This window comes from Rhinoderma darwinii, chromosome 9 (assembly GCF_050947455.1).
Source record: "Rhinoderma darwinii isolate aRhiDar2 chromosome 9, aRhiDar2.hap1, whole genome shotgun sequence".
NCBI classification, from domain to species: domain Eukaryota; kingdom Metazoa; phylum Chordata; class Amphibia; order Anura; family Rhinodermatidae; genus Rhinoderma; species Rhinoderma darwinii.
In genome coordinates this window covers 101998518-102242310 of record NC_134695.1, presented here as the reverse complement: position 1 = coordinate 102242310, position 243793 = coordinate 101998518, and the positions used below count along the sequence as shown (strand labels likewise).

General features: G+C 44.0%; 3 protein-coding genes across 8 annotated transcripts; 1 reads left to right on the top strand and 2 right to left on the bottom strand.

The window, feature by feature from the left end:
- Window positions 1-271: 271 nt before the first annotated feature.
- Window positions 272-35606, bottom strand: CENPN (centromere protein N). Of its 2 annotated transcripts, none has more exons than XM_075838657.1 (11): window positions 35497-35606; window positions 32997-33177; window positions 15514-15559; window positions 15100-15159; window positions 11057-11133; window positions 9898-10068; window positions 8417-8518; window positions 6592-6649; window positions 3728-3840; window positions 625-742; window positions 272-540 (listed from the first exon to the last, which is right to left on the bottom strand). In XM_075838657.1, the coding sequence occupies exons 1-11, from the start codon at window positions 35526-35528 to the stop codon at window positions 428-430; spliced, it is 1071 nt and encodes a 356-aa protein (XP_075694772.1). In that variant the 5' UTR covers window positions 35529-35606; the 3' UTR covers window positions 272-427. The 2 variants fall into 2 exon arrangements, with proteins under 2 accessions (XP_075694772.1, XP_075694771.1); XM_075838656.1 differs by having other exon boundaries at window positions 35414-35594.
- Window positions 34761-83408, top strand: CMC2 (C-X9-C motif containing 2). 5 transcript variants are annotated; one of them, XR_012850684.1, is made up of 8 exons: window positions 35563-35840; window positions 37950-37995; window positions 47829-47899; window positions 49806-49877; window positions 56813-56855; window positions 77703-77753; window positions 80422-80531; window positions 83253-83408. XR_012850684.1 is itself a non-coding variant. In XM_075838659.1 (6 exons), exons 2-6 carry the CDS (start codon window positions 37959-37961, stop codon window positions 77720-77722), a joined length of 243 nt encoding a protein of 80 aa, XP_075694774.1. In that variant the 5' UTR covers window positions 35564-35840; window positions 37950-37958; the 3' UTR covers window positions 77723-78132. The 5 variants fall into 5 exon arrangements, 4 of the variants coding, with proteins under 4 accessions (XP_075694777.1, XP_075694774.1, XP_075694773.1 ...); XM_075838659.1 differs by lacking the exons at window positions 80422-80531; window positions 83253-83408 and having other exon boundaries at window positions 35564-35840; window positions 77703-78132; XM_075838658.1 differs by lacking the exons at window positions 56813-56855; window positions 77703-77753; window positions 80422-80531; window positions 83253-83408 and adding an exon at window positions 50437-50629 and having other exon boundaries at window positions 35605-35840.
- A 4931-nt stretch (window positions 83409-88339) lies between these two features.
- CDYL2 (chromodomain Y like 2) lies at window positions 88340-161818 on the bottom strand. Its single transcript, XM_075838655.1, has 7 exons — window positions 161650-161818; window positions 99195-99756; window positions 95258-95475; window positions 92369-92541; window positions 91947-92157; window positions 90749-90892; window positions 88340-89193 (listed from the first exon to the last, which is right to left on the bottom strand). The coding sequence occupies exons 1-7, from the start codon at window positions 161671-161673 to the stop codon at window positions 89035-89037; spliced, it is 1491 nt and encodes a 496-aa protein (XP_075694770.1). The 5' UTR covers window positions 161674-161818; the 3' UTR covers window positions 88340-89034.
- Window positions 161819-243793: the final 81975 nt, after the last annotated feature.

Below are 243793 nucleotides of genomic sequence, written 5' to 3'. Positions count from 1 at the left end.
TCATTTAATGCCAAATATATACATTAAAACGGCAGTGAACAAAATTTGGAGGTGGTCAGCCGGAAAACGACAAATTGTTTTTTATATATACATAATTTCGTTTTCTAAGCTCTCTCCAATATATTCATGGCTACTATGCACGGACCCGTTAAGCACTTCTGGCTATCAGTTGCGCTACAGATCTCACAGGGGGATTTTCAACCTGTTGGAAAATCTCTCTGCGATTAGTCCATTTCCTCAAAGATAAGGGAGGAATCGGGGGGGGGGGGGGGGGGGGGGGGCCGGGTTGTGGGTCGGAGATCAGGAAAAGCCAATCACAAAATCCAAAAACACTTCCCTTAGAAAATGTCCAGTCTTTCTGGCTTCAGAGCTCGGTTATTATATAAGCATGAAGTCCACTATGGATATGTGGCGTTTTTCATAGTCTCTAGTTAATAGCTTGGCTGCTTGTTGATTGTTTCTTCTCCGAGACTTTAAAAACATTTCTGCCTCTATGGGGTATACAGGACAATAGGCTGGAGATGGGCGCTTCAGCTAAACCTGTGAAAAGAGACACAATGAATACAATACACAAATAATAATTCAGGCATACACAAAACAAACCGTCCATTTTATCCAGGTTACCTGATGGTGCGAGAGATCTGATGGATTCCAGAAGATGAGGACTGGAGAACTTGACAACACATCGAAAGGGTTCAATATTATTGGCAATACCAGTTTCCCCTTTAAATGAGCTTTCCAGCTGTATGGAAATAAACATGGTGCATATTAGGTTTATCGGATACAGTGATGATCGTGCTGGGGCAGTCAGATACGTATAAGATAACCAGTTTTAGTAGGAGGTTTTCTTGTAGCAACATCTCCGGTCAGTATTAGGGCATGCCCACACGTGGCGGATTTCCTCTTGAATTCCGCAGCGGACACTCCGCAGCGTTAATCCGCAGCGGAGCCGTTTCTCCATTGACTTCCACTTTTATTTAGCAGTGTTCGTTTAGACGATGCGTAAAATTCTGCTGCGGAGCATAGGCTACGGTGCGGAATTTGGTGTCCGCAGCATGCAATGGCTGTTGCGGAGTTGTGGCGGACTCACGGCGGAATTTCTCCATTGACTTCAATGGAGATTCTAAATTCCGCGATGAAGTCCGCAGCTGTCATGCACATGTTATGTGTGCTGCGGATGCATCTTGCTTTTTTGACATGACATTTCTTCATTCTGGCTGGAGCTATGTATTTCTAGGTCTACAGCCAGACTGAGGAAGTCAATGGGGCTCCCGGAATTACGGGAGCGTTGCTAGGAGACGTCAGTAAATAGTCACTGTCCAGGGTGCTGAAAGAGTTAAGCGATCGGCATTAACTGTTTCAGCACCCTGGACAGTGACTACCGATCCCAATATACAGCAACCTGTAAAAAAAATAGAAGTTCATACTTACCGAGAACTCCCTGCTTCTGTCTCCAGTCCGGCCTCCCAGGATGACGTTTCAGTCTAAGTGACGGCTGCAGCCAATCACAGGCTGCAGCGGTCACATGGACTGCCGCGTCATCCAGGGAGGTCGGGCTGGATGCCGAAAGAGGGACGCGTCACCAAGACAACGGCCGGTAAGTATGAAATTTGTTTACTTTCACTAGGGAAAGTGCTGTCCCTTCTCTCTATGCTGCACTGATAGAGAGAAGGGAAGCACTTTTACCGCAGTCCGCAGCAGCTAGTCCGCATCAATTTACTGCACATTTTGGGTAGATCTGCCGCAGAATCTGCAACGCAGAGTATGTGCGGCATTGATGCGGACAGTTGCAGAGGAAATCAGCCACGTGTGGGCATGCCCTTAGGGTATGTTCACACGCAAACTCAAAAACGTCTGAAAATACGGAGCAGTTTTCAGAGAAAACAGCCTCTGATTTTCAGGTGTTTTTGAAGCTGAAAATGAAGCTTCTTTTAATTTGGAGCTTCTTTTGAGGCGTTTTTCATAGTGTTCAATGGAAAATCAGCTAAAAAAAAAAACGCCTCAAGAAGTGACATGCTACTTCTTTTTAAGGAGCGTCTTTTTACGGTCCGTTTTTTTAAAACAGCGGCGTAGAAAGACGCCCCGTATGAACCAAATGCGGTTTTTCCCATTGATTTAAATGGGCAGATGATTGTAGGCGTTCAGCTTCCGTTTTTTTCAGGAATATTTCAAGGCGTAAACGCCCCGAAATACGCCTGAAAACACTGCATGTGAACATACCCGTAACCCGTTAGTGACCGGCCCATCGTGTTTTTACGTCGGTCACTAACGGGCCTTATTCCGATGTCATAGACTTTTTACGTCGCAGCATCGGAATAAGTTTACAGAGCAGGGAGCTGTCAAATCTCCCTGCTCTCAGCTGCCAGAGGTAGCGGAGGGCTGGGGGCGTCCCTGCACTGCCGTGTGAGATCGATATTAGTATCGCTCTCACCCGTTTAACCCCTCAGATACGGTGCACAATAGCGTGCACCGCATCTGGGGGTTTTGGAGAGAGGGAGGGAGCTCCCTCTCTCTCCCACCGACACCCGGCGATACGATCGCCGAGTGTCTGTGTCTCCAATGGCAGCCGGGGGTCTAATAAAGGCCCCCAGGTCTGCCTGGAGCGAATGCCTGCTAGATCATGCCGCAGTATTGCAGTGTATTATAAATGCGATCGCATATTATAGTCCCCTAGTGGGACTAGTAAAAAAGTGAAAAAAAAGTTTCATAAAAAAGTTAATTTAAAAAAAAAAGTGAAAATAAATGAAAAACCCAGCTTTTCCCCTTACAAAATGCTTTACTATTAAAAAAACAAAATGAAGTAAAAAAGTTACACATATTTGGTATCGCCGCGTCCGTAACGACCCCGACTATAAATCTATTACATTATTTAACCCGCACGGTGAACGCCGTAAAAAATGTAATAAAAAACTATGGAAAAATTGCTGTTTTCTGTGAATCCTGACTGAAAAAATGTCATAAAAAGTGATAAAAAAGTCGCATCTACTCCAAAATGGTACCAATAAAAACTACAAGTCTTCCTGCAAAAAAAAGCCCTCATACAACCGCATCGGCGAAAAAATAAAAACGTTACGGCTCTTCCAATATGGAGACACAAAAACAAATAATTTTGAAAAAAAAGCGTTTTTACGTGTAAAAGTAGTAAAACATACAAAAACTATATAAATTTGGTATCGTTACAATCGTAACAACCCGCTGAATAAAGTTATTGTGTTATTTATATCACACGGTAAACGGCGTAGATTTAAGAGTGGCGAAATTTCAGGTTTTTTTTCTATTTCTCCCCAAATAAAAGTTAATCAAATAAATAATATGTCCCCCAAAATGGTGCTATTAAAAAATACAACTTGTCCCGCAAAAAACAAGACCTTATACAGCTATGTCGACGCAAAAATAAAAAGGTTATAGCTCTTGGAATGCGACGATGGAAAAACGTAAAAAATGGCCTGGTCATTAAGGTTTAAAATAGGCTGGTCATTAAGGGGTTAATGTTGCAGGATGAATTACAATTTTGGCTATATTCAGCCACTAACTTTTAGGGTGAAGAACGGTCATTGAATAATAATAATTAAAAAAAACCCATGCAGGTAAAATGTGGTACTAGAAATACCCGCTCTATAGAAACAGTTAACCCCATAATGACAGAAAAACACGTTCGTTTTTGGAGGTTTGCGGTTTTCTTTATTCAGAGGTAACTCATATTTCAGACTCCATTGTTAATGCAAACCTTATATGATGCGTAATCCAGCTTCGGAAGAGGGCCGTCTCCAAATGTCTGAAGCATCGCATGATGTACCCGCTCCTTTTCCTTAATATTTTCATAAGTTATTTTTGGATGCACTGGTAAGAAAAAAAAAAAAGTACATTACAAAACACTCTTAATAATTTAGCTAAAAAAATAAAAAGCATCAAAGTTGTAAAGACAAAAGGTTAAAGGTCTTAACCCCTTAACGACGAGCGATGGATATATCGGTAACAAGCAGGTGCTAGTTCCTGCATAGCGAAGGATATATCAGTCGCTCTGATCGCGTGGGTACTGCCAGTGTACCCACGCGATCAGCAACAGGAGCACAGCTGTTATAAACAGCCTCCAATTCCAGCAGTTTATCCCATTAGATGCCACTGTCCATAGCGAGGCGCCGTTGGGTTTCCATGGCAGCCGGGGGCCTAAAAAAAAGGTCCCCAGGTCTGCCTTCAGCAACTGCCTATTAGGCCATGCCAGAGTCATGGCCTAATAGATTCTCTGTCAGTTTTAGGCCTCATTTACACGAGCGTGTGCGTTTTGCGTACGCAAAAGGCACTTGACAGCTCCGTGTGTCATCAGTGTATGATGCGCAGCTGCGTGATTTTCGCGCAGCCACCATCATAGAGATGAGGCTAGTCGACGTCAGTCACTGTCCAGGGTGCTGAAAGTGTTAAAGAGGCTCTGTCACCAGATTTTGCAGCCCCTATCTGCTATTGCAGCAGATCGGCGCTGCAATGTAGATTACAGTAACGTTTTTTGTTTTTTTAAACGAGCATTTTTGGCCAAGTTATGACCATTTTTGTATTTATGCAAATGAGGCTTGCAAAAGTCCAAGTGGGCGTGTTTAAAAGTAAAAGTACAACTGGGCGTGTATTATGTGCGTACATCGGGGCGTGTTTACTACTTTTACTAGCTGGGCGTTCTGATGAGAAGTATCATCCACTTCTCTTCAGAACGCCCAGCTTCTGGCAGTGCAGACACAGAGCGTGTTCTCGAGAGATCACGCTGTATCGTCACTCACAGGTCCTGCATCGTGTCGGACGAGCGAGGACACATCGGCACCAGAGGCTTCAGTTGATTCTGCAGCAGCATCGGCGTTTGCAGGCAAGTCCATGTAGCTACTTACCTGCAAACGCTGATGCTGCTGCAGAATCATCTGTAGCCTCTGGTGCCGATGTGTCCTCGCTCGTCTGACACGATGCAGGACCTGGGGCAGGAAGTGAGTGACGTCACAGCGTGATCTCTCGAGAACACGGCTGTGTCTGCACTGCCAGAAGCTGGGTGTTCTGAAGAGAAGTGGATGATACTTCTATACACAACGCCCAGCTAGTAAAAGTAGTAAACACGCCCCGATGTATGCACATAATACACGCCCACTTGGACTTTTACTTTAAACACGCCCAGTTGTACTTTTGCAAGCCTCATTTGCATAAATACAAAAATGGTCATAACTTGGCCAAAAATGCTTGTTTTTTTAAAAATAAAAACGTTACTGTAATCTACATTGCAGCGCCGATCTGCTGCAATAGCAGATAGGGGCTGCAAAATCTGGTGACAGAGCCTCTTTAATCAATAACTCCCATGTACCCTAAAATACTACCAATGAAAACTACACCTTGTCCCACAAAAAAACAAGCCCACATATGGCTACATCGACGGAAAAATAGTTATGGCTCTTGGAATGCGGCGATTCAAAAACAAGCAATTTATTAAATTTTTTTTAAAAAGTGTTTTTATTTTGCAAATATAGGAAAACATAAAGCCTTTACGTATTTGCTATCCCCATAATCGTGCCGACCGATAGAATAAAGGTAACATGTTATTTATGCCGCATAGCGAACGGCGTAAATTTAGAACGTAAAAAACAATGCTGGATTAGCAGTTTATTTTCAATGCTTTCCTAAAATAGTTAATAAAACGGTAATCAATATTATATGCACCCAAAAATGGTGCAATTAAAAAAATACAACTTGTCTAAAAAAAATAAAATGTGTAAAATGCAACAGTGAAAACACAAAAAATAATCTTTGGTCATTAAAGGGTAACTAAACATTTGACAAACTTCTGACATGTGACAGTGACATGTCAGAAGTTTTGATCGCTGGGGGTTTGAGCACTGAGACCCCCACCAATCGCTAAAACGAAGCGGCTTAAGCACTCGTGTGAGCACTCAGCCGCTTCGTTTCTGTTCGGCTTTTTCCACACAGGATAGAGCTGATATCGGACACAGGTGATTCAAAAAGGTGTACACAGCCTTTGGGCTGATTCAGACGAATGTGACGTTTTTGCGCACGCAAAAACAGCAGCGTTTTGCGTGCGCAAAAGGCACTTGACAGCTGCGTGTCATGTTCATATGGATGCGTGGAAGCGTGCTTTTCGCGCAGCCGCCATCTTTATGACGCTCCGTTTGGATGTTTGTAAACAGAAAAGCACGTGGTGCTTTTCTGTTTACATTCATTCTTTTACTGCGCGAATAACGCTTGTCCCACGGAAGTGCTTCCGTGGGGCATGCGTGATTTTCATGCACCCATTGACTTCAATGGGTGCGTGATGCGTGAAAAACGCCTAAATATAGAACATGTCGTGAGTTTTACGTAGCGGACTAACGCTGCGCAAAAAACACGGACTGTCTGCACTGCCCCATAGACTTGTATTGGTCCGCGCGAGCCGCGTGAAAACCACGCGGGCTGAACGGACGCAAATCGCGTTCGTCTGAATCCGGCCTTTAACTGTGAACGTGCACTTGGTCAGATGCAACAGTACCTACAGAGATATATATATATCTCAATCTCGGTTAAATAGATCAAAAAACCTAGAGCAGATTTAATTATTAGAGTTGATCTTACCACTTGTCGGAGTGTAGCTTTTTTCTGAAAGTGATCTCGACTGATAGGTTTGAAATGGCTGTATATAAAACAAAAAAAACAAAAACCGGGGAAAAAATGTAAGAGGATAATATATTTCATGAGAACTACTAGAAAGGCACCAGTCAACACGACAAATGGTGCAATTTGTATTACCTTAGGTCTCATCAGTAACAGATCTGAAGTCTGTAGCATCTTTAACTTCCTCATGCACCCACTCTTTTTACGGCGTTCTCTACTTTATAAGGACACTAAGTAGATCCAAATCACCACCCCCCATATCAAGGCTCCCATCTAGCTTGAATAATGGCCATAAATGTGTGGACATTTATGGGATTGGCGATTTGAATCCACTATATGCCCCTATGAGAACAACAAGAAGAAAGAAAGAACTGTCATGGGCCACCAGGGAAGAGATGCTGCAGACCTCATAATAATATCAGTAATTCATCCGCTAACGTGCAGGTCTGTGGGAAGAGATTCACTTTTATATACATTCAGAAGGGATGCTAAAGTTTTACAGTAGGTGGGAAAGAAATCCATATAGTGGTGTTTACCTTTTCAAACAGCTGTTCATGATACAGTGCTACAAGTTCAGGATTTCCTTAGGACTTTTCCCACCTGCTGAAGACTTTTAGAACCAGGCCTGAAAAAAGCAAACACCAAAACTGGTTTCAGAAACACATCTAATAATAGTGCAGGAGATATTACGCTAATGCCTAGCGGTTCTTTACAAGGGTCACACATTGATACGGGAGCGTACAGTCACGCGGCATGGAAATGCTAAGTGAATAGACCTCAATGTATGGAGTCCGGCTGTCTGGATGTGGGAGTGTAAACAGACACATCGTCGATATAACGGCGGTCCCTGGGATTTAGGCTGGGGGGGGGCGAATTTTAAACTGGTCCATGATGCAAAGAGTCTAAAACAGTGGAACCCGATTATCAGAATCTGCATCATTACTTTCATTGTCCCTGTGCATCACACCAATCCTCAACGTGTTTCATCACCAAGTCTGCTAAAAGAGCAGATAATGTAGTTTTAGTGGCTAACTATAAACCCTTCAAGTAGCCACTTTAAGGGTTATAATAGTTATAATAGGGAATTGCATTATCAGCAGTTTCCAAATACATTATTATAGGAACGGATCCCTTTACAGGTGTTAAAGACTCCAATAATAAACCTTCATCCCAACAATGCTCTTTATGTGCAGTTTGTAGCGATCTGTACTCTGCAAATGGACCATCTGCAAAGTAATTTCCCTGCAGGTTTATTATTAGAATCTTTCTTGCTCGTAAATAGAAGCAATTCTGATAACAAAATTAGTTCAGGAAATTGCTCACAATGTAGTTCCAAAATATGATATTTAAAAGAGGACCAGTCAGCTCTCCTCACATGTCGGATTTAATAAATACTTGTATTCCCAAAGTGTATCTTTTCTTAGAGCTCTGCGCTATCCTGTTCCTCTGTTATTCCCCCTGGGAATATGAAGAGATTGACAACTGGTTGATGGCACTTGCCTGGTCAATGGGGCATGTCTCCCTATACCCTGACCAATCAGTGCTGACAGTGCGAGACGGTGTAGGGACACATCCTATTCACAAGGAGAATGGTAACAGACAGTTGTCAATCTATTCATATATCTCGAAGAGTAATAAGAGATGAACGGCATCACGCAAAACTCTAAGAAAAAGATGCTTCAGCATTGTCATTTCATGGGTTATACAAGTGTATAGTGAAACAGACATGTCAGGAGAGCGGACAAGAGCTTCATATTTCTGCGTATAATGGCAGATTTCTGCTCACCTGATTAAATCGCTTGAATACAATGTCCTTCAGGGATTCCAAACACCGACTTTTCAGTTCCATCTCTTGGATCTGACTGTATCCTGAAGCCAATAAAAGGCCCTGTAACAACATTGTTTACAGCAAATATTAATATTATTCTGCTTTAAAATGCTCTGGCATATTACACACAATTTTAACATGGTCTTAAATGCTATGAACACCTTTGAGGGCATTTAAAAAAATAAATAAATAGATTAGTCAGTGTGTTTAGTGTAACTTTGTAATTAGTCTTTATTAAAAAAAAATCTTTTAATTTTGGAGATACAGCTGTTCTGTATTCTCTATACAAAGCAGCTGTATAGTTTGCTTTACACCGGCCAGTTCGCGGACCTGGCGGGTTCAGTGTCGGCGGGTCCTGCGTGTGTCTGACATGCAAGATTCACCAGTAATCGATCACATCTAAGTTATGAACAGCTGTATCTCCAAAAGTAAAACAATTTTTTTTTTTTTATAAAAAAGACCTCAAAAGGTGTTCATAGCCTTTAAGGCCCTTCTACACAGGACAAGGAGCGGGCAAATGATTGTTCCTGATCACGGACTTGTGTAAACAGGGCAATGATCAGCCGATGAACCAGAGTGTGCTCATTCATAAGCTGAGCGGATCTCTTACGTGGCCAAAAAAATAGTTGCTAGTCGTCAGCACATCTCCGTGTAAACATGATGCGAATGAACAGAGCAATACGATTAACGATCGTTCGCCCACATACATTAATGATCGTTGCTCCTTGTGAATGGAGCGAACAAGCGCCGATCGACTTGCTGTGTTGTCAAGCGGCGCTTGTTTTACAGAACAGTATCGGTAAAGCACCTTTAGGCCGGGTTCACACAGCGTAAACGCTGCGGATTTTCCGCAATGTGTAAAATCTGCAGCGTATTACAGTAGAAGCTGCATAAAAAAAAAACCTCACTGAAAAAAACGTTCATAAATTGACCTGCGGTGCGTTTTTTTAATCTGCAGAATGTAAATTTTCTGTTGCGGGTTTTCCCCATTGAATTAAACGGGGAGGTGAATGTTGCGATTTTTGCGGTGGAAAAGCTGCGATTCCACCGCATAATCACAAATTCAGAATAAAAAAAAAAAATAGTGTATTTACTCAGATCTCCCTGACCTGCATCCAGCCCGGCCTCCAGGGATAGCGTTTTATCCCATGTGACTGTTGCAGCGGTCACATGGGATAAAACGTCATACCAGGATGTCGGGCTGCAGGACATCAGAGGGACGCGTTGCCATGGTTATGGCCGGGGTAAGTATGAACTGTTTGTTAGTATTTTTTCTAGCGCTGCTTTCCACAACGGAAATCTTACCCGAAAAACTGGTGTGGTTTGGACAGAATGTGCTGCGGGTTCTAGGTCGGATAAGCTACGTAGTTTTACACAGCATAAAGTGTGAACTCCGCGAAAGTGTTAGAAATTCTTCATGGCTGTATCCAAAAAATTACCTGACAAAGAACAGGCCGCTGGGATTTTATAAGGTTTGTGATAAAGGCATAAGGAGTCTGTGTATGGTACACAACAAAGGTAGGCTTGTACTGATTAGGAATCTGGTAATCCCGACCCCAAGCAATGCGGATCCACAAGGCATCTCCAAATTCTCTGAAGTGAATGTTTACCTGAAACCAAGAAGATTTCATTTTTAATTGAGAGTGGGGAACATATAGAACAGTCTTTGTGGTGGTCTGTTTAACTAAATAAACCAGTAAAAGGCAAATTACAGAAAAATTGGCAAAGTATGGTGTCCACGAGTCTATACAATAGAATTTTCTAAACTTTTGGGCATCTGGCTACAGAATATCCAGTACCGTAAACAGTTAAAAGGGGTTTGTCTTATTATATACATTGGTGGCCTATCACCAATGTCCGATTGCTAGAACAAAGTGCCAGCGGCACTAGGAAAGTGTCATGCCACTGTCTCTGGTGGTCTCGACTTGGCTTTTTCCAGTGACTATCTATGGACTACCTAGTTTGGTGATGGTTACAGTGGTCGGAGCCCCGCCGTTAAGCCGTTGGTGGCATAGGCTAGTGATATGCCAGCAATATATGATGATACAACCCTTTTAAACCTTTACAGTGGATCAGGTACTATCATGATGCAGCGATGATGCAGGCACAGAGGCGATGATTGCGATATAACGTGCGGGTAACGACAGTATACAGCCGATACCTTAATCTAACGGCCGAAAGAGAACACTGATCCCAACCGTTAAACACCTTAGATGACCCAATCAATAGCAACCGCGGCATTTATAGAGTTTGACGGAGGAGACGGTCTCCCTCTGTTAGCGCCTCGGCATCTCAGACGTGAACGGTGCCGACGGGTTACCACGTCAGTGGGGACCTCACAAACGCCCCCTCATCTGCCATAGGTATGACTATTAGGCCATACCAGAGGCAAAATAAATAATTTGTGTAATCTAAAAAAGGGGATTATTTAGTAAAAAATTTTTAGGCTACTGAAAAATGTGAGGGGGAAAAAAACCAAAGATGTGGGTTCCTCGTTCTCTGAAACAGTGAGGATTAACCGGGGTCGGATCCCCACCTGCCATTTTTTAATACAATTTACTGTAATGATCCTTTTTACACACAAAACTACATTCTTACATTTCGGAAAACTGAACGGATTGTCTTTTGGAAGCGCGCTTTGAATTTCGAGACATCGGCAAGATTGATCTCAGGATCTGCAAAGAGGAGAAATATTGTAAGAGAAAACTAATGAACTAAAGCGTTTCAATGTGACGGCGGTGGATAGGTTCAGGCATCAGGGAATATTAACTGTACATGGTCATATTTCCAGCTGTGTTTCTTTATTTATCCAGCTGTTTTGTATTTCACCAGAAGTCATGGCTCCACTTTTGGGTATATATATATATATATATATATCTGGCACAAAAAAATTGGAGTAATTACCCACAGCAAGAAATTGGATTGGACTTGTGTGTGCTGAAAACTATCGGGCAAACACTGATTACAATCTAAAACGGCAGTGCCTACTATACTTTAATATGTTCCTTCTCTATGACGTACAACTCATAGACAGGGCAGCTTGGTCCACTCGGCAGGTCCGCTATTGCCGGTTGTAACCTGGTTTTCCAAAGTTATTCCGGAGGTGATCAAGGCTTTGATGCCAGAACGGATGTCAAGGTCTCCTAAGCGGGTTGTCTCACTAAGACAACCCCTGTCCATATACCCTATGAGAACATCATAGAGGGGACGTCTATAAGACAGAATGTAGTGTAATCCTATATTTAATGTACTATAAAAAGTGTGGCTGCAATTTAAAGGGTGTTGTCTCGCGAAAGATAAAAGGATTTTATTTGTGTATGTAGGATAAACATGGTCATTCTTAAGGTATTTAGGTCAGTCAGTAGTTTGTAGGGAGTTTCCTTTAATCTGTATTGGAGTAGAAGCGCTTGTGGTTTGTCCTCTTTGCTCAGTCCTGACAATGAACGTATCATTATCTCTCCCGTCTGATGCAGGTAAAGCCCCTGACCAAAGGATGAGCAAGCGTGGGTTAGGAGGACTTATTAGTTGAGTAACATGTTCTGCAGGCAGATCCAGTTCCAGCAAGGAGCCTCAGACAGGATTCAATACCGCTGTCATGGGAGAAGTTGGTGTTGAGGGATTCTAAATTCATGGCGGTCAAGTTGGTTCCCTTGAATAAGAATGGCAATGAGTGGAAGGTTTTAAGATGTTTTCTATCCAGCTTGGGATGGTTTCACATTGTGCACAGTTTCTCCATTTTGCCTCTTAGAAAGCATTTAGAAGCAGGTCACTTCTGGATTATCATGTATTGTCATCAGAAAGTGCTCCGATTGATAGCGTAAAGTAGGTTCTAAATCATGTTGTCGGTTTTATTTCCTCCTGCAGTATTGGGTTTACCCGTGCGCTTATTTTATGTAGCCTCTTTGCTGGTTTTATTAGGGCTTTTTTTTTTCCTTAATCCCTTAATGACCGGGCCATTTTGCGCGTTAATGACCTTTGGATTATTTTTTGTTTTTTCACGGTCGCATTCCAAGAGTCGTAACTCTTTTTTTATTCCGTCTATATAGCCGTATAAGGGCTTGTTTTTTGCGGGACGAGATGTATTTTGTAATTGCACCATTTTTAGATGCTTACAATATATTGATTAACTTTTATTAACTTTATTTTAGGAGAGAATTGAAAATAAGCAGCTATTCCAGCATTAATTTTCACGTTATAAATTTACGCCGTGTACTATGCAGCGGAAATAACATGTTAACTTTATTCTATGGGTCGGCACAATTACGGGGATACCAAATATGTAAAGGTTTTATATGTTTTTTCTACGTTTGCACAATAAAAACCCTTTTAGAAAAAAATTACTTGTTTTTGCATCGCCGCGTTCCAAGAGCCGTCATTTTTTTATTTTTCCGTCGATGTGGCCGTACGTGGGCTTGATTTTTGCGGGCCAATGTGTAGTTTTCATTAGTACTATTTTGGAGTACATAGGACTTATAGATTAACTTTTATTTTATTTTTTATGGGGGGAATGGGAGAAAAGAGAGAATTTTGCCTTTGTTTTTTGCAGTTTTTTTGGACGCCGTTCATCCAGCGGTTTAATTAATGTGTTAATTTTATTGGTCAAGTTGTTACGATCGCGGGGATACCATATATGTGTATGTGTGATTTGTTTTGACTCTTATACTGAATAAAACCACTTTTTGGGCAAAAAAAGTAGTTTTATTTGATTTTGACTGTAATTATTATTATTTTTTTCTACAAACTTTATTTAACTGATTGCCATTTTTTTTTTTTAGTCCCATCAGGGGACTTCACTATGCGATCTGCTGATCGCATATATAATGCTTTGGTATACTTAGTATACCAAAGCATTATTGCCTGTCAGTGTAAAACTGACAGGCAACCTGTTAGGTCATGCCTCCGGCATCGCCTAACAGGCAGATGCTGAAGGCAGACCTGGGGGTCTTTGTTAGACCCCCGGCTGTCATGGAAACCCGACGGCCACCCGCGATTTGTTTGCTGGGGCGCCGATCGGGTGACAGAGGGAGCTCCCTCCCTCTGTCAAACACATTAGATGCCGCTGTCACTATTGACAGCGGCATTTAATGGGTTAAACTGCCGGAATCGAAGCGCGCTTCGATTCCGGCAGTTGCAGCAGGAGCCAGGCTGTGTATAACAGCCGTGCTCCTGTCGCTGATCGCGTGGGTACAGTGACAGTACACGCGCCATCACAGGACGGATATATCCGTCCTCCTGCGCTAACTAGCAGCTGCTGAGGACGGATATATCCGTCCTTCGGCGTTAAGGAGCCCATTCTCCTGCCAATTTAAAGGAGTATTCCTACCTAGAGCATTTTTGATACATCCACAGGATATGGTAGAAATGGCTGATAGGTGGGGGTCCTACATCTGAGACCCTACCCCATCCAGGGAATGGGGGTCCTGTGAACGGCAGCTTCAATTTGGCAAAGAGGGATCACAGGTCCGTTGTTCTTTAGATACCTGAGGGATCCCCACCTATCAGTAATTAACAGCATATTTTGCAGACATGACAAACGTCTGAGATAGGAATACTCGGCTTATCCTATTGTCTTTTTGACACCCCATTTAGTAGAAAAAGTCCAGAAAAACAGACACACTATGCATCAGTTTGTCCTGGAGTAGTCCTTCAAGACTGTGGTATATTTTACTGACGTAGCAGCTTGAGGCCCAGAAGATATTCTTTTTGAGGATGTGGTAGAAAAGATGCCACTCTCCAGAGACAAAGTTGTTGTGTTTTTTTTTAAGTGATATCTTAAAAGGGTTATTCTCAGAATAGACCTTTATCAGCTATCCTCAGCATAGGTGATGTGTCTGATTGCTAAGGGTCCCAATGCTGGGACCCCCACTGCTCACTAGAAAAGGTGTCCCAAGCCCCCCATTCCTCTTCACTCCAAGACTGCAGTAAGGAAAACTTTGAATGGAACGGTGGGGTGATTTAGCAATGTGGTCCCCGGCGATCATACACTTACCATGATAAATATCTATCCTGGCAATAACCCTTTAACTAGTTTCTGACACAGGATGAGAGTTCTCGTCCTGAGCGGCAGGTACTTTGCACATTAGGACGAGTATTCTTGTCCGGTGTGACAGCCAGTGTCCACGCGTGATCAGGAGCGGGGCAACGGCTGTAATACACAGTTGCAGCCCCGTTCTAACGGCGGAGAGAAGAGAAACGTCTTCTCTACACCATTAACCCCTTGAATGCTGCGATCAAAGCTGATCGCGGCAAAGTAAATAAGAGAAGGGGGGACTGCTCTTTGATCGCGTCACAGAATATCTCTGTGACGCGATCAAGGCCCATAACTTGTATGTCCAGACAGCCCAAGGCCCATCGAAGGACCCCAGGGCTGTCTGACCACATTTCCTGTTGTTAGGGCAAACTGAGGTATGCCCTAACAACTGCCTGCCAATCAGTACACAGGCTAATACACTGGCATATAGATAGAAGAGGGAAATATAGAAAGAAAATTGTTCTGTCCTCAAGGCCAAAATTGTCCGTGTCCTTAAGGGGTTAATGGCCAATTGTATTGGTTGAATGTGTAAGCTTCTAAAGCAGAAATCAAGACTGAATATAAACAAAACGCATTTGTACCTTAATAAAAGCTGGTATAGATTAGTTACCTGATTGCACCGACATTTGATACACATCCCACATTTTCTTTTTTGAGTTGGCATGGTTATCTATTTATTAAAAGGACAAACAAATATGAAAATTAAGTTGGTCAAGAATAATATAACGGGACTGTGTAATTACACTGAAGATCCATCAGCAATCAGAGACCGCTGTTAATCCGGAGTCTGTAGAGTCTATTGTGCACAGCAGTCTGTATTTGGCTAAAAGGTCTTGAACTTTAAATTCCCAGAAGCCCTGCAGGTTATTAGAGGAAGTGTTATTGTAGACCTATATTAGGGAACTTCCACTGAAATATAATTTTGAAAGGCTTCAAATGGAAACTTTGCAAACCTGCTGAGGTCACGTAGCAGAACTACAAACAAAAAAATAAAATAAAGAAAGGAATAAACAGTTTTACTTACATACAATATCCAGATCAGCTGCATGATCTAGTGTAGCTTTATTATTCTGGGGAAAAAGAGGAACAACAACCATTATACACACACACACACACACACACACACTGCAGTAGTACATAAAATATTTTTTTCTCTCCCACATTCATGTAGCACTTGTGGCTTGAACCTCACTAACGAGAGAAAGAGAGAAGGAAAGAGAGAAGGAAAGAGAGAAGGAAAGAGAGAAGGAAAGAGAGAAGGAAAGAGAGAAGGAAAGAGAGAAGGAAAGAGAGAAGGAAAGAGAGAAGGAAAGAGAGAAGGAAAGAGAGAAGGAAAGAGAGAAGGAAAGAGAGAAGGAAAGAGAGAAGGAAAGAGAGAAGGAAAGAGAGAAGGAAAGAGAGAAGGAAAGAGAGAAGGAAAGAGAGAAGGAAAGAGAGAAGGAAAGAGAGAAGGAAAGAGAGAAGGAAAGAGAGAAGGAAAGAGAGAAGGAAAGAGAGAAGGAGAGAGAAGGAGAGAGAGAAGGAGAGAGAGAAGGAGAGAGAGAAGGAAAGAGAGAAGGAAAGAGAGAAGGAAAGAGAGAAGGAAAGAGAGAAGGAAAGAGAGAGAGCGCAGGTTAGCTACGGCAACCCTGTAATAAGAGGTTATAGGTCATCACGTGGCTGGCTACAACATGGTTCACTGCTTGAGGAGGGCCAATAAACTATGAATTAGCCAGAGCTGGAGGAATTTTTGGGCTGGATTCCCGCAGGTGTATTTTTTCCGCCGTGAATTTAGCCACAGCAAAATCAAAATAAGTTGTAAATACCATCAGAGTAATAAAAAAAAAAGGTAAATACAACATATTATTGAATAGGACAATTACCTATTCAATAATCATTGTCCTTCCTCCTTATCACCTCCCTATTCATTCAACAGACACCTCATTTACCTACCTAATGTCTGGTGGGCAGCTCTGTAAACCCGACCCAAGGACTAACAGCTCTTGCACACGACCGCGATCGGGCCATGGAAAACGGTCTTCTGTTCGGTATCATTTAGTTCAGTACGGAACAGTAGTTCCGTGGGGAGGCAGGGACTCCTAGCATCATAAATGTCTATGATGCCAGGAGTCCCGTTCACATGTACCGTGGTCGGGTCAGGAAATCCAGCCGACACACGGACCATTTATTACGGCCCGATCGCGGTTGTGTGTAAGAGATGTAGGAGTATAAAATATCACTTGGATAATAGAAAATGGTTCACATTGTGGGGGTCAGATCTAAGTCTGTGGTTTGTCTGTTTCTTTTTTTTTAATCAGTTCAAGTTTATTCAACAAAACTCCACATTATTACAGGTCATTGTACGTTCTCATACAGTGTACAAGCAATTTTCAACAGACCCAATTCTTTACATTTAACCAAACATTCCCTTCCCCCCAACTCCCCCCTGTATCCCCCCCAGCCGATCTCCTCAGTACCACTTTTCCAATCCTCTCCCCTCAGTGGCCCTATACCTGCACTTGTTGCCTTAGTGTCATTAGCTCCACAGAAGCATACCCAGATTGATCAATCCACCTAGCCCATTGTTTGTCGAACTTGACCCTGGACCCCCTCTTGGAGTATATCCTATACTCCATCAGAACCTGTGAGTTAAGTGCCCCTATGATTTCTTGTTTTGATGGTGGCTCCGCATCCAGCCAGTGCTTTGCAATTCCTTTCCGAACTTGATACAGTATTTTAGCAATTGCCAACCCTGACATCCTATCTCCCCCCAAATCTCCAACATACCCTAGCAGCATTACTACCGGATCCCATGGGATCTGTACCTCAAACACTCTCCCCACTAGTTCCAATATTTCCGTCCACAGACTCCCCAGCTTCCCACATGTCCAGAACATATGAAGGATATCTGCTTTTTCTTCCGGGCACCTAGGGCACTTTGCATCCGCTCTTAATCCCATTTGTTTCAGCACCCACGGGGTCCTGTACACCCTATGTATCAGAAACAACTGCGATCTTCGTTGTGCTACATTAATGGACAAAGTACATGTTGCTGCCAATACCGCCTCCCAGTGGTCTGTTGTAATAGGACCCACATCCCTCTCCCATATTGCTTTCACTGTTGCTATAGGATCTCCCAGATGTTCCACCAACAACCTGCGATAAACCAATGAGATTAATCCTTTTGATGATACTGCCTTTGCAATATGCTCCAACACCCCCGCGGCATGCATCGTCAGGTCCACACTGACCGCTTGTGTCTGCACTGCGTGCCGAATCTGCAGGTACTGATAAAACATGCGGGAGTCCAGTTGAAACTCCTCCCTTACTTGCTGAAAAGATTTGAGTATGTCTCCCTCATACAACTGATTCAACCGTATTATGCCTTGCTGCTCCCACCCCTGCATCCCTTCCAATTTACCCAATTCCCCCAAATAAGCATTCCTCCAGAGCGGTGTATATTTAGTGCACTCCCCTATCCCCAGCAATTGCTTGCACTGCCACCACACCTTGTGTATGAGCAGCAGAGTGGGTCTGGTACTCGCCATCTGTTTATATCTGTGCGCTTCCAGTCCTGCCAACGGGTTCTCCCCCCCCCCCAGATATGATAGGATGCGCGCACTGGACCCCCATGTCTCTTCCTGCTCCCACCCCCAGAAATGCTGACATTGGGCCGCTAAATAATACACCCAAGCATTAGGAACAGCCAGGCCCCCCTCCTCCTTTGGCAGCTGTAATTTCTCCAGTTTAATCCTAGGTACCCCCTTCTTCCATACTAGGTCTCTAAAAAGGTTATGCAATCTCCTGAACCAATATTTGGGGATCCATACCGGTGAGTTATGTAGGACATACAACACCTGGGGCATAAGGATCATTTTAATCAAATTTGTCCTACCCAGAGCCGATAGGGGCAACTTATTCCACGCCTCTACTTTGGCTTTTATCTTTGTTAACAGTGGCATTACATTAAGGGACATATAATCCTGTACTTTCGCCGTCACCCTCACCCCCAAATACTTAAACTCCTTCACCACAGGTATCTCCACCTCCTCTTCCCCATTCTGAATATCCCCCGGGTCCATGAGCATTAGGGCCGATTTTGACCAATTAATGAGTAGTCCTGAATATTTCCCAAACCGCTTAATTAGGGCCATCACTAACGGTAATGTGCGTTCGGTATCCGCCATGAATAGCAGCATATCATCTGCGTATAATGCAATTCTTTCCTCCACCCCCCCATATCTCAACCCCTGAATGTGTTTATGTTGTCTCACTGCACACGCCAAGGGTTCCACCGCCAACGCAAACAACAATGGGGACAATGGACATCCCTGACGCGTTCCCCGCTCCAGCGCAAACCGATCCGATAACACCCCATTCACCCTTATCTTTGCTGTCGGGGCTACATACAACAATTTTACCCATTTTATATAATTAGGGCCAAATCCCATTTTTTCCAGAACTGACCACAAATAATTCCACTCCACACAATCGAATGCTTTGGCCGCATCTAAGGACATTATGGCTCTCCCCCCACGATTATCCGGCATAACTTGTAGATTCAAAAACAGCCGCCTCAGATTTACCGCCGTCGATTTGGATGGCATAAAACCGGCCTGATCTCCGTGTACCACCCCAGCTACTACTTTAGCTAGTCGAAGCGCCAATACTTTCGCCATGATTTTAATATCCGCCGTCAGCAGTGAGACTGGTCTATAAGAGCCCGGGAGTTGAGGATCCTTCCCCTCTTTAGGCAGAACTACTATAGTCGCTTCATACATTGTTTCTGGAAGCCGCCCCCTATTGAAGCTATCTAAAAGAGTGGCCAGTAACTGCGGCGCAAGCTCCTCCCCATATTCCTTAAAAACTTCCACCGGAAGACCATCCGGCCCCGGCGCCTTTTCACTGGCTAGTATCCCTATAGCCGCCTGTATTTCCTCCAGAGATATTGGCTCCTCCAATGTCCCTCTCTCCTCCCCCCCCAACCTAGGAAATTCTATCTCCCCTATATACTCTTCCAGCTGCTGAGGCGTGTGCTCTGCCCTAGAGGCATACAAATCCGAGTAGAACTGCTGAAACACTTTCAAAATCTGTCCTGTATCAGTCTCCAACCTCCCCCCCTCCCCTTTAATGGTGTGTATGTAATTATTCTCCCTCTGAGCCTGCGCCATCCTTGCCAGTAACCGTCCAGTGGTTTCCCCCTCCTCATAATATTGGCGTTTTAAAAACATCCTTTTGTTATCTGCCCTCTCCAACTGATGTTGCTTTAACAACCGCTGCGCCTCCACCCAATGCTTCAATGTGTCTGTTGTGTTATCTATTATATGCAGCCTTTCTGTCTCCTCTACCCTTCCCAACAGTGCTTCTCCTAATTGTCTAGACCGTGTTTTTACTGCTGAAATGTGCTGGATGAACACCCCTCTCAGCCACGCCTTCATCGCGTCCCACAGTATCTCTTGCGGTACCGTTCCTGAATTGAACTGAAAGTACTCCTTTATGAGGTCTAAAATTTGTTTATTGTCTATCAGCTTTAGCCAAAAGGCATTAAGTTTCCAACACCCTTGCCCCCGCCCTGTCCTCTCCTCCGTCTCTACCTTCATTAACACAGGAGAATGATCCGATAACGCTCTTTGCAAGTATTCTATCTGAGCTACAAATGGTACCGCTGTCGGTGAGCACAAGATTAAGTCTATCCTGGATAAAGACTGATATGTGGAAGACGCACAAGAATACTGAAAGCTATTTGGATGTTTATCCCTCCATATGTCCCGCCAGCCCATTTCAGCAACCAGATGGCCAAAAGCTGTTACACCTCCCCCTGTCATGCCAAATTTATCCATATTGGTATTCAATACTGCGTTAAAATCCCCCATCACTATTAACGGCACCTCCGGGTACCTAGCCAGTTCCTCCACCACTTTCTTGATACATCCACTAGAAAACGGAGGGGGTACATACAACACCACCAACACACAATTCCAATGATACAATGTACAGTGTACCCCCACATACCGCCCCTCCCCATCCTGGAAGGAGTCGTGACATACAAATGGCACTGCCCTATGTATGAGAAGACTCACCCCCCTTGAATATGTAGTATGGTAAGAATGAAAACTATGGCCTACCCAGGCCCTATGCATCATGGAAACTGAATCCCTAGTCATATGTGTCTCCTGTAGTCCTATCACCCTCGACTCCTGTTTTCTAATAAAATCAAATACCGCCTGTCGTTTTCTGGCTTCCCGCAGGCCCCGTACATTCCAGGACAAACAATTAATTGATCCCATCATCCCTCAACATATCACAGCTCCTCCTATCCTGTTCTCTTAATTTTACATATCCGACCGGCTGGGTCTCCTTTCCCTCCCTCCCCTCCCCCCCCTGCAACCTCCCCTCCCCCCCCTGCAACCTCCCCCGTAAACCTACCCCTTTCCAAGGGTTGGGGCAACAGAACGTATCTGCCATTACCCATAACAAACATCGGCAGGTCAACTCCGCCCACCATACATTCAACAATGCCATAACTCGTTATGTGCTTTTCCCGCTTAACTGACCATCCCTCCCGCTGCCATTTTCTTACAAATAAACTACCATCCCTTCAGCATATCAATGCCCCTCAATGTCCATAAACACATTCCTCCTCTTCCGGTCTTCCGCGGTCCCCGCAACCATGCCCTCCAACTCCAAGTCCAATCAAATGCCAAATCTTGCAATTTTTCCTACGACACCTGGTTCAGTCCTGCATCCCCAGCCTCCTTTTGCCAGCCGGTCTGTTCCGGATCAACGCCGTCCCTCTGCCGGTCTCAGCTGACTTTCATGGCTATCCAACCATCTAACCGCTTCTCTCGGTGTCTCAAAAAAGGAAGTTGTTCCCAGCGCCACCACTCTCAAACGGGCAGGATACATCATGGAATATTGCACTTGTAATGCCCTTAGTCGTCTTTTTATATCCATAAACTGTGATCTTTTCCGTTGTACTTCCAAAGAGAAGTCCGGGAAGAAGGACACTTTCACCCCATTAAAGGAGATGTCTTGACGTTCTCTAGCTTTCCTCAGGATCTTGTCTCTATCTTTATAATGTAGAATCTTTATCAGCACCGGTCTCGGCGGCCTTCCGGGAGGGCCAGGTCTGGTCGGCACCCTGTGCGCTCTCTCCACCGCAAATAAAGGGGTCAATTCCTCTCTACCAAATGTGTCTATCAGCCACTTTTCAAAGAAGTCATCCGGATTCGTTCCCTCCACTCTTTCCGGAACCCCCACAAGGCGCACATTATTTCGTCTCAGCCGATTTTCCATATCGTCTGTCTTAGCCATCAATGTCGCCACTGCCTGCGAATGTGCCTGTACATCCTGCTTTATGTGAGGAATCGCATCCTCCATGTCTGAGACTCTCCCTTCCACTGCAGTGGTGCGTTCCGCAACTTTCTGCAAATCATTCCTGAGCAGCAAAATGTCCTCCTTCAATCCACCCATCTGACTTGCTAAGGTATTAAGGACCATAGAATTCTGCTTCACCGCTGCCAAAATGTCCTTTAGGGAGGGTTCCTCCTTCCTTACTCCACTTTTCCCTCCAGCACCTGGCTGATCCTGCATGGCGCCACTCATCTCCTCCTCCTCCTCCTCCTCCTCACTTCTCATGTCCCCCGCCAAAGGAGAATACCTGGATCCATATGATGAGCTTCCAGCTGCCTGATCTCCAGCCGACTTTCGCTGCTGTGCAGCCGCCCCCCCTGCTCTCGGCGTGCGGGCGAACCTCTCCAGCTTTTCCACAACTTCCTGCCGGAGGCCTCTATTGCGGCCTTCCTTCTCCTCGGCGCCATCTTGAGCGCGGGACCCGGGACTCGCTGGCGGCGACTTCTGCTTCTTAGAGCGCGTCATTATGACCGGGTATTCGTGCTCCTCCACCTCCAGACTCTGGTAAGCCCCTAGGGAAGCTATTTTCCCCGAGTTTTACGGGATATATGGACCTTAAAGGATGATTACAGCAGGAGCTCCGGTCACACACGTCCTCTCACATTCACCTCTAGGCCACGCCCCTGGTTTGTCTGTTTCTAATCTCATTTTATCTACATATTTTTTTGACTTTTTAAGAACTGTACTTTGAATATTGAAACTTTAATAAGTTTGGTCCTTGTATGCTCTAGAGAATAGTGTTTAACCCTTTAACTACGGGGAGGTGTGTGTGTGTGTGTGTGTGACTATCAGCCCAGAAATCGGTAGGTGATGGCAGCGAGTTGTGTAACAGGGGCGTTTGGACTGTTTTGGGGGTGTGATTTATGCTCAAATTGCAACCTGAGTGGAAGGAGAGTATAAGATTAAGTGAGTGGAAATAGATTAACTTCTCCCAGTTGCACTTAGGCCGGGTTCACACTGAGTTTTTTGAAGGCACAAAATCTGCCTCAAAATTCCGTTTGAAATTTTGAGGCAGATTTTGCTTTGCCTGCACGCCGATTTTCTCGCCCGCAGCCATGGAGCGCCGCAGGCAAAAACACTTTCCCTGCCTCCCATTGATTTCTCGCTCGCGGGAAAAAACGCCTCCGCCTTCCATTGAAATCAATGGGAGGCATTTTCGGACGTTTTTTGGTGTGTATTCCAACGCGGTTTCCACGTCAAAAAACTCTGTGTGAACTCCCCCTTATGTCATGTGATGTATGGAGTGTACCTGACAAACCCATGCACTGCTAACATGCCAATATGAATGAACGGTGTTGCCCAAAGAAGCCAATCTAATCCCAGCCTTCATTATCTAACCTAGACAAAAGAGGGCTGCAATTCAATTGGGACAAATGAAAGTAAAGGCTCGCAACAAGCTGCTTTCATACTTGTCCACCACTTTGTATTATTATCATACAAAATATGAGGCAAGAGGAACGGTCACCTCCCCTGACATGTCTCTTTTAGTAAATATTTGTATTCTCCATGAAACAACAATTCTGGAACATATTTTCTTAGAACTGTGCGTTGTGTAATTCCTCTGTTACTCCTTCTAGAAATGTATGAATAAATTAACAACTGGGTGTTACCAGTTGGGGGTGTGTCCTTACAGACTGATAATGTCCAATCAGTGATGACTGAGTGAGACGGTGTAGGGACACGCCCTATTGACAAGAGGAATGGAGATTGGAATGGAATTTCTTGGAGAAATAACAGAGGAACAGCACAATGCAGGGTTATAAGAAAAGATGTTCCAGAATTGTTATTTTATGGGGAATAAAAGTATTTACTAAAACAGACATGTCAGGAGAGGTGACGGGGCCTCTCTAAATGGCTCAGTGGTTGGCACAACAGCCTTTCCGCACCAGGGTGACGAATATGACCAGGGCAATATCTGCATCTTCTGCCTTTATTTACGTGGGTTTTCCCCCCCAAAATTCTCAAACTGGCCATAAAGTGATTTTGGAAAATTAGATTGATGGGAGTGAATCATTCACTTCTCATCGTTACCACCCAGCTTCTGGCAGTGCACAGACACACCGCGTGATCTCGCGAGCTCACGCTGTGACGTCACTTCCTGCCCCAGGAACTTCATCGCGTCGGACGAGCGAGGACACGCTGTGTGTCTGTGCACTGCCAGAAGCTGGGTGGTAACGATGAGAAGTGGCTGATGCTGATTCGTCGGCATCATACACTTCTATTCACAACTCCCTGATAGTAAAACAAGTAAACACGCCCAGATGTTACAAACACAATACACGCCCAGTTGTCCATTAGAAAGGCTCATTTGCATAAATATAAAATTGCTCATAACTTGGCCAAAAATGATTGTTTTTAAAAAAAAACAAAAAAAACGTTACTGTTATCTACATTGCAGCGCCGATCACATGCAATAGGAGATAGGGATTTGATCATCGGGTGACAGAGCCTCTTTAAGGTCAGAGTCATTTTCTGATTTTTCATTTTCGTTTTTCACTCCCTGCCTTCCAAGAGTCATAACTCCTTTAATTTTCAATCAATAGAGTAGTGTGAGGGCTATTTTTTGAGGGAGAAGTTGTAGTTTCTATTGGTAGTATTTAAAGTACCATAGAACGTACTGGGAAGCTGGAAAAAGTTTCTATGCGGGCTGAAATAGGAAAAAACTGCAATTCCTCCATTGTTTTTTGGGTTTAGTTTTTACGGTTTTCACCATGCGGTAAAAACAACAACTTAACTTTATTCTGTGGCTCAATGAGACTACGGTGATACCAAATTTATATAAGTTTTTTTTATATATTTTACTACTAACAATAAAAAAATAAATAGTTTTGTTTCACTATATTCTAAGAGCCGTAACCGTTTTATTTTTCTGTGGATTGAGTGGTTTGTGGGCTTATTTTTTTGCGGGACGAGCTGTAGGTTTTATCGGTAACATTTTTTGGTACATATAACTTTTTGACATGTTTTCTAAAAAACAGCGATTTTGGCATTTTAAGTTTTTTATGGTGTTCACCGTGCGCATTAAAGTTTTTCCCTCTTTTTTCCCCACATTCTATTAGTCCCCCTAGGGGACTTCAAACCAGCGATTGTTAGGTCGCTGGTACAATACTACTGTATTGCAGCGTATAGTAATTTTTACAGGCCCCTGTTAAGCCCTGCCACAGGCAGGGCTTAACAGTGGCAGAGTGAAGGCAATCCTAGGCCCCTGGGCTGCCATAACAACAATCGCCGCCCCTGATTGCATTTCTGGGGGGGGGCGATGAACTGTCAGAGGGGTTAAACAGCTAGGAACAGCGCGGTCGCTGTTCCTGGCCGTTAGTCCCGGGTGTCGGCTGTAAAACACAGCCGACACCCGCAGCGTATGGCGTGCGCTCAGCGCGTTCCGCGCATCTCCCCTCTGCACCAGGACATACCAGTGCGTCAAGAGGTTAAAGGCGGGTGACTAGATTATCAAAAGGGATGGGTGCTCTTGCTTATAACGAGAGGCTAGAAAAATTGGGCTTGTTCAGCTTTGAAAGAAAGACACCTTAACCCCTTCCTTCTTTGGCCACTTTTGACCTTCCTGACAGAGCCTCATTTTTAAAATCTGACATGTTTCACTTTATGTGGTAATAACCCCAGAATGCTTTTACCTATCCAAGCAATTCTGAGATTGTTTTCTCGTGACACATTGGACTTTAGGTTACTGGCAAAATTTGCCCGATACATTCAGTATTTAATTGGGAAAAACACCAAAATGTAGCGAAAAATTGCAAAAACGAGCATTTTTCTAAATTTAAATGTATCTGCTTGTAAGACAGGCAGTTATAACACACAAAAATGTTGCTAATTAACATCCCCCATATGTCTACTTTAGTTTAGCATAGTTTTTTGAACATCATTTGTCATCATATTTTTCTAGGACGTTACAAGGCTTAAAATTTTAGCAGCAATTTCTCACATTTTCAAGAAAATTTCAAAATGCTATTTTTACAGGGGCCAGTTCAGGTGTGAAGCGGCTTTGAGGTCCTGAGATATTAGAAACCCCCAATAAGTCACACCATTTTAAAAACTGCACCCCTCAAAGTATTCAGAACAGCATTTAGAAAGTTTCTTAACCCTTTAGACATTGGGCAGGAATTAAGGCAAAGTAGAGGTGAAATTTACAAAGTTCAAAGTTCATTTTGAATCCATTTTTTTTGTACCACAGAAGGTTTTACCAGAGAAAAGCAACTCAATATTTATTGCCCAGGTTCTGCAGTTTTAGGAAATATCCCAAATGTGGCCCTAGTGTGCTACTGGACTGAAGCACCGGCCTCCGAAGCAAAGTAGCACCTAATGGATTTTGGGCCTCCTTTGTATTAGAATATATTTTAGGCACCATGTCAGGTTTGAGGAGGTCTTGTGGAACTAAAACAGTGGAAACCCCCAAAAGTGACCGCATTTGAGAAACTACACCCCTCGAAGAATTTATTTAGGGGTGTAGCAAGCATTTTGACCCGCCAGTTTTTTTGCAAAAATTTTTGGAAGTAGGCCATGAAAATCTACATTTTTTCAAATAAAATGTAGGTTTAGCTAATTTTTTTTCATTTCCAAAAGAACTAAAGTAGAAAGATTTGTGGAGCAATTTCTCCCGAGTAAAACAAATACCCCACATGTGGTAATAAACGGTTGTTTGGAGACACGGCAGGGCTCAGAAGGGAAAGAGCGCCATTTGGCGCTCATATTTAGCAGGAATGGTTTGCGGAGGCCATGTCACATTTGCAAAGCCCCTGAGGGGACAAAACAGTGACCCCATTTTGGAAACTATACCCCTTGAGGAAATTATCTAGGGGTATAGTGAGCATTTTGACTCCGCAGGTTTTTTGCAGAAATTTTTGGAAGTAGGCTGTGAAAATGAAAATCGACATTTTTTTCAACTAAAATGTAGGTTTAGCTAATTTTTTTTTAATTTCCACAAGGACTAAAGGAGAAAAAGCACCGCAACATTTGTAAAGCAATTTCTCCCGAGTAAAACAATACCCCACATGTGGTCATAAACATCTGTTTGGACACACGGTATGGCTCAGAATGGAAGGAGCACCATTTGGATTTTGGAATGGTATTTATCTTTTGGAGCGTAGATTTTGCTGGAATGGTTTGCGGACGCCATGTTGCATTTGCAAAACCCCTGATGTCCTAACAAAAGTGACCCCGTTTTAGAAACTACACCCCTAAAGGCATTTATCAAGGGGTGTAGTGAGAATTTAGACTCCACAGGTGTTTTTCAGAAATTAATACGCAGTGGATGATGCAAAGTGAAAATTGCAATTTTTCCACTGATCTGCCCATTCACCGCACAAGATGTTGTGCCCCTAGAGAACCTTACCCCATAAATTGTTAAGCGGGTTCTCCCGGGTATGGTAATGCCTTACTTGTGGTCATAAATTGCTGTTTGGGCACACTGTAGGGCTAAGAAGGGAAAGACCGCCATTTTGAGCATGGATTTTGCTTGGTAACAGTTCTGTTTGGGGTTTTGCTGGTATTTCCGTTTATAATGTGGTGGCATATGTAATCTGTGCGGAGTACATCAGGGTATATGTAATCTGTGCGGAGTACATCAGGGTATATGTAATCTGTGCGGAGTACATCAGGGTATATGTAATCTGTGCGGAGAACATCAGGGTATATGTAATCTGTGCGGAGTATATCAGGGTATATGTAATATGTGAGGAGTACATCAGGGTATATGTAATATGTGAGGAGAACATCAGGGTATATGTAATCTGTGCGGGGTACATCAGGGTATATGTAATCTGTGCGGAGTACATCAGGGTATATGTAATCTGTGCGGAGTACATCAGGTTATATGTAATCTGTGCGGGGTACATCAGGGTATATGTAATATGTGAGGAGAACATCAGGGTATATGTAATCTGTGCGGAGTACATCAGGGTATATGTAATCTGTGCGGGGTACATCAGGGTATATGTAATCTGTGCGGGTACATCAGGCTATATGTAAGCTGTGTGGAGTACATCAGGGTATATGTAATCTGTGCGGAGTACATCAGGGTATATGTAATATGTGAGGAGTACATCAGGGTATATGTAATATGTGAGGAGTACATCAGGGTATATGTAAGCTGGGCGGAGTACATCAGGGTATATGTAAGCTGTGTGGAGTACATCAGGGTATATGTAAGCTGTGCGGAGTACATCAGGGTATATGTAATATGTGAGGAGAACATCAGGGTATATGTAATATGTGAGGAGAACATCAGGCTATATGTAAGCTGGGCGGAGTACATCAGGGTATATGTAATCTGTGCGGAGTACATCAGGGTATATGTAATCTGTGCGGAGTACATCAGGGTATATGTAATATGTGCGGAGTACATCAGGGTATATGTAATCTGTGCGGGTACATCAGGCTATATGTAAGCTGTGTGGAGTACATCAGGGTATATGTAATCTGTGCGGAGTACATCAGGGTATATGTAATATGTGAGGAGTACATCAGGGTATATGTAAGCTGGGCGGAGTACATCAGGGTATATGTAAGCTGTGTGGAGTACATCAGGGTATATGTAAGCTGTGCGGAGTACATCAGGGTATATGTAATATGTGAGGAGAACATCAGGGTATATGTAATATGTGAGGAGAACATCAGGCTATATGTAAGCTGGGCGGAGTACATCAGGGTATATGTAATCTGTGCGGAGTACATCAGGGTATATGTAATCTGTGCGGAGTACATCAGGGTATATGTAATATGTGCGGAGTACATCAGGGTATATGTAAGCTGTGCGGAGAACATCAGGGTATATGTAATCTGTGCGGAGTATATCAGGGTATATGTAATCTGTGCGGAGTACATCAGGGTATATGTAATCTGTGCGGAGTATATCAGGGGTATATGTAATCTGTGCGGAGTATATCAGGGGTATATGTAATCTGTGCGGAGTATATCAGGGGTATATGTAATCTGTGCGGAGAACATCAGGGCATAATAAGAGGGTATAATAATGTGGTAAATAATACAATTATCCATAGATGTGTGTTACGCTGTGAAGCGATCCGTTATGCGCAGGCCGGTGTCACACTGATAAACGGTTTTCTTTCTTATCCCCCTTTTGTAACGCTCTGCACCTTTTGGGGACTTTTTCTCCTTCGTAGTTTGGGAAATATTACTGGGAAAGTTTTGCGCTGGTATAATACGGGCGCCCTCGCTTCCAGCGGATGTGCTATGTCCATTCCCTTCCTAGTTCCTAAATACTAGGGCCCTGAACCTGAAGGAATGTTTCCCTCCGGCCTGCGCATTGAGATGTTTTTTCATCACCGCATTACTAGTGCCGTAACTTTTTTGTTTTTCAGTTGATTGAGCGGTGTGTAGGCTTGTTTTTTGCGAGACGGGCTGTAGATTTTATTGGTACCATTTTAGAACACATACGACTTTTTGATCACTTTTTATTTTTTGATAAAGGAAATTATTTTTTTTTCCGGCATCCACAGTGCGCCCTAAATCTCATGTTAACTTTATTCTGCGCGTTGATACGATTACGGCAATACCAAATTTATATAGTTTTTTTTATGTATTGCGGCTTTTGCACAATAAAATCCCTTTTTTATAAAATCATTTGTTTTCTGTGTCGCCATATTCTAAGACCCATAACTTTTTTATTTTTGCGTGCACAAAGCGGTGTCAGGGATTATTTTTTTGCGGGACGGATTGCCATTTTTATTAGTACTATTTTGGAGTAAATGTGACTTTTTGATCTCTTTTTATAGCATATTTTGGAAGGAGATGTGACCTAAAAACAAAGATTCTGGCATTGTTTTTCATGTTTTTGTTTTTACCGCGTTCACCGTACGGGATAAATTACATAATAGTTTTGTAGTTTGGGTCGTTACGGACGCAGCGATACAAATTATGTATAGTTTTTTTTAATTTTTACGGTTTTTCCCATAATAAAAGACTTACTATGGGAAAAAAGTCAGTTTAGCTTTATTTTTATTTGAAACATACGTAGTGCAGTGTATTAGCGCTGTCAGTTATTCACTGACAGCAAGCCTATGAGGACCATTCCAAGAACTGTACAAAGGACCAGGGGACATTCTTTACAAAGGTTATTCAGGCATCAATATGAAAGGGTTCTTTACAGTTAGAGTAGTCACATTATGGAATGCCCTACCCAAAGAGGTAGTATTGGCAGATACTGGCATTGAATGATGTATAATTGATTGAGAAAGGTTGAACTCGATGGACCGGTGTCTTTTTTTAACCTATGTAACTATATGACCAAGTAAGTTCAGCAGAGGAATGGAGCTCTATAACTGTGTGCGCGATCGAGAGCGGGGCAACGGCTGTAATACACAGCCACGGCCCCGCTCTGACAGCGGAGAGAAGAGAAACATCTTCTCTCCGCTGTTAACCCTTTGAACGCCGCGATGACAGCTGATCGTGGCGTTCAAGGAGAGGGGACTGCACATTCATCGCGTCACAGAAAATAACTGTGACGCGATCAAAGCCCACAACTCGTATGGCCAGACAGCCCAGGGTCCAGTGAAGGACCCCAGGGCTGTCTGAACATATTTCCTGTTAGGGCATACTGAGGTATGCGCTAACAACTGCCTGTGTACAATCAGTAACCGGCTAATGTACTGGCATATAGATCTATGCCAGTACATTACAGTTACAAAATAAAAATGATAAATCCCTTTATGGGATTAAAAAAATAAAAAAAAATAATGGTAAATAAATAAATAAAAAGTAAATAAAATACACAGAAACAAATTTTTTATAATAAATAAACTTTTTAAAATATAAGTCCCAAAACATGAAATAATATAGACATATTTGGTATCGCCACGACCGTAACAACCTGTACAACAAATGTATAACATTATTTATTATTATAAATTGCTCTGTCCTCAAGGCTAAAATTGGCCGTGTCCTTAAGGGGTTAAAGAGGCTCTGTCACCACATTATAAGTGCCCTACATAAGGAGATTGGCGCTGTAATGTAGGAGACAGCAGTGCTTTTTATTTAGAAAAACAATCTATTTTAAACCACTTTATGAGCGATTTTTAGCTTTATGCTAATGAGTTTCTTAATACCCAAGTAGGGATGCACGGTGCATCGAAACTTCGATACTGTGCATCCCTAAACGGTTCGATACCGCTATTTCCTGTATTTCGATACTTCGCTGCGCAGCCGCACAGCTCAGTATAGTAATACATGAATGTATGGGAGCGCGGCTGCGGCTGTGTAATTCAGCCACAGCTCCGCTCCTGTGTAATTCAGCCACAGCCCCGCTCCTGAGTCATGATAAGTTTGCGGGGTCAGGATGATGAGATGCGGCCGGCGCTGCACTAATGAGCGGCGGCACTGGAGACACAACATGGCGGGCGCACCACAAAACACCCCCATGTTCTGTCCTCGGTGCCTGAACCGCCGCTCATTAGTGCAGCGCCGGCCTCATCCTCTCATGCTGACCGCGCGCGCACTTCCTGTCAGGAGCGGGGCAATGGCTGTATTACACAGCTGCAGCCCCGCTCTATAACGGCGGAGATCAGAGAAACCTCTCATCTCCGCCGTTATTCCCCTGAATGCTGCGATCACAGTGGACAGCAGCATTCAGGGGAAAATGAGAAGGGGGGATGCCCCTGTATCGCGTCACAGGGAATTCCTGTGACGCGATCGAGGGCCATACCATATATGGGCAGACAGCCCAGGGTCTATTGACGGACCCCAGGGCTGTCTTACCATATTTCATGTTGTTAGGACATACCCAAGTATGTCCTAACAACTGCCTGTGTGCTATCTGTCCACAGGCTAATGTACTGCCATATATCTGATATATGTCAGTACATTAAAGTTTACAAATAAAGTAAAAACAAAGTATTGTTAAATTTACAAAAAAATACACATTCACCTTTTTTACAATAAACATTAAAATAAGTCTCAATACATAAAATACACACATTCAGTATTGGCGCGCACAACAATTTTTTGCATCATTTATGATGTGTACGCTGTAAAAAAATGAAATAAACACGGCTTTCATTCACTTATTAATGAGGCGCGAGGTGCGATTAATATAACCTCCATGTGCCTCACATTAATAGTAATTAACCCCATCATGTACCTCGCACATTAACCCATTATGACTGAGAAACATGATAGGATTAATTACTATTAATGTGAGGAGCGTTCAAAATTCATCACACGTCGCGCCTCACATTAGAAAACGGAAGAATTTTTTTTTATTACTGTTGGCAAAAGTATCGAAATTGGTATCGAAATCGCAATACTAAACAAAGTATCGGTATCGAAGTCCAAATTCTGGTATCGTGACATCCCTATACCCAAGTGGGCGTGTTTTACTTTAGACCAAGTGGGTGTTGTACAGGAGTGTACGACGCTGACCAATCAGCTTAAGAATTTGTACTCGGCACACCTTGCTTGTGTTACAAAAATATATTTTTATTTTTATGGATGCCAGAGGCTGTATGTGCGACGTCGACGTTTCGGTCAGACAGACCTTCGTCGGGCACTGAGCCGTGCTGGGGACTGGATCGGTACAAAATGATGCGTGTATAGCGCTGCTGTGGTCAGTAACCGGCGGCTTACCGCTCTGTGTTGGCGACCCAGTCCCCAGCACGGCTCAGTGCCCGACGAAGGTCTGTCTGACCGAAACGTCGACGTCGCACATACAGCCTCTGGCATCCATAAAAATAAAAATATATTTTTGTAACACAAGCAAGGTGTGCCGAGTACAAATTCTTAAGCTGATTGGTCAGCGTCGTACACTCCTGTACAACACCCACTTGGTCTAAAGTAAAACACGCCCACTTGGGCATTAAGAAACTCATTAGCATAAAGCTAAAAATCGCTCATAAAGTGGTTTAAAATAGATAGTTTTTCTAAATAAATAGCACTGCGGTCACCTACATTACAGCGCCGATCTCCTTATATAGGAGATAGGGCACTTATAATGTGGTGACAGAGCCTCTTTAAGGCAACAACACAAGCTTGATATGAGTACAACTTTTAGTATAAAGCGATTTTTATAAAGCGGTTCACACTTGGATCATATGCTTGTCTGCAGTCATTAGCCATGAATCTAATTTCCACTGTCTAAATGCAGGTTACCTCACAGAGACAAACTACTTCCATCGATAGACCGTCCTTCGACTGCCGCATATTCAGTGATTGGAGCTGCGTTTCTGCTAAAAAACCCCATGCCTTTAGTGTGGGCACGACTTCGACTAAAGGGATTCGTGTAATCATCCGTTTTATAAATTCGGCAAGACATTCGTCCATAGTAGAAACACTGGGGAGGGAAAAGAAAAAATATCAGCAGAGCACAAAGACAAACCTCATGTACGATTCTGCCTTCTATATAACAGATGCACATAACCATAGGTCTGTAATAAGAGGAGGACAAATCCAGGTCTCTAGAGCAACTAGGAAAGACTTCTTAGCAACTGGGGAGCTGTGACAAGCAGGATATACGTCCCAGTAGACATGGTCCCAGTCCATATACATGGCCAGCAATGTAAAAGTAGATTCCTCACTTACACTAAACAGTCTTTACAGTAATCATAATTTCCTATCAATCCCTGAGAGGCAGAATTCTCCAATAAAGGATTGTAGTTTTATTCACCCATCATGCCCTCACTATTTCTGGCTTCTTGTTACCACTTGTGATATACTAAAAGGGGGTTTCTTTGAAGCATAAAAGGGTTATACAGAAATTGGCACCATTCACACCAGTCCCTGTCCCAAATGGGGTATATAATTTACAGGGGTTCTCCGCTTTGAACAATCCCTACTTGTTATTTTATTATTTATTTCAGTTACTTATATAACACCAACAGTGATGTACAGAGGTCCTCTTTTTTTACTGTCCCCATTGGGGCTCACAATCTAAAGTCCCTATTGGTAGGTTTTTGGTGTGTGGGAGGAAACCGGAGTACCCAGAGGAAACCCACGTAAACACGGGGAGAACATACAAACTCCATGCAGATGTTGTCCCTAATTGGATTTGAACCCAGGACCCCAGCGCTATAGTATATATACAAGGCAATAGTGCTAATCACTGAGCCCCCGTCCCTTGATAATGAACTGATCACAAAGAGTCCCCCTGCTGGGATGGGACCCCCAGCGATCAGCTGTAATCTGTGGGGAAACCCGGCAGTAAGTGTTCAATTGCCCTGCAGCGCCACCAGAGGGGAAACTAAGCATTACATATTCAAATCAATAGGTTGACTGTGTAAGGCCTTGTTCATACAGTGCAGATGTGATACACATTTTTTAAGCCAAAACCAGGATAGGATCCAGAAGAGAAGACACTTAAAGGCCTTTCTTTATAGATTTCTTCTGTTTAGTTTTTGCTCCAGCTTGGAAAAAAAAAACCATTCATGCAAAATCTGCACTGTGTGAACAAGACCTAATGCAGAACAGGTCCCCTAGTGTAAGGCCGGGTTCCCACGTAGTGTAAACGCTGCGGAATTATGTGTGGAAATTCCGCAGCATTTACAGCAGCAGCAAAGTGGATGAGATTTAGAAAATCTCATGCCCACGCTGCGGAAAGAAACAGCGTAAATGTTAAGAAATTGACCTGCGGTGCGGAATTTAATTCTGCAGATTGTTAATTTATGCTTAGTTTTCGTTGATTTTCTGTTGCGGTTTTACCCATTGTGTTCAATGGGGATGCAAAACGCGCAACAGATAGCCAGAGTCGCCGTGAATCCGCCACAAAAATCGCAACTTAGGAAAAAAATACTTACCCAGAACTCTCTCCTTCCTACAGTCCAACCTCCTGGGATGACGTTTCATCCCATGTGACCGTCGCAGCCAATCACAAGCTGCAGCATCACATGGCCTGCAACGTTATCCCAGGAGACCGGACTGTAGGAAGAAGAGAAAGAGGAGGTAAGTATGATCTTTTTTTCCCCAGCGGAAATTCAGTTCGTAAGAATCGAACCGCAATGTGGTGCGATTTTTCGGACAGAATGTGCTGTGGTTTCCAGGTCGGATACGCTGCGTGATTTTTACGCAACGTATTGGAACACGCTTTGAAAGCGCTCTCCACTATGGCCAGGGCAGGTGGATCCTGAACAGGACACCCCCTCTATTAACTTCAAATTCCTATTGCATTGTACATCTGCATTTTTTCTTCCTCGACCTACTGGTTGCCTACCTTTATAGGCTATGGGTGACAAATGCCACCGTTAGGCTACATGCACATGTTGTGTATTACATGCAGATGTGCCACGCAGATTTTCCTGCAGCAAATCCAGTGTAATGCAGTACCTGAAAATCAAGCAATCTCCTCTACACGTTGCAAAATTGACCTGCAATGTGGATTTTAAAATCCGCAGCATGTCAATTAATCTTGCGTTACCGTATTTATAAAAATAAAAAAAAAAAGCGGGAAAAACTTCTATCGCCGCAAGCGCCTGGCTGTCTACCACAACAGAGGCCATAAACATCACACTATGAATAAGCATATATGACTCCAGCTCTTCTCTCTCTCCCCCCCCGGCTCCCTTTTATATCACCACCTTCGCCGCCTCGACTTCTTGGCACTACCGGGCGTCGGAGCCATGGCACTAACAACCCGTGTCTTCAAACCGACCAATCATACTCCGATTCGATGTCGCCTTCTGTTGACGTCATCTCTAAGCAACCCCATCACAACAAAACTGCATCTGGTTTCTTTGCCGCCTGGTGACTAAACATTTCTCCGCCCCTTAGAGTATTTAAATTTTTCATTCAGTGGATATCTATAGCTCCGCCCCTTAAGTGTCTAGCTTTCCGCCATTGGTTGTTTATTTTGCCCCGCCTTTTAAATTATATTATCTGTTTAATGGCCGAATGTATTATGATGGACAGGTGTTCCAGCCAGTTACAGTACAGCTTTTTATATGTTATGTAAAAAGAAGTCGCTGGGGTCGGATACATGCCCGCTGCGCACCGGCCGTTGTATAGGTGAGTTGTTGAATGTACGGATCTCGTCTGTTGTGTTATGTTACGAGGCTGGTGCAGTACTTTAAGTGCCAGCATACCATTCTAGCAACATGCCGGCATTCTGGTACCTGCAGTTCCACAGCAGCATCCGGTGCCCTATTTCCGCTCTATTCAATGATATTACATGTGAGGTCATGACCTACATTACTGCAAGGTTATATCATATATAATGGCTGGGGCTGATGGTGTCACTGATGATGTCACAGGTTACACAGCTAAGCACACTGCATGATCTGAGTCACATGATGCAACTTTTGTGCCAGTCAAGTTCTGCACATTTACTTTTTTTCCTATAAAAACAATATAAGTTTCCATTGGCCCTTTATGGGATGTTATGCCAGAGCCTGAAACGTGTCTACACATTAGGCCCATGCAGATAGATAGTGGAACAACCAATCAGATTCCAGCTTATCAACTTGTCAAAGCAGGTTTGAAAATGAAAGAAGTGTTCTGATTGGTTGTTATAGGCTTCCTTTTTGTCTTCATGAACTGTTATACATGCGGCAAATTGTTGTTTGCAACGGGGAATTCACCCCAATAACATCATTATATATGTGATAATGTCCTTCCTACTGTAAATTATAAGAATATTATAAGTCATGGGGGTGAGTACAAGAATACAGGTCATGGAACTCTGAGGTAACTTCTAATATTCATATAATTTATAGTGGGGGAGGGGCATTGTTCCTTATAATATGCAGCATCTGATGTGTATATTGAGACGTTCTGCAGCATCCGGGACACAGACTTCTATAAAACAATGCAGCTGCTGAAAAAGTTGTTTTTTTCCCCCGTTTTTTTTTTTTTTAAAGAGCGGGAGATTTACGTGTCAGTAAATCAGTAGTTGGAGTAGTACACGGCCACGGTCCATTATATTGAGGAGGAGCTTAATTGGAGGGGAGGTCGAGCATGCGCCCACCGCTCCATTCAATGTCTATGGGACTGACGTCGGCTGTCTCCGTCAGTTCAATAGACTTTAGTCGACTACAGTATTGATTCAGTCAAAACGACGGAACCCTTGCACAACGGGGACAAACGGAAAAAATTTGCACCGGATCCGTCACCATTGAAATCAGTGCTGATGCAAACGGAAACCTATGGTTTCCGTTTGCTTCAGTCAGGATTCCGTTCGTATTTTCCCCTGACGGAAAGCTCAGACGGAACCCATGAACGGAATCCCGACGCAGATGTGAATGAAGCAGATTTACTAATGTAATTCTTCTAGACCTTGTTGTAAAAAGCACCAAAAATAATAGAGGTTTGCACCTCACTAGATACTTTATACATTTTTTTTATAAAAGGAGGCGTAGCTTAGTAAAAACGGGACATGGCTTGAAGGCTATATGCACCTTTGACATAGAATTTTTTATTTTTTTTAAAAAACAACTATCGGCAACTTTTTATATACTTTTTATTAAAAATAATTGTAACTTTTTGCGATACAGCTGATTTGTATCCGGTATACAGAGGAGTTGTATCTTGCGCTGAAACCTGTATCCGTCAGGTCAGCGGCACTGACGGGTTCAGTGTCAGCGGGTCGGATTCACCTGTAATCGATCACATCTAAGTTATGAACTTAGATGCGATCGGTTTCCGCTCGATCCTGCGTGTCGGTGACAGATTCAGGTCTCAGCGCAAGATACAGCTGCTCTGTATACAGGATACAAAGCAGCTGTATGGTAAAAAAAAAATTTAATAAAAAAGTATTTAGAAAGTTGCACCAAGCTCACTGACACAAATTTTTATAAAAAGCAAACCAAACCGATTTCAAAGGTATACGTAGCCTTTAAAGTGCGCCAAACTTTGGCACAAAAAACTGTCGTAGACTAAACCAACCAAGAGGTGATATAAGAAAGAGAGAAAAATGTCTAACACAACAAATGTATCATGCAACACACGCCTTTGTGATAAATTTGGCGCACTTTTTGACTGCGTGGTCTAAGTTTACGCGGTCTAAGACCTCTCCTGTCCCAATTCATCAGTTTTCCCAGAGTGATCCTTTAAAGTAGCCAATAATTTACACGTTGCATCGTCACAATACATTAATTCATTTATTTTCTGTCCCTCTAGTTGGCACACATGACATCCAGCGATGGTTTGTCTTGGGGTGGAGCCGGTATCCTTTAAGTCCAGATATTTTTAGGTTTTACTAACACTTCTCCCTGGCAGGGGCCGCCATTACTGCATGATGAAATATCCAGAATAACGCGTATCTTATCCGTAAAACACGTTGTCCTGAAATGTTCCTTACAAACTTGTTTCCTAAGAACAAAACAAGCCATTAAAGATCTCCTGATAAGTTTCCATCTAAAGTTGAATGTTGTTTATGATGAGTAACTTTGCAAAAACTTTAGACACCATTAACATCCTGAGCTGCAGTTAAAGAGACTCTGTCACCACATTATAAGTGTCCTATGTCCTATATAAGGAGATCGGCTCTATAATGTAGGTGACAGCAGTGCTTTTTATTTAGAAAAACTATCTATTTTTACCACATTAGGAGCGATTTTTAGCTTTATGCTAATTACTTTCTTAATGCCCAAGTGGGCGTGTTTTACTTTAGACCAACTGGGTGTTGTACAGAGGAGTGTATGATGCTGACCAATCAGTGACCAATCAGCGTCATGCACTTCTCTCCATTCATTTAGTCAGCGCATCGTGATCCTGCTAGATCAGTATGTGCTGTCTTAGGGTATGTTCACACAACCTATTTTCAGACGTAATTCAGGTGTTTTACGCCTCGAATGACGCCTGAAAAGACGGCTCCATTACGTCTGCAAACATCTGTCGGGTTTTACGATGTTCTGTTCAGACTAAGTGTAATTTTACATGTCGCTGTCAAAAGACGGCGCATAAAAATACGCCCGCGTCAAAGAAATGCATGTCACTTCTTTGGACGTTTTTGGAGCCGTTTTTCATTGACTCCATTGAAAAACAGCTCCAATTACGTCCGTAATGGACAGCGCGAAAAACTTGAGTACTTGCAAAAACTTCTGAAATTCAGCGTGTGGACATACCCTTATACTGACACATTAACGATACTGAAGTGTTAAGACCGTGAATAGATATTCCTTCCAGCCAGGACGCAATGTCTATTCACAATCCCGAGACTTTGTTAACATTTCTGTGGTACTTACAGCAGAGCAAAGCATAATCTCGCTGTAAGCTTTCATTTACAGTGAGATCTCGTGAGATTACGCTTGCTCTGCTGTAAGTACCACAGAAACGTTAACGAAGTGTCGGGATTGTGAATAGACATCCCGTCCTGGCTGGAAGGAATGTCTGTTCACTGTCTAAACACTTCAGTAACGTTAATGTGTCAGTATAATGGTATGTTCACACACAAACTCAAAAACGTCTCAAAATACAGAGCTGTTTTCAAGGGAAAACAGCTCCTGATTTTCAGACGTTTTTGCAGCCGCTCGCGATTTTTTTCGCAGCGTTTTTGCAGCTTTTTTCGATAGTCAATGAAAAACGACTCCAAAAACGGCCCAAGAAGTGACCTGCACTTCTTTTTTCGCGGCCGTTTTTCTTATGCGGCCGTTATGAAAAACGGCCGTAAAAAACGCTGCTAAAGACGCTCCGTTCTGCCTCCGATTTTTTGGGGCGTTTACGTAATCAGTAACGTTAATGTATGTCCGCTGCGTAAAACTCACGACATGTCCTATATTTGCCCGTATTTCGCGCTGCACGCACCCATTGAAGTCAATGGGTGCGCGCAAATCGCGCTCGGCACACGGAAGCACTTCCGGGTGCCGCACGTGATTCGCCTAACAGTATTAAAATGAATGAATGAAAACAGAAAAGCACCACGTGCTTTTCTGTTTACAAACATAAAAACAGTGTCATAATGATGCCGGCTGCGCGAAAATCACGCCGCCGCGCACCATATGCTGATGACACACAGACCTTTTGCGCGCGCAAAACGTGGCGTCTTTTGCGCGCTTAAAACGTGGCGTATTTTGAGCGCTTAAAACGTGGCGTATTTTGCGCGCTTAAAACGTGGCGTATTTTGCGCGCGCAAAACGTGGCGTATTTTGCGCGCGCAAAACGCACACGCTCTTGTGAATCCGGCCTAAGACAGCACATACTGATCTAGCAGGATCACTATGTGCTGAGGAAATGAATGGAGAAAAGTGTATGACGCTGATTGGTCAGTGATTGATCAGCGTCATACACTTCTCACAACGCCCAGTTGGTCATTAAGAAAGTAATTAGCATAAAGCTAAAATCGCTCCTGACGTGGTAAAAATAGATCGTTTTTCTAAATAAAAAGCACTGCTGTCACCTACATTACAGTGCCGATCACATTATATAGGAGATAGGGCACTTATAATGTGGTGACAGAGCCTCTTTAAGCTTCTACTAGTTCTTGGTTTACTGTCATTCTGCAGTCCCTGCTGGTTCACGGTCTGTACAGAGCATGCTCGGCTGTGGTATATTGCGTAGAAGGAGCCGTTTTATTTCATATAAAATAATTTAACATTTAGTAGATTCCGCATTTTCTAGAGGATATGATGATTAACTAACAGTAGTGAATAGCGGACCTTATTTTGACGCCACCGCAATCTCCATTTTAGTGACACAGCTTTTGAAGAGCAAAAATGTGCACTTTTTACAAAAAGGGGGTAAAAAAAAAAAAGGAGCAGTGACACCGCGGCTCGACAGAATTATTAACCTTTACGCCAGTACCTGCTGTAAATTATAGTAGAAATTTACGGCTGCTCTAGTCTTCGAAGTCTGGAGCACGGACAGCACAAGATGTGACTAATTTATTAAGGGGCGTGTAACTCCTAAATTATTCGCATCTTGCTGCTACGGGCTTATGACTGATACTGGTGTGTGAAACGTCAGTCTTCGTACTTCTGGCTCATTGTGTATTCCTATATTCTGCACTAAGGCTACGGGACGCAGATCTGTCGGCAAGTTGCGGTAAAACCGTAAGGTGATCACTAATCCCACGATTTGACAGCAAACTGTAGATTCACTAAAGGGAATCCTCTAATATAGTTTCGCCAGAATTTCTAATCAGAATCTTCTTTTTACATCTAGGAGCATTTGAAAATAAAAACTGCTCCGAAAACACGGGTCACACAGGCAGTTGCCGTTTTTAAGTGCAGTTTTTGAGAGAGTCCTATGGGTGGAAATCGCTCTAAAAAATGCCACCACTAGAGCACACTGTAAACACCACCAGAACAAAAAAAACGCCAGAAACAAAATACATTGTGTGTACAGAGCTTTATATCCTATTTAACACCAGCAAACATCTGGCCGCTACATTATTATTTTTTTTGAACATTCTTTATTTTCGGGTATTTTTCAACACAAAGAAATCAAAACAAGCCAGAAATGTACAGCAATACAGAAAATATACGCATCCATATTACATAGTAGGCCAGAAAAAATACAAAGAGAGCAAAAAACAAGTCAAAAGAAAATAAACAGACTGCATTATGCATATGACACATCCATACAATGCAACACAGTTCTCTGTACCAGCAGAGGCGAAATTAATACGATGGACAAGATACATGGATATCAAGGATATATAACAATACATCACAAACGATACTGACAATGCATCCAGGACAGTGGGCACCACGGCAGGCGGCATCAGTACCATGACATGTGATAAGGCATCAATTTCATACTCCGCATTGGATAGAGGATAAAGAAAGCAGACCGAACGAGAGGACCCGGACTCCCACTATCAACGTCAAGGCGGATCAAGCCAACACCCCCCCCTGCTATGTACTATGAGGCCTACGCATAAAGTAAATATTCGTCCGACTCACAGAACTCTTGCCACACCTGCCAGACCTATCTCCCTGATCTTGGATATACTTGCTGGGCCTGTGTTGCCTCCTCCATTCTCTGCAGATGCAAAATCTCCTGGAACCATTCAGTGATGGTTGGCACGCTACTGGTCTTCCATAACCGTGGAATAACTCTGCGGGCTGCGATCAACAGAAAACGAATCAGGGTTTTCGAGTATTTTTGTGATCGCTCCAGGGAGCATGGAATGAAGCAACACCTCCGGGGTATTGGGAAGCGCTTGGCCCGTGATTTTCTGTATAAGATCCACAGCCGTTGCCCAGAATGAGTGGAGTAACGGGCACTCCCACCAAATGTGCAGCATCGTACCACCAGCTCTGCCACACCTCCAACATTTATCTGGTACCGCCGGGTAGAAGGAATGAAGCAATGCGGGAACCCTATACCATCGCGACAAGATCTTATAGGCTGCTTCCCAGGCGGAAAGTCCACATTATGAGATATCGCCACCAATGGACCATCGGGAGGGATCCCTATAGCCAGAGTTCGATAACGTTTATATGTGAGTACCACTTGTCCCGCAACCAAAGGGAGCAGAGCGTTCTCGCGCCCTGTAAAGTACCTCACCCGGATCCATGGAAGGACAGTGAGAGGAACCGGCGCCAAAAGATTTTTCAGTCTCACCCACAATTTAGAGTCCGTGTGATGGAACCAGTCCAAGATCCTAGCACTCACCGCCGCAAAGTAATAGGCCAGACAGTCAGGCAAACCTAGTCCCCCTCGCCGCTTACTCTTGAACAGGGTAGTTTTCGCTATTCGCGGCGGTGTGCCCCGCCAAACAAACCTAGCCAGAGCTTTGTTTAACTGAAGAAAAACCACCCTGGGCAAGACACACGGGACCGTCTGAAAAATATACGTTAAACGCGGCAGGACATTCATCTTTATCACATTTATCCTACCCAACCACGAAAAATCCTTGGTATCCCATTTGTCTAGGTCAGTTCTAAGAGTCTGAAGAATAGGCAGAAAATTAAGAGAGTAGGAGTCCGCAAGAGCCACAGGTATCCGCACCCCCAAATATTTCAACGAGCCCGTCCGCCATGAAAAAGGATAGTTACTACGCACCTGCTGGGCTTCCTCCCCTGACAAGGATATATTCATAGCCTCGCTCTTAGACATATTCATCTTGTAGTTACTATAATAGCTATACGTTCGGATGGCTTTCATCAGAGGCGGCAATGTGAGGTGCGGACTTGTAATATAAAACAATAAATCATCAGCAAACGCCGACACCTTAAAATGCATCTCCCCAACCTGCACCCCCCGAATGTCAGCATTATTCCGAACTGCTATCAAAAGATGTTCCATCACCACCGCAAACAGCAGGGGAGACAGTGGGCAGCCCTGTCTAGTCCCATGACTAATCCTAAATGGAGCAGATAGAGATCCATTAACCCTAATACTCGCCTGGGGATGATTGTAAAGGGACATTATACGCGTCAACGTTAGACGACCTACCTCAAAGTGCGTCTCGCTAGATCCGGAAACAGGAGCCGTTTTGCCCCATCTAAATCAATCTCTGCCTTTAATCTCGCCTTCTGCAGAATCTTCTCTTTTAGGCCATAACAGTGGATACGGCAAATTACATCGCGTGGTCTAGCAGTATCCGCACTCTTCGGACGCAATGCCCTGTGAGCTCTATTTCAATATAGGTATCCACGGGGCGATTAAGTAAGGTGTTGAAGATACCTGTCAACGTCAGCATTAAGTCAGCAGTTCTAGTTGCTTCCGGCAGACCTCTCAGACGTATATTATTCCTCCTGTTCCTGTTTTCCAGGTCGTCCAGCTGCCCTTGCAGTTGTCGCTGCTGTGAACCTGAAACTCTCTGCGCCTCCGTAAGCTATTGTATAGTTGCAGACACAGAGTCCTTCCATGATTACAATGCCCCCACCTTAGCTCGCAAGGCTGTTACTTCAGATTGGACCACGTGTAAATCCCGGCCCCACGCTATTTTCAGATCGGCAGCCATCACCTCCATGTCCCTCTTTAAGGGGAGAAGCGCCAGCAAGGCTTGTAATTCCGGGTGACCCCTGAGCGTCTGGTCCGGCGGCGGTAGATCTCCCATCAGACTCCCACCACCAGAGGAAAGTGGGGAGGACCTCTCTCCCACAATCCCCCTAAGTCTCTGCCGCCTGCAAGTTTCTGGGGTTATCCCCCCTTCTTCTGAGAAGTACTCCTCTCACTCCTCTTCCCCAAGCTTGGCCTGAGCCTGGTCAGATCTCTGGTCTGACATCGTCCCTGGGTCTGCCATCAGGGCCACTGCTCCCAGGTCCCACCGGTGACCTGTACAAAAGAACCTGCTAACGCACTGCCTCCGACCTCCCCAGCGCCATCTTGGTTCCGCCACGAGGTGTCGGCGGATGCAGGTAAGCGACATCCCCTGCTGTTGCTGCCCTCTCCCGGGCCCCTCTCTTCTTGCTCCTCCGTCTCCTGTGTTAGCGTCCTCCTCTGCCTCACCGCAGACTGGCCCTGCCCGCGTCTGAGGGATGGCTCGGCATCCGCCATCTCGTGTGGTGGCTCACCCCGGTCCTGGCCGCCACCATCTTGGATCCTCCTCGAGGCCCCTACCGACTCGGGTAACCGACCTCCACTCCTCTCCCGGCCGTCAACCCCAGTCAGGGAGCGGGGGGGCCTGTGACTCTGCTCGCTCTGCCTCCGGGGACAGCAGCTCCTCCAGGCTGAGAGCTAGCCGGGCGGGGTTGCACTCCATGCTTCCAGCCGGCGGCTCCATCAAAGGCGGTGTTGCGGCTCCTTCCGATCTCGAATCCCCGGCTGCCAGCAGCAAAAAAAAATTTGAGATGGGGGTATCTGCACCCCCTTGTGTCTGGGTACCCCGTGGGGCCTTTTTGGAACGGGTTTTCACCATTTAGGTGCCCGATATGTCCCTTTCTTTCACAGGCCTGCGGAGAGCTCTCTCAAGCACGTCTGCTCTCCACCTCGTCCAGCCACGCCCCCTGGCTGCTACATTTTTAATAAAAAAAAAAAAAAACTCCATGAAATCCAGATAATGTGAGGGGAATAAAATATATTTTATGCAAAATAATGACTTTTTTGGGACCTTTTTCTTTTTTTTTTTTTTTTTTAATCCCATTAAGGGATAACTTTACTTATAACAATTTTTTTTTTACTAATGTATTAGCATACTCCTGTATGCTAATACATTACACTGTGTCACTATGACACAGGCTGCTGATCGGGCAGCATATAGTGTGCCCTAACAGCAGGCAAACTGAACAGATAGCCCTGGGGTCCTTTGTAGGTCCCCAGGGCTGACTGCAGAGGGATTCCCTGGTGCTTGATCGCATCACCAGAGACACGGTGATGCGATCAAAGGGGGAAATTCCTTTTGAACATGCCGTGGTAACGGACCGTGGCAATCAAAGGGTTAAACAGCTGGGGTTGGCATGTTTTGCGATCCCAGCTGTGTTCAGCAGGCTCCTCTAATATCAGGAGATCACACGAGCGCTCATCAGCCTCTTCTACAGCGACGCCAAAAGACGTCATTGTAGACTGGGGACCTTCACCGCCTGCCGTCAAAAGGCGGTGGGGAAAGGGTTAAAGGAGTTGTCCGGGTTGGGGGATGTTTTCATTAATACTGTTGACTAGGGTTTTCACGATACCAGAATTTGGACTTCGATACGATACTTCATGTAGTATTGTTATTCTCTATACCAAAACAATAATTTACCAATAATAATAAAAAGAAAATTTCTTCCATTTTCTGATGTGAGGCACGTGGTGTGATGAATTTTGAACCTCCATGTGCCTCATATTAATAGTAATTAACCCCATCCTGTTCCTCACAGTCGTAATGGACAACATTGGGTTAATGTGTGAGGTACATGGTTACAGTTAATTACGGTTAATGTGAGGCGCATGGTGGTTCAAAATTCATAATACCTCGTGCCTCACATTAATAAGTCAAAGAAAGCTGATTTTATTTTATAGCCGCATAAACATAATAAATTCCGCTATAAATTTGTTATTACGGTCGTGACGATACCGAATCGTGTTTTATGTATTGAGACTTATTTTAATGTTTATTGTAAAAAATGTGTGTTTTATTTTTATTTTCCATTGTTTTTTTATTTTTAAACTGTAATGTACTGGCATATATCTATATAGTACACAGGCAGTAGTGAGGACATACCTAAATATGCCCTAACAGGAAATATGGCCAGACAGCCCTGGGGTCCTTCAATGGACCCTGGGCTGTCTGCCTATATATGGTATATCCCTCAATCGTTTCACAGGGATTTCCTGTGACGCAATCCAAAGGGCACCCCCCCCTTCTCATTTTCCCCTGAATGCTGCGGGGGCGGTCAGCTTTGACCGCAGCATTCAGGGGAATATCGGCAAAGATGAGAGGTTTGATCTCCGTTGTTAGAGAGGGGCTGCGGCAGTGTAATACAGCCATTGGCCCGCTCCTCGCAATGCGTGCGTGCGACCAGCATGACGTAACGTGGCCGACGCTGCACTAATGAGCGGCGACGCAGGCACTGAAGACAGAACACGGGGGTGTTTTGTAGTCTGCCCGCCATGTTCTGTCTTCAGTGCTGCTGCTCAGTAGTGCAGCGCCGGTCGCATCACCTCATTCTGACCGTGCGCGCGCTTGTGAGGACTCATGAGCGGGGCAATGACTGTATTACACAGCCGCAGACCCGCTCTCATACAGTCATGTGTTACTATACGAAGCTGAGAATGAAATACATGAATTAACGGTATTGAACAGTTTGAGGGTGCACGGTATCGAAACCGTATCGACATTTCGATGCATCGGGCAACCCTACTGTTGATCTATCCAAAGAATAGGTCATCACTATATGATCGCTAGGGGTCTGACGCCTGGACCCTGCAGCAATCCGCTTTTCTGGCTGCCTCCGGGCGCTGGAAGCTATGCAGGGGTCGGTGCTGGAAGAAGATGGCTCCGACCACTGTAAAGTGGCCGTGCTGGGTTACTGCAGCTCTGCTTCCATTCACATCAATATGAGCAGAGCTGCAGTACTGCTGCATGGCCACTATACAGTGATTGGAGCCTCCTGCTTCTGGCGCCGCAGGTTATCGGTTCGGGGTCCAGGTGTCAGACCCCCACTGATCATATACTGTTGACCTATCTTGTGGATAGGTAATCAGTATAAAACAGCCCCCAACCTGGATGGCCCCTTTAAACCCATTACCACTCACAGTTAGGCCTTATTCACACGAACGTGTGTGTTTTTCGCGCGTTGCAGTTTCGTGTGTCATCAGTGTTGGCTGCATGATTTTCACGCATACGCCTTCCTTATGACACGCGGTTTTGATGTTTAGAAAAAGAAGTGAAGGAAGTGCTTTTATTTTTCCCTTCATTTCTTTATCTACTGTTGCGCGAATTACGTGCGACACACGGAAGTGCTTCCGTGTGCTGCACGTCATTTTCACGCACCCATTGACTTCAATGGGTGCGTGATGCGCGAAAAACGCCCAAGTATAGGACATGTCGTGAGTTTTACGCAGCGGACACACCCGGAATGTCTGAACGGCCCCATTGACTAACAGGTCCGTATCACGAATCTAAAACACGTTCGTGTAAATAAGGCCTTAGGAGTACGATTGTATCCAGTCTAGACTATTTTCTGTACACTTATTTATTGCAGTAATCTCTATGGGAGGGACTTGCGCTGCTGATGTGTTTATCTAACACAAGCTATGAGAAGCATCTCTGTATATAAACAAGGATGTTCGCATTCACTGATAGTAAACAGAGATCTTGAAACTGGTGAGAAATTAAAACACAAGTAAAGTAAAATGAAATGATGTTAAAATGAATGGAACCTGTTTGGTGCCAGATTATCGGATGTTTTGGATTGGATGGTATTAGTATAGAAAATTACCTCAAAGGGAAGGATGGACCGCTCAGAATAGAATATTCACACTTAATAATATTTTGTTAATTAATCAGATGGATCTCATAATTGGTTTATTATATAGGCATATTGATTTTTACTAATGACCATCGGTTACGTCTGGATTGTTAATAATTCTCATGTCTACGGCCGCCTTTGTCAGTTTCATTACATTTAATTTTCTTCCTATGCTTCAACCTCACAGTTGCTCCTTAACGTAAGATGCATCCAGACCTGTCTCCACACCTACACACCGAAGAATGCAACGTGCTCATTAACTTGCTGAAACAATGTCACCTAGACGTAAGTGTGCCCAATGTCGAGAACGTCTAAGGCCCATGCACACGACTGTGATTACGGGCACGGACGGCTGCGGACAGTCATCCGCATTTGCGGACCGTGCTCCCATTATAAAGTATGGGAGCACGGTCTGTAAAATAAAAAAAATAGGACATGTCCTATTTTTTACAGAAGCTTTCTACGGCACGGACACCTTCCTGTAAATATACGTGAAGGTGTCCGTCAGCCATAGAAATAAATAGGTCCGTAATTACGGACGAAACTCACGGTAGTGTTCATGGGGCCTAAGAAGGATGAGTGGAGGGACAGAACAGGGCATTGCTCAGGACCTATATCCGTCATGGTTTTATTTATAATGCATTAGAATAGTCTGGTTCCTTGAAGCCTGTGGTCTTCAACTGTGGCAAAGGCTCAGAGCATGCTGGGAGTTCACAGGTTGAGGTCCCCCACCATAATGGTACAAACACACGGCGTATTCTGGGCGGATACGCTGTGTCAATCTTCGCAGTATATCCGCCCTGAACACCACAGGGAATGCCGTCAGAGAAAATCGCACCACATTGTGGTGCGTTTCTCTGGTGGAATTTCCGCTGCGTAAAGCAACACTGGAAAAAAAAAAATAACATGGCCTCCTGGGATGACGTTGCAGGCCATGTGACCACTGCAAACTGTGATTGGCTGCAGCGGCCACATGGGATGAAAAGTCATCCCAGGAGGCCGGACTGGAGAGGAAGCAGGGAACTCTGGGTAAGTATAACTTTTATTCTTTTCTTTCTTACTTGCGATTTTTGTGGCGGAATCGCTGTGATTCCGCCACAAATATCGCAATACACACTACTTTGTTGCGGGTTTAAGCACCCCATTGAATTCAATAGGGAAAACTCTCAACAGAAGAGCTGTGATTCCGCAGCATCAATTGACATGCTGCGGCTGAAGAAACCGCACCGCAGGTCAATTTAGTTTTTTCGCAGTGTGGGGTCGACATTTGTTTGACATTTCACCCACACTGCTGCTACTGTAATAAGCTGTGTATTTTCCGTAATGAATCCGTTGCGGAAATTCCCCAATGGTTATGCCGTGTGTTTGTACCCAAAGGACACTTTTTGATAAAAGTGACAACTCTTTAAAGGCTATGTAGACCTTTAAAAAGTTGTTTTTGTGTTTTCTTTGTTTTATAAAAATGTGATCGGTGCAACTTTGTAATTACATTTCATTAAAAATTATTTTGACTTTTTCAGATACAGCTGCTTTGTTTCATTATACAGAGCAGCTGTATCTTGCGCGAGACTGACGGGTTCTGTGACAGCGGGTCCTGCGTGTCAGAGACCAGCAGGATTGAGCAGTTATCAATCATATCTAAGTTCATAACTCAGATGTGATCGATAACCGGTGGATCCTGCTGGTCTCTGACACGCAGGACCCGCTGTCACAGAACCCGTCAGTCTCGCGCAAGATACAGCTGCTCTGTATAACGAAACAAAGCAGCTGTATCTCAAAGTAAAAATGTAATTACAAAGTTGCACCAATCACACCGATACACATTTTATTTTTTTTAAACTAAAACTTTTCAAAGCTGTACATAGCCTTTAAATGGTTTCCAGAGACAATACGGCAAATGTGGTACTTTTGCCAAGTTGCCTATGGACAGGATTAAGAAGAGTTGTTCTTCCTTGTCATTATTTAAAATAATATTGGGAACGTGTATGTAATTGCAGATGTAGCAGTGCTGAATTTATCATGTTACCTGTTATGGGAATGTAGAAGTTTTACCTGCAGTGCTGTGGAAAGCCACAGACAACACATAATGACGTCAAATGATAAAGTTCAGCTTTTTTACATCTGTATATTAATGACTTTCCCCCTGCAAAATGAAGGGATTCAAATTAAACTGTTTCTTATATTATTTCAGAACAAATTTAAGAAATATTTTGGACAATGCAATGACGTTGACCGTGAGATGAGAAAGTGCCTGAGGAAAGAGGTAAGACCAAAAACCGAATCCGTAGGAAATTCAAATGTTTCCATAAAAAAGAACTTCAGACAAAAATTCCCTTGGTTTTATGGTGACCTTCACATAGTTTAAAGGGGTTATGTATGCTTCAAACGATCCCTTTTTGTTGGAAGGGGTCTTCGCCAAATGCCTCTCCAGCGGTCAGCTGATCACAGGATGTTCTGCTGCTGGGACCCCCAGCGATCTGTGTGGAATCGGGCAGCTCCACCACAGGAGAAATAAAGCATTACACTATAAATCAATTGCCTGTCTAGGTAATATAGGAATATGGCAGGTCCTCCAGAGCTAGAAATTTTTTTTTGTAGCCCTCCTCCACTCAGACTAATACAGGAGGGTCTTGAATGGGGTTAAACTGCAATACCACACACAGTCAAAGCACAAGAGTGGCGCTGTTTTAAGGAAAAATATATATATATTTTTTTAAATCTTAGCCCTTAGTTTTTATTGTGTTTATGTTGTTACAAGTCGTATTGTTTCCTGTAATACCACCACTACTCCTGTTTCACTATGATTTTCTTTTTTGTTTCAGTATGAGGACAAGAGAGATCAAAGTCGAGCTCGGTCAGAAAGGTTTAAAGAGAAATTGTTAGAGGCCAATAAGATGGAAAATTGAGAGATGCCCCTCACTTGCCAAACAACCAGGGAACTGTTCTTCTAAAACCAATTATTTGTATTTATTGAACTGCCAAAATAAAACCGCTTTCTTGTTTGTTTTTTCTAAAGAGTTTTTACATATTTCTGGAATTGGTTTTAAAGAAAATAATTTGTATTTCTCACAAGTGAGTTGAGAATTTTTTTCAGATACCATGGTTACATTAACTTTTTTTGTCTGCTTAAAAGGCATGTAAACCTTTTGCATACTTTTTTTTTAAATAGAAAAATGTGTTAAGGTATTTTTAAACAACTTTTTAATTGTTTTTCTAACAAAATTATAATTTTTTGTAACTTTTTGAGATGCAGCTTTTATGTATCCTGGATGTGGTACAAGGGGTGGGCAAAGTAGGTGGTCGTTTAGGGCATCGTGTATGTTGGGAGACGAAATTTATAGATTTAAATAATAATTGTTCTTCTAGCAACTATCACCCTAAACGCCGTCACGCACCAGGACGTGCCCGTATGTCTTGGTGTTGGAGTTGAAGTATGGAGCAGGCTCACGCGCTGAGCCCACTCCATACGCTGCAGGTGTTAGCTGTGTATTACAGCTGCCACCTCACACTAAGGGTATGTTCACACGGCCTATTTTCGGCCGTTTTTTGAGCGTTTTTCACTGTGTTTTTTTACGCTCCAAAAACGGCCGTAAAAAACGCTTTTCTCTTGAAAACCGCTCCGTATTTTGAGACGGTTTTGATTCTGCGTGTGAACATACCCTAACAGCCATGAAGAGGGATCGCTCTGATCCTGGCCACTTAACCACTTAGATGCCACAGTCGTAGCTCCCTGCAACAGCCCATCGGCCCCCCCGAAACGCAATTGCGGGGTGCTGATGGTTGTCATGGCAAACCCCCCCTTTTCCCATTTTTTTTCTCTAAAGTAATGTAAAAAAATAAACAAAATTGTATTGCTGCGTCCGTTAAAGTCCGAATGATTACAATATAACATTGTTTAACTTGCACGGTAAACGCCATAAGAAAAAAACTCCAGAATCGCTGTTTTTTTTAGCTACGTTAGCGCTCAAACAAAATGTAATAAAAAGTGATTAAAATGATCGTATGTCCCAAAAATTGATACTAATAAAAACTACAGCTCGTCCCGCAAAAATAGGCGCTCACACTGCTCAATAGATAAAAAAATATGGCGCCTCAAAACTATTTTTATTCTAACCGTTTCTTCTTTGTAAAAGTAGTAAAACATAAAAAAAAACAATATAAATTTGCTATTGCAGTAATAGTATTGTCCAGCAGAATAAAGTTTGGCCTCATGCACACGGCCGTGCCTGCAATCACATGACGTGATTGCGGGCACAGACGGCCCCCTTTGTTTTCGGCCCGCGCTCCCATACGGACCATAAAAAGCAAAAGATTGGACATGTTCTATCTTTTGTAGTATACTTCTACGCCCCGGACACCTTCCCGTAAACAATCGGGAAGGTGTCCATGGACAATAGAAGTGAATGTGTCTGTTGGCGGTCCACAATTACGTACGATTTTTACGGTCGTGTGCATGGGGCCTTAATCTGTGGCTCTTGGAAGGCGGGGATGAAAAATGTCTGACTGCAAGGGGTTAAGGGTGCAGTTACACGCAGAAGATTATGTTGCAGAAATCTGTGTGACAAAGTCAGTTCCATTGATCTAAATGGGGTTGTTTCTGCAGCCGGTGCATCGATTTCACAGAAATTTCTGCAATAAAATCTGCCAAGTATGAACCCCCCCCCCCCTAAACAAGCAGGAAGGAGAGACATGTGTGTGTGTGTGTGTGTGTATATGTGTATATATATATATATATATAAAATTATGTCCGTCTGTAAATTAGTTTAGAAGAAAGGTAGTGAAAGTAATTCTACCGGTGACTTTATTGTAAAGATATCAGCTCCATTCCGCCGTTAGATCACTTGATCCGCATGCGAATGCCTCTTTGTTGACAGGCCCATTTCACGATAGTCAGAGATGAATGTGTCATACATTATGTCTAGGGCTCGAAGCAAAACAAAAGAAGAGTATAAATAATGAGAAATGGGAATACTAAAAGAACGTAGCAGAGTTCTGTCACATTTATTCCTATGGCACCCTAACCCGCTTATAATGCATGGACAGATTAAATGATTGATAAATACTCTCCTGAACATGGAAATTTCAACACCAAGAAGGAAAAGTTTTGGAATTGTGGAAATCACAGGATCGGTAGACATGTTAATAATATGCAAATGATTAAGAAATGGTAACAAAATATTCCAAACATCTTGATTTATTGAGTATCTAGTATGAGCGCCAGTGCAGGAATACACGCACGTACACGCCTTGGCATACTGTCAATGAGGAAATGAATTGTCTGAGGAATGTTATGCCACGCTCAATGCACTTGGGCACGCAAATCCTCAAGATTGGCTGCTGGCAGCTCCCTTTGCAATTGACGACCAATGATGTCCCAGATGTGCACGATGGGGCGACAAGACCGGAGACGCTGCAGGCCATAGTAGCATGTTTAGGCCATGCAGGCTGCTCCCAGTAGTATGAGCAACATGCGGCATGGCATTGTCCTGTTGAAAAACGGCTTCTGGAACACTTTGGAGAACTGGCCGTACCACTGGTTCCATGACCAAATCATTGTAACACCGAGTTGTTAGTGTACCTGAAATAAACACTAGAGGTGGCCGCTTACTGTACATTATGTCACCCCACACCATAATCCCGGGAGTAGGACTGGTGTGACGTTCCCTTGTGAAGGCCTTTTCATGGCATTGCCCACGTGGTCTCTAGACCAATCTCCAGCTATCATTGCGTCCAAGACAAAAGCGGGACTCATCACTGAAGAGAATAGACCTCCATTGCCGTCTTGCTGTGCACTATGATAGCCTTTGAGAGCAGGGGCGAGTGGTCAATGGAACACCTGTAGCTGGATGTCTGGCTCGTAGCCTAATGTCGTACAAACGCTATCTGATGGTTTGTGTCTACACTGGTTGCCGCCCTAGGCTTGGGATGTGATGTGCAATTTCACTTGCAGTACGGAATGGATCACTATGCACCATTCTTCCAATCAGATGATCCGTCCATGCAGCGGTTCGCCTCCACGCATCTCTTGCCGTAATTCCCATTTGTTGTTGTTCTTTGCTTTCAATCTGGCTTTTATGCCTCCCACGTGCCACAGATTGGAGCTCGGTGCTGGAAAATTTTATAATTTTCAGATCTTAGCGACACCTTTTACTTCCTCGATTTGCATAACCTTACGGCTTGCCCTTGGTGTTGCAATTTCAATGTTGAGGAGTGATTGCACGAAGAAACTGAAGAGGAATAAATGCTACTTGTTACAGGGGTTTTCTGGTTTAGAAAAACAATTTTAACCCTGAGTTAATAGAGAGGGCCCCTTGATCGGGACTCGTCTATTACCTGCAACACAGGGTGGTTGTATAATACAGTTCTCACTCTGGAGGACCCAGTAAATCTGTGCACAGACTGCCCATTGCTTTAAATGCAACTGTGTAATGCTTAGCTTCACCTTTTAGTGGCGCTGCAGGGAAATTTAACATTTGCTGCCTAATTCGCACACTGATTACAGATGGCCATCACTTAGAAAATTAACGCAAATTAACTTTCCCCAATGGCCGAAAATGTAATCAGCAAGGTTGGAAAATTTTTGCCAAAACTACATGCGTACGGCATGATCGGCCGAATTTGGATAAAATTTACTCCCTGATCGGCCAGTTTAGGCTCTACTGTAGCTGGTGAGATCTTTGTTCATACGAACGATCCCATGGACGATTGATCAGCGGCGTTTGAGCCAAAAATTGCTTTATGTGTATGGCCAGCTTAACAGCAAGGGAGAAAAGGCTAATCTGTTGGGACACATAGAAAAATCCTTCATACGTCTCTTACAGTTTTAATTGCAATTTTTATTGTGTATTTTCTAAATTTTATGTTTCTTTAAGTAATTGATAGGAATGAGCAGGGCTTGTGGGTACAGAACTTCCTTTGGTCATATCTTGGTAAATAGGAGCCAGCTTCTTTATGTGTCTAGGTTTTTTGTAGTTTGTTTTTTTACAGCGGATGCTCAACTTTCTGTGGATGACATACATGCAACTATAAACCTGGAGGTGCCTGGTCGATAGAAATGTATTAAGACTGTATTAGTGATCAACTTTTCACATTGTGGCCTCCGGCAGGGCTTCATAGCAGACTGTAAGAAACACCATATACTGCAATATATTAGTTTTGCAGTATATCATGTAAGCAATCCAACGATCGCTGGTTCAAGTCCCCTCGGGGGACTACTAAAAGCAAAAACTGTTAAAATTTTTTTTTAAATGTTCCAAAAAAATAAAATAAAATGTAAAAGTAATTTACAACAAAAATAGAAGTTAAAGAGGCTCTGTCACCAGATTTTGCAACCCCTATCTGCTATTGCAGCAGATCGGCGCTGCAATGTAGATTACAGTAACGTTTTTATTTTTAAAAAACGAGCATTTTTGGCCAAGTTATGACCATTTTTGTATTTATGCAAATGAGGCTTGCAAAAGTCCAAGTGGGTGTGTTTAAAAGTAAAAGTCCAACTGGGCGTGTATTATGTGTGTACATCTGGGCGTGTTTACTTCTTTTACTAGCTGGGCGTTGTGTATAGAAGTATCATCCACTTCTCTTCACAACGCCCAGCTTCTGGCAGTGCAGACACAGCCGTGTTCTCCAGAGATCACGCTGTGTCGTCACTCACAGGTCCTGCATCGTGTCAGACGAGCGAGGACACATCGGCACCAGAGGCTACAGATGATTCTGCAGCAGCATCGGCGTTAGCAGGTAAATCGATGTAGCTACTTACCTGCAAACGCTGATGCTGCTGCAGAATCAACTGTAGCCTCTGGTGCCGATGTGGCCGACACGATGCAGGACCTGTGAGTGACGTCACACATCTGCACTGCCAGAAGCTGGGCGTTCTGAAGAGAAGTGGATGATACTTCTCGTCAGAACGCCCAGCTAGTAAAAGTAGTAAACACGCCCCGATGTACGCACATAATACACGCCCAGTTGTAGTTTTACTTTTCAACACGCCCAGTTGTACTTTTGCAAGCCTCATTTGCATAAATACGAAAATGGTCATAACTTGGCCAAAAATGCTCGTTTTTAAAAAATAAAAACGTTACTGTAATCTACATTGCAGCGCCGGTCTGCTGCAATAGCAGATAGGGGTTGCAAAATCTGGTGACAGAGCCTCTTTAACACAACTGGTATTGACGCGTTCGTAAAATCAGAACTATTATAACATTATTGAACCTGCTTGGTGGAAAAAAATAAGTAAAGACACCCAGATTGCTGTTTTTTGGTCACTTTAGCCCACCAAAAAAATGGAATATAAGTTATCAAAAAGTCCCCAAAAGCCCAGTAAAAACTACAGCTCGCCTTCAAAAAATAAGCCCTCACACCGCTCAATGCGCGGTAAAAAAAAAATGATGGCTCTCAGAATATGGCGACACAAAACAATTTTTTTTTTACCAAGGTTTTTTTTTATAAAAGTGGTAAAACATAAAAAAACATATAAATTTGGTATCGCAGTAATCATTTCAAACCGTAGAATAAAGTGAACATGTAGTTTTTACTGTCTGATGGCTGCTGTGAAAACTAAACCCCCCCCCCAAAATGGCGTAATCACTGTTTTTTGCCCATTTTACCTCCCAGATTTTTTTTTTTAGTTTCCCAGTAAATTATGTGGTACATTAAATGGTGCCATGAAAAACTACAACTTGTCCCGCAAAAGACAAGCCCTGGCCGTGTCCTCAAGCGGTCAAGGCTGGATTAATTTTTTTCACAGCAGTTTTTCTTTCCATTGTTTGGGCCAAAAAAAACTGCAGCCAGATGTTACTTTAAAGTCTGTTTTTGTTTTTTTTTCTTATAGGGTCAATGTCGTTTTTTTTCAAAACACAGCCTGCTCTACGTATTGTGTTTCTTTCTGGTGGTTTTTTCTATAGGCTTCTCTATAGGAGTTCAAAAACGGCAGGAAAAATTTACAAAATTTCCCAAAATAAAAAACACGACCAAAAATGCTCCTAAAACCGACATGAAAAATTATTGAAACACGTAATTTTTACGTGCGTTTTAAAAACGCTGAAAATAAAGTGTGTGAAGGAGGCCTAATACTGTTCTATCCATTGGATACATTCACTAATAGATATAGCAGGAGAGCATTGGCGGGGTGTACATAAGAATAGATTTAGTTTCTTATTTTGTCAGTAGAGTTGTTCCTTAATGTCCCTTTTTACTTTCTAGGCATCAAAGGAGACGCTATTTGGTCCACGCTCAAAATCACGTGGTAAGTAACAAAACTGAAATATGACTTTCACATCTGGCACCAGAAAATCTTGTTAGTATCAGACATACGGATGGAGTCTAGTGCCGTCCTATGTCAGCCGCTATGATTCGCAGATATATATGAGTACTGTGATTATTACATATTATTATTAATCCTATGGATATTATACTGTAACATGTAACACTGCCCAGTAGGTTCTTATATCGTGTAAGCTAGTTGTTAAAAAGATGTGAATGTACAACGTATAATTTGGAATTTATCAATATTCTGAATGATAAGCACAACTTTGAATAAGGATGTTTTGTAATAAACAATAATTTTGAATTTTATCATAACAATTTTGCAGTCTAAGTGCACCTGTCACTTGGTCATATAAGCTGAACTGGTTTACTGACATGAATAGCGCGGTCTCGCAGAATCCAGCGCTGTTTTTTTTTTTTTCCTGGACCCCCGTTCCAGAGATATGGCCACTGTTTTGTTGGCTCTTTATATGCTAATTTGCTGTAGATGTGATCGATAGCAGCTGGATCCTGACCCGCTGTCAAGAAAGCCATCAGTCCTGCAGACTTGACGAATTCGGGTTTAAACACAAGATACAGCTTCTATGTATCCAGGATACATAGAAGCTGTATCACAAAAAAAAAAAAAAAAATAATAATAATAAAAAACAATTACAAAGTTTTTTTAAAATAACATGATACATTATTTTATTTAAAAAAAATAAATGTTTAAAGGCTTACATAACCTTAAACGCTAAACGTAATGAAAAAAATAACAACGCTATGTGACTTGGGCCTGACACCTAAGTCAAGGGCCAGGCAGCAGGGGTCTAAAAAATAAAGTTTGTCCACTGACTTCTCTCCACTACTAGGTAATTAAGGCAAAAACATTTACAAATTACTGTCCTCTCCATTCCTCACCACAAGGACCTATAACTCTAGCATGCCCTGACAGCTGTAGACTTTCAGAACCTGCTGGGAGTTGTAGTTTCCTCCACAGACTGCATTCAACAAGGTACTTGTTACTATCTTAAAGGGGTATCCCCATCTAGTAAAGTGATGGCATGTCTTCAGGACATTCCATCCCTTCATTATCGGTGGGGGTCTTACCGCTGGTACGCCAATCGATCCGAAGAATGGCCCTATTCACTTGAATGGAGCTGGGCTGCAGTTCTCTGCACAGCGGGTGGCCCAGGAACTTCTCTGCAGGAAAAAAACAGTGACGGGGACAAAGGGCTAAATCAACGCCGCATCCGCTTCATTGTTTACCATGCACAGGTCCGTACCTTTAGCAGCGGCTGGTTCTTTTATTACATCTCAGAGCAGTTCAGTCCCGTTCAATTTAGTGGGACTGAGCTATAATACCAGACACAGCCTACAGGCGCACAAACGTATTTCACATTCCCCACGCAGCAAGTGTTCTATCAAATGCCAGGTCTGAATTTCAGTCCCAGCCCGGCCCATCTGTCCTCCCAGTTATACAATCAATGGTTCTCCATCAGTCATGACACACTATTAGGCTGGATTCACACGAGCATGTTACGTCCGTAATGGACGGAACGTATTTCGGCCGCAAGTCCCGGACCGAACACACTGCAGGGAGCCGGGCTCCTAGCATCATACTTATGTACGATGCTAGGAGTCCCTGCCTCGCTGCAGGACAACTGTCCCGTACTGTAATCATGTTTTCAGTACGGGACAGTAGTTCCACGGAGAGGCAGGGACTCCTAGCGTCGTACATAACTATGATGCTAGGAGCCCGGCTCCCTGCACTGTGTTCGGTCCGGGACTTGCGGCCGAAATACGTTCCGTCCATTACGGACGTAACATGGTCGTGTGAACCCAGCCTTAGTATTTTTTCTCACGTGTATGATAAACCACAGCCCATGGATTTAAAAAAATATATCTCCTGATTGGTGGCCAAACTTCGGTGCCACAAGCTGGAATACCGCCCTATGCAGTAGTCTGCTGTGATTTTTCTTCCCTCACTGCCGCCTGCTCTTATATTTTTAAAAACACTTTGTAGAAGTTCCCATGGGGACTTTTTGTCTTTTATTTAGTTGGATACAAACAAAACAGCTGTGTGTATGAAAGAGGACCCCGGAGAGTCAACTCCACCTGCAATTAACCATCTTTATTTAGATAATTGTGTCTGAAATTGGACTCTCAGATGTTATTCTCCCGAGCAACTCAAAATTAGAAACCAGAGCTCGTGTAGTCATATTCCTAAAACAAGATCTACAACACAAATCCTCTGAATGCTTTTTATCTCCCGGATGTAAACAAATTAAATTACAGAAAAAAAAATGTCATTCTAGATAAAGAGAAAAAGCTATTTTGCGTCGGGGTTTGGACATTTATGTAATTACATGAGAAGTATTGATGAGTTTCTTGAGATGCCGGTGACAGTAGGACAGCACTCTTATGACAGGTGTAGACTTAACACCCACAAGGGTAATATTGAGGGCTAGTAATTAAACGTTCAACATGTACTCATCTAAAATAGAGACAATACAGATCCCTCTCCCATAGGAACGCGTGAAAGAAAATGAGAAATCAAAAAGAAATGATCTTGTACTGTGACATCCATCCGTACATTTTGCTTGTTCCGTAAACACTATATTAAAAAAAAAAAATCAATAAAAAAAATCTGACAATGCTTTTCTAATAATGCTGCAGACGCGTGAGCAGGTCAGTATCAGACGGACAGATTTTACATAGTATTAAATGTTTTTAACATACAAAAAAAATGTGATTAAGGCCTCATTTACACGAGCGTAATATACGCGCGTGCGACGCACGTGCTTTTCACGAGTGTCGTACGCACCTATATTACTCTATGGGGCAGTTTAGACGATGCGTGAATTTTGCGCACCGTGAGTGCGTTGCGTAAAACTCACGACATGTTCTATAATCGTGCGTTTTTCGCGCATCCACGCACCCATTGAAGTCAATGGGTGCGTGAAAACCACGCATGCCGCACGGAAGCACTTCCGTGCGAACTGCGTGATTCGCGCAAGAGCTGTCAAAAGGATGAATGTAAACAGAAAAGCACCACGTGCTTTTCTGTTTACAAACATCCAAACGGAGTGTCAAATTAGAGATGAGCGCACCGAACTTCACCGGGTTCGGCCGAACTCGTTTTGACCGAACCCGGCAAAAAATGTTCGGGTACGCGACGTCAGGAGACAGTCACTGCCCACGGTGCTGAAAGACTTAAACTGGTTCAGCACCATGGACAGTGACTTTCGATCACAATATACATGTACGTGTAAAAAAAAACAGAAGTTCGGACTTACCGATAAGTCCCGGCTCCTTCCTCCAGTCCGACCTCCCGGGATGACAATTAAGTCCAAGTGACAGCTGCAGCCAATCACAGGCCAAGCACAGGCTGCAGCCAATCACAGGCTGCAGCGGTCTCATGGACTGCCACATCATCCTGGGAGGTGGGGCCGGATGACAAGAGAGGGACGCGTCACCAAGGCAACGGCCGGGAGACCGGACTGGAGGAAGCAGGCAGTTCATGGTAAGTTTGAACGTCTTTTTTTATTCACAGGTTGGTGTATATTGTGATCGGCATTCACTGTCGAGGGTGCTGAAAGAGTTACTGCCGATCAGTTAGCTCTTTCAGCACCTTGGACAGTGACGGGCGTCGACTAGCCTCATCTCTATGATGGCGGCTGCGCGAAAATCACGCAGCCGCGCATCATACACGGAGCTGTCAAGTGCCTTTTGCGCGCGCAAAACGCACACGCTCGTGTAAATCAGGCCTAAAAAGGAACAAAATATAATGTAAATTCAAATTGCGATCCCAATAAAGGGGGACGGCAAAGAAAAAAATTCCCTGAAGACATTTTATCTCCCTCTCCTTCACCTTCCAATGATTAGAGCACGAGGACAACATGTTTGGGGAAAGCAGCAGGTCTTAAAGGGGTTTGCCCATCACACACATTTATGACATATCCACAGGATGTCATAAATGTCAGGTAGATGCGGGTCCCACCTCTGAGACCTGCACCTACCTCTAGAACGGGGCCCCCTAAATCCCATTCTACTGCTCTGTGTTGTGGCTGAAGCGTATGATTCCCAACCGTAAATGACGGAAAAAGCGTAGCTCACTGAGCTACGCTGTTTCCGTAAGTCCCATAGTAGTGAATGGCAGTTACAGATGCAGCGTAGCATGCGAGTTAGAGTATGTTCACACAGAGTGTTTTTGTGCGTATTTCAGGGGGGTTTACGCCTCGAGAAACGCCTGAAAAAATGGAAGCGGAACGCCTCCATACATCTGCCCATTGATTTCAATGGGAAATACGGCGTTCTGTTCCGACGGGGCATTTTTTTTACGCCTCGTTTTCCAAAAACGGCACGTAAAAAGACGCCTGTGAAAAAGAAGTGCATGTCACTTCTTGGGACGTTTTTGGAGCCTGTTTTGACTCTATAGGAAAACAGCTCCAAAAACGGCCGTAAAAAACAACGGGGAAAAACGCAAGTATGATTAAAAAACAGCTGAAAATCAAAAACTGTTTTCCCTTCAAAACAGCTCCGTATTTTCAGACGTTTTTGAGTTTGTGTGTGCACATACCCTGACGATGTTTCTGTAACAACCATTCAGTTCTATGGGATTTATGGAAACAGCGTAGCTCATCGAGCGTCGCTATTTTGTAGCTCATTGTTGAAAATCACACGATTCAGCCACAATACGGAGCAGTAGAACCCCCGTTCTACAGATAGATGCGGGTCCCAGAGATGGATATGTCATAAATGTCTCTGATGGGAAAACCCATTTATGGCCCTTTTACACTGGCCGATGGTTGGTGGAATGGAACGCTCCTTCACGAGCATCGGCCTGTGAAAGAAAGCCCAGTGATCAGCTGACTAACGAGCAAACGCTCATTTCTCAGCTGATTACAGCTTTAACGCGGCTGTAAGGGTATGTTCACACGACAGCGTCCGTAACAGCTGAAATTACGGGGATGTTTTCAGAAGGAAACATCCCCGTAATTTCAGCCGTAACGGCATGTGCAGGCGCTTGAACGCCGCGTCCATTATGGACTTAATTGGCGCTGCTTTTCATTGGAGTCAATGAATAACGGCTCCAATTACGCCCCAAGAAGTGACAGGTCACTTCTTTGACGCGGGCGTCCATTTACGCCTCGTGTGAACAGACAAACGTCAGCCCATTGCTTTCAATGGGCAGATGTTTGTCACCGCTATCGAGGCGCATTTTTCGGACATAATTCGGGGCAAAAACGCCTGAATTACGTCCGTAATTAGTGTGTGTGAACATACCCTTATACTCATAGTTGTCGGCAGCAAAGCTCCCCGTGGGTGGCAGTTTGCTATAGCAGAAATCTTCCCCATTTGAGAACAAAGTTCCATTTAATTTGTGGTGATTGGGCATGTCATTCATAAGAGCACCTTGGTCCACTTATTTATGGCGATTTGTGGGGGTGTAAACACAATAAACTGGAGCTTCATCTAAGGGTGTCTCAAAGCAAGTATTAGGCCTAGTTCACACAGAGTTTTTTTGCAGGCAGAAAAAATCTGCCTCAAAATTCCTTCAGGAAATTTGAGACAGATTTTGACCTGCCTGCCCTTTTCTGTTGCGGTTTTTGTGGCGTTTTTCACCCATGGCCATTGAGGACCATGGGAAAAAAATGCAGCGAAAAACGATCGGAGGTCGGAAACAAGCGCCATGTTTTTTTCTGCCTCCCATTGATTTCAATGGGAGGTCAGAAGCAGAACCTTGGCAAGAAAGGACATGCCGCTTTTTTCCCCACGAGGGCCTAAAAACCGCTCGGGAAAAAAAACCGCCTCTGTCTCCCATTGAAATCAACGGGGGGCAATTTCAGATTTTTTTTGGCGCTGATTCCGACGCCCTTTCCGCGTCAAAAATCACAGTGTGAACTGGGCTTTATACTGCTTCCTGTGAACTAATTTTCTCCTTTATGTCCAATTTTTTCATGAATACCAGATTATCGGAAAATCAAATGCTGGGTTCAAACTATTTTATTTGGTTGTCAATTATATCTTGGTCAAGGTCAGGTAGGAAAAATATGAAAGCCAGAGGCCATTGTTAACAAGTGCAGATTGCAAAGCAGTTAATTTTACATATATACCGTAGTTAACTGGTGTTATAATGCCACTAAAGATGCCATGCAGTGGCTGGTGAGAATCGGGGAATGGAGTAAACATGGAGAGGACTGCTCATTATTGAACATTATTTCCAACATGTTATACAATCTCCTTACAGCTCTTGGCCTTAATGTGAATGTGGCCAGATGTCTTGCTGTGATCAAAGTATTGGCCCTCATAGGGCCACCATTAGGCTCGCTATCTATAAAAGTATTTTATTGTTCAATACACAGAACATTGAGATGTTTGCAATTTCCAGATAATCTGAAATTTTGAAAATGCTCACAACTTGCCTTCTCTTGACTTGGCAGACACTTATCGTATTGTTCAGACAAACACCGCTTTCTTAAATTTTAGAAATTCTTCAACAAGAGTTTTTCAGAATAAAAGGCTAGGTAAACCTTAGCACAGGTATTTTATACAACTTTTTTGTTGTTTTTATTAAAAAATGGTTTCGTTTTTGATGTACAACTTCAATGTATCCTGTATACATAGAAGCTGTATCTTGTGCTCAAACAAGAATCCGTCAGAGTAGCGTGACTGGCGGCTTCGGTGACAGAGGGTCCTGTGTGTCTCTGACACGCAGGATCCACCGGTTATCGATCACATTGGTGAAACCGACTCCTGCCCGTCAGGATCCCCATGTTATCGATAACTTCTAAGTTTCATTATTTAGATGTGATCGATAACAGGTGGATCCTACGTGTCTCTGACACGAAGCAGTCAGTCCCGCAGACCTGATGTATTCGGCTTTGAGTGCATTATACAGCTTCTATGTATCTAGTATACATAGAAGTTGTATGTCAAAAAATATATATATTTTTTTTTTAAATAAACAATAAAATAATAAATAAAAAAAGCGTACAAAGGTTCACATAGCCTTTAAAGGGGTTGTCTCATGACGGCGCTTTATTTAAAAAATGGGCAAATTAACATATCAGACAAGTTTGCAGCCCTTGCATGTGTATTTATTGAATTATGACTCACTCTTTACCCGTTTGCTCTGCCATCCCTCTCTGACGTAACTTTTTTGTACTTCCTGATCGGTGGGTGGAACTTCGACCTGCCCCCATGTGACTGTCAACCGGAGGAGAGCGTTGGGACCATATGGGTCATCACAGCACTATCTCCCCACACAGCATAGCCAGACTGCTGCCTGCACTACTCTACATCCTACCAATATATCAGCTGCATGAACATTTTTTTTCCTTTCCTGGAGCACAACCCATACTTCATTATAGCATGCACAACTTTCTATCCTCATATCCCACCCTACGATAGAAAGTAGAGAATCCGTTAAGTATGGGGTGTGCTCAGGAAAGAAATGTTCATGCAGCTGTCAGGTGGGTGGTCCCCAGTGCCCCCTGTCAATCTCAATCATTGACACTGAGCGATGAGGACAGCCCACTAGACAGTCTACTCTTAAAAGGGCACCGAAATTAACAGGGCCGATTGCAGGAAAATGCAGGCAGCGAGCAGGAAAATAAAAACAGCACTGCCGCCACGGGTAAGATATCCAGATGGTTTTATAGGTTAGAGGATGTGACAGGTCCCCTTTAACACCAAACTATCTCCCATATCATAATTGCAAAGGTCCAGGATGTTGAGCTATAGTTGGGCAGGGTTGTTTGTCAGGGTCCACATGCTGGAGAGATATTATTTCATGGTGTCAGGGTCCGCGTGCTGGAGATATTATTTCATGGTGTCAGGGTCCGCATGCTGGAGAGATATTATTTCATGGTGTCAGGGTCAGCGTGCTGGAGATATTTTTTCATGGTGTCAGGGTCCGCATGCTGGAGAGATATTATTTCATGGTGTCAGGGTCTGCGTGCTGGAGATATTATTTCATGGTGTCAGGGTCCGCATGCTGGAGAGATATTATTTCATGGTGTCAGGGTCCGCGTGCTGGAGATATTATTTCGTGGTGTCAGGGTCCGCATGCTGGAGAGATATTATTTCATGGTGTCAGGGTCCGCATGCTGGAGAGATATTATTTCATGGCGTCAGGGTCCGCATGCTGGAGAGATATTATTTTATGGTATCAGGGTCCGCATGCTGGAGAGATATTATTTCATGGTGTCAGGGTCCACATGCTGGAGAGATATTATTTCATGGTGTCAGGTTCCGCATGCTAGAGAGATATATTATTTCATAGTGTCTGGGTCCGCATGCTGGAGAGATATTATTTCATGGTGTCAGGGTCCGCAAGCTGGAGAGATATTATTTCATGGTGTCAGGGTCCACATGCTGGAGAGATATTATTTCATGGTGTCAGGGTCCGCATGCTGGAGAGATATTATTTCATGGTGTCCGTGTAATGACAGGGATAGGGAAACAGACAAGTGAGCCCTAATCTACCCGCCACTCAGTCCCTGCCTACTTGCAACGACCCGCCCTAGGCGACGGGGTACAACTGGGTGATGGTCCCTACAGTCAATAAGTGCACGACAGACAACAGACAAGGAAACACAGAACAAAGGGAAACGGGGCAGTTGCCCACGGCAAAACCGTGAGCAACAAGAGTAGTAAACGAGCCGAGTCAAACCAGGAGAGTACGAGGTGCCAAACGTAGAGCAGGAGAGTAGTGAACAAGCCGAGTCAAACCAGGAGTGTACGAGGTACCAAACGCAGAGCAGAAGAGTAGTCAGTAAGCCAGGGTCAATACGAAGCAGGGACAAGTAGTTCAAGAAGCTGCAGAAGGGCCAGGAAACCAACAGACAAGAATCACAAGCAAGGAAGAACAGGAAAGGCAGGTATAAATAGACAGAGGGCGGGAGCTAGCTCCGTCTGGCCAGGCTGTGCTAGGCTCTCCCACTCCTAAGCCTGCCATCCTGAGTGGTGGAAGATGGAGTCAGTCTCACAGACATAGAAGCAGGTGCAGACTGATTACCTATGGGCATGGATACAGAAGCTGTGCCTGGCAGATCCTTGACAGTACCCCCCCTTTTATGAGGGGCCACCGGACCCTTTCTAGATGGACCTGGTTTATTGGGGAAACGAAGGTGGATCCTCCTGACCAATACCCCAGCGTGAACATCCCGGGCGGGTACCCAAGTCCTCTCCTCAGGCCCGTATCCTCTCCAATGGACCAGGTACTGGAGGGAGCCTTGGACCATCTTGCTGTCCACAATCTTGGCCACCTCGAATTCTACCCCCTCAGGGGTGAGAACGGGGACAGGAGGTTTCCTCGAGGGAGCCAAGGACGGGGAGCAGCGTTTAAGGAGGGAGGCATGAAACACGTTGTGTACTCGAAAAGATGGGGGCAACTCCAGTTGGAAGGAGACAGGATTGAGGACTTCAATGACCTTGTACGGCCCTATAAACCGGGGAGTAAACTTCTTGAACGGGACTTTAAGGCGCAAGTTCTTTGACGATAGCCACACCAGATCCCCGACCATAAACAAGGGGTTAGCAGAATGTCTTCTATCTGCCTGAGTTTTTTGTATGCTCTGGGACGCCTCTAGGTTCTTCTGATCCTGGGCCCAGACTGTGCACAGTTCCCGATGAACGACCTCTACCTCGGGATTGTTGGAACTACCAGGTAAAACGGAGGAGAACCGTGGATTAAACCCAAAATTACAGAAAAAGGGGGAGACCCCTGACGAGTTACTGACCCGGTTATTAAGGGAAAATTCGGCGAGGGGAATGAATGAGACCCAATCAAATTGACAGTCAGAGATAAAACACCTTAAATATTGTTCTAGAGACTGATTAGTCCTCTCGGTTTGGCCATTAGTTTCAGGATGGAAGGCAGAGGAGAAGGACAGATCAATCTCCAAATTTTTACAGAAGGGTCTCCAAAACAAAGAAACAAATTGTACCCCTCTGTCAGAAATAATATTGACAGGGAGCCCATGGAGACGCAGGATGTGTTTGACAAACAAGGTAGCTAACGTCTTAGCATTGGGTAGTTTTTTGAGGGGCACAAAGTGGCACATCTTACTGAAGCGGTCTACTACAACCCACACCACTGACTTGCCTTGAGATGGAGGCAAATCGGTGATAAAATCCATGGAGATATGGGTCCAAGGTCTCTGGGAATGGGCAAAGAACGTAGTAAGCCCGCTGGTCGGGACCTGGGAGTCTTGGACCTAGCACAAACCTCACAAGCGGCAACGTAGGCCTTAACGTCTTTAGGCAACCCAGGCCACCAATAGTTTCTGGCAATGAGGTGCTTGGTACCCAGGATGACTGGATGACCAGATAGGGAAAATCATGACTCCGCACTAAGTACCCTTAGCCGGAATTGCAGGGGAACAAACAGCTTGTTCTCAGGAAGGTTCCCGGGAGCTGAACCTTGATCAGCAGCAATTTCAGAGATTAAATCAGACTCAATAGAGGAAATGATTATACCTGGAGGCAAAATACAAGCAGGATCTTCCTCCGAAGGAGGGCTGGCCATGAAGCTACGCGACAGTGCATCAGCCTTAATATTTTTAGACCCAGCCCTATAGGTAACCAAAAAATGGAATCTGGTAAAAAATAACGCCCATCGAGCTTGTCTCGGGTTTAGCCTCCGGGCCGATTCTAGGAAAACCAGATTCTTGTGGTCGGTAAGGACCGTTACCTGGTGCCTAGCCCCCTCCAGGAAGTGGCGCCACTCTTCAAACGCCCATTTAATGGCTAAGAGTTCGCGGTTGCCAATATCATAGTTACTCTCAGTGGGCGAAAACTTCCTGGAGAAGTAGGCACAGGGACGGAGATGGGTGAGGGACCTGGTACCCTGGGACAAGACAGCCCCCACTCCCACCTCGGACGCGTCAACCTACACGATAAATGGCTCCATTTGGTTGGGCTGAACCAACACCGGGGCCGAGATAAAGCAATTCTTAATGACCTCAAAAGCCTGGACAGCCTCAGGAGGCCAGCGGAGGAGATCAGCACCCTTGCGAGTGAGGTCCGTAAGAGGCTTAGCGATGACCGAGAAGTTAGCAATAAATCTCCTGTAATAATTAGCGAACCCCAAGAAACACTGTAACGCCTTCAGGGAGGCAGGTTGGACCCATTCCGCCACAGCATGGACCTTGGCGGGGTCCATGCGGAATTCATGAGGAGTGAGGATTTGACCCAAAAATGGTATCTCCTGCACCCCAAACACACATTTTTCGGTCTTCGCAGTTTGTTTTCCCGAAGGACCTGGAGCACCTTCCTGACATGGTCAATGTGGGAGGACCAGTCCTTGGAAAACACAAGTATGTCATCAAGGTACACTACAAGAAATACCCCCAGGTAATCTCTTAAAATCTCATTTATGAAATTCTGGAAGACCGCGAGAGCATTACACAACCCAAAGGGCATGACGAGGTATTCGAAATGACCTTCGGGCGTGTTAAACGCAGTCTTCCACTCATCCCCCTCTTTGATGCGGATAAGGTTATACGCCCCTCGTAGATCAAACTTAGAGAACAATTGGGCCCCCTGAACCTGATTAAAGAGATCAGGAATCAAAGGAAGGGGATACTGGTTCCTTACAGTGACCTTATTCAAGTTACGGTAGTCAATGCATGGCCTAAGACCACCATCCTTCTTCCCTACGAAGAAAAAGCCAGCACCTACTGGAGAAGTAGAGGGGCGAATGTAACCCTTGGCCAGGCATTCCTGCATATACTCTCTCATGGCTTCACGTTCGGGACAAGAGAGATTAAATATCCTACCCTTAGGGAGCTTAGCTCCTGGTACCAAATCGATAGCGCAATCGTATTCTCTATGAGGAGGTAACACTTCGGAGGCCTCCTTAGAGAAAACATCAGCGAAATCCTGAACAAACTCAGGTAGCGTGTTCACCTCCTCAGGGGGAGAAATAGAATTAACAGAAAAACATGACGTCAAGCATTCATTACCCCATTTGGTAAGATCCCCAGTATTCCAGTAAAACGTGGGATTATGCAACTGCAACCAGGGAAGGCCTAAAACCAAATCGGACGATAATCCCTGCATCAACAGTACAGAGCACTGCTCCAAATGCATGGAGCCAACAAGGAGTTCAAAAACAGGGGTATGCTGTGTAAAATAACCATTAGCAAGAGGAGTGGAGTCGATACCCACTACCGGGACAGGTTTAGGCAAATCAATCAAAGGCATAGCTAGAGACATAGCAAATTCCACAGACATGATATTAGCAGACGACCCTGAATCCACGAAGGCACTGCCGGTAGCAGACCTACCACCAAAAGAGACCTGAAAGGGAAGCAAGATTTTATTACGTTTCATATTTACGGGAAATACCTGTGCGCCCAAGTGACCTCCCCGATGATCACTTAGGCGCGGAAGTTTTCCGGCTGCTTATTCTTATGCCTAGGACAGGTGTTCACTTGATGCTTGTCATCCCCACAATAGAAGCAGAGACCATTCTTCCTGCGGAACTCTCTACGTTGTTGGGGGGACACGGAGGCCCCGAGTTGCATAGGTACCTCTGAGTCTTCCGTGGAAGAACGAAGCAACGGAACCTCGGGAGGCATCATGGGGGAGTCAGAGGAGAAAACACATAAACGTTCACGTTGTCGTTCCCTGAGACGTCGGTCAAGTCGTACCGCTAAAGCCATAACCTGGTCTAGGGAGTCAGAAGAAGGATAGCTAACTAGCAGGTCTTTCAGGGCGTTCGACAGACCCAACCTAAACTAGCACCTTAAGGCAGGGTCATTCCACCGAGAAGCTACGCACCACTTCCTAAAGTCAGAGCAATACTCCTCAACAGGTCTCTTACCCTGACGTAAGGTCACCAGCTGACTCTCAGCAAAGGTAGTCCTGTCAGTCTCGTCATAAATGAGTCCGAGAGCAGAAAAGAAAAGATCAACGGAGGAAAGTTCAGGGGCGTCAGGAGCCAAGAAGAAGGCCCATTCTTGGGGCCCTTCCTGGGGCCGGGACATAATTATACCCACCCGCTGGCTCTCAGAACCTGAGGAGTGGGGCTTTAAACGAAAATAGAGCCTAAAACTCTCCCGAAAGGAGAGAAAAGTCTTCCGGTCCCCTGAGAACTGGTCAGGCAACTTGAGGTGGGGTTCAAGAGGTGAGGGGTACTACCATGGTAGCATCAGTCTGGTTGACCCTCTGAGCCAGGGCCTGTAGGGAGAGACCCTGCATTTGCTGAACCAGGGTCTCAAGGGGGTCCATAGTGGTGTGAGGGACCACATAGAGTAGGTATATGGGCTTGTGATTATGTAATGACAGGGATAGGGAAACAGACAAGTGAGCCCTAATCTACCCGCCACTCAGTCCCTGCCTACTTGCAACGACCGGCCCTAGGCGACGGGGTACAACTGGGCGACGGTCCCTACACTCAATAAGTGCACAACAGACAACAGACAAGGAAACACAGAACAAAGAGAAACGGGGCAGTTGCCCACGGCAACACCGTGAGCAACAAGAGTAGTAAACGAGCCGAGTCAAACCAGGAGAGTACGAGGTGCCAAACGTAGAGCAGGAGAGTAGTGAACAAGCCGAGTCAAACCAGGAGTGTACGAGGTACCAAACACAGAGCAGAAGAGTAGTCAGTAAGCCAGGGTCAATACGAAGCAGGGACAAGTAGTTCAAGAAGCTGCAGAAGGGCCAGGAAACCAACAGAGAAGAATCACAAGAAAGGAGGAACAGGAAAGGCAGGTATAAATAGACAGAGGACGGGAGCTAGCTCCGTCTGGCCAGGCTGTGCTAGGCTCTCCCACTCCTAAGCCTGCCATCCTGAGTGGTGGAAGATGGAGTCAGTCTCACAGACATAGAAGCAGGTGCAGACTGATTACCTATGGGCGTGGATACAGAAGCTGTGCCTGGCAGATCCTTAACAGTCAGGTTCCGCATGCTGGAGAGATATTATTTCATAGTGTCTGGGTCCGCATGCTGGAGAGATATTATTTCATGGTGTCAGGGTCCGTATGCTGGAGAGATATTATCCTGGTTCCGGATCGCAGCGGAGGTCCTGAGGTCAAGCGCTGTGCGCAGCGCATGACGCCACAGCGCTATGCGCCGCGCACAGCATCGAGACGACAGAACTACCGCCGCGGCTGAAGAGGAAGGTAAGGTTAGCCCTGACTGGCGAGTTCCGACTCCCGGGACCCGCCAATCAGCTGTTTTGAAGGGGCCGCAGCACTCGTACGAGAGCTGCTCCCCTTCATTCCTGTCACTTCATTCCGGTCACACTGTGAATCCGTGTCGGCGATTTACAGTGTGGGGGAGTAGTGAAATGAAGGGGAAGCAGCTCTCGTACGAGTGCTGCGGCCTCTTCAAAACAGCTGATTTGCGGGTCCCGAGAGACACATCAGCTATTGATGGCCAATCCTGAGGATAGGCCATCAATGTTTAGCGACTGTACAACCCCTAAGCCTACGACGTAGCAGGCTTAGGGGGCCCATGAGACAGGATCACAGATTGTGTGATCCTGTCTCCTGGGCCCTGTATCTAAGCCAATCACATGGTAGGCTTAGATACATGGCCCATGCGTGATCCTGTCTGCTGGGCCCTGTATCTAAGCCAATCACATGGTAGGCTTAGATACATGGCCCATGCGTGATCCTGTCTGCTGGGCCCTGTATCTAAGCCAATCACATGGTAGGCTTAGATACATGGCCCATGTGTGAACCTGTCTGCTGGGCCCTGTATCTAAGCCAATCACATGGCAGGCTTAGATACATGGCCCATCTGTGATCCTGTCTGATGGGCCCTGTATATAAGCCTACCACACTGTAGGTTTAGATACAGGGCCCCAGTACACAGTAATCTTATACTGTATAAGATTACTGTCTGCTGGACCCTGTATCTAAGCCTACGTTGTGGTAGGCTTAGATACAGGGTCCCACAGACAGTATCACACATGGGCCCTGTATCTAAGCCTAACACGTGTTACTAATAATTTTTTGTGTGTTTTCTTACAGGTTCGGTCGTTGGACTACGTCGGATTCCAGGACTACTTCGATGACAGCTTTATTATCAATAAAATGGTTAATGAGGGCTGTGTGGGTTTTTTTTTATTTCAATAAAATATATTTTCTATGTCTTTGTTTTTTTTAAACGATATAACTACCGCCTTAGTAATGGCCGCCGGCTGATTGACAGCATCCATTGCTAAGGCGGGGCTTAGTGTTAGCCGATGCAGAGGCTAACACTAACCCCCATTATTACCCCGGTACCCACCGCCACCAAGGGTGCTGGGAAGAGCCGGGTACGATCCAGTACCTGACCATCTGTAGTGATGGTCGGCCACTGGGGTGGTGGCAGGCTGGTATTATCAGGAGGGGAAAGGCCAAAAACAGTGGCCCTTCCTACCCTGGTGATGCTAGGCTGCTGCTTTATTGTATCTGGCTGGTTATGAAAAATGGGGGGGACCCCACGTCATTTTAAAAAAAATTTAATAAAAAATAATTGGAAAGAACGATGTGGGGTCCCCCCCTATTTTCATAACCAGCCAGATACAACACAGCAGCAGCAGGCAGCATTACAAGGGTGGGAAGGGCCACTGTTTTTGGCCTTCCCCAGCCTAATACTACCAGCCTGCGGCCACCCCGGTGCCTGCGCGTCCCTACAGATGGACGGGTACTGGTTTGTACCCGGCTCTTCCCAGTACTTCTGGTGGCGGTGGGTACCGGGGTAATAATGGGGCTTAGTGTAGCCTCTGCACCGGCTAACATTAAGCCCCGCCTTAGTAATGGAGGTTGTCAATCAGCCAGCGGCCATTACTAAGGCGGTGATAATAAAGTTTAAAAAGATACAAGCACATAGAAAAAATATTTTATTGAAATAAAAAACACAACCCTCATTAACCATTTTATTGAGAATAAAAAAAACGCCGTCATTGAAGTCCTCGAATCCGAAGTCCAACAACCGAACCTGTAAAATAACACAAACACACAAAAATAATCAGTAACACATAAAGAAGCAAAATTATTATTCTTACCTATCCTGGGTCCAGCGCTGGAGACGCAATGTCAGCGAGCTGGGCCCTGTATCTAATCCAATCATGTGTGATACTGTCTGCTGAGCTGTGTATCTAATCCAATCATGTGTGATACTGTCTGCTGGGCCCTGTATCTAATCCGATCATGTGTGATACTGTCTGCTGAGCCACTGTATCTAATCCTATCATGTGCTGATACTGCCTTCTGAGCCACTGTATCTAATCCTATCATGTGTGGTACTGTCTGCTGAGCCACTGTATCTAATCCTATCATGTGTGGTACTGTATGCTGAGCCACTGTATCTAATCCTATCATGTATGATACTGTCTGCTGGGCCACTGTATCTAATCCTATCATGTGTGATACTGTCTGCTGAGCCACTGTATCTAATCCAATCCATAGTTTAGAGGGTCGTAGTGCTATAGATATACTATGCTGTCTCATATACACACTTTTTTTTGGGCGGACACATATGTATTCTGGCTATTTCCCTGACATTTTAATCCCTGAGGGTATGTTCACACGGCAGCGTCCGTTACGGCTGAAATTACGGTGCTGTTTTCAGGAGAAAACAGCACCGTAATTTCAGCCGTAATGGCATGTGCAGGCATCTTTCGCTGTGTCCATTACGGACGTAATTGGAGCTGTTTTTCTACGGAGTCCATGGAAAATGGCTCCATTTACGTCTGAAGAAGTTTGCGGAGGGGGGGGGGCCAGTAAGAATTTTTGCATCGGGGCCCATGAGCCTTTAGCTACGCCCCTGGCAGCAGGATATGTGTGCTTTATGGCAGTGAATGAGAATTAATGGTCAGAAAAGCGTGAATAGACTAATATAGTCTCCAGGAAGAGATGGAGTCCTGCCCTCCCCCGGAGACCAGGGGATCTGAATACAGAGCCTTATCTGTGTGTTTAGTGTAAAGTACGGCTATCCATTTAAAGAGGCTCTGTCACCAGATTATAAGTGCCCTATCTCCTACATAATCTGATTGCCGCTGTAATGTAGATAACAGCAGTGGTTTTTATTTTGAAAAACGATCATTTTTGAGCAAGTTATGAGCTAGTTTAGATTTATGCTAATGAGTTTCTCAATGGACAACTGGGCGTGTTTTTACTTTCTACCAACTGGGCGTTGTGAAGAGAAGTGTATGAGGCTGACATATGATGCTGACATACACTTCTATTCACAATGCCCAGCTAGTAAAACAAGTAAACACGCCCAGATGTTACAAACACAATACACGCCCAGTTGGAAATAAGCGAAAACACGCCCGGTTGTCCATTAGAAAGGCTCATTTGCATAAATATAAAATTGCTCATAACTTGATCGTTTAAAAAAAATAAATAAACGTTACTGTTATCTACATTGCAGCGCCAATCACATGCAATAGGAGATAGGGATCTGATAATCTGGTGACAGAGCCTCTTTAAGGCTTTTAGGCCTTCAGCAGAACAATAGAGCTGCCATCTGTCATTAAATCCCCTATCCGCTAACGATAATGAGATAACCCTGCTGACCCTAGCCCAGACTACATGGCAAAGCTGAAAAGTGAGCTGCAGAAAACAGGAAATCGCGTGTTCCACTGGCTTGTGTGAAACGGCAATAAAACTGCATATACAGTTAGGTCCAGAATTATTTGGACAGTGACACAATCTTCATTATTTGGGCCCTGCTGCCACCACATTAGATTTGAAATGAAATAACTGAGATGCAATTGAAGTGTAGACTTTCAGGTTTAATTCAAGGGGTTGACCAAAAATATCCTGTGAAACGTTTAGGAATTGCAACCATTTTTCTACACAGCCGCCACATTTCAGGGGATCAAAAGTAATTGGACAAATTAACATTACCATAAATAAAATGGTTTTTTTGTAATACTTTGTAGAGAATCCTTTGCACGCAATGACTGCCTGAGGTCTGGAACCCATGGACATCACCACACGCTGGGTTTCCTCATTTGTGATGCTTTGCCCGGCCATTACTGCCGCTGTCTTCAGTTGTTGCTTGTTTGTCAAACGTTTAGCTACCCTTTAAGGCAGAAAGAGCCACAAACTTCTGACATGTCATAGTGACATGTCAGAAGTTTGGATTGGTGGGGGTCCGAGCACTGAGACCCCCACCCATCTCTAGAACAAAGCAGCTGAAGTGCTCGTGTGAGCTCTCAGCCGCTTCGTGTCTGTTGGACTTATTCCGGAAAGCCTATGTATCGGAGTACGGGCATATAGACTTTCTATTGAGTCCATACACGGATACATTTATTTCCGGAAACAGCCGAACAGACATGAAGTGGCTGAGCGCTCACACGAGCACTTCAGCTGCTTCGTTCTAGTGATTGGGGGGGGGGGGGGGTCTCAGTGCTCGGACACCCATCAATCCAAACTTCTGACATGCCACTATGACATGTCAGAAGTTTGTCAAACGTTTAGCTACACTTTAAGTTTTGTCTTAAGCAAGTAAAATGCAGCTCGATCGGGTTGAGATCTGGTGATTGACTTGGCCATTGCAGAATATTCCACTTCTTTGCCTTATAAACTCCTGGGTTGCTTTCGCAGTACGTTTTGGGTCATTGTCCATCTGTCCTGTGAAGCGACGCCCAATCAACCTCCTGCATTTGGTTGAATCGGAGCAGAAAGTAAATCCCTGAACACTTCAGAATTCATCCGGCTGCTTCTGTCTTCAGTCACATCATCAATAAACACTAGTGACCCAGTGCCGTTGGCAGCCATGCATGCCCACGCCATCACACTGTCTCCACCATGTATTACAGAGGATGTGGTATGCTTCGGATCATGAGCGGTTCCAAGCCTTCTCCATACTTTTTTCCTCCCATCATTCTGGTACAGGATGATCTTAGTTTCATGCTGTTCCAGAACTGGGCGGCTTCTTTATATGTTGTTTGGCAAAGTCTAATCCGGCCTTTCTATTTTTGAGGCTGATTCATGGTTTGCACCTTGTGGTGAACCCTCTGTATTTGCTCTCATGAAGTCGTCTCTTTATGGTAGACTTAGATACTGATGCACCTACTTCCAGGAGAGTGTTCTTCACTTGAGTAGATGCTGTGAAGGGTTTTTTCTTCACCATGGAAAGGATTCTGCGATCATCCACCATTGTTGTCTTCCGTGGACGTCCAGGTTTTTTGGAGTTCACAAGATCACCAGTGCGCTCTTCTTTTTCATGAATGTATCAAACTGTTGATTTGGCTACTCCTAACATTTGTGCTCTCTCTCTGATGGATTTCTTTATTTTTTTTCAGCCTAACAATGGTCTGTTTCACTTGCATTGAGAGCTCCTTTGACCTCATGTTGTGGGTTCACAGCAACAGCTTCCAAATGCAAATGCCACACTTGGAATCAACTCCAGACCTTTTACCTGCTTAATTGATGATGGATTAATTAGTGAATAGCCCATTAAATAGCTTTTGAGATAATTGTCCTAAACCCTTTCCCAAACTAGGATGTGAATACCCTCAAATTAAAGCGGATAGTCTGCACTTTAAGCCCATATTGATTATATAACTGTATATTCAATGTTTCAGTAAACAGCTAAAATGCCAAAACTCGTGTCACTGTCCAAATAATTCCAGACCTAACTGTGTGTATATATATATATATATATATATATATATATATTTATGCACACACACACCTATATATATTTGTTTATATGGATAGTCACATAAAAGAGGGGACGTGACTTAAAATGTATCAACATGCACTAAAACTCTTAGTGCAAAACATAGATCTAAGTAAGCCAACCAAAAGGTGGCGTGAGGAAGGGAAAGTGTCTAATATGTCTAGCAAGATGCGCCAAATTAATCATACAACATACACTATAATAAATTTGGCGCAGATTCTGCCTGCCTGGTCTAGTTTTAAGCAATGTTTAAGACAGTAATAATAAATCTGCCCCTAGATATGTTTAGAATAAAAATCTGATTTAAAGATTGTAATTTTCTGATACATTCAATTCAAATATAGCATTTCAGCTTATAACGGAGCACAGGATGTGGTTAGGTCATTTTGGAGAATTTCATGATAAAGCTTGGTTACAGTCTATCTATATTAATTAATTTGCTTTTCGTAGCTTTCCCCACACTAGATTGTAAAGATACAAATGTTACCATATTTACATACCAACCAGTACCACAGATTCATAGAAAGTCTTCGGAACCAAATTTTAGTTTAGAGATATGAAATTAAAGTGACGCTACATCTAGCACATGTTATATATACATGGCCATTCTTGCAGCTTTCACTGAGTTTTTATATTAAAAAATCTGCTGCTAACTGGAAACCACAAACAAGCAGGTTTGCTGCCATTGATGGATCTTATCTTGGGTTAAGTGCTCCTGTATTCAGGTAACGTAGGGAAAACCGGTTCACTGATTGGTCAATGGGTCTGTCTCATTAGCATTAAATACCTCCAGCAACTAGGGCCATTAACCCATGCATATCTGGACATGCATGAGATATTTAAGTGTTAAAACTTTTTTTATTTTTAAAAAACTTGTAATCAGTAGCTGGCCTTCTTGTTGATGGTTTCCAAGTATCAACAGACTTTTTTTTATACACTAAAATTAACAAAAAAATAAGGACAAAAAGGTAATGACCCATAAATATTTGATTTAGTTGAAGTTTTCCTTTCATTTTGCTTAAAAAAAAATACTCAAATATTGCTAAAAAGGTTATTTTGTATGTATTTAATGAATGTGTTTAGATTTGATGCTCTTTAGAAATAAAAATATTTACGTTTTTTTCCCCACGATTTGAGAAGCTTGATAATAAAATGTTCCATTAATTATTTTTCCATAATCTTTCTTTTTATATCTCCGTAGTGTTTTTGTGTTATAATTAAGAAGTTACCGGAATGGACGCGACTGGATGAGGTGCGAGGAATTAGAAGACATCTAGGGAAATAAAGGATTAATATTGTGTTGCATAAACAGCAGTAGCGTACATTCCAAGGAGGCAGACTACGCCACTGCTAAGGGGCCCATGGTGGAAGGGGGCCGGACCCTGAACGGTTTCTTCTGCTTCCAGATGCATTTGCTGCAGACACCACTGGGGGAGCTCAATGCATAAAGACTTTTATAGCTCCCATTGTGTTCAATCCATATTCACTGAGCTCCCCCTAGTGGTGAGTGTAGGTAGCCAGAGTTTTATTAAAGAGGGTCTGTCACCAGATTATAAGTGTCCTATTTCCTACATAATCTGATTTGGTGCTGTAATGTAGATTACAGCAGTGGTATTTATTTTGAAAAACGATCATTTTTGAGCAAGTTATGAACAATTTTAGATTTATGCTAATTCATTTCTTATTGTCTAACTGGGCATTTTTTACCTTTTGACCAAGTGGGCGTTCTAAAGAGAAGTGTATGACGCTGACCAATCCGCATCATACACTTCTCTCCATTCATGTAATCAGCACATAGTGATCCTGCGTTGTTCACTATGTGCAGTTACATACACACACATTAACGTTACTGAAGTGTCTTGACAGTGAATAGACATCGCGTCCAACCAGGACAGGATGTCTGTTCACAATCCCGACACTTCAGTAACGTTAATGTGTCAGTATAAGACAGCACATAGTGATCTAGCAGGATCCCTATGCGCTGAGTAAATTAATGGAGAGAAGTGTATGACGCGGATTGGTCACTGATTGGTCAGCGTCATACACTCCTCTGTACAACGCCCACTTGGTCAAAAGCAAAACCACGCCCAGTTGTCTATTAAGAAATTCATTAGCATAAAGCTAAAAATCGCTCATAACTTGCTAAAAATAGATGTTTTTCTAAATAAAAAGCACTGCCGTCACCTACATTACAGCGCCGATCACATTATGTAGGAGATAAATAAGGAGCCAAACACCGAAAAACATTCCCAAACCATTATCTCTTCTCCACCAAGTCTTACAGTAGGCACTATGTAATCTGGTAGGCAGCGTTCTCCTGCCATCCGCCAAACCCAGACTCGCCCATCAGACTGCCAGATAGAGCAGCGTGATTCGTCACTTCACAGAACACGTTTCCACTGCTCCAGAGTCCAGTGACGGCGGCTTTATACCACTCCCTGACGCTTGGCCTTGTGCTCTTACGCTTGTGCGCAGCTGCTCGGCCATGGAAACCCATTTCATGAAGCTCCTGAACCACAGTTCGCGTACTGATGTGACTTCTACAGGCAGTTTGGATCTCCGTAGTGAGTGACGTAACAGGCGATTGTCACGTGCCACACTCTTCAGTACTTGGCGGTCCCACTCTGTGGTTTGCGTTGCCTATCACTTTGTGGCTGAGCTGTTGTCACACCTAGACACTTCCATTTCACAAAATTAGTGTTACAGGTGACCGAGGCAGCAGATCAGAAATTTCACGTACTCACTTGTGGCAAAGATGGCATCCTATGTGACACAGGTCTTTAGTGCGATCCGTACTACTACCAGTGTTTATGTATGGAGATTGCATGGCTGTGTGCTTGATTTTATGCACCTGTCTGCATGGGTGTGGCCAAAACATCTGAACTTAATAATTGGGGGGGGGGGGGGGGGGTGTCCACATACTTTTGGCCATATTTATCTAAAATCTATGGTCATTCATTGTCCTATTAGTATCCTACAATGGAAAATTAAGTGATGACTGTATTTCCTTAATGTGTAATCCTTCTCAAAACAATATTCCACAGTATAAAACTATATAAAATTGTTGAGCAACTTCATGAATACATTGCCTAAGGCTCGTGCGGCACGGTGACAAAAAAAAAGCATACCACTTGCTTCAGTTATTCCCTATGGTAATTTTGTCATGTGATATAAGAGTCTAGCTTTAAGGGTTTATTCACACGGTGCGTTTATATTGCATTTTTTCCTGACATTTTTGCTATATCACGACAAATCTGCATTCTGCCGTGCATTTGAAGAAAAAAAAAAAAACCCACGATATGACGACTGAATACACCCTAATGCTCCACAGTGACATGGCGTCGCCCATGATTTGTGGTAAAATTGTGGGATTCCCATGGCTGCGCAATGTCTTCAGTGTTTATGGGGGAGAAAAGACGCAAGTTACCTCGCGACCATCGCAAAAACAACATCAGATTTTCAGCCAGGGACACAGCGTCATTTGCAACTTTTTCCCCCATAGGTAAACATGGAGGTCATTGAGATAATGGATTTTATTACGACACCAGGCCTCGCTGTTGAGCACTACCTGAAGTGGTAACTCCCACAATGCACTGCTCTCAGTAGCAAGAAACCGGCAGATTTCTGAATTTATCTTTAGACATAAATGGAGAAGAAAACTGTGGAACCTTCTAAATTGTTTAAAATGGAGGACTTTTCCCTCCATTAAAGGCATACAGACACCAATAAAACACAACACGCCATTAACATTGATTGGAAAATATTAATACATTCTGCTTTCAAAATTGTACTTCAAATAAATATATTTTTAACATTGAAACAATGACAGTTGCACAAAACACAACTATTCGGCGGGATCATCACCGCTGACCTGAAAAAATAAACATTTTTTTTCTTTTTTTTTTTTAAATTTCCATCAGTACAACTAAAATGACCAAATCTAGTAATATCCATGGAGCAAACAAGTCGGTTACACAGAAAGATCTCCAAACAATCTGCAAAACCTACCGATAGTAACAAGATTTCTGAGGTAAATCGTTTTACTTTTCAGTTTTGAAATTGATTTAATCAAGAAAAAAATGAAAATATCTTTTCACCAATTACTTTACATTGAGGACACGACTTTCTTTTCGGAAGTCCGCCGTTACCTTAGGTTGTGACTGGTTTTGTTTTAATCAGGACCTAGAACTTTTTGGGCCTTATGTATCAAAGCGTTTCAATGCGGTGTTGAGGTTCTTGCCATGATTTTCTCAAAATCACAGAAAAAAACCGGCACATGACCGCCATGTATGAACACAGCCTATGAGAAATGGCGCCCTTGCTGTGCCATATAAACCAGAGTCCAGCTTTCATACTCGAAAACTACTGAGAATATAAAATGTGCACTGATTGTTTGCTATGGACGCCTCAATTTTGAGTCATGTCACTCTGTATACGGCACAACATGCAATATAAAAGACTTGATCTGTTCCATTAAATCAATTTAAAAGAGACCGTAGGCACCAGAATTAAAAAAGGTGCGCACAACTGATGTCCCGTTAGGAACATTAGTCCTTAAAGGGTCACCCGGTTTTAGCAAATTAATGTTAATTTTTGTATCATTAAAAGTTATACCATTTCCCACTATACGTTCTGCATTCATTCCTCACGATTTTCAAGATCTCTGCTTGCAGTTATTCACTAGGAACATTCATTGTTTACTTCAAGTGTATCAAATTCTGTCCATGGTCATGTGATGGGCTCACAGGTGCACGGCTCGTTACAAGACATCTCCGATACACATAATGTAACGATCCCAGCACCGGTGTGATCATCACATGACCATGGACAGAATTTTATCCACTGGACGTAAACAATGAAAGTTCCTACTGAATAACAACAAGCAGAGATTTTGAAAATCACAAGGGATTAATACAAAAAGTATATTGGAAAATTGTATAACTTTTAATTATAAGAAAAAACAACATCACTTGCTGAAACCGGACGACCCATTTAAAATAAAAATAAAAAAGTCACCAGTTAAGGCTCTATTCACTCTGGTGTTCGGCGCAATCTCTTCAGTATTCTTCCCGTCAACAGTACGGCAACCACAATAGAACCCCTATTATAAGTCAATGGGTTCTGCCGTTCGCCGTTAGGATCCGTCGTACCACAAATCCGACACAGCGTTGTGGTTTCTGTTATAAACAAAAACTACGATGCGTACGTTAAAGCCGAATATAAGCCCGAGTCTTCCTCCTCCGTCTAATAATTTTTTTCAGGTGTTTCAGCCGAGCGATCTGTTATTGAGAACGCCAACAATCAATATGGCCGCCATATAGGTCATATACAGCCCTCACAGGGCTATTTACCCAGCTTTCCTACACTACTGAACAGCAAATCCGACTAGTTTTACAATGATCGTCTTGATTTCTGTATTGCTGCATTACTAGGCAGATTTGCATCTTAAAGTTCGAACCGTGAAAAAAAAATAAAAAAAAATCGAGCTGGTCAACCTACATCTACCACCAGAAGATGCAGCCAGGAAAGCGAAAGCCTCTCCTGCAATGTAGACGCAACCAAAAGCCTGTCTGGACCTACCCTTAGATAATGTAAAGATGACGAGCCACGGACTTAGATTTATAGGAGATCTACTCATTTTATGGGAACCCTCCTCATCGGACCATTCAGTCCTTCATTCATGTAAATCTTAAATAATAAATAAATCAAGTAAACCTAAAAAAAACAAACCCAGCACAATGCATATATTCTAATTAGATTAGATTTCTCTTCAGGGTATCATGTAATGCAGGATTGTCAGATTATAATATAATACAATTGGCTGATCATGGGCATTAGATTGATCTTGGCTGTCCCTAGGACTGCCCCCTGACCATGACCCCTTTGAGTGAAAACAAAGCTCCTACAGGTTGGATTTTTAACGCATCCGATCTTATCCTTCCTCCAAAAAAAATGTGGTGCCAGAAGAGTCTGTTAGCCACTTATCTCCCCACCGAAGGGAATAACCTGCATGCTCAGCAGACATGAAAGGGGAAATTTGGGCTGATAGCTGCCGGCCGAATGACTATTCAGCTGGCAACTTACTTGTAAAGTTGTAAAGTTGACGCTACCAAACGGCTGACGCGGCTAGGTAGCTATCGGGTAACGTATTAGGAACATACCGGTGTTACCGCTTTGATTAGGTGAAAAAATATGTTTTATTCTGCTGCACATGGTGCCCACCGGACAAGGACTGTTCAACCAATTGCATAGGAGGGGAGGGTTCGCTGCGCTAAGATGCCAGACTATTGCTTGTTCAGCGGGCACGGCACGCGGCATAATAAAACTTCGTTTTTTCACTAATCCAAGCAGTAAAAGCAGAAACACTGATATGTCCCTAATCCATGACCAGCTACCTAGCGGTGTCAGACACTTGGTAGCGTAAAATCTACTGACAGACTAACTCGTATATAAAAACGAGTGAAATCATTGTCGTAGCAACCAATCAGATCATGGCGTTCATAGTCTAATCTGTATTGAACATATTAGGTATTTCCATATACATATACACACACATACATACATATATATATATATGTGTATTTATTTTTTTTTCACATTGAAACATTACAGAGCTTCGTAAAGAAGATTGGGCTACACTTTTATCCGTATTTTGTATTGGGGAAAAAAAAAAAATCACGCGACCAAATCTTAGGGTTGTGTTATGCAAATTCAAAACTGGTGGCTACAAAATCTTGTATGTATCTTCTAGGTCACCAAGACCACAAATGCAGCTTGTATGAAGGGATAAAGTACACCCTCTATGGATAGGATACCTACAAAGAGATCAATGTATGTCCATATAGACATTTGTATGTAAACAAACAACCTCCCAAACACCTACGGTACCAGAGATCCACAATGGCGGAATGAAAGCTTCCGACGTATGAGCTTTAATTATGAAATGATAATAAAGAACTTTGCATACCGGTTATCTACAGCCAATACCTCACGTCATGTATATCTAAATAGAGAACAGGAGCCATGGAGATTCTTAGTTCTAGACCTCGCTTTGTCTATACAATCCAGACTTACTGTAGATTTGTCTTGGGGTGTAGTCAAGCGCGGCAGATTTTGTTAAAGAAATGTCTGCGACTGAAGACCAGTTGCATTCATGTGAACGGAGCGGTTTCTGCAGCAGGTTCATGGATTTCAGATGAATGGAATTGATTTTCAGTCGCAGAAATTTCATCAACAAAATCTGCCGCGTGTGACTGCACCCTAATAGTGGGACTAGATTAGGCATCTTATTGCATAGGAACTACAAGTGGCGGCCTCTATCAGGGCTGCTGGGAACCAGAGACACCGACTGGCTTGAATTAAGACAAAAGGTGAGGGTCCTGAGAAATGGACCTTCAACAATTGTCTTTCAAGTGTCTGTTTTAAGTAAAGAGCTGGAGTCTTCTTTAATTGACAGGCATTATCCCTTGGAAGTTCTAAAGGTCCTATTACACGGGCCAAATGATCGGGAAAACCAGCGTTCATATGAACCGATCATTGTGTAATCAGAGCAGCGATCAGCCGATGAACGAGCAAATGCTCATTCATTGGCTGATCTATTCTTTTATGCAGCATTAAAAAGCATCGTTGTAGGCAGCACATCTCCCTGCGTAAACAGTATGTGCTGCCGACATGATGGCAATGCATGGGGACGATTGATTGGTGTAACGATCACTCGTCCCCATACATAACCGATCATTGCTCCATGTGAAAGGCGCAAACGAGCGCCGATCAACGAGCGGTCTCATTGATCGGCACTCGTTTACACGGTCCAAGTCGGGCCATGTAATAAGACCCTAAGAAATGAAACAAAAAATATATACCAATAGTGACTACTGGCCAGCTTCTTCTCAACTACAGCAAAAACCTCACCATACCAAAAATAAAACCACGGGTATGTAAACAGTGTGGAAGTGTCCACCATTGTGTGCCTTCTCAAAGTCTGGTGACTATCCATGCTGATGGCTGTTCTGGCGCCACCAAGAAAATTGTGACGAAAAACTCTCTTAAGGGAAATCTCTACGAAAATAGATGTTTTTTTTTAATTAATTTTTTTATTTATTTTAATCTCATGACTCTCTTGACTCTACTTGGGATTAAAGCATCGGTTGGGGCAAATTCATGGTGGTCTCTCCACGACGGATTACCAAGATGGAGGTGGCCTTGCATTGTGGACTCTCAGCCAATCATAGGGCAGTGCTAAGCTGCTCACAGCTCATTGACCCCCCCCCCGTAATGTTATCTTCTGATATGTATCTCGAACACGTCAGAAGATACAGGTTAATGTCCACCCTTTTAATAGAATATACGATTGGAACTCCATTTTTCAGATACAGAGCTCCACATTCCCTGTATAGACAGAGTTAAAGAGCATCTTCAGTTATGCTGCTGACCATATTTCCCACCAAGAGTTTGATGAAGACACAGCTGGAAGAGCGGGAAATCTAGTTGCTTAGGCAACTGGAGTGCCCGCTCCTCTGCCACCACTCTTAAACCTCTTGCTGGAGATGCAGTCAGCAGGGTAACTGGAGATACCCTTTAAATTATAAAAAAAATGTGTCTGCCTGTATCCACCACTAGGGGGAGCTAACTCCATACTATTATACATTGAACTCAATAACAGTGTGCAGTAAGCTCCCCTAGTGGCAGCTATAGGCAACTAGGAATTTTATAATTTAACTCAATGATAGGCAGGGGATTTGAAGCTCTGTATCAAAATAACTGAACTCTGTTCGCTATAAAAATATATTAAGAATTTAATCAGCGCCGAATGTTGGATCCAAAATCGGCATGGCATTGAATGGTGGACTTTTACATTAAGGTTGCATTCCCATTTCAGCCTGGACAAAGGATCAACCTAGAACCACTTGTCAAAACTTTGTGAATGGCGCATTGAACCTTCTGTTAAACATATATTTGTATAAAGGGCATAAGGACGTGTTATATCTATTTTAAAGGCAGCTAAAAATATGCATTCCTGACATGACCAGCACAATAGAGCGGAATAAACCTAAGGAATAGATGTATTTTTTTATTTGATTTTTTTAGGCAAGACACTACAAAAATACAGTACTACAAAATTATATTGTGGTCTATCTCTAAATAAATTCTAGCTCGATTGCTTTCTCACAAAAAACGAGAGAACTTTATTTCTTCATTGCATTACAATGGCCCGTATATTGAAGACACTATCTTGTACGAGGCCTCTCATTGTACACTCTGCCCAGGTTGGACCTCTAGGATTTATTCTACAACTTTTAAAGGGAAAATAAGAGGCCACGCTTTAATATTAGGCTCCAAGTATTAACTAATAACCAAGAAAATGGAGGCAAACATTTGGCGGCCCCAGCAAATATTTTTGGAAGTGCACCCTAAGGTTCCAGTAGGAAGATGTGCGATTATAAAACGTTAGGCACAAATTAATAGTAGTGGTTCCCAGGGACTGATATTCTAACGATCAGATAGTGTTCTATAGTGTCACACAATCTATATGTATAGCACACATAATGCCTGCCTAAACTATACCTACACAATCCAGTGAAACAAACCCGCAATTGTTTAGTTACAATTGTAAATTCCAGATTGCTTACTTTGCTCCTCAAATAAGAACCAGGACAGGTTCCCTATAGTTTAGGGGCATTTGTATGGTGGTCTATCAAAGTTGAACTTGTGGGTAAACTTACGCTCAATATATGACCCCCCAAAGTGGCAGTCATAAGAAGTGTGCCCTGCCCGGCCCTCCTGACTCTGAACACTCTTATTTTTAGCACTTCTGACTGCAGAAAAATATAGGTCATGTATTCCCGAGATATTTCGAAGAAGGGAATAGTTGACCTTTTTCTAGTCCTTGAATGGCACCGTGGAAGACCTTCAAGTTGCATGGAATTCCTTTTAGGCTCTTTTAACAAGTCCTTATTCAAGGAGGTAATTTATCAAGTATGATTTAACAAAACAAAAAACTCATGGAAATGAAGAAAAAAAACAACAACTCTGTGGTGAGTTTCCACCTTTCTGCATTATTAATATTCTCCATCACAAGGTCTCCCCCCAGGAAAGGATAGCAGGGTTGTTAAATTCTAGATTTACTACAATAGCATTTAATATGGCCCGTCTGCTCAATGGAGGCCGCCATTATATGTGCCTAACTTGTGAGTAGCCGAGCATGTCCCCAGGATAGAGTGAAGCATTGTAGGACTACTGTGCCCAAATCTGGTCTTTGACTTAATGGCTGCCACCACTGTGCATAGGTGTCAGATCCATTTTTGAGTACCACCACCTAAAATATATATAGGAGTTTTTAAAAAAAAAAATCAGGTCTACCAATATCTCAAGAGAGTTTTACAAGAAATTACTTTTGGGACGTCATAAAAGTCTGATCGTGGTGCTCTAGCCACAGGGAACCCCCACTGTTCTGAGACAAAGCTACTTCTCCATCAGGAACAGGGACTGGGCATTCCTGTTCTTGGGAGCAGAGGGGTTCCCAGCATTTAGGTCTATCTGATCAAATTTAAGACTAGGGCTCCACAGCAACACAGAGTCGTCTGTGATTTGCTGTAAAATTGCAGCATTACCGCGACTCATCACCGACTTCAAAGTTTCTGTCCATGAACCATGACAAAAGACAATTTTTTTCAAGTTCGCTTGCAGCTTCCTTTCTCATAGGGAAACATTAAAGTAGTCAGTGATTTGAGGTAATGCTGCAATTTCACTGCAAATTGCGGATGGCTCAGTGTCACCATGGAGCCCTGGAGTCTTATTGCATATGCCAAAAAAGAACAGTAATTCACAGAAAACCCCTTTAAGTCCACTTCAGCCCTTGCAGTCAATGTAAACAAGTCTGGTCTGTAATGGATGTGACTAACCAGGTATATCCATATGTTCATAGGTAAATATAGCACAGACACAGAAGTGTTGCTATATTTCTTTATGAAGATCTAGATAAACCTGTGCAGGACGCATCTGAAGGTGGTTTACTACAGCCATGTACGACATCTTCTCTAGACTGCTACCCCTTGCTCACTTCAGGTAAGTGGTGATATGGCCAATGGTCCGTCACCTCACACATTTAGAGGATTGTACATACAGACAATACGGGAGGTCAGCCGGAGAGCTCTGCTGCCAGCAGTTTTTGGAGAAGCAATGGCTGAAAAAAAACAACTCAGTCCATCTATATTTTCACCAAAATCTGTCGGCTGAGGGTATTTATGGCGCCAGTAGATATGTAGACTGTCAGGCTGGTTGGATCTGATAACAGTCAACTATGTTTTATGAAACTGGATGCTGGTGATGGACCAAGAAGATGGAGAAATCCGAGGTTCTGCTACTTTGAGAAATTCACATTTGAGTAGACTTATTATTTAATAGCAAACTGTTTAGGGGGATGGATAGAGATTTCCCGAAATGTACAGCGCTGGTCATTTCAAATAAACAGCCTTTCTTGGCTCTGAATTTCTTCTATGGAATCTCTTAACCGTATAATGCGAATGTTGTGGCCAGAACGGTTTCTTACGAATTCCATGGTCTATGGTAGTGGTCTCTAACCTGTAGCTCTCCAGCATTCTGGGAGTTGTAGTTTTGCATAAGCCACAGGTTGGAAGCCACCCTTCTATAGGTACCTTCAGAAGAACAGACGAGCAAAATGTGATTTCTCAGGCCAAAACCAACTCGCCTCATTGTAAAATCACAAAACCACCAATACCTTATTGTACCTAACCTACATCCTTTTGAGCGGTGTTCTCCTTTAATAAATACAAAAAACATCATTACTCTTTACTAATAAAATAAAACGGGTCCAGGACATTTCATGTAACATGACTCTCTGTCTTGTTTTTGGTGATACAACATAGGTCAATAGGGCCTTCAATATTCTCATTGTTATTATTACTATTACTATTACATATTAATGAGATTGGCAGAACTGGCAAAATGCCCCAAAAGGGGGAAATTATTTGATCTCCACCCATTAAAAACAAAAATGCAATAAATTATTTCACCCAACTACATGAGCAAACATGAAAAGAAAACAAAAAACAAAAACTGCAGAACGAACTATATACACAAATCATCCAACACGTAAGTACAAGGAAGGAATAATTAAAAAAATAGATACAAAGTGCAATTCTCACATTATTACTTCAACTATGTTTACGGATTTTTGTGTCATCGTGTTGTAAGTGAAACGACTCTCACAGTAAGACATTCTGCTGAAAAGAAGAAGGTGCTTTGTGGCAGGTGGAATGTTAAATTTTTTGTAAAGATGGAAGGTTCATTGTTTAGTATTTTGTATATGGTTTTTATAGCCTATACCACTTAATGTGATTTAAGAAAAAAAAATAAAAAATAGGTGGAAGCAGTAGGACAGATTCTGTGGAATACCTCATTGCATAATTCTGAGCACCTTCACAAAAGTGTCCCAAACCTCATTCAAGGTTACCGCAGGTATGAAGACGGAATTGGGAAGAAAAACTCTTCCTCAACACTGACTGCAGGTAGAGTCAAACTTCATAGATTTTGTCCTGTAAATAGCTGAATAAAGAGTCCAGGCCCTTGGGTGAGCTCCAGAGCTGTTTCAACATCTGACACTCCCGCTCATTCACGTCCTCCAGTACAGATTTGAGGAAGCTTCTCACTAGACATTTGGATTCCTCCAATACCTACAAAACAAGACGGTGCGCCATATTTATATAATATATGGATATCACTTTTATACTTGGGCAACAGTTTCCTACCAGTGGGCACCAGTGAAAATATTGCACCGCATTCAAGCGAAAGCAATACTCCTGGTAACTTTAAACATCAGTTTATGTAAAAGTTAAGCAAATACATTGTATTAGGCTGTGTTCACATCTGCATCGGAGGCTCATAAATCCTGGAAAAAAGTGCAGCACACATCACTATTTTGTCTGGCAAAATGACGGAAGCCCGACGAGACCGTTAAAGTCAATGGGTCCGGTCATGCACCGTTGGTGTCCATTATGTGACAGATCCAGTGCTTGTGTTATTTTTGTTTTCTGTTCCTATGACAGAATACAAAAATGGAAATATCGACACAGGTGTGAACAGTGCTTTAGTTATATTGTACCGATCCTGAGTTACAGCCTGTGTAATATAGTGCCGATCTCCATCCACAACTCTGCTGGTTGCTATTGGGAAATATCAAGAAATTTGGTGACCGATACATCCCTGACAACTTAGCTGAGCTCCTTTGATGCAGTGGGAAATATTACTGTGGATTGTTCGACGTAAAGTGGAGACTTCTCACTATGCAAATCACCAGCGCAAGCTATGAGCAGGCATTGGGGATTTCAGCTCTGGAACCAGTAGAATTGTGAATACAGCTCCGGACTAAAATACAGATACAGCAAAGGATCAGCAATGATCAGTAATGAAATAGAGTTAGTTAATTTATGTAGATTAAAGTAAAAAGGTGTTCAAAGTTGGATTTATATTTTAAAGAACATGTGTGGCCAGTGTATAGGTTCCCGAATGTAATCAAACCACAGGATAGGTGATAATTGTCTGATTGCTGGGACCCCCACTGATTGCAAGAATGGGAGTCCCTGAAGCTCCTGTTCCTCCTCATTGCACGACTACAGTGAGGACGACATTTAACGGCATGGCGGTCAAGCATGCGCACTGCCACTCCTATTAAAGTCAACAGGAATGACGGAACAGGAGAATACAGCGCTTGGCTGTTTTTATCAGTCTCATAGACATTGAATGGAATGGTGGGTGCATGCTAGACCGCCGCTCTATACAAGCTCCTCCTCACTGCAAGAGTTCGGGACCCGCGTTTTCGCGATTGGTGACGGTTCCAGCAGTGGTGCCCCCACCGAACAGATATTTTCAGGTGAAAATTGTTGATTCTGGTAAAACCCATTTAAAAAGTGTCCCTATCATTTTATCATTTTGTTCTTCTGCACAATGCTTGTCACACAGGGGGTGGTACAGTTACCGAGGCAACAGTACGACGCCCGAAGACTCTTGCCCAATTAATAGGAGCCTTGAAGAGACTCTTTGGTGGTCGTACAGTTGTCCAGGTAACACTAACGCCGAGTGCACTCCCTGCTTCTCTCCACACCCCAACTTTAGATGGGACGGGAGAATGAAATGATAGGGACACTTTAAACAGGAATATAACACACTGCGCTAGGATAGCACAGGTAGATTTCTACAAAAATAACAAAAAGAAAAAGGGGACCATCTTACCACAGCACTGCAAGCGGCCATTTCTTTTACTCGGAGCATAACCTCCTGACTGAATGTTGTGGGCCAGAACACCTGGGACACCAGCCCCCTGCTACATGCCTCTTGTGCGGTGAGCTTCCTCCCACAGAACAGCATTTCGTTGGCCTGTGGAACAAAGCTTTCAGGATTACGGTCTAACAATATAAAAAGAAAAACATCCATGAACAGGAGTTTGAGTATAAGGAGGAAGGAAGTGGCAATCAATCTGACAAATGGAGGTCAGGGTAATTGTCACATTTTTGGCAACTCCCCCATTTCTTTACTATATCCTTAAAAGGAACTCTTAACTTTAAACCTTCACTTTGCATGACCGGATCTATGGCTCGGACAAGCTCAAGGGGCAAATTTACACAGACTTTCATTTTATACGCCAGTCTTAAGTAAAATGCGCCAAATTTATAAAGAGGTGCACGGCTCTTAAAAGTTTGTCGCATATTTGGCTGTTTATACGACAGAAATTGAGCAGGCGTAGATTTGTGCTATAACTTATGCCAATTTCTGAAGTAAATTAAAATGAATTTTTAGTACTGACGGTAGTCTCACCCCCACCTAACCCCGTCCACTTTCAAGTAGCGAGAGTGAAAATTTGCAAAGGATACTGCAAAGATAGCCTGCAGAAAACTGGCATAAATAATTTAATAAATCCCCACCAGGTCTTTTACATGATAAAGAAAAGTGATTGGTAGTCCATTAAATTGATGATACAATATAAGTCATGTAGGAATATGGGGGATTTATAAAACAAACATGGTGGATGTCAAGAGCACTTTAAAAGTTTTGTGTTACGTATAACTGAACTTTCATAAAACCTTTGACCCGTCATTGTGACATGTCAGAAGTTTTGAAAGTTTGGGTCCGAGCACAGAGACCCCACTGATCGCTAAAAGAAAGCAGCAGAAGCGATCAGGTGAGCGCTGAGCCCCTTAGTTTCTGAACGGCTTTGCTCGGCTTTCCTAAAAAAGCAGAGCGAGCGGTGTACGGATTTACTAGCTTTCTATTGAGCTGGAATACCGCTAAATCAGCTTTCCTAAGAGAGGTGAGCAAAGCCAAATCAGAAACAAAAGGGTCACAACGTTAGCTTTTATTCTTCTAAAACAAAAATCCATTTAGATCAATACTTGTGAAAAAATAAATACAATCTGAAACATGAGAAACTCACCAGAGCAACACCAAGTATCTGAGGAAAAGTGTATGAAGAGCAACCGGCAGGAGTCAGGCGAATAGTAGCATATGGAGTCTGGAACCAAGCTTTTTCACTTGCCCATACTATATCACATAGAGGTAAGATAGATGCCCCTAGGCCAAGGGCTGGGCCATTGATGGCCACCACAATTGGTTTCTTGAATTGGATGAATGCCTTTACAAAATCCCTTAGGAAACATAAGCAACGGTGATTGGTTTTAGAAATAAGGTTACAACTCCATGTACGCCCATATTGATTGTCATCCAGCTTTTTCAAGAAACATATACCCATTCATCCATGGCACTGCCAGACTATCAAATCACAGAGACACCCACTGCTAAAGTTCTAGATGGCTACAGGTCTGATGTCTTAGGATAGATCAGATAACCTTCGAATACCTTATAGCTTCTGCGATTCTTGAGCTTTCCTTTCTTCGGTCTGTAGATAACTTCCCGATAAGGTAAGAATAATCCAGACCGCTGCAGAAAACACTCCCAACAGCACTGAGCAGCAGGAGTTTACTGTCATCAGATGAAGCATTGCACAAAGCCCGTCGGACCTCTTTCATAATCTGAGTGAAGAACATAAATAGAAGGTTACTGTTTGCCCCTCAAGACTTTAGCCCCCCCCTATAATAAGGACTAATCACAAGGAGAATTGACATATTAAGTAGCATAGAATTGCTTAGTGTGGGCCTTTTTGGGAAATATGGTGGACACACAAGCTTCGCAACCCGTGACCAGTGCAGGACCATCAAGCTATTTCCTGGCAATCTGGTAGCAGGCTATTTTTGGGGATTTTCACTTTTTTTCCTCCCCACCTTTCAAGAGCCATAACTTTTTTTTGTCTATATACCCGTATGAGGGTTTTTGTTTTTTTGCAGGATGAGTTGTACATTATTATGACACCATTTATTGTAGAAAATAATTATTTGGGGGGTGGAATGGTAAAAAAAAAAAAAAAAAACAGGGATTCCTTCATTTTTGGGGGTTTTGTTTTTACGGCATTTACCGTATGGTAAAAATGACATGTTAAGGCCCCATGCACACGAACGTGCTTTTCCGGCCGCAATTCCCCCGAAAATCCACGGGAGAATTGCGGCCCCATTCATTTCTATGGGGCCATGCACACGACCGTAGTTTTTACGGTCTGTGCATGGCCCGGGAGCCCGCACCGCAGAAAGAACAGACAGGTCTTATTACGGCCGTCTTCTGCGGTCCGGGCTCATTGAAAATAATGGCCGCGGCCATGTGCATTGCCCGCGATTTGCGGGCGGCTTTCGGCTGACCGTCCGCTGCCGGCCGACCCGAAAATCAAGGGCGTGCACATGGCTACGGTCGTGTGCATGAGGCCGAAGTTTATTCTACCGGTCAATAAGATTGCAGTGATACCAAATTTATAGAGTTTTTTTAAATGTTTTACTACTTTTACAAGGAAAAAAAGGATTATTAAAAATAACATTTTAGTTTTGTCGCCATATTCTGAGAGCCATAACTTTTTTAGTTTTCCGTCGACTGAGCGGTATGAGGGCTTATTTTTTGCTGGGCGAGCTGTAATTTCTACTGGTACCATTTTGGGTTACATGAGACTTTTTGATCACTTTTTATTTCATTTTTTTGTGGGAGATGATGTCACCAGAAAACAGCGATTCTGGAGTTTTCGTTTAGTTTTATTACGGCGTTCACCATGCGGGTTAAATAATGTTATATTGTAATAGTTCAGACTTTTACGGATGTGAGGATACCAGATATGATTTTTTTTTTCTACATTGTGTTTGGGGGAAAATGGGAAAGAGTTTTTTTTTTTAACTTGTAATATATATAAATGGTGCTCATATCTAATTTTCTACTTCTTTGGTTGCTAACTATGCGGCACCTGTGCAATTTCTCAACATTAAGGCCGGATTCCCATGAGCGTGTTCGGTCCGCATTTCCCAGACCGAACACCCTGCAGGGAGCCGGGCTCCTAGCATCACAGTTATCTTTGACACTAGGAGTCTCTGCCTCTCTGCGGAACTACTGTCCCGTACTGAAAACATGATTATAGTACGGGACAATTGTCCCGCAGCGAGGCAGTGAGACCTAGCATCGTACATAACTATGAGGCCAGGAGCCCGGCTCCCTGCAGTGTGTTCGGTCCGGGAAATGCGGCAGACATGTGGGTTCACACTTGCGTTTTTTACTAGTAAAAAATAAGAACATGCTGCGTCATTTTTACCAACTTATCGGACCTGATCTGCGACGCATATGTGAACACAGCCGTAAACCCTTTTTTTGCCTCTAGCCGGCCATGTTGAGGACACAGTAATTACATGTACAGAGTAATACAAGGGAGAAGCGGCTGACAGATTTCTTTACAAATACAGTGTTCCTTGTGTGATCACGACAGTGCTGGTTAAGGATTGTGAAAATTCCCAAGAGTGCTAGTTGTCATGGAAACCACACTTGTCTTTTAAAGGGAGCTTTCATATATTTAGACCAGTTGCCCCATTTCATTCGGCCGGTTCGGATTACAGAAGAGCCTGTCCCTTTAAACCCAGAGGTATTACGTTATGTCCTATCATTACATTACTCCAGGGGTTTGTGTCGGCTTCGTGACTTGTAACTATTTTGGATTTAATTATGTTTTTACAGTGCATCACCCTGAAGAAACACTGTTCTTCATGACAACATTAAGATAAATCAGAGAACTTGATCATTTGCCTCACTAGAGATAAATGTTCTCCTTCCATATTTGTGCAAAGGGATTATTTATGTCACAGGGTATACTCAACAGATGGCGTTAATTCATATTAAATTAAAGGAACAATCAAGTAAAAAACGGATACACTGTTATGCCAAGTGCAGGGCCTCAGGGGTGGAGCATGACAACGAATCCCTGAGTCATGCTCCGCCTCCTCAGCACTAACTACACTTGGTTAACTTACTTGATGACAAAAAGATTGCCTTTATGACTTGAGCTACATGATTATTTTAGTAACCATGTTGCCTGGGTCTTCAAGTGATGGAGTGTAGACATTGATATGGACGGTGATTTGGAGCTACACTATATCCTTATAATTTGAAGACAAAGAAAGAAACTATTAAATAGGTTTTCACATCATGACAACTGCATTTTCTAAAGAGTTTCCCTGATGATGAGATTCTACTAGCGATAAGAGGATTCTTGTGGGGTCTAGCAGCCGGACCTCCAAAGATCTCTTATAGCTGTAGTAGCTGAAGGTGCTGTATTCTCATTGAAAGCAGAGTAACAATTAATAAACAATAAGGGATTCATGCACTTCTTACGTCAGGTGTCAGGGAGTTGTTGTCCGACGTCTGACTGGACAGAAGGATGTGAGTGAAGCCATCTTCCTTCCTGACGACTATGTCCCGGAATCGGCAGCTACTTTCATTCTGACGGACACTGTACCTCAATCTCTTATCAAACGCGCAGTCCTTTTCCAAGTCTAGCTTCCGCTTCACTGGGCTGTGTGGGGTCAGTCCTCCATTTGTCAATGTTTCCCCTTTTAATGTATTTAAAAAAATAATTTACAAACAAGTACAAAGTAAAACAATGGTTGTAAACTGCATTGGCAATAGAATATATACATTCTTGATGACATATATGACCATGCTGTCCAGGTGACGCTGCCGGCACTGTAGTTGGCACTGTATGGTGGACACAGGGGCTGGCTTGTTAATGTGGGGATATGTGGCTTGGGCATTGGCTGGTACCTGTTATGGGGGCACTATGGCTCCCACTTTTATGTGGGTCCATTATAAAAGCACGGACTATAGCTCACCGAATGGGTGTGCACTTGTCCATGAAACTTTCCCTCACAAAATTCTGTGTACTCCACATATTTTAACAAGTGGTAAATCCATCCAACAAGGTTTCACTACTATTACTTTTTCCCAGAACTATTGCCCTACAGACTCCCGGAAGTACTATCGGAGAGGCATTAAAGTTTTAAAACTGGGACGACATACTGGAACATGAAGATTCGAAACGGAGGTAATTCTTTTTGCTTGTTTTTTATTTCTACTTACAGATTCCTTACACAACCAAACAAGATATCTGCCAGATTCTGTCCGTCACTTAACGCGCCTCTTTTATGATCTCATTCCCACATTACTATAAGTTGCCTGGTGTTTTGGGTATACAAGTTCTCTGTCCAAATTAATTTCTCATGAAGTACAAATAAGTAGTGATCATTTCTGAAGCCGCGGCTGGCAACTGCCTTAGTCATTTTGTATTGATTTTTTCAGGTATTTTCAACAGTTTGAAGCAAATTTTCTGGACAGATTCCGGTTCGCTCTTCTGCCTCAATTACATAATTAAATCAAAAATCAAATTGTGACCTGGGAAATCAATGAATTCTCCGCGTTTAGTCTGTAAATACAAACTCAAAGCAAGAGTCACATGGCATGGAATTCCCCCAGCATTTCAATGCTTTTTGCAAATCGTAATTGGTTTCTTAAGACGACATCTTTTGTTTTGTAATTAAACAAAAAGATTAGAAAGTAAAAAATAGGCTACAGCAGCTTAGAGCTGTACTATAGGGTTGTAGGTAGGGTGTTCTTCAGCTTCTAGAGCTACTGTGAAGACGTCTTTCCGAAGATATTGGCCATAGAGATGAGATAGAAACCATCCATTAGATCAGTCATCCCCTCAGTACTTTCTAGCAAAGCATTACAAACGTAAAATCATCCAAAGACGGAGATTGTCTAAAGATAAAATAACCTTGTGGGAATTCTTTTATAATTATATTGGTTTTTTGAAACATAACTGCACTCTTTTACTAGAGGAAAATCCAAAATTGTGGATTTTTTTCGACTGTGTGTATTGGCAGCCTGTAGGTTTGATAAAAGAATATGACCAATTAATGGCTGACAACTGAGAAACAATGGGTATCGTACGTTTCAGGACACAATGATGTCAAGGTAGACTACAGTTTTGGCCACATGAGGTTTCTTGCCAGTTGTGTGACACTCAAAACAATGTGGCCGTGGACTGGTGGTCGACAAAGGTGTAGTTGTTCGTGTAGTGAAGATTCCTTATAGAATATGGCTAACAAAAACCTTTTCAAGACCTTCAAGACTCATGTGAAAGATGCAACTCCCGTCCTATGAACTTTTTATGGATGGAAATGTTCAGTCACTATCTAGCCTGAGCCTTTCTGCTGTTATCAGTGACCATGAATGGATGATTAAGTGGGTAGGTGGCCGAGCTCACCTAATATTGGTTAGCTACACTGGGACTAATTGGTCCTGATAAATGCAAAAAGTGGAGACATATCCAAACATGCTAGCGACAAGAAATATATTCCATTATTTTCCCGTACACTTAATGTCTGAATTTTACCCTCATCTTCCTCTAGACTGCCTCTGTGTTCCCTTATTTGTACGTTGGAGCAATGCGTGGCACTTGAAATTAAGCTCAAGTTCTATTGCTTGTGGGCCCAGAAGTTTTACCCCAGATTCCATGCTAAACCGAGTAGTCCCCAAATTCCATGGGAGCTGCACACGGTCTCCATTGTTGACCAACTCAAAGAAGCCCAGTACATGATGTCCTCACAACTAACACATTGTCAGAACACTTTGAATTGCACCAGCATAAAAGGTTCTCCACTTCCTACATCTCTTTGATAACCAATTGTTGGTTCCAGAATCCTAAAGTACAAAGTCTCCCTGAATCGGATTAGATTCAAATTCTCTCCAGGCTTTTCTCTGTACTTTTGGGCAGGTCAAAGAACGCCTACATACAGATTGATGGAGCCTACCATTTGTGGCATACGGTCACAACTCCATAACTGCCATAGTGCAAAATATGACCGAAAAAAACCCATCTCATTTACATTTTGCATTTGAAAATAGTTCCTTTCTTGGGTTTAAACTTAGTCTTTAAGTGTAGAACCAGTCTAGAGGTACCTGGGCTTTTATATTAAAGGGATACTTTTGGTACCAAAAGAGATAAGCAATATTAGTCAATATCTAATGAACTGTCTGTAGCTGAAATGTAAGTAGTTACATGACCGTGCTCCTGGTGTTTATCTCCTGCTTGTGTGATTTTCCTTACACTGAACAATGGTTATCCCCCCTCTCCCCGTAGTATTAGACATCCTTTTTATCCCCACTGCTTTCTGCTCTCCCCCCTCCGTGTCTCTACTGGGATTGTTTCTCATGCTGGGCAGCAGATAGTGCAGAGTATAGCAGCAGAACAGCAGCGCTGTGCCGTGAGTAATTACAGCACTACCTTATACCTTGTAATAGAGGAGCATGCACGGAACTATATATATATGCGCCGGGCAACAAAATGAAAAATAAATACTTCTGCGCTCTTGAGGCATCATCTGGTGACCATTCAGAAACATATAGGTACTTTACTGCATAAACTCGGAAAACCCCTTTAACATATGTGAAAAAGAAGACTAAATTTATACTGGCGCGCATGTAAGCAACGGATTGTGGATGGGACGGCATTGTGATTGGTAGCTCTGCCTCAAGTCCTGTTATGCCACAGTCCTGTGTTGGGAGATCACCACAAATAGCCTTTAGCATTATAAAACATACAATTTCCTGCACACTTGTGAAAATGATATTTTACATAATTAAGAATGCTTTATTTACTAAAAAAACAGTAAACCAATTTAAAAAGTTTGTCCAGGATCAGAATAAAGGGTCTGCTTTTTTTTCTGGGATGCAATGCCAGACAGAGTCCATGGATAAGAGCGGTGCCGATTCTGGAAAAAAAATTCAACCCCTTTTCCTAACCCTGCTCAACCTTTTTAAGGAAATTAAGTGTGATTCACTTATATACTTTCATTAAGAGAATCGCTTCTGGTATAAGTAGGTTTGGTGTGAAGTTAAAGCAAAAAAGCGTCGGAGAAAAAAATTAAACTTCCACATCTCTAGACTGTTTTATCGGCAGCCTGTGCCCCATTGGCAAAGTATCGACTGCTGTAATGATCTATAACTTCCAACAGCCTCTGAAGGCAACTGCAGGAATGTGATTTCCCTATGACTTCGCTTTTCACATAGAATTCTGCTAATGAAAGAATATTAGGGGAATAATGCAGATCCCCAACATGGCAATCTAACGGTTAAAATGACATACTCCTCACCGTCCCTGTATACTTTATCCACATTGTGCAGGCATGATTTCTTTGCGTCTGTACTGATTATTATTATTTGGACCGTTGTTTGTCAGGTTAATACATTTTATTGAGCTAACAATACGTACCAATTCCATTGACTATAGGCAAGTCACAAGCTTCAAGGTTACTTGGTAAAACTTGTCTCCCTTTGTCATCCTCAAGATCATTTTTTTCTTGCTCAGTGCCATTCTCAAAGTGCTTGTCGTCGGTGTGATTAGTGGTGCCCCCGTTCTCTAAGGGTTTGTTCAGTGGCATAATCTGCAGCCCACTGGGCGTAGTTCTGTATGTTAATGTCTTTGTAGACCTGTCCCCGGGAGAATATTTGGCAGAACATACCTTCTTCGGTTTCTGAAATGTATGTATTCTCCTCCTTTTTTGTGATGCCCCCCTGGCTCTCCCCGAATCAGATGACCTGTGTGGTATTTTATCCACTGTAGTCCCTCGTAAGAGCTTTGATGCCACCGCCCGTTTACCGCCCTTGGCTCGCCTGGTTAGGTGGAGTCCATTAAATTCATCAATAAACTCCTCACAGTGCAGCAGGTGATGCTCGGGCTCCCAAGTGTCTTCACTACTTCCATATCCTTTCCATCGTATCAGGTATTCCCATTTCCCTTTCTTGTTCTTCCTTTTGTCCACGATCCTCTCAACCTGGTGAAGAAAATTAATAAAAATTCATATGACTTTATTACATTATATGGAAATGCCAGAATTGTAGGTTGCATCTTCTGAGCTCCAATGAAAATTCTGTACAAACTTCAATTCTCCATCCCCAATCACCATGTGCCATCATAGTACTGTTGCCCTCCTACGTGGTAGAGCATCCTTCCCCTCAACACCTGGATTTGAGTACAACTGCAATTTCTGCACTACTTATAGTGAGATCACTGTATAAGGCCTAGTTTACACTAGCAGCCAGCCAGAAAAGCTCCCGACATAAATGTGTCCATAGGGCTCTATTACCCTGAAAGAAGCCAAAAGAGTTCCTGAAATACGCCGGTGTACCTTTTATTTATTTTTTACGTTTAGGTATGGAATAGCGTAGTAGACAACACTATTTCATATACGGAGATCCCGCAAAAGTATACCGTGCAATATAATTTTTTTTGAACATAGGAACCTATGGGTTCCTAAAGGATACATTAAAGTATCCCATAATAGTCTATAAGTGATGGATGCCACTGTTAGTCATCCGTCACAGCTTAAAATTATTGTATATGTCGGACCTTGTATTGGCTTATATGTTAAACGCAGGCCAAAAATGCGTTGTGAATAGGTAAGTGTTATTTTGTACACTCCAGTATGACTGTAACTAATAATTTGCCCTATGACTAGTAACTGGAGAAACAATGTTTTCATGTGAGAAAACTTAAAAGGGGTTGTCCTTAAGTTATAGAGAATTTACGATAGCAATAAAAATTGTGTGCCCCAATTTCAAAATGGGGCACACAATTTATGGTTTTCCGTCAGAGATGTAACTGATGAGATGAATGAATGGACAATACTAATAAAAAACTACTCCTAAGAACAAAAGCAACCATTGTAAGTATTCTGATCACACAAGATTTAAAGAATTTCACAAGATAAATTTAAAAGAAGATATATTCCCTTTTGTAAAATGTTTCTAGGGCCTGTGTGGGTTAGATACCCCTTATAAAATGGCCTATTTAGGTAGTAGATGGGGGCCACACTGGAATCCTGTCTATAAGGCAGGGCCAAGCGGCTCTCTGCTCTGGAGGGACCCTCGGTCTCCAATAAAATAGATGGACGGCTATTGGCCTCACTGGACCCTGGTTAACGCTTCTATATGGAAAATTGATTTCTTTACAAATATATATTAGTAAATGTATTTCGCTTAGGTTCGATCAAAGTTCTTTTTTCCCAGTAATGCGTTCTCTCTCTGGTGTGTTGTGATTTTTAATGAACTCTCTCTCTAGTTCACCATTTCCAGGACTGAAAAGATTAACAAAAAAGCTGCTTCCTACAACAAGCGGGCAGTCAATAGGAAAATGAGAACGAAAAGGCTACATTCATCTGTACAACAGTAAAAGTCCTGAAAGAAGCTTGTTATAACACTGAGGTCTTGTTCGCTGTCCGTGCACCAAACTATTCCACCAGCAGAAGGGTTATAAGGTTACAGCGAGGCTTTTTCTAATATTTTTATAAGTTTGCCCTACCTATAGTATGATAGCGCTATATAGATAAGTTGTACTTCCAACATGAAGGCGAGTGGTGTGTCGGTAATCTTGTGGAAATATCTGAGGTTTCTAGAAAGCCGTCCTCTATTCATTCTGAAAAGTGGTGGTGGTCTCTGCTAAAGCTCCCCATGAATGCTACACTCTATGTCAGCCCGTGAGCCCACTCCATATGCCCCCTTTCCTACCATGAAGTGCATTTATCAAATGTCCAAATGGGGTTAATGACCAGAACAATTTTTTTGCCATGTACTTCCTTTTTTTAGGTTATTAAAGTGAGTTTTGCGTATTTTTCCGCGACAAATATGCCTTTCATTTTTTACCAAATGAAAGTTATCTTTTTAGCCTTTTGGAGCATAGCAGGAGTGTTCGGGAGGATAGTCAATGTGGGCAGAAGTGAGTTGGCCTTGCTTTGACTACTGGGAGGAGGGGTGGATATCTTGCTGTGACTACTGGGAATGTGGATGGTCAGGGAGGGAGGAGTCATCTTGCTTTGACCCCAGGTAGGGGATGACAGCGCTGGGGTTGGTCCTGTTGCGACTACTGGGAGGGAGAACAGACTACAGGGAGGGGTTTCGTAGGGTTAGTCCTTCTGTGACTTGTGAGATGGAGGATGGTCCGGCGAGAGACGAGTCCAACTGTAACTACTGAGGAAGTAAGGGTTGCTATGACTACTGAGAAGTGGGGTTGCACGATGCATCGCAATATCAACAACATTTAGATGCCGTGCACCCTCAAACGGTTCGATACCATTAATTCATGTATTTCGATGCTAAGCTGTGTGGCCGCACAGCTTCGTATTGTAACATATGAATGTAGTTAGAGCGGGGCTGCGGCTGTGTAACACAGCCATTGCCCCGCTCCTGACAAGTGTGCGCGTGCATTCAGCGTGATGTGATGCGACCAGCGGTGCCTCTAATGAGCGCCGTCACTGAAGACTGAACATGGAGGGCGCACGGCAAAACACCCCCATGTTCTCTGGCTTCAGTGCCTGTGCCGCCGCTCATTCGTGCAGCACCGGCCGCATCACCGCATGCTGACCGCGTGCGCACTCTTGTTGTCAGGAAGCAGGGAAATTACTATTACACAGCCACAGCCGCAGCCCCGCTATTCCCTTGACTGCTGCAATCAAAGCTGCATTCAAGGGGAAAATAAGAAGGGGGAATGCCCTTTGGATCGCGTCGCAAGGAATCCCTGTAACGCGTTTGAGGGACATACCATTTATGGGCTGACAGCCCAGGGTCCATTGAAGGACCCCAGGGCTGTCTGACCAGATTTCTGGTTATTAGGGCATACTTATGTATGTCCTAACAACTGCCTGTGTACTACACAGGCTACTGTACTGGCATATAGATATATGCCAGTACATTAAAGTTTAAAAATAAAAAAAAAGGGTAAAAAAACACACACATTTTTTACATTAAACATTTCAATAAAAGTCTCAATACATAAAACATATATGTATTCGGTATCGTCGTGACCGTAATAACAGATTTAGTGTCATTTATGAGGTTTACGCTGTTAAATAAAATCTGCTTTCTTTTATTTTTTTTCATAATCTAAATTTTTATTAAGAATTTTAGCAAATACAAAAGCAAACAAGCCAAAGAAAACATCTCAATATACATACATGTTATTATTTGCATTGTCTGTAGTTCTCTTAGGTAAGACATTAGCATGTTTCAACATATTACACACACACCTTATCTGCGAAATTCACATCTCAGGCTATAGGCATTGTCTCTCCTTGATAAGGTCTCATCATAAAAGTATATCCAAGGCTTTGTGTAAAGTGTGTGATATCATTCTAAGTCCCAATAAAGGAGGGAGGAAGAAGAAGAGGGAAAGAGAGAAATAGGGAAAGATCAAGAAAAGAGATAGACGCCCAGAGCTAAACGTCCTGGGCCACCCAGAAACTCCCCGTGTCCCATCTGCCCAGTGGGGGCAATGAGACGATTGACTGGGAAGGAAAGAAGGGGTTCCCTTCTCCCAGACGGAAGCCACTGAATTAACAGACTGCTCCTGACCGACCCCTCTATGGGGGGGTTCCGCCTAGCCATTTAGCAAAGTGTGGACCAGATTTGAAGGACGACCATGCTCTCCACAGAGAAAGAACCATACCAAAGCGATCACTGTCCTCTGCAACCAGAGATTCCATTCGACATAAAGAATCCATCTCCACCACCCATTCGACAACTGAAGGCGGCACAGTAGACTTCCAATGTCTAGGAATAACTGTTCGTGCCACAGTCAGGAAATGCCGTAGTAGCCCCTTCCTAATACTCGGCAAAGGGCCCGGAATTAGGGATAGCAAAGCCATCTGAGGAGTGGGCACCAGCTGTGTACCTTCCACTTCTGTATAGATTTCAAAAATCGCTTTCCAGAAGGTCTGCAATACTTGACATGACCACCAGATGTGCAACATTGTTCCGGTCTCAGTCCCGCACCGCCAACACAAATCTGACACCTCAGGGTACATTCTGCTCAGAATCTGTGGGCAACGGTACCATCTAGTCAGTATTTTGAAGTTTTTTTCCTGTGCATAACATGCCACCGGCATTTTGTGAGACAGAAAAAATATTCGATCCCAATCAGCCAGTGACAGGGTTACTCCCAGTTCTCGCTCCCATGCGCTGACGTATGCAGGAGGCTGATCATCACAGGCCTCTAGAAGTAAGGTATACAGGTTAGATATCACCCGGGCCGGAGGCTCGGTTTGAAGCAACAACGACTCAAATGCAGTGCTAGTGACGATATGCATCCCGCCCGGTAGGGCCGAACGTAAGAAGGTGGACAATTGGGCATGTTCCATCCAAGAAAGCGTCCTCCCCGGGCAAGTCCCGCGCAACTCGGACAAAGGAGGGAGCCTCCCCCCATCCGACATTACCTGACATAATCTCGTGTTTTCAGAAGAGGACCAAATCATAAACTGTTTCGTATTGACAGCTGGTAAAAATTCTGGGTTATCAAACAGCGGGCTAAGGAGCCCGGGTCTATGTGAAAGGCCCTTTCTAACCATCAGTCTGTCCCATAAAGTGAGGCAGTGCTGGGTTAGCAATGGCAGGGTCGCAAGCGCCGGCCTATAATCAGGAAGAATCCATGGCAACGATCTAAGTGAGAGCGCGACTATGGACTGCTCAATCTCTACCCACTGTTTCTTGGATCCATTATGAAACCAGTCCACCACCCTTGCGAGTACTGCGGCCTGATGATAAGTGATCAAGTCCGGGAGTCCAGCTCCCCCCTTCAGTTTTGGACGGGACAATGACTGCAGATTAAGGTGTGGCCTTGAAGTGCCCCACACAAAGTTCCGAAAGGCTTTCTCCAATGCCTTAAAAAATGTTCCGGGGATTAATACTGGGAGAGCCTGAAACAGATATAAAAACCGAGGGAGGATGTCCATTTTGATAGCGTTTATGCGGCCAAACCATGAGAGCTGCGCTCGATCATATGAATATAGATTTTTAAGAGTGGTTTGCAGTAAAGGCTGATAATTGAGAGTGTAAAGATCTACTAGGTCCCTAGGAATCTGGACTCCCAAATATTTGATTGACCTCGCCTGCCATTTAAAATTAAAGGATGGCTTTTTAGAGCTCCTTTGTCTCAGAAGATAAGGAAATGTTGAGTGCTTCAGTTTTCGTATAGTTTACCTTAAAGTTGCTGACCTGGCCAAATACTTCAAATTCTCTAATGAGTACTGGTAAGGAAATCACAGGGTTTGTCACAAAGAGCAGGAGATCGTCGGCATATGGAGCCAATTTATGACAATCTCCACCTGTAATGGCAGGAGGGAGGTGAAGGGAAAGTGAGCCCTAATCTACCCACCGCCCTGTCCCTGCCTACTTGCAACGACCCGCCCTAGGCGACGAGGTACAACTGGGCGGCGGTCCCTACGCTGGCTAAGTGCACAGGAAGACAAACCGGGAACACGCAAGGGAAGGGGCAGTAGCCACGGAACGCCACGAGGAAACGGGGCGGCGAACGAACAGTCAGGACCAGGACGAAGTGAGTACACCCGAGCAGGCACGGAGACAGAAGCAAGCCAGGGCAAGCAAGCAGGTCAAGCAGAACTGCAGCAAGGCAGAAGCACGGCAGAAGCAGGCTGGAGCAAGCAGCAGTGGGGCCAGGAATCCAAAAGAATTACAAGCACTGAGGGAGAGCACAGGGCAGGTAATAAAGGGCAGGGGGCGGAGCTAACTCCGAGAGACCAGGCCGCGATAGGCTCTCCCACTCCTGAGCCTGCCACCCTGGTTGGTGGGAGATGGTGTCAGTCGAGCAGGTCTGGCCTCAGGTGTGGATTGATTAATCCCAGGAGTATAGCTAGATGAAGTACCTGGCAGATCCCTAACAGTACTCCCCCTTTTATGAGGGGCCACCGGACCCTTACTAAGGGGACCCGGTTTAGTGGGGAAGAGGAGGTGGAACCTCCTGATCAATACCCCAGCGTGAACATCACGGGCAGGTACCCAAGTCCTCTCCTCCGGCCCGTATCCTCTCCAATGGACCAGGTACTGGAGGGAGCCCTGGACCATCCTACTGTCCATAATCTTGGCCACCTCGAATTCCACCCCCTCAGGGGTGAGAACGGGAACAGGAGGTATCCTCGAGGGGGACCAGGACGGGGAGCAGCGTTTAAGGAGGGAGGCATGGAAGACGTCATGTATGCGAAAGGATGGGGGGAGCTCCAGACGGAAGGATACAGGGTTGAGGACTTCAATGATCTTATAAAGGTCCAATAAATCGGGGAGCAAACTTCCTGGACGGGACCTTAAGGCGCAAGTTCCTGGACGACAACCAGACCAAATCCCCGATGACAAACCGGGGGTTAGCAGAACGTCTACTATCCGCCTGAATCTTTTGTGCGCTCTGGGACGCCTCTAGGTTCTTCTGAACCTGGGCCCAGACAGTGCACAGTTCCCGATGAACCTCCTCTACCTCAGGATTATTGGAACAACCAGGGGAGACGGAGGAGAACCTTGGGTTAAACCCGAAATTACAGAAAAACGGGGAGACCCCTGACGAGTTACTGACCCGGTTATTCAGGGAAAATTCAGCAAGGGGAAGGAATGAGACCCAATCGAATTGACAGTCAGAGATGAAACACCTTAAATATTGTTCCAGGGATTGGTTGGTCCTTTCCGTTTGGCCATTAGTTTCGGGATGGAAGGCGGAGGAGAAGGACAGATCAATCTCCAACTTTTTACAAAAAGCTCTCCAAAATAAGGAAACAAATTGTACCCCTCTGTCAGAAACGATATTGACTGGGGCCCCATGGAGACGCAGGATGTGTTTCACAAACAAAGAAGCTAACGTCTTGGCGTTACGTAGCTTCTTAAGGGGCACAAAGTGGCACATCTTGCTGAAGCGGTCGACTACCACCCACACCACCGACTTGCCCTGAGATGGAGGCAAATCGGTGATAAAATCCATGGAGATATGGGTCCAAGGTCTCTGGGGAATGGGCAAGGAACGTAGTAGGCCCGCAGGTCGGGACCTAGGGGTTTTGGACCTAGCGCAAACCTCACAAGCGGCGACGTAAGCCCTAACATCTTTAGGCAACCCAGGCCACCAATAGTTTCTGGTAATGAGGTGTTTGGTGCCCAAGATGCCAGGATGACCAGATAGAGCGGAGTCATGGTTTTCCCTGAGTACCCTCAGCCGGTATTGCAGGGGAACAAACAGTTTGTCCCCAGGGACGTTCCCGGGAGCTGCACCCTGATCAGCCGCGATATCAGAAGCTAAATCAGAATCCGTGGCAGACACGATTATACCAGGGGGTAAAATACAAGCGGGATCCTTCTCGGAAGGAGGATTGGCCATGAAACTACGTGACAGAGCGTCAGCCTTAATATTCTTGGACCCAGCCCTATAGGTAACCAAGAAATTAAATCTGGTAAAGAATAGTGCCCACCGAGCTTGTCTAGGATTAAGCCTCCGGGCCGATTCTAGGAAAACCAGATTCTTGTGATCCGTAAGGACCGTTACCTGGTGTCTGGCCCCCTCCAGGAAGTGCCGCCACTCCTCAAAAGCCCATTTAATGGCTAGAAGTTCGCGGTTACCAATATCATAGTTACTCTCCGTGGGCGAAAACTTCCTAGAGAAGTAAGCACAGGGGCGGAGATGGGTGAGGGAGCTGGTACCCTGGGACAAGACGGCCCCCACTCCCACCTCGGAAGCGTCAACCTCCACAATAAATGGCTCCTCTTGGTTGGGCTGAATCAGCACGGGGGCCGAGATAAAGCACTTCTTGAGAGTCTCAAAGGCCTGGACGGCCTCAGGGGGCCAATGGAGGACATCGGCACCCTTGCGGGTAAGGTCCGTAAGAGGCTTAGCGACGACCGAGAAGTTGGCAATAAATCTCCTGTAATAGTTGGCGAACCCTAAAAAACACTGTAACGCCTTAAGGGAGGCAGGTTGGACCTATTCCGCCACAGCTTGAACCTTGGCAGGGTCCATGCGGAATTCATGAGGAGTGAGGATTTGCCCTAAAAATGGTATCTCCTGTACCCCAAAGACACATTTTTCAGTCTTAGCAAACAGATTATTCTCCCGAAGGACCTGGAGCACCTTCCTGACATGCTCCACGTGGGAGGACCAGTCCTTGGAAAAGACCAGTATGTCATCAAGGTACACAACAAGAAAATTACCCAGGTACTCTCTCAGGATTTCATTAATAAAATTCTGGAAGACAGCAGGGGCATTACACAACCCAAAGGGCATGACCAGGTATTCGAAATGACCCTCGGGTGTGTTGAACGCAGTTTTCCACTCATCCCCCTCTTTGATGCGGATAAGGTTATATGCCCCCCGTAGATCGAACTTAGAAAACCATTGGGCTCCCTGAACCTGATTAAAAAGATCCGGAATCAAAGGAAGTGGGTACTGGTTCCTTACGGTGACCTTATTCAGGTTACGATAATCAATGCACGGCCTAAGACCACCATCCTTCTTCCCCACGAAGAAGAAGCCAGCACCTACAGGAGAAGTCGAGGGGCGAATGAAACCCTTGGCCAGGCATTCTTGGATATACACCCTCATCGCTTCACGTTCAGGACATGAAAGATTAAATATCCTACCCTTAGGAAGCTTGGCACCAGGCACCAAATCGATAGCGCAATCGTAATCTCTATGGGGGGGCAACACATCGGAGGCCTCCTTAGAAAACACATCGGCGAAGTCCTGAACAAACTCAGGAAGCGTGTTTACCTCCTCCCGGGGAGAAATAGAGTTAACAGAAAGACATGACATAAGACATTCATTACCCCATTTGGTGAGATCCCCAGTATTCCAATCAAATGTGGGATTATGCAACTGCAACCAGGGAAGACCTAATACCAGATCAGACGATAATCCCTGCATCACCAGTACAGAGCACTGCTCCAAATGCATGGAGCCAACCAGGAGTTCAAAAACAGGAGTATGCTGAGTAAAATAACCATTAGCAAGGGGGGTTGAGTCGATTCCTACTACAGGGATGGGATAAGGTAAATCAATACAAGGCATCTTTAGAGACATAGCAAAATCCACAGACATGATATTAGCAGATGAGCCAGAATCCACGAAAGCACTGCCCGTGGCAGACCGGCCAGCAAACGAGACCTGAAAGGGAAGCAAAATTTTATTGCGTTTCACATTAACGGGAAATACCTGTGCGCCCAAGTGACCTCCCCGATGATCACTTAGGCGCGGAAGTTTTCCGGCTTCTTATTCTTGCGCCTGGGACAGGTGTTCAGTAGATGCTTGTCGTCCCCACAGTAGAAGCAGAGACCATTCATTCTGCGAAACTCTCTACGTTGTCGAGGGGACATGGAGGCCCCGAGTTGCATAGGTACCTCCGAGTCCTCCGTGGAGGGGAGAGGAGACGGGACCCCGGGGGGAATCGCAGAAAAGTCAGAGGGGAGCACACTGAAGCGTTCTAGCTGACGTTCCCTGAGACGTCGGTCAAGTCGTACTGCTAGGGCCATAACCTGGTCAAGGGAGTCAGGCGAGGGGTAGCTAACCAGCAGATCCTTCAGGGCGTCAGATAATCCTAACCTAAACTGGCACCTTAGGGCCGGATCGTTCCACTGAGAAGGTACGCACCACTTCCTAAAATCAGAACAGTATTCCTCAACCGGTCTCCTACCCTGACGTAAGGTCACCAGCTGACTCTCGGCTAAAGCAGTCCTGTCAGTCTCGTCGTAAATGAGTCCGAGGGCAGAGAAAAAACGATCAACAGAGGAAAGTTCAGGGGCGTCAGGAGCCAAGGAGAAGGCCCACTCTTGGGGCCCTTCCTGGAGTCGGGATATGATGATACCCACGCGCTGGTTCTCGGAACCTGAGGAGTGGGGCTTTAGGCGGAAATACAGTCTGCAACTCTCCCGGAAGGAGAGAAACGTCTTACGGTCCCCTGAAAACTGGTCAAGTAACTTGAGGTCGGGTTCTAGAGGTGAGGTGAGGGGTACTACTAAAGCAGCGTCACCCTGATTGACCCTTTGGGCCAGGGCCTGGACCTGTAGGGAGAGGCCCTGCATCTGCTGGGTCAGGGTCTCAAGGGGGTCCATGATAGCGTCAGCGTAGGAGAAATGGTAGACTAGGTAAGGGCTTGTAATTATGTAATGGCAGGAGGGAGGTGAAGGGAAAGTGAGCCCTAATCTACCCACCGCCCTGTCCCTGCCTACTTGCAACGACCCGCCCTAGGCGACGAGGTACAACTGGGCGGCGGTCCCTACGCTGGCTAAGTGCACAGGAAGACAAACAGGGAACACGCAAGGGAAGGGGCAGTAGCCACGGCACGCCACGAGGAAACGGGGCGGCGAACGAACAGTCAGGACCAGGACGAAGTGAGTACACCCGAGCAGGCACGGAGACAGAAGCAAGCCAGGGCAAGCAAGCAGGTCAAGCAGAACTGCAGCAAGGCAGAAGCACGGCAGAAGCAGGCTGGAGCAAGCAGCAGTGGGGCCAGGAATCCAAAAGAATTACAAGCACTGAGGGAGAGCACAGGGCAGGTAATAAAGGGCAGGGGGCGGAGCTAACTCCGAGAGACCAGGCCGCGATAGGCTCTCCCACTCCTGAGCCTGCCACCCTGGTTGGTGGGAGATGGTGTCAGTCGAGCAGGTCTGGCCTCAGGTGTGGATTGATTAATCCCAGGAGTATAGCTAGATGAAGTACCTGGCAGATCCCTAACACCACCTATTCCTATCCCTGTTATATCTGGGGAATTACGGATAGCCACAGCTAAGTGCTCCATCGTGATGACATAAAGTAATGGTGACAGGGGGCATCCCTGTCTAGTGCCGTTGGCAAATCGAGAATGTTGTGGAAAGTACCCCGTTTGCCCTAACTCGTGCAGTAGGTGTCTGGTATAGGGACAGTATCTTATCCAGCATAATGGGGCCAAGCCCAACCTGGGTTAGTGCCGATTTCAGGAACCCCCAATGTACCCGATCGAAGGCTTTTTCCGCGTCAACCGACATTAAACATGTGGGTAGAGACTTTTTCAGGACATAGGATATTAAGAGAGTGGTTTTATTGGTATTATCCCTCGCCTCTCTGTGTCTAACAAATCCCGCCTGATCTCCGTGGATACAACGTGGTAGGAGTGGGGCTAGTCTATTTGCAATTGCCTTAGAATAATGTTTTACATCCACATTTATCAGTGAGATTGGACGGTAATTAGAACAAGCCGATGGATCTTTCCCTGGTTTGGGGATCACAGTAATGGTGGCCGCTAACGTTTGCGGAGTGAATGGCATGGAGGTTGTAACTGCATTATATACCTTAGTCATATAGGGAAGAAGTTTAGTAACAAAGGTCTTGTAAAAGGACGCCGGGAATCCATCCGGACCCGGACTTTTACCCGACGGAGCTGACTTTATGATTGCCTGTATTTCCGATTCCGAGAAGGCCTCCCCTAGTGAGGCCGTCTCGGTCTCCTCTAAAGTCGGCAACGCCGTCTGTGCAACATAGGAATCAATCCTCCGTTGGAGGGCACTTGGAGACATGTCTGCCAAAGGCCCCTTGAGGTTGTATAGGGCCTGATAGTAGTCCTTAAATGTATTAACAATGTCTTCTGTGTCGTTTTTATCGCCGGTATAAAGGATTGAGGCGCCCGTGGGTGTAATGATCTAGCTAATGCCCTCCCGCATTTATTAGAATGTTCGTAAGCGAAACGCCTCATCCGGTCTCGAAACGACGCATGCGCCTGGTCTAATAAATTTCTCAGCGAATTTCGAGCTTCTAGTAGCTCTGCTAAAGTCTGGGGGTGTTGGGACTGTTTGTGAGTGGTCTCTAGAGTCCGTATCTGGGACAAGAGCTTTTCAATTTTGAAAGCCCGTTCCCTTTTTAGTCTCGAGCCTTGCTGTATAAATATACCTCTTAATACACTTTTCAACGCTTCCCACTGAACCGGCAGAGGAGTGGAGTCCACCTCATGATGATCCAGAAACTCCGAGATGGATCTGTTAATCGCCGTTTGGCATACCGCGTCCCTTAAAAGATGGGGGTTCAACCGCCAATGCCATTCCCGCTGTTTAGTGTCTGGGAGGGTAAGAGACAAGTAAACCGGCGCATGGTCCGCCCAAATCATAGTTCCAATCTGAGACTTCGGGGACCAGGAAAGTAGATGATGACTAATAAGAAACAAATCTATCCTGCTGTACATGTCATGTACCGGAGAATAAAAGGTGTAGTCCCGTGTTTGGGGGTTGAGAATCCGCCAAATGTCTACCATTTGCATGGCGAACAGCTTAGACTTAAGGGAAGGCAATTGAGTAACAGAAACGGAGGATCTGCCTGAGGAGGAGTCTGCAACCCTGTCCATTGTGAAGTTAAAGTCTCCTGCAGTTACCAAGAGACCCTCTGCAAATTTGGAGAGTTCCGTTAAATAACTCCTGCATACGCGCACCTGGTCATGATTAGGGAGATACAAGTTCACAACAGTGAACAGTCACTCACATATTCAAAGTTTCAGGAATACAAAGCGCCCCTGGGTATCATATTGGGTAGCAACAACCGAGACCGGAAGAGATTTATGTATAGCGATACTCACTCCTCTGGATTTCGCATCAGGGTTGGTACTATGGAACCACTGCGTATAGTATCGATGTTTCAGAGTGGGCACATGGTCGGTCCTGAAATGAGTCTCCTGCAAAAGTAAAATCTGAACACGTTGTTTGTGCATATGATGCAGAATTTGAGCACGTTTTTGCAGGGTATTAAATACCCGAACATTTAATGAGCAACATTTTAAGGGCTCCATCTGGGAAAGAGGAGGAAGGGTAAGAGGGAACAGGAGAAGAAAGAGTCAGTGATTCTTTTACTTATTAATGTGAGGCACGAGGTGTTATGAATTTTGAACCTCCAGGTGCCACACATTAATATTAATTAACTCCATCATGTACCTCACACATTAACCCAATGTTGTCCATTATGACTGTGAGTAACAGGATGGGGTTAATTACTATTAATGTGAGACACATGGAGGTTCAAAATTCATCACAGCACGCGCCTCACATCCGAAAATGGAAGAACTTTTTTTTTTATTCTTAGTTTTGTTGACAAAGTATCGTTTTGCTATAGAGTATCGCAATTCTACACGAAGTATCGGTATCGAAGTCCAAATTCTGGTATCGGGACAACCCTACTGAGATGTGGAGGGACGCAACTTTTACTACTAGAGAGGAAGAGGGGTAATTTCTGTAATTGCAAGGGGAGCTCTATTCCTACTACTTGGGGCACAAAATATTATTAATTATTATATAATATTATACTGCAGTGTTGTGCTGGAAAAAAAAAAGTGCTGGATTATCAGACTTTCTGGTATATAAAATGATGAATAAAGGGAAATTCCCCACGCCATTTCCCAAATATATATTTAGATTTTTGCTTGCTTGTTTGTCTCCTATTGTTTTTTTTTCATTGCTTATTGCTAAAGTTATTTTAACCGGTCCTTGACCGACGGCTGTATATAAAGGTCTGACGGTCGGGGTCCTTAAAACCCGCGCCATAGCAAATATACAGTGTGGGTTTTAGCTGGCTGCCCCAGCTGAATGCCGAGTGCCTGGCAGTCAATGACTGCCAGGGACCCTGAAGAAGAGATAGAAGCAGCTTTGCGTTGTGGTTTTTACATTTTGATGCGTTTTTTGGCACCTTTTCATGTTTTGGTGCGATTTTCCACAGCACTAGGCAGATACAATTCGCAAGCGGAAACGCAAGATAAATTAACATGCTGCGGATTTTAAAATACGCACCGCAGGTCACTTTCCATCCCGAAAAATACAGCAGCGTGTACATGAGCTTTCCTGGACTATGCTGGTACTGTATTATGCTGCGGATTTGCCGCACGTAATACGCATCGTGTGCATTGAGACAAAGAGGGCTGATTTTCCTGTAGCTGCTGTGCAGCCCCAGTTACACTGGGAGATTAAGGTGTAAAATAAAAAAGTTCCCCAAAGGTTTTTTTCTGACCTTTGAGGAAAAAGCCATAAGAAGTAAAAGTAAAATAAAAGTGCAACAAAACTAAATAATACATATAAAATACCCACCCCCAAATAAAGTTCCCTCCCGCCAATCATTGTCGTAACGCTAGCCCTGACCCGCTTACCCTAAAATAGACATGTAATATATCAAAATGTAAAATTTATGGCAGACAATGACGATCCCAAATAAAAGGTCTATTTTAGGGTAAGGGCTTGTTCACACGTAACAGAATTGCTGCAGAAAAATTCTGCAGTAATTCCGCAGAAACTAGCAGGATTTCCGCTGCGGAAAAACCGCACCATTTCCTGTTTTTCTGCAAAAAATGGTGCGGATTCTGCTGCGTTTTTCTAAATGTGGGGGACATCCATTAAAAAATGCAGCAATTCAGTCCACTTTCCGCAGCAGGACTTGACGCGGTATGAAAAATACGCACCGCAGGTCAATTTCTTATTGGAAATTTTACGCAGCGTGTGGATGAGATTTGCTAAATCTCACCCACTTTCCTGCTACTGTATTCTGCTGCGTATTTTCCATCCGCAATTCTGGACGGAAAATATGCAGCAATTCCGCTGTGTGTGGACAAGCTCTAAAACTATATTAGCGGAAAACTAAATTAGCGGAAATCTAAATTAGCAAAAAAGATGTGGAAAAAAATGATAAAAAAACAAAAACAAAAAAAAAAACATGCAGTCTACATGAAAAAAAAATAAAAAAATAAAAAAAATAAAAAAAATCACGACACTAGCTCAATGAATTAAAAAGTTTTAGCCGTTTTACGAACGCCTGCTAAAAATGCCTAAACGGTATCTGGTCCTGAAGGCTCAAAATAGCCTGGACCTGAACCCTAACGGAGCCTCCGACGCAGATGTAAACGAGGCCTAGGACAACCAGGAAAGTCTTCAGTCTGAAAAATGTTGCTCCTTTTTTTCTGTAGTCTAACATTGGGTGTGTCTTATAATCCAAACAGTACCGTAATTCAGTATAAATAAATAAAAATTAAAAAAAAGTGTGAAGATTAAGGCTATGTTCACACGGAGTATTTTGACGAGTTTTTGGACGCGGAAACCGCGTCGCAAAACTCGGCAAAAACGGCCCGAAAATGCCTCCCATTGATTTCAATGGGAGGCGTCGGCGTCTTTTTCCCGCGAGCAGTAAAACTGCCTCGCGGGAAAAAGAAGCGACATGCCCTATCTTCGGGCGTTTCCGCCTCTGACCTCCCATTGACTTCAATGTGAGGCAGAGAAAGCGTATTTCGCGGTGTTTTATGCCCGCGGCGCTCAATGGCCGCGGGCGAAAAACGCAGCGAAAATCGGCGTGCAGGGAGAGGAAAATCTGCCTCTAACTTCCAAACGGAATTTTGAGGCAGATATTCCTTCTGCAAAATACTCCGTGTGAACATAGCCTTAAACAGCTTTATATTTAAATGATAGTGGGGAAAAAGGAGAGGCCACTGCACGGATTATACATTGAAAACACATGAACGAACATTGTATGAGGACGGATTGCATTAAACACATAGTCGTTACAGTCCTGATGTAAAAAGCGCTGAGTGCTCCCAGGATCATAGACGGTGTGAGATTGCAGGAACAAGTATACGTTCAAAAGCTATAATAAAAGAGATTTTTATATTTATTTTTTAATTTCACAGCTCCATAAAATCCACTAATCTGTTTTTATGCAGTGATACATCCGATAATTCTGTACCGCCACAGAGCTGGGCAGATTTGCTGATCAGGAACCTGTAAATATTGGCAGTAACCCTGTAGTAGCAGTTAGGCTATGTTCACACGGAGTATTTTGGGGGAGGAATATCTGCCTCAAAATTCCGTTTGGAACTTTGAGGCAGATATTCCTATCCCTGCACGCCGATTTTCGCGCCGTTTTTCGCCCGCGGCCATTTAGCGCCCCGGGCATAAAACAGCGAGAAATACGCTTTCTCCTGCCTCCCATTGAAGTCAATGGGAGGTCAGAGGCGGAAGCGCCCGAAGATAGGGCATGTCGCTTCTTTTTCCCGCGAGGCAGTTTTACTGCTCGCGGGAAAAAGACGCCGACGCCTCCCATTGAAATCAATGGGAGGCGTTGTCGGGCCGTTTTTGCAGAGTTTTGCGACGCGGTTTCCGCGTCAAAAAACTCGGCAAAATACCCCGTGTGAACATAGCCTTATATTGGTTTTTCACCCCGGTATCCAAACAAAAAAAAACACAAAAACCTTAAGTGTCTGAATACAACTTATAGAAGAGGACAACTTAAGGATTTGTCCACACTTGTGTTGTGGCTTACCTTTGTAATGGAAGCCATGACGCTCTGCCGAATCCGTTGTACAACGTAGGGATTCACGGTGCATCGAAACTTCGATACTGTTTCGATACTGTGCATCCCTAAACGGTTCGATACCGCTATTTCCTGTATTTCGATACTGAGCTGCGCAGCCGCACAGCTCAGTATAGTAATACATGAATGTATGGGAGCGCGGCTGCGGCTGTGTACTTCAGCCACAGCCCCGCTCCTGAGTCATGATAAGTTCGCGGGGTCAGGATGATGCGATGCGGCCAGCGCTGCACTAATGATCTGCGGCACTGGAGACAGAACATGGCGGGCGCACTCCAAAACACCCCCATGTTCTGTCCTCAGTGCCTGAACCTCCGCTCATTAGTGCAGCGCCGGCCGCACCTCCTCATGCTGACCGCGCGCGCACTTCCTGTCAGGAGCGGGGCAATGGCTGTATTACACAGCCGCAGCCCCGCTCTATAACGGCGGAGATCAGAGAAACCTCTCATCTCCGCCGTTATTCCCCTGAATGCTGCGATCACAGCGGACTGCAGCATTCAGGAGAAAATGAGAAGGGGGGATGCCCCTGGATCGCGTCACAGGGAATTCCTGTGACGCAATCGAGGGCCATACCATATATGGGCAGACAGCCCAGGGTCTATTGACGAACCCCAGGGCTGTCTTACCATATTTCCTGTTAGGGCATACCCAAGTATGTCCTAACAACTGCCTGTGTGCTATCTGTCCACAGGCTAATGTACTTGCACATATCTGATATATGTCAGTACATTAGAGTTTAAAAATAAAGTAAAAACAAAGTACTGTTAAAATGAAAAAAAAATACACATTCACCTTTTTTACAATAAACATTAAAATAAGTCTCAATACATAAAATATTCACACATTCAGTATTGGCGCGCGCAACAATTTTTTTGCATCATTTATGACGTGCACGCTGTAAAAAAATGAAATAAACACGGCTTTCTTTCACTTATTAATGTGAGGCGCGATTAATATAACCTCCATGTGCCTCACATTAATAGTAATTAACCCCATCATGTACCTCGCACATTAATCCATTATGACTGAGAAACATGATGGGATTAATTACTATTAATGTGAGGCGCGTTCAAAATTCATCACACGTCGCGCCTCACATCAGAAAACGGAAGAATTTTTTTTTTATTACTGTTGGCAAAAGTATCGAAATTGGTATCAAAATCGCAATATTAAACGAAGTATCGGTATCGAAGTCCAAATTCTGGTATCGTGACATCCCTAGTACAACGTATACTAACGCCGCCCAACGGACCCTATTAACTTTCAGTGAGATCGGTCAGGGTTCCGTTGTTGGAAGAAAAGCACTGCATGCAGACAAAGAAGCATCTGATGGAAATGTGAACAGAGCCTTACATTTACAAATGATTTATTTTAAGGAAAAATACTCTATTGCTTCTTACAAAGTTTTTTTTTCTTTAGACTATATTTACTGACAACAGCTTTTTCGTTTTATCTCCATGGAAACTAACTTGTAAAAATTTAGGCTCAACATCAACTTTTTGAAGTGGTAGGAACAGCAATTTGCTAGGTCCGGCTACTCTAAGCCCCAGGTGCACATGAAAAACCATGTGGAGCCTATGTGTAACCCTCTTGCCACTTCATGTATTGGTAATTTTTTTTTATTTTTACCAGGACCCCAAGACCAGATTCGTAGCAGTATATTTTTTATGTTGTATAAATGTATATCTGTCATACTTCTCATCACTTTTTGCACATAATATGCACTAGCACTTTTTTGGCATCTCTTCGTACACTGTGCATATCATTCTAGTTGACTTTTGATTATACACGCTTGTTAATTACATCTCCTGGTTAGAATTAATTCCTGGTTTATATATTATGATGGCTTTATTTTTGGAGGGTTGATCTGTGAGGGAACTTTTTATATCGGTTTGTTCCCCCTTGGCTCTATCATTATGTACTTTGTGTAAATTTATAATTAGTTTTAACGCATTCTGTGTTATCTGTAATCCTAATAAAATTCTTTCCATTCTCTGTGGGCATGACTGCATTTTTCCACTTGTTCTCTTGCAGTTTTTTTGGTGTGTGGGGGTCTAGTGCACCAGGCAATATACTTGTGTTGCCTGCTTGTTTGGTGTTTTCCAATAAAAACCACAGCTTGCCCCGCATAGAACAAGTCCTCACACTGCTCCATGGACAGAAAAATAAAAAAGTTCTGGGTCTAAGAATATGGCGACACAAAAATATTTTTCTCAATAAAAGTGATTTTGCTTTTATAACAATGGCAAAAAACTCCTATTTAAATTTGGTATCGCTGAAATCGCATTGGCACGCATAATAAAGTGAACGTCATTTTTACTGCAGTGAATATCGTAAAAATAAAACCTCAAAAACGATGTCAGAATTGCGTTTCAATACATTATATACTACATGAAATGGTACCGCCAGAAAATACAACATGTCCCGCAAAAACAAGCCCTCATATGGCTATGTTAAGGAAAAAAAAATCTAAATGGTATGGCTCTTAAAAATGTGACGATGGAAAAACGAAAAGGAAAAAACAAAAATGGACTGTCTCCAAGGGGTTCAATATAAACTTTCGCAAGGCAATCTTAGAATAACTAATGATGAATAATGGTCGAGGATGGCTAATACTTACCTACGTTTTAATACTTTCAATGTTGATTGCTCGCCTATTTTTATTTATGTTCAGTGACTCCAGGCTTATTGCACTGTCTAATGGAAGCCTGAGATGGTCTCAAATCCACCTCCTGTGTCACCAAAGGCTCGGGTTGCTGCTCCATATCTCCACCTGATTTACACTGCAGCTCTCCCTGTTCAGACAGTCCGCTGTGCAGAAGCAGGTGCCAACTACAAGCTCATAGATAGCTGGACAGAATGGTAATAAACAATACCTTGCATTATAGCCCATTGCGCCATTCAAAGGTCTTTTGGCCATTATTGGAAACAATCTAAGCTGTATTTCTTTTTTTAAATCAAACCAATTTTATTGATACGAACACATAAAAGAAATAACATAGTAACATTCACATTACAATTTTCCAGCATCGTATACAATAATGACAGCATATCAGGAAATCCCCAACTTCCCCCCTGTCCCCCCTCCCCGCACGGCCCCCCACTATATCTCTGCCCGTTTCTAGCACCAATCCTGGCCAGAGCACATTTCTCTTATCAAGTTTCCCCACCACCCCTTTTTGCTCCAGACTCTACCTTCTCCAGTTCCTCAGACAACTCTCGCCCTTATTCTGTTTAGTTCAGGTGACAGCACCTCAGGGCAGGCCATCCATCTGCTCCATTGTTTCTCAAATTTTTTTTCCGTGCCCCTTTTAGAAAATATCTTATGCTCCATCAGGATATTATAGTTCACCATTCCTACAATTTCCCTCATCCCTGGTGGCTCCTCATCCAGCCAGTGTTTAGCAATACATTTCCTTGTTTGATATAATATCTTGGCAATTGCCATGCTTGCCATTCTGTCACTCTCCAATTCTCCCACTACTCCCAACAACATAACTTTAGGGTCTGCCGCCAATTCCCGACCATATACCTGTTTTATCAGATCCAATATTTCCCCCCATAGGGTCCTCAGAGCCTCACATGACCAAAACATATGCAGTATATCTGCTTTCTCTTCCGTGCACCTAGGACATTTAGCATCCGCTCTAATACCCATCTGCTTTAATACCCACGGGGTTCGATACACTCTATGTATCAGGAAGAGTTGTGATCTCCTCTGCGCCAGACTGAGCGATAAGTGACATGTGGATGCTAATATCTCCTCCCACTCCTCCTCAGTCAATGGACCAACATCCCGTTCCCATTTCGCTTTTACCAGCATCATTGGGTTTCCCAGGTGTTTGGACAGCAAGCTCCTGTACGCCATTGAGATCAGGCCTTTGGTCGTGTCAGCCCTTCCCACATACTCCAGGACCCCAAGAGCACAAACCGTTAGGTCCACTACCTGCGCCTGCGCCTGTAGGGCATGACGGATCTGCAAATATTGATAAAACATATTGTGCTCTAGTGGAAATAGGTCCTTCAACTGCTGAAATGATCTCAGCCCGTTATCATCATATAAGTGTTGTATTCGTCTAACCCCTGCCAACTCCCATTTTTGCATGCCCTCTAATTGGTATAATTCCCACAGGACCGGATTATGCCATAGGGGAGTATATTTGGTGCACATTCCCACTCCCAGGATCTGTTTGCATTGCCACCATACTTTATGTATCAGGAGTAACGTTGGTTTAGCACTCGCCAATCTCTTAAAGGTATGCGCTTCCAGACTCTCTAGTGGATTATGTCCTCCCCCCATGTATGACAATAAACGTGCACTGGCACCCCAAGTCTCTGTGTCCTCCCATCCCTTAAATTGTTGGCTCTGGGCAGCCAGGTAATATATCCAGGCATTTGGCAGCGCGACCCCCCCTTCATCTTTGGGCAATTGCAATTTCTCCAATTTAATCCTTGGAACCCCTTTTTTCCATACCAGATCCCGAAAGAGATTGTGCAATCGTCTGAACCATTGCTTAGGTATCCATACTGGGGAGTTATGAAGAATGTATAAAACTTGAGGCATAAGGATCATCTTGATTAAGTTAGTCCTCCCCAGAGCAGAGAGCGGGAGCCTGTTCCAGGCATCCACCTTTTGTTTCACTTTAAGCAGCAGTGGTGAGACATTCAAAGACATATAGTCTTGGACCCTAGCTGTCACCTTAACCCCTAGATACGTAAATTCAGAAACTATCGGAATCCGAATCCCCCCTCCAGTATCTACAATATTCACTGTATCAAGTGGCATCAAAGCAGACTTGGTCCAGTTAATATTTAATCCCGAGAACTCCCCAAACCTTGTGATCGTATCCATTACTACCTGCAGTGTATTCTCCGTGTCCGTCATATATATTAAAATGTCGTCTGCATATAATGAAATTTTTTCCTCCATTTCCCCATATTGCAAGCCTCTTATACGTTCCTCCTGTCTTATGAGGCACGCCAGTGGCTCCACCGCCAAGGCGAATAATAATGGTGACAATGGGCACCCCTGTCGTGTACCCCGGGCCAGTGAAAATTTCTCAGACATTATACCATTCACCCGTATGCGGGCTGTAGGGGCCACATATAGCAACTGTACCCACTTTACGAAGTTAGGGCCGAATCCCATCTTTTCTATTACCCGCCATAAATACCCCCATTCTACGCAGTCGAACGCTTTTGCAGCATCTAACGTTAGCACCGCCCTTCCTCCTTGCTCATCTGGTGCCGCCTGAAGATTTAAAAACAGCCGCCTGAGGTTGACCGCTGTCGATTTGGAGGGCATGAACCCCGATTGGTCTTCATGCACAACATGCTGTACCACCCTGTTCAGCCTCAGTGCCAATATCTTTGCCAAGATCTTGACATCCGATGTCAACAAGGATATTGGTCTGTAGGACTCCGGTAATTGACTGTCTTTCCCCTCTTTTGGGAGAACCACTATCGTAGCCTCATATAGGGAGTCTGGTAGTTTACCTCTGACAAAACTATCCTGCAAAGTACTCAAATATTCTGCCGCTAGTTCCGTCCCATATTCCTTATAGATTTCCCCCGGTAACCCATCTGGACCCGGAGCTTTCTCATTTGCCATATCTCTTATCGCCTGTTCCAACTCCTCTAGTGAAATAGGGGTCTCCAAACTTTCACGGTCCTCCCGGCCCAAGGTAGGCAAATTAATGTTTCCCAGGTACTCGTCCAATTGCTGTGTGTTGTAATGCACTTTGGATGTATATAGGTCAGTATAAAACCGCTGGAATATTTGCAGGATTTGCCCCGTGTCTGTCTCCACCCTCCCCCCCAATGCCATGAATGAAATTATTGCCCCCATGCGGTTTTGCCATCCTAGCAAGTAATCTCCCCGCCATTTCCCCTTCCTCATAATATTGCTGTTTAAGGAATAGTCGTTTATTATCCGCCATTGTTAGTTGGTGATTTTTTAACAGCGTCTGCGCCTCCACCCAATGTCGAAGTGTCTCCTCGGTTCCCTCTTCTACATGTCTCCCTTCTGTTTCTGTCACCCGCTCCTCTAAACTTTCTCCCAACTGCCTGGATTTAGTTTTAATTCGTTTAATATTGTGAATGAATACTCCTCTCAGCCAGGCTTTCATGGCATCCCACAACACTCCCCGCGGCACCGACTCAGTATTAAAATTAAAATATTCTTTTATCAGGTTCCGTATTTCTAAGCTGTATTTCTATAATGTAGTGTGATTGGTTTTCTTACATCTTATTACAGTGCCTGGAACAAATAAGACTTTTCTCCGAATGGAAATCGCATGATAAAAAATAAATACAAAAATGCGGAGCCAGAAAGGAATGCTGAAAGATTTCAGCTCTGAAGCCCGCAGAATAGTGAATGCAGCTCTAGACTATAATGTAGTACAAGATACGACATGCAATTACGTAGAGTAAATCTAAATGTAAAATGGTGATCAAAGATGAACATTCACTATAAGTACAAGCATCAAACGTTAATAAAATTGCCTGCTGCTTCATGTTAATGAATGTAAACGCCAAACATTATAATACAATAATCATATTACCACTAATAATAAAAAGCTATTATTAAATACATGTTTATCCAGTTTCTCCCAGGAACAGATATAAGTAGAATCTCCAGTACATCCTTCATGACAGCACCACAGGAGGTTGCCCTATTGACCTCTATAGGGACAGGAAGACAGAGAGGTTAAAAGGCCCCTCACAACACCCACTTGCCAGTGTTCTTCCTGTTCCTACAGGGTCAGGAGCAGAGAGACGTCGCTCCTGTGGTGCCGTCAGGAGAAAAACTCGGGCAGGGGTGCAAGATCGGGGAGTCCGTGCACTCCCCCTTCTATTCCTCCTAAGCCTAGGCTAATACCCCTCTAACGAGAAGTCTCTTAGCTCCCAACCTAAAAACACCTACCTTAGGAATCCTAGGCAGGATTCCAGTAGGTTGTGGGGTTTGGGATTCCCAAGCAGGCTTCGGCCTGGCTGCGTGACCATGCGGGGGACCGGCAGCTCCATATGGTTTGAAGCGCCGGCAAAACAGCCTTGTAAGCGCCGCATAGCCGGAAATCTCAGTCGCCGGCTATGACGAATAGCTGCGACTGGAAATAACGTTGGGCTACTTCCGGTCCGTGGCCATCTTGGAAGGCGGGAAATTCAAAATGCCCGCATTTAAAAGGGACACGCACAGGTATGTAGTTAGAGCTGATACCTCGAACTTGAATTTATATCTTGTGGATTGGATATTGCATTGTCTTTTACTTGTTGCGGTAATGGAACTTCCTCGTTCTGACGGAATTCCGGATATGTCCCAGGGTCACGTGAGTCTCACCCCTGGGGTAAGGGTTATGACTCCTTATGTAAGTACACCATACTTTACCTGCCTTCTGTTTTCTTTAGGATAAAGATTCCTCTCAGAGACAAACTGATAAAAAGAAGGTTAAAAAATGTGCGACTTGTGCGAAAAAATTGCCAGTCACATAGGAAACAATTGTGTCAGGATTGTATTGCGAAATTACTAAAAGAGGAACAACCGACATTTATGTCTGAACTTAGGGCTATGATTTGCGAAGAACTGAGTCAGTCAGTAGCCTCCCTCGCCCCTCCTCAAGAAATTCCCTCACACTCCCGGGCAAAAAGGCCTCGGACTGAAGTGGAACAAAAATATTGCCCACCATCTCAGGAATCTGACTCGGAGCAGGCGGGTTATTACTTATCGGAGGGTGAGTTGGAAGGAGAGGAACTCTTGCCTTCAACTTCATCTACTGAAGAGAAAAAAAAATTTCTTCTCTTCTGAGATGTCCGATACCTTAATCTAGGCAATACGGGAAACCATGGATATTCCCGAAGAAGGCCAACACCATACCATCCAGGATGAGCTGTTTGGGGGCCTAACGGAGAAGAAAACAAAGATTTTTCCGGTAAACTAAAATCTCAAGAGAATGGTAACGACTGAATGGGAGGATTCAGAAAAAAGACTCATTTCAAGAGAATTTAAAAACAGACTTCTCTTTGATCCAGAAGACACTAAATCTTGGGATGAGATCCCAAAAGTAGATGTCCCAGTAGTCAGGGTTGCTAAAAAAACAAAACGCAATCCCATTTGAAGAATCCTCTCAGTTGAAGGACCCCATGGACAGGAAGGCAGACGGGCTTCTGAAAAGAGCTTGGGAATCTTCATCCGCTTTGATCTCTATGAATATCGCGGCCACATCTGTAGCAAGAGCAATGTTTATATGGTTAAACCAGCTGGAGACCCATTTGATGATGAAGACATCACGACAAGATCTATAAGAATCTCTACCCTTACTAAAGATGGCAACCGGATTCTTGGTAGACGCTTCAGCGGAATCCATTAGATTTGCTGCCAGGAATGGTGCTCTCTCAAATGCTGCTAGAAGAGCATTATGGCTCAAAATGTGGTCAGGAGATACGAAGTCCAAGAACAAGTTGTGTTCTATCCCTTCTACAGGTTCTTTGATGTTCGGTCCTCTCCTGGATAACATGCTAAAGAACGCAGTGGATAGGAAAAAGGGGTTTCCAGAAGAGAAACCTAAAAAACTCAGTTTCTGAGGTTTCGCCAACAGAGGGAGCCAACCTTACAGAACTACAGCGGGAAAGGGAAGGGAAGTCCGGTCGCTGGAGTTACCCCAAGGGAAGAATGGGTCGAGGATATCTCCTTAACCCCAATAACTCATTTCAGCCCTCAAAGCAATGACGCCAAGGAGTGTGGAAAGACTCCTACATTTTTATTCCAAATGGACCGGAATAACCCAGAACCCTTGGGTTCTAAAGATTATAAAAGAAGGGTACAAATTAGAATTCTCCTCCATTCCCCCAGAAAAATTTCTAATAACAAAGTACCAAGCAAAAGACCTTCATCAGATCGTTATCCTGGATGTCCAGAAACTGCTCAAATTGAGAGCAATTACTCCGGTTCCCCACAACGAAAAATTCAAGGGCCACTATTCAAAAATCTTCTTGGTCAAGAAACCAAACGGTTCTTACAGGACAATAATCAACCTGAAGTTACTGAACAAATGGGTAAAATATTGCAAATTCAAGATGGAGTCTATCAGATCGACTAATCCTCTAATAAGGGAAGGGGCGTCAATGTGTACGATCGATTTAAAGGATGCGTACTATCACGTCCCTATCCACCCCGCTTACCAGAGATTCCTCAGATTAACGATTCAGAACGGTCCTTCCATTCTCCACTTCGTTTGTCTGCCTCCCCTTCAGCATTTCCTCCGCCCTCAGAATTTTTACAAAAATTATGGCAGAGATTATGGCATTCTTAAGAAGTTAGGGCATAGTAATTATCCCATACTTAGATGATTTCCTGTTGACAGTAGATACTCCGTCTATCTTAAAAAGTCATCGGTCACAGGTTCTTTCCCTACTACAGGAATTGGGTTGGATAATCAACTTCCAAAAGTCAAGTCTTCCTCCCCAAAAACAGAAGGTCTTCTTAGGAGTGCTACTAGACTCCTCCCTTCAACATTCCTTCCTCCCAAGAGAGAAACAAATACTCCTACTGGCAGAAGTAAGGATATTTGAGGAAAAGCTCCTGTTCCATAAGGGAAGGAATACGGATGTTGGGAATGATGACGTCTTGCATCCAATCGATTCCATGGAGTCAATTTCACTCCAGACACTTACAGAATCTGATCCTATCCCAGTGGGATCGAAAACAGGACTCCTTGAATTCAAAAATTCAGATTTCCGAAACAGTGAAATCATCTCTCCATTGGTGGCTCTGCACAAACAACATAAGCAAGGGGGTCCCTGGAGAATGGTCCCTAAACAGGGAAGTCTTTCTGTCCTTAACCCGAAGATGGGGTTATCCACAAATAGACCTGTTTGCCACGAGGAAAAACTCCCAGGTAGAGACATTCTTCTCCCTAAATCTCAAAGACAACCCATTGGGGGTAGATGCATTATCCCATCCCTGGGACATGGATCTGGCCTATGCCTTTCCTCCGTTTCCTCTAATACCAAATTGTAGTAAGAAAAATCCAGGAAGATTTGACAAAGCTCATCATTATTCTTCTCTATTGGCCAAAAAGAAGCTGGTTTCCAATTGTAAAGTACCTAGCACTGGAAGACCCCATCATGCTCCCAGTCAAGAATAATGTTCTCTCCCAGGTTCCCTTATTCTTTCAGGGAATACAAACTCTGAAGTGGTCAGCCTGGATAATGGAAGGCAGATCTTGAGAAACCATGGTTTGTCAGATGAGGTAATTTCAACTATCTTATCAAGTCATAAAGAAGTTACCTAAAAAAATCTATCAAAAAATTTGGAAGAAATTCTGTTCCTGGTATGGAGATCCAGGACCAGACCCCTTTACTCCCAACATAGTGAAAATCCTAGATTTTCTACAATCCGAATTCAAAAAAGGGCTTAGCCCTAGTACCTTAAAAGTGCAGATTTCAGCCGTAAGTAATTTTTTCAATACTCCTTTAGCTGAACATTGGTGGATCAGAAGATTCATTCAAGCAGTTTCTAAACAGAAACCTTCCCTAAAGAAATCAGTACCTACCTGGGATTTGAATGTAGTATTAACGGCTCTTTGCGATCCCCCCTTTGAGCCGCTCGACACGATCAGTATGCATTTTTTAACTCTAAAAGCTGCATTCTCAGTCGCTATTACGTCAGCAAGAAGGATTGGAGAAATCCAATCTCTGTCGGTCATAGAACCCTACCTAAAAGTACAAAAAAACAAGATCATTCTAAAGCTGGATCCTTCCTTTATTCCAAAAGGATCTACTGCCTTCCATAGGGAACAAGAAATTATTTTACCTTCCTTTTGTCCAGATCCTAAAGACCAACAAGAAGAAAAATTCCATTGCCTGGATGTCAGGCGAACATTTCTTCAGTATCTGGATAGAACCACCTCTTGGCGACAAGATAAAAATCTATTTGTCCTGTATGGGGGAAAGAATAGAGGAAAGAAAGCCTCATAATGCTCTCTAGTGAGATGGGAAAAACTACCATACAAGAAGCCTACAGTCCCAAGGACTATGTGCCCCACAAGGCATTAAAGCCCATTCAACGAGGGCAGTTTCGGCATCCTGGGCAGAAAGAAGAGAGGCCTCTATGGACCAAATCTGCAGAGCTGCCACTTGGTCAAGCCATCATACGTTTTGCAAACATTATAGGCTAGATGTTCTGTCAGATACGGATTTAAGTTTTGGATGGAAAGTCCTGCAATCCGTAGTCCCGCCCTGAGTTTTATAATTTGGTATCGCTCCTGTGGTGCTGTCATGAGGGATGTACTGGAAAGTAGGAATTAGACCTACCGGTAATTCTATTTCCAGGAATCCATCATGACCGCACCCCTACATTCCCTCCCTTATTGAAATTCTGATTTGTGCAAGTAACATGTCCGTTATTATCCCTAGAAATAAAATAGGGTTGCATCCATCCTGGTGTAGTAATTGAAAAACAAGGGCAAGTGGGTGGTGGGAAGGGCCTTTTAACACCTCTGTCTTCCTGTCCCTATAGAGGTCAATAGGGCAACCTCCTATGGTGCTGTCATGATGGATTCCTGGAAATATAATTCCCGGTAGGTCTAATTCTTACTTTCTAACAATGTGACACGAGAATTACAGATTTGATTAAAGGGGAACTGCAAATTCTGCAGAGGCGAATCATGGCTGGAAGAAGTCACCACGGTATTCTGGGCCGGATGAAGACGAAAAGGGAAAGTGAAAGACTACAATCTGACATCATGAGGACTAATAATGAAATAAAGAAGCCCACAGACTTACATGGACAATGGAACGGTGCCAGATAACCTAGAGATTGCTTGTAGAAGCGAAAATGAATTCATGTCTTTGCTTTCGTGGACTCTCTTAGAAAGCAGAATGGCCAGTGCCAACTTAGATCTTCAGATCACTTACAATCTCAGAACTTGCCTTTATAAATGGAACAGTAAGTTATAGCTCTGATTCCAACAGGATTTGTACCAGTTCTCTGCGGTGGCTTCCGGCCAGACGACTTTTTAAATCCAGCTTTTCTACTCTCAAGAAAGATTTACATAATGTGTAAATTAAGGAACGTCCCATAAAACAGTGTGTGTAATTGCTGCAATAGTTTCTATAAGGATACAGAACTCCCTATTGTTAAAAGGGTTTTCACATCTAGGTTTCACAGTACAAATGCCCTTTTATGGCAAATGATCTTTTATGGCATAGGGACCACCCTAGATTGCGGTTAGAAATTTTGCAGAGGCCCAAAGATTCAGGAGGCCTTGCCCTCCCAAAGCCCTGGAAATATTTTCTGGCTGCTCAGTGTCAACACCTTAAGCGGTGGGTTACACACATAGGAGAGGAGGCTTCAGAATTTATATTGCAATACCATTTGAAATGTGATGTTTTGTTAGAGGCAGTTGAGGGTGGTTGTCTCACGGGCAGATGCTCTGTGTTTCCAAAGTTAGACCTTGTCCACAAAACGTGGGGGAAGTTAAACAATTGAGAGGGGTGCAGGGCTACACGAAATATACCCCCCTATGGGTGAATGGCTCGCTCCCAGAGTTTATCGCACTAGATGGCTTGGAGTACTGGAAAACTGCGGGGCTTACGAGGGTTTCCCAAATGGTTAGCGGGTCTGACTTTAAATCCTTTCAGCAGTTTCAGGACGAATTGCATATCCCACATAGTAGGTTCCACAGGTATCTACAACTACGGCATGCGTTCCAGACACAATTCTCACAATCGCCAGTGAATATACAACAGGACACTATTATCCAAACCCTTGGTCCTTCTGGTAACACAAAAGGAGTTATATCATGGGTGTATCAGCTACTATTGTCCATATTCTTAAATAGATATCCTTTAGTCGCTATGCATAAATGGAAAAGGGATATACCTGGGATTGACGATGACCAATGGTCTACCATAATGGCAGCTGTCCTCAATGTTTCGCTGAGCGTGGGTGGTAGACTCTCACAGCTATATATGTTGCATCGTGTCTATAAAACGCCTGTGGTTTTGCACCGTATTGGAGTCCATCCTGACGCTACTTGCCTGAGATGTGGTCTAGAGCCTGCTGATCTCTGGCATATGCTGTGGGACTGCCCACAACTAGATATGTTCTGGTCCAATCTCCTTGCAATTGTGGGGAAGGTGTTCTCTATGTCGGTGCCCAGAGACCCAACGGTTTGTTTAAAGGGCTTTGTAGATGGCCTGCCTCTGGACTCCAACGGGAAGGTGACAGTGGGGAGATTACTATATGTGGCTCGGAAACTAATTGTACAGCATTGGACACAGCTTTCTCCTCCGACTGAGCAAGACTTTGTAGCAAAGGTGAATCTGTTTATTTTTGTGTATGTTACTGTATTTGTTGAAAATGCACAATAAAAAGTATTTGATGCAAAAAAAAAAAAAAGGAGGTTTTCGCATTTTGGACATATCCACAGGATATGCCTAAAATGTCCGATAGATGAGGGTCCCACCTCTGGGAATCACATCTATCTCTAGAACGGGGCCCCCTAAACTCCGTCCTGCCTTGCTCAGCACCCGCTGCTTCCTGAGTAGGTGGTTAGGAGTTACGGAAACAGCCGAGCTTGCTGCAGCGGGAGCCCCAGTCAAGAGATAGATGCAGGTCCCAAAAGTGGACAAAGGGAACCTAACTACTATATGGGGACACAAAGGAAGACCTAACTATTATAGGGAGGCACTAAGGGGACCTAACTACTGTGTGGAAGCGCATACAGAGGCATTCTTTTGTTGGGCGTACAAAGGGGCACTAAAACTGTGTGAGACCTAAAGGGGGCATTATTACTATTTGTGGGGCACTAATACTGTGTGAGGTCTAAAGGGGGCACGAATACTGTGTGGGGTACTAAGAGGAGAACTATTACTATGTTGGGCATCTAGTGGGGGTTCTCAGATAGTGTGTGGGCACCAAGAAGGAGCATTATTTCTATCTGGGGCACTATAAAGGCCAGTTTTTGTAGAGGGTGGGGAGGGTGCTGTAAAAGTGAGGAGCCAAAAATGTTTGTGTGCAAATTCTGCAGAGGCAAATCATGACTGGAAGAAGTCACCACAGTGTTCTGGGCCGAATGAAGACGAAAAGGGATAGTGAACGACTACAATCTGAAAAGACCTCACCGATGAGTCACTGGATTTCACTGTACTGTATTAAAGGGGTTGTCCCATCTTAGACATTTATGGCATATCCGTGCCACCCTCGTTTATGGCATATCTGCGCGACCCTCTCTCTACTAGTCTCCACTTGGATTCTGTGGCCAGTTCTCAATATACAGTTCGGTCCAGAATTATTTGGGACAGTGATACAAGTTTTGACATTTTAGCGGTTTAACAAAACATATTGAATATACAGTTATATAATCAATATGGGCTTAAAGTGCAGACTCTCAGCTTTAATTCACATCCTAATTTGAGGAAGGGTTTAGGAATTACAGCTCTTTAATTTTTAGCTGCCTCTTTTTAAGGGACCAAAAGGTAATTGTAAACCTACAAGAGACCTCTAAAAGGGGAAGAAGCAGGGGGTCCCCCAAAGACTATAGAGACAACCTAGAAGCACTTAAGCACAGGGGACAAAACACCCCAATAAATGATATTATATATATATATATATATATATATATATATATATATATATAGCAGTCACGTATTGGAAAAGAATATATAAATCTTTATTAATAAATAACAATACATGATATCACATGAAATATAATAAACATACAGACAAACACATGGAGAGCAGCAGCACGGTAGACTGATAAGTGTACCAAAGGGTTAGCAGACCTGACCCAGCTCAGAGTCTAACATCCAAAGTCAAATAACGAAATAATAAAAAATGAATAATACGGAAATAATGAATATGTGTTGTAGAAATAGATATACCAAAAGATGCTACGGAGACTGCATGGTGTATATAGAACAATAATCTAAAAATATGTAAGAAAAACTATGAAGAAAACCAAGCAAAGTAATGGCAGTAACTGCAACATCCAATGGTAGCCTAATAGTGAAGGAAGCAACACATACCTAAGGACATGATGGAAGAGAAAGACAACTGAGATGGGACACAGGAACAAGGACGCCTCGACGCGCGTTTCGCCACGGACTGGCTTCGTCAAAAAAGGTAATTGGACAATTATATCAAAAGCTATTTAATGGGCTATTCCCTCGTTAATCCATCATCAATTAAGCAGGTAAAAGGTCTAGAGTTGATTCCAGGTGTGGCATTTGCAAGCTGTTGATGTGAACCTACAACATGAGGTCAAAGGAGCTCTCAATGCAAGTGAAACAGACCATCGTTAGGCTGAGAAAAGTGAAGAAATCCATTAGAGAGATAGCACAAATGTTAGGAGTGGCCAAATCAACAGTTTGGTACACATTCTCGAAAAAAAAAAGAAAAAAAGAAAAGAAGAGCGCACTGGTGATCTCGTGAACGCAAAAGGCCTGGACGTCCACGGAAGACAACAGTGGAGGATAATAGCAGAATCCTTTCCATGGTGAAGAAAAATCCCTTCACAACATCTACCCAAGTGAAGAACACACTCCTGGAAGTAGGTGCATCAGTATCTAAGTCTACCATAAAGAGAAGACTTCATGGGAGCAAATACAGAGGGTTCACCACAAGGTGCAAACCATTAATCAGCCTCAAAAATAGAAAGGCCGGATTAGACTTTACCAAACAACATATAAAGAAGCCGCCCAGTTCTGGAACAGCATGAAACCAAGATCAACCTGTACCAGAATGATGGGAGGAAGAAAGTATGGAGAAGGCTTGGAACGGCTCATGATCCAAAGCACACCACATCCTCTGTAAAACATGGTGGAGGCATCTGAAGTGTTCAGGGATTTACTTTCTGCTCAGATTCAACCAAATGCAGCAGGTTGATTGGACGTCGCTTCACAGTACAAATGGACAATGACCCATAACATACTTCGAAATCAACCCAGGAGTTTAAGGCAAAGAAGTAGAATATTCTGCAATGGCCGAGTCAATCACCAGATCTCAACCTGATTGAGCATATTACTTGCTTAAGACAAAACTTAAAAGGCAGAAAGACCCACAAACAAGCAACAACTTAAGACAGCGGCAGTAAAGGCCGGGCAAAGTGCCACAAAGGAGGAAACCCAGCTTTTAGTGATGTCCATGAGTTCCAGACTTCAGGCAGTCATTGCCTGCAAAGGATTCCCTACAAAGTATTACAAAAAAAAAAACACATTTTATTTATGGTAATGTTAATTTGTCCAAATACTTTGGAGCTCCTGAAGCGGCTGTGTAGAAAAATGGTGGTAATTCCTAAACGTTTCACAGGATATTTTTGTTCAACCCTTTGAATTAAACCTGACAGTCTACACTTCAATTGCATCTCAGTTGTTTCATTTCAAATCTAATGTGGTGGCAGCGGAGCCTAAATCATGAAGATTGTGTCACTGTCCAAATAATTCTGGACCTAACTGTAGGTGCTGGTCCCAGATCTATCGGGCATTTATGGTATATCCTGTGAATATGGCATAAATGTCCAAGATGGGAAAACCCCTTTAAAAAGTGTTTCTCCAACCAAAAATTAAAACTTAGAGGAGTTTCCGGTTAGAAAACTCATCTTCACATATCCTATTAGAGAACTCAGAGTAAAGCAAGGATCACATGTGCAGTTGTGATGCAGTTTTTGTCTCAGATTTTTTTTTTTTAGCCAGAAGTGGATACAAAAGGAAGGGTAGGTATTTAGAAAAGACTGATGCATCTCCTTTCTTTTGTGTCCACTTCTATGTTTGTGTTAAAAAAAATATCCAAGAACAGCACCAAAAACTACATAAAAATTATGTGTGTGATCCTGGCCCTAAAGGGGTTTACAGATAAGTGCTTGTCTATTATATAGAGTTAAAGGGGGTTGTCTCATCAGATGTGAACTGCCAGGGAGACCAACTCCCATCACACAGGGGATTTTGTCTGAGGAAGCCAAGGCCAACCACACATTATCCCAGTGGCCTATTCAAGGGAAATAAAGTATTACACGTTTAGCCTTCAGATGCATGGCCATCCAAGTCATACAAGGACAGCTCCAGTCTGCCAGAGTCACGCTTAGAGTGTCTTTCTGTTCTGTCTCACAAAGAGAGGTCCCCCACCATGATGTTCATATGGCGTTCATCTAATGTTCATGTACTCGAATAGGTCATACGGACAGGGGTAATCTTCATGAGACAACCTCTTTAATAGATGGAGAACCTTGTTTAGGATACTCCTCTAGGTCAATCGGTCTGGAGGACCAAGCATGTCATGCATTACACGTGTAGCCCATTGGTTTCAATAGGAACTGTGTAATGTTTAATTTTCTTTTTAGTGCCCCTGCAGAGAAAATGAACACTGATTACAGCTGACCTCATTGAGCCCTGTGATCAGCTTATCATCAAAAGACCTAACTTTAACCCGTTCGTGCTCAGTGACGTACTATTCCGTCATGGTAACTATAGCGTTCGTGCTCCATGATGGAATAGTATGTCACAGGAGGATTGGCCATTTCGTCAGTCTTCCCGTCACATACAGGAGCTGTGACAGCTGCTGTCTCGTACAGCAGTTGCCGCAGCTACTACAGCGGGGACCGATCGCGGCTTCTTAGGGGTTAAACTACCATCGTCGGCCTGCTACACGATAGCGGCCGGCGATGGTGGCTATGGCAACCAGACGCCTAATAATGGCGTCTGGCTAGGCCATCGACGGAAGCCTAGTAGGTCCTTACAAAGTCAGGACCCACTATGCTTGCTGTCAGCGAGTAGCGGACAGCTCTAATACACTGCACTACGCATGTAGTGCAGTGTATTAGAATAGCAATCAGGGCCTCCTGCACTCAAGTTCCCTAGTGGGACAAAGTAAAAAAGTTGTGTAAAAATAAGAAAATAAAAGTTTTAAGAGTAATAAAAACCAAAAATCTCCCCTTTTCCCTGATCAGATAAACAAATAAACTAACGGCTGCCGCACCGTTCACACGGCCTCTGCTCCGGTTCCGGTGCCCTCCCTCATCAGCTGCTCATCCTGAGCTCCACTTACCCAGTCCGGACACTCTGCTGGCCCTAGACGGCGTCAGGCGAGTGCATCCATTATCTCCTTCCGCGGTCGGCATCCTCGATGTGCGGCTGCAGGCACTAGAGGGCGCGCTGACTCGTCCTGCCTTAAAGGGCCACCGCGCGCCTTAATTCCCAGAACTTCCTATTTAAGGTTCCTCCTCCCTTGCAATCCCTGCTTGTTCAACCAGTTTCCCCCGTGAGTTCCCTGTGCCCTAGTTCCGGGTTTCCGTTCCTTCTGCCCTTTGTCTGGATTTCCCGTTACTGACCTCTGCTTGAACTTGACGATTCTTGTCTGCCGCCTGCCTTGACCTATTGCTGCCATACCCGTTACGACATCTGCTGCCTGCCTTGACCTATTGCTGCCATACCCGTTACGACGTCTGCTGCCTGTCCTGACTTCTGCTTATCCATCCGACCGCCTCTACCCGCTGTGCCAAGCGTTGCCTGGGTTCCAAGCACCATCTCCCAGACGACCCCGAGGATCCACGAACAAACCGGTGAGAACCGTTATATAAACTATACATAATTGGTATCGACGTGTCCGTAATTGCCTGAAATACAAAATTATTTCTTCATTTATCCCGCGCAGTGAACGCCATAAAGGAAAATAATAATAAACCATACCAGAATGACAATTTTTTGGTCACCTCACCTTTCAATAAAATGGAATATAAAGATATCAAAAAGTTGCATGAACCTAAAAATGGTCCTGATCGAAGCTACAGTTCAATACGCAAAGAACAAGTCATCACGGTTTTCTTGATGGAAAAATAAAAAAGTTATGGCTCTTAGAATAAGGCAACACAAAAAGTAAATGATTTTTTAAGAAAAGTATTTTATTGTGCAAACGCCATAAGACATAAAAAAAACTATAAAAACATATGGTATCGCCGTAATCATATTGCCCCGCAGAATAAAGTGAATATGTAATTTATAGTGCACGGTGAACGCTGTAAAGAGGAATAAAAAAAAACTATAGTAGAATTGCTGTTTTTTAGTCACCACGCCTCTTCAAAATAGAATAAAAACTGATCAAAAAGTCACATGCACCCCATGAAAACTGCAATGAATTCCTCAAGGGGTCTAGTTTCCAAAATGGGGTCACTTAAGGGGTTTCCTCTGAAAATGCGCCATGGCGCCCAGAAACCAATCCAGCAAAATCTACATGGAGCCCTACTGTTTGTCCAACCAGCAGTGTATGACCACATATAGGGTATCGCCGTAATCGGGAGAAATTGCTTTACAAATGTTGGGGTGCTTTTTCTCCTTTTATTCCTTGTGAAAATTAAAAATTTGTACCTTTTATTGGAAAACTTTGATTTTCAATTGCACAGCCTAATTCCACAGATTGCAGCAAAAAACCTGTGGGGTCTAAAAGCCCACTATACCCCTCGATAAGTTCCTTGAGGGGTGTGGTTTGCCAAATAGGGTCACTTTTGGGGGGTTTCCACTGTTTTGGCACCACAAGACCTCTTCAAACCGGACATGGTGCATAATAAAAAGGAGGCCTCAAAATCCACTAGGTGCTGCTTTGCTTCGGAGGCCGGTGTTGCAGTCCAGTCGCACGCTAGGGCCACATGTGGGATAGTTATAAAAACTGCATCTGGGCAATAGGAATTGAGTTGCATTTCCCTGGTAAAACGTTTGTTTTACAGAAAAAAAAAAATGGAACAAATAGGATTTTGACAAAAAAAAATTTATTTGTACATTTCACCTCTACTTTTCTTTAAATTCCTATGAAACACCTAAAGGGTTAATAAACTTTCTAAATGCTGTTTTGAATACTTTGAGGGGTCTAGTTTCTAAAATGGGGTGTTTTATGGGGGTTTCTAATATATAAGTCCCTCAAAGCCACTTCAGAACTGAACCGGTACCTAAAAATGAGGCTTTTGAAATTTTATTCAAAATATGAGAAATTGCTGCTTATGTTCTAAGCCGTGTAACATCCTAGAAAAAAAAAAAAAAAAGAATGTTCAAAAAATTATGCCAACATAAAGGAGACATATGGGAAATGTGAACTAGTCACTATTTTGTGTAGTATTACAATCTGTCTTACAAGCAGAAGCATTTAAATTCAGAAAAATGCTATTTTTTTTCAAATTTTCTCTAAATTTTGCTATTTTTCACAAACAAGCACTGGATATATTGACCAAATTTTACCACTAACATAAAGCCCAATGTGTCACGAGAAAACAATCTCAGAATTGCTTGGATAAGTTTAAGCATTCCCGAAGTTATTACCACATAAAGTGAAATATGTCAGATTTAAAAAATGGGCTCTGAAAGGCCCAAACTAGGCTGCGGGTTGTCTAAAGCGTGCAACCCATTTAACAATTCTCCTGAATAGTCATGTGCGGTCGGTTTGCAGTCCTTCCTACTGTTCCCCAGACTTCTTCTGCTTTTAGTTTCTGGGAAAGAAAGTAGTTGTCTGGCAGTTACAATAGTCACCCATATCAGCTCTTACACGGCTCCTTTTTCTGCCACTTGGCACGCTGGTTCGTTGTATTTAATTTTCCTACATTTATTGAGGCTTTTATACATTGCTTGGTACATCTTATTAACAGATGGATAAATCAATAAGAAAGAAGAGCCGAGATAAATTAATTATTTTACCATTATAAACCCCAATGGAAGCATTATACTTTTTCGGGGCAGCTGTGGGGGGCATTATACTGTGTGAGGGCAGCTATAGGTGCATTATACTGTGTAGAGGCAGCTATGAGGGCATTATACAGTGTGGGGGGGGCAGCTTTGGGGAAATAATACTTTGTGGAGGGCAGTTGTGTGGGTGCAGTGTCAAGGGGTATATTATATGCAGTAGTATACAGAAGGCTCAGGGCATAAATATTAATTCAATGGCGTAGCATGCAAAAAAGGGGGCGTGTCATGTCAAAAGGGGTGTAAATTGTTCATTCATTGTAATCGAGGTTACATGTTCAATTAATCGTGATTTTCATTAGGTCATAATCGCCCAGTACTAGCGGCCATTCAAATGTCTTACTCCGTTCTGGCACGTGGTAGTGGGTGCCAATCAGGGATGACACCTTAAAACCAAGAATCACAGACATTCAAAATGTTTTGACAAATTGGAAAACTGAAAATAAATTATAAACATTATAATTTGTGTATATAGCTCATAATATGAAGACAAAATAACTACAATAACCCACGCAAGCTTCATAATAATAAACGGACACAATTTTTTTTAATTTAATGGTCACTGGACAGAAGTCCACGAACTGACGGATAGTTGGCAACTGTGGACAGATCCCCATATCAACATACTGGATGGTTAGTACGTATGTTCGGTTTCTGAAGACAAATGCCTTATTTTTTCTTATATAACGTACAATTTCTGTCGACATCTGTTCCTGTGAAGGCGCATTACAAAATGATGCAGCTTATTCAGTAAAGTAAAAACTCTCACAGTAAAACTTGATACAGCATTGATCAGAGCTGAAGGAGTAAATATTATCAGGCTAGGGCTACACGACGACTTTGGTCGCGAGACATCGAGTGGCATATAACGCTTGCGACAAAAAGTGTGCAATTTGTTGCAACTTGCTGTTGTATTAAACTCACCACACAACTATTTTAGAGTGCGATTTGTTTGCAAGTCACATGCATTTACGGCTAGGGCTACACGGCAACATCAAGGCGCACACAATTTGCGCGTCAAAAAACATTTGCGATCTGTCGCACGTCTATTGTAGGATGCTATTTGGTTGGATTTTTTATGACTGTCGTGACATGGTTGTGTTAAGTCACATGTCATAACACAAGCATTATTTGCGATGTCGCACTTTGACATTGCGATCTTCGTGTTGCGCCGTAGAGCCCTAGCCTAAGGATTTGCGACATCCAAAAGAAATAAAATGCTGACATATCGCAAATGAGTTACAGTCGCATGCGTTTTACATTGAGGTCCATGCTAACAAAGTCGCTTGCGATCCGTGAGCAGAAATCCAGATGTCTATTTTCCTCGAATGTCGCGTTGCGGTCATATCACATCGCAGTTAGTATCTTGTGATCAAAGTCGCAGTGTAGCTCTAGCCTAAAGAAAGTAGATGACTTTTGGGGCCTGTTCACATCAGCGTTTGCCTTCAGTTTGGGCTTTCCTTTCATCTGTTCTATCAGAGGAGCAGATGACCGGAAAGATAAACGGGAGGTAACGTTTCCATTTGCATTACCATTGATTTCAATGGAATTTTTTGGGTTTTAGTTTGCGTCCATTCCGCTAGGTTGTCATTTTTTTTTTTTTACAGAAACAATACTGCAGCATACTACGCTATTGTTTCCGTGAAAAAACGTCTACTGTAGGATGACGCAAACTGAAACCAAAAGAATACAAATCGAAATCAATGGTATTGCAAACGAAAACTATACTTTCGGAAGGCAAATGCTGATGTGAACAGGCCCTTAATGCGTTATGGGTTTTACTTATTCTTGTGGCACAAACACACCTGCCGGCAGAGACACGAATATTACAATAGTTGGTCAGATTAGTTGCCTCTTCTAAAGCAAAATGACATCAAGAAGAGGAAATCACAGTAACAATTTAACCTTCAAATTCTACCAAAAATTCCAATATAAGGACGGAGAAGAATAAGGGACTTTTTGTCTTGAGTATCTGGGACAACACAAGTTCCAAGAAATTACAGAAATAGGAAAGATATTTTTTCATTTTTAATCTATGTTAACTTTGGGAGAAATTCCCCATATGAGGCATGTTATATGCAATGAGAACTCTTTAAATTGCATTGGTCACCATATTTCGCAATAAAAGCTGCATACATTATTAAATAGATCTCTTAGACCTGATGAAGCTGGTGTACTTACTTTGAAAAGCCATACTATAATCCTCCCCCACAAAATAAAATCTGGAGAATCTTTTCTCATTGCACTACATTGTGCCATTCCTCTGTTATTTCTCCTGGAAATGTATAAATAAATTGACTACTGGGTGTTTTCAGAAGACTCACCGATCAGATACTGATCACCAATCCTGTGGATAGGGGATAAATATTGATTATGGGAAAACCCCTTTAAGCTGGCCATATACATATTACATAAGCCAACAGCTATTTCCTCAGATCTTCTCAAACATACACTCAGCTGAGCATGTATATTTATTTCTATACGGGGAGGAGTCAAGACTTACGTCCCAGTTGAACAAAGGATCAGAAATGTTGAAATCCAACATGCCTAATCCCCTTTTCCACCAACATCTGCCAGAAGGACCATATACACATTAACTTGTCGTCGGGATCGGTCGACAGCAATCTAATATGTATGGGCCACTTTATTGGAATATTCGGTTATCGCTTCGTGGACCATTATACCTGGTAGTGTGGTGTGCAAGTTCATCTTACCACTGCCCGGGAATTCACAATGACATAGTAAGTAAAGTAAAGCGCACTCAATACCCATTTGTATCGGGATGCGTATTTTATTCACATCATGAGGGTTCCTTAAAGATTGATGTAGCAATGTTACGGACGCATGGCCCTTCCTCAAGCTGCGTGTGTGCCGGAAAACTCCCTAATAATATAGGTCAATACCGGAGGAAAAAAAACAACTTATATTTGATACATTTTCAAAAACAAAAATTCACATAAACAAGTAAAAGATTAGCACAAACTGAGGTGAGATAAAACAGAAACCGCTTGAAATGGTTATGTAAAAAATACTGGTAGAAGAGAAAAGAAAGTATCAAAAGCAAAAGGAAACGTCAAGACAAATCCATAAACACGATTTGTGGAGAGACCTCTAGATTTGATTATAATTTTTAAGGTCAAGTTTCCTTTCAGAGGAATATGCAAATAAGAAATAAAAAGAAAATAAGAAAAAACACAGAAGTCAATGGTCAAAACCATGAAAATTTTTACAAAGCCAAATGAGTCATCTTCTGGAGAAACAGGACCGAGATCAGTGGAAGCGTGACTTTCTGCCAGAAGGTTTATCACACATTGTAACGTTACTATTAAATTTTTTTCTAAATATAAATCGGAGGACAAACATATTTTCTTTTGGAAAAAAGGAATTTGTTTATGCAATAAATTAACATCATGTTCCTTTCAAGGCCTGAGTTATCGGGAACTTCACATTGATATTCTCAATGTTGTCCAAGATACGTAATATGACACATATATTATTGGAGCCCATGCCGTATACTCTTAACAAAAAGAATGCCTGCCGGCAAACCCTATTTCCCAACTACCCCAAAAGAAAATTGAAAACAATACTTTATTAGGCTACGTATAGCAAGATGACCATATAAAATTATATTAAAATTATCACTGCCTGAGACCGGACATGGAAGTAAATGGCTAATGCAAGTACAGCGGTGTATAAGCAACCAGAATAAGAATCTCGGCTCTTAGCAATTATGAGTTAGATTGTCTAAATAGTTTGACAGTAAGGGTATGTGCACACGCTAGCTGTCATTTACGTGTGAAAAGACAGACTGTTTTCAAGAGAAAACAGCTGCCTCGTTTCACACGTAAATGCTCCTCCTCGCATTTTGCGAGCCGTCTGAGACGCTCGTAAATCTTGAGCTGTGCTTCATTGAGTTCAATGAAGAACGGCTCAAATTACGTGGCAAAGAAGTGCCCTGCACTTCTTTGCCGAGGCAGTCCATTTACGCGTCGTCGTTTGACAGCTGTCAAACGACGACACGTAAATTACAGGTTGTCTGCACAATACGTCGGCAAACCCATTCAAATGAATGGGCAGATGTTTGCCGACGTATTGTAGCCCTATTTTCAGGCGTAAAACGAGGCATAATACGCCTCGTTTACGCCTGAAAATAGGTCGTGTGAACCCAGCCTCAGTCCGGTTTAGGTAGGAATTAAAATAGAAGAACCCCCCCCCCCCCCGACAAAAATAGAAGAACCCCCCCCCCCCCGAAAATTTGGCACATGCCATGTACATCACGTTTTTGCCAGAATTTGTGCCAGAATTCTGGCACATTTTTCTTAGTAAATCTCTCCCAAAGTACGTTCTTATTAGACACAATGGCCCGCATTTATAAAAGTATATGTGCTTTTGACGCATTTTACTCCAAAACAGTGTCTAATTTGCTGTGTGACATATTTATTAACTATTTGTGACAGAATTTAGAGCCATTTACGTCAGTTTGTAAAGTGGAGCAACTTACTACTTGACTAGGACTAAGACACAAAAAAGTTGCAAACAAGGAAAAAGTTGCATCTTTACTCCACACAGACCCTGGCATAGAAAAAGTTCTATAATTTTAGCCAGCATAAAAAAGGTAATGATGTATGTTGTGCCAGATTTATCAAAAAGTTTAGGAGAAAGCAAAAAATACATGGCACACATAGTGCATCATCTCAGGGAATTTTTGGAATGGTGATTACAATAGTAAAGTTGTGCTCGGTGCACACCGCTCTGACGTGTATATAGAGTATAGGAATGCTGCAGTACGGAGATCCACACAGGTTCCATTGGCAATATGATCCAAAGCGAGAAGAAAAATGAAATCCCCTTTCGTGGCGCCGTTCCTCTGTAAATAACCTTGGATGTTTCCTCAAATTTCCATATTATGAGATCGAATGGTAAAGAAAGGGAGGTAGTCCGTAGTTTAACTTTTTTTTGAATTTAACGTGTTTTAAAAGGAACAAAGCAACGCGTTTCAAGACCGAACCGGTCTTTTCCTCAGGCTAAAAACACAATCATTGTGTAATATCATTGTAATATTATAGTATGTAAAAAAACAAAATTAAAAACTAATTTAAAATAAGTTTTCTTATTCTCTTATTAAGTACGCTATATTAGCGTTTACTGGGGGTATTACTTTTGGTCATCAGATCACCCACCATTGATGGAGACTTGCCCTGCTCCCGAACTGCTCCGCTCAGGAGCTGCCAATATCTATAGGGAACCTGTCACCAGCATTTCACCTAATAAACCAGCAATACCTGGTGGTAGTGGGTGAAAAATCATTTCTATATAACCTATAATTGTCTTCTTAGTCGGCTCTGTAGCTTTAGTATTCAGATTTTTAGTGTTCTCACACCGTATGCAAATGAGAATAAGGGTATGTGCACACGAGAACTGGCTTTTACGTCTGCAAAGACAGACTGTTTTCAGGAGAAAACAGCTGCGTCGTTTCAGACGTAAAAGCTCCTCCTCGCATTATGCGAGGCGTCTTTGACGCTCGTAATCTTGAGCTGCTCTTCATTGACTTCAATGAAGAACGGCTCAAATTACGTTGCAAATAAGTGTCCTGCACTTCTTTGCCGAGGCAGTCAATTTACGCGTCGTCGTTTGACAGCTGTCAAACGACGACGCGTAAATGACAGGTTGTCGGCACAGTACGTCGGCAAACCCATTCAAATGAATGGGCAGATGTTTGCTGACGTATTGTAGCCCTATTTTCAGACGTAAAACGAGGCATAATACGCCTCGTTTACGTCTGAAAATAGGTCGTGTGAACCCAGCCCAAGAGAGTCATATCTTAATTTGAAAAGAGTCAAATTTTCATTCCTCAAGTTTTTCCGAGTTTACCCCGCCTCCGTACTTTTGATTGACAGCTCCTCTCCTTTCCCCAGCACACAAAATCCTGTGCTTGTGCATTGACGTCCTGTTCTGGGGGACACCAGATTATTACGATAAAAGGCGCAAAATGTTTGCAGACCGTTATTTACAGTTGGAGGAGGAGTTTAGGGGAGGGGATAACGGCAAAGAACTTTTGACCGCAGTGGCGAGCGAGGGATGAGTAGTGTTCAATGGGGGAAATGCTGGTGTCTGGTTCCCTTTAAAGGGGACATTGCCCATGAACATGATATTGAATATTGAAAATAGACGTAAAACTAAACAACGACACTACACGCAGGTGTAGATGAGAAGCGAGAAAACTATGTGGTGAGAAAGCGCTGTACAAAAACTCTGCACTTCAAGGTGGATGAAGAAGAAAGCGCTACAGAGGTGTTCAGAAGAAAACAAATTGGAGGGGAGGAATATGAAGAGAGTTTGTTAAATTCAAAGAAATAGGTTTAATGGTCGGAGTTAGTTTTTGAGTAAGGAGGATTTATGAGGATGAGATGCCATTTAAAGCGGACCGGTCACCTCTCCGGACATGTCTATTTTAGTAGGTAATTGTATCCCCTTTTAAATAACAATTCTGGAGCATTTTTTCTTAAATCTCTATGGTAAATCTCTATGGTGTTGTAATCTTCTGTTATCCCTCTTAGAAATGTATGAATAAATTAAAAACTGGCTGTTACAAGTTGGGGGTTTGTCCCTACACAGACTGACACTATCCAATCAGTGCTGACAGAGTGAGACTGTGTATGGACACGCCGGTAAGGGAATTACAAAGGAACGGCACAACAGGTTTTTTTAAGATAAGATGTTCCCGGAATTGTTGTTTCTTGGGGAATACAAGGATTTACTAAAATAGACATGTCAGGGGAGGAGACAGGTCCTGTAGAAGAATAAGGTAAATGCATAGATGTTAGGGGAATTTGCAGATCTATAATAAAATAAACGTCTGGAGATGAGGATTATACAGAGCAAAATATGTGGAATAAGAAAAGTCTAGAAGGAGTCAGAATGAGAACGTTACAGGGGAGGTGTAGGAGATTAATGAGGAGGTAAGAATGATATAAGGGATGGTTATAGAAGAGGAATAAGAATAATTTGTAGAAGTAGGTGAAAGTTCTAGAAGAGGAATGAGGTAGCGATGAATAAGGCTGAGCTGCAGTACCAGACAGAACCCATGGACAAAAGTAGTGCTGTTCCTGGAAGAAAGCAGCCACGTAATTCTAATCTTCTACGGTCATGGCTGTGGGGTATGTGGACCCATTAGACAGCTCTGTTGTAGCAGAGTAGCAGCTGACCAAACAAAAGTCAATGACAGTCTTTAGAACTGGAGTATCTGTTTAGAAATTCTGACAGACAAGTGGCGTAGCAGACTCCTCGGCACAGATGACACTTGGCGTGGCAGATGACACTTGGCACAGAGGTTGAAGTCGACTCCAACACTACAGTGCGCTCAAACAAAACACAATTACTAGATACGGAATACAGGATACAACTAAGAGACCAATTGCTAACAAACATGACTAAATACAACAACGCTCAGGCAAGGAGAAGGGCAGAGCCCTTTTTAAAGTCCAGGGTGTAAAGGGATTGGCTGGGGAACTATGCACAGGTGTGCGCGCTGGCCCTTTAAGGCCGGAAGTGAGCGCGCAAGATCGCGCACCCTACAGGAGACAGAGAGGAGCTGCAGTCACGTGTGCCGGTGTCTCAGAGGAGAGAGACGCCAGCATGAAGAAAGTGTCCTGCAATCGGTCAGTGACTGCGGGCACAACAGTACCACCCCTTTGGTCCAGAACGTAAGAGGAACTTTTTGATGAGAGCTGGGGAATTGATGTTCTCTTCTGGCTCCCAAGACCTCTCCTCAGGACCAAACCCTTTCCAGTCTACCAGATAGAAAGTCTTGCCCCCTACGGTCTTGTAGTATAGAATCTCGTTCACCTCGAAGATGTCAGAAGAAGAGAGAAACTGTAGAACCAGGAGATTTTCTGCAGCGGTTCAGGACCACAGGCTTTAAAGTGTAGCTAAACGTTCGACAAACTTCTGACATGTCATAGTGACATGTCAGAAGTTTGTATTGGTGGGAGTCCGAGCACGGAGACCCCCACCAATAACTAGAACAAAGCAGCTGAAGAGTTCATGTGAGCACTTAGCTGCTTCGTTTCTGTTCGGCTTTTTCCAGAAATAAATGTATCGGTGTACGGACTCAATAGAAAGTCTATGAGCCCGTACTCCGATACATTAGCTTTCCGGAAAAAGCCGAACAGAAACTAAGCAGCTGAGCGCTCACACGAACACTTCCGCTGCTTCGTTCTAGCGATTGGTGGGGGTCTCCGTGCTCGGACCCCGACCAATACAAACTAACATGTCACTATGACATGTCAGAAGTTTGTAGAACATTTAGCTACACTTTAAAATTCACACCTGGAAAAAGTTGGGGATTTTGAGAGTAGGAGGCAGCCGAAGCTTATAGGACATAGGGTTTATTTGTTGTAACACTTCGAAGGGACCGAGGAACCTGGGAGCGAATTTGTGGGAATGGATCTTCAGACAAATGTTCCTTGAAGAGAGCCAGATCTGGACTCCGGGGAGAACCCCTTCTGTTCTTATCGGCATGTGCCTTCATGCGATCAACTGCCTGAAGAATCGCGTACTTGGTTTGCTGCCATATGTGAAGAAAAGTCCCGAATTAAGAATTGGCACTGGAGACATTGTTGGCACCGGAAGAGGAACTCGCAGGTGCTGACTGTATACAATAGGAAGCAGTAGACTCACTTGTATGGTTATTATAAGAGAATTCTGCCCAAAGTATAAGCTGTACCCAATTGACGGAGATAATTCTCTAGTATTTTGTTGATCCTTTCCACTTGACCGTTAGACTATGGGTGATAGGCAGAAGAGAAGTCCAGCTTCACATCCAAAAGATTACACAGGGCTCTCCAGAATTTAGACGAGGACTTGGGGGAAGGCCCATTAAAGGAACAAAATGTGCCATCTTTGAGAAACGATCCACTACTGCCCAGATCGTAGTACATCCAGCAGAAGGGGGAAGGTCAGAGATAAAGTCCATAGAAATGTGTTGACAGGGAGCATCAGTCACCGGTAGAGGTTGGAGTAGACCAGCAGGTTTCGAATGAGAAGACTTTTTCTAGGGCACAATTAGCACATGAGGAAACAAAGTCCAAGACATCTCTAGGTAGCGAGGGCCACCAATAATGACGAGCAATAAAGTCCCGAGTCTTGCGAGCACCAGAATGCCCAGCCAGTTTGGATTATGTTTGCATTTGAATTAAGCCCCCAGCGGAGGATTCTTCTCCTGCCAGCAGGACGGACAAAGATCATTCTATAAGGAATGTCCTTGATCTGCAGAGGATTTACAGCATTAATACCAGAAGGATCAATAACGTGTTGTGGTTGTCTTCGGAGACATCAGTTTCGAATGACCGAGACAGGCCATTGGTCTTAATGTTTTCGTCCGCAGGGCGGAAGTGAAGGTGAAATTGAAATCTGGTGAACAACAGTGACCATTTAGCTTGACGAGGGTTCAGTCGCTTTGCAGACTGCAGATATGTAAGATTTTTGTGATCGGTGTAGATCATAATGGGGTCAGCAGACCCTCTAGCAGGTGACTCCACTCTTCCAAGGCAACTTGACAGCGAGCAATTCTCGATCACCAATAGAGTAGTTGCACTCAGCAGGAGAAAATTTGGAGAAGAATCTGAAAGACACTGCCTTACCCTTAGAATTGTTTTGAAACAGGAGCGCTCCAGCACCAATGGAAGAGGCGTCAACCTCCACAGAAAACTGTTGAATAACATCCGGATGGCGAAGAACAGAGGCAGAAGTGAAGGCGTTCTTGAGGTTGGAGAGTGATGACTCTGCCTCAGGCGTCGCGCCCTTTCTTGTAAGAGCGGAGATGGGAGCAGTAAGGGATGAGAAATATGGGATAAACTGGCGATAAAAATGAGCAAATCCAAGAAATCATAGCTGCATAGCTCGGAGACCCAGAGGGTGTGGCCGCTCCAAGACGGACTTCACTCTTTCTGGATCCATTTGAAGGCCACGATTGGAGACAATATAGCCCAGGAAGGGCAAGGACCTCTTTTCAAATACGCACTTCTCTAGTTTCGCGTATAATTTATTCTTCCTTAGCCGCAACAAGACACGGCGTACATGCTTCCAATGGGTCATCAGATCGGGTGAGTAGATCAAGAGGTTGTCCAGATATACCACCACACAGACAAACAGCAGATCACAAAAGACTTCGTTCACGAACTATTGGAACACCGCTGGAGCATTACACAGTCCAAAGGGCATGACAAGATACTCGTAGTGATTAACTCCGGTTTTAAATGCGGTCACCCTTGTGTATATGAATCAGGTTATAAGCCCTGTGTAGATCCAGCTTAGTGAACAGCTTAGCTCCACGAATCCTGTCGAAGAGTTTAGAGATAAGCGGCAAGGGGTACCGTGTTTGTTTTTTACCGTGACTTGGTTCAATCCATGCTAATCAATGCACGGTCAGAGTAACCCATCCTTTTTCTCCACGAAGAAGAATCCAGTTCCGGCTGGTGAAGTAGACTTCCTGATGAACCCCCTCACCAGGTTTCCATGACATAATCCGACATGGCCTGGGTGTCAAGCAAGAAAAGCAGGTAGACCTGTCCACGAGGGAGTGAGGCTTCAGGAAGCCACTCTATAGGACAGTCATATGGACGATGAGGAGGAAGGACCTCTGTCTCCTTCTTGCTAAAGACATCAGTAGTGAAGAAAGAACAGGACAAACCTGAGGCAGGCAGCAGTGCAGACATTGGAGTCCACACTGGAGGCCCTCTCCGGAGTCCCAATCAAGGACTGGAGCATGTTGGCCAAGCCATGGCAATCCCAGCAGGATGGGTTTGATAGCTTTGAATAAGACATAGGAGTCCTTCATTCAGAGCTGATAGCTTTCTATCTGTAGTCTCAGTGGTTTGGTGATAAACAGAATTGGGACAGGCAAAGGTTGTCCATCTACAGAGGCGACCGCCAGAGGTTTCTCTAGAGGAAATGTGGTCAAGTGGAGACTATCAACTAAGTCCTGCTGGATAAAATTTGCAGCCGCTCTGAAATCCAAGTAAGCAGGCACATATGCGATCCTTCACGGTTGACGATTGATACAGGAATAGACAGTCTGGGAGAGAATTTAATAGCAGGAGTAGATTCGCCTAGAGTTATCTCTCCAATCCACCCTAGATGTTGTAAATTTCCCAGTTTACGAGGGCATTGGCGCACAAAATGTCCCTTGTGACCACAATATAGATACAATCCAGAAGAACGTCTGCGTTGCCGCTCTTGGTCGGACAGTCCGAGTCTGTTTATTTGAATTGGCTCTGCCAAAAGGTACAAGAGAAGGAAGAAGAAGAGGTTTTTAAAACTTCGGTGCCGAATAATATCTCTTCTCCCAGCGAACTTCACAAGTGCGCTCTTGGATCCTCATATCAATCTGGGTTGTTAGCAGTATCAAGGCATCCAAGGTAGAGGGAAGCTCACGAGCCGCTAGTTCATATTTTATACGTGGAGATAGTCCCTGCCAGAAAGCTGCCACTAGAGCCTCATTATTCCAAACTAACCACCGCCAGTGTACGGAAGGAAATGGCATACTCCCCTACAGTGGATTCTCCTTGATTAAGGGTCAGCAGCGAGGCAGCTGCAGAGGGTGTTCAAAGAACGAGCTAAAAAAACTTATGGATATACAGAAAGCGCTACTGACATATTGGGAAAATCTGATGCAGTTTAACTCGTAGAGGATTTTCGACCTGGTTCCTTGAACACTGTACGGAAAGTCTCTGAAAATAGTGGTAAATCAGAGAGCAGAGAGATAATAATAGCGACCTTGGCCTCATAAGAGGGGAAGAGACGGGCACGTAACTTGAAGTGACTCGTACAACGGTTAATGAAACCGCTACGGGTTTTAGGATCCCGATCATAACGAGCAGGTAGAGGCAACGAGACTGCAGACCCATGACAGGTAGGAGGGATAGCAGGTGGTGAAGCGCTTAGCAGCCAGAGGAGAACTGGAGTACCTGTATAGAAGTTCTGACAGACACGTGACGTAGCAGACTCTTCGGCACAGATGACGCTTGGCGAGACAGAGGACGATTGGCACAGAGGATAAAGTCGACTGCAAAACTAGACTTCGCTCAGGAACAAAACACAATGCTGGATACGGGATACAAGAAACAGGATATGGGAACACAGGGAACAGGACACAACTAAGGGACCATTTGCTAACGATCATGGGTAAACAACAATGATCAGGCAAGGAGAGAAAGGGCAGAGTCCGTTTTAAAGTCCAGGGTGTAAAGGGATTGGCTGGGGTACTTTGCACAGGACACTTTCTTCATGCCGGCCTCTCCCTCTCCAGAGACGCCGGCACACGCGGCTGCAGCTCCCCTCTGTCACCTGTAGGGTGCGTGTGCATGCACTCTATCCCGGCCTTGAAGGGCCAGCACACGCACCCAACAGGAGATAGAGGGGAGCTGCAGCCACGTGTGCCGGCGTCCCAGGGGAGGGAGACACCGGCATGAAGAAAGTGTCCTGCAGTTGTGGCTGCCGGTAAGTTAGACGTGCCGGCGGGCAGCGACTGCTGGCACACCACCTACAACCCCTTTAACATAGTGACAACAGTAACTTGAGAACAACAGATTCAATTATGATCGCTAGTATTCAGAAGGTAAAATAATGTATTGAAGTATTGTACAAGGAGATGAACCTAATGTAGGGAGGCAAGATGAGCCTATGGAAAAAGAATGAAGATAGTTCTAACATTTTAGAAGACTTTTTATGGATACAATCTTAAGGGCAAATTCTAGAAGCGCTTTAAAAAGTAAACAATTTTTTAACTGACTTATGAAAATGCGTTCTGTTGGAGCTTTCCGTCGGTGAAGAGTCCTGACAGACACAAACGGAAACCATAGGTTTCCGTTTCTATCACCATTGATTTCAATCACCATTAGAAGAAATATCAAACAGTAAGTTTTCCTCCACGGACAAAATATGCAGAAAAGACGTGTGGAAATTGACTTCCGGTACGGATTCTGAAGAATGTAAATTTCTCTTGCAAAAAACGCTACAAAAATTCTGGACCTTGAAACCACTACATCTACATTAATTTACCCCTTGCCGCTGCTGTTACGATGCGGGGTGTGGACCCACTGGGCCGTACCGCGTAGCGGGATGGCAGCTGGCCAAACAGGTAAGTACAGGGTTCAAATAGTTCAGCGAGGGTACCTGAGGCAATCGTAGGCAGTAACCAGGCAGGCACGTCCAGGACCAGGCGGCGGGAAGGCGTTAGGTGAGGCCTAGCAAATCAAGCGTAGAGTGTAGCACTAGCACAGCAACAGCACAGCACTAGAACTGGGTAGCACGGAAACAGGATACGGGATACAGGAACAAGCTACACTGGGAAACTGGAAGACCATAAGCACTGCAAACTATGGGTAACAAACAACGCTCTGGCAAAGAGCAAGAGGGCAGAGCCCTTTTTATAGCCCAGGGCATCCAGGGCTAGATTGCAGACTCCCTGCAAAAATGCACGCACTGCCCTTTAAGGCCGTGCACGCGCGCCTGCAGGAGACACTCGAAGTCAGGAAGTGAGTGCCGGCGCCTCACAGGAGGACGACGTTGCAGAGAGGTAAGATGTCCATGGCCACGGCCGTCAAGGTTTACGGCCGAACGATGGGCCGTGGCCATAGACGTTACATTATCCCCCCCTCTTATGCCCCCTCTTCTTGGGACCAGAGCGGGAGAGAAACTTCCTTACGAGGACAGGAGCATCGATATTCTCCTCTGGCTCCCAAGACCTCTCTTCTGGGCCGAACCCCCGCCAATCCACTAAATAAAATGTCCTTCCTCCCACCTTCTTGGTAGCCAGAATCTCCTTTACTCCGAAAGTCCCCTATGAGCCACCAGGGGACACTGTGGAACTAGGAGTCCTGGAGTAGCGGTTCAGGACCACGGGTTTCAGCAGGGAGACGTGAAAGAAGTTAGGAATCCTGAGGGTACGGGGGAGCCGCAGCTTGTAGGACACCGGGTTGATCTGTAGCAGGATTTCGAAGGGTCCGAGGAACCTAGGGGCAAATTTGCACGACGGCACCTTCAGCCGGATATTCCTAGAAGACAACCAGACTTTAGTCCCTGGAAGGAACTACGGAGGCGCCCGTCTTCTTGTATCTAGCTTTCTCTTCATTTGGTCCACCGCCAACAGGATAGAAGATCGGGTCTGTTGCCAAATCTGTAGTAAGTCCCTGAAGGTCGAGTCAGCTGCAGGAACATGGGACATATTAGAAACAGGAAGAGGTATCCGAGAATGTTGGCCGTAGACGATAAAGAATGAACTGGAAGTGGTCCACTCACTGTTGTGGTTGTTATAAGAGAACTCTGCCCACGGGAGCAACTGCACCCAATCATCGTGGCGCCTGGAAACAAAGTGACGTAGATAGTTCTCCATAATCTGGTTAACTCTCGACTTGCCCATTGGACTGGGGATGATAGGCCGAAGAGAAGTCCAATTTTACACCAAGGAGACCGCAGAGTGCTCTCCAAAACTTCGAGGTGAACTGTACCCCTCGGTCCGAGACAATATGCAGGGGCAAGCCGTGCAGACGGAAGATGTGTTTTATGAAGAGGTCAGCCAATCACGTAGCAGACGGCAGGGCGGTCAAGGGAATGAAGTGAGCCATCTTGGAAAATCGATCCACCACCACCCAGATCACACTGCAACTCACATAAGAAGGAAGATCCGTGACAAAGTCCATAGCGACATGTTGCCAGGGGGCAACGGGCACAGGCAGTGGTTGGAGCAGGCCAGCAGGTCTGCAGTGAGCAACTTTTTTTGCTGCGCATACCGTGCATGAGGAGACAAACTCCATAACGTCTTTGGGTAGCGTGGGCCACCAGAACTGACGGGTGATTAGATCTTGGGTCTTACGAGCACCCGCGTGACCTGCCTTAGAACTGTGACCCCAGCGAAGAATTCTTCCTCGGTCAGCCAGACGTACGAAAGTCCTACCCGGAGGAATGTCTCTAACTTGCAGGGGATTCACAGAGAAGATGCAGGATGGGTTAATAATATTCTGGGGAGATTCCATGGCGTTATCGGTTTCAAAAGATCTAAACAAGGCGTCGTCCCTCACATTCTTGTCGGCAGGTCGGTAGTGGAGTTCGAACCGGAACGAGCAAAGAACAACGACAACCTGGCTTGACGAGGATTCAACCGCTGGGCCGTCTGTAGGTAGGTCAAATTCTTGTAATCAGTAAAGATCAGGATAGGATGAACGGCGCCCTCCAGTAGATGTCTCCACTCCTGCAGAGCCAGCTTGATGGCCAGTAACTCCTGGTCCCCAATCGAGTAGTTGCGCTCTGCGGAAGAAAACAGCTTAGAGTAGTAGCCACATACCACAGCCTTGCGATCTTCTCTGGAACAACAGTGCACCAGCACCAACCGAGGAAGCGTCCACCTCTAACAAAAACTGTAGGGATACATCAGGATGGTGCAGAATGGAGGCAGACGTGAAGGCTTTTTTAAGGATTCGAATGCGGCTTCAGCCTCCGGAGTCCACATCTTGGCATTCATACCCATCTTACTGAGGGTGGAGATAGGAGCAGTCAAAGATGAGAACTTGGGGATGAACAATCGGTATAAGTTGGCGAATCCTAGGTAGCGTTGTATGGCCCTTAAGCCTTGGGGGGCATGGCCACTCCAGGACAGCCTTTAAATTCTGGGGGTCCATCTTGAGGCCCTGATCGGAGATAATATAGCCCAGGAAGGATAGAGACTTCTTCTCAAAAACACACTTCTCCAACTTGGCATAAAGGCGATTCTCTCTTAGACGGAGCAACACCTGGCGGACATGACTTTGATGAGTTACTGGATCTGGGGAAAAAAAATCAAAATGTCATCGAGATACACCACAACACAAACATAAAAGGAGATCACGAAAAATGTCATTGACAAATTCTTGAAATACTGCGGAGGCGTTATACAGGCCGAAGGGCATAACTAAGTATTCGTAGTGCCCATCACGAGTATTAAAGGCAGTCTTCCATTCGTCACCTCAACAAATCCGAATCAGATTGTAGGCCCCTCATAGGTCCAGTTTAGAAAAAATGTTCGACCCCCCTTATGCGATCAAACAGTTCAGAAATCAAAGGCAGAGGGTACCTGTTCTTCACCGTGATCTGGTTTAGGCCCCGGTAGTCAATGCAAGGTCGTAGCGATCCATCTTTCTTTTTAACAAAGAAGAACCCCGCTCCGGCCAGGGATGAGTATTTACGAATGCAACCCCTCTCCAGGTTCTCCTTAATGTAGGTCGACATGGACTGGATCTCTGGCAAGGAGAGAGGGTACACTCTACCACGAGAAGGAGACGATTCAGGAACCAGGTCCATCAGACAGTCATATGCCCGGTGTGGCGGCAAGGTCTCAGCCTCCTTTTTGTTGAAGACATCGCAGAACATGGAGAAACAAGAAGGCAACCCTGTCAAAGACTGAAGAGGGGCAGGCTGTGGCGACTGGATATGGCCCAGACAGCGGTCAAGACACTTCGGGCCCCACTGGAGGACCTCTCCAGAGTTCCAATACAGGACGGGGGCATGCAGACGGAGCCAAGGCAAACCCAGCAGCACGGGGTTGACAGCTTTAGACAGGACGGACAGGGAGATAAGTTCAGCATGAAGGGCTCCCACTTATAGTCACAACGGCTTGGTTACGGACACAACTGGGTCAGGCAATGGCAGTCCATCCACCGAGGCAACGATCAACGGCCTTTCAAGCAGGATAGTAGGCAACTGAAGGAGATCCACAAGGTGCTGGCAGATGAAGTTGGCTCCACAGCCGGAGTCCAGATAGGCGGAGACCTGATGGGACCTCTCGCCAGCAATGATGGTTACGGGAATGAATAGTTTGGAATAGAGTTCTTGATTCAATGTGTTGACGCCCAGGGTTGTCTCTCCTACCAAACCTAGGCGCTGGGGTTTTTTGGCTTGTGAAGACACAGACGTACAACATGGCCAGCGAGGCCGCAATATAAGCAAAGTCCAGAGGTGTGCCTGCGCTGTTTCTCCTGGACCGATAATTTTAGTCGGTCTACTTGCATCTGGACCTCGGGCAAAGCTATAGAAGCAGGCAAGAGGGGTGGCGGAAAGTTGGACCTCGTGAGATCTCTCCCTCAGCCTTATGTCTACCCGAGTGGCAAGCAGAATCAAGTCGTCCAAGGCAGAAGGCAGGTCTCGAGCAGCCAGTTCATCCTTGATCTCGGACAGGCCAGGCCATGCCAATAGGATGCCATGAAGACCTCATTGTTCCAGGATAGCTCTCCTGCTAGTCCGGAACTGGATCGTATACTCGCCCACGGAGGTGTCCTCTTGGCGAAGGTTGAAGACGGCAGTGGGTGCCGATGAGACTCGCCCAAGCTCCTCAAAAACAGTTCGGAATATTCGCACGGACTCCTGGAAATCTTGGGTCTCGGGTCCCTGACGTTCCCAGATAGGATTAGCCCATGCCAGGGCCTTGCCAGTCAGGAGGGATATGATGAATGCGATCTTGGCTCCATCCGATGGAAATGCTCGAGAGTGCAGGGTAAAATGAATGTGGCATTGGTTCAGAAACCCCCGACAAGCACTGGCTTCTCCATCGAACCGAGAGGGCAATGGCAGCGAGATACGAGGATCCGAACAGGAACTGCCAGGAGGAGTAAAGGGAGGATCGGCTTGAAGGACTTTCATAGAGACAGGAAGAGAAGCAACTAGCGTCCCTAGCTGCTGCGCCATAGAGTCCACTGCCACAAGGAGCTGATCCTGCCTAGCTCGGAGATACAGCAGATCCGCCTGCATGGCTTGGGAGGGTGCCAAGCCCTTAAATTGACCAGCGGAGTCCATGGCCAGAGCGTACTGTCACGATGAGGGGTGTGGACCCACTGGGCCATACCGCGTAGCGGGATGGCAGCTGGCCAAACAGGTAAGTACAGGGTTCAAACAGTTCAGCGAGGGTACCTGAGGCAATCGTAGGCAGTAACGAGGCAAGCACATCCAGAACCAGGCGGCGGGAAGGCGTCAGGCGAGGCGTAGCAAATCAAGCGTAGACTGTAGCACAGCACGACAACAGCACAGCACGGCGCTAGAACTGGGTAGCACGGAAACAGGATACGGGATACAGGAACAAGGTACACTGGGAAACGGGAAGACACTGGGAGACCATAAGCACAACAAACTATGGGTAACAAACAACGCTCTGGCAAATAGCAAGAGGGCAGAGCCCTTTTTATCGCACAGGGCATCCTGGGCTGGATTGCAGACTTCCTGCAAAAAGGCGCGCACTGGCCTTTAAGGCCGTGCACGAGTGCACGGCCACCGGAGACACTCGAAGTCCGGAAGTGAGTGCCGGCGCCTCACAGGAGGACGACGCTGCAGAGGTAAAATGTCCATGGCCACGGCCGTCGAGGTTTACGGCCGAACGACGGGCCGTGGCCATAGACGTTACAGCTGCAGTCATTTTACCGGTTCCTATTAAGCCCTGCCATGGTCAGGACATAACAGGAGCACAAAAATGGCAGACCTTGGTGCCTTCATTAGGCTTCCATGACAACTATTGACACACGGCGATCACGATGCATACGGGGGTTGATGGGATGATGAAGAGCTCCCCCTCTTTCTAACAGCTTAGATCAGCTTAGGCATCTAAGTGGTTAATCAACGAGGGTTCTGAGTTCTCTCTGATCCTGGCCATTACAATGAAGTGTTGGTTATAACATACAGTGGACACCCTTTGGGTATGGAGGGGGCTCAGCCTGTGAAGCTTCTCCATGCTTCCCCATCCCGTCCACGACAAACAGTTACGTAAAATATCGGGTCGGGGTTAAGGTATAATTTCTAGAACAATAACAACTCCTACATTATTTCATGCCAGCTCTCACGGCAGCACCAACAAATGTAATGGTCCTCATCAATGTGCCCTCAGAATACAAGAATCATAATTGTTTTTGTGCCTTGGTATCAAGATCTTCTCAAAACCATCATTTACTACAACCCAACAGCTTGCTCATTGTAGCTAAACTGATGAGATAGAAAAGAAAATTATTCTTAGGAAAAAAAAAAAATGGCACGTAAAATCTACAACATTTGTCAATGTGATTGGAAACCCCAAGTTAGGGAAAATGGCAGAAAAAAAATAATTAAACACTTATTTTAGACAAAAGACTTACCGTACTTTTAATGGCATATTCTGGGAAAAAACAAAGAAAAGCTAAATAAAATGGGTTATCTTATGAAGACAACCCCTGAGAAAATGTCCTATTGGGGAATATGGACACCATATATAGGGTCCCCTTTAGACCCAACTCAATGAGCCAGAATGTTTCTGTTCTAGTGGAATAAAGCCATTTACTTATTACATTTGCAACCATTGATCTTAATGGCCACCATGTACAGTAATACTACATTTCCCCTGCAAACTTTCTGACAACCCCTTTAAACAGTGCTCTCAAGACTTATCTAACCTCCTCTACTTATTTGCACCATTTTGGTTAAATTAATATTTGTAGGTCATGCTTCTGATAGCGGTCTATTGAGCTCTGTGTGACTCCCCATAAGGCTAGGGCTCCATGAAAAAACTTGTTTGTATGAGTCGCAGTAAAGTATTGGCATTATTGCAACTTAAATGTTTTTCCTCATAAGAAAAAAAAAGTTGTAAGCCTATTTTGCATCTTTTAACTTTTACTTTTCACGTGACCTATTGTCGCCATGGAGTCCTAGTCTTACGCCTCCTCTGTGTTCTCTTGTCATCCATGTTGTATTATAATGTTGCATTATAATGCAGCAAGAAAAGTGCCTGTTACAGGACCTGCAGGTTATGTATTCTGCTTCCCCCATGCAGAGCAGTCACCCGTTAGAGAGATAATAGATCTACCTTCTCAAACCATGTAGTAGAGATGAAAGCACAGTAATAGTCTGTGAACGAAAAGATCCTGATCATGTTTACATTACAGCTTGCACGGGGTTAGAAACAGGCAAGCAAGCAGACCCTCCCACAGGTTAAGAAAAGCAGCTGCAGCTTCCAGCATGACCAAACTAAAAGATTTTAGAAAAAGTGATAATGTAAATAAATGCAGTACTTGATATATTATCGGTGATGACATGCCTGATATCCCCTGTCCATATGCTCTACTCGGGAATATGAATATTATAGACAGGGTTACTCGCTCGGGACCCTTCTTTTATTAGTGGTTCTGCTTTTTTTTCCCCCAGTGCACAACGTAATTGGTCCATATATGCTGAAAAATGATGAGCTGCTGATGGTATTCTGATTGCAACGTGGGTACCCAGCCAAAAAGTGCTACACTTGATTGTCGCAAATCTCATGTCTCACTTTTCTTTTCAGACATATATGGTGGCCAGCTGTATTGATTTCTCCATGTAGGAGAAGCTAGCTACTTCCTCTCACTGGTGTCACTAATGAACAACATTTCCTGACATTCCTTATTTTCCCATTGGCTAGAGTAGCACTCCAAAAATAGTTTTTTGCGTCCCTCATTTGTAAATGCAATGGCATATCTTAAACTGCAGTTAAAAATGTATCACCGTTGATTTCAATGGTGATGGATCTGGTGCAAATGGTTTTCGTTTGTTTCTGCTAGGGTTCCGTTCACGGGTTCCCCTGATGGAAAGCTCAGACGGAACACCTTAACACCGTTGTTTCAACGGACCGTGTGAAGGTTCCGTGAGAAAATAGGACATGTCCTATTTTTTCACGCTTCACGCATCCCTTCATAGACTCTAGTCTATGGGTGATATCGCATCCCACAGCGCAGATGCACCACGGATGTGAAAAACTGTAGATTTTCACGTCCGAGACGAGCAACGCCCGTGTGATTCTAGCCTAAAGGAGTTATTCAGCATATTGTAAATAAAGTTTATTGAAACGACTCCAGACTGACACTTTGTAGCAAACTACCAGAGAAATTTGTGCTGCTGCTGCTGATGTATTGAGCTCACAGAGGATTGCCTGGGCTGGATTCAATTGTATGCAGTTGTAAAGTTATTGCAGAAATATAAAATACCCAATATTTTGCATAAAGCATCATGAAAATCACAGACCCCTTAATTTCACATCCAAATAGTTCATTTTTTTAAATGTAATTTTATATATGAGGTATATTAGGAAACGGGGGAGGTAATGAATAGTCACATCCATGCAGTAATATAAATAATTGTGACAGACTATTGTAAGTTATAAAGAATTTCCACCTTAAATAATCTTAGTAGAAGTCGACCCGTTGATCCGCTGATCAGTTCGGCTTCAAAAACGGGCGATCAGCTGTTATCGACTGAGAAAGCCATGTTCGGCCATATATTTTCCCTGCAAGAAATTTAGCATTACATGCCGTCCATTCAAATGAATGACTGACCATGTACTGCATGGACCCGCCAGAGAGACGCTCGTTGTTAGCGCCTTTCCACTTTGGTAGCATATATTAGCGCATATTTTAATAAATCTCATCCCTACACTGTGGCTAAAATGCACACATAATTTGCGCGGAAATTAAGCTGCGGTGCAACTTTTTAATCCACAGAATGTCAAATTATGCAGCTGTAGCGTTTTTCCGCCAAGAGATTTGTATTGAGAGCATAAAATCTGTTGTCACGAGAAGTATTTTGTAGCGGGTTGGACAGCAATTTGCTGCAGATTTTTGTTTTTACTGATTTACCTGCAGATTTATGAAATTGCGCTGCGTTTTTTCCTTTGTGGAAAATCACCAGCGTATCTGGCCTGTGGGAACATACTCTAAAGTTTCTGTAATGCCTGTCATAAAGGACACCTGTCACCAGAATGATCTGCCCTCTTTAAGATGAAGATCTTCTCCCACATCCTTCACCATCGACAGCCGACACGTATGCGGATACACAGCGGCGGTCAGTTTATGGTGAAGGGGGCACAGAGTCCGCTGTATGATGATATTAACCAAACGACTATATTATTGGGGGCTGGTTGGTCTAATAATGCAGCGGACCTGTCTGTGTAATATGCTGCCCTTAAAAACGCTGGTGACTGATCAACTGGAACATAAATGCAATATAAAACGGCATTTTTATGTATAGTTAAAGTGGTTGTCCAGGTTAGGGGCTGTTTTTTTTATACTGAAGACCTATGCACAAGATAGGTCATCAGTATATGATCGGTGGGGGTCCGAAACCCGGACTGCGCACCGATCAGCTGTACCGGCTGCCACCAGAAGCTATGCAGGAAGCAGAAGGCTCCGACCACTGTACAATGGCCATGTTGGGTTACTGCAGCGCTGCCTCTATACAGTGGTAGGAGCCTTCTGCTTTCTACATCGAACTGCGCAGCTTCCAGCCAGAACAGCTGCTCGGTGCGGGGTCCGGCTGTCGGATCCTCACTGATCATATATTGATGACCTCTCCTGTGTATAGTTCCTCAGTATAAGAAAAAAACACCCCTCAACCTGGACTACCACTTCAAATCCCCTCATTTCTTTCCTACTTCACTGTAGTGCTGGAATCCTATTCATGAACCAGGAAGATCAGGCTGATCAGAAAAGATCAGGCTGATCAGAAAGGATCAGAGCTAAAGTCCCACTCAAAGTGTATATTTAAAAAAAAAAAAAAAAAGGTTAAACAGTCTGTCAGAGTATGCTGGGAGTAGTAGTTTCACAACAGCTGGAGAGCTGCAAGTTCCGGACCACTAGTTTAAGACGTCTATTTAGCATTCCGGATGATTATTGAGTAATTACGTTTCCCTATAACAGCGGCCATGCCAGATATGTACCAACGCCGCTCAGCCACTTAACCAGTTGGAACCGTAAAACATTTCTATGATAAATTTGGTCATAGACAAATTGATTTTTTTTCAGCTTATTATCGCGTTTACTGAACATTTCAAGGTAAGAATCAATCCTGTCCCTTTGAGTTTCTAAAATAACAACAGACATATCATCTTATCAGCTGTATCTCGGTCACTGCTTCCCGATATAACATTGTCGGGAGGGCGTATGATGTATCACCCACATAGGGAGACTATCATTTACCCGTTATACTCATGGACATGATCTATGCAGCCATGACTTATCCATCACTCACCAAGACTCAACAGGCGGACTCGGCTAACGCTCGCTAATGGTTAAGAACTGGCCCTTTAAATACACAATTTCACCTCAACCCAAAAAGTCCTTGAGTTGTCGGACAGTTATTCAAAAATTCTATTCAGACATTTCTGAATTATATCGGATTCTTGGAAAACTGGGAGACAACCAATCAATATGGCCATTCCAGATCTGCTCTGCGTGTGGATATATCAGTGCAGATTTGCCGTTCAGTACTTCAGGAAAGCTGGGTGGCAACCTCTTTTTATAAAGACACCAGTAAAACCCAAGAGATCTGGAAGTTTTTCCAAAATTCCAATACTGAAAATTCAAGAATGAAAATATTCAGAGTAACCACAGTACAGTTATGCCTTGTAGCAATGTGTGACTCACCGAGCAAGCCCCGATGAATGAGGTCACCATGGATGGTCATGTGCCAAACATAGAAGCGGAGTCAATGGCTGCTGCAGCACCTCTTTCAAACCGCCAATCATTGTCCTGCTATATACACACATACAGATAAAACTCCTCACAGCTTTCCGAAATATGAAGATCGTGTCCAGTCCACTAGCTGTAGCACCAACTGGTCTGAGCTTTGTATCCACTGGCACCACTGGTATACTAGAGAGAGTCCTTAATAGATGGCATATGATTGGCCACCATGACTTATAATCCCCTGCAGTAGGCTGGTTCATCTCCATTATAAAAGGTCTCCCTCTACAGTGCCCATTGTTGGAAGACCAACCAATACACCAGTATGCCAACCAGTGTCATACACGGCACCCTACATTCATGCCAACCACATCCCATTTAATAGCAACCATCTCTCTCATCACTTTACCATGATGTTGGACCCGTCACCCATGACATAGGTGTTCACCCCCTTCCAAGCCCTGGTTGCTGCAGCACCTCTTTTACCAATTAGGAAAGCAAAGCTGGCAATCAATATCTTGTTGCAAAATAAATCCCAAAAATAATGGAAAACCCAAGACAGTTGCAGATATATAAAGACAGACAGACCTCGTTAACTTGTAGAATGACTGACCGTCATGACCTGCAAGAGGTTCTGCAGCAGCCAGGCTAGTTTATATACAGGACTCACTCTACCTTGTATATGAATAGACAAGCACCTGGTCCCACAGAGCGCCAACCCCTGGCACACACACCTCTCCCTCGTCATACCAGCCCCAGCCTCCAATCATCCTCACTGTACCTGACTGGGTAACCTTTAATAGCCCCCATTAGGTGCTGTCCCCTTCAAGACCTGCACCCAGCTGCTGCAGAACCTCTTGCACTCTGCCAATCAATAGCATGCTCTAGGGCAGTAAATTCCTATTCACCTGCTGCGGAACCACTTTGAAAAGCAAACCTGTCAATCATTATGAGAAAGATGGAGAGCTGAAGACTTTACAGCACAGCCATAATACACAGAGACTTTCTAAAGTTGGAATATGATTGACAGCCATGACCTACAAGAGGTTCTGCAGCAGTCAACAAGTCACCTCCTGTGGACTACTTCATGCACATTCACACAGGTCTCCCTCTACCTTGCACATGGACAGAAGACCACCTGGTACCCCGCATGCCAGTGCCATATACATACACCCGCCTACAGCCATGCCAGCGCCATGCACCAGCCACCTTCATCTCGCCCGGACTTTACCAGGTTGTCTTAACCCCAAGACCCCCCATTAATGACATAGGTGTCGTCCCCTCCCAAGGCCTGCACATGTAAAGTGCACCGAGCCCCCTCCCCTGCCGCAGTTGAACAGTCTACCCTCTGCAAAACGACCCCTGAACGTATAGCGTACCTCGTACAGGTCCCCAGAAGCCATGCCGGGACCGGGCGGGCTGTACGTGTGCAGCAGCAGCAGCAGAATGACAGGGACTCCGGGGTCAGTGTGCGCAGAATCACACAGCGGCGGCTGCCACAACCAGCGATGGAGCAGAGCAGTCCCAGCTCCTGCCCTGCTCACTGGACGAGGACGCCCACCAGAGGGCGCTCTTGCAGCGGGGCTAACGTGGGAGGTGTCTGTGACATGACAGCTAGGGGCTGTCCGCCGGCAGCAGCAGCATCCTGATAGGGGGCGGGGAGGATGAGGGAGGCAGTGCTTGTCCTCCTCACACTAGTCCTGTATATAAGACGACACACAGCAGACCTGTGAGGAGAATCACGGAGCTCTGCCACTGCTGCCCCACCGGGACATGGCACCTGTGCTCTGTTATACTGCTCTGTACCAGACTATTATATTATACTATTATAGTGAGTGCTGAGCCCTTCGTCCTCAGCCTGAATTCACCGGTAAATGCCCTCTTACTTCAAGGTGAACACATATTCATTTATTAGTTATATCCAGGGGTGGGATTCAAATTTTTAACAACAGGTTCCCTGTTTTGCAGACAAAGATATACGCGTGGGGGGTGGGGGGTGGGGGGGGGGGCCTTTTGGGGGTGGTGTTGTTTTGAGGTGTATCGCGCCATGGAAAATTATTCTAATAATAAAATTAAACTGTTACGATATTCCAAATACGCCCTATATTAAAGTGGACTCTACATAAAGAAATTCCCTGTCCAGAATGTTTTTGCATAATTACATAAGCGTACATATACCTACCTACCTACCTACCTACCTACCTACCTACCGAAGCTTATTATATTAAACTCACCCATTACGTAAAGACCTATATGCGCACATTCAATATCCTAAGCGTGCTCAGTCCATTTAGGGTGTGCACTGTGGGAAGGGTGGAGGACATGCGCAAAAAGCAGCGACAACTCTCCCGGCTAATGCACAGATACGGTGCCAGGAGCAAGCACAGTACATATATAGAGCATTAGAACCAAGCTCGGTACACATATACAGCACCAGAACCAAGCTCAGTACATATATATACAGCACCAGAACAAAGCCAAGTATATAAATACAACACCAGACCCAAGCTCAGTACATATATACAATGCCAGAATCAAGCTCAGTACATATATACAGCACCAGAACAAAGCCAAGTACATAAATACAACACCAGAACAAAGCTCAGTACATATTTATTCACCAGAACAAAGCTCAGTACATATATACAGTACCAGAACAAAGCCATGTACATAAATACAACACCAGAGCAAAGCTCAGTACATATATATAGCACCAGAACAAAGCTCAGTACATATATACAACACCAGAACAAAGCTCAATACATATATACAGCACCAGAACAAAGCCAAGTACATAAATACAACACCAGAACCAAGATCAGTACATATCTACAGCACCAGAACAAAGCCAAGTACATAAATACAACACCAGAACAAAGCTCAGTACATATTTACTCACCAGAACAGAGCTCAATACATATATACAGCACCAGAACAAAGCCAAGTACATAAATACAACACCAGACCAAAGCTCAGTACATATATACTCACCAGAACCAAGCTCAGTACATATAAAGTGCACTAGAACCAAGCTCAGCATATAAGTACAGCCCCAGTACCAAGCTCAGTACATATATACAACACCAGAACCAAGCTCAGTACATATAAAGTGCACCAGAAACAAGCTCAGCATATAAATACAGCACCAGAACAAAGCTCAGTACATATATACAGTACCAGAACCAAGCTTAGTATATAAATACAGCATCAGAACTAACAGTACATATATACAGCACCAGAACAAAGCTCAGTACATATATACAACACCAGAACAAACCGCAGTACATATATACAACATCAGAACCAAGCTCAGTACATTATATACATCCCCAGAACCAAGCTCAGTACATTTATACACCAGAACCAAGCTCAGTACATTCATACACCAGAACCAAGCTCAGAACATATTTACTCACCAGAACCAAGCTCAGTACATAAATATAGCACCAAAACAAAGCTCAGTACTGTATTTATGTACTGAAATTGGTTTTGGTATTGTATTTATGCACTGAGTTTGGTTCTGGTGCTGTATATATGTACTGATCTTGGTTCTTGTGAGTAAATATGTACTGAGCTTGGTTCTGGTGTATAAATGTAGTGAGCTTGGTTCTGGTGTATAAATGTAGTGAGCTTGGTTCTGGTGTATAAATGTAGTGAGCTTGGTTCTGGTGTATAAATGTACTGAGCTTGGTTCTGGGGATGTATATAATGTACTGAGCTTGGTTCTGGTGTTGTATATATGTACTGAGCTTGGTTCTGGTGTTGTATATATGTACTGAACTTGGTTCTGGTGTTGTATATATGTACTGAACTTGGTTCTGGTGTTGTATATATGTACTGAACTTGGTTCTGGTGTTGTATATATGTACTGAGCTTGGTTCTGGTGTTGTACTTATGTAATGAGTGTAACGTCTATGGCCACGGCCCGTCGTTCTGACTTACCCCTCGACAGCTGTGACCATGGACATGTGTGTTCTCTGCTGCGTCGTCCCCCAGTGAGGCGCCGGCACTCACTTCCTGGTATCGAGACTGTCAGCTACGTGGTATGGCCCAGTGGGTCCACACCCCGCATTGTGACAGTACGCTCAGGCCATGGACCCCGCTGGTCAAAGGGCATGTCACACTCCCAAGCCATGCAGGAGGACCTGCAGGATCTTCGAGCAAGACAGGATCAACTTCTTGTGGCAGTGGACTCCATGGCACAGCAGCTAGGGACACTAGCTGCTTCCATTCCTGCCTCTATCCAAGCTCCTCAGATCGACCCTCCTGCTACACCTCCTGGCAGTTCCGGCTCGGATCCTCGGTTCTCGCTGCCATTACCTTCTTGGTTCTATGAGATGCAAGTACATGCCGGGGGTTCCTGAACCAATGCTATATCCATTTTACCCTGCACGCCCGAGCATTTACGTCGGACAGAACCAAGATCGCCTTCATCGTGTCTCTACTTGACGGCAAGGCCCTGGCATGGGCAAACCCTATCTGGGAGCGTCAGGGACCCGAGACCCAAGACTTCCAGGGGTTCGTGCGGTTATTCCGGACTGTTTTCGAGGAGCCTAGATGATTCTCATCGGCAGCCACTGCTATCTTTAACCCTCGCCAGGAGGACACCTCCGTGGGCGAATACACCATCCAGTTCTGGACCCTGGTAGGAGAACTATCCTGGAACAATGAGGCCTTGGTGGCATCCTTTTGGCATGTTCTATCGCCCGAGATCAAGGACGAACTTGCTGCTCGAGACCTGCCACCTGCCTTGGACGACCTGTTTCTGCTTGACACTCGGGTGGACATAAGGCTGAGGGAGAGATCTCATGAGGTTCTTCAGGAGAGACGGCTTCTAAGGCTGAAGCCCAACTTCCAGCAACCCCTCTTGCCCCCTTCTACTGCTTTGGCCGAGGTTCCGATGCAAGTGGATCGGCTAAAATTGTCCGTCCAGGAGAAACAGCGCAGGCGCACCTCTGGACTCTGTTTATATTGCGGCCTCGCTGGCCATGTTGTGTGCGTCTGTGCCCTCAGAAGCCAATAAACCCCAGCGCCTAGGTTTGGTTGGAGAGAAAATCCTGGGCGCTACTGCATTTAATCGAAAACTCTCCTCCAAACTGTTCATTCCAGTAGCCATCATTGCTGGCGAGAGGCCCCATCCGGTCTCTGCCTACCTGGACTCTGGCTCTGTAGTCAATTTCACCTTGTGGATCTTCTTCAGTTGCCCACTGTCCAGTTGGAAAGGCCGTTGACCGTTGCCTCAGTAGATAGACTGCCATTGCCTGACCCAGTTTTGTCTATGACCAAGCCATTAAGACTTCAAGTGGGAGCTCTTCATTCTGTGCTCATCTCCCTGTTTGTCCTGTCCAAGGCCGTCAACCCCGTGCTGCTGGGTTTGCCTTGGCTCCGTTTGCACGCCCCAGTCTTGGATTGGAACTCTGGAGAGGTTCTCCAGTGGGGCCGCAAGTGTCTCGACCGCTGTCTGGATCATGTCCAGCCACCGCAGCCTCCTCTGCTTCAGTCATTGGCAGGGTTGCCTTCTTGTTTCTCTATGTTCTCTAATGTCTTCGATAAGAAGGAAGCTGAGACTTTGCCGCCACATCGAGCATATGATTGTTCGATCGACTTGGTTTCTGAGTCGTCCCCTCCTCGCGGTAGAGTGTACCCTCTCTCCTTGCCAGAGACCCAGTCTATGTCTGCCTACATTAAAGAGAATCTGGAGAGGGGCTTCATTTGTAAATCCTCATCCCCGGCCGGAGCTGGGTTTTTCTTTGTCAAGTAGAAAGATGGATTCCTCCGACCCTGCATTGACTACCGAGGCCTCAACCAGATCACGGTGAAGAACAGGTACCCACTGCCTTTGATTTCAGATCTCGATGACATTTTGATTTTTTCTCCTGATCCAGTAACTCATCAGTGTCATGTCCGCCAGGTGTTGCTTCGTTTAAGAGAGAATCATCTTTATGCCAAGCTAGAGAAGTGTGTGTTTGAAAAAATGTTTATTCCCTTCCTGGGCTATATCATCTCCGATCAGGGTCTCAAGATGGACCCTGAGGAGCTAAAGGCTTTCCTGAAGTGGCCACGCCCCCAAGGCTTAAGGACCATACAACGCTTCCTGAGATTTGCCAACTTCTACCGGCTGTTCATTCCCAACTTCTCATCTTTGACTGCTCTCATCTCTACCCTCACTAAAAAGTCATGAATGCCAAAGTATGGACTCCGGAGGTAGAAGCTGCATTTGAATCCTTAAAAAAAGCCTTCACGTCAGCCTCTATTCTTCACCACCCTGATGTATCCCTACAGTTTTCTTTAGAGGTGGATGCTTCCTCTGTTGGTGCTGGTGCTGGTGCACTGTTGTTCCAGAGAGGGCAAGACTGTGGTATGTAGCTACTATTCCAAACAGTTTTTTTTCCGCAGAGCGCAACTACTCGATTGGGGACCGGGAGTTACTGGCCATCAAGCTGGCTCTGCAGGGGTGGAGACACCTACTGGAGAGCGCAGTCCATCCTATCCTGGTCTTCACGGATCACAAGAACCTGACCTACCTACAGATGGCCCAGCGGTTGAATCCTCGTCAAGCCAGGTGGTCTTTGTTCTTTGCTCGGTTCTGGTTCGAACTCCACTACCGACCTGCCGACAAGAATGTGAGGGCCAATGCCTTGTCAAGGTCATTTGAGACAGAGAAAGTATAGGAGCACGGCCCGTAAAATACGAAAAATAGGACATGCTCCATAATTCCCGGCACAGTTCTACTGCACGGACACCTATCCGTAGCGATATGAAAAGGTGTCCGGGGCCAATAGAACTGAATGGGTCCGTAATTGCGGACCGTATTACGGTCCTCAATTACGGAGAGTTTTTACGGCCGTGTGCATGGGGTCATAGACTTGCATTGCGGCACATGTCTGCAAAAACAGACAGGGATAGTACTTGTTCTATAATTTGCAGAATGGAACAACGGATCCGCAAAAAAAAAACACTGTTGTGTGCACGGCCCGATATAATTGAATGGATCAATGCACTTGTAACAGGTGGGAGGGGGTTCAGGATGGTTACTGCCCCGCAGAGGAAATTGCACAGCAAGAACTTCAGGCGACACAGGTATAAGATACTGAACAGAACTTTACTCCAGCAGAGGCACAATCTTCATGGTTACAATATTTGGTACATAATCTTGACGGTTTCGCTAATAAATTGGCTCTATACTTATCGGTTTCTGATATAACTGGTGAGAATGGGACATCGTGTTGACTAATGGTTCAGTCTCAAGTTAAACTTGTGGAGCAGGAGATCTTTGTTCTCATATGAAGTGCTGAGCTGGCGGTACACCATTCAGCCGAGCAATACAAAGTCTGGTGGATCAGTCACTAGGTAGCTTGCGTCCTACCTGGCAATATCAACTGGCAGCTCTCGCCCTGCCCTGCTATCCAATCTGGCAGCTCTCGCCCTGCCCGGCTATCCAATCGGGCAGCTCTCGCCCTGCCCGGCACGGCTCTACAATGTGGCAGCTCCCGTCCTGCCCGGCAATCCAACAGAAGCTCACACCCCACGAGGCAAATCCAGCCACTCTGTACTGACTTCTTTCTCCATCTCCTGCTTATCCCACTAACATCACTCTTTCTGTCTCTCTCCTCCATCACTCATCAACTGTCACTATATCATCGTTATTATTTTTTATAAAGACTAAGCTCCTCCAATTTATTTTTAAAGGGGCCGCACGCCACAACTGACCTCTGACGCTAATATGCCTTCACAGAGTCTCGTCTGTACAAAACATATAGTGCTCTATGGAAAAGAACCTTTTCTGCTAATACAAATACTGTTGCATTACATAACATAACATAACATTAGGCGCTTAACATATATACATAAGTGGGTTCGGGGCACACCCTACATGCTATCATCAAAAACTGCACATGGCACATTGAAGGAAAACACAGTCGTGTGCATGAGCCCTAAGGGTCTGGTATGGGGGCTGAATAAATTTAGGTGTCTGGTCTTGGGTCTGAATTAATATATAGGTCTGCATTGGAGTCTGAATTAATTTATGGGGTTTAGGGTCTGAAGTAATTTAGAGGTATGGTCTGTGGTCCGATTTTATTTAGGGGTCTGGTGTAGGGTCTGAAATATAGAGGTCTGATCTGGTGTCTTAATTAATTTAGGAGGTCTGAAGTAATTTAGGGGTCTGGTCTGGGATTTTAAGTAATTTAGGTGTCTGGTCTAGAGTCTGAATTAATTTTGTGGTCTGGTCTGGGTTCTGAATTAATTTAGAAGGTCTAAAGTAATTTAGGGGTCTGGTCTGCGGTATGAAATAGTTTAGGTGTCTGGTCTATGGTCACAATTTAGTGCTCTTCTCTGAGTTAATTTAGGGGTCTGGTCTGGAGTCTGAAGTAATTTGGGCTATGGGGTCTAAAGTAATTAAGGGGTCTGGGGTCTGAAGCAATTTAAGGGTCTGGCCTAATATAGAGCTCTGGTCTGGGGTCTGAAGTAATGTAGGCTGGGAAGGCCTGAAGAAGCAAGGGGCCAAAGGTTTTTGGGCAGTAAACTCTGTAGTCATCAGGAGAATTCATCATGGCGGATGGAGCAGAAAAGAAAAAATAGCGACTCCAATCAGAGAAGATGTCACCTGTAAGTCACTGGATTTATTTTTTGTTTATTTTGTCTGTGACTGATCAATACTGGATTCATGGATTTAATTGTATAGTCTGCAGCATGAAAATAATCTGTAGACCAACTTTAAATCTCCAAATTTTTCAAAGAATGAAAAGAGTAAAACTCTGGCGAAACGTGCCACCTGCTGTGGCAATTTTTTCTTGCTGTTAAGCCATGGATCTAACCCCACCCAATCCTTGTCCATAGATGCCTAATTTCACCCACTCTAGTGTCACTGTGCAGGGAAAACCTATAATGGGGATACAGCAATAAAACCACATTGTGGCCACTTTATTTTTAAGATCGAAGAAATGCAATTTCTTTCTGTCGGATTCCGCACAAATCTGACAAAAAAAATGTTCTGTAGGGAAGAAAAAGATAAAAATGTTCTAGCCGACACTGTATGTACGGAGATATTCTCAGAATTGCTTCTATAGAAGAATATTTCAGTACATGCAGAGTCTGGAAGAGCCACAAAATAATGACACAAGATGTGCCCTCTGAAAATAATACTGCCACACACTGTGCCTCTGAATATAACAATGCCACACATTGGGCCCTGAAAATAGTTCCACACACTGTACCCACTGACAAGAGTCAAACATTGTGCCAACCGAAATTAGTCTCAAACTATGCCCACTGACATTAGTCTCCTACACTATGCACCCCAGACAAAGGAACCACACACTGTTGCCCTAGATAATAGTGCCACGTCGTTAACACTATTTCCCAAACAATAGTGCCCTCTCAGTGTGCCCCTAGATAATATTGCACACACACTGCGCCCCCAGACAATAGTGCTCACACACTGTGCCCCAGACAATGGTGGCCGCACACTGTGCTCCAGACAATAGTGCCCACACTCTGTGACCCCAGAAAATAATACCCACATACTGCGCCCCAAGACAATGGTGCCCACATACTGGCCTGGGGTTGCCCAGCCAGATATTTTATTTTAGAAAACAGATGAGCATGTTATAAAATAACAAAAGAAGTCATACTCACCTCACCGATCCCCCGCCGTTTCAGCTCAGATTCTTAACGTGTCCTGCCTTTTCCTTCATTCAATGAACGCTGAGGACTGAGCAAAATACTGAATCTATATCTGAACCTATGCAAATCAATGTTATTTGAAAACCCCTTACTACAGTAGAAAAACAGAGACGATGTACAGAAAATCTTTGCCTTTACTGTGGGGGTTCAGGGCACTATGTTGTATATTTCTCAAATAAGATCTGTAGGACAATCGCTATCACTGATGTAGAAGAATAAACTAAACTGGAGTTATCTGATCTGTTGGATTAAAAAATACATTTAATTTCTGCTCTGGCACAGGGTAAAAACAAGTTGCTGGCATCGGAGTCTTATTTTATAGTGCCAATACATATCTGCACTAAAAACGTAAGATTTCTCATTCTGCTATACTTGACTCTGGGGCTGGGGGATATTTCAAGGACATAGCCTTTGCACACCAGTAGACATGGAAACTGTTGATGTTTCACACCTATGATCGGGGCCTGTTAGTCATGAAAAGAAGCAGCTTTGAATTCTCATCAAGTCTGATCATCAAGAAGTTATTAATTTTCAACTGATTGTTCCTCTAAAGTTTCCAGTTATTTTGGGGATTCCTTGACTTTTTTCTGACAATCCATCCATCAATTGGGAAACACATTGTATACATTTTCCCTCTGAAAATTGTAAACTGAATTATCTACATTAACCTACTTCTTCACTGCCTCTACGTACATCTCCATTACCGTCACAATACAAAGAATTTCAGGATGTCTATGATAACAAGAATGCAGATTAGTTTCTTCTTAATCGCTCATATAATTGGCCTATAGAACTGTTACCCAGAGTTAAAATTCCTTCCGGTCTTGTCTACTGTAACGTCTATGGCCACGGTCCGTCGTTCTGCCTTAAACCTCGACGGCCGTGGCCATGGACATCTTACCTGCTTGCAGCATCGTCCTCCTGTGAGGCGCCAGCACTCACTTCTGGACATCTAGACTATCTCTGGCAGGCACGCGCGCCCGCGCGTGCATGGTCCCAAAGGGCCAGTGCGCGTATTTTGCAGGAAGTCTGTAACCTAGCCTAGGATGCCCTGGGTGATAAAAAGGGCTCTGCCCTCTTGCTCTTTGCTAGAGCGTTGTTTGTTACCCATAGTTTGTCGTGCTAATGGTCTCCTAGTGTCTTCCAGTTTCCCAGTGTACCAGGACATGCCTGCCTCGCTTCTGTCTACGATTGCCTCAGGTACCCTCACTGAACTATTGAACTCTGTTCTTACCTGTTTTGCCAGCTGCCATCCCGCTACGCGGTACGGCCCAGTGGGTCCACACCCCGCCTCGTGACAGTACGCTCTGGCCATGGACTCCGCTGGTCAATTCAAGGGTTTGGCACCCTCCCAAGCCATGCAGGCGGACCTGCTGGATCTCCGAGCTAGGCAGGATCAGCTCCTTGTGGCAGTGGACTCTATGGCGCAGCAGCTAGGGACACTAGTTGCTTCTATTCCCGCCTCTATGCAAGTCCTCCAATCCGATCCTCCTGTTACTCCTCCTGGCAGCTCCTGTCGGGATCCTCGGTTCTCGCTGCCATTGCGCTCTTGGTTCGATGGAGACGCCAGTGCTTGTTGGGGTTTCATATCCCTCCTGACTGGCAAAGCCCTGGCATGGGCTAATAATATCTGGGAACGTCAGGGACCCGAGACCCAAGATTTCCAGGGGCTTCTGCGAATATTCCGAACTGTTTTTGAGGAGCCTGGGCGAGTCTCATCGGCAGCCACTGCCATCTTCAACCTTCGCCAAGAGGACACCTCCATGGGCGAGTATACGATCCAGTTCCGGACCCTGGCAGGAGAGCTATCCTGGAACAATGAAGCCTTGGTGGCATCCTATTGGCATGGCCTGTCGTCCGAGATCAAGGATGAACTGGCCGCTTGAGATCTGCCTCCTGCCTTGGACGACTTGATTCTGCTTGCCACTCGGGTAGACATAAGGCTGAGGGAGAGATCTCACGAGGTTCGTCAGGAGCGTCAGCCTCCTAGACTGGCACCCAACTTCCAGCAACGCCTTATGTCTGCTTTTATTGCTTTGCCCGAGGTCCCGATGCAAGTATACCGACTAAAATTATCGGTCCAGGAGAAACAGCGCAGGTGCACCTCTGGACTTTGCTTATATTGCGGCCTCGCTGGCCATGTTCTGCGTCTGTATCCTAACAAGCCAAAAAACCCCAGCACCTAGGTTTGGTTGGAGAGACAACCCTGGGCGTCAACACATTGAATCAAGAACTCTCTTCCAAACTATTCATTACTGTAACCATCGTTGCTGGCGAGAGGTCCCATCCGGTCTCTGCCTATCTGGACTCCGGCTCTGCAGCTAACTTCATCTGGCAGGACCTTGTGGATCTCCTTCAGTTGCCTACTATCCCGCTTGAAAGGCCGTTGATCGTTGCCTCGGTGGATGGACTGGCATTGCCTGATCCAGTTGTGTCCGTAACCAAGCCTTTGTGACTATAAGTGGAAGCCCTTCATGCTGAACTCATCTCCCTGTTCGTCCTGTCCAAGGCTTTCAACCCCGTGCTGCTGGGTTTGCCTTGGCTCCATCTGCATGCCCCCGTCCTGGATTGGAACTCTGGAGAAGTCCTCCAGTCGGGCCCGAAGTGTCTTGACCGCTGTCTGGGCCATATCCAGTCGCCACAGTCTACTCCTCTTCAGCCATTCACAGGGTTGCCTTCCTGTTTCTCCATATTCTCCGATGTCTTCAACAAAAAGGAGGCTGAGACCTTGCCGCCACACCGGGCATATGACTGTCCGATCGACCTGGTTCCTGAATCGTCTCCTCCTTGTGGTAGAGTGTACCCTCTCTCCTTGCCAGAGACCCATGTCGGCTTACATTAAGGAGAACCTGGAGAGGGGTTTCATTCGTAAATCCTCATCCCCGGCCGGAGCCGGGTTCTTCTTTGTTAAAAAAAAATGATGGCTCGCTACGACCTTGCATTGGCTACCGAGGCCTAAACCAGATCATGGTGAAGAACAGGTTCCCTTCTGTCTTTGATTTCTGAACTGTTTGATCGCATACGGGGGGGGCAACATTTTTTTACAAACTGGACCTGCGGGGGGCCTACAATCTGATCCGGATTCGTCGAGGTGACGAATGGAAGACTGCCTTTAATACTCGTGAGGGGCACTACGAATACTTAGTTATGCCCTTCGGCCTGTGTAACGCCCCCACAGTATTTCAAGAATTTGTCAATTACATTTTTCGTGATCTCCTTTATGTTTGTGTTGTGGTGTGCATCAAATGACATTTTGATTTTTTTCCCCAGATCCAATAACTCATCAAAGTCATGTCCGCCAGGTGTTGCTCCGTCTAAGAGAGAATCGCCTTTATGCCAAGGTGGAGAAGTGTGTGTTTGAGAAGAAGTCTCTATCCTTCCTGGGCTATATTATCTCCGATCAGGGCCTCAAGATGGACCCCCAGAAGGTAAAGGCTGTCCTGGAGTGGCCACGCCCCCAAGGCCATACAACGCTTCCTAGGATTCGCCAACTTCTACCGACTGTTCATCCCGAACTTCTCATCTTCGACTGCTCCTATCTCCACCCTCACTAAGAAGGGTATGAATGCCAAGATGTGGACTCCGGAGGCTGAAGCCGCATTTGAATCCTTGAAGAAAGCCTTCACGTCTGCCTCCATTCTGCACCATCCTGATGTATCCCTACAGTTTTAATTAGAGGTGGACGCTTCCTCGGTTGGTACTGGTGCACTGTTGTTCCAGAGAGGATCGAAAGGCAAGGCTGTGGTATGTGGCTACTATTCTAAGCTGTTTTCTTCCGCAGAGCGCAACTACTCGGGAGTTACTGGCCATCAAGCTGGCTCTGCAGGAGTGGAGACATCTACTGGAGTGCGCGGTTCATCCTTTCCTGATTTTCACGGATCATAAAAATTTGACCTACCTACAGACGGCTCAGCGGTTGAATACCCGTCAAGCCAGGTGGTCGTTATTCTTTGCTCGGTTCCGGTTCGAACTCCACTACCGACAAGAATGTGAGGGCCGACGCCTTGTCTAGATCTTTTGAAACCGAGGACGCCATGGAATCTCCACAGAATATTATTGACCCATCCTGCATCTTCTCTGTGAATCCCCTGCAAGTTAGAGACATTCCTCCGTGAAGGACTTTTGTACGTCTGGCTGACCGAGGAAGAATTCTTCGCTGGGGTCACAGTTCTAAGCTGGCAGGTCACGTGGGCGCTCGTAAGAACCAAGATCTAATCACCCGTCAGTTCTGGTGGCCCAAAGACGTTATGGACTTTGTCTCCTCATGCACGGAATGCGCATCAAATAAAGTTGCTCACCCCAGACCTGCTGGCTTGCTCCAACCACTGCCTGTGCCCGTTGCCCCCTGGAAACATGTCGCTATGGACTTTGTCACGGATCTTCCTTCTTCTGCGAGTTGCAGTGTGATCTGGGTGGTGGTGGATCGATTTTCCAAGATGGCTCACTTCATTCCCTTGACCGGTCTGCCATCTGCTATGCGATTGGCTGACCTCTTCATACAACACATCTTCCGTCTGCACGGCTTGCCCCTGCCCATTGTCTCGGACCGAGGGGTCCAGTTCACCTCGAAGTTTTGGAGAGCACTCTGTGGCCTTCCTGGTGTGAAATTGGACTTCTCTTCGGCCTATTATCCCCAGTCCAATGGACAAGTCGAGAGAGTTAATCAGATCATGGAAAACTAGCTGCGTCATTTTGTTTCCAGGCTCCATGATGATTGGGTGCAGTTGCTCCCGTGGGCAGAGTTAGTTTATAACAACCACACCAGTGAGTCGACCACTTCCAGTCCATTCTTCATCGTCTACGGTCATCATCCTCGTATACGTCTTCCTGTTTCTACTATGTCCCAGGTTCCTGCAGCTGACTCAACCTTCAGGGACTTTCTACAGATTTGACAACAGACCAAATCTTCTATCCTGTTGGCGGTGGGCCGCATGAAGAGAAAGGCAGATACAAGAAGACGGGCGCCTCCGCAGTTCCTTCCAGGGACTAAAGTCTGGTTGTCTTCTAGGAATATCCGGCTGAAGGTGCCGTCGTGCAAGTTTGCTCCTAGGTTCCTCGGACCCTTCGAAATCCTGCTACAGATCAACCCGGTATCCTACAAGCTGCGGCTCCACCCTACCCTCAGGATTCCTAACTCCTTCCACGTCTCCCTACTGAAACCCGTGGTCCTGAACCTCTACTCCAGGACTCCCAGTTCTACAGTGGTCCCTGGCAGCTCATCGGGGACTTTTGAAGTAAAGGAGATTCTGGCTACCAAGAAGGTGGGAGGAAGGACATTTTATTTAGTGGATTGGAGGGGGTTCGGTCCAGAAGAGAGGTCTTGGGAACCAGAGGAGAACATTGATGCTCCTGTCCTCGTGAGGAAGTTTCTCTCCCGCTCTGGTCCCAAGAAGAGGGGGCGTAAGAGGGGGGCTACTGTAACGTCTATGGCCACGGTCCGTCGCTCTGCCTTAAACCTCGGCGGCCGTGGCCATGGACATCTTACCTGCTTGCAGCGTCGTCCTCCTGTGAGGAGCCGGCACTCACTTCTGGACTTCAAATGTTTACGGCGGGCGTCCGCGCCGGTGCGTGCACAGTCTTAAAGGGCCAGTGCGCACATTTTGCAGGAAGTCTGCAATATAGCCCAGGATGCCCTGGGCTATAACAAGGGCTCTGCCCTCTTGCTCTTTGCCAGAGCGTTGTTTGTTACCCATAGTTTGTCGTTCTAATGGTTTCCCAGTGTCTTCCAGTTTCCCAGTGTACCTTGTCCCTGTATCCCGTATCCTGTTTCCGTGCTACCCAGTTCTAGTGCCGTGCTGTGCTGTTGCCGTGCTGTTGCCATGTTGTGCTACAGTCTACGCCTCTCCTGATATCTTCCGCCGCCTGGTCCTGGACGTGCCTGCCTCGCTACTGTCTACGATTGCCTCAGGTATGCTCGCTGAACTTTTGAAGTCTGTTCTTACCTGTTTGGCCAGCTGCCATCCTGCTATGCGGTACGTCCCAGTGGGTCCACATCCCGCCTCGTGACATCTACTCTCTTTCTGAACCAGAGCTGGAAGCCTTTCAGGAATATTTGGATGAGAATTTAAAAAAAGGCTTTATCGGGCCGTCTATATGTCCTGCAGAAACACCTTTGTTCAATGTTGAGAAGAAACTACTAATCAAACTCTTGAACAATATGTTCGATGCCTCATTAGTTATCTTCAGTATGATTGGTTGGATTACTTACCCACAGTTGAGATAGATTATTATTATTCCTTTCTATGAGAATACAGGCCTTCCCCAGTCTTCATTCCTGATTTACCAATTGGTACCTCTCTTCCAGCAGTGACTGAATGCTTTATGACTATACAAAAGGTTAAAGAAAAAAAATTGAGAGTTTGCACCATGATGAAAAATTAATTTAAACAGGATGCTAATAAACACCGGAAAGCAACACCTGCTTTTTATGTTGGTTACAAAGTGTGGCTTTCCACAAGAAATGTAAAGCTGCAAGTATCTTTTCCAAAATTGGGCTAGAAATATATTGGTGCCATTTCAAATTTCTGCTCAAATTAATGAAGTAATTAATAGGTTCTCTTGATTCGTGCCTCTTAAGGTTCCTTGCCTTGATTTCCTGATAAGTCTCAGACTTTTGGCTTCCTATATAAGCCTGGCCCTTGTACTTTCTCTTCAAACTATTGCTGCTTATTTGTGTACTGTACTTGGATTGTTTCCTGACCACGTCTCCCTGCCTTAAGCAACAAACTGTTGTGGCTCATCTGTGTGCCAACGCTGGACTGTTACTTGACAACTCTTGATATGATCACCCGCCTTCCATATTGTTTCAGCCACCCGATTCCAGTGCTTCCAGACCTTGACAGGAGGTCTCCTGTAAAATACCTCCAAATCTAAGGAACTCTAAACAAAATAGATGATAGTGATAAAGACACTAGACGTAGAAGTAATTTCTAGGGTCAAGATCAGTGAATTAGAGAATCAATGATGAAGAAAATTTTGAAAGATTCTTGTCTTTGACAACATCTCATCCATGAAAAGCACCTTACACAATCGTTCTGACTACAGTACTAGTTCTACCTCCTGCACTGCTCATCCCTGGGTAGAATGAATAAGTATCTAACAAAAAGATTCCAATATTTTTGACCCTCTTTGGTCTCAATGGGGTCTGCTGATGGCCATTCACATCAGATTGTCAACAGATCTGTCAACACCTGCCAACAAATCTCATATATGTTTTGGCAGCTTTACTGTACTCAAACCCTATTCTCTCTACAATGGGATCATTCATAGGGACATAATAAAAGGAGAAAAAACGAAAATATTCCAGCCATCTGTAGGTCTGCAATTAGACATTTTTTGCATATTTTATTAAAATACTTAGAAAAATAATTCTGTTCATTTCAGACAAGATCCGTAATAGGGGTGGACACAATTTACAGTAATCCCGGTTAATAGTGAGTCAGTATTATTCATCTAGATACTTTGGCATTTGCCTTGACTTATTTAATTGTATTTATATATGTTCTCTCTCTCTCTCTCTGATCCGATATTACGGGACATTAATTAACAATAACATTGGAGTTTATGCACTGGTTCTATCACACAATATACACTTACTGTTACTGTTACTGACCAGGACATGTGTTTTGATACACCGTGTAGTCATCATTGTAACCAGATTAGTACACCATTATTTGCTGTGTCTGTTTGTTCAAATATGGGTTTTCATCCAGTTTTTAATGATGTTTTAGATTTGTATTTCAATAAAGTTTACAATTTATATATATGCATGGCTATGTAGCATATGTTGGTACTTGTAGGTTTATATAAGATCCGTAACAGCAAGGGTGAGAACGGGGAACAGCCCATTTATCATTTTCCCAGGGTATGCGACTGTTGACTGTGCTACAGAGTGACACTGTGTTCTAATGGCACCAAACCGCTACAACTGACTCATAAATGTGTGCATTGTGTGAAAGAAAGAGATATACAGGCCAAGAGGCCGCTCTGGCAAATAAAATAGAATTGATGACTCACTGATTTCATGTAACACCATTATGTCAGTGAACCTACAGTTGACAGTGGTGATGTACAATAGCTTACGGGGAAATGGAATAATATCTCATTTAGCAAAACATATTGATATTAAAAGGACAGCAGACAAACCATAAAATATAATCAAGTTAAACATGTGTTACATTGTTTAAAGGGGTTGTCTGGTTTAGAAACCCTATGTTAAAAACCCTATTGGGGAATTATGAGTTAATAGAGGTGTTCCCCCTTTCAAGAGCCTCATCTTTCAGCCGGAGCGCAGAGCGGGTAGAAAAAGCGTCTCTCGCTCTGGAGAACTTGGCATATCATTGCACTCACGGCCCACTGATTTCAATGGAAACTGTGTAATGCCTAATTTCCCAGGCCTTCCCTAAAAAATAGGTGCATGTTCTGAGCAGCTCTACGGTTCGCTCGAACCGGTTGTTAAAATAACAGAATAAGGTTCCTGACCTGGTATTCAATTTTATCGGTATCCTTAGGACAATTAAACAGCCTCACTTAGCACTGGCAAGTGTAAGGGAACCATCAGTTCCCTACCCTTACATTCAGTGTTTTTCCTGTGATGCAGGTGGACAGATGATATCATTGCACTGCCTGTGTAATGCTGGAGCAGGTCTGGTCAGAAGTGGCGAGGCCTGCATCGCTGGATGACAGCTTAAGAAGAGGGACAGGTGAATATGTAATATATATCTTTTTTTAACGAGACACTGTGTGTGAGTTTGTCTACAGGGGGAACTATGTGGCACTATCTAAAGGGGCATTTTGTGTGCCACTTTCTATAGGGATCACTGTATGACACTTTCTACAAGAGGCACTGTGTCACTATCTACAAGGAGCACTGTGTGGACCTATCTACAAGGGGCACTGTGTGTCACTTTCTACACGGGGGACTGTGTGGTACTATCTACAAGTAGCACTGTCGGGCACTTTCTACAAAGTGCACTGTGTGGCCCTCACTACAAGGGACAGTGTGGCACTATCTACACGGGACACTATGTGGCACTATCTACAGGGGACACTGTGTGGCACTATCTACAGGGGCGTTTTGTCGCAACTATCTACAGGGGGTACTGCGTGGCTACTATCTACAGGTGCCTCAGTGTGGCACTCTCTATAAGGGGCACTGTGTAGCACTCTATAGGGGCACAGTGTGGCACTATTTACAGGGGCACCGTGTGACCACTAACTACAAGGTGTATGTGTGGCACTTTCTACATGGGGCACTGTGTGGCACTCTTTACAGGGCGCACTGTGTGGCGCTTTTTAAAGGGGGCATTGTGTAGCACTAACCACAGGGGACACTGTGTGGCATTTTCTACAGGGGGCACAGCATGTGTTGTGCTTTATTTTCAGGGTGCACTGCGTGTAGCACTCTTTTTAGCAGGCGCAGTGTGAGGCATTTTATCCTGGGGCACAGTGTGTGGCAGTTTATTCAGGGGCACAGTGTGTGGTGTCATATTTAGGGGCACATTTTATGGTGCTATTTTATTCAGGAGCACAGTGTGTGGCACCATGAGTAGTTTGGGTTAGTATATAGTTGTTTATGTGTTGGAAAAGTGAGGAGACAAAGACATCTAAGCAGCAAACTGCAGAGAAGAGTCATGACCAGGAAAAGTCATCATATAAGTCTGGACTGGATGGAGAAGAAAAGGAAAGAGAACAACTAGCATCAGAAAAGATGTCACTTGTGAATCACAAAATTTTCTGGTACACTGTGCACTCTACAGGACTCTGAAAAAGCTCATGTCCCCTACATAGAAAGTAATTTACAGCTTCCAGGAACTCTTTTTGTAAGGACTTATGTAAGGACTTGCTTTATCTGTATTCATATCGTGCTTATTTGTTTTTAATATTTGATTCTGTGCTATAAGACAACAGGTACTAGCAGGTATTGGCTTAAGCATAGCACCAGGAGATGACTATTTTAATGATTCATAGTGAAGTAAACAAGTGGATGCTGCAGGCAATAATGCCATTCACATCAGATCTAATCCCCCAGTTGAAGTGTCATGCTTTCCCATGCTGTGTGACGTCTTAATTCTAATAGAGTGGAAAAATTCTAACAATATTGTAAAAAGATATTCCTTTATAAACAAATTAATACAAAGCTATGGTGCTTAGAGGCAAATCATTTCCAGTTGTTGACCTTTGCATTGCAAAGGGTAAAATCCGTGACAAAATCTGCATGCAGCATAAGGCTGGATTCACACGAGCACATTACGTCCGTAATGGACGGAACGTATTTCGGCCGCAAGTCCCGGACCGAACACACTGCAGGGAGCCGGGCTCCTAGCATCATAGTTATGTACGATGCTAGGAGTCCCTGCCTCTCCATGGAACTACTGTCCCACACTGAAAACATGATTACAGTACGGGACAGCTGTCCTGCAGTATGTTCGGTCCGGGACTTGTGGCCAAAATACGTTCCGTCCATTACAGACGTAATGTGCTCGTGTGAATCCAGCCTAACCGTAGAGGACGTTTTCCACCACATCTAAACTCACAAGGAAGCACCATAAACAGAATGTTTTTTTCTGCGTTTATATACATAACAGCAGTTCAGAGTTATGATGACAGTGTCCATTTAGCAACTGATTCCTGTCCTCTGTGAAGTCAGCTACTGTAATCTGCAGCTCACAGACACTTTACAGATATAAATCAAACTGAAACTGGACACCATCCAACATCATAAAATAACCATTGCACAAATTGTCAGGAAACACTAGAGGCAAATGATCGCACCAGTCTGAGTACAGTGTGGAGTATTTTCTCTTGGTGGGATAGTAATCTTATAATTACCATACTGTGTATTTTAAAATGTAGCCAAATCATAAACCCACGAGATTCTTCCCTTTGGAGACTTAAACAGGCTCTGTCACCACAGTATAAGTGCCCTATCTTGTACATAATGTGATTGACGCGGTAATGTAGATTACAGCAGTGTTTTTTATTTAGAAAAACAATCATTTTTGACGGTTATGACCTATTTTAGCTTTATGCTAATGACTTTCTTAATGGACAACTGGGCGTGTTTTTACTTTTTGACCAAGTGGGCGTTGTGGAGAGAAGTGTATGACGCTGACCAATCAGCTTCATACACTTCTCCTTATTCATTTACACAGCACATAGTGATCTAGCTAGATCACTATGTGCAGCAACATACACACACATTAATGTTACTCAAGTGTCCTGAGAGTTAATAGACATCACTACCAGCCAGGACATGATGTCTATTCAGAATCCTGACACTTCGGTAATGTTTGTGTGAGATTTACAGCAAGGCAAGCGTAATCTCGCGAGATTACGCTGTAAAATGTAATTTAAAACGAGATTATGTTTGCCTTGCTGTAAATCTCTACCGAAGTGTCAGGATTCTGAATAGACATCACGTCCTGACTGGTTGTGATGTCTATTAACTCTCAGGACGGACACTTGAGTAATGTTAATGTGTGTGTATGTGGCTGCACATAGTGATCTAGTAAGATTACTATGTGCTGTGTAAATTAATGGGGAGAAGTGTATGACACTGACTGGTCACTGATTGGTCCGCGTCATACACTTCTCTCCACAACGCACACTTGGTCAAAAAGTAAAACACGCCCAGTTGTCCATTAAGAAAGTCATTAGCATAAAGCTAAAATAGGTCATAACCATCAAAAATGATTGTTTTTCTAAATAAAAAACACTGCTGTAATCTACATTACAGCGCCGATCTCATTACGTGCAAGATAGGCCACTTATAATGTGGTGACAGAGCCGCTTTAATATTTCCATTTAAACTCCATCCACAATCTGAAAGAAGCACTAAAGCTAAAATAGAAATGGATGACAGAAGAGCGTATATAAGGAACTCCTAAGATAATTAAAGGGGTATTCCGGTTAGAACAAGCTGCCCCCTATAGGGTAACTTGCTGATCGGTGGGTGTCGGACAGCTGGGACCCCACTCTCTTTTTATTGCAAATGCCCCTTAGATCCCTTGTGTCTCTGGGATGCACCAGACAATTTGCGTTGCCCAGGGTTGTGAACATCAGTCCAATGCTCACTTATGCGTTTTCTAAGATTTCTAGTAGTTCAGTTTACGCATTACAGGCTGCATATACCACAGTGAATGATGCATGCCGCATGTGTTGTACCACAGTTAATAAACAGTATAATATTGAAAAGAGGTCTGGGTATTATACATATAAGAGCACAACCCACATCCTGAATTACCCCATTTATGTAAACCCTTGGTATTTAGCCACGTATATCCACTAGTGAAAGTCTTTTTGGAAAAATTACTTGTAGAAAACATATTCCCGATTATCACAAAGCTACAACCGGGACTCAACATCCCTGTGTAATACTGGTAAATATTTTTTTTTTATAATACCCACTATTTGGTAATAATGTATACTAAATTGTGTAGAGAAAACTGGACTGTACCTACTTACATTTGATAAGTATTAACCTCTTGTTTTAGAATTAACTATTTGGTTGGCACAATGCAATATTGGTGGTGTATAATTTCTTACTTTTAGCCTGTTGTCAATAATGTAACATTCTTGAAAAAAAAATGTGTAGGTTGCTGCAATTGCAACCTGCGCGAATATACTTTCCTACTAGTAAATTTTTTACTATGTGACTAAGTGACAGCTTGTGGCATGGAGAACTGAATTTCCAGGAACTGGCTTTCTATATAAACTGCATATGACACGGGTACTGTACTGTCCCCTGTTACGAGGATATCCAGAAATGGGATGGAAGTATTATTGGTATTAAAGGTAAAGAACAGATTATCCATATTATTATTGATATATGTGATGAATTCTAGTATAGGTGCTACAATATATCGTCAATGTAGCGCCCATTCCAGAAAATTTGAGACACAAAAGGATTGGGTACAGTATATATGAATTTCTCCTCCCACCATGTTACATAGATATTGGACAAGGAATGTGAGAACTTAGATTCCATCAAACAACCTTGCCATTGCAGGAAAAAAAAGTCAATTTAGACAAAAGTAGTTGTGTGTCAAGTTCTGAAATTCTGTCACTGTCAACAGATACTCCTTCAATTCATTTGGATAGTTTGTATATTTTTGTAGTTGGTCTACAAGACCAATGAAGGTTTTTTTGTGCAGCATGGCTGTATAGAGGGTGCTTTTGTCACAAGTCACCCACACATTGTCCTCTTTCCATTGCATCAGATTCATGATTTTCAATATTTTTTTTCTATCCCTGATATAACTTGGAGATCTTCGAACCAGGGATTGCAGTTTAGTATTCAACCATGATCCTAGATATTCAGTAAGTGACCATATGCACGAGTCAATGGAAGGGGGAACTTTATGTGTTTTGTGGAGGACATGCAATATAGGGCATATCGGGTGGTCCCTATTGATATATTCTCTGCTACTCATCATTCCTAAGGATAAACCCTCATCCAATAAATGAGACAGTCCATTCTTAAAGGATCAGAGGCAAGTCTAGAGTGAGGTTTTTCACCATTGAGCATTTTAATCATCTCCTGTTCATAGAGTCCAGTGTCCATAATGAAAACCGACCCTCCTTTATCTGAGTCACGGATAATGATGTTTTTCATCTCAACAAGCTATTTCAATGCAATTTTTTTCACCTTTGGTTAGATTATGTCCTTTAGTAATACTGTCATTGTATCGCTGTATCAGACTTTATTCTACAAGTAATTGAATATCATCCTTTGCAGGAACTCCTGAGTATAAGAGATAGAAGGTCGGATTTGGTAGATTTACAGCCTGTCTACTAAAATGAACTTTTCCTGTTCTATAGATTTGCTGGAGAGTGTTTAGATTAAATAAAGACAGTTGTTCTAGAAAATGTAAATCAGTAAATTTGTTCAGATGTTTTTCACTTTTCAATACTGTCTCTCGGTGTCATCTGTAGCCAAAAAAAACGCTTATTTACTGTCAGTATCTGACAAACGAACTTAAATCCAGCAAGGTTTGTTATAAGTCAAATATCCTAGCCTGGACAAAATTTAGGTAGGAGAGTATATTCACGGCAGATACAGTTGTAGCGACCCACAACAATATTCTCAAGAATGTGACATTATTGACAGCAGGCTAAAAGTAAGCGGTAATTAGTGTACAATATTTCATCATGCCAAACAAATTGCGTCATGCACACATCCTTTACCGTTTATACTGCCCAAAAAAAAGGGCTGATCGTCTGTTTTGATGTCCGTATGGTTTCCGTGTTCATTCCGCATCCGTTCCGTTTCTCCGTATTTTGAATCTGTATTACTTCCGCGTGTCTTCCGTATTTCACGGACCACAAAGAAAACATAACGAGGGAAAATCGGCCCACCCTGACGTTGCCTGGTAAGCGATCCTCAAAAATCTGACTGCACACGGAAGTTTTTTTTGATGGACCCATAGGCTACAATGGGCGAGACCGATCCACAGAAACGGACAGAAATAGGACCTGCACTATAATTTGCGAAACAGACACACGAATCCACAAAAAAAGGCGAATGTGTTCATGGTCCCATAGAAATAAATGGATCAGTGTGCTATCAGTTAAAAAAACGGATAGCACACTGAAGAATTTCACTGAAGTGTGCATGAGCCCTTAAAGGGGAATACTTGTATACTCAAAAAGACAAACCAAATATAAGTATCAACAAACAATTTTTTTCTACCTAATATAGTACAAATTATTCCCAAAAATTGGGTATTATAAAAAAATATTTACCAGTATTACAGATGGATGATACATTAAAAAAGATCCTGAGTCCCAGTTGTAGCTTTGTAGCCATTAAATCTCTGACAATCGGCAATATGGTTTCTCCAAGTGATTTTTCGAGAAAGTCTTCCACAAGGGTTCATACCAAGTCCTGTGTTGTTCCTGTTTGCCTTTGCTTTTTCATGTATGTATTGTTCTAATGCCTACCAAACATAACCTCTTTTTTAAGCAGCACCCTGAAGTGGGTGAGTCTGAAAAGTTCCCTAATGAATAATTACAATGGGAATTTCCATTTTTCCATGCATTTCTCTTAAATGCAAATAAAAATATCTTTACCAGATATAATTTTAACTTGAATCTCATAACTATGAGGAAAGTATTACGCTTTCACAATATTTTTGGCCCACATCCTTTCACGGACTATTTAAGCTAATTTCAAGCAGCTAATCCCATATAACAGTGGTTTACAGATGAGCTGGAACAGCATCTCCACCTACATTTATTTCAACAACAATCGTATTAAAATGGCGCTAAGAGAGGGAAAATTATATTTATTTCCTGCTGCTTCTATTGCGCCAACATATTCTGCAGCGCTGTACAGAAATTGTCACCATCCGCATCAGTCCCTATCACCAATGGTGATTATACATGGGCAGACTGTAAAGTGGAGGTGAAGCGCGGGCGATAGAACTTTGATGGTGCAGAAGAATTGCAGGCGAACATGCAGTTCAAATGCAGCAACTTAAACTTTTAGTCAGTACTCATGCAATGCAAGTTTCAAATATATTCACAGTTTAAGAAGCTTACGGTTACAGGCTCTTACGCAGATGGCATAAATCTTGAAAGTTGCACACTTATATACAATGTACATGGCGGTTGGCAGATTGATGGCGGTTCACTTAGGCACAATATGTTTGCTGATTCCACAATGTTACAGTTACAGTCTCTTGCATACAACTATTTAAAGTGGCTGTGCCCCTTTAAATGCTCTCCCACAATCTCTGGCAGTGGCTCGTCAGCGCAATATGCACAGACGGCCTATGTAGGGATAGGATGATTCTCTCAAACTGTGCAGAACCTCCTAGGTTCTCTGACAATCCCTTACTTGCGGTGGCCCTCTCCATCTAATCTAGTCAGTATCCAACTCTCGTGACATCTGCTCAGGATCGCAGCATTCAACCTCCATCAGTCTGTCTCTCAGGTCATCCGGTGCTCCTTACACTACTGCAGCATCAGATGATTATACTCTGTTCAGGTCACATTGTCTCTGGTCCACTCTTGGCCTGCTCAGTCCCACTGCATCACCACCTGCAACTCGGTCACTGACAATACGCCCAACAATGTTTGGGGTCAAAGGCACTTACTTTTGTAAACTCTGGTTGGCCCCACCTCCTATATTTGCTAGTGCGGCATACACTCACCTCCACGTTCCACAAACTGCTGTGTTTAACTTCAAGGGACCTTTATAATGGTGTTCGGGGCTGAACTTCCCCACCACAGTGGAAACACCAGCGCGGCCTGCCAGCAATAGCACCTACAGTATAAAACTAACTTGAGGACCTGGACAGCCTGGTCATGTGACTACAGGTCCTATCTAAATAAAACACAACAGTACAATATGACATTTTAGTTATTTTAGTGGCAGCAACACACTATAATTACATAGAACTGCTGCTAAGACCAACATTTACAGACACATGCTTGGTCTTAAATCTGCTAAGAAATAATATAAATAAAGGTACAGTCACATTCACATTTGGAATCCCGGACATATCTTACAGGGCATACAGCCCGTGTAGACTGTTAAAGAGGCTCTGTCACCACATTATAAGTGTCCTATCTCATACATAAGGAGATCGGCGCTGTAATGTAGGTGACAGTAATGCTTTTTATTTAAAAAAACGATCTTTTTTCACAACGTTAGGAGCGATTTTGGTTTATGCTAATGAGCTTTCTTAATGCCCAAGTGGGCGTACTTTTACTTTCGACCAAGTGGGCGTTGTACAGAGGAGTGCATGACGCTGACCAATCGGCATCATGCACTCCTCTCCATTCATTTACACTGCACTAGCGATATAGATATATCGCTATGTGCAGCCTCATACACAAACCCTAACATTACTACAGTGTCCTGATAATGAATACACATGACCATCCAGCCTGGACGTCATGTGTACTCAGAATCCTGACACTTCTGAATCTTTTTTGTGAGATTCCAGCAACGGATACGAAATCTCGCGAGATCACGGAGCTAAACGAGATTTGGTTTCACTTGCCGGAATCTCACAAAAAAAGAGTCAGAAGTGTCAGGATTCTGAGTACACATGACGTCCAGGCTGGATTTCATGTGTATTCATTATCAGGACACTGTAGTAATGTTAGGGTTTGTGTATGTAGCTGAACATAGTGATATAACTATATCGCTAGTGCAGTGTAAATGAATGGAGAGGAGTACATGATGCCGATTGGTCAGCGTCATGCACTCCTCTGTACAACGCCCACTTGGTCGAAAGTAAAAGTACGCCCACTTGGGCATTAAGAAAGCTCATTAGCATAAACCAAAATCGCTCCTAACGTTGTGAAAAAAGATCATTTTTTTAAATAAAAAGCATTACTGTCACCTACATTACAGCGCCCATCTCCTTATATAGGAGATAGGGCACTTATAATGTGGTGACAGAGTCTCTTTAAGCTGCACAGGGGCCGAGAGGGGGTGGGGGCTCGCTTTGACCACAGGTGTTTTTAAAACAAGCACCCTGCTTTTCTCGCACCCTCCAACTGCTCACACTCTCTAAGGCTCTCTCATAAACAGTATATTTTTGTCTGAACAGTCTACAATCACAGGTGGAGGAACATGAGAAAAGAGTCCTGTAGCCTTAAAGAGGCTCTGTCCCCACATTATACAGTGAAGGAAATAAGTATTTGATCACTTGCTGATTTTGTAAGTTTGCCCACTGTCAAAGACATGAACAGTCTAGAATTTTTAGGATAGGTTAATTTTACCAGTGAGAGATAGATTATATTTAAAAAAAAACAGAAAATCACATTGTCAAAATTATATATATTTATTTGCATTGTGCACAGAGAAATAAGTATTTGATCCCTTTGGCAAACAAGACTTAATACTTGGTGGCAAAACCCTTGTTGGCAAGCACAGCAGTCAGACGTTTTTTGTAGTTGATGATGAGGTTTGCACACATGTTAGATGGAATTTTGGCCCACTCCTCTTTGCAGATCATCTGTAAATCATTAAGATTTCGAGGCTGTCGCTTGGCAACTCGGATCTTCAGCTCCCTCCATAAGTTTTCGAAGGGATTAAGGTCAGGAGACTGGCTAGGCCACTCCATGACCTTAATGTGCTTCTTTTTGAGCCACTCCTTTGTTGCCTTGGCTGTATGTTTCGGGTCATTGTCGTGCTGGAAGACCCAGCCACGAGCCATTTTTAATGTCCTGGTGGAGGGAAGGAGGTTGTCACTCAGGATTTGACGGTACATGGCTCCATCCATTCTCCCATTGATGCGGGGAAGTAGTCCTGTGCCCTTAGCAGAGAAACACCCCCAAAACATAATGTTTCCACCTCCATGCTTGACAGTGGGGACGGTGTTCTTTGGGTCATAGGCAGCATTTCTCTTCCTCCAAACACGGCGAGTTGAGTTAATGCCAAAGAGCTCAATTTTAGTCTCATCTGACCACAGCACCTTCTCCCAATCACTCTCAGAATAATCCAGATGTTCATTTGCAAACTTCAGACGGGCCTGTACATGTGCCTTCTTGAGCAGGGGGACCTTGCGGGCACTGCAGGATTTTAATCCATTACGGCGTAATGTGTTACCAATGGTTTTCTTGGTGACTGTGCTACCAGCTGCCTTGAGATCATTAACAAGTTTTCGGCTGAGCTCACACCTTCCTCAGGATCAAGGATACCCCACGAGGTGAGATTTTGCATGGAGCCCCAGATCGATGTCGATTGACAGTCATTTTGTATGTCTTCCATATTCTTACTATTGCACCAACAGTTGTCTCCTTCTCACCCAGCGTCTTACTTATGGTTTTGTAGCCCATTCCAGCCTTGTGCAGGTCTATGATCTTGTCCCTGACATCCTTAGAAAGCTCTTTGGTCTTGCCCATGTTGTAGAGATTAGAGTCAGACTGATTAATTGAGTCTGTGGACAGGAGTCTTTTATACAGGTGACCATGTAAGACAGCTGTCTTTAATGCAGGCACCAAGTTGATTTGGAGCGTGTAACTGGTCTGGAGGAGGCTGAACTCTTAATGGTTGGTAGGGGATCAAATACTTATTTCTCTGTGCACAATGCAAATAAATATATAGAATTTTGACAATGTGATTTTCTTTTTTTTTTTTTTTATATATATAATCTATCTCTCACTGGGAAAATTAACCTAGCCTAAAAATACTAGACTGTTCATGTCTTTGACAGTGGGCAAACTTACAAAATCAGCAAGGGATCAAATACTTATTTCCTTCACTGTAAGTGGCCTATCTTGTACATAATGTGATCGGCGCTGTAATGTAGATTACAGCAGTGTTTTTTATTTAGAAAAACGATCATTTTTGACGGTGTTATGACCTATTTTAGCTTTATGCTAATGATCTAGCTAGATCACTATGTGCAGTCACTTACTCACATATTAACGTTACTGAAGTGTCCTGACAGTGAATAGACATCACTACCAGCCAGGACGTGATGTCTATTCACAATCCTGACACTTCGGTAACGTTTGTGTGAGATTTACAGCACAGCAAGCGTAATCTCGTTTTAAATGACAGCTGCAGGGGAAATTAAGACTATCTGGCTGTTTTGCAGAGAAATTACGTCAAAAATATTTTTTATAGATGTAAATTGCAAGTATGTTCGGCGTATAATATCGCCTTGACAAGAACACTTAAAGGAACAGTGTCATCACAAATTTTTTTTTCATATGTTCAAGATGTTAGTGCTTTATTAAAAACGTTTATATTTATTTGTGTGTTTGTGTTTTACTTTTTCTTATTTTTACACTTTTTCTTCCCTATGGGGGCTGCCATTTTTTGTTCCATTTCTGTGTGTGTCGATTAACGACACATACAGACATGGAATACGGCAGCCAAAGTCCCATAGGGACTGCGAACGGCTCCCGTCCCTTTCACTTGTGTGTACGGCGTCTGTGTGGGAACTGCGCATGCGCCGCTCCCACACAGTCCAATTTGAAATTGGCGCCGTCCGGCGCCATTTTCCTGTGGACCGGAAGTCGCGGCCGGACAGTAATATTACTACTTCCGGTCGCGGCTTCCGGACTTGTGCACTTGGACCAGCGGCAGCAGACGGAGCGGACGGGCCGGAGGGAGCCGCGGCGGCAGGAGCAGGTAAGAGATTTCAATGTATGTTCGTGTTTGTGTGTGTTTACTACTGTATGTAAACCTACTACACTGTGTGTTAGCTCAAAAAATGGCGACACACAGTGTAGGAGGTTACACCGTTCAAACCCCTCGTTTATCCCGGCACTAGCCAGGATAAAGGAGGGGGGATGCTGAGAGCTCACTAGAGCGAGGGCTTTTTACCCAATTTTGCAGCAGAAAAGCTATGTGGTTGCTTTACCACATACTTTTGGGAATGGCTCCATCTAGTGACCAGAAATGGTAAATACTATAAATTTGAATCCAATTGAATCCAATTTATAATATTTCCTGACTCGTGAAAAAAATAAAAAAAATTTGAACAATGTTTAATCACCCACACACTAAATGTTTAATTTAAAAAAAACCAACATGTTTTTCTGACAACACATTGCCTTTAAAAATGTTGTAATTTTATTATATCTTTAAAATGGGCTAATCAAGCAAATATTTCCTATAGATACCAGGCTAACCAGGTAGGTAAGACTAGATAAGGATGCCAATACACTTAGATTAAATTATTTATGGAACTACTCCAAATATCTAGTTTAAACATATAAATTCTGTCCCTACCTGGACTAGATAGCAAAGTGTGCATTCACACTGAGTAAAGATCTGATACCTAGCAGCAGAGTGTGCTCGACGGAAGGAGGGCCACACACTGTTCATTCACAGGGGCCCCCAGTTGTTTATATCACCTCTGGACTCATAATCTAGTTACCCTATCTCAGACACACACTTGGGCCTATTTCATGGGAAACCAATTAATCTATCAATATTTTTGGAGTGTGGGAGGAAACTGGAGAACCCGGAGGAAACCCACGCAAATATTAGGAGAACATACAAACTGGGTGATGTGGCAGGCATTTATATTGGTGCAAAAGCAGCTGCCAACTGCTGAGGAGCCACATGCAGGGGGCTCAAGACCCAAATATGCCTCCATAACTTTAGGGTGAGGAATTCTGCTTTAGTCACGGGTGGGACAAACTCTGTGGGCGTCAAAGGCAGGGAAATTAGAATACCTAATGAATTCTGGCACCTACAGAATTACCAGCTGCTGGGACACAACGTCTGATGTACAAATTAATTTAAAGTGTAGCTAAACTTTAAAAAAAACTTTTGAATTGTCATAGTGACAATAATGTCAGAAGATTTGATCGGTGCGGGTTCGAGCACTGAGACCCCCACCGATCACTAAAATGAAGCGGCAGTAGCGCTCCGGTTTCTAACTTGTTTTCATTGAAAAGCCGTGCGAGCGGTGTACAGGCTCAATGGAAAGTTTATGAGCCCATGCACCACTCGCTCGGCTTTCCGATCAGAAACAAATCGGCACAGCACTCACCCAAGTGCTTCAGCCAAGCGCTTCTGCAGCTTTGATTTAGCAATCGGTGGGGGTCTCAGACCCATGCCGATCAAAACCTCTGACACGTCACTATGACATGTCAAACGTTTTTCAAAAGTTGGGTTACCCTTTGAAGTTAGAGCCTTTTTTTTTTCTAATCCATAATTTGCACCGCCCCCCCTTCCCAACAACAGGCTACAGGGTCCGCCTACCCCCCCCCATCTCTGCCCTGACTGTTCAGGAAATATGGTTGCTATTTAGTAGCAGTAGTGCCATGATGTCTTTGTGCCATACAAATTTTTTTATTTATTTTTTGCTAAAAACTTAAAGGCTATGTACACCTTTGACATTTTTTTATTTCTTTTATTTTTTATCAGTGTAATTGGTGCAACTTTCTAAATACATTTTATTAAAAAATATTTTTACTTTTTGAGATACAGCTGTTTTGTATCCTGTAAACAGAGCAGCTATATCTTGCGCTGAAACCTGTATCCGTCAGGTCAGAGGCACTGACGGGTTCAGTGTCAGCGGGTCCTGCGTGTCTCTGACCCGCATGATCGAGCGGTTATCGATCACATCTAAGTTCATAACTTAGATGTGATTGATAACAGGTGGATCCTGCAATACAGCTTCTATGTATCCTGTGTGCATAGAAGCTGTATCGTTCTCTCTCAGCCAATTGTCAGTTCAGCTGAACTAATACAGAGAAAAAGAGACACGGCGCCACATAGTGCAGATTAACATGGTAATATGAGAGAGCAAGAAACCAAATTCGTGCTCACCTTATAAGGGTAAGTACTGGCAGGTACAACACTTTTTGTGGAGGTAAAATGCATTACAAGAAAAGCTGCTGCCGGGTCCCATACGCAACGACCAAAAGGAGTTGCCAATGATGAATAGGTAGGAAAAAGTAGGAAAAAAGGGACCACAATGGCGCAGCTACTTCTATGAACAAAAGTTCATGTTTAATAAAGGATAAAATAGATATATAAGCGCTACACGTTTCAACGCCGGACTGACGTCTTCATCAGGCGATTTGTGAAACGTGTAGTACTTATATATCTGTTTTATCCTCTATTAAACATTAACTTTTGTTCATAGTACTTGCAGCGCCATTGTGGTCCCTTTTTTCCTATTTTTTCCTACCTATTCAGATGAACTAATGACTCGACTAAGAGCGGTCCTCTGTGTCTTTGATACACAGGATCCATCTAATATCAATCACATCTAAGTTCACATTTTAAATGTGAACGATACCCGAACTCCGACGAGCCATCAGTTCAGAATCGGCTGAGAGAGAGCGATGCAGCTTCTATGTATACAGGATATATAGAAGCTGTATCTTAAAAAGTAATTTTTTTTTTAATAATAGTATATTCTAAAATTGGTTAAAAACATGAATCATTGAATTAATAACATAAAATGTCCATTCAAAGGTGTACATAGACTTTAAAGGCTATGAATACCCTTGATGCCATTTTTTTGTGTATTATATATGCTTTGGCATACTTAACATTTTACTAATATAATTTTTCTTTTAAACTTTTTAACGCTGTGACTTCTATGTATTCACTTCAGCTGAAAGTCAAAGTATTTAGAGTTAGATTGTATGTCAGAGGCATGCAGTCCAGCTGACTGACGGATCCGATTTACAGCAGTGTTATGCAGCTTCTATGTATAGCAGATACATAGACGCTGCAGCGCTAAAACAAAATCATTTTTTTTCAAAATAAAACTATTATCGTGCCCAAACACATACATTAACCCCTTCAGGACACAGCCTGTTTTGGCCTTCAGGACGCAGCCAATTTTTTCAAATCTGACATGTTTCACTTTATGTGGTAATAACTTCGGAATGCTTTTACCTATCCAAGCGATTCTGAGATTGTGTTCTCGTGACACATTGGACTTTATGTTACTGGCAAAATTTGCTCGATACATTAAGTATTTAATTGTGAAAAACACCAAAATTTTGCGATAAATTGCAAAAATTAGCATTTTTCTAAATTTATATGTATCTGCTTGTAAGACAGATGGTAATACCACAGAAAATTGTTGCTAATTAACATCCCCCACATGTCTACTTTAGATTGGCATTGTTTTTTGAACATCCTTTTATTTTTCTATGACATCACAAGGCATAGAACTTTAGCAGCAATTTCTCACATTTTCAAGAAAATTTCAAAAGGCTATTTTTACAGGGGCCAGTTCAGTTGTGAAGTGGATTTTAGGGCCTTATATATTAGAAACCCTCGATAAGTCACCCCATTTTAAAAACTTCACCCCTCAAAGTATTCAAAACAGCATTTAGAAAGTTTCTTAACCCTTTAGATGTTTCACAGGAATTAAGGCAAAGTAGATGTGAAATTTTCAAATTTCTTTTTTTTTTTCCAGAAATTAATTTTTCATCAATTTTTTTTGTAACACAGAAAGTTTTACCAGAGAAACGCAACTCAATATCTATTGCCCAGATTCTGCAGTTTTTACAAATACCCCACATGTGGCCCTAGTGCATAGTGAGCATTTTGACCCCGCAGGTTTTTTGGAGAAATTATTGGAAGTAGGCCGTGAAAATGAAAATCTACATTCTTTCAAAGAAAATGTAGGTTTAGCTAATTTTTTCTAATTTCCACAAGGGCTAAAAGGAGAAAATGCACCACTACATTTGTAAAGCAATTTCTCCCGAGTAAAACAGTACCCCACATGTGGTAATAAACGGTTGTTTGGACACACGGCAGGGCTTAGAAGGGAAAGAGCGACATTTGGTTTTTGCAGCTCAAATTTAGCAGGAATGGTTTGCGGAGACCACGTCACATTTGCAAAGCCCCTAAGGGACCAAAACAGTGAAAACACCAAAAAAGTGACTCCATTAAGGAAACTACACCCCTTGAAGAATCCATCTAGGGGTGTAGTGAGCATTTTGAACCCACAGGGGTTTCATAGATTTTATTAGAATTGGGCAGTGAAGATAAAAAAAATACTTTTTTTCCAATAAGACGTAGCTTTAGCTCAAAATTTTTCATTTTCTCAACAAATAAAGGAATAAAAAAAAAACAGCATTTGTAAAGCAACTTCTCTGGAGTACGGCAATACCCCATTTGTGGTCATAAACTGCTGTTTGGGCACACGGCAAGGATCTGAAGAGAAGGAGCGCCATTTGGCTTTTGGAGCACAGATTTTGCTGGATTGGTTTCTTGACACCATGTCACTATTGCAAAGCTCCTAAGGTGTCAGTACAGTGGAAACTCCCCAAAAGTGATTCCATTCACAAAACTACACCCCTTGAGGAATTCATCTAGGGGTGTAGTGAGCATTTTGACCCCACAGGTGTTTCATAGATTTTATTAGAATTGGGCAGTGCAAATTTAAAAAAATCCTTTTTCTTCAATAAGACGTAGTTTTAGCTGAAAATGTTTCATTTTCTCAACAAATAAATGAAAAAAAGCACCACAACACTTGTAAAGCAACTTCTCTTGTGTACGGCAATACCACATATGTGGTCATAAACTGCTGTTTGGGCACACAGTAGGGCTCAGAAGGGAAGGAGCGCCATTTGGCTTTTAGAGTACAGATTTTGCTAGATTGGTTTCTGGGCGCTATGTCGCATTTGCAAAGTCCCTGTGGGACCAAAACAGTGGATCCCCCCCAGAAGTGACCCCATTTTGGAAACTACACCCCTCAAGGTATTCACTTAGGGGTGTAGTGAGCATATTAACACCACAGGTGATTGGCAGAAATTGGTGTGCACTCGATGTTGCAGAGTGAAAATGGGATTTTTTTCTATAGATATGCCAATATGTGGCGCCCAGCTTGTGCCACTGGAGACACACACCCCAAAAATTGTTAAAAGGGTTCTCCCGGGTATGGCGATGCCATATATGTGGAAGTAAACTGCTGTTTGGGCACACTGTAGGGTTCAGAAGGGAGGTAGCGCCATTTGGCTTTTGGAGTGTGGATTTTGCTTGTAGTAGTCTTGTATTGAGTCTTACTGGTGATTCCGTTTATAATGTGGGGGTACATGTAAGCCGGGCGGAGTATATAAGGGGAATAGTCAGGTGGTATAATAATGGGGTAAACAAAAACAATAAAATAATCCATAGATGTGTGTTACGCTGTGACACAATCCTTTCTGCACAGGCCGGTGTCGCACTGATAAACTGTGTCCTTTCTTATCCCCCTTTTGGTCCACACTCCGCACCTTTGCAGTTTGAGGAATTTTGCTGGGAAAGTGTTGTCCTGGTATAATACGGGCACCCTCGCTTTCAGCAGATATGTTTGGGCCCTTTCCTTCCTGGTTCCCTAATTTTAGGGGCCTTGTTAATTCGCCACTTGAAACAGAAGAAATGTTTCCCTCGGACCGGCACAACTGCATATTTTTATTTCCTGGCTTATTGGAGCCTTAACTAATTTTATTTTTTCATAGACGTAGTGGTATGAGGGCTGTTTTTTTTGCGGGACGAGCTGTAGCTTTTATTGGTACCATTTTGGGGTACATGCAACTTTTTGATCACATGTTATCCTTTTTTTTTTTTTGGGGAGGCAAGGTGACCAAAAAACAGCAATTCTGACATTATTTTTTTAATTCTTTTTATACAGCGTTCGCCACGTGTTATAAATTACACGTTACCTTTATTCTGCGGGTCAGTCCGATTCCGGTGATACCTAATTTATAGAACTTTTTTATGTTTTACAACTTTTTGCACAATAAAATAACTTTTGTAAAGAGAATGGATTTTTTCTGTCGCCAAGTTGTGAGAGCCATAACGGTTTTAATTTTTTCGTTGACGGAGCTGTATGAGGGCTTATTTTTAGCGAGACGAGTTATAGTTTTTATAGGTACCATTTTTGGGTACATGCGACTTTTTGATCACTTTTTATTTCAATTTTTGGAAGACAAAGTGACCAAAAAATAGCAATTATGTCAGTATTTTTTAGTTTTTTTTTTACGGCGTTCACTGTGCGGAATAAATAACATAATATTTTTATAGTTACGGTCGTTACGGTCGCAGCGATACCAAATATGTATGGCTTTATTATTTTTTTCAATAATAAATGACTTGATAAAAGAAAAAGGGCGATTGTGTTTTGTGTTATTATTTGAAACTTTTATTGTATTTTTACAACTTTTATTTTTACTTTTTTTACACTTTTTTTTTTACACTTTTCTTTAGTTCCACTAGGGGACTTGAAGGTCCAACTATTTGTTTGATGTTCTAATACATTGCACTACCCATGTAGTGCAATGTATTAGAACTGTCAGTTGTTCACTTACAGCAAGCCGATCAGGCTCCGCCTCCGGGTGGGGCCTAATCGGCTAACGTAATGGCAGATAGGAAGCCTTTGTTAGGCTTCCATTTGCCATAGCAATTGCCCCCCCCGCAACAATCGGCCCCCGCAATCGCGTAGCGGGGTGCCGATGTTGCTATAAGAACTTAAATGCGGCGGTCACTATTGACTGCCGCAATTAAGGGGTTAATCGGTTCGGATCACCGCTGTGATCCGACCCGATGTTTTCCCCCAGTACTAAGGCTGCTAGTAGCAGCCTGTACTGGGAGATGCCGGGCTGCGGGGAGCGTCTGTGTGCTCTGTTAGGAGCACACGTGGATTAACGGGCTGCAGGCACAACGACCAGCTTTGCAACCCGTTAATCTACGTGGGGTGGTCGTGAAGGGGTTAAAGTGTAACTAAACTTTTGACAGACTTCTGATATGTCATAGTGACATGTCATAAGTTTTGATTGGTGGGGGTCCGAGCACTGAGACCCCAACCAATCGCTCAAACGAAGCGGCAGAAGCGCTCGTGTGAGCGCTCAGCCAATTCGTGTATGTTTGGCTTTCTCCGAAAAGCCGATGTATCAGAGTACGGGCTCATAGACTTTCTATTGAACCCGTACTCCGATACATTCATTTCCGGAAAAATCCAAACAGACACGAAGTGACTGAGTACTCACACGAGCGCTTCTGCCGCTTCGTTTGAGCGATTGGTGGGGGTCTCAGTGCTCGGACCCCCACCAATCAAAACTTCTGACATGTCACTATATAATGTCATAGGTTTGTCAAACGTTTAGTTACACTTTAAATTTAAAAAAACCCCCAGCATAATAGGTTTTTTATTGCCGTTTAAAATTAAATAATTAATAAGTTAAAAAGAATACAATAAATATAGTTCAATTATGTGAGTAACTATGGCAACTAACCGTATATACCGCATTGGAATCATTTTAACCACTACAACTGGTAGAATAAATGTAACAACTATCGCTGAATGACAGAAATTTTTTTTGGACAAAAATTCTGTATTAACCTATATTAATACAATTAGCAACAACATTTCTTGAAGAAAACAAGGTGTCATAGAGCTATGCATGGTATGTATACACTGGAATGATGAGGGCTAGGTCTGGTCCTAAGGCAGTACATTATTCTGGCCATAGGGTAACAAGACAAATACACATATTTGGTAGCAATTTAATAGTATGAGTGGTAGAACAACATTTCACAAACTTACTTTTGATTTTTGGTGAAAGTTAAAACAATTTGCAAAAAACTTTGACAGAATTTTATTTTTTCACAAATGCTTATCATTTCCCCCAAATATAAATAATATGAACATGTTTAGCTCAAACTATGCCCCTCTAAAAACTATAGCACAACTTGCTCCCCCAGCACAAGAAAACAAGGCATCATAGAGACCCCAAAAATATGAGCCTTGGATACTACTCAATCACCATTATGCAGGGTCGCATTTGCCACTAGACACTGGGGGTGCAGTGCCTAGGGCGTCCAGCAGGGGGGCGGCTGCAGGATCCTCTTTTTTTATTTAATTTTTTTTTATTAAAAATGTATCTTCTGACCCGACCGCCCAGCGGTCAGGTCACATACAGGGCAGGGGGGTATGTGCGCTTCTTAGGCTTAAGACACGCCCCCTGTTAATGGATTGGCCAGAACTTAGATTCGAGTGGCAGAGCAGAGCAGGACAGGATGGCACCGCAGCAGGTCAGGTAAGTAAATGTTTAACAATGTAGCGTTGAACATCGTTACTTCATGTATTTCAAAACTAAACTGTGCAGTCGCAGTGAAAAACACCCCCATGTTCTGTCTTTAGTACCGGCGCCGCCGCTCATTAGTGCAGCGCCGGCCACATCACATCTCATTCTGACCGCGTGCACACACACACACACACACTTGTTGGCCAGGAGCGGGGCAATGGCTGTATTACACAGCCGCAGCCCTGCTCTAAAAGCGGAGATCAGAGAAATCTCTGACCATCGCTGCTATTCCCCTCAATGCTGCGATCAAAGCTGACCGCAACATTCAAGGGAAAATGCAAAGGGGGATGCCCCTTGGATCGCATCATATGTATTCCATGTGATGCGATTGGGGGACATACCACATACGGGCAGACAGCCCAGGGTACATTGAAGGACCCCATAGGTGTCTGACCATATTTCTTGTTAGGGCATTACGCCGTAATCAAAGTAGTCCTTGAATCCGACGTAGTCCAATGACCAAACCTGTAAAAAAAAAAACACAAAAAAAAAACACATTAGTAACACTATAAGTAAAAAAGCAAAACCATTGTTATACTTACCTTTCTGGGTCTGTGACAGTAAACTAAGCAGTGACAGCTCTAAGCTGTCATTGGTTAGTTTACATCACATGGTCCCTGGTTACCTCAGTTCGTTGGGGTACTTTTTTTTTTTTTAAATCATATCAAGTTTTTGGGCAATATTTTCCAATACAAAGATTAACAAACATATACAATTCCAGCCATTGAAAAATTACAGAATGTACATATGAAGTAACAAACATGTCATCCCAACTCCCCCCACCCTCCCAGCACAGCCCTATGTCATCATTGGGCTACTTTTAATTGTAGGACAATGTATTGAGGAATCCGGCAGGGCGTAATTTGCTCCAGTCGGGAAGGAGGGCCACTGCAGTAGTGTTTTTTTTTTCTAAGAGATAATAAACTGTGACCTGATCAATAATAGAGGATATGGGCCCCAGTGTCAAGTGGGGGGCAGGGGAGGGAATGTTAATGGCGTATCACTGAGCATTTCTTTTAGGGTATGTTCACACATAGTGTAAACACTGTGGATTTTCCGCAAGGATTTCATTACAAAACATCCACAGCATAATACAGCAGCAGCAAAGTGCATGAGATGTGAACAAATCTCATCCACACATTAAAAACCCACCGGAAAAATGTTCGTAAATTGACCTGCGGTGCATTTTTTTAAATCCGCAGCATGTCAATTTATGCTGTGGGATCGCTGGTTTTCCGTTGCAGGCTTTCCCTATTGAATTCATTGGGGAGGTATAACCCACAAGAAATAGCACAAGTTGCGATTTTTGCTGCGGAAAATTTATGTTATCAGGGGGGGGGGGGGGGGCGTCGGCCCTAAAAGTGCCTAGGGCAGCACCAACTCCAAATACGGCCCTGCCATTATGTACACAACCTGTTTGATTTGCTGACTTCTTATTGTTCTCGTTGTATATTCTGTCCTCTATAAATTCAATAAAGCAAATTGCAAAGAAAAGTATCTTATCTTTGTCCATTGTATTTATATCTTCAGTATTTAAACTGGGTTCTAAAGTTTCCAATATTTTCTTTCCAGGGTTTTATGTTTCTTTCTTACTCAACAATTATTTCATGTTAGTTGATCTCAGTACTCAGAAACAGTGATATTCACTTTAGTTTTATTGTTTTTAAGTGATATAGTAAATAAGTTTTTTTTTTACCAAATAGAGGCAGTTGTATACAATTAGGCGGGATTCACACGAACGGGTCGTTCCCGAGCCCGAGTGCCGGCCGGTAAAATCGGCCATTCTGCCTGGCCGGTTTGCATAAAGTTTTGCATCCGTGCCGGGCCGGGCAGATCCGGACAGTGACATCAGCGGCAACTCCTGAAGGGGAATCCCGATGTGTTCGGGGATTCCGCTTCAGGAGTTTCCCCTGATGTCACTGCCCAGATATGGACAGAGACATCAAGCGCTCTGTCCAGGAGCGGAATCCCCGAAAACACGGGGATTCCGCTCCTTCAAGGAGCTAAAGTGCGGCTAGCTCCCCGCTCTGCTATAGTGGCGTCGCTAGCAGCTGCAGCTGCTAGCAGCGCCATCGAAGGTGTCGCCGGGCCAGGGTGCTTTTCAAGCAGGGGAAGGGAGCTAGCGCAGCGCTCCCTTCCACCTGCTGTACACCCCGGCCCTGCCACACCGTGTACAGCGATGCCATTCGTCAGAATGGCATCAACTCCTCCTCCTCACATGCACTGTGCGCTGTGAGGAGGAGGAGATAGAGCGCAAGCGCCGGGAAACCCGGCCATCACTCGGAACAAATTCCGGTGATGGCCGTGTAATACCCGGCCCCATAGACTTCTATGGGAGCCGGGCGGCCGGGTACCCGGGCAAAGATAGAGCATGTCCTATTTTTTGACGCCCGGATTTCCCGGCCGTCAAAAAATCGGTCGTGTGAATAGCCCCATTAGGGGTGTATTATTCCTAATGCAGCCGGGTGCCGGCCGATTTATGAACGGCCGGCACCCGGCCGGGAAACCCTGCCGTGTGAATGAGGCCTTAGAAAAAAAGCTATGCTTATTTTTGTTCCAACAGCAGCGCCACTTATGTTCATGGGCTGAGTCTGGTATTACAACTCGTACAAGACACGGCACATAGCCAAGAGCTGTTTCTGAGATAAAACCAAACACTTTATTATATTCAATACCACAGCAAAAAGATTAAAAAAATACATGAGACTCGTAAATAGAAATTATTCGAAACTATATTTAAAGAGGCTCTGTCACCACATTATAAGTGCCCCATCTTGTACATAATGTGATTCCTGACAAAACAATTATTTGAATTTAGTGGTAAATTGGTTAATATGTTTTCTACTTCTACTTTTCTACTGTGCCAGAAGAAAATCCTGCCCTGGATGGTAGCCTATATCCATGTGGCTAAATGTTTACTAATGGTTTTCGTATTATCTATTATTTATTATTTTTCTATCTATCTTCTATCTATCTCATATCTATCTATCTGGAAAATGTTAAATTTTCCTAAATATAAAAATCCTCTGCTTCTAAAATGAATAATGATACCACACAAATTAGTAAATAAATAAGGTTTACCATATGTCTTCTTTATGTAGGCATCATTTTTTTAAATTTCATTTTAAATTGTAATTTTTTTTAACAAAATTTGCAAAACATTTTTTTATTGGCCCCTCAAGATGCTTTGAGGGGCCAATACATTAGAAACCCCCCATAAATCACCACATTTTAAAAACTACACCTCTCAAAGTATTCAAAACAGTATTTATCATGTGTGTTAACCCTTTAGGCGTTTCACAGGAATAAAATGAAAGTGGAGGTAAAATTAAAAAGTAAAATTTTTTTTGCAAAAATTTAATTTTAAACCTTTTTTCTGTAACACAGCAAGTGTTAACAAATAACTGCAACTTACTGCTATTGTCCTGATTCTGCAGTTTTCAGAGATGACCCATATGTGGCCCTAGTTTGCTACTTGACTCAAATACAGGCCTCAGAAATTAAGGAACACATTGTGGATTTTGGAGCTTCCCTTTTGTTAGGATATTTTCCAGGCATCATTTCATTATTGAAGAGGCTATTACGTGCCTAGTCATAAGAAACACCCTGAAAAAAAACCAAAAATATTTTGGAAACTTATTTAGGTGTGTTAGTTAAATTTGGCCCCACAGGTGTATCATAGAATTTATTAGAATTGTCCTGTGAAAATAATTTTTTTTATTTCTTTTTAATAATGTGTAGTTTTAGATGAAACATTTTTAATTTTCACAGGGACTACAAAAGGAAAAGTACACCAAAATTTGCTACGCATTTTCTTCCGAGTAAGGCAATATACCATATGTGGTTGTACACGGCTATTTGGACACATGACAGGGCTCAGAAGGGAAGGAGCGCCATTTGGCTTTTGAATTGCAGAATTTGCGGGAATATTTTTTGAATGCCATTTTACATTTGCAGAACCTGTGAGGTACCAGTACAGTAGAAACCCCAAAGAAGTGACCACACTTTTGAAACTACACTTCTCAAGGAATTGGGGTGTAATCTTCTTTTTCACCCCACAAGTAGAATTGGTCTGTGAAAAGAAATAAAATAAAACATTTTCCAATAGTATTTAGTTTAATTGAACAATTTTCATTTTCACAAGATTTACACAGTCACGATGCGGGTTAGTGGACCCACTAGGCTGTACCGCCGTAGCAGGGAGGCAGTTGGCCAAACCACAGGAAACCCCAGAAATACAATGTCGTGCACAAGGGTACCTGGATAGTCCACACGGTGGCCGCAGCTCTGGCACAGATGGAGATGGGTGCAGCAGATAACGCCAAACGTGGCGGATTCCTCCAGATTTGGGAGATGACACAGGACGTGGCGGATTCCTCCGGACGTGGCAGATGACACAGGACGTGGCGGATTCCTCCGGACGTGGCAGATGACACTGGACGTGGCACGACTAGATACTAAAGGCACAGCACGGGAAACAGGAACAGGTAACAAGGCACGGGTAACAACTGGAACGGGAAGCACTAAGGGACCATTTGCAAGACAGACTGGGAAAACTAACAACGCTCAGGCAAGGATTAGAAGGCCTGGGGCCTTCATATAGACCAGGAAATCGTGGCAGTTGATGATGATAACTTCCTATTTGAGCTGGCCCTTTAAGGCCGGGCACGAGCGTGCGCGCGCACCCTACGGGACACAGCAGAACGGAGTGGAAGTGAGCGCTGGCATCTCCTAGGAAGGAGATGGGGACCAGCGCTCATGGATCCATGGCTGCGGGCGTCGAGACGTGAGTAAACCCGACGGGCCCGCGGCCATGGACGCTTCATACACTACTGCTCATTCATTTCATTACACCCCATATTCGTTTACTTCTCAGTAAAAGTGGAACGTGATACATGTCTTTTATACAGAAATTTGTCTATCTACTGTTTTAAACACTTTCAGCACTTGTATGCTTCGTATTTATACCTTATTTATGCAAATATCCTTGAAAACTGTATTTATTTAAAGAAACGGGGCTATGAAACCTGTGTAAAAGAGAAACTATCTATGTTGCCCATAGCAACCAATCACAACACAGCTTTAATTTTTCAAGAGCAGAAAATTAAATGAAAGCTGCACTGTGATTGGTTGCTATGGGCAACGAAGACAGTTTCTCGGTTACACAGGTTTCTAAATCCCCACTGTACTGAGTAAAAGAACTCCGGCCGTTCGTCTTTTATTGTGATGCTGTCTAAACCTGGAAAAACGTGTCGAGTGGTCATGTAAATGGCTCCCTGGAAGGAATTATGAATCGAAAAGCAATCTGCCAGAGTCGCTTTGAGAAATGCAGGCCATAGTCTGCGGGACATTGCTTGCCTGGAGAAGTGGCGTGCAGTGTACCCTCAAGAGATACGCCGAAAACAAGAGTGTATGTGTTTGACCACGAAATGGACAACCTCAAGTGACCACACAACAGGAGGCCGAATTTATCAGTGTGTTCCAAATGATCCAGATTCAAAACAGCTCATCAGAGCTGCTCTGATAGAAATTAGGTAAAAAAAAGCGTGTCAAACGTGACTGTCAAACACCGCATTGTAGCCAGTGGCTTGATGGATGTGTTGCAGCCCAAAAACTGTTTCTTAGGCCCAGTAATAAAAAGAAGAGGATCGCAAAGCACAGGAGCTGGAGCAGTAGTCACTGAAATAAGTTTTTTTTCACAGATGAATAACAGTTGGATGTGTTTAGGCCTCGTGCACACTTCCAACACCGTTTTCACGGCCGTTTTTGATGGATCCGTGTGCCCGTTTTCCCGTGTGCACTCCGTGTTTACGTTTCTGAGCGCCGAGCATGGTACTGTCCAGGGAGCTGAAAGAGTTTATGGATTGCACTGATCGGCGGTAACTCTTTCAGCACCCTGGACAGTACCATGCTCGGCGCTAAGAAAATACAATTTTAATGAAATAAAAAAAATAAAAATAATAAGTTCATACTTACTTTCCTCCTGTCCGACCTCCAGGGATGACGTTTCATCCCATGTCACCGCTGCAGCCAATCACAGGCTGTAGTGGCGGTTACGCACATCAGGCTGACGTCAGAAGGCCGGCCTCCAGGGATGACGCTTCATCCCACGTGACCGCATCTGCAGCCAATCACAGGCTGCAGCGGCCTCTGCAGCCAATCACAAGCTGCCGCGTCATACAGGAAGGTCGGACTGGAGGAAGAAGAGGGACTCGTCACCAAGACAACGACCGGGTACGTATGAAATGCTTTTTATTTTATTTTTAATCAGCAGCGTCTTTTCTCTATCAGTGATTGATAGAGACAAGTGGCTGTCGATTAGTGTAATATATCTGTAATGTATTTCTGCCAGCCCGGCCGTTGCTAGGCAACGGCTCCATCACACACGGACTGCACGCGGATGCCATCCGTGTGCCTTCAGTTTTTTGGACGGCCCCATTGACTTGTATGGGCCTCACGGTCACGGAATCTCTGACCAAAGTAGGACATGCTCTACTTTGGATCGGAACGGAGCAACGGGACCGTCAAAAAAACTGAAGTGTGCATGGCCCCATTGAAATGAATGGGTCAGGGTGCTAGCCGTCAGAAAAACGGCTAGCACCCTGAAGAAAAAGACTGAAGTGGGCATGAGGCCTTATGTCCAAGAGGCGAAACTTCATTCATTCATCGTGCGAGCGGTGAGACCGCATGATTCCTGCTTGCATTCAGCCCATAGTCAAGCATGGAGGACAATTGAGTATGGTCGGGATGTTTCAGAGGTGGTGTGGTTGGTGACTGAAAACGGAGTGAATCATTGACTACAAGTGCTACCACAACATTCTGGTGCACCATGCCATCCCTTTCAGCACCTGTCTTATTGATTGTGGTTTCACGCTACAGCAAGATAACAACCCAAAACATACCACCAGTCTTTGCAGAAAGTATGTTCAGTCAAAAGAACGACAACAGGAGCTAAAGAAAATGGTTTGGCCACCCCAGCGTCCCGATTGCAATCCAATTTAACACCTTTGGGATCATCTGTGCAGGTGTGTTTGAGATGTGCAAGTTATGAGCCAAAATCACCTTTGGGAGTTGCTACCAGAAAAGTGAGCTGCAATCGGAGCTGAAACTTTAGACAAGTTGGCCCGCATTTGCACTGCTGTGATTGCTGCTGAGGGTGGATACATTGATGAGAGAAAAATTGAACGTGTCAGCCCAGTTATACCCGAACTAACACTGGCGTAGCTATAAGGGTCGCAGCGGTCACAATTGCGATCGGGCCCCGAAGCCAGGGGGGCCCACGCCCCCCCCGCACCACATCAATAAAAAGTTACTATAGTAACTCGGGCCGCGGGCCCCTGTCACTATAGTAACAGAATGTACTTACCTTCCTGGTTCCGGGAGCGGAGGTCCTGACGTCAAGCGCTGTGCGCAGCGCATGACGTCACAGCGCTATGCGCCGTGCACAGCATCGAGACAACAGAACTACCGTCGCGGCTGAAGAGGAAGGTAAGATTAGCCCTGACTGGCGTGGTCCGACTCCCGGGACCCGCCAATCAGCTGTTTTGAAGGGGCCGCAGCACTCGTACGAGAGCTGCTCCCCTTCATTCCGGTCACACTGTGAATCGGTGTCGGCGATTCACAGTGTGAGCGAGTAGTGAAATGAAGGAGAAGCAGCTCTCGTACGAGTGCTGCGGCCCCTTCAAAACAGCTGATTTGCGGGTCCCGGGAGACACATCAGCTATTGATGGCCTATCCTGTTGATAGGCCATCAATGTTTAGGGACCGCACAACCCCTAAGCCTACGATGTAACAGGCTTAGAGGGCCCATGAGACAGGATCACAGATTGTGTGATCCTGTCTGCTGGGCCCTGTATCTAAGCCAATCACATGGTAGGCTTAGATACATGGCCCATGTGTGATCCTGTCTGATGGGCCCTGTATCTAAGCCTACCACACTGTAGGTTTAGATACAGGGTCCAGCACACAGTAATCTTATACTGTATAAGATTACTGTCTACTGGAACATGAATCTAAGCCTACCTTGTGGTAGGCTTAGATACAGGGTCCCACAGACAGTATCACACATGGGCCCTGTATCTAAGCCTAACACATGAGTTACTAATAGTTTTTTTTGTGTATTTTCTTACAGGTTCGGTCGTTGGACTACGTTGGATTCCAGGACTACTTCGATGACGGCTTTTTTTTATCATCAATAAAATGGTTAATGAGGGTTGTGTGTTTTTTTTTTTATTTCAATAAAATATTTTTTCTATGTCTTTGTGTTTTTTTTTAAACTATATTACTACCGCCTTAGTAATTGCCGCCGGCTGATTGACAGCATCCATTGCTAAGGCGGGGCTTAGTGTTAGCCGATGCAGTGGCGAACACTAACCCACTTTATTACCCCGGTACCCACCGCCACCAGGGGTGCTGGGAAGAGCCGGGTACGATCCAGTACCTGACCATCTGTAGTGATGGTCGGCCACTGGGGCGGCCGCAGGCTGGTAGCATCAGGAGGGGAAAGGCCAGATACAGTGGCCCTTCCCACCCTGGTAATGCTAGGCTGCTGCTGCTTTATTGTATCTGGCTGGTTATGAAAAATGGGGGGGACCCCACGTCATTTAAAAAATAAATAAATAAATAAAATAATTGGAAAGAACGATGTCGGGTCCCCCCCCCAATTTTCATAACCAGCCAGATACAACACAGCAGCAGCAGGCAGCATTACCAGGGTTGTAGGGGCCACAGTTTTTGGCCTATCCCGGCCTAATACTACCAGCCTGCGGCCACCCCGGTGCCTGACCGTCACTACAGATGGTCGTGTACTGGTTCGTATGCGGCTCTTCCCAGCACCCCTGGTGGCGGTGGGTATCGGGGTAATAATGGTTGTGTTGGCCTCTTCACCTGCTAACATTAAGCCCCGCCTTAGTAATGGAGGTTGTCAATAATAAAGTTTAAAAAGATACAAGCACATAGAAAAAATATTTTATTGAAATAAAAAAAAACACAACCCTCATTAACCATTTTATTGAGAATAAAAAAAAAACGCCGTCATTGAAGTTCTCGAATCCGAAGTCCAACAACCGAACCTGTAAAAAAAACACAAACACACAAAAATAATAAGTAACACATAAAGAAGCAAAATTATTATTCTTACCTTTCCTGGGTCCAGCGCTGGAGCCGCAATGTCAGTGAGCTGAGCCCTGTATCTAATCTAATCATGTGTGATACTGTCTGCTGGGCCCTGTATCTAATCGTATCATGTGTGATACTGTCTGCTGGGCCCTGTATCTAATCCTATCAGGTGTGATACTGTCTGCTGAGCCACTGTATCTAATCCTATCATGTGTGATACTGTCTGCTGGGCCCTATATCTAATCCTATCATGTGTGATACTGTCTGCTGAGCCACTGTATCTAATCCTATCATGTGTGATACTGTCTGCTGAGCCACTGTATCTAATCCTATCATGTGTGATACTGTCTGCAGAGTGTCTGGCCTTTGGGTTCGGGTATTTACACTTATTTCGGAATTCGTACAGGTTCCTGTGCCGTTATCTCCTGCCATAGCAATTTTGGATATTAATCTGGAGGAAATAGATCCGCTAGATAGATTAATTATTCATCATATTCTTATAGCCACTAGAATGGCCATCGCACAATCTTGGAAATCTCCGATTTCCCCCTCTATCCAGGAGGTCATTAGAAGAGTTAATAGCCAATGTTATCATGAAACTTATTTAGTTTCTGATTTAGTTCTTCATGGTCGGAATGTGAAGAGATGGAATTCTTGGACTCATTCAAAATACTATATTTAATTATGATCTTAAATGGCTAATTTGAGATGTGTTTTACTTATATGGAGTGTCATTCTAATACCAACAGTATTGTGTGTCTGTTACTTATGTGTATTTTTGTTTGGTTGTAATGTATAAAAATCTTTCAATAAAAATTTAAGATTTAAAAAAAAAAAAAAAAAAAAAAAAAGGGATACTGTCTGCTGAGCCACTGTATCTAATCCTATCATGTGTGATACTGTCTGCTGAGCCCTGTATCTAATCCTATCATGTGTGATACTGTCTGCTGGGCCCTATATCTAATCCTATCATGTGTGATATTGTCTGCTCAACCACTTTATCTAATCCTATCATGTGTGATACTGTCTGCTGAGCTGTGTATCTAATCCTATCATGTGTGATACTGCCTTCTGAGCCACTGTATCTAATCCTATCATGTGTGATACTGTCTGCTGAGTCATTGTATCTAATCCTATCATGTGTGATACTGTCTGCTCAGCCACTGTATCTAATCCTATCATGTGTGATACTGTCTGCTGAGCCAATTTACAGTGAAGGAAATAAGTATTTGATCCCTTGCTGATTTTGTAAGTTTGCCCACTGTCAAAGACATGAACAGTCTAGAATTTTTAGGCTAGGTTAATTTTACCAGTGAGAGATAGATTATATTTTAAAAAAAACTGAAAATCACATTGTCAAAATTATAGATATTTATTTGCATTGTGCACAGAGAAATAAGTATTTGATCACTTTGGCAAACAAGACTTAATACTTGGTGGCAAAACCCTTGTTGGCAAGCACAGCAGTCAGACGTTTTTAGTAGTTGATGATGAGGTTTGCACACATGTTAGATGGAATTTTGGCCCACTCCTCTTTGCAGATCATCTGTAATCATTAAGATTTCGAGGCTGTCGCTTGGCAACTCGGATCTTCAGCTCCCTCCATACGTTTTCTATGGGATTAAGGTCTGGAGACTGGCTAGGCCACTCCATGACCTTAATGTGCTTCTTTTTGAGCCACTCCTTTGTTGCCTTGGCTGTATGTTTCGGGTCATTGTCGTGCTGGAAGACCCAGCCACAAGCCATTTTTAATGTCCTGGTGGAGGGAAGGAGGTTGTCACTCAGGATTTGACGGTACATGCCTCCATCCATTCTCCCATTGATGCGGTGAAGTAGTCCTGTGCCCTTAGCAGAGAAACACCCCCAAAACATAATGTTTCCACCTACATGCTTGACAGTGGGGACGGTGTTCTTTGGGTCATAGGCAGCATTTCTCTTCCTCCAAAAACGGCGAGTTGAGTTAATGCCAAAGAGCTCAATTTTAGTCTCATCTGACCACAGCACCTTCTCCCAATCACTCTCAGAATCATCCAGATGTTCATTTGCAAACTTCAGACGGGCCTGTACATGTGCCTTCTTCAGCAGGTGGACCACAGTCACTGCAGGATTTTAATCCATTACGGCGTAATGTGTTACCAATGGTTTTCTTGGTGACTGTGGTCCCAGCTGCCTTGAGATCATTAACAAGTTCCCCCCATGTAGCTTTCGGCTGAGCTCTCACCTTCCTCAGGATCAAGGATACCCCACGAGGTGAGATTTTGCATGGAGCCCCAGATCGATGTCGATTGACAGTCATTTTGTATGTCTTCCATTTTCTTACTATTGCACCAACAGTTGTCTCCTTCTCACCCAGTGTCTTACTTATGGTTTTGTAGCCCATTCCAGCCTTGTGCAGGTCTATGATCTTGTCCCTGACATCCTTAGAAAGCTCTTTGGTCTTGCCCATGTTGTAGAGGTTAGAGTCAGACTGATTAATTGAGTCTGTGGACAGGAGTCTTTTATACAGGTGACCATTTAAGACAGCTGTCTTTAATGCAGGCACCAAGTTGATTTGGAGCGTGTAACTGGTCTGGAGGAGGCTGAACTCTTAATGGTTGGTAGGGGATCAAATACTTATTTCTCTGTGCACAATGCAAATAAATCTATATCATTTTGACTATGTGATTTTCTTTTTTTTTTTTTATATAATCTATCTCTCACTGGTAAAATTAACCTAGCCTAAAAATTCTAGACTGTTCATGACTTTGACAGTGGGCAAACTTACAAAATCAGCAAGGGATCAAATACTTATTTCCTCCACTGTATCTAATCCTATCCATAGTTTATAGGGTCGTAGTGCTATAGATATGCTATGTTGTCTCCTATACACACATTTTTTTTGGGGGCGGACACATATGTATTGGGACTATTTCCCCTGACATTTTAAGCCCTGAGGGTATGTTCACACGGCAGCGTCTGTTACGGCTGAAATTACGGGGCTGTTTTCAGGAGAAAACAGCACCGTAATTTCAGCCGTAATGGCATGTGCAGGCGTCTTTCGCTGCGTCCATTACGGACGTAATTGGAGCTGTTTTTCTATGGAGTCCATGGAAAACGGCTCCATTTACGTCTGAAGAAGTGACATGCACTTCTTTGACGCGGGCGTCTTTTTTACGCGCCGCCTTTTGACAGCGGCGCGTAAAAAACATGACCGTCGGCACAGAACATCGTAAGACCCATTCAAATGAATGGGCAGATGTTTGCCGACGCTTTTGAGCCGCATTTTCGGACGTAATTCAATGCTAAAACGCCCGAATTACGTCCGTAAATAGGGTGTGTGAACCCTTCCTTAGTGACGCCCCGGCTGCTAGTGCTGCATTGTTGGGTCACTTAGGAGACCCAGCGATGCAGCTGAAAGCTGCGGACCGTCGGCCATGAGGAGTTTGCGGGGGGGGGGGGCCCAATAAGAACTTTTGCATCGGGGCCCTTGAGCCTTTAGCTACGCCCCTGCGAACTAGCATCGGGCGTGGAGAGACGCTCCTCCACTGGGCAGTACTATTGCAGTGGCAACTGTATGATGCCCAGAAAGTATCATGCACGGGGGCCAATTCTAATTATGCAGAGCACCTGAGGTACCAGTAAAGTGGAAACCCCCAGAAGTAACCCCATTTTGGTAACTACACTCCTTAAGGAATTCATCTAGGGGTTTAGTGATCGTTTTGACCCCACAGATGTTTCTGAAGTTTTATTAGAATTGGGCTGTGAAAAAGAATAATACAATTGTTTCCTATAGTATGTAGTTTTAGTTAAAAAATGTCACTTTCACGAGGAATATAGGAGTAAAAGAAAACCACAATGAGTTACGCAATTTTTACGGAGTACGGAAAAACCTCATATCTGGTCATAAACTGCTGTTTGGCCACACTGTAGGACTTTTTCACTACCTGAGAGCACATCAAATATTTTTGTTAAAATCTCATTACTGTCACAATATGAAGAATTTTCAGAATGTCTGTAATAAAAAGAATGCAGATAAGCTACCACCACATCGCTCATATTATTCTCCAATAGAACTCTGTTACCTGGAGCTAAAATATCCTTTGATCATATCAACTCTCTTTCTGAACCAGAATTGAAAGCTTTACAGGAATATTTGGATGTTAATTTGAAAAATGGCTTTACACAGCCGTCTACATCTTGTAGCGTCCATGGCCGCGGGCCGTCGGGTTCACTCACCTGGATGGATCTGTGAGCGCTGGTCTCCATCTCCTTCCTAGGAGACGCCAGCGCTTACTTCCGCTCCGGTCCGCTGTGTCCCGTAGGGTGTGCGCGCACGCTCGTGCCCGCTCTTAAAGGGCCAGCGCGCGCACATGAAAATCATCATCATCAACCCACACGATTTCCTGGTCTATAAGAAGGCCCCAGCCCTTCTGATCCTTGCCTGAGCGTTGTTAGTTTATCCCAAGTCTGTCTTGCAAAGGGTCCCTTAGTGTTTCCCGTTCCAGTTGTTACCCGTGCCCTGCTACCTGTTCCTGTATCCCGTGCTGTGTTCTTGTTCCTGTGCCTACTAGTGTTGGAGTCGTGTCCTACTGCACCTGCTGTCGTTTGCCACGTCCAGAGTCTTTTGCCACATCCAGTGTCTTCTGCCATGTCCAGTGTCTTCTGCCACGTCTTGTACTGCTTGCCACGTCTGGCGCAACCTGCACGGACCTCCATTCGTGCTGAAGCCACAGCCACTGTCTGGACTAGTTTAGGTACCTGAGTGTTACGAACTGCTGTAGACTTTCGTATAGACTGATACCTGGTCAGCTGCCTCTCCGCTATGGCCGAGCGGCGTGGTGGGTCCACAAACCCTATGACCGTGACACATCTCCTGTTGGAGCGCTTTTGTCCTTTGTTGAAAGAAAGATTCCACCTTATGTCTCTGCATTAACTAGAGGGAGCTTAGTAACGTCACATTTAAAACCTGATAGCGTCTCCCTTTAATTCAAGAATTACGCAAAAGGCTAAGATATTTACTAAGCTCGATTAAAAAAGAGCATATAACCTTGTTTGAATCAGCCTTGGGGATGAATGTAGGACTGCCTTCAGGACATGGTATATGGACTCACTTTTCAACATTTTATCAAGGATGTTTTCAGAAACTTAGTGGATCAATTTGTAATAGCCTACCTGGACAATATTGAATTTTTTTTTAGACAATCTTGAGGAGCATCGCACTACAATGACTTCGAGAACATTGCTTATACATTAAACTTGAGAAATGTGAGTTTGGACAGACTACAATTTAATTTTTTGGGTACAATATATCTCCAGAAGGTCGGAGTATGCATCCTAGTATAATCAAGGCTGTTGTTGATTGGCCAACTCCAAAAAATGAAAAAGAAGTTCAGAGATTTGTTGGTTTTGCTAACTTTGAGACTTCTCGAAGATCATAGCACCAATCACTCAACTCACAAAAAAAGAATGTTAAATTGTTGTTTTGTCTTTGTGCTTATTTTTGTCTTCAAGTGTCCACATATGAAAATAACTATAATATCGGAAATAAAGAACTGCAACTGCTTGCATAAAAAAAACATTTTCTAAATGGAGACATATTTTGAAGGGAACTGCTAATACTGTAACTGTATTTACTGATCATAGAAATCTGGAATTCATCCTTGATGCCAAAAGATTATCCTCCAGACATGCAAGATGGAGTTTATTATTTTCTCAATTAAATTTTGTGATTGCTTATTGATCTGGATCAAAAAATGGTAAAGCTGACACCTTATCCCGGATGTTCTCTGAATCCACACAAAAAGACAAGTGTAACAGCAAAATTTTACTTAAAGACAATTTTGTAGGGGCTACTTATTCAAAAGAGTTCCTGACTCTACTTAAGAAAGGATATGAAAATGACTTAATAATTAGTCATCCTCCAAGGAATGTCGATCTCTTCTTCAAAGATGGATTATCAACAGTATGACTTGATATTCTAAAATTAGTCCATGATTCACATGATGTACAGTAGGTATGAAAAACACTCAAGAACTTCTTTCCCAGTTCCTTTTGGTGTCCAAGCTTTAAGCAAGATATATTAAAGAGAACCTTTCACCTCCCCAAACATGTGCAGCTGAGCGCAGCATGTTATAGGAAAGGCTTCACAAACCCTGTCTCACGTAAAATAATTTTTCTAACTCCCTCCGTTATTTACATATCGGTGCAGTTATATTTGGCACACGATATGTAAATAAGCCCCTGAACAGTCAATGGGGCGTTTCTAACTAACTAAAAGGCAAGGGGGCGTGATGTCTCCGCCCTGACACTTTCCAATCAGCTGTGGACAGTGTCAGGGCGGCTTGCGCTGTGTTCCCTCCCGCGAGAACACACACAGACTTGGTGTTTGTGCTGCAGATAGCGTGCGCGCGCCCTCACGCATGCGCACACGGCTGTTCACTCGCACATCAACGTCACCACTCCCGCAGCCCCGGAACGAGAAGAGACGAGGAGGAGAAGCAGAGAGAATTAGAAGAAGGAGACGAGGAGAAGAAGGAGTCAAGGAGGATATCTACTTACATCCGTCGATGTGCGCGCGAATGGCCGTGCGCGCCCACGCTATCTGCAGCACAACCACCAAGTCTGTGTGTGTTCTCGCAGGAGAGAACACAGCGCTAGCCCGCCCTGACACTGTCCGCAGCTGATTGGACAGTGTCAGAGCGGAGACATCACGCCCCCTTGCCTTTTAGTTAGTTAGAAACGCCCCATTGACTGTTCAGGGGCTTATTTACATATCGGGCGCCAAATATAATGGCACTGATATGTAAATAACGGAGAGAGTAAGAAAAATAATTTTACGTGAGACAGGGTTTGTGAAGCCTTTCCTCTAACATGCTGCACTCAGCTGCATGTGTTTGGGGAGGTGAAAGGTTCTCTTTAAACCAAATTAAAGAAAAGGTTAGGTGGACAGATCAGTATGAACTTTGCCGGTAAGATTCCCAGGTCACAGTCGCCAGGATTGTTCCCAATAGATGGTCAGGCTGCAAATAGTGGAACGGTTTATGGTCAAACACTTGGATCAAAAACAGGTGGCAATGTCAGGTCCAGTAATCGGTATTAGGAGACAATGTCAGGTTCAGGGCAGAGGTCAGTACACGGATAAATCAGATCAAATGGAGTCAATTCGAAAGAAGGATCGAACACAGGAAATCGCAACAACAGGAACAAATCTCAGGAAACTGGCATTTGTTCCTCTGTCATGAAACAAATTCAATACAATATCGCGACATGATAGCAAATCCCCTGCTTTGTGCAACTCCTTTTCCGACAAGTCTGCATGGTGTCAGTGAAGTCTGAGCCCGCTACGCTATTTTACTCTGTGTCACTGTCCCTGAGATGTCACCCAATTTCCTACTACGCCACCCAGGGATTGGCATCCAGGTACACTTGTGGGCTTATAGTCTAATATTGTGCAATACAGTAGCATAACCTTTGTACTTGCTTTATGTGTGAAAGTTAGAAAGGGAGATAATGTCAACTAGATTTATAAGGAAGCAAGGAGTAAATGTCACATACAATACAATATCATTTTTTGAAAAAAAAATAAAATCCTATTAGTAACACGGAAAAGTAGAACTAGAACCTGTTTCTCAATCAGTAGTACAAATAACACCACTGATAAACTGTAAGGGGTGTCATGCTTAGAAAAAAAATTGAAATTAACCTCTGTTTTTTTTAAACTGCTGTCACGAGTTTAGAAGTCATCTCTAGAAGACTTGAGTCATCCGTGTTTTATATGGACGGCACCTCATCACAAAATGTCTGGTTGGCCGTGGCTTCTCCCAGCAATAGAATTCAGATGATCACTGCAGCTGCTTCCAATTTTTAACCTTAAAAGCGTCTTTGTTTCTCCGGGCACAGCTCATCTGTATGTTCAGATTCACTCAAATAAGGGGTTGAACTGCAATACCTGGCACAGCTGCACATACAGGCGAGTCGCATCGCCTGAATAAACACTGGAGCACTGTGGTTTCTTCGTATTGTTGACTGGTGGGGGTCCCAGTGGTAAGACCCCCACCTATCACACATTGATGATCTTAAGTGTTTACTTTTAAGTGGTTAATAAAGAATGACTTTAAAGCAGCGGTCCCAAACCTTTTTTGCACCAAGGACCAGTTTAATGCAAGAATTTTTTCCCAGGGACCGGCATTGGGGATGGTGGTTAGCGGTTGGGGGTGTTACAGTCAGTTGGGGTAAAAACCACGGATTTTCCACAACGGAATTCGTTGCGGAAAATCTGCAGCACAGGGGCTTGTCCACACGTAGTGGAATTGCTGCGTATTTTCCATCTGGAATTGCGGACAGAAAATAAGCAGCAGGATACAGTTGCAGCAAATTGGGTGAAATGTAACAAATCTCATCCACATGCTGCGTAAATATTCAGAGCAAAAATTGACCTGCGGTTCATATTCTTCGGACCGCAGCATGTCAAATCCTACTGCGGAAAGTGGACTGAATTGCTGCGTCTTTCAGAGGAGATGCCACCATCTCTCAACATTGAGAAAAACGCAGCAAAATACGCACCATTTTCTGCAGTCAAAAACACAGGAAATGGTGCTTTTTTGCCGCAGTGGAAAGTTTGCTACCTTCAACAGAATTGCTGCAGAAATGTTCTGCAGCAATTCCATTATGTGTGGACAATCCCTAATACAGTAGCAGCAAAGTGGATGAGATAAAACAAATCTCATCCACACGCTGCGTAAATAGTGAGCGGAAGAACCGCTCAGAAATTGACATGCAGTGCAGAGTTTTATTCTGCAGCATGTCAATTGTATTTGCGTAAGTGCTGCTTATTTGTTGCGGGTTATTCCCATTGAATTTAATGGGGTGGTAAAACCCACAACAAATAGCAGTTGTTGCGTTTACTGCGGTGGAATCGCAGCGATTACACCGCAAAAACGCAACTCACAATAAAAACAAAAACATATACTTAACTAGAAGTCTGTGTTCTTCCTCCAGGCCGGCCTCCTGGGATGACGATTCATCCCATGTCACCGCAGCAGCAGCGGTCACAAGGGCTGAAACATCCCAAGAGGCCGGCCAGGATGACATCAGAGGGCCGGCCTCCTGGGATGACGTTTCATTCCATGAAGCGGAAGCAGCGTTCATTGCAACACCGCAGCCCCTACAAACACCTGATCAGTGAGGGTGCCGAGAGTTGGACCCTAATCGATCAGATATTGATGACTTATCCTGAGGATATGCTATCAATTTTATGCCACTGGATAACCGTTTAGATATGGTAAAGCTATTCTTTTAAGCCATGTAAAATATTTAGATATGACGTATATGTGTGCCTGACTTTGGACTTTTGCCTTCGCACAGTGATGAGGAATTTGCTAGCACTATTGACACTGTAATCTAAGTAAAACTGCATGGGTAAAAATATCACTAATGAGTTTCAATGATTTCGAGCCATAAAATGCAGTGAATCATGCAGTCATTGCTTCAGGAATTTCCTCCCTGTCAAAAACGACAGTGACAGGGCGGGCCGTAAATAACAAGCTGTGTCACAGGAAGTATCCACAATCACTATCAGCTTTTATCCGTACAGTCAGACTGAAAGTAATAATACTGCAATCTAGTGGAGGCAGCTGTCATGTGTACACTGGTAATGTAATATATAGCTGCCTCTAATGGTTTTGCCAGAATCAGTGCAACGTTCCGGTCATGTTGTTGAACTTCATCAGGCACTGTAATATCCTGGGTCCTGCGTAATGGCGCTTATGGAATGGCGGCTGGCCACTAATGAGGCGCCTCCATTAGCGGCCAGCTGCCATTCCACAAGCGCCATTACGCAGGACCCAGGATATTACAGTGCTTGATGAAGGTCAAGGACATGACGAAACGTTGCAGTGATTCTGGCAAAACCATTAAAATCAATCTTTGGATAACTACTAATGGTGTGTATAGTACCTTTCTTCATATTGTACGGATTGGGCCCCTATGCATGCACCGCAGAAACCATGGCGGAAACCCAAAGGAACCCATTAAAGACAATTGACTCTGTCAGACGTCGTTAGTTTGGGCATGTACCAGTACTTTCATCCTTAGATATTTCTCAGCCTCTGCCTTTTACCTGGACTGCTTAAAGACGGTGGAATGAATTTATTAAACAATTTACGCTAATTTTCTGGCGTAGAAAAGTTGCACATTTTGGAACGCGTCGTATTTGCACTAAAATGTCTTACTTTTCACTCCTCTCGACAATTTTGAAAAGGGGTGACAAAATTGGGCTGATTAGGCAGGAGCGTTTCTAGCCACCATCAGCCTGATAAATTTATTATAATTAAGCCAGAAATTGGCTTCGATCCGCTGTAGAATTTAATTTCTGGCGCACGGAAGGCCAAATATAGGACAAATTTACTAAGAGCTCTGCTTCTCTTAATAAATTTGGCACAAGCCTGGATTAAGACTGGCGTATGAGGCGCCAGTCTAAGTAAATGTGCTCCAGTGGATTTTGACAGATGATAGCCATGTGTTGTTGCTCATTTGGAGAAATAAATGGTGAGGGTGGACATATTTTTTTTATTAATGGGGATAAGTTGGGCTCAAAATGAAAATTTCTTACATCTTTAATTTCCTTTATATAGATGTAAGGTCAACACCATTTTATTTTCTGTAATGGGTTTAAAGAGACTTTTACGTGGGCCGATGATTGGGCGAACAAGTGCTCATGCAAACTATTGTTCCCGATCATTGGCCCATGTAAACGTGGCAGCGATCGGCCAAAAAATGAGCAATCGCTGGTTTGACGGCTGCTCTTATTTTTTTATGCTGCCATAAAAATGATCGTTTGTTGGCAGCACATTTCCTCGTGTAAACAGGGGATGTGCTGCCGACAAGATGCAAAATGTATGGGGACGAACAATCACATTAACAATCGTTTGTCCCCATTATAGCCACAATCATTGCTCCACGTAAATGGAGTAAACAAGTGCCGATCGACGTTTCATTATCGTCAATCGGCGCTCATCACTGTGCAGGAATCTGCCTGTGCAAAAGGGTTCTTATATAGCCGTATCTGTGTGTTGGTTAACTGTGAGGTTCATACTGTGAGAACAGCTGATCTCTCTTATTCTAGAGAAAGATATGTAGGTTCTCTTTTTTCCACACATAGAACAGCTGTGATGTTATCTTAGGCAGCCTTTAATAGACTCAAACATATCCTCGTAGTGGGATAACAGGATTATTTTGGTTGTCTGCCAGTTCCATCCGAAGTACCAGACCATTGGAAATGTTTACAATGGTCATATAAAAAGTAAAAGTACCATTTAAAGTACACAGTACAGAATTAAACAGCTATTCTAGGAGGTCCTACTAAATGGCAGTGTATCTATCTATCTATCTATCTATCTATCTATCTATCTATCTATCTATCTATCTATCTAGATTCTAGATTTCGATACACTGACAGAGAAGCATGAATGAGGGTGTAGGGAAATGCAGCTCAACATGACAATTCAGGGTCTATGACTAAGCATAAGCATTGGCGTAACTTCTAGGGTACCAGGTGGAGCAGCTGCTTTGAGGCCCAGAAACAAAGGGGACCATCTTCTTTTTTTTTTTTTATTCTTTTATTTTCATTTTGTTATTTTGTATCACCAAGTATTCAAAATATACATAACACAGTTCGAAAATGGCAGTGCAAAACATTCAAAAGGCCACAGGCCAGCTATCAGCATCACATAAGTGTAAGGTGTCGCCTGAAAGTACCATGTTGCTGGAAATAGATATTTATGGAATATCTGATATGCACCCTGAACCCGCAGCCGTGCATGAAATTCCAGAAGCAAGCATGAGAACAGTAAGAGGAGGAAAGAGAAGCAGAGACCGTAAGAGGGAGAAGAAAAACGGAAAGGAAAAAAGGGGAGGAGGAGCTAACCTGACACACCGGGTCTAGGTGTGAATTCACGAGGCCATGATGGTCTTATATTCCACAGTTGTTTGAAATCGGATCCATTCACGCCAAGTTTTTAAGAAGGAGGCATGGGTCCCCTTCATTGATGCCGTGAGATCCTCCATTCTCATGATCTCCTGAATCTTGCCAAACCACATGCCCACTGTCGGGGGACAGGACTGTCTCCACAGTGCAGGAACAAACGCCCTAGCCGCGTTCACAAGGTGGCGAACTACCGAGCGTCTATACGAAGACAGAGGTACCTCACAAAAATGGAGCAGGAAGAGGCCCGGGGATCTCGGGAGGGTGAAATCCGTAAACTTTGAGGAAATGCGCCACACCTCGGACCAGAACCCAGTCAGGAGTGGGCAGTCCCAGAAAATATGCATGATTGTACCCACATGGTCACCACATCTCCAGCATAATGGCGAGGCCGCCGGGATCATTGCATGCAATCTGGAAGGCACCCTATACCAACGAGACAGAATTTGAACCCTGCCTCCTGAAATCTACTGACAAAAAAGGACTTATGCGTCATGGTGAATAGGCGGTCCTTTTGTTCAGGGGTGAATGTCTCGCCCAAGTCCCTCTCCCAGCTAAGCAGGTAAGGGGGTGGAGGCAAATTGGAGGGTGAGATCAAGAGCGTATAGAGTCTGGACGACGAGTGACGGATCGGGCCCGTACCTGTACATAGTTCAATCGCGGAGCAGCCTCGTAGTTGCGCCCCAGGATGTTCTAATGACACCAGGAAATGTCGCAACTGGGTAACCTGCCATGCCGAGAAAGGGACTGGATCCGACAAAGACCTTAGTTGAGCGCTCGACATCCACCTCCCATCCTGCAGAAAATGTACTGCCTGTCCCTTACCCGCCCTCAACCATACTTGGAATGTGCCACTATCCAGTCCCGGTGGAAAAGCAGGACTGCCTAAGATCGGAAATAGCGGGGAGGGGGACGGAGACAACTCCGCCCGAGAAAACACCCGTGCCGCAACTACAAGGGTGGGACCTATTGTCGGGTGTGTCCGTGCGGCCAGGGGAACATGTCTACCCAACCAAGGTAGTGCCTGTAAGGGGACCGTCATAAAAGCCTGTTCCATAGATACCCATTCTTTTATCCCGACGTGTCGGAACCAGTCTAAAATTCATGCCAAGTGGGAGGCGTAATGGTAGGAGACAAAGTCCGGTAGATCAATGCCCCCCTCCCTCTTTACACGAAAAAGCAAGGACCGGGCGATATGCGCCGGTTTCCCTGCACATATGAATTTGTGCACATGGGACAGCAGGGATTGAAAGAATGGGCGCGGGATATGTATCGGTAGGGCCTGTAGGAGATACAGTATCCGTGGTAAAATGTTCATTTTAATAATCGCACGCCTGCCAAACCATGTGAAAGTGCCCAATGTCCAAGAAGAAGTGAGGGAAAGTTCACCGTATAAAGGCGAGATAGATCACTGGGAAGTCGGACTCCCAGGTATTTAAGTGAGTCCCTTGCCCACTTGAACGAAAAGGACTCCGACAGGTCAGTGACTAAAGTCTGTGGTAACGAGATGTTCAGAGTCTCTGACTTCTGGTAGTTTATTTTGAAGTTGGATCATCTCGAGTATCTACTCAGCTCCGCCATCAGGTTGGGCAAGGAAATTTTAGGGGCCGTGAGGAAGATATGTGGGACGTATGTACGCAAGTGGGTTTTCCGGAGGGCACGGGCCAAGGTCCTACTGGGTTTATTATTGAATTCGTAAAAGTGCCGTCTACATTTAACTAGGGTGGCCTTTGCCTTGGCAAGACAGAGTGAACGTACCTGCTCCCTCAATTGTCCCAGTTCTGCTCCTAATACCCGGTCCTGCGATACCTTACGGGACTGTTCCAGTCCATGTATTCGGGACAGTAAGTCTCTGAGGTGAGCTGTCCGCTCCTTCTTAAGTTTGGCTCCAATTCGTATAAGGGACCCGCACACCACGCATTTGTGAGCCTCCCAAATACAAAAAGGATCCATCCCTGGTGTGTTGTTTTTGTCAAAGTACTCCACCAGGTCCCTGCGTACCTCGGAGACCACTGTCGGGTCCTGCAGGAGCGACTCATTCAGTCGCCACTGCCGAAAATGAGGGTGTGCCGTAGGGCGGGCTAAGGTGAGAGTAATAAGGACATGGTCAGATATCGTTATGTCATCTATTGAGGATGATGTAAGGCTAGAGAGATGTGCATGACGCAGGAAAAAGTAATCTAACCTAGAGTAGGAATTGTGTGGTGCCGAGTAATACGTGTAGTCCTTGACTGAGGGATGCAATACCCGCCACGCGTCAACAAGTTGGTGTTCATGCAGCAATCGTCGTATACGACAATGCGCTGCCCTGGGTAGAGAGGAGTGCCCTCGCGAGGTGTCTAAGACGGGGTCTAGTGTGACATTTAAATCCCCCCCAGTATTAGGGTGCCTTCCAGAAAGCCATCCAGCGCCATCAACACTCTGTCCAAGTAGGCCACCTGACCAGAGTTAGGGAGATAGTATGAGGCCAGTGTGTACAGTGCATTATCCAACTTACCCTTCACGAAAAGGTACCGTCCCGCTTCATCTATGATACCCATCGGGGTAGTTAGCATCTGTAAGCTTTGGGATGCAGTCTGCCCGGAAGTGAGTTTTCTGCAGAAAGGCCACGTGCGCTTTTCTTTTCCACAGAAGACGGAGAATGGAGGACCTCTTTTCCGGAACATTCAAACCCTGCGCATTTAGGGAGACAACGGTAATGTCAGACATGGTAGCAGAGTTTTTAGGGATGGACAGAAGGGGAAGGAGGGGAAGAAGGGGATAAGGAAAAGAAAAAGAGAAAGAAGAAAAAGAACGAGCTCCTACACAGGAGCAGCTGAACCGAATGTATCAAGAGCAAGTTCTCTAAAGTCGGAGCACAATACCTCTCAACTACTCAACGTGAGCTGTGTCGCCCGCAGAAGGCCTTCAAACACGACACACCTACACGGAACCCTAATAGGGAACGAGGAAAGACAGTAGTGCAGTAACAGCGTGTCAGCAATTCAAGTGTCAACTAGGTATTTCAATTAAACTTAAGTGCATTGAAGCCCCGGACTCACCCTATCAACAGTTAACAATTCCAGAACCCACCTTCCCCTACATGGTGACACTGATTAGGCAGGTGAAACAGTTATAACAGTTAAAACATCCCCCAACAGGCAAGAACCTTCCCTCCCCCCAGACCCGCAGTAATTCAACTGGCTATATGGCAGTACCAGCAATGTGTTCTTGACTATCCTCCAAGAACCCTATGGGAAAAAAAAGGTGAGAAGGAGTACAGGAAAAAGTCCACATAGATGTACCGAAGAACATTCAGTCCCTCCGCGGTGAACGTCGTCCAGGAGGATGAGGGTCAGCGGGCCCTGAGCCGCGATCTCTGCGTGGAAGTTGACGCTCCAAGAGTTGGAGTTCGTGTGGCTCCGCTCCTGTTCGGTTCGGAAGATGGGACACGTAATCCGGATATGGGCCTCCTCTGGGAGCGAATGGAGCCGGCGGTTCGGTCCAGTCTGGTAACCGGACCAGTGGGATCTCCAAGAACCGGAATGCCTCCTCCAGGTCGTCCGGGGAGCGGACCTCAAATGACATTCCCTGCTTGCAGAGGATGATGTGGAAAGGGTGTCCCCACCTGTATGTTGCGCCTGCTGCCTTTGTCGCTTCCAATAACGGGCGGACAATTCTGCACATGGAGAGTGTCAATCTGGATACATCTGGCAGGACTGTGATGTCGGTACTGTTGTAAGGGACAGCCCCCTTTTCCCAGGCTCTTCGGGCAATCTCCTCTGTCTGCTTGTAGAAATGTACTCTACATATAACATCCCTGGGTCGGTTGCCGTCTCCATTCCGAGGGCCTGCCAGTCTGTGAACTCTGTCCATCTCTATGGGCATATCCCGCGGGCGCTCCAGGAGCTTGTTGAAAATGCATCGTAAAGTCCATCGGGGGGTACAGACTCGGGCAAACCCCTCAGTTTCAGGTTATTACGCCGCCCCCTATTCTCGACATCATCCAAATGTAGGGAGAGGTCTCGGAGTTGCGTAGCTTGGGTAGCCAAGGACTGGGAGAGGACCGATATGTCCAGAGAAGACACTGAATTCTGGCGCTCTAATGTGTCTACCCGTGCGGCCAGGGCACGCACATCTTGTGTGACCTCACCAATGGCCCTGTCATGTTTCTCCTCTAGCCCGGCGAGGCGGAGGTCCAAGTCAGTTTTTGTGGGCAATACCCTGACCATCTCCCAAAGTTCTGCCAGGGTCCGTTCCATTGAGAGCGGGGGGCCCGAGGACAGGCCTGCGTGATGATCCCCTGAGTGCACTGGCGGGGTGGGGGAGGGGGTCTCCCGGAAAATGACCGGCAGTCCCTGGCTCTGCTGGCTATCTGGCACGGTTGCCGGCCTCTGTACGGGTGGTGTTAGCGGCGCCTCATGCACCCTGTCCATCGGTGTCAGGTTAGAGGCCCCGCGTCCTGGAACATGCTGGGGCTGGATATGGAGGGATTACCTCTGTCGGGGCCGGTGGAGGTGGCCCTGTGATTGACACTGACCTCTGTCTGCCATCTGCATCTCTCCTCCAGGGCCTCTGGTGCAGGTGCCGGTCTGTAGCTGGCCGGAGGGGGAGGAAGGCGGGGTGTGCCCACGCGCCGACGACGGAGGCTGGATGTGGCCTACAGGAGGGGACGAGGAGGACCGCTGTGGAGTGCCTTCCTGCGCTGACCGGAGAAACCGGCCGATAGACGGGGTGCCAGAGGTGTCCGGGAGGTGCCGATGATGTTTCCCCCTGGTCATGCTGAGTCAGGCGGCTGGTAAGTTTGCCCTGTCGGGCGATTTTCGGCGGGGTGAGTCCGGAGCTGCAGTAAGACGCGTCCTCACACCGCCATGCCTAAGCCACGCCCCCAGGGGCTCATCTTCAGTCAAAGGCGGGTGCATAATGGGAGGCGAGAGTACAGAAATGAATGCAAGTCACGGGGAAACCAAGGAAAAGAAGAAAAACACAGGGGACAGAGCAGAGACCAAAATAATCACAAACCTTTCATGTCCTAATGCAGTGTGGCCCCATTCCATGTTTTGCTACGGGGCCCTATAGTAAATTTTACAACTAACGTCAACTACTATGGGCATTGCAAATGGCTCCCATAAATGGTTGTCACAGGTGGAGATCAGACCATCATTAAGGCCCATCATTATGATCCTCATTGTGTTAGGGATCTGCCAGGTACTTCATCTAGCTACACTCCTGGGATTAATCAATCCACACCTGAGGCCAGACCTGTTCGACTGACACCTTCTCCCACCAACCAGGGTGGCAGGCTCAGGAGTGGGAGAGCCTATCGCGGCCTGGTCTCTCGGAGTTAGCTCCGCCCCCTGCCCTTTATTACCTGCCCTGTGCTCTCCCTCAGTGCTTGTAATTCTTTTGGATTCCTGGCCCCACTGCTGCTTGCTCCAGCCTGCTTCTGCCGTGCTTCTGCCTTGCTGCAGTTCTGCTTGACCTGCTTGCTTGCCCTGGCTTGCTTCTGTCTCCGTGTCCGCTCGGGTGTACTCACTTCGTCCTGGTCCTGACTGTTCGTTCGCCGCCCCGTTTCCTCGTGGCGTTCCGTGGCTACTGCCCCTTCCCTTGCGTGTTCCCTGTTTGTCTTCCTGTGCACTTAGCCAGCGTAGGGACCGCCACCCAGTTGTACCTCGTCGCCTAGGGCGGGTCGTTGCAAGTAGGCAGGGACAGGGCGGTGGGTAGATTAGGGCTCACTTTCCCTTCACCTCCTTCCTGCCATTACATAATTACAAGCCCCTACCTAGTCTACCATTTCTCCTACGCTGACGCTATCATGGACCCCCTTGAGACCCTGACCCAGCAGATGCAGGGCCTCTCCCTACAGGTCCAGGCCCTGGCCCAAAGGGTCAATCAGGGTGACGCTGCTTTAGTAGTACCCCTCACCTCACCTCTAGAACCCGACCTCAAGTTACCTGACCGGTTTTCAGGGGACCGTAAGACGTTTCTCTCCTTCCGGGAGAGTTGCAGACTGTATTTCCGCCTAAAGCCCCACTCCTCAGGTTCCGAGAACCAGCGGGTGGGTATCATCATATCCCGACTCCAGGAAGGGCCCCAAGAGTGGGCCTTCTCCTTGGCTCCTGACGCCCCTGAACTTTCCTCTGTTGATCGTTTTTTCTCTGCCCTCGGACTCATTTACGACGAGACTGACAGGACTGCTTTAGCCGAGAGTCAGCTGGTGACCTTATGTCAGGGTAGAAGACCGGTTGAGGAATACTGTTCTGATTTTAGGAAGTGGTGCGTAGCTTCTCAGTGGAACGATCCGGCCCTAAGGTGCCAGTTTAGGTTAGGATTATCTGACGCCCTGAAGGATCTGCTGGTTAGCTACCCCTCGCCTGACTCCCTTGACCAGGTTATGGCCCTAGCAGTACGACTTGACCGACGTCTCAGGGAACGTCAGCTAGAACGCTTCAGTGTGCTCCCCTCTGACTTTTCTGCGATTCCCCCCGAGGTCCCGTCTCCTCGCCCCTCCACGGAGGACTCGGAGGTACCTATGCAACTCGGGGCCTCCATGTCCCCTCGACAACGTAGGGAGTTTCGCAGAATGAATGGTCTCTGCTTCTACTGTGGGGACGACAAGCATCTACTGAACACCTGTCCCAGGCGCAAGAATAAGAAGCCGGAAAACTTCCGCGCCTAAGTGATCATCGGGGAGGTCACTTGGGCGCACAGGTATTTCCCGTTAATGTGAAACGCAATAAAATTTTGCTTCCCTTTCAGGTCTCGTTTGCTGGCCGGTCTGCCACGGGCAGTGCTTTCGTGGATTCTGGCTCATCTGCTAATATCATGTCTGTGGAATTTGCTATGTCTCTAAAGATGCCTTGTATTGATTTACCTTATCCTATCCCTGTAGTAGGAATCGACTCAACACCCCTTGCTAATGGTTATTTTACTCAGCATACTCCTGTTTTTGAACTCCTGGTTGGCTCCATGCATTTGGAGCAGTGCTCTGTACTGGTGATGCAGGGATTATCGTCTGATCTGGTTTTAGGCCTTCCCTGGTTGCAGTTGCATAATCCCACATTTGATTGGAATACTGGGGATCTCACCAAATGGGGTAATGAATGTCTGATGTCATGTCTTTCTGTTAACTCTATTTCTCCCCGGGAGGAGGTAAACACACTTCCTGAGTTTGTTCAGGACTTCGCCGATGTGTTTTCTAAGGAGGCCTCCGAGGTGTTGCCCCCCCATAGAGATTACGATTGCGCTATCGATTTGGTGCCTGGTGCCAAGCTTCCTAAGGGTAGGATATTTAATCTTTCATGTCCTGAACGTGAAGCGATGAGGGTGTATATCCAAGAATGCCTGGCCAAGGGTTTCATTCGCCCCTCGACTTCTCCTGTAGGTGCTGGCTTCTTCTTCGTGGGGAAGAAGGACGGTGGTCTTAGGCCGTGCATTGATTATCGTAACCTGAATAAGGTCACCGTAAGGAACCAGTACCCACTTCCTTTGATTCCGGATCTTTTTAATCAGGTTCAGGGAGCCCAATGGTTTTCTAAGTTCGATCTACGGGGGGCATATAACCTTATCCGCATCAAAGAGGGGGATGAGTGGAAAACTGCGTTCAACACACCCGAGGGTCATTTCGAATACCTGGTCATGCCCTTTGGGTTGTGTAATGCCCCTGCTGTCTTCCAGAATTTTATTAATGAAATCCTGAGAGAGTACCTGGGTAATTTTCTTGTTGTGTACCTTGATGACATACTGGTGTTTTCCAAGGACTGGTCCTCCCACGTGGAGCATGTCAGGAAGGTGCTCCAGGTCCTTCGGGAGAATAATCTGTTTGCTAAGACTGAAAAATGTGTCTTTGGGGTACAGGAGATACCATTTTTAGGGCAAATCCTCACTCCTCATGAATTCCGCATGGACCCTGCCAAGGTTCAAGCTGTGGCGGAATGGGTCCAACCTGCCTCCCTTAAGGCGTTACAGTGTTTTTTAGGGTTCGCCAACTATTACAGGAGATTTATTGCCAACTTCTCGGTCGTCGCTAAGCCTCTTACGGACCTTACCCGCAAGGGTGCCGATGTCCTCCATTGGCCCCCTGAGGCCGTCCAGGCCTTTGAGACTCTCAAGAAGTGCTTTATCTCGGCCCCCGTGCTGATTCAGCCCAACCAAGAGGAGCCATTTATTGTGGAGGTTGACGCTTCCGAGGTGGGAGTGGGGGCCGTCCTGTCCCAGGGTACCAGCTCCCTCACCCATCTCCGCCCCTGTGCTTACTTCTCTAGGAAGTTTTCGCCCACGGAGAGTAACTATGATATTGGCAACCGCGAACTTCTAGCCATTAAATGGGCTTTTGAGGAGTGGCGGCACTTCCTGGAGGGGGCCAGACACCAGGTAACGGTCCTTACGGATCACAAGAATCTGGTTTTCCTAGAATCGGCCCGGAGGCTTAATCCTAGACAAGCTCGGTGGGCACTATTCTTTACCAGATTTAATTTCTTGGTTACCTATAGGGCTGGGTCCAAGAATATTAAGGCTGACGCTCTGTCACGTAGTTTCATGGCCAATCCTCCTTCCGAGAAGGATCCCGCTTGTATTTTACCCCCTGGTATAATCGTCTCTGCCACGGATTCTGATTTAGCTTCTGATATCGCGGCTGATCAGGGTGCAGCTCCCGGGAACGTCCCTGGGGACAAACTGTTTGTTCCCCTGCAATACCGGCTGAGGGTACTCAGGGAAAACCATGACTCCGCTCTATCCGGTCATCCTGGCATCTTGGGCACCAAACACCTCATTACCAGAAACTATTGGTGGCCTGGGTTGCCTAAAGATGTTAGGGCTTACGTCGCCGCTTGTGAGGTTTGCGCTAGGTCCAAAACCCCTAGGTCCCGACCTGCGGGCCTACTACGTCCTTGCCCATTCCCCAGAGACCTTGGACCCATATCTCCATGGATTTTATCACCGATTTGCCTCCATCTCAGGGCAAGTCGGTGGTGTGGGTGGTAGTCGACCGCTTCAGCAAGATGTGCCACTTTGTGCCCCTTAAGAAGCTACCTAACGCCAAGACGTTAGCTTCTTTGTTTGTGAAACACATCCTGCGTCTCCATGGGGCCCCAGTCAATATCGTTTCTGACAGAGGGGTACAATTTGTTTCCTTATTTTGGAGAGCTTTTTGTAAAAAGTTGGAGATTGATCTGTCCTTCTCCTCCGCCTTCCATCCCGAAACCAATGGCCAAACGGAAAGGACCAACCAATCCCTGGAACAATATTTAAGGTGTTTCATCTCTGACTGTCAATTCTATTGGGTCTCATTCCTTCCCCTTGCTGAATTTTCCCTGAATAACCGGGTCAGTAACTCGTCAGGGGTCTCCCCGTTTTTCTGTAATTTCGGGTTTAACCCTAGGTTCTCCTCCGTCTCCCCTGGTTGTTCCAATAATCCTGAGGTAGAGGAGGTTCATCGGGAACTGTGCACTGTCTGGGCCCAGGTTCAGAAGAACCTAGAGGCGTCCCAGAGCGCACAAAAGATTCAGGCGGATAGTAGACGTTCTGCTAACCCCCGGTTTGTCGTCGGGGATTTGGTCTGGTTGTCGTCCAGGAACTTGCGCCTTAAGGTCCCGTCCAGGAAGTTTGCTCCCCGATTTATTGGACCTTATAAGATCATTGAAGTCCTCAACCCTGTATCCTTCCGTCTGGAGCTCCCCCCATCCTTTCGCATACATGACGTCTTCCATGCCTCCCTCCTTAAACGCTGCTCCCCGTCCTGGTCCCCCTCGAGGATACCTCCTGTTCCCGTTCTCACCCCTGAGGGGGTGGAATTCGAGGTGGCCAAGATTATGGACAGTAGGATGGTCCAGGGCTCCCTCCAGTACCTGGTCCATTGGAGAGGATACGGGCCGGAGGAGAGGACTTGGGTACCTGCCCGTGATGTTCACGCTGGGGTATTGATCAGGAGGTTCCACCTCCTCTTCCCCACTAAACCGGGTCCCCTTAGTAAGGGTCCGGTGGCCCCTCATAAAAGGGGGAGTACTGTTAGGGATCTGCCAGGTACTTCATCTAGCTACACTCCTGGGATTAATCAATCCACACCTGAGGCCAGACCTGTTCGACTGACACCTTCTCCCACCAACCAGGGTGGCAGGCTCAGGAGTGGGAGAGCCTATCGCGGCCTGGTCTCTCGGAGTTAGCTCCGCCCCCTGCCCTTTATTACCTGCCCTGTGCTCTCCCTCAGTGCTTGTAATTCTTTTGGATTCCTGGCCCCACTGCTGCTTGCTCCAGCCTGCTTCTGCCGTGCTTCTGCCTTGCTGCAGTTCTGCTTGACCTGCTTGCTTGCCCTGGCTTGCTTCTGTCTCCGTGTCCGCTCGGGTGTACTCACTTCGTCCTGGTCCTGACTGTTCGTTCGCCGCCCCGTTTCCTCGTGGCGTTCCGTGGCTACTGCCCCTTCCCTTGCGTGTTCCCTGTTTGTCTTCCTGTGCACTTAGCCAGCGTAGGGACCGCCACCCAGTTGTACCTCGTCGCCTAGGGCGGGTCGTTGCAAGTAGGCAGGGACAGGGCGGTGGGTAGATTAGGGCTCACTTTCCCTTCACCTCCTTCCTGCCATTACACATTGCTGGCAGGGAGTAGCTTTGCTGTAATTTTTGTGTCGATAGCAAATTTGCAATGAGGGGCGCTTTTTGACAAGCCTTGTGAGAGCATGGATCAATATTTAATTTGAAAGATCAATTCTTCCATGCCAAAATACAAAGCTTTATCCTTGAAATTTGTAAATGGTGTAAAGTTTGATGTAAAGTTCATCTATTGAAAAACAGTGTCCTCTTTAACCACTCTTGGTGTGAAGAACCTCCACGTATAAATTATGTCACCAAATTTGTTGTACAGTTTTAGACAATAAAAAGTTCATATGCCAAATCTTTATATTGAACCTATCTAATGATCTTAGGTTGGTCACCAAAAATTAAGCAGGAAAGCCTGGAAATCTTCGGACAGGGAATCTGTTGACCTCACCAGCATCACATGGGTGATGAAATTCAAAATAATATTTGGAGCAAGCTCTCGTCATACGTGATTCCACAAACAATAAGGGGTTAATGCTAGTGACCTACAGCAATGGGGAGCATTTATAGTGTATATATAAGTCTATTTATAGCATATATAAGTCTTGGTTGGCAACAGCTAAATGATGATGTAAAAAGATTAAAGTGTAGCTAAACGTTTGACAAACTTCTGACATGTCATATGTCAGAAGTTTGGATTGGTGGGGGTCCGAACACTGAGACCCCCACCAATCGCTAGAATGAAGCAGCTGAAGTGCTCGTGTGGGTGCTCAGCCGCTTCGTGTCTGTTCGGCTTTTTCCGAAAATAAATGTATCGGTGTATGGACTCAATAGAAAGTCTATGAGCCCGTACTCCGATACATTGGCTTTCAGGAAAAAGCCGAACAGAGACGAAGCGGCTGAGCGCTCACACGAGCGCTTTAGCTGCTCCGTTCTAGCAATTGGTGGGGGTCTCAGTGCTCGGACCCCCACCAATCCAAACTTCTGACGTCACTATGACATATCAGAAGTTTGTCAAACATTTAGCTACACTTTAAGAATCAGGAATCATAGCCAGGAATAAAACAAAGAGTCTGAGAAAAAAGCCATGAATATTACTGAACCATACTGCTGAACCAGTTTGGACATGTTCATAACCAGCGCGAGAGCAGAAGGTCACTACAGAAAATTGTGGCCAAAGTAGACATGCAAGGTAAAGACCAATAACATGGTAAACCATGGACAAGTCTTAGGATATAGGAGCTTCTTAAGATTTAGGAACTGTGACAACTTGGGGTAAGTTAGATCACAGGATCGCCATCTCCAGGGTAAGATGGTTGGCACACTTAAGAATTTTCACTCCCACACAGCGGATTCGGTTTAAAACTGGCCGCAACCTGCTTTATTGTCTTCATACATTAAAGGCGGTTTTAAAAAACTGTTCAAAATAAACCCTAGGCCATCCAGCCTCTAACTAAACATATAGCTTCCCTAGCTATCAGGGTAAAAGGCCTTCTGCCCAACACCTCACAACAAACATATGCTCTTACCTGAACTTCTGACTCCCACAGGCTGGCAATGCCTGTCTTCCTCAGACTGGGAGCATTGTGTGAATAGATCACACCTTTCTTAAAGAGGCTCTGTCACCACATTATAAGTGGCCTATCTCCTATATAAGGAGATCGGCGCTATAATGTAGGTGACAGCAATGCTTTTTATTTAAAAAAACGATCTGTTTTCACCACTTTATTAGCGATTTTAGATTTATGCTAATGAGATGCTTAATGCCCAAGTGGGCTTTTTTTTTTTTCTTTAGACCAAGTGGGCGTTGTGCAGGGGAGTGTATGACGCTGACCAATCAGCATCATGCACTCCTCTCCATTCATTTAGTCAGCACATAGGGATCCTGCTAGATCCTTATGTGCTGTCTTATACTAACACATTAACAATACTGAAGTGTTTAGACAGTGAATAGACATTCCACGGGATGTCTATTCACAATCTGCACTTCGTTACTGTTTCTATGGTAGTTACAGCAGAGCAAAGCGTAATCTCGCTTTAACCTGTCATTTACTGCGTAATCTCGCGGGATTACGCTTTGCTCTGCTGTAACTACCACAGACAGAGTAACGAAGTGCAGAGATTGTGGATAGACATCCCGTGGAATGTCTATTCACTGTCTAAACACTTCAGTATCGTTAATATCTTAGCGCTGAGTAAATGAATGGAGGGGAGTGCATGACGGCTGATTGGTCACTGATTGGTCAGCGTTATACACTCCTCTGTAGAACGCCCACTTGGTCTAAAGTAAAAATACGCCCACTTGGGCATTAAGCAACTCATTAGCATAAATCTAAAATCGCTAATAATGTGGTGAAAACAGATCGTTTTTTTAAATAAAAAGCATTACTGTCACCTACATTACAGCGCCGATCTCCTTATATAGATGCCAAAGGCAAAGAAGCCCTATTTCCCAGTTACCATAGGAATTGTTAAATTATAATAGGTAATCTTTATTATGCTAGTTCAGCAAATAGACACACAGACAAACAGACAAACCAACATAAATGGTTAAAATTCTCAATGCTGGGATCGGGTCAGCAACCGTTAGTGGTTGTGTCAGTATACACATGTATTTGCCGTCTATATCTTATAGATCGGCAGAGTCTGGAGAGCGTGGATAGCACCAGTTGACTCCTGATCAGTTAAATTGTTAAATTATTAAGCCCTAAGAGCCAGCATGTATTAAAATTGAAAGGAGAGCCCCCGCGACATGTTTCGCTACGAATGCAGCGTCCTCAGGGGTTGCTAGCAAAAAATGTATTTATTTTTTTTAGTTAAACAATTAGTGTGTAGGTGATTAAACATTGTTCTAATTTTTTTTATTTTTTTCACATTGCTTTATGCTGCAAAATTGGGAAAAAATCCCTCGCTCTAGTGAGCTCTCAGAATCCCCCCCTCCTTTATCCTGGCTAGTGTCGGGAGAAACGAGGGGATTGAACGGTCTAACCTCCTACACTGTGTGTCACCATTTTTTGAGCTAACACACAGTGTAGAAGGTTAACATACAGTAGTAAACACACTGAAACACAAACATACATAGAAATCACTTACCTGCTCCTGTCGCCGCCGCTCCCTCCGGTCCGTCCGCTCCGTCTGCTGCCGCTGCTCCAAGTGCACAAGTCCGGAAGCCGCGACCGGAAGTAGTAATCTTACTGTCCGGCCGCGACTTCCGGTCTACAGGAAAATGTCGTCGGACGGCGCTCAGTTCAACTTGGACTGTGTGGGAGCGGCACATGCGCCGTTCCCACACAGACGGCGTACACCATAGTGGATGGAACGGGCCCCGTTCGCATTCACTATGGGACTGTAAACTGCCGTATTCCATGTCTGTATGTGTCGTTAATCGACACATACAGAAATGGAAAAAAAAATGGCAGCCCCATAGTGAAGAAAAAGTTAAAAAATAAAAAAAAGTAACACACAAATAAATACAAAAGTTTTTTATAAAACACTAACATCAAACTGATATAAAAATTTTTTTTTTGATGACACTATTCCTTTAAGCTCCAGCAGTCTCGTCCTGCTAAGAAAAAAATGCAGGTGTGGGGGGTCAATAACAAAATGAGAGCAATAATGAGAGAAAATGAAGGGACAAAAAAAAAGGAGAAGAACAAGAAATCTAATAGATGCCCTGGTAGAAAAGTTCAGCAACTGGAAACCAGTAGGCACAGGTTCAATGCCCTAGAAGTATCTATACATAATATTATAAATACATTTTAAGGTGTCTTTTTTTTCTTCCAAGCTGAACAAGTCCATTTGTTTTATATTCAACTCTCATATGTCTTTTACAATACCATGCCCTATATTCACAAGTGATACATACAGTCTGAGGGCAATTCTATAAAAACAATTTTAGCCTTTAAGATGCTACTTGGCATTGAGGTTACTGAATACTGTTATCACAGCCTATGTTATTATTATAACATTTATTAGCATAACATTTTGTCTGCCATTTATATGCCAATGTTGTCATTTTGTTGAGATCTTTCATAAATATGTAAAGATGATGCTGAATTCTCACAGACTTACACAATTGTATGTCATTGGAAGAAAACTATAACTTTACTTTCTGTTATCTACTGGCCTAATATAGATAATTGATCAAAGTCTTATTGGAAGTAAATCTAGAAATGTATGTAGGGTAGAATTCATATTTTTGATGAGCTGTTGTAACTACACCCAAGGTTTTTCCAAGAGGTTTGAAGATCTCTATTTTGTGATCTTATTTTTCCATGTGGGTAGCAGTTTTGACCAAAGTGAAGATTTTTTACACAGGCATTTCGCTGGCTACTTTAATCTCTGGTTTAGCAATTGACTTCTTTTATGCTCCTTGTAATGTTATACTGGGTTCAGGAGAGAAATTAAAGAAATCTGAGATAGATTTGTAATTTTTCCATGGACTTTGACCAATGGAGATGCTGATGGATCATCTACCAATATGGCTACCCCAGTGTAGTTTTTGTATCCTACTGCTCATGCACACGGCCATATTATGCCCAAATGTTGTACGAGCTCTAATAGGGCTGTTATAAAAAATAAAAAAAAGTTGTGGCATGCCCCATTGGACATAGGTTTTATAAGCAAAACTATTAAAAACTGTGCCATCATATAAAACCATTCCATTACTAAAAGCTGAAAATTTACCCTGAGGTAAAATAAGTCCTGATGAGTTGACCTAGTTGGGATTTCTGAGAAGAGACGTGTTCTGCTATATTGAGACTGATGTAATAAAGGAAGCTATTGACATCTAATAAATCATGTTTGAAGCACATGTCTGCCATAAATAATTAAGATTTTTTAAAATATTGCATTCAGAATTTTCTAATCTACGTTAATATAGATGGGTAACAGACCCTTAGTGAAACCACTAATAGAAGCCATGAAAGTGTCTATGGAGGGTGTTAACAGCTTCCAACGGACCCCGAATGGTACATGAATGAGAATAGTTATAAAATATTACAGACTACCCCTCTGTGATGGTGACATGTCAGAAGTTTTGATCGGTAGGGGTCCAGGTGCTGAGACACCCACTGATCGCCTAAATAAAGGGGCAGAAGCTTTCAGACCAGTGTTGTGCCCTTTCAGCTGGCATAACTTTGGCTCCTTTCGGCTCTTTCCGGAAAGACAGGGTTGGCTGAAGACAGGCTCATAGATTTTTATGAGCCAGTCTTCAGCTAACCCCCGCCTCTTCGAGGAGAGCCGAGGTGAGCTGAAGTTATATCATTACAGCCGAAGGGGGCACAGCGCTTGGTTGAGTGCTTCTGCCTCATTGTTTCAGCGATCGTGGGGGTCTCAGCACCCGGACCCCCATCAATAAAAACTTCTGACATGTCACTGTGACATGTCAAAAGTCTTATAAAATTAGAGTTACCCTTTAAATGAAACAATTCTGTTTCCCTGTAGCCAACACTAGGGGGAGCTTAGGAGTTGACTGCATACTGTTTTACTATTAAATTCAATCATCAAGTCTGTTTGCAGTAATCTCCCCCTAGTGGTGGCTGTGGGCAGCCAGAATTTATTTATTTAACCCTATATAAAAGATTTTGAGTTCGATAACCAAAAAAATAACTCTAACCCTTATAAAGAAATATTACAAAATAATTCAGCTCAGAATTTTGGATTTACATACACGAAAGTCTAATGTTTTGCTTGCTAGGTTTAAACAAGCATTTTAACAAATTGTACAATATCGCTATATGGGGATCGCTTATTGGTGACTACTATGTATAAACAGGCCTTTACTCCTACCACAAGTTCTTTGAATACTGAACCTTTCTATTTTGCCAGTCAAACAGCAGGAATAAAATGCTTTAACATCACAATGTCTACCTTTGTCCTCAGAACTATTACAATAATAACATACATTTGAAGGTTATATTTAAGACATGGGAATATTACAGCTCTTTCATTACATCATGTAGCAGTATATTGTATCACCATAGTAACCATATCAATGCGGAGGTATAAAATCCATTATGCTCAAACTTCTGCGACAAAAGTAAGACTTCTTAATCGACTGTTTTGTCTGAAGTAAAGGTTCCCTTAATGTTCCCGAAATTATACAAATAAATATGTCTGGAAGATTGTATTGAAATATAGACTATGCAGAACTTTAACCCCCTATGGTATAAGCCTTTTGTGCTAGGACCATGTAAAAATGTAATTTTTTTCATATTGCCAATTGACGCAGCTTTATTAGGTCTTATGTTCAGACTGGGCACCTGTGTCAGGTTTCATCCTTGTACAGTTCTGCTGTAAGGTTTGATTCTGGCACTGAAGGGTTATATTACAGCTGTGCTCCTGCCACTGGTCGCATATGGCAGTGCCCGACTGATTACCATAATGGAATAGTATGTCATGGTTCCTAAACTACCTCAGATCCTTGACGTACTATTATGTGTGGGAAGGGGTTAATCATGACATATTACCAAGAAAGATTCTTGTAAGATAAGGTCATCTATACAATAACCTATTACAGTTAAACTACAGGGTGCAATTCTGCCCACTAAATGGGCCACCCCCCCAAGTGCCTATCACATCTTCAGCCCCATTCGCATTATTGCCTTACGTTTATCTTGTACGTCGGGAAAGTGCCTAACGTACACAATATAAGTGTTCATTGGGCTCCATTATCCTGACAGAGAACAAAAGAGTGTCCTCCTGGTCTGCGATGGGATGACATATGTCGTTGTTTGTAGGATGGAATAGCTGTTATCCATACACTCTGTCCGGGGACTCTGGCTTTTCAAAGCTTCTGACATCACTCTCCATATATTTAGAGTGACGTCTGGAGCAGTGCCGGAGTCACTGGGCAGAGCGCTAACTAATGCTCTGCCCGGGGACTCCGGTGCTAGGGAATCTCCTGAAGCCACTGTCCATATATGGACAGTGACATCAGGAGTTTCCACAGTAATGAAGTCCCCGGGCAGAGATCTAGTATATGCTGTGCCCCGGGACTTTGGCCCTGGGAAGCCTCTGGGAAGCCTCCTGATGTCACTGTCCATATATGAACAGTGACTTATCCCACTGTATGCCATAGAGTGGGATACATTTTTTGCCTTTCGTCAAAAAAATTTCCTGAATGGCTGAGAGGGCCCATAAAGGGGAAGAAGTGGGGCATATATGGCTAGATATTTTCAGTCCTCCTCTGAATTTTTTGAGTCTAAGCTGCAAAGTAAGTCTGAAATACACCTCATTCTTCATTAGGGGCTCATGCTGCTTTGCCCCTCCAGCTTTGCACTGAAGCTCTTTGTGTTCAGATTGGCTGCTGTGCATGAGCACAAACACAGCTCCCAAGAAAGTCAGGAAATGTTGATTTTATTATTTACAACAAGGATATAATGATTATACAATATAAAAACCATTAGTGAGAAAAAGAAGACAAAAAGGTATTTGGCACACATATTCGGAGACAAATGCGCCTCTGTAATGGGCCTGGACTTCTACTTTAAAAATAAAATTATAAGTAGTAACCATATTAAGTATGTTTTTATATTCTCAAAATATTATTCTCACCGTAATTAGCCTTGTCATTAGAATTGATCTGTTCATTTACACTTCGGATGATATTAAATAATTCCAGTCCGCCTGATGCGTATGTGACTTTTAATGCTTAGTAATAATTCAATTAGTATCTTACAAGTAGATAAGGAAATAATAGTAATTCAAAAAATACTAGACTAGTTTACAATTTATTGGAGATGTTGCCTCACTCATCCAAATGGGTTCCTTAAAGAGGCTCTGTCACCAGATTATCTCCTACATAATGTGATCGACGCTGTAATGTAGATATCAACAGTGGTTTTTATTTTGAAAAACGATAATTTTTGAGCAAGTTATGAGCAATTTTAGATTTATGCTAATTAGTTTCTTAATAGACAACTGGGCGTGTTTTTACTTTTGACCAAGTGGGCGTTGTACAGAGGAGTGTATGACGCTGTCCAATCAGTGACCAATCAGTGTCATACACCTCTCATTGTTCCAGCCTATTCTTACAGTGTGATTGTGCAGTGAAAGAAGCTGGGCTGGAATAATGAGAAGTGTATGACGCTGATTGGTCACTGATTGGTCAGCGTCATACACTCCTCTGTATAACATCCAGCTGGTCAAAAGGTAAAACACGCCGAGTTGTCTATTAAGAAACTAATTAGCATAAATCTAAAATTGCTCATAACTTGCTAAAAAATGATCATTTTTTAAAAAACAACAACACTGTTATCTACATTACAGCGCCGATCATATTATGTAGGAGATAGGGCACTTATATTCTGAGGACAGAGCCTCTTTAAAGGAAATGTCCAACCTGAAATGCTACTTTTTCTAAGTCTAAATTCTGTGCTAATTAGTTTTTTTGACCTCTATAGTGGCTAGCTCCATCTTTCTGAAACAAAGCTCCAAATTGTCTCATGGACATATGGACATGTGGTTAAATGATAAAATTCTGGCTGCTTGCAGACTCCACTAGGGGGAGCTTAACAATTTAGCATTGAACTCTATAGCAAAACAGTATGCAGTAAGCTCATAAGTTTCCCCTAGCGGTGGCTGCTTGCAGCTAGAATTTTATAATTTAAGTCTATGGGTGGAATTTATTAACCACTGTACGCCAGTATTTTTGCAAAAAAAAAAGTCATACATTTTGGCGCATAGATATTTTGAGTAAAAATGTGTGACGTTTGCCCGCTACACACCACGTCCATCAGTTTTAAGAAGTGGCATGGATCTGTAAAAGTGGGTGGGGCACCAGTGCCAGGCTCTGTACAGTCCAGCGCCCCCATCAGAGTAATCCCTCCCCAATAGGGCAATAAAAGAAAACAAAATGGACGAGGACATTATATGAAATGCAGCGCACAAGGACCTGATGCTACCGGGCGTTAGGACTTGTATGCACTGCGACCTGATGTCAGAGCCTGGTGGGAGCCTGAGGAAGCGGTGAAGAGAAGCGGTGAAGAGAAGCGGTGAGGTGAGTTCATTTTTTTTAATGTCCGATTGGGGGCGTGCGGCTTAGACTGAAACCGCGATTGTTACTCCATAAATTGTGGCGAACGTAGAGCCAAAGATGTGACAAATTTTATTAAGTGGCGTGCGGCTTTCAATAAATGTGTTGCATATTACTCCAGTGGGCTTTAAGCTAAGACCGGTGTATACTACACCATTCTTAGTAAATGTCCCCTAAAGTGTATGCAAGGGATTTGGAGCTTTTTATTAGATCTGTATCAGCTTTGACTGATGTCGGACCTAAAAGAAACATACTAATACATGGACAGTCGCTATAATTCAAGTAAGTGTTTGAAGACTTGCCCAGCAATCACCTAGGTACCATAAACCTTACCGAGGGTGGCATTTTCCAAGACCGGAATGAATGGAAACCTACTCAGATATTTCAACCAGTATTATTTTTTTACCTATCCACAGGTTAGGTAAAAATAAACTTTAAATCGGTTGGGGTCTGAACAATTTTACCCCGACTGATCACTCCTTCTATGTACGGCCATAGTGGAAAGAGCTGAAGTGAGTGAGTGAACTCCATATAAGTCTATGGGAGATAAGGAAACATAATATTCATGTCACTTTTCTATTTAATATATCAAAAAAGTAATAATGTAATCATCCATAAATGATGAGGTTTGATTGTATTTTCCTTTTTTCAGTGCTATTCTCAAATTGTGATTCTGTGACATAGTCTGAATTCTCATCATAATGTCCTTTTCATCTGAACACTGGTACTTTGTGGAAAATGAGCTGCAATCGGTTACATATTGTCTCTGTGGTTTCCGGAGGATCGCAATGGCCTCTAAAAGTTATTAAAATAACCCTTTACATTAGTATTTAATAGTTGAATAAACAGGATGCTCTAAAAATAGACATTTTGTGTTGTACTTCCTGTGTAGAACGAGTTTGATCTCAATTACTGTAATGAAAAAGTTGTTTCCCCTTGTGAGAACAGGTATGGTGGTTTTATACTCAACCCCTATTGTATGGAACAAATGTATGCATACTGGTATCATGTTGACATGCAATATACCATATTAGAATATATACAGAATATATATATATATATATATATATATATATATATACTGTATATATATATAGGTAATCTGCGAGGGAATCTAGCAGCATGTAGTCAGTTACTTTTCAGGGCCACCACAGGGGAAATGAAGCATATTGAAATGAAGGGGGTCGTCCTTATATTAACATTTATCAACTATTCGCGGGATAAGTGATAAATCTTTCATCGTTTGGGGCCCCATCGCTGGGACTCCCACCAATCACTAAAATGGCGGTCCTGATCATAGTGAATGGGGGCCCTGATCATAGTGAAGAGGAGCTTGAATGAAGCTGAAGATGAGCATGCTCCCTGCCAAGTACAGTGCTCGGCTGTTTCTGTCAGTGCCATAGACGTTGCAGCAAGTAGGTGCTCCGTTCAATCGACTGGTGAGGTGAAACGGGGGGTTTAGGACCCGTGTTCTAGTGATCGGTGGGGGTCCCAGTGGTGGGTTCCCCAGTGATCATATATTTATTACCTATCCTGTGTATAGGTGATCAATGTTAATCTTGGCACAACCCCTTTTTTGGACTGTCCAGTTAGTGCATGGACATGTTGGGTCTTCCAGAGCTTGGGTTTTCTGTGGTACATGTCTTGCTATGTCTTTAGGGAGTACTTGTCTTCATGCTGTGCTTTAACCAAGCAGCACGGTGCATTATCATAGCATTGGGGGTACTTGGATGTAATTCGGCTATTTTGCTAGCGGGTACTTGACTTTTTTGGAAAATTGAGGAACACTGCTCTAGAGCAAGAGACACTCTTTATAGCTGGCTTATAGTTGAAGGTCCTGCATGGGTGGCCTTCCTCTATTGAGTCAGAATTTCCTAATAGGATATTTGAAATTGGGTTTTCTAAAACAGACATCCTTATTTATTTATTTTTTAAAAAACATTTTTTATTATATACTTATACAAAATACAAAACTAACAGATATTTGCATCTTTGAGATCTCACAGGAGCATACAGAATGTAACATTTGAAATTTTATCACATATCATCATGACAATATTACATTTAATCCACCATCTTTCCATGGCAATACTGGAATTACGCTAATCAAAATAAACTAGACATCCATTGCTATACAATCCCCTACACATATGAGAAATGACACAGTAAGTAAATGAGCCAAAACTGAATTACAGCTGTAAATGTAAATGTAAACAATCATGTCTGTCGGCTTCGGTAAACCTCTATTCTCTTATTCTAATCACCCTTACCTTATCAAATCAGACTGTTCATTAGTCATATGCATACCTTGACCTAGCTTGATGACGAAGCGACTTTTAATTTTACCAAAGTCCCCTTAATGTATTCAGTGAGATACCAAGATGTGTGTTGGAAACCCTTCACCACCTCCCCAATATCTGAACTAGACAATTGTACAATAAATGGCTTCCATCTCTTAAAAAACCCAGCTGTTTTTTGTTTCTTATGTTTTGTCGCCTCTACTTTATCTGAAAACAGACAGACCTTCAGTTGTTGTATTAATTGATCTAGGAAAGGTAGGCTTGACTCCAGCCAAAGTTTCAACAGGCATCTTTTGGCTATGATAAGTATTATATGTACCAGTGAGGGAACGTATGTCAAGGACCCCGCCTCCTCCACATCAATTGAGGCCATGGAATGAAAAAGAAGAAGCATAGGATCCGCCGTAGTGTTCCACCCCAGAGTATCTGTACATAATCCAAAACCACCTTCCAGTATTTTTTTGTCTCAGGGCACAACCATATGCCAAGCATTAATGTCTGGTGTATTCAAAGTGCGTCTCCAGTATGCAAAATTAGATCTCGGAACTACCTTTATATACAAATCCCTTATTGTTTTATATAGAGTAGACAATGACTTTCTATGTGACTCATTCCCAACAAAAACATCAAAGGCATTGTCCACAATTTCTGGTTCCAAATTTCTCACCAATTTCGTGCAAAAAGATTTAACTTGTAGATATTGGAGGAAGTGGTTCGGAAGGATCCCAAACTCCCCCACCAATTCAGGTAAAGTTTTTATTCTAGGCTCTGAGGCATTCAGTATGTGGCCCACTGTCATTATCCCCTGTTGCTTCCACATAGTAAAAAGAGAGCTGGAAGTCCCGCCTGTAAAATCTATGAGAGCATAAGGGTAAGTGCTTGGACAGCTGATATGATAGTCCCAGCTTTTTCCTCACTTCCTTCCAACACATAATAGTGTCCCTCAATAATACTGAACTGCTTACAAATCTCAGAAGGGATGCTAGTTTAGTATGCAATAGAGCAGTGAGGTCATATTTTCCTGCTAGCGCACCATCTAGTTCATAATTGGAGTAGTGACTGGAGTGATGTATCCAATCCAAGACATGCCGAAAAAGGCTGGCAATATTATACCCCCGCAAGAATACCAATATTATACCCCCAATGATAGCCCTGCAACTTGGTCAATGAAATACGGGGATGCTTATTTAACCATATAAACTTTGAGATACTGGTATTAAAATCTTTGACATCTTTATGTTTTAAGAGGATGGGTAGAGTCTGAAGTGGATATAACAACCTAGCAAACAATATCATCTTAACTAAGTGACATCTGCCAAACAGTGAAAGCGGCAGGGTCGCCCATCTAGCAAGTTCAATTTTTATTTTATGAAAAAGTGGATCAAAATTTAATTTATACAATGATCCCGGCGTTTTCCCTATCTGGATCCCTAGATAAGTTATGTGAGTTTTCGCTACTCTAATGCCCGTCTGCTGTACTCCTATATCACTCAAATGATTATGTGAAGATAAACTCAGTAGTTCACGTTTAGTTGGGTTAATCCTGAGCCCTGTAAAGGATCCATAATGTTGAAACAAGTCGAAGACCCTCTGTAAATGTTGTGATGGGTGTGAGAGAAACAATAATATGTTATCTGCAAAAACAGCCGATTTCACCTCTTTGTTTCCTATGTTTATACCAATGAACAGTCCATCACGTTCTAATGCATGAATCAACCGCTCCAATGCTAAATCGAATAGTGGGGGAGATAAGGATCATTCCTGCCGCGTTCCCTTATGTAGAGTGAACGTCTGGGATCTGAAACCTGGCATGCACACTGCTGCAGTGGGATCAGTATACAACGCTCGTAAATACAATCCAAAACTTCCCTGTACATTAAACTTATCTAGAACCATGTTCAGCCATCGCCATTCAACATTATCAAAAGCTTTTTCAGCATCCAGTAACACCAGAGCTGATTGATTGGATGGCGATGGCCAAGCTTTAATCTCATCCATTACCCCCAGAACTTTCCTAATATGTGTTACCGCGGCTCTGCCTTTGATAAAACCCACCTGTGATGGTCCCACTAACTGGGGCATCAGAATTGCAAGTCTAGCTGCCACTATCTTTGAGATCAATTTGAGATCTTGATTTATAAGTGAAATAGGCCTATAGGAGCCCGGCTGCGAGAGATCTTTCCCAGCCTTGGGCAAGACCTTTATATATGCAATATTCGCCGCCATTGGTATGCTAGCACCTTGCAACAAGGAGTTAAAGTAAGCTAATAATGTCGGAGTGATCTGTTACATTAGTATTTTGTAGAACTCAGCCGGTATCCGTCAGGTCCCGGTTCCTTACCGTTTGACAACCCCCCAATAGCTAATTGTAACTCTTCCAAAGTTATTGGAGCATTA

Coding starts and splice junctions, on each gene's coding strand:
- CENPN (XM_075838656.1), bottom strand. CDS start 35,457: ATGGCTCCGACGCCCGGTAGTGCCAAGAAGTCGAGGCGGCGAAG. Junction 15,560..32,996: donor AAGTAGTTTGTCTCTGTGAG/GTAACCTGCATT, acceptor CTTTTTCCCCAG/AATAATAAAGCTACACTAGA. Junction 743..3,727: donor TGGATTACGCATCATATAAG/GTTTGCATTAAC, acceptor ATTTCCATACAG/CTGGAAAGCTCATTTAAAGG.
- CMC2 (XM_075838658.1), top strand. CDS start 37,959: ATGACATCCAGCGATGGTTTGTCTTGGGGTGGAGCCG. Junction 47,900..49,805: donor TGAAACAATGTCACCTAGAC/GTAAGTGTGCCC, acceptor ATATTATTTCAG/AACAAATTTAAGAAATATTT. Junction 49,878..50,436: donor GAAAGTGCCTGAGGAAAGAG/GTAAGACCAAAA, acceptor TTTTTGTTTCAG/TATGAGGACAAGAGAGATCA.
- CDYL2 (XM_075838655.1), bottom strand. CDS start 161,673: ATGGCTTCTGGGGACCTGTACGAG. Junction 92,158..92,368: donor AGAATCGCAGAAGCTATAAG/GTATTCGAAGGT, acceptor ATGTTTCCTAAG/GGATTTTGTAAAGGCATTCA. Junction 89,194..90,748: donor TGGCCGCTTGCAGTGCTGTG/GTAAGATGGTCC, acceptor CTTGTTTTGTAG/GTATTGGAGGAATCCAAATG.